Genomic DNA, 277731 nt, shown 5'->3' on the forward strand with positions numbered 1-277731 from the left:
AGTACCCTACATATACTCAGTATTACTGAGGATTTTTACTCAGGACCTTCATAAGCTTCAAAGAGTATTCGTAATGTCGACCAGCCAAAACATAAACTGGGCATTGATTTTTATTGTTGGCTGATCATAAATTTCACCAAGACGAAGGAAAATGAAAAGCAAAGCATAAAGAAAAATATTTAAATTTCGGTTTTTCCGCTACCCTACCTTCCTGTCCTCTTTTCAACTCCTCCCCGCAACATGTTCCTGTTCCTATGTTATGCACAGCCCTTTTTCTTTATATATATATTTTTTTTTTGTCTTTTGAGAGGGGAAAAAAAGAGCAGAAGAAAAATCTGCTTAAATGTACTTCCGTCATAAAATAACGGTAACGCAGAGCAATGTGCGTCTTGTATGTGTGTGTGTGTGTGTATTGCTGCTTTTGCTGTTGGTGTCTCACGTAGACGGGCAAGCAAGAAAAACCTTTTTATAAATGTTGGAGCGCAGCTTCCGCAAAATAATAAAACAAAACACACACAACAAACAAAAAGACAGCAAAGCCAACTGCCAGGACATTGCCCGAGAATGCTTTTAAATTTGACACAAACACACACACACACACACACACTGGGTGAAAAAAATTAATAAATGTGTGCACCCAACGAGCCTTTAAGGCACAGACATAGCCACTTGCATGATGCTCACTTTATTTATTTTGGGTTTATTTTGTTTTCCCCACCAAAAAACCAAAAAAAAAAAAAAAAACAAATAAAAACCAAACAAAAAGCACAAAAAAAACTCCAAGCGGCGACATTTGTTTGAAGTTTTTGCATATGTATTTTGTTTTTTTTTGTTTCTAACACAAAGAAATGAATTTAAATTTTATTGTGAGTGGCACTGCGACAGAGTTGGGTAATTAGAAAATTTGCATAGAAAGACACCACAAAACACACACACAAACACGCACAAAACAGAGAAAAAATAGAATAAAAAATGGCACAAAAAAACCAACAAAATATTAAAGGAAAAAATAAGAAAAACGAGAACCAACTAAAAAAAACCTCTATGTGAAAGGAGAGTGAACCTTAAATATTTTTCAACCATTTAATTTAGATGCAACTTATCATATGAAAGTTGGTGAAATATTTTTATTGGAAAACTTGGTAAGATTCTTTATTGGCCAGAAAGTTGGTAGCTATTGTGTGTCATCTGGTTGAAAGTTCTTAAATTAAGCATGAATTAAATACTCAAAACTAAAACATATTACTGCAAACAGTTATCACAGATAGCTATCTCTTTATCTACCAACAGTGTGCCAAAACTTTTGTGTAGAAAAATTTCTAATCTCACTATACAATATGAGGACAAAAACCATAAAGTTAATGGCTTCCTTTTGCCAAACAAACGCAAGAAACTTATGAAAACGTTTATTAAAAACATTAGCCGACTTCAGTAGTTGTTTCACCACTATATTCAGAGAATTTGTAAGCATTTCTTCCATTTCTCAGTATTCATTTACACACACATTTTCACGAGTAAACAATTAAACCAATTTTAAAGAAATAATTGATGAAAGTTGTAAAAATTTATTAAAGGTAACTTGGTGAATCTTGCAGCTGATTGATGAAACAAATCAAGTCAATTTTTAGGATAAAACAAAATACATATATAGTAAATGCTTTGGAAATTCATAACTTACTTATACTCCTGCCTGATATTGACTTTTTTTTGTCATAAATTACGCTTCAAATGCTAGAGTATTGAAATTTCTCTGGCACCTTAATAAGACTAAGAAGAAGAAACAAATATTTATCCGTTCTTGCAATCGTGTAACTAACAAAACACATATCCAAAAGGTCACTTAATTAAAACTCAAACTTGCCATTAAAACATTATTAAATTAATGGAAATCGTGGAAGAACGGGCAAAAGTTATAAATGCACAATCAAAGAGGATATTCGTAAACACAAACTGAAGCAATTAGTTTTTATTAGCAGTTGTCGGCTAGACAACACTATCCAGGAGACGAATCTTTGTGGTTTAAACATAGGAGAATTTCAGTCAAAGGGGAAAATTCGATTAGAAAATAGATGCGTATTAGCGCATTGGCGCAATTAGTAACAACAACCCAACCCAATCCAAAAATTCTTTTACTTCACGAAACACAACTATTTTCAGATTGCAATCGCTTCCTAACATAACTTTATAAAAACACAGAAAAACAATGCTAGTTCCTTACATCAATTAAAATCTACATACTTCCATTTTCTGAAGAAATAACAAGTTGAAAACTGTTTTTATTTGCCAAGAGAACAGAATGAAAGTTTAAAGCACACAAACAGCATTCTAATAAGTGCCTCAAAAAGTAGGCAACTAAATTTGTATTTTGCTATTAAAAGGCAGCCATATTTCTTAGCCAGAATAAGTAGGCAGTACAATTTCGAAAGTATTGAAAAACCCTCTGCTAAAATTTACCTTTGTGTCTTGTAAAACCATAAAATCAAATTCATTAAATAATATTAAGAACAATTTCTTTTTTGTTTATTGATTTTTAAAATAAATAATTAATTTTTTCAAAGTGTAACTTCAAGTAAATTTAAATGTAACACTTTTAACCATATAAATCAATTTGAAGACAATTCAATGAAATTGGTTTACCTGTTTTAAGTATTTCAATTGTTTCAATTTTTTGTTTAGGTTTAATAAAATGTTATTTTTTATTTTCTAGGACTTTTGTGGCCAAGCTATTTTCTCAACAAACAAAGAGCTCTTAAGATTTAATTATTAAATTTTATTTGAAATTCATTTTTACCACAAAATAATTGTAAACTAAATTGGAGACCAAATTGATATCCAATTTATGACTCTCCCTCTCTCTCACACACACACAGACACACACACAATGAGAATATACATAATTGAGAAAGTAATTGAAAAGCCATTAAAAAATTGATAAATTACCACAATTTCCTGTGTGTGTAGATAATTAGTTTTTCTTGAATATATTTTGTATTTGATCTTAGTGTGCTCCAAATGTTGGGTGTTAATTCTTCTCGTTTATGTCAACATAGCTGCTCAACAATTTCGTTGCGTGTCCCCGTGCCAGCGCCAGTAACTGTGTGTTGCAACCAAACACATTCATTAGGTCGCTTCGTGGTCACTATAATACTCTGTCTCCACCACGTTCTTCTCCTCCTCTTCTTTTTTTCTACTATTTTTTTTCTATTTATTTTTTTTTTTTTTCCTTTCTTTTTATTGTAGATAAGTACACCCACAACACACGTCAATTAACCTACTTTTCAGTTTGCACACACACACACAACAAAAAAAATGTAACAAAAAAAAAAAACACCAAATAGAAAAAGTGGCAAAAGAACTAGAGAATTTAACGAATGGGCCAAGTTAATTTTCTTAGAAATGTTGTGTTCTCCAAGATTGGTGGCAAGTATGTAAGTATTTCCGCACCGAGAGTCAGTAAGAGTTACACTGGAAAACACTTTAACCGGCTTTTTTTGTCGTTTCTTTCGCTTGTTGTTTCTGTTTGTTTGTTTTCTTACGTCAAATCCAATAAACGCCGAAAAAAAAGAAACAAAAGACGTACACGACAAGCAGCAGCGGCGGCGGCGGCGACAGCGTTGGCGGTGGCGAAAAAACTCGACTCTTTTGGAGTTGAAGCGTGTGTGTGTTTGGGTTTTCTAGACGATTTTGTTTAGCCCCGTGTTAGTGCGTTGCAACACGTCCAGCTAGCACGAGTGGCAAACAGGAACTGACAGACAATTTTCAGCGTTCAACATGCTACATGGACTTCACTTGGCTTGAATTTGGTTCTTAGACCAGACCAAAAAACTGTATGACACAGCGCATGCGTCACATTTACTCAATGAATGAAACACCATACTGGAGTCCGAAAAATCATTTTTAGCCATCGTTTTTTCGTTTTCGGATTGCTCTGTTGCTGTTTGCTATTGTTGTTGTTGTTGTTGTTGTTGTCAGCGGCAACATAATCATCGGCGCGTGTTGCTCACTTGTAGGCAGACAGCAAAATAAAAAAATAAAAACAAACCGAAACGACAACAGAAAGACACAACCAAAAAAAAAAGGGGGGAAAAACAGAAGTAAAAATAACAATAACAAAAAAAAACCCAAAAAAAAAAACATACACACAATCCTTGTACAATTCGCGCAACGTCATGTCAACGAGACAGTCAGACAAATGCCTCAGATTCTGTAATGTCCTGCCTCAAGTCTCATCCTTTGGCTTTGCCTTTGCCCCCCGCCTGCCAATTGTCTTGCGGGCTTAACGTTTCTTTCATTCTTCATCCTTTTTGTTTTTTTTATTTTTTGTTGTTCCCTCTGTGTTTAATTTCTTTTATCAACAAGGGGATGTCCGTATGTGTGTGTGTCCGGGTGTATGCCGTCTTGTCTTCTCTACTCGTTATCCCTTCAATTGTCATTTGCTTGTTGCGCCTTCTTCACTCGATTGGCTATCGTGTATAAGTAATGCGTATTTATGCATACATATGTATATATATACGTTTGTAACCTATGTAGGTTAATCCTTTTGGGTAATAGCAAGTTAATTTTAAGATATACCACTATGTTCTGGTTTATACAAATCGTTAGCTAATTCTCCAATCCTATTATTCGGTATTTTTAAAAGTGATTACATTCACAACAGCCTTGATGTCTTTGAGGTTCATTCATATTCCATTTCACTTATTATATTTATTTACCTAAATTTGTCAACAGACAAGTAAACGGGCCAAAAAGAATGTATAAAACAAAAAAGTATGTTTCAGTTAACTTGGCTTAAAATTTTATGTAAAATGGCAATATTCCAGATTTCTTTTTTCAAATAAATGTGAGTGTAAGGAAATGGATCCAAGGAAATGCGATGCAAATGGCTTCTGAGAACACAATAACCTCTCATCGTGGTCTTTACCCATAGCTGGTCAGGTAAAGCCTCTGTAATCTGCCTGTTAACTTGACATCACAATGCCAAACTGATTTATATGTGTCTCATGCCCTAAGCCCCAGCAATTGATTGAACATGGCGAGAGATGGAAATGAACGGAGGATGGTCGGTTGGTGGAAGGGGCCGTTGCTCAATTGAGATTGGAAAACGGCGTAACGGCAAGATTTAACTTCTAACATTAGTTGATGGGCAAAAGGGAGCTTTCCATTTTATCATTTTAGATATGCATTTGTATTTTTTTGTGTTTGCGTTGGTTTAGTTTGCGAAATTAAATTGCTTAGTCGTACATATTTAAATTTAATTTATACAAACTCAACCAGGCGTCATGTACGGGTTAACCACAAACTGTTTGACCCCATGTTGGTCAATGTACTAAGCATTTACTCAATCTTTTCACACTTTTTTCTTCTTTTGCCAAACCACATGAAAAAAATACAACTTCTCTTGCCCAATTGGGTAAATTAGTTGTTGCAATGCAATGTAGAGTCTTTATTGGCGTGTTTAGTTAAATCATTTCGACTAAGATGTTGTTGATTCCGACTTGATATTTATTGAGAAGTATGAAAATCCATTTAATTTTATTGAATTTCTTTATGCACATTTTTATAGCTCCAATGAGAGTCTTAAAATATATTTTGGTGTCGCCTCAACAATCTTTGCAATAAAAATAGTGTATGTAAACCGAAAATGAGCTTCACAAACATTTTTATGACTCTGAAATGGCTTTAAATAAAGTTTATCCTACAGGACTTTAATTTTTGAAAGAAAGCACGAACAGAAACACGAGAGCTGTCTCTAACTAAGCAATGCAGGATGCCATTATGAGGGCATATAGACTTCAACTAGATCTAATTGAAACCAAGACTATTTACACTTCATGGGACTGCACTTATCTGCATCTTTACTTAACAAAATTACTTCAGGCTGGGGGAAAAAAAATAAAACGAAACTAGGCGAGAAATGAGAAAAAACTTCCAGAGATATAAAGCAAAAAAAAAAAAGGAGAGAATAGTAAGGGAGGCCCTGCCCAGCTGTGCAGTTCGCCAAGTGGACCGCATAATTTTTTTTTGCATTGCATTGCCAACTACTCTTTTCTTGTGATCAGTGAATCATTTAATCATTCAATCAAACGATTAGAGATTAATCAGGATCAATCGAAAAAAAATAAAAATAGTCGATTTAATCAAATCATTTTATATCAATTATACCCTTGCAAAAAGGGTGTATTAATTTTGGTCAGAAGTGTGCAACGCATAGAAGGAAGCATCTCCGACCAGCCGAGTTTAAATAGCCATGTGCGTCTGTCCGTCCGGCTGTTCGTCCTTCTGGATCAATGCAAACTCCTCGTACACCGTAAAAGCCACAGATCTGAAATGTAGGCCAGTATATACTGCACAGGTTGTATATCTCGGATTCAACCGGATCGGACCACTATATCATAACGGCAAAGTCACGAACAGTGACTTCTCTCAATAACTTCGTTATTTTTTAATGTATTGTCGTCATTTTAATATTGGTCAATTTAATATTTGTGAGTCTCTTAAACCTATAAGCTCCTGTGCCAAATTTGATCAAGTTTGAGTGACTATATTATATAGCTCCCATAGGAACATTCGGTGGTATACAGTGACTTTGATCAATAATTTCGTCACTTCCTATACTAAGATTGTAAGCCGTTCTTTCTCAAACATTAGACTTTTTAAATAAAACATTTTTCCACTTTGACTGTTATAGGTAAGGAGAGAATAACAGATAACTTGCAAGGGTATACAAACTTTGACGCGGTCGAAGTTAGCCCCAGCCCTCTGGTTTCTATACCATGCACTCATAGGGTGAATTGGTAAAGTCGCCAAAATGTATATAACAGGCAGAAGGAAGCAATTCCGACCGCATAAAGAATATATATTCTTGATCAGGATCAACAGCCGAGTCGATATAGCAATGTCCGTCTGTCGTATTTTTAAATGTTTTAAACTCTTTTTGTGTTCCAAAACCGTTACGCTCTCACTCTATCCCTTTCAATTTTGCTATACCCGCCCTTCCCCATCTCCTTTGCAACCCCAGTGTAAGATTACATACAGAGATCACACGAAAAAGTAGTCAACAAACTGGTCAGTAACTTTTGTAAAGATTTGTATAGCATTTAATAATATAGTGGTCCGATCCTCTGCTTTACAAACATCTTACCAATTTCATAATACCCTCTGCAAGGGTATACAAAAAAATTATTTCTAATTTTTTCAAAATCAAAATTAGTTGTTCAACAATTTTTTAAATTTTAGTGCAGTGTCCTAAAAAAAAGTGCATTCTTTATATTTTTGGAATTCTGCAAAAAAAAAAAGCTTGCGTTAAAGATATATACTGGCCTGATCCTAGACCACTCTGTGAGAACTGTTATCAAACTTTTACTTTTTGGTATAAAGCAAGCTGTGAACCGTCAAAATGTCAACATAATACCGAGAAAGACCAATGAAAATTTAAATGAATAGCAACTTTGAAAAAGTCAGAGATACGAATCAAATATGTTGGTGTGTCTAATTGGTACCTGGTGTGTCATTGTTTATTAAATTTGCAGAATTTGCAAATCCTAAAATTTTTTCAGGTGGCCCACAAGGGGCGCCTTCTTTTTTTATTTTAAATAAAAAAGTGTATACTAAGCTCAATTGGCTTTCTCAAAAAAGTTGCGTAATGAATCTAACTTTTCCTTTAGATATTCCGTATTACATTTGGCCTTGCCATCTATCTTTTACAGATCAGAAATAAAACCCGACCCACAAACGGGCCGTCTCTTTTAATATAAATCCCACGACTTGTGAATGAAAATACGCTCAGCAAAATACATTGCGGTCTTTTGTATACAAAATTGTGGTTATCAGCATGTTGACGATGTTGGCAAATAAGATAAATTATGCAAAAATACACACACACACACACACACACAGAGACCGAAAAAGGAGTGGGTAAGAGGGAGAGAGAGAGCCACTTGTTGAAAATTCATTCTGTGTTTACACAATACAATATATTTGGATATTGCACAATAGCATTATGGTTTATTATGCCCCTTGTAATACTCTGAGAAAGTACGTTATTTATTATGAAAATCTGCTAGCTCAGAATTTCATTTAAACTTTTCATGGGCTAAGGCAAACGTTGATGAAGAGTGTAACAACAGTGATGAGAAGGGAGGAATAGGAAGCAGAACGAGTGAAGAATGATGGAGAGCGGGCAAATACAATTTGCAATTTGCAATTTACATTTACGTGTTAGTTTAGTTGTTGGTTTGCACTCAACCACCCACACGGAATGGACAAATCTTAAATATTATGGCAAACAGCCGCAAAGTAGGCTACAGTTATGTAGTCTTTCGGGTTAAGCCCAGGGCCATGCTTTTTAATCCCTTTTAAATTGATATTGTAATTGGTTTTTGTATGTAGTTATGAATTTCAATATGTCGTCTGGATTTAGGTATCCTCTTTCCTGACGCTTATTTTCTCCCTCTCTGTCTCCCTCTATCCATTTATTTCTAACTCTGTTCTCTTTCAATGTGTTGTTTTAAACTATTGTCTTTTTCAATGTACAATGGAGTGGAAAATTTTATCTAGAGGCATTTTACATGTCTGTAAATATTTCCTTTACATTTTCTTAAGCATAATAAACAAGTTAATTAAGACAATTCTGTACTGAAGATTATTCATTTGGAAAGGTTCATTTATATTAACCGGTTATGGTATATTATATAGAATGAGAACACCGTTAGTAGTGCTAATACCTTTTCTGTCAGCTAATGACCAACTGACCGAAGCACTAATAATAGCTTTAGTACATTCTGATCAAAACTATTGATATTAAAACGAAGGAGAAATTAGTTATAGTTAGAGAATTTAACGCATTAATATCAGTAGAAAGTCCAAACAATAATGATTTTTTTCTATATCCGCCGAGCTTCTGCTTGTTCAATAATCCCCAGTGAATTACAAAACTGAACCTAAAGCCATTAAAACTTTATCGCCCAGACATCATCAATTATATAAAAATTCTATAGACTCTAAATAAAGTATCGACTTTGAGACACACTGTACCCTGTGTTTCTTCATCTCATTTCATAGTTAAGTGGTGATCAAGCTTACTTATCTATTCATTTGTACATTCGACATTCGCCGTCTCCCTTCAAATGCTGGATTCATCGTTTAATAAATATTTCAGTAGCACTAAAAATGCTGACACTTCATTCTGAGACGATGGCACAAAACAAAATTTAATGCGTCGCTTAACTAATTACACGAGGCCGACCGCATTTCACAGTCAAAGAGTCCATATGCTATAGAAACTACCAAGAGAAGTCGGTATAACCAGACATAAAGGTATAGAGGGAACGAGAGAAAGAGTGACTAACAAAGTGACTGACAAAAATCTTTTGATTGCACTTTGGGGACACATTTTAAGGTGTAAATTTTACAATCGCCTCAAACTATAAGCACCGGGCACCGGGCAACGGGCACTGCCTTTTACTTGGTCTACATATTACGCACAGGTTGCCCATTATGCCGCATTTGTCCTTATTTAACGTTTTGTAAGACCAAAGGACCAATGGACGCGCTGCCTTCGTTTCTGCTTCCCTTCTCCTGATGGCTCTCTCTCTCTCTCTCTCTCTCTCTCTTTCTGTGTGTGTGTGTTGTCCCGAGTTGCTGCTTGGTTTATAAAGCACCTGCTTAACCCTTAATGCGGAACCCACAGCAAAAGAAAAGCTAAAAAGGAGCGCAGAAAGGAGAAAGATGAGCCAAATACGAAGCGAAACGAAAAAAAGGCAACAAAAATCGAGACCTGTGGCAATAAAAATAAATCCGTATTCAAGGTGTGCGCAAGGTGGCAAATCTTTTGGGAGTCCAACTAGAGCCTTAGCCTGAGGAGCCTGAGCCTGAGACTGAGCCTTAACCAAACTGCAATGCAAAAAGGTGAACGGGAGAGCATGGATAGGGGGAAGGGTCGTTGGTTAGTTGGTTGTTTGAGAGGAGGGAGATTATGTATTTACAGGCAGATAACTTCCGTTATGGCAAAGTTTTCTTCATTGTTGTTGTAATAAGGTAACTGCCTAGATGATTGCTAGCAATTGTTGACCAAAAGGCCCAAAGGTTGTGGCCCACTTCGTGTGTGTCTATGTATGTGTGTTGAGTGGGGGCAAAACTTTCTGCTGTGTCAGCTTAGTTTACTCTCTCTCTCGCTTTAGATGAGGCAGCCATTTTGTTTATCTGCATAATAAACTCACCTCAAATTATTGAGGCCCGCATTTTGGACACGTTCAACGTCAACAGCAGCAGCAGACCAAGCCATATTGGCCATTGTTTACACATATGAAAAGGCTTGTGTCAAGCCTCGGGTTAAGTTTGATTTTCAAATTCAATGTATACAAAAAAAAGTTTTCAAAATTTATTTTCACCTAATTTTTACAATTGGAATTCCCAAAAGAACAAAATCATCAAAAAAAAGATGGGGGGTCATTAATCTATCCGTATCATCAGACCAAATAGCTTGTGGATGAATCGATTCACTTCAACTTAAATCTTAGCACATGGAAAACATAATAGGGATATGGCCAATTTTATTACTGGCTCTTAGATTTACTTTCTGATTCTAGAATTTCTCCGAGTTAATGCTAAGGTGTGACATGGCGAGAAGAAATCCATCTTCTTACAAGGAAGAAGGCCTACAGAACGCAATCTATGATGTGGAATTCATTCTTAATTTCGGGCTTCTTACCTTTGTCTCATATAGGATCAAAGGTTCTTACCAAACTATCTGCTAATGGGATCTGCAAGCCCATCTTCGATACCACACACCATTCGCCAATCAGTTCTGATGAGGCTAAATAAGTGAATACGTTCCAGATCAGGCCAAATGAGAAAACCGGTTTACAATGAGGCCACCAATCCATATTAGGAATCGAACTCTGCTCACCTCTAGTAACATATAGTAATAAGCAAACTGATAGGGCAATTCATCAGTCTTCAATTCATCAAACTACAATGTCATGCCAAGCGAATACAATTCAAGTACTTGCTATAATAATCCTCTAACCAAATGCAATCCAATTAAGAAATTGCCAAAACCAAGTGTCAATTGAGTTAATAACGCTGCATAGTAAATGTTAGCCAATTCAGGTTATTATCAAATCCTTCGAGCGTATAAAAATAAAATGAAGTAAGTAAGTCGTCTCGCCGACTAAGTTATACCATACACCAGTAAAGCAAATATTTCAAATTTTTTAAACAAATGCATTTTCACATGCTTTTTGATTTTTGATTTTGATTAAATTTGGTATTTTGCTAGATATTAGTATCAAATTTAAGTGTACCAAATTTGATTGCATAAGGCGAAAAACTACGGGAGACAATCGAGTTTTTTCAAACTACGGGGGCGGAAAGGGGCGTGGCAAAATCTGCACGCGGCAAAAATTTGAAATAAACTTGATCACTTTACATACTACACGAGTCTACATACCAAATTTGGTGGCTCTAGCTCTTATAGTCTCCGAGATCTAGGTGTTCATACGGACAGACGAACGGACGGACGGACAGACGGACGGACAGACGGACGGACAGACGGACGGACAGACGGACAAGGCTAGATCGACTCGGCTGTTGATTCTGATCAAGAATATATATACTTTATGGGGTCGGAAAAGCTTCCTTCTGCCTGTTACATACATTTTGGCGACTTTAATATACCATTTCACCCTATGGGTGTATGGTATAAATATGGTTTATATTTAACTTAAATCGGGAAATCTTTAGGGAAATTAGAGAAATTCGATAATTTATGTATGTACACATATGTCAAGTTGAATCAGGTCTAGGTTGAATTATGCAATGCAGCCAGCAGCAGACAGAAGTTAGTAGCTTTTCATAATTTTTTATCAACTAACCTTCCATGGACCCAAGAAGTCGTAATGTATGCCACACGATTTATGCACATTTTCAATGCTTAAACTTTGAGACTAAGGAAACGTGGAGAGGAGTATACGTATGTACATACAAAGGTAGGTAAGGCGAACAATTTTGGTTGACTTAAAAAATTAAATACGGCTCATGTTACATCATTCTGCACATGACATCTATATGTGTACATGTCTGTCTGTCTGTCTGCCCCTCTGTCTATTTGTCTCTCGGTCTGTCTATCCTCGTATGTCTGACTGTCTGTCTTTTGGTTTGTTCAGCTGCCATGATGCGGTTGGTTGGATTTTTTTCCCAATGTTCGTCTTTTTTTTCTCTCTGGTTGTTCTTGTTGTTGTTGTTGTTGCCTGGCATGCAGTCAGAAATGTCACATCACCTTACAACTCCCATTTCCCCTATTCCCATATACCCGAGTGGATGCTTTTGAGCGCAAAATATTATTTAATGCCCTCTGACAGTTGAGTGAAGCAATATCGTTTCACCTGCATAACAGATATATACATATATGTATGTATATAAATACCTTATATACATATATGTAGATAGTAGTGTGTGTATGAAACTCAGACGGATTGCCATTACAGGTGGTAGATAGATTACTTACTTACCATTATTTGCCCCTCTCTCCTTCTCTCTTTGCCTCCGGCTTACTCCCTTTCCATCATTTCTGCCATCATCATCTGAGCTAAAAGCGCTTAAATTGGTTGGGCATTTATGGTAGGAAAAAAACAACATTTTTTGGGCTATTTTTCCAGGCCTTGTTGTTGTTGACTTTATTTATACCAGTTTGTATACATATACATATGGCGTCCCGTAGAAAATCTTTAATTAAAGTGCAACAGTCGTCAAAAAAATAAACGTTAATATAACATATATTTTCAAACACTCTGAAAATTTTCAACGTAAGAATCTTTAAATGTTAACCTTTATTAATAACATTAAGGAATGTATGATTTATTTTTTAAAATATTTTTTCATTTCTAACTGTGATTTTCCATAACCCACCAAGTCTCATTACAATCCCAGACATTTCACTATGATTCAATATAATTTAGCTCTTCTTTTCACAAACTATGATGATCACAATTTACAGTGGCGGATCTAGGTCTAAAAAATGGACTAAACTGTCTAACGATTCGCTTTTTAAAATATAATACAAAATTTGGAATGTACTCTGGATCAAAAATAATCCTCGAATCAAGCATTGCTCATAGACAAGTTTTTAAAGTTACAAGACCCTCGAAACGTTATTTGGTTGAAAATAATGAATATTTTGTAGCCTATTGTCTACTTTGAGGGACAAAGTTCCAATTTAACATCAGAAACTTCAAAAAAGCACCATCTTGATTAACCACTATCCTTGGCTCTACACCATTCACCAAGACTCAACACGAATTATCTTACGTATTGCCCACGACTCTCCATAACTTCTTATGATTTAACACAACTCACTAGGGATCATTACCTTGTTTCCCGCTACCAACTACATATTACTTTATGCAATGTGTTGAAAATGTATAAAACAACGTGTTCACGTTAAAAAATGTATTACTTAGGAAGGAATATGAAAAGTGAAATACGATGAATAGAGCATAATATAGTCGCTAACACATTTGACAGGTATCTGTTTTTTAATTTTATTTTTATCGTTTTTGTAGCAATTAAGAATCATTTTTTGTCTGGTTATTTATTTTTGCTGCGTTTTATGAATTCATTTCTCAACTGCTTACACTTGTTTTTTTTTTTTTTGTTTTCTGTGTATGCAAATTTCGATTAACTGAAAACTGAGTTCTCTACGGGAAACCAACAATTATTTATTTATTTATTTTTGTGTGTGAATATGCAACTGAATCAGCTTTTAGTTTTATTATTTTTTGTTGCTTAACAATAACCAATGGGTTTGGGAATTGCAAAAAGGAAGCATTAAACAAATACAATGAAGTTTCTATTGGTGAAGTAAAATTTCGCATGATCATTTTAATACCCTACAATATTCTCTATATAAATGAAACATACAGTATATTAATAAAAAGAACAAAAAGTCACGTTTGCCGCATTAAGGTGTTAATTTATTGGAAAAACAAAACATTTATTCTTTCATTTATTTATTTAAATAAAATTAATTTCGACTCTAAGCCTTTTGTGCAATAAACTATAAACAGAGCAAATAACAACACTTGCAAGTTAACGAGCTATAAAAATAACACTCAATAGTCAGATAATTGACAAATTTATATATTAAATTATATATAAACCATTGAATCAGGGGTCGTAAATGTATATGTATGTATATTTTTTTTAATATGAATGAGCAAATTAAATCAATTGGTAAATAATATAACAATTAATGAAATACATACACGTATAAAAATTATTTCAATTGCAACAAATGTGTATCTCTTAATTTAATTTTCAATTAAGCTTCGCCCTACATTCAAATAAAATTGCAGGTTGCACAATATGCGATGCGAAAAGAAACAAATAAGTATTTTGCGCTCAACAACTTGCTTAAAAAGCGCAAAACAAAAACAGAACATGCAATATATTTAAACAATTTGATCAATTAAAAGCAATTTCAAGAAAATAAAAAACGAAAAAATCAACAAACACATGAAGTAGAAGAAAAACCCAAACCAAAATAATAAAGCAACTTTGACCTTTATGAACTTTGTATGCCCTATATATCTAATTGGTAATATTAAACAAAAAAAATAACAAACAAATAACTTTTTATTGTTAGCCGTGCAAAAAAATATGAAATATAATTTATTTATATAAAAACTAAATTATATAGTTGTCTGATTTGTGAACCTTATATAAGATGATTGATTGTTTTAAATCAAAACGTAGTGCTTTATAGGTATGTAGTCAAAGAGGAGTTCTTTTCATTTCTGACCAAATGAATATACACTTATTTGCATGAATATAAAAAACACTAAATAAAAATTCAATTTTCTGATGCTAAGTCTTGAGCGTCGACTAGTCTATACGCTTTATTTCTTAGCCAACAAATTCTGATCACTTTAATTTATCTGAGCTTTGGAGAAATTGAAAAAACTATCCCTATTAATCCATTTGTATATTAAACTTAATTGCAACCTTAGTTAAATTTAAATGATCTACCAACAAATAATACTTCGATTTCGATTGACATTGTTTACGAATATAATGTTGATTTTTTTATGCACACTTTTATACGCAAAGTGTAACCTCTCGACATATTTTTTGGCTCGGCTTTATATTCTCACTTTGCCATTGCCTGCACACAAATTGCCCACCAATGGACCAATGGACAGCTTTTTCCTCCACTTGTACTTTACTTGCCCTGCATATCGTCTCGCCCAGGTTTTTTTCGTTTTCGATTTTGTGTTTTGCTCGTGCAGATTGAATGAAATTTCACGCTGAAAATCACATTGTTTACCAGCGAAACAATTGCACGACTATGGGCAAAAGGCACAAATGGTAAAAATCAAAAGATAACCTGCGAGTGCACAAGGCGAAAAGCAGTAAACAAAAAAATATATATAGAGAGAGAGAGAGAGAGGAGGAAGAAAACTGCCCATTCGAGCTGGATTGGTTTGGTTTGACTTCGTTTGGTTGTTGTCGCATGTTGCATGTTGATTCCCCTGCCCATTCTCCAACTATCCATTCTGTCCGTTCTTTGGTTCGCCTTTGCCACGCGCTTTTGGCGCTGATTGCAGGCAGTCATAAAAATCGCAAAACGCAAAATTCGTTTGCCATTAAAACATAACCGAATAAATAAATATCCTTTTGCAGCTAAAAATTCTATTTAACGGATTTTTTCCCTATTGTTGTAACCTAAGTCATAAATATATATATACGGATGTAAGTGTGTTGGAACGCACAAGAGTCTAAGGAACTCACGCATAAGTAACTCTGGGACACCCAAGCACCCAAGAACACACAAATAACTGAAAAAAAACCTGATATACGAGTTAATAGCTTAAGAGAAGCAATCGAAAAAGGAGCACAAGTATTATACCCAGCACTCTGCAGCGTTTTCCATAAGCTTCCCTCAAAGTAAAAATTGCACAGACCGACATGAGGCTCCTAAACAATTCGGATACGCTGATATAGGTTTCGCCCTTCACGTCTAGATTTTCTAAAATCAGGGAATCTTGGGTTGTAAAATATACACCCAAAAGTATGCTACATAGAGTCAAAGTATTTTGTTTTTACATTTTAAACATTCAAAAATGTCGTGTGTGAATAAATTTGGCCTTGTTGCAAAAATTATTTTGATGCAAGAGATTTCAAAAATTCTTTAAAGTTAAAAAAAAACTATTCTTTGAATCCCTATAGCACACTTTTTTGGGCAAATTTCACACATTTCAGAACCCTATCCAAATATTAAGTAATATAACCAAGAAGTAAGTGACAAAGTACAGTGTCGTGATCAGCACATGGTCAATTACTGTAGAACGTGTATCCAAGCTATTCATGACCTCGAATATGTCAGTCTGTGTTATTGGACTAACTACGTAACTAACGAACTCTAGTAGCATGCAAATTACTTTGAGTCATATTTACTTACCGATCAATTGATCTTGCGACTCATTTACCAATTCATCTTGAACCAATTAATAAAGTAAAAATTCTACACTTGTGATTAAAAATGGTAGAGTACATAAGCAGCTGGATATACTCGGTTAGCCAAAGAGAAAACAAAAAAACCCCCTTAACTCATATTGGTTGGCACTTGGCAGCTTCCGTGTCCGCACTGTACGGACATTTAATGGTCTCATTGCGGAGCATACCGGTGCACACCAGGCAACCCCGTTGGCCAATCAACCGGATTGGCATTGGTTTGTGGCCAGTCCACAAATTTATGATTTCCTTTTCAATTGTTTTTAAATGCATTTTTATTTATACACTCGGTCGCTCTCTGTCTTTCTCTCAGAATGGACAGCACACAGTAACGATTTGTGCCATGTCATAGCACTGACCCTCCGCTGTGCACATCTGTTGACGAGTATTGTATCCGTTGGCGTTGGCATTGCCATTTCCGTTTCCGGTGGATCGAGATCGAGACATGCTGCTGCTGCGGCTTCTCCACCAACTGCTGTGATAAACATCTGTGACACTCAGACCATAGCTGTCCATTAGCCAGTTCTGCAAGTCGATTGGAAAACCGTCATACACTTCTATGTGCTGCAATAAAAATTGTCAAGATTATTAAATTAGTAACTTGGTAAGAAGTTGCTAAAGGGTTAGTATGCGATAGAGAGAGAGAGAGAGATGTGCAAAAGAATCTGATGAGAGTTCTGGTTCTACCATTGCCAAGGAAACTGCACGATTTTTTCCTTTTACCGTTTTTTTTTTCATTTTTCTACTCTCTTTGTTGTACGGAAATTAATTTCCGGTGCAACGCTGCGTATGAGCTATGCGATATTTACCAGCAATTACAAGTGCAAAATGAAATTAATAAAACGAGAAAGAACGTTGAACAGAGCAAAGAGGCGTGTGAGGAAGAGAACGAGTAAGCGGAGAGGTGAGGTAAAAAAAGTAATACTGAAAAGGTAGCAGAAAACAAGCAGCGATAAAAATGTGCAAGTTTGTCAACTAATTAAAAAGGGAAGCTGGTTTAAAGCAAAAACGGGGTCCAACTCCTAAGAACAGGGACATGGCAAGAAAAGGGGCAAACAGGAAGAAAGACAGAGAGAGAGAGAGAGAAAGAGGTGGCAAAAAGAACATTGGCAACTTAATTGAAAGCTGCAGTAAACAGCGTCAAAGCAGTTAAGCAATGTTATTACATATATATATATATATATATATATATATATATAGGTAGAAGTAGATGTATATAAGTATATACTTAATGTGTACATAAAACTATAGCAAGAGGGTTGATTGATAGATTAGACAGAGTTTTTAACTGGACATAGGGTATAGTATTTTTGTTAATTCAAGTTAACTAAAAATTTAAATGAAATTTTTTTTTTTGGTTTTTAGACTCAACTTTTTACCACAATGTTTCGCATTAACTCTGTTGAATCCTTTGCATTTTGCTTAGGCCTACGAAATTTAACTGTTTTTGGCTTACAAAGTTATCCACCATGAGTGGGAAGGAGTTCTCTTTTACCCCATTTTCAATCATTTGTTTAACTTAATCTTTATTAAGTTTTTATAGTTAAAGTAGTGAATTCATACAGAGCCTAATAATCTATTAGATTTATTGAATGGAATTATTCGAAATTGTTTTTTTTTGGCTTTCTAAAACAAGTCCACCAATCTTAACAATCCCTTTGATTGTTTTCAATTGCGAATCAAATTTCTAACACTCTTCAATGAGCCCCCACCATAAAGTATAGTGAAAATTGCAACTGCCCCATACTCCCTGAACAAATATAGCCACCTAGTGCGACGTCCATCCACAGAGAGTGTTGAGTATATTGCATTTCCCTGTGTTTGTGTCGTCAGAGCAAACGGGTAAATGTTGGGTTTCGTTTGCCTATGCAAAGAGCTGCCGTCTCTACTCCTAGATAGGGGGTAGATGGAGGGTACTAACACAACAATGAACTATAAATTTACTAGTCAAATTTAAACGGGCTTATTAAATATGCTCACGAAAATTGAATTTCACACGATATACACACGAATAGAGAGGAAGAACTAAATAGAAAAAGAGTGAGAGCGAGAGAGAGAGAGAGACTCTTCCATACATTGATCAAAAATAAACATAAACAAATCTCATCCTAATTTCTGGTCTTCATTCTCATACCTATCCTCTGGTTGAATCCCTGCCACTCTGACCAGTGACGAGGCTAATTAAATTTGCCAATTAGACAGACAAACACACTTGAGACCAGACAGAGATGAGGAGTCGAGTTTAGTCGAGTCGAGTCGAGTCGAGTCAACGGATGCAAAGTGCCTTCCCCGTCCACCCTTTGCTCCTCTTACAAAGTGCAATGGATCATTTTCGGCGAATCGAGCATTAAAGTTAATTAAAAATACATAAAATATACTTATCGCCATACTCCCCTCCCCATCCCTACCCTAGCCTACATTCCCCCCTCTAATGTGACAATGGGGTGTGACTTAATTACAAGAACAAAACATATAAACACACATACACACATACACGAGCCGAAAGAAAAGAAAAAGCGAAACTGTCACAGCATTTTCAACGCTGAAAAATGTTGCTGATGTAAAATGAAAAATGTTTGATAATTATGCCAACGGTTTTTCTCTCCCACTCTTTTTCTTTACCAACATCAACAGAGAAAAATTTAAAATAACATAATTATTTCTGACAAAAAAAAAAAAAACCTACTCTCGCTCTTTCACTCTCTTTATGGTTGTCTCCTCTGCTCAGGGATGGTTTCAGTAGAGATGGAAAAGGATCAAGAGCATTCGAATATATTCGATTTCTGATTTTTACATACATTAAAGTGTGTTGCAGTCAAACGATTTAACGAAATTTACTAATTGTAAGAATCAAATGGAAACGCAATATACATATTAACTATTTATAGTAAAACTTATAATTTACAGTCGAAACTTTTTTTTTTTACTTTGCATTACGCCACCTTTTTTAATATTTTTGTTTCCTTCTATTTCCTATTTTATTTATCCTTTTTGTAATGAACTCACATTATTGAAAATTCTGACTAAAATGTGAAAATTCCTATCACTTGACAATTACCCGCGATTTCGAGAGAACCGCTCCTGAAAAATGTATATGATATGGCAAAGAGGAAGCAATAAAAAGTAGCGTAGTGATAAATATGCTTCAAGCAGCTGACTTTCGTCCTTCTCTTTGGCACCACCAACATCTTCTTTTTCGCTTCTTCTGGTTTGGCCTCGTAAACGTAATAACTCAGAGAAACAGTAAGCAAAATTTGAACAACCGACAAAAAAAACCGGAAGACCCTTGAAAAATTCTTTGTTGCTCTGTTTTTAAAGCACACGCATAAATAAAAGGCAAATTATTGAACCTACATAAAGTTGCCAAATCAGCAAGACGATGGCACAAATGGGAGATGGTGGATAAGGGGATAGCAACAGCCGGGACGGACGGCATGATTGAAGGCAAGGGCAAGCGGTGCTCATCATGGCCCAGAGCTTTGCCAAACAAAACACTTTTCAATTAAGCAACTTGTCAGACAACGGCCACTGTGAAGGGGCGCAACGTCACGCCCATCGAAAGACCCAAAGGCAAAAGGTTTAACAGACAGCTCTGCACACACACACACACATATTTAGATCTACACACAGACACACACATTGAATATATATATATATATATATATATATAATGCCAAAGGGAAGAAGCCAAAGGGAATATGCCAAACAAATAGAGGCGAAAGTAAGAATATAATTTATTTTTAAATAGACTAAAATGATACCCTTTACATTAGACCATACTGTAGATATGTATATCAGACCCATTATCAGCGGCCGAATATCTAAAAGCTTTGTTTTCCTTCTAAGATCTATGTATTAATCAGCATGTCTATGACATATTGCAATTTCTTTTCCTGGAAAAGGAAACACGAAATAAAAAAAAAACTTATTTTTTTAGTTTGTTTGGTTTTTTTTTAGGTAACAAAATCATTTAGAGGCGATAACTCAAATGCCTTTGGGGCACAAAGGGTATCAAAAAATGTAAAACGTACGAAAAATTCCTGGCATACTTTTCGGCGCAAGCATATTTACGTTGCATGTATTTGCTGCTAACGAGCTGAAGAATTATGACTCCATTAGGCGAAAGCGAAGGCGAAGGCGACGTTAAAGCATGGGCAATGGCATCAGTATTGGCAGTGGCAGTGGCAATGGCAGCGGCAGCAGCAGCAGCAGCGGATGGACACAAAAGACCTACGAAAAAGTTAGGCCTGAGTACATACATACATACATGTATATAGTTAGACTCAAAGTTGCCTGCTCCATGGAGCCAATGGCTAAGGAAGTGACGCCATTTTGTGCAGATTACGCTTTGATGAACTTGTCGAGTGGGAAACGAAGAAAATGAAGATGAAGCTGGGCTAAAGCTGCGCTGGTCTGGCTTATAGTATATGTGTGAAACGAAAATGATGGCAAAGAAGTAGCAGCAACAGCAGCAGCAGGAACAGCAGAAGAAGACGAAAACGAAGACGTAATGACAACGTCAACAAGATGCCAACAGATTGAATTTACAGAACAAACAGTTTTCATTTGCAGTTGAATTAAGCAAAGTAATCCCTAGTGTACATTTTTCTTGCTTTTGGGCTTCTTGTTCATACCATTCCATTTCATCTCATGCCACACACTGTCATACACTGAGAATGGCCACATTAAAGCCAACCAAACAGTGTCTACTGCAACATCTGAAGATCTCTTTCTATCTCTTCCTCTCTCTCTCCCTCTCTCAGTCTCTGGCTCAAGAATTTTCTCTTCAAAGTGGAAACCAAGTTGGCGTGAAAATTGCCTAAATCGACAACAGCCAACTTGGCCAACAGTTTTTCAAATTAAAAGTAAATAGCTTAATATCTCAATTGCCATATAGGACATCTCTGTTCCCGTTAAAGACCATTGAGGGAACACAACTGCGTTTTCCTTATCAATATGAAATATTTAAAAACGCACCGAAAACAAAACAGAAACTTCATATAAAACCCACCAACAAACCAAAGCCTCATCCAGGGAGAGAGACACACACAACATTGTCTTGGCTCTATGTGTTCACACTGTTTTCTGTCCTTGTTGTCTGTTCGCTGCTGCTTGTTGCTTTTGTTGTGCCCGAATGTTACTTTGCATAAAATTTGCATTTCTTTTTCGTTTCGTTTTGTCGACAATCTAAAAATTTAAAGCAGATGTCTCTGGGCCACAGCGATTGCAAAATGCAATCGACTCTCCCTTTAGTCCCCAATCCCTGAAGGCAATTGCAAAATATTCAAATTTTTTCTCTCTGTGTCTCTCTCTCTCTCTCTCTCTCGCTCTATCTCTTGGTTTCTTGCCTGATAAAAAAGAAAAAGCAGAGGCAAATCCATATATGAGAAAGACGTCCTTCCTCGGCCGCTTGGCTCTTCTATTTATGCCAGCGATAATTAGAAACTTTCCATGCAGGCCATATACTAGATGCATGCTGCTGCTATCTCCCTTTGCCTTCATAACCCTCTTATGACACAATCAAAGGCACTAAGCACCTAAAAGCAGGCTAGGTTTCATCATCAAATTGCTTTTGCTTTCATCAAAGTGTTAGTGCAGCATGTGTGCATACACTTGCGTGTATGTATGCGTGTGCTTGTGTCTGTTATTCGATGATGTGATTATGGTCCAATACAATGAATTTTCAATCAATCTGATTATGGCCATATTGGTCCAAAAAAGTGCAAAATGATAGCAGAAATATGAAAATTGTTTCACCATACACTGATGGAAACTGTTTTAAGCACTTTACGAAAATTAAGTAAAAATAAGAGCAAGTTTAATTTTGAATGCTTCTAGTTGAATATGAAGCCATGCGATGTTTGGAAAAGTTATCTATAATATCTATGTTTTCTTTTCTTGTTTTTTAGACCTTCAAATTAAATTTACTGTACAAAACGAAGAATTTTTCTGATCTATAAAATAGAATCCTATTTACCGCCTTTTTAATAACTTTTCAAACTCAACTTGAGATCGACTTCGCATACTTTTCGAAATGATTTTATATTTTATGAAGCTATTTGATGTTTTCAAAAGGTATCTTTAATATCTTTCTTTAGTATCTATGTTTCTTTTGGACCATCAAATTAAATGTATTATTATTCGAAAATTTTTATATTGATGAATTTTCAAATGAAGCATTGTGACGTCTTGAAAACTTATCATTAATACCTTTCTATTTATGTCCTTTCTTTTACTTTAAGACTATAGAATTAAATTTTACATAACGGAGGATTTTTTAGATATATAAAAGGGAATCCTATCTATTCACTTCAATCCCCCCAAATCAAGCCCAATTTTGCATACGCTTTAAACTGATGTAGAATTTTGAATAAAAAGATATCTTTAAAGTCTATCTATGTCTTTTTCTGTTCCTTTAGACTATAAATCCTATCTAACCCCTTTTTAAAAACATTTAAAATAAAAATCGATGTCGATTTTGCATACTTTTCGAACCGATATTGAATTTCTTAATATCTAGGTTTACTTTTTGTTTTTATTGTCCAACTGATTCCTTAGGCCACTGTATCACCTTTTCTGACATCGATTATCAATATTGTGTTTGCCAGGACAAACAATGTAAACTATTTCATTTTAAATATTTGTTCGAATAGTCGTTAATTTTAAAATCAATTTTCAAATTTCAACACGAGTCTAAACAAAAAATTTCAAAGGATTTTGGCTTTGATGAGCATATTTCTATATTTTGAACGAGAAAGTCAGCTAAAAGTAGCCCTTTAGTTTATCTTTTAACAAATCAACACAAATCATTCTGAAAATGGAAGCTTAGCAAGGATTGAAAATGCTACCAGCAGACTTTCCACAAAACACTTTAAATGTATTAGAATTTGCACACTGTTTTATGCTCTTCATGAAATTCATTTCGTTTTGGCAAGGGGAGACTGTGGAAACAAAACTAATTCCTTTCATTCAGCTTTAGTCTGATTGTTTTCAACCATTTGTGTCGACTGTTGACTACTGATGGCATGCCCCTTGGCTGTAAATGAAATCCTGTGGCAGCGGAGCGTGCCCACCAAATGGTCACGTGCTCATACTCCAATCTTCCCTCTCCACTTTTTGACTTTATCCCAAAAACCCGAAGTGGCTCTTTCACTCTGACAGATATCCGGACTAAAGTTAAAAATGCCAAAAGTTAAGCAACAACAGCAACCTGAAAAAAATGTGCTTGTGATTTATGTTCGACTGGCCTTTATCTGCTCTATATATGTATGTACGTAGGTATTTGTATATTCCCTTTCGATATGGATGAAGCAAGAATCTCTCTCTTTTACCTGAAATTCATTTGCCATTGCGGCCAACCAATTGGAGTTTAGCTCCTCCATCAGCTCATCCTCGTGTATCGTCTCCAGATCCAAAAAGTTGCCAGAATTTATGGCCAGGGCTAATTGGTAGAGCAAAAAATTGCCGCGTTCTGGAAACAAAAAAAAAAAAAATGAAAAAAGGAAAACAAAACTTGGCTTTTAAGTGTCTGCTTCAAGCAAGAAATTCAATTTAACAAACTAAGAAGAACGAGGAAAAAAGAAAAATGGGAAAATGAAGACAAAACAAAAAAAAAAAAAGTGAAGGAAACGCACACTCTAAACTCCAAGTCCAGTTCCTGTTGCTACTCCTGCTCCTGCTCTGTTTCTTGGATCTTGTTGTTTTCTGTTTCTATGCTAGGTCTGGGTCTGAGGCCCAAGAAAGTACTTGAGTAGCCCAAAGTCACTTCACCGCATGTTTTGTTCTCAGATTGCGCGCGTTAAGCATTTTCTTAGACTTTAACTAGCTACTTAATGTCAGTTAAGTGCATTTCCCATAAAAAATTCAACAAGATAAGCAGAGAAAGAGAGACAGAGAGAGAGAGCTAAAACAAACTCAGTATTGAACATACTCAAGGTATGCAAGGTGCATCTCAAACTAAATGTCAGAATGGAGAATAAAAAGTTGTAAGTCCTGTCAAATATCTCCTTCACTTACATTAAAGAACGGTCGCGTTCTTTGGTCGAGGAGTAAGTAAGAAAATGTCAAGTTCCTAGGGCAATCATTTAGGTATTTGGCTACAGCACCTGAAATAATTTACAATTCCTTTTCTTTTGAGCTCTAGCACATGTCATTGGCAATTGGAACATGGTCCTATGGTCACCATGGACCATTGACGCGAAGTTTTCTAATCGTGGTATGCACAGAATTCATAAGTCGCAAAAAAACATAAGCAAATCAAATCTCTTATTAAGGGGGGTTTCTACCTTGTGTTATAAAAAAAAAAGATTTTTTTTTTGCATTTTCGGATAGATATATGTTTCGGGTTTTTCTCAAAACTACATTTTTGGAGCTCATGGAAGTCCTACAGAGCGCAAAAATTAACCAATCGCTATGCAATTTTTTACACATGTTCTTTAGGATATTGTTCATCGCTGGTAGAAGCATTGGCGAAAAATATTTAAAATTGATTATTTAAAAAATGAATTATTAACGAAAAAAGGCAAAAAATAAATTTTTTTCTAAAAAAGCTAACTTTTTAATTTTTCATCCTTTTTTCCCAATTCTACTACCAGCGGAAAAGTGTCTAGATTAAGAAAAAAATTCATTTTTGGATTCAGACTTCATTTGCGAACGGTAGGACTTCCATAAGTACGGTATAAGTATAAGTAATGGGTCTGCCATTGGAAAATCCCCCACTCACGGAACGCCGAAAAAAATTGTTAACATAGAATAAAGTTTTCCCAACAAGTGTGTTAAATTTCATTCCTTCATCTATTATACTTTTCTCAAAAAAAAATTCTTACTAAATAGCAGGCGCCTATTCGGCCCAACAAGGTAGAAACCCCCCTTAAGAAATAATATTTGACATATTCATCTCATAATTTGTATATATTTTGTTACAAAAGCAAATTTATCAATTAAATGGATTGGAATGAACTATAATTCTCATGGAATTTGTTTGCCTCCTCTAAAGCAAAGCTTCTTGTATTCAATTTCCAGTTCCAACGATAGTTCCATCTCTCACATGATGAGATGTCGCTTGTCTATATACATACATACATACATATATACAGCTTTAGGTATGTTGGTAACTATATGAAGTTTCCTTTCAGGTGACTGTGTGATTGCGATTGGCAAATGTTCACATGAATCTTTGATAAGCGTATCAAATTGCAGTCATTAGGCAAGTTGCCGTTGCCATTGCCGTTGCTGTTGCCATTGCCATTGCCATTGCAATCGATGGACAAAGACAAACAAAAGCAAGTAACTAAATGGCATTATTTTGATGGCAGCTGGCAATCAATTGAACATTTAAGAATGATACAAATGAACACAGAAAACGAAAGAGAGAGGGAAAGTAAGATGGTGAGATAAAAACAAAGATCTATATACACGGAAATGAACTAAAGAAAAAGAAATTGTGTTTTCCCCCATCAACACAAAAAAATGGGATAAATTGTTGATTGAAAAACAAAAATAAGTACTCTGTAGATGCAGGTAGAAAGAAAACGGCAATTATTTGAAAAAGGGTTTTCCTCTTTTCCAACTAAAATGGGCAAACTAAATAAGTGTTTCTTATTTCCTACACTTAAATGGTTTCTAAATATTCGTTTTCAATGAAAACTTGTCCATTTAGGTACAAAAAATAGTGTGTAATTCTTTTCTATTGATTTACATATTTATATATTTTACTATAAAGAAGCTCCAAAATCTGTTATCTTAATCTCTCATCTTAATCTCTTACCCTCTACCACAGGAATATTTCCTCAATTATAAATCGCAGAAAGTACTTTTATTTTTAAATTTTTAATAGAAATTTCCTACTAAAATTAGCAAGAAAAGTATTTTTAGCTGCTATTTTTTTTTAATCGTTTTTTTAAATGAAGAAATAAAATACATACACCTACGCCAATATTTTTTGTTTTAAGAAGGGAGATTCCGATTTCTACAAATTTACTTGGAATTCAAAAACAGGAACAGGCCCTATAGTTTGTTTATTTACCAGCTTATAAACAAATAAATGGTATATAAAAATAGCATATTAACCAGCTATTTACCAAGATTTTCAACTGTTAAGAAAATCCTGTTTTAAATTAAAAAATAGAATATAAATTCGCTCAAATTTGAACTTACAAAAAATTTAACTCTTTAAGAAGGTTAATCCATTAACTATAACAATAATATAAACAAAAAGGAAACAAACATTAAACTCACACTTAAAATATTTGACGAAATTTTTACGTGATTTACCAGAGATTATTTTTATTGATTTTTTTTTAGAGCCATTTGTAGGATTATCCCTGTATTTAAAGTTTAAAATTTGAGACCCAAAAATAGAAGGATGAAGCAATTTCGATTGCGCTATCAGGCTAACAACGCTTACAGATTTTAAACTATTTTGTATTGCTTTAACCGTAGCTGGGGCAACAAAGATATACATATTTAAATTTAAGCAAAATGAAAAAGGAACACAACTGCAGAAAAATGTGAAATTTAATTTCACTTTTTCAACTAATTTCAAGTGTGGTAGTTCTCGTTCCAATTCAAAGTGTGTGTGTGGGTGTGTGCGTTTGAATCGCTTTGAAATAAGTTGCGCTTAGACGAGTGCCGAGAGTGTGTGCCTGCGAGTGGTGCAGCTGTGCCACATAGTGTGTGTCTGTGTGTGTTTATACACACACACGCACCACAGAAAGTACATATAGAAACAAACAAACAAACTGGCTAAATAAGTTTTTCTCTTCTCTCTCGACTGCTGCTGCCACGTCAAAAGCACGCACATTACGCATACGCCGCATTGACGTTAATCATACGCCATGTTTAACGCACCGCAAAAACTTTTCACAGCTTCACTCTCGGTAATAAATCACATTTTTAAGTTGAAAGATAAAACAAAAAAAAAACCAGCGAAAAACAAAAAAAAAAACACAAAAATAAAAAAAGTGCAAACGAGAAAGCCAAAATAAATGCGACAACTGACCCAAAATGTCAGGCGAAAAAAAAAGAAATCAACGGAAGGAAAAGCAAAAGCGAAAGTTGTTGCTGCTGCTGTTGTTGTTTTGCTTTATGTATGCCAAGTTGAAATTGCAGTGAGAGGAAAATATTTGCCCAGCATTCACGTGACCACTAGAAATTTGCATTTTAATGGCTGGCCTGGCATTTCCACTGAAAGATGGCGGACGAGGACGAGGAAGAGCAGCGTTGATGCTATGAGTAGGCGTGGCAAAACAAAATGTGTTAAGTGTTAAGTCGTTGCTGCTATTATTGTTGTTGTTGTTGTTGTTGTTGTAGTTGCTGCTGCTGCTGCTGCTGTTGCTGTTGTCGTCGCTTAATGATGCCAAGAATAAACTTAGCTCACACTCTGAACCAGACATAAGAAATTGTGTGTTTGCAAGTGTGCAAATGTGTGTGCGTGTGTGTGTTGAAAACAAAAACAACAACAGCGCGTGACAAATGACACCAGTGACATCAAAATGCTGCTGCTGTTGCAACGGAAACTAGCAGCACAGCAAGTAGACAGGCAGGCAGCAGCAAACAGAGGGCACCAACAACAAGAGGGCATAAGGCAACAGGAAGAACATGAAGCTCTAGGGCGAATGAACGCTTGGCTCTCCCTCTCTGTTGCACTCTTTGTCTCTGTGTCTCTGTGTCTGACTCTTTCATTTTACTTGTCAGCAGCAAGCGGATACAGCAATTGTCAACTGGAACTGAAGCAACACCAAACCAGCGACAGCAGCAACGGAAAATAAAACTAGAAGAAGAACGACTAAGCCATAATAGTGTCACACAACACAGCAAACACACTTAACGCATAGCAACGAATGATAAGAGCAGCTCACTGCACAGTGTTAACTAACTAAAATAGTTAACAAATCATACTAACTAGGCACACTACATATTTAGTAATAGGTACAATGATTCACCTTGGTACACACTTGCCACTTATTTTATTTTTAACCCCTCACTTATCTGGCGCCCTCTTGAGATTTTATCAACTAAATTCAACAATACTTTTATACAGTTAATTTATATATTTTTAGTTTTTAACATACAAAGTTTTCTTTGAGCTGATTCAGGCATTTACATAAATTAAGACGAATTCTACTTTGTCCCCAAAAATATGGCATCTTGAAAAGATCACGAGGACCAAATTCATTTCCATGAATAAAAAAATATAAAATATAAATGTAAATATATCAAGTATTTTCGTTTCTAAGGATATCAATAAAAAACACGAAAAATCAGCGACAAGATATGAATTTTGTTTCTGATGATAACAACTATTTTTGTCACATAATAAATAATATATTGAAAATTGTCTAAAAATGCGCCTATATATAAGTTGAGATAATAAACGTATTAGATTTAAATTAACCAAACATGCAACCAAGTCAAACAAAATATTAACAAAAAGGTATAAAGGCCAGAAATGCGTTTCACATTTTTGATTATTTTTGGAATTTTTAGATTTGAAATTCTCTAAGAAAATATTTAAGTAGGTACATATGAGTAAGAGATTCGCTTCCGTGCTTTTACCTCATCTAGCTTCGCTACTTGCTTTCGAATGACTGTGCCTATTACGTTTTCTGTTCTGTTCTGTTCAGTTCTGATGCTTCTATTCCTCCTGCTCTTGTGATCCTGCTATCAACTCCAATTCCAGTTTCTAGCTCCCACTAGGACCCTTAGTGCATGAAACACGCGAATGGTACTTGAGTTATTTTTGGGGGTAAGTGCAAAACTAGCTCAACTAAATATAGCAACGAAACGAACGAAATACCAATTACGCTTTGGTACATAGAACGTTGACACACACACGCACATGCACACACACAGGCGAAATTTCTCACCCTGTGTGTGCTCGTCCTATCACTGCACTGTGGGGTGTACAGCCCTTTTATGACCACATTTGTCAATTTTAAGAGGGTATAAAATCGAAATATTTTGATGCGGATTTATGGACATAACATTAAAGCACATTGTTGCACACTATTTTGAAATTTTTCCAACACTGGTGAGAAACACTTCCTAGTCCGAAAAATCTACAGTAGTTAAATTTTGAACTTAAACTTTTACAAACTTTGAGCATGATTATGTGAAATATTATCAAATAACTCCTAAAAATAATTTTAGCCAGATAACTGCTTTGCTTCCTATACAATCGGATACCTATGTATACATGAATATATATTATTAATCATTCGCGCCAGGACTATATTTACCTAAGAGGTTGCTCTTATTGAGTTCTGAATCCCCAGAACTAAGATTATAGCGAACAATTTATTAGCCATCGATATTGCTAATTTTTTACAATGTTAATGAGAAAATTACATGCTAAGCTTACACGAAATCATTTCGCAACCAACAAATAATTTGGTTATCTATTTGATATATTCATCTTTTAAGTTAAGTCTTTCAAGTCTTTTAAGCAAAAGAAGTGTACATAAATCAAGTAAAAATTAAATTGTTAGAAAAAACATTTCTAGTGAAGGATAATATTTATATTCTTCTGCATCTTCTCATGGCCGTTACATATACAATTTCTTTTCACACCATTTTACATACATCACAGAATAAGATAACTGAATTTGGGTGTAGCACAGACAGGTATTACATTTCAAGGGGGATTCTACAAGCCTTCATCTCCGCCGGGTAGTTCAGCATTTTCAAATTTACAGATTTCCTTCGAAGTAAATTTGGCAATTTGAATCATGCTGTTTGGGGCCGCGCAATATGGGCAACGCTGAAAGTCCATTAAATATATTTCCTAAAACGGAAAACATTTCAAATTTACTGTAAATGTTTTCGCCTTATCCTACCTACAGATTTGTGACGTGGACAAATTTCAGCCAAACGTCCATGGAAATATTGATGACATCGGTCGCATACATAGCCGTGCTTTGGACGATGACAAATGCACTCAGGCCTGTTGGCATTTGGATGGACTATCTGTTTATTATTGCCATCTGCTTCGGCTTCCACAGAATTGGTTTCATCATTGGGGTCCACATATATATAAGAATTCAGGTGAAATTGCGGGCGCTTGCGTACAGCACTCTTGGGGCGTTTAGGCTGGTAACCAGTACCAGAGCAGTGGGGGCATCTGTTCATGGCCGATTTACTTAATTTTTCGTAGAAATTTGCTTAGCTGACGAATTACACAGAAATTCCAGAATTGCTTTTTCGCAGTTAATGATTGTTCTGACAATTACCCAAATGGTTGCCTCGACGAGAACAGAAAAAAATATGTACATGTTTATATGTATATATGTAGATGAAACTTAAAAGGTCAGTCTTGTACCATATTGTTCGTAGATCTGTGATGTTAAAATTCGGTAAGTCTAAGCGACTCTCAAACAATTTTAAAGAATGTTATAAAAACAAGGCAAATATATGATATAATGGCACAAAAAAAAAACGAGGGGGAGCATAAGGGCTTAGAGTTTATTGGATGCGGAATCATAGGTTAATAGTCGACAGACTTTCTTTAAATTGCATCAGAACTTATAGGTTCTATTTGACGCTAATCAATGGAAAATTTGAAAGCTGGCGAAAGACCACTTAAACAATTGAAAAAATTAAAAAGCAATAGTAAAAATTATTGCTAAATAGAGAATTTTATAATTAAATGCTCATGAAAAGGTCTGTACATCCCACAGTGCACTGCGTATGGGTGATAAACAAAGTTAATTGCAGCAACCAGAGAGCAGAGTGGGCACGGGAAAAGGTGCTATTAATGCGCTTACCTGCTGCGGGCACAGCGGCCAGTATATGTTGTGCTGGTGTCAGTTCAAGTGTATCCCAACTGCCACCAGCTACGCCCCATCCAGCTGCTGCTGCTCCTCCACCTGGTCCAACCAGCCATCCTTTATCATTCCAAGCAGCTGTTAATGAAGCAAACACTGAGACCAAAACAAAAAAAGGCTTCATTCTATCGCTTTCTCCTTTCCCTTTGTTGTTTTTGGCACCACCTTTGTTTCTCTTAAAAAAAACCAGAAAAATAGAAACAGAGAATTGTTTTAAATTCCACTAACGGCAAATTCTTAATACAATGAAGAGCTATTACTATTGTGTGCTCTTCAGAAGAGGGCGGCCCCAAAGGGCACAAACAGCACAAAGACGGCCAATACCTGCTGCAACTGTCTAGTGCTTAAACAAACTGTGCAAGAGAGGCGGAGACCTTTTGCTCCTTTGACGTTTTTTTTCCTTTCTTTGGTACTCCATCATGGTCAGGAAGTCGAGGTGTCTTGCAAGAACGAAATTAAATTGACATTGATAGTCTTTAAAGTCGTTAAATGTGAATGAATACACCGACCGTGTGACACCCCTGAGGAGGTTGCAAGTAGTCTGTCGGAAGTTGTCAGTAGCAGAACTCGTGAGTTGTCGACCAAATTAAGTAGCAAATGTAAGCATAGGATTAAACAAAAGTCGCTAAATTAATAAATACTCATTAAATATCTAACATTATACCTAAAACTATTCAAAAATCATTCCTCCCAATGCATCATGGATCGGAAAAATGTTCTTCTCAAAAATATTCTGGATGATTTTTTTATTTCTTACAACTCTTATTGGATTTAAGCTATTTAAGATTTAAGCTGTTTACATAAGCAAGGAATTCAAAGGAATTACTAATGGAAGAAGTTGGATGGGAGATATATTTTTTAAATTTTAATCCAATTTTACCAGGGCTTACCTATTTTTTTTAACGTACTATGGTTAAAATATAATCTTCGCTGTTAATATTCTTTATATGCATTTTTTCACTTACAAGGCACGCGAAAATTTTTTGAATTTTGACGCCTCGAAAACTGTTTTTCTTTTTAATGTCTCAAACATGAAATCAACGAGAAATCTTATTATTTTCGAAATAAAAGAATCAAAACTACCATATAATATTAGAAGTTTGTACCAAAATGGCTGTATACTAGTGATATAGATAGACAGAGAGAGAGAGAGAGAGAGATAGCGAGAGCGAAAGGAAGTAAAGAAATTCAACTTTCTCATTCTTGGCTTTAACCCCATTCGCTTGACAGGCAGCATAGATTGCCTGCCATTCTTGTTGTTGAGCTTATTAACGCTTCACTTGGCCAATTTCCACAACCACTCCCACTTCCATTTACTCCACTTCACTCCAATCTATTCACCCACAACTTTGCCTACCAATTTGATTTCTCTCGTTGGCTATGGCAGACAGCTGCACACAATGAAGAGCAAAAAAAAACTATATACATATATATATACTATATTTATATATATGTGTATATATAGAAAAGATAGGTATATATCCTTTAGGTTGCCTTTCTTTGTCAGTTGCCCGTTGCCATTGTTAGCCGCCATCAATTGAGCAATTTGAATGGCAGCATCGTCTAGCTGCTACTTAAAGATTTATGAGGTGAAAGAAGAATCAGACTCTCTTCAAGTGATTTAATTGAATGAAATCAACAATTAAGTAGCTTAAAGGAGAATAAAAAGAAATATGGCTAATTTAATGCATAAATCGAGCAATTTAATTTTAAAAAAAGACAAAAAAGTGCTTAAAATGCGAATGGAAGTGGTGGTAGTAGGAGTATTAGTCTAAACCCAAGTGCTTTCCTCGACAACAAATAGAAGAGAAAAACAAGTGCTTCAGACTTCAGAGAAAGCATTAAGAAAACAAATTCTCCACCATCCTTTCACACGATAGCAACTCAATAGTCTATGTGAATGTCTCGCCGTTGGCTCCTTCGCTACGTCTACTCCTCCTGCTCATGCTCCTGGCATGCCAAACAACAGACGCTAACGTGCCATAGTCACGACACAATACTTAGTAAGTGGGTGTACTTTGGGTTGAAGTTGGACATTGCCCCTGACAAGAAAACAATCCAATTTCCAATTGCATAAGCCAATTCATATTGATATGGCCAATTTGTAATTTCAATTACAATAATCAACTTTTGCCTATAAGTATGCTATGGAATTTTTTTCTCCTCCGAAGTCCAGTAAGTGAAAATCGATGTATGTTAGTACTTAACTAAACAATTACTTATCGTTTCGACCCAACTACAAATCCCATGCCACGTCTTATAAGTGGTCTTGGAATAATGTCTATGAAATATAGTGGTCTCCATCCGGATGTACAGATAAATACATACTTTTGTTTCAAAGGCAAATTTGGGAGGGTGACAAAGAGAGAAATCACCCCCAGAAGTATGCAATAGATAATAAAAATGTGCACAATAAAGAAATTTCGCAGTGTGCTTTAGCTATAAACTGGTCCATAAACTGTTTTAAAACTAACTCAATAAGTGGTTATTCTAGGTGTAATAAATTGGTCTTCTATACCGAATTTATAGCCGTAAAATAGGAGGTAAAATATCGTTCATGGGTGGGGAGAACGATGATTTTACAAGTGGACTCAAAAAGCTCTTGAATGCTTGAAGATTTGTAAATCAAATGCCCGCTTACTATTAAAACACCTAAAACATACATTGCACTCTTAGCAAACCTATGGAATCTTCATAAATGATTGTTGAAACAATCGAAAATTTCTCTCTAAAATTTTTCGAAAATTTGCATAAATCTTTTTACATTCTTATTATTGGTAGATTTATTTTTTTTTGTGCCTTTTTCAAAAAAAAAGAAGGAGAAACGGACGTGAGTGCTCTGTCTCTTAATTTGTTTCGCTTACCTTTTATTTTCTTCTCTCTTTTTGTGGGTATTGCAACATAAAATTTAATTTCACACCTGACTATCTCTTTATTACGAGTTCATCACGCACACAGACACACACATACACACAAAGAGGATATTGTATATACATATATAGAATGTAGGTATTTGTACCGTTAAATGTGGCGTCAACTGCCGTTACTTTTAATTGTTACTGCCAAAAATGCTAACGCTCGACTGAACAACATATAAAAAAAAAAACAAAAAGCAACCAAAACAAATATACTAAAAATACAAACAAAATAACATTAAAACTGACAAAATAAAAATCTGACTTTGATTTATCACTCGAAGTTTCTATACCCTAAAATAAATCTTAAAAAATATATGCAAATATATTCGTGATGATTATTATTTTATAACTTTAACTATAACTTAAATAATTAGTAAGTTTAAATAAAGTTGACAAAAAATAAAATCCACGTATAATTAATAATTGTTTATGACAAAAATTTAATTTTCAATGTTCACAAATTTCAGGAAAAAAAAACAAATCAGTTGACACAAGAAAGCATTTCACAATATATTTTCGAGTTTTAAGAAGAAAAAATTTTTATTTTCATAAGAAGAAAGCGCAGGAAAGCATTTTTCCTATAATAACATAGACAACAACAATAAGCGTCAGCAAGGACAAGGCAAGTTGTATTTCAGTTTGCAAAAAGGACTCAAATTTGTATTAATTAAAGGAAAATTATTATAAACTAACACTTGGAATTAGAAGAGACACTAATATGTTTCATTGTTTGGATCCCCGAAACCAATACACCTTTTATTTTGAAGAGTATCAGGCAGAGGAAACCCAAAAACAAACCGAATCCAAAAACTGAACTTTGATTGAAATTTAAGAAATCAATGCGAATTATTATTGGCACACAATCACAAGGCAATTGCCGTTTAATGTCAAGTAAATGGTTAGGAATGGCCCAAAAGAATGATATCGAGAATGATAACAAGCGAAAACAAGGCCTGATAATGTCTGATACACAGACGAAGACAACAGAGAGGGGTCGAATGGCTGGTGGTGGCGAAGGGAGGGTGTATCAGTAGGTAGAACTTATGACCATGGAAAGGAATGATAAGGTAGTTGAAAATTAATATGCGTTAAATGTGAACTGTGTTCCACTAATTAAATGCCTGGCTTGTTTCTTTTACTACCAGAGAGAGAGAGTGAGAGAGAGAGAGAGAGAGAGTAAGCGAGAGAGGGGGAGTAAGAGAGGTGCTAAAAATGAGTGGAGGGCTTTTTTGATAATTGGGCAGAAGCAGAGTAGAGCACAAACAGCAGCAGTTCAAGATGGTGGCAAATGAAGGTCAGGGGTAACAATTTTGTCTTTCTGCTCCATTTTCAAGTGTTTAATTTAAAATTAAATTAGAATTTATATGAAAATTTCGTAGAAAATGCAATACAATATTTAATATTTATCGATGGATACACATTTATACACACATTGTACACACATTTGTCAGTATGCTTGCAAGTATTTTATCATAATCAACTAATGGAAGGCTAACTAAATGGCAGTCAGCTATTGGGTCAAGCACACAAAACTTTTGCCAACAATTTGCCATGAGCGTAGAGATTCATGGAAACCTATATACATATCTCAATGAAGCTAAACTTTAATGGAATAAAAAATAAATTATATTCATATTCAAGACCTTAAGCAAGTGTATGGCGCCTTTAAGGTCCCCCATTTTGTTGGTCTATGCTGACCATGGTGAACGACCACTAATTCATTTCAATAATTGAGCACATTTCAAAGGGGGACTTACTTTGGTCTTCTTCTTTTTTCCTATTAGATTTGACATTCATTTGACAGTTTGATGAATGAATTATGCACACATAAAGCAGCCAAAAACGTACAAATATTTATGAAAGGCTATTAAGAACAATGCCAGTAGGGCAGTCAGAGAGAGACAGAGAGAGAGAGAGAGAGAGAGGGAGAGGGAGAGAGAGAGAGAGAGAGAGGGAGAGGGAGAGAGAATGAACCAAAAAGACAAAGTGTAAGACTAAGAGGGAGAGGTAGAAAGCAATTCCCCTTGAAGTGGACAAGGAAACATGCAAAAGTGGCCATGCTAGCAGCTCTGGAAATGACTCTGACAGCCATTTTACTTTTACCTACGAACCTTGTTCATATTGTTGTTTCTGTTGGTTGGTGTGTCCTTATTTTTGTTGGCTTCTGCTTCTTTTTCTCTCCTTAAATGTTGGCCCCGAGGCCGCCAATTTGCTTCCAATTCGCAATTCAAGGCAAGAAAAATGAAGGAACCAAAGCCAAAACCAAACGAAACGAAACCATACGAAAATTTCTGCCAGAGATTCGTATCGGGGAAAACAATTTTAAATGGCGGACAGAATGCCGGAAACCAGACACAAAATGTTAACGGAAAAGGAAACAGGCGTACGTACAAGGACATAAAGACACTCATACAGACAGACAAGCAGACAGCGAGATAGACACACTGCTATGTGTCTGTGTATATGACGAAGATTTCAATTTAAATGGTACAAAATTATTTGTACAATAATATTATTACACATGGGCTATTTGTTTTTGAATGCTTTCTCCTTTTTTCTATATTTATCTTATAATGAACGTTTTTAAATACTTATTTTGGTTATTTGGGTAAAAGTTTGATTTTTATAGTAGAAATAAAATTAACGTTTGAAGAGAGAAACCATTTTAAAATAATTCACACTTGTTGGATCAATTGATACTTTTATTTCAGAGTGTATTGAAAATGCTTTTAGGGCTTTATTGTAACCCCAACGTAGCCAGAGAAAAAACATTTGAATAAATGTTGTAAATACTACAATACTAATAGATAATTCCATTCTGTATATTGTATTAATTATACTACTAGCTGTTGATGAACCAGCAATTTTATCAAAATTGGCTACTGTATCATATATGTATGTAGGCTTCCATAGGGACAATCGAATAAAACACAATTTTGGTTCTTATGTGATTTTACATAAAATCGGACCTATTATATAAATTGCCTTATGACCTCCGGTTAAACATATAGTAAAATTGACTTTGTAGCAAACTAATAATGTATCTATTATATTATAATTCAAACATCATTTTAAATCTGGCGGCATACGTTAACATACAAAATGTGGCAACGTTACCGATAACAACGCGAGTACATTCGATATATTCAAATCATTTTGATTTTTTTTCAACGGAAATTTTAAGTTTTTTAGTACCAGTATAACGAAAATTATAATTTTTTCATAGCCCTGAGAACCACACTATGAGACTTAAAGTTACTCATGATCTGTGACTACTAAAGTGCGCGGCAATCCAGCAGCCTGTGAGGAAATAAATGTCCCAATTTGTGACACCCAAAATTTCGCATCTTGTATTTTGATTTACAGTACCAAGAATATACGCACTTTATTTCCGCAAAACACCCACTTTATTTACCTTTTCACAATATAATTAACAAAAACAAATTAAACTATACTGACTTTTGTACCGCGGAACAAACTAAGTGCTGCCTGACTGCGTAAAAAGCCCGATAGTTTATATGGCAACGCAATTTTGAGAATGTATCGATTACTTGCTCATGCGTACGATAACTGCTGGTCACTAGGAAATCGGTTTCGGTCTGGCATACCTATACAGCACTGTGGCTTTTGCACTGATCAACACTAGTTATATTTCCCAGCACTGACAGAAAGTAAAGGAAAAAAAATAACAAAACAAATGTGCAATAAAAATTCTGAATTGAAGCATCGCTGCGCAGTTGCTGGGCCAATGCAAACGAAATAAATTAAAAAACGCAACAGCTAGTCAAGTGCCAAGAGCCGGGAATTGATTAAACCACGTAGAATAACCGTCGAAAAAAACAAAATTTTTAAAGCAGGCCACGGGTAAAAAAAAATTTTTTTGTAGACGAAGATGTGCGAGGCAAACAGGAAGAAGAAGCATGGCAGCAAAGTTTTGTGCGCGAGTGCAACGCAACGAAAATAACATAAAACAAGAATACAAGAACAACAAGAAAAAAGGTTAAAACAGATAGAGAGAGAGAGAGAAATTTAATAGAAAGAGAAAGAGAGCGAAAGTGAGTTGTGCACAATCTATTCACCGCCACCACTCCCCTCTTCTTCGTCAACAACAGCAGCAGCATCACCGCCGCCCTCTGAATAAATGTGCTTGTAGTGTACCTGTGCGCCAGTGTGTGTGTGTGTGTGTGTGTGTGTTGTGTGCATGTGTGTATGTTCTGTGTATGTGTGTGAAAAACAAAAGCCAAATCGGAGCAAATCGAAATACACATCCATACATATATATACATACATGCATACATATGTATATATATATATATTATATGTAAATATATATTTTTATGCAGTAGTTATATACCAAGGAAATGTACAAAATATAAAGGAGATACAACAATAACACCAGTAATAACAGCAGCAGCAACAAATTCTAAAAAAATTCTGCCGACGTCTCGTCTAACGTCGCAGTCGACGTCTTGGTGTGAAAAGAGGTCAAAGGCGCAACACAGAAAAAGTGAGAGAAAAAAAAAACCGAAAACGAAGAACCAAAAAAAAAAATTTTCAATTTGACGGCGTGCGGTAACCAAAAAAATAAAAAAAAAAAGTGCCAACCAGCTGAGCGCAAAAATACAAAATACAACAGCAGCAAAAACAACAAAAACAGCAAAAAAAAAGAGCGAAAGAAAAGTTTATATATAAAAATAACAACGTCGCAGTTCTGCTTTGTGTGAGTGAGTGAACAACCAATTTTAGAAATCAATTTTTTTCCTTTTTTTCGGTGTGTTTTTGTGTGTTTGTGTGAGTGTGTTTTTTTTATATTTTGTATTTCTGTTATTGTTTAAAATCTCAAATCTGGTTTTAGCACCCAAAAAAAACAAAAAAAAACATAGCAAAGGAAAAAGCAACAACAGAAAAAAAGCGCCAAAATAATAATTTAAATCTTCTAGAAATAAAAAAAAAACAATAATAATAAACCGAAACAGAAACAGAAATATATTTCAATTAAGCGAAACCCGAAAAAGAGAGAGAAAGAGCAACAGAGAAGAAGAAGCAGAGTAGTGAGAGAGTGAGCAAGAGAAAAAGCTTCTTCCAATTGGAGTTTTTGCTTGGCGGCCCCATCGAACGAGAGAGAGACAGAGAGAGAGTGCGTGCGAGTGAGTAAGAGTGTGTGTGTCCGAAGAGGAGAGCGCGGCACGCGGAGGAATTTCTGTTGTTGTCACAGCGCGTATTTAACAAGTAAGTACACTGACCAACCAAACACCCACCCACCCGATTCTCTACTTTATCCCCCCTCGGCCCCTCTCCACTCTATTCTTCCTCTATCTAAATATCACAACTAAAAACTACATGTGAGGACATTTTTTGGTTTTTTATTGAGAGCCGGCTAGAACTATCTTTGAGATAGAATTCAAGTCATCTTTGGTTTCAGTTGTTAACATGTACATACATACATACATGTATAGACTTGTAATTAGATGTTGGGTATTACCCGATGACTTCAACTTTGGTATATCTTTTACCCTATACTTCAAACGAACAGAAGGATACACCTTAAGTCATTAGAGCTTATGTTATAGATGGAATGAAGGATATCTATCGCCTAATTCGGCTATGTTTGTATCTCAGGACCTTATTTGTTTGAACCATCAACTTTGGTAGAATAGAAAGACAACTCTCCTGTATCATGATCGTTCTGACAAAAGAGAGGAAAATGAATTTTTTAATAATCCTACATATGCATGTATGTACATATATGATTGGTCAGTACTATTTCTTTAAAATCTGAAATTGCTGCCGGTTTTAAAAATGTCGAGCCCCGTCTTTAAAAAGAAAAATTCAAAACTTAGTTTCTCTACACAATGTTTCGATTAAATATATGTACATATAAATATACGCATCTTATTGAGGGTATTGAAACTGCGGTGCGATATGTTTTTTTTTCCGGTATTTTTATCTGGCCCTCCCCAATTTCCACCTTTCTTTTGATGCGCTCTTCCTCTTCCTCTCTCTCTATCTATCTATCTTTAACGTCTCTTTTATTTTCTGATGTCGTCTCTTGTCCCGCGAATTTCTGCGAATTTTCTGCAGCCCGCCAAATAAACAAACAAACAAAATGGAAAAAAAAATATTCAAAAATTCCATGGCGCGCGCCGATAAAAACCAAATGATAAGCCAGGAGCAGCACATCGACATACCGAGAGAGAGAGAGAGAGAGAGAAAAGCAGAACATAAAGAGACAGAGACATAGTATATGCCAAGGGAAAAGAGCCGCAGGCAGAGAGGTGGGAGGCGGACGCCTAAGTAATTTTTATCGTTTCATAGTTTATTAAATCATTATTAAATGTGATTATCGATTCGTGGGAATATTTCCGTTCTGCCCAGCAACAACAACAACAAACAAACAAGAACCACAGGGCACCCAGTGTAGTGTAGAACCTATGAATCGTATTTTGGGGCGTGCTTTGCCTTCTTATCGACACACAATTTGACGATAATGACGACGACGCCTGAATTCCAAATTAAGTAAGCCAAGCCAAGCTTCTCTGCTATTGCTAGTGGCATTTTGGAAGCCCAAATCGGTTTGATTTAACATCCAAATCGTCATTCCACTTAGTCATCATCCATCCCTCCATTTATGATCAAACACAGAGAGAGACTTTTTTTAATATGGTTTTAATTATTTAATATGTATTTACAGTTTTAAGATCAACAACGAGACTGCAATAAAAATGTTAAACTATTCAATTTTGTTGGACAATTTCAAAGACATTGAAAAGTTAATAGAAATCGGTATATCAATTGCTAAAATAACTTTAAAAGCTGGATTGACACTACTTTGGTTTAAATAATTGTTACGAGTAAATAAAATAAAATAAAGTTAGACAAGAATTCTATAAATTTTTATACAGTCGTGGTCACGAATTTTTAGACTTTTGTTCTAATTATCTCGGCTCCTAAGTAACATAATGAAATATGTCATTCCACATGAAATTCAATTCACTTTATTTTTTATTTCATTAAAAAAACCAGAGGGCCGGGGCTAATTTCGACCGCGTCAAAGTTTCTATACCCTTGCAACTTTTATGGTAACTCTTTCCTTACCCTTAGCCATCAAAGTGGAAAAATGTTCAAGCTAAAAAGGCTAATGTTTGCGAAAGAACGGCCAACAATCTTAGCATAGGAAAAAACTAAGATATTGATCAAAGTCACTGTTTTCCACCGATCGTTCCTATGAGAGCTATATGATATAGTAACCCGATCTTTATCGAATTCGGCGCTGTCATTAACAGATATATTAAACTAACAAATGCTTAATTTGAAAGCAATCGCGTCAAAAGTGACGAAGTTATTGACAAAAGTCACTGTTTTCGAAAGATCGTTCCTATGGGAGCTATATGATATAGTCACCCGATCTTGATCAAATTTGGCACAGTCGTTTATATGTGTAATTAACTCACCAATATTAAATTCATGACAATAGCTCAGAAAATAACGAAGTTATTAGGAAAAGTCACTGTTCGTGACTTTGCCATTTGTATGGGAGCTATATGATATAGTGATCCGATCCGGCTGAATCCGAGATATACAACGCCTGCAGTATATACAAGCCTACATGCAAAATTTCAACTCTGTAGCTCTAACGGTCTAGGAGGAGTTTGCGTTGATCCAGACGGACGGACTGACGGACGGACGGACATGGCTATTTGAACTCGTCTCGTCGTGCTGATCAGGAACATATATACTTTATATGGTCGGAAATGCTTCTTTCTATGCGTTGCACACTTCAGACCAAAATTAATATACCCTTTTTGCAAGGGTATAAAAAGGACTTTAGTGTCGCAAAATAGCCTCGCCCAAAGAACCAAAAAAATCTAAACAAAATTCCGATAACGGGCAAATCGAATGTTGGAGCTAAATTAAAAAGTTTTGGTATATATGTACATGTGTAGCTTATCTTAATTTTGTGAGGTCAATTTTTTTCAAAGAGTTCATATGTAATATTATAGATTTTAACAACAAACCAGAGGGCCGGGGCTAACTTCGACAGCGTCAAAGTTTGTATTCCCTTGCAAGTTCTTTGTTACTCTTTCCCTACCTATAGCCGTCAAAGTGTAAAAACGTTTTATCTAAAAATTCTAATGTTTGTGAAAAAACGGCCTACAATCTTAGGATAGGAAATAACAAACTTATTGATCAAAGTCACTGTTTTCCACCGATCGTTCCTATGGGAGCTATAGGATATAGTCACCCGATCCTAATCAAATTTGGCACAGTCGTTAATAGGTGTAATAAACTTATCAAAATAACGAAGTTATTATCGTTTGTATGGGACGGTTTTACGGTTTATAAGGAGTTCCCGTTAATCCAGACAGGCGGACAGATGGACGGACGGACAAGGCTATTTGAACTCGTCTCGTAGTGCTGATCAAAAATCCATATATGTATGTACATACTTTATACGGTCGGAGATGCTTCATTCTATGCGTTGCACACTTCTGACCAACATTAATATACGCTTTTTGCAAGGGTATAAAAAACCTCTTAAATATTGCCCAGCCGAAAATTTGGGTCTTTTAAATCCGGTTATAACGATGCTCAAGGGACCGACGATTTTCGTCGTTAAATCCGGAAGACGTACTAACCGGAGGCCCTTTCATAAATGTAAGTATGTATTGGGACCAACCAATAACTCATCGAACCTTAGTCGCTATAACCGGACGGACGTTATAAGCGGAGTCGTTATAACCGGATTCTACTGTAGTTAGGTTGATCTTTTACACTTATAATAATAATTATCTGAATACAATTACCAACAAATTACAGACAAAAAATATTTCTTTAAGTTACTTATGAGCCGAGGAAATCAGAACTAAAGCCGGCAAACAAAATTGCTTACATTGAATATATATATGGAAATGTTTTGAAACCTAGGGCCCTTTGCGAGGGAGGCACGTGCCTGGCCCTTCTAAAACTCATTTAGATTTCCACGTAAATTGATTAAGTTTCCCATAAGTAATCATACCTGATCATATCTAAGGCAATTAAATCAGTAATTAAATCCAATTAAAAATACTACAAAAACTACTTGAAATTGTTTTGGCCTCATAATGCTATTCAAATTGTATGTAATCTTTCCTATTTTTTGTTTGTTTTATCAGCCACGACGTATCGGATAATATTGTTCGTGTCACGTAGCCATATCTATGTACATATATGCTATTTACTGTAAAACAAAACCGATAAATATCCTCCCCGAGTTGCTTCTTATATACCCTTGCAAAAAGGGTATGTGGATTTTGTTCAGAATAAAGTATTATATGCCGAATTGCATCAACATTGGATATAACTATGTTTTATATTTTGACATACATTAATCATCTATAAGTCTGACAATTTTTATTGAAATTGGATTACTATATTAGGACTGTAGGTAAGGAAAGGGTAACTGAAAAATATTAGGACTGTAGGTAAGGAAAGAGTAACAGAAAAATTTGTCAGGGTATACAAACTTTGACACAGCCGAAGTTATTTTCGGCCCTCTGGTTAAGGTTATGATGACATATTTTAATGGATTTCTAATTCAAATATTGAACTTTTTCCCACATCAAAGATTGATTCAAGTTGAATAACATTCTGTGCAAGTTAATCCCAATTACAGCAATAAATAGGTATTATTTGAATGAATTGGGAAAAGTAATGATACAGTTATTACGAATTTCAAGTTTCTTATATTTTTTATACCCTTGCAAAAAGAGTATATTAATCTTGGCCAAAAACGTGAAACGCATAGAAGGAAGCATCTCCGACCATATAAAGTATATATATTTATATACTGGGCACGATGAGACGAGTTCATATAGCCATGTCCGTCCGTACATCTGTCCGTTCGTCTAGATCAACGCGAACTCCTCCAATACCGTTACAACTGCAGAACTGAAAGAGCATCTGCATACATTCTATACACAGGACGTGTTGTTTATCTCGCCGGATTGGACCACTATATCATATAGCTCTCAGAAACAGTAAAGTCGCGGACAGTGACTTTTCTGAATAACTTCGTTATTTTCTGAGCTTTTCACATAAATTAATATTTGTCAGTACATATACATATGTACTTACAAATGAATGTGCCAAATTTCAGCATGATGGGGTCTGTCTAAAACGGTGACATTTATTTAGAAATTTGTTATTTTTCTCGCCAAATTTGATAGAAATCTGCTGACTATATAGGTGTCATATAAACAGACCATAAAATCGCAATCTGCTATAAGTAAGGGATGAGTAACAAAAGGCCTTGCAAGTGTACACAAACTTCGGCGCCGTCGAAGATAACCCTGGCCCTCTGGTTTTATGTTTAAATCAACAGTGGATCGAACTTTGGTGGGTACAATCAATAATTTTAGGAAAAGCAATCTTTCATGAGTATCAAGAAAATGATTATGAAAATTTACTCTATTTTGTTCTCGGTGGATCTGCTGTGTATCACGGACAAAACGTGAGTCAAAGTTGAAGCGATCTTCTACTTCATTTCTTTGTAAGATCCGAATGGTCTAAAGGTAAAGGGATTTATGAAAGTTTCCTACTCTCCTGGATGGGCGTGGTGTTCAAATTTTTACTTATTTAATGGATGGTCCGCCAAAACTTCAGATAAGAGAATATATGACTTCATCGTGAGAATGTATGTTTAATGGAAAGGGCTTGGTTTAAGGGAAGTGGGAGGGATGTTTACTACTCTTATATGCATATGAGTATGGGTATAGGTTTTCGCATGTTTTTTTCGGTTAAGTTCAGGTTTCTTGTTAGATTTTATCTGGGTACAAACTGCTGACTTGTCACCACAAAACACACACACATATATATATATATATACATATATACATATACATATATTAGCCAGCTCATCATCAAATTTAAAATAAAATAAAAAATCTTAGCCAGCGACCAGGCCGACATCGACCAGATTTAAAATACAGAAACTGGTTTGAAAAACCAACAAAAAAAAAATTGCCTATCAAAACCTAACTTCATAATATTTAGAGCATAATCTCTTCTCCAGCAGCGAAATATATATATATACATATCTTCACAAATGAAACACAGATCCAAGATCAAATGTTTTTTTTAAATGCCCTTCACGTGTTTTTGTTGATTTTTTTTTTGTTTTCTTTTTGGATCTTTGTACTGCGACGGAACCGGAATAAATTAATGCACAAAAATTATTTCGTTTGCTACGCAATTCGAGACATTTGCATAATGCAGCTGGTTCCCCCTCTCCTTTTTCGCAACCCCCCCTCCAGACCGACTGTCTCATCGAAAGCCGAGTTCCAGTGAGTTCAGTGTGGGGTGTGGAGGAGCAAGTTGGCGATGGGGTGGAGAAGTAAAGGGAATACCCATAATTTCTAAAGAACTATAAACGTGTTGTTTACTTTGCTCGCAATGTTTCTTTTTAAATGCTTTTCCCGCCTTTTTTGTGTGTGCTTTTTTTTTACATACATATACATATATCTCGCATTCATTATGCAATGGCATTGAAAACGAATGCTGAAAGAGATACAGATAGTTGGTTAGAAAGAGAGACAATACGAAGAGATAGATTCCAGTAACATAGGTAGACCTTCTGCTAGATATGGTAACACACACACACACACACACACATAGAGAGAGAGTTAGAGAGAGGAAGGCAGAGGAAGCCAATTCCGAGACACTTGGCAGCAATTGGACAAACATATTTTATTCTACTACGACGCATTGTCATACACACACACACACACACATATGCACAGAGAGTCAAAAGGCGATTTTGACTGTGTCTTTTGTGTGTAGCTAGGCTGACGGGCTTATGGGGCACCGCGGCACAGCCAACAACCATCTGGCTTATCAGTTACTAGGCTAGAGGCGCTGCTCGGCTGACTGATAAATTGATAAAAACCTAAACCAAAATACAAAACAGTCAGCAGACAACGACGACAAAGTTAGACAATAACAATACCGGAAGCTAATTTTTGTCATACCAAAGTTTCAATACCCTTGCAATAATCCTTTTTTTTTTTTTTTTTTGTATAATACAATAATCCTAAAGACATTATTTTTACCTCTCCATTACTTCAATGTACTTATCTTCAAAAGGAAGACAAACCAGAAACTCCAAAATGTTCGAAGGATATCACAAGCTACTAAATATGTCACGACCTTGCGTTTTTTAAACTTCAACTCTCCCAGTTATTGATGACTCTTTATATTAATAATACATAATTTGGTCTCAACTCAAAAACACTCCCTTTCAGTCGACATGCTTATGTATTCAAAATCGTTACAAATCCAAAGTTATGCGAATTTATCATAATATTGCATATAAATAACCTAAGGCATTTTCTGCAGTATTAAAGACTTTTGAACGCATTTCATAACAGACTTATCTTACTTATCAGACTTAACCTGGATCCATGAGAATGAAATAAAAGAAATTTCGATATTCAAAATAGAGTTTCCCTTTCCTTTAAAATGAGCGAAATAGCTAAATGCAGCTAAATCAACACTTAGATTAGGCTATTAAAGCATTTTCAAAATTTTATTACTTAAAGACATGTATAAATCCTCAGGTTCTTCAATTCGTATAGAAACCTCAGAAAGCCATCACTAAGCTAAGCTTTTGATTGACGGCGAAAATAACTTCTTCCGATTTTTGTTTTACCTGTAACAAACTAGCCAAGGCTAGGAAAAATGACCAAGAAATTATTAAAAATTGTATGGTTTTTTTTAAAGCAAAGCTGAAATTGATGCAAGGTTTCCTATTTTAAATAAAGTTGTGTAACTCTTTCAATGTGGACAAGAAAAATACTTTCGATTATTTGATATTGTGAAATTTTAATGTTTTTCACGAAATTAGATATCATTATCTCTATATAGTAACATTTAATTTGATATGGTTAGATAATAATGAAACATTGTGTAAACTCATGTATCCTAAAGGGAGGAATGTACAATTTTCTATGAAACTTACTAGTTTCTGTGTGTAACATAAACCTTGAAATTTTACAAGTTAGTTTCTCTCTGCGGGTGGGCGGTAGGTCATTGAACTCACTTCACATAAGTCTCAAATCTCCTTTAATTGTTCATGTAAGTCGACATTGAATAGGAGTATTATGGAATGCTTCTGGCATATTTTAGTCGCTAGATCAACAATATTTTAAAGAAAATTAAGCCCCCTCCTCTCTTTACCCACTGTCTCTCTTTTTCTCGTTGTAAAACACCTGTTCAAATTCTAATTAGGTATTACCCAAGATATTATGGGAAATTGAAAAAAAGAAAAATGTTTGTCGTATTAAGCATTGTATATTTTTTTTATCTCCATATCTAATTGCAGATTGATAATGGCCAATCCGCGTAAATTTAGTGAGAAGATTGCCCTGCAGAAGCAGAAACAGGCTGAGGGCACGGCCGAATTCGAGAGGATAATGAAGGAGGTGTATGCTACCAAAATGGATGATACACAAGGGACGCATCAAAAGATAATGGAGGGACATCAGGAGCAACAACAGCAACAAGTGGTCAGCAATCCATCGCCAGGCGGAGTAGGAAATAATGGCAGTGGATCGGGTAGTGGAGCCAGCGGTGGTGGTGCCTCACCAGATGGCATAGCAGGTGGCGGTGGCGGCGGAGGAGGTTCACCCACAGCTCATCGGGAAAGTCGTGGACGTAGTGTCGGAGTTGGACCCATGCGTCGACCATCGGAACGTAAACAAGATCGTTCGCCATATGGCAGCGGCACCGGCAACCAATCACAGACCATGGACAATGGCCAATTGAATCCCAATTTTCTTGGTCCACCCACAACAGAGAGCCTGTGGCGTCGCTCTAGTTCAGATTCGGCATTGCATCAAAGTCTTAATATGGCAGTGCAAGCGGAAACTGGTTTTGCCACCGACATGAATTCGCTGCATGCCAATTACCTCCAGCAACAGCAGCAGCAACAGGGAAATGTACTCCAACAGCAGCAGCAGCAACAGGAGTCTTCGCGAGTCCATCAACGATCTCACTCGCCCCTGCAGCACATAGGACGCAGTTTTAGTCCACAAGCACAAAGAAGGAAACCTACGCCATTGCAGCCGCATCAAGTGCAATTGCAACATCAGCAACAACAGCTGCAGCAACAATTGCAACAGCATCAATTGCAGCGGCAACTCCAGCAGCAGCAGCAGCAACAACAGATGCAACAGCAGCAACATATGCAGCAGCAACAAATGCAGCAGCAGCAGCATCAACATCAGCAGCAGCAACAACAACAACAGACAACGCCATATAACGCCAAATTCCCAAATCTATTTAGACCGCTGCAAGAGCAAGCCAACTATGCCAATACGGGTTCCTTGCCCGATCTCACCGCCCTGCAGCATTATGCCCCCCAGCAGCAACAGCAACAACAGTCACAGCAACAGCAACAACAAATACAGCAAACATTATCACCTGTAATGTCACCGCACAATCAAAGACGTGATAGAGATCAATCGCCCAGTCCGTTTAGTCCAGGAGGTGCAGGCGGGGGTGGCGGTGGTCCTGGATCTCCCTATCATCAGCAACAACACTCGCCCACATCCAATGCCAATGCCAATACCGCAGCCGCCTCTCCTCATCTATCCTTTACCAATTTGGCCACAAATAGTTCAACACAAGCCCCCGTTACGGTGAACACATTCAATCCTCTGCCCACATTAGGATCAACGAATTCGTCATCGGCCAATTTAACGGATTATCGTCAGCCACCACAACCGCCTAGTCCAAGATCCTCGCCGGGTCTCTTAAGCAGTGTATCGGGCAGTGATTTGCATACAAGTGCGCCGGCCAGTCCCATACGACATCATCAGCATCATCATCACCACCATCATCATCACCAGCAGCAACAACACCACCAGCAACAGCAGCATCACCAGCAGCAGCAACAACATCAGCAGCAACAGCCACAATTTGATGGCTCCTACAACAGTCTGAATCCCTCATTTGAGAATTTCACCCTGGGCGATAGCAATTCATCGCCAGAGCAACAATCATTCGCCCATAGTTATGTCGGCTTGGAGTTTGATGAATTCAATGAGACTGCAAGCTGTGGGGTTGAAGGACCTGGCGAAGTCAGCGGTAATGGTGGTTCAGTGGGTGGCGGAGGTGGTAATGGTGGCGGTGGTGGTGCAGTGATCCTAACCAATGGTTCCAACGGTCCCTATCATAAACAACAAGAGCTGTTAGACTTTAATGACTTGAGTGGCAGTCCAGATGGTGATAATAATCTGAGAAGAGTCAATAATCTGAATAATAATAGTCACAGTAATGGTGGTGGTGGTGGCGGCGGCGGCGGCAATGGAACATCAAGTCAGGATGGAGTCACTACGCACAATGGCGGCAGCACAAATGGCAGTACCCAAAGAGGGAATGGTGTAACCAATAACAATGACAGAGCAAACAATAGTAGTAGTGGTGGCGGCGGCGGTGGTGGAGGAGGCGGAGGTGGTGCCAGTTCTACGGATGCTCTTCCTTCCTCGCCTTTAAATTGTGGCGGTGGTAGCAGTTCACCGTTGCCCATACCCATACCCAATATATCGGCATCTGCACATCAGCAATTGTCCTTATCGTTACATCATTCACCGCATCATTCGCCTATGCATTCGCCACAGCATCATGGAGGTAATTCACCTTTATCTACTAGTTCGCCCGCCTGCAATTCAAATGTTCAAGTGGTGATTAATCATCACCAGCAACAGCAGCAACATCACCAGCAACAGCAACATCACCAGCAGCAACAACAACAACAGGCACAACACCAGCAGCAGCAGCAACATCATCACCACCAGCAGCAACAACAACAGGCGAATATACCATCGATTATATTCAGCGATTATTCCTCAACCAGTGAGATATTCGATTCACTTGATCTAGATTTGGGCCCAATGGATGTGGCTGGCTTACAAATATTATCCGATCCAAATCCCATTATGATTGCCGATCCCAATATTGAGGATAGCTTTCGTCGCGACCTTAACTGATACTATGAGGAGGCTGTTGCGGCCATCGAGTGCGGTGTTCTGCTCGAGGATACCTTTGAGGAGGTGAAATTTGATGTGGCAGTGGCGGCGGCAGAGGTACTTCATCCCGAGCAGAACAATAGCAACAGCAACGAAGATATCAGCAGCATCAGAACAAGTGAAACAACCAATAAAAAGGATCTCGAAATTATCGAGCTTCTAGTGCATCCAGGTGTTATCGATGATAATGATCAACATGACCATGAACGAGATCATTTGGTTGATTCCAGTGATTTGGATGACGAAGTGCGTAACTTTTTCTTCTAATCTAATCGAAAAAAAAAACAAACGAAAAACCAAATGTTGTTGTCCCTGCGCCCGCATAAGTGTACTTGTAATTATTGGAGATGCAGTAACCGATTTCTGTAATCGATAACAAAACGGCGAGAGCAAAAGCTATTTTCTAATGTGAATTGTCGTGATTGTAATTGTCGATATTCGAAATGAAAGTAAATACCTACTACTTACTAAACCTACCTCTGCATCTCTATTCCAATTACGTCTCCCCCCCAATAACACCCCCCCTTCCAATCATCACTACCTATCAATCTATAGCTATCCACTACAACTTACAGCGAGTCTCAGATTTTTACTTAACTACGCACATAAGTCAGAAGGGAGATAATTATTTAGATACATATATGTATATATTAATATATATATGTATATATAAAAAGAAAGCTCTAATTTTTCTGTACATAACAAAAATTAAAAACAAATAGCTAAAATAAAAATATTAAAAAAAGAAACGCCTCAAAAAGGGAATTAGGAGAAACAAAAGAGAGAAAAACCAAAAAGTGTCTTAGACCTATGACCAAAATTTACTGAAGAAAAAAAACAAAACAAAAAAATATCTGGAAAACCCCGACAAAAAACAAAGAGAATTCCTTGATTAAAATAAATTTTTCACATACTTCTTTAACCCAAATACCAGATTTAAAAAAAAAAGTGCCGTCGAAGCAATTATTAGAATATAAGACCGCTAAATAAATACCAATGCCAATAAATGTTTACCAATACTGTTTACCGATACCAATACCGATCCTTCCTAAGCTGTAAAGTTTATACCTTAATCTATACGATCATATGTTAAAAGGTGTTTCATCCTGGCACTTTTCGAATAATAATCCAAAAGCGAACTCCCCCCATTAACAGATATATATGTGTAAACATATAGCATGCAGTATCACAAAAAACCCAACAAGATAAACGAGTATATACATCAACACATATGTATATATATATATATCTAGCTAAATATATAGTTAATTACAGATCGCCGTTTTGTGTCCCACATTTTCTAGCACAACTGTACCTACTTACATTTCTATTGGATTGTGTGTCTCTCTGAACAGCATCTGTCTCAAAAACAAAAACAAAACACGACAAACAAACAAATCAAACACAACAACAAAAAAGTGAAACGAAACTACTCAAAAATAATTTTTTTTTTACAAAATCCCCTAAAGAAAAGAAAAAAAAACAACAATATCTAGATAGGTGAAAATATCCCCTTAAATATAAAAACAAAAGCATAAAAATAAAATCCCATAAACGGATTTCGGTATGCCGAAATTTATATAAATATCTTTTCGATTCTATGTTTATATATCTTTATACACCAAATTTTAAGAGAAATTAATATATAGTTGTCCGATCTAAGCTTTATTCGATAGGTTTTCGAGTGCGATTCTTTATGAACAAGTTCTTAATAACGAAAAATATATGACTATGAATTTTGAAAGATCAATAATTCGCTGTAGCTTGTCTAAGAATCGTTTTTAACAATCGGTTTTATAGATAACCTATCAATAATCGATATCAATTGTGATTTAAAAACCACTCAGTAACTTTTTCGATACGACGATCCGCCGTTTTGTCTAATCTCAAATATAATAATTGTTCGATAGACCGATGTAGGTGATTTCAAATTATTGCTAATATATGGTTTTATGGAAAGTCTATCAATAATCGATATCAACTTTTATGCAACAACTACTCATCAAAAGATACAATACTGACAGATCACTTATACACAGCTAGATACATTTTTTATAGTATTTATCTAAATAATGTGTAGTTGTATTTTTTATAGAATCGAAAGGAATTATATATATATGAAAAACTCAACAAGAAACATTTACAATTTATTTCTCTACACGATGAAGAAAAAAAACAAGAAAACCGAAAAGCTTTATGGCCATACAAGAAAACTTGATAAATCTGCATATAATGAAATCTTTCTCAATGTTAAATCGGTCCTAAAACCTTATCTATATATAAATATATATAAATGGTATGCCTAAATATAATAACTATTGTGTATAATTAATATATAAAAAACACACACATACAAAAAATCATTGAGTCTTACTTAAATATAAAAGCTTCTAAAGTGCAAATAAGCGAAAAGTGTTTTATTAAATTTTTTCAAGTACCAGAAACCTTATACACACATATATATAAATATATATATTTATAATTGTTAATTATAGTAACAAAATTCTTTTTTTTTTGAATACCCTTAAAAAACAAACATTTTCCTTTTTTTTAATATTGATGTAAAACATTAGCTCTAAAAAAAACTAATCTTAAATGAAGAAAACAAGAAAAACACAAAAAAAAGAACAACAAATCTACATAAATATATATATATATATAAATATAAATAAAATAAATTTAAAACTTTAATTTATATGATGAGCGATGCGCGCAAAATAAACAAAGCAAAAAAGGAAACATTTTTGTTTGCTGTGTTACGAGAGAATATAAATCAACAACAAAAAATGCATAAAAAAAAAAAAAAAAAAAATAAAACAAAAAAGGAAAATGTAAAAGGCGATGATATGAAAATGAAACAGAAAAAAAAACAAGTAATGCTAATTATGAATTATACATTATAATGCTAAGTAATTGTGTATGTAATATATAATTACATTTATATATATAAATTAATGTATATATACAAATAAATATATATATATATATATACATATATATATGTATATATTTGTATATATAAATTTAAATGAAATGAAACCAACCAACCAACCAGAGGATTAAGATCATTAAGAATAATTACCATATTCAATGTAATAACACAGTTATTTGTTTCAAATAAATTTTCAAATTTTATTTTAAAGTCCAAGAATCAAATGACAATCAATTCTTTTTACTATCTCACCCCTCCTCACCCTTGTCGTAAACGTCTTTTTCTCTTGCATCTATTTGTGTTGCATTTTTCTACGTGGTGTCGCGTGCATTTCAATTAATTAAATAATTGCACGTAAAAATTATGTAAAAGCAAGAAGTGAGCAAAGAAACAAAACACAAACACAATAACAACAGCAACAATACGAATATTTATTTTAACAAAAAACCAAATCGACAAAACATTTATTAATTGCTGAGCAGCTTATAAGCGCGCGACGCAGTTTGTTGAGCTAAATTTAGTAGCAAAGTTCAATGTTGGAATGCCTGAGCTCTGGCTCCTAGGCACCAACAACACTACTTACAAATTATACATACATGTACATACATATGTATGTATATTCACATGTTATTGTAATTGAAATACCCTGTAATCGCTTCCAAAGCTAATCCTTAGAGCTTAGGTTCACTTAGTACGTCCTCTAAGCGTTTAATTGTAAGTATTTGCCTAAAACTTTTATAATTTTAAGACCAAATCATATTCAATCTGAACCTTATAATTTCTGAATCTGAATGAAAAAACATATTTGTTTAAAATTTCAATTCATTATCTAAGAAATTCAAAGTTTGGGTTTCCCCTATTGGGATTTCCTTTCTGATAAATAGGTTTCTCGATATCAATAAAACTGAGTATATAGTATGTATATACATATGTACATATGTACAAACAAAAAAAAAAACAAATGTTCTACCAAACTAAGTCTAAGAATAGAAATGGTTATTTTTCCTCAGAACTTTAGCAAAGTAATGCAAAGTAAAATTGTGTGCAAAATTGTTTTTGTTATCAAAAGTTGGTCGATAAAATTTTTTTTTTTTTTTGTATTCTTATTTGACATTTCACAAGAAAAAGAATAACATTTAAATCGCATCAATTTAAAAGTCATGGTTGAACTTTTAAAGCAGGTGTAAATAGCTATAGCGAAAAGAATTGATAAAATATGCATTTCAATGGGAGAAAAAGTTCTCTCACCTGTTTAGAATGAAAGGGCAACTGGTTACAGTCGTTTATTCCCCCCTAGTATCTCGTTTACTCCCTCTGCTAGTCTTTTTACTATCTACGCTAGCTAACTAGCCCTCGTCTTCTCATATTTAAACAGATGTTGTGCGTCGTCTATGTCTTTCCAGTTATTCAATTAAATTAAATAAGCATCAAAAGAAATCAAGTTATTTTCAATTTTTGAAATAGAACTCGTACAACTAATCAGTGTAGAAGGATGAGCGATTGAGAGAGGGGAGAAGATGGTGGAGACGGGGAAACTAACCATTCGACGCTATGCTGACTGAGAGTAGGAGAGAAGAACTTTGACTTGCCCGCGAGCTGCCATCCTCGGCCAATTAACGCTGATACCAAACAGCAGCAGCAACAAAAACAAAAGCACCTAAGCTCAAAGCCAAGAAGCTTTCCACCTAACGGTAAAGGGCAAGACCCACCATACCCCTACACATACATACATGCATATACAGAAATACTATTCGTATACCTAGTAAGAGAATCAAATTAAAGTGTATAGAAGGGCAATGCGCAAAAAATTAAAAACAAAAACAACAACCAAAAATAAAAAACACCATTAAGACAAAAACTAAACGGCAATTATAGTGAGAGGGGGTCTTAAAAATACAGTTAACCCACGCTAAGAACAAATCTTGCAAGAAATGCAGAAATTTAAGACCCAAAAATGTGGGTTTTCTATAAAATTTTAATAATTTTCAAATCGCTCATAGCTATGTACATACTCCAATATGTAGAAAAAATATTGTATGCCTTTTTAATGACAAGTCAATTAGTCCGTTAGAATCATGTTAGCCCTTTTTTTACTATGACCTACTTCCCACTGTACTCTATCACAAAAAGTTTTCAATATTTCAACATTAAAAAGTAAGTATATGATTGAAATTTCAATGTTACTCGGGTCAATCCCCTTAAGAGTTTCAATTCTTGTAATTTACAATTTTTTATGTTCACATTAGGTACAAATTTTCTCCCATCATCCCTTTACATCGTTCCTTTTCAGTTACAAAACTAAAGGCGAAATAAATTTCATAAATTCCATTTGCTAATCTTTCAAAAATATTTCACTTTTCATTTAACATTCTCCAAGTGGAATAATTTTATTTGGCATCGAAATAGTTATTGCTAATAATCGAAATGTGAAACTATATACATAGTATAATTTGTTTCTCTGAAATTTGTACCCATTATTGTTTATACATTACATTATTTATTAAATTTCGATCCATTATACTATTTTTTTAGGAACAGAGATCGTGATTATGGATTATTATTAAGATATCTCATTCATATACATAGATCGGAAGCTTGTCACAGATGGAGATATCACTGTACCATTAATGAGAATCTCAAGTCAATATGGACCAGCAGAGAGAGAGAGAGAGAGAGAGAGAGAGAGGAATCGAAAGAGATAGGTGGCACATATTGAGAGCTATAGAATCGTGGGGTTGTGCGGGGGGGTGGTTGGTTGGAAAAAAACGAGATTGTTAGTTGTTTTCAGTGTTTGGTTTTTTATTTTCGTGTTATTTCTTAATTAAGTGCTAAAATGGCATGAAATCAAATCACCCAAGTGCGTACTCCGCTATGTGGGTATGGGTATATACTATGACTAGAACTATACCTATACCTATATGTATATATTTATTAGATATAGTCGAGGCGATAATTCGCATTGATGACGCCCTGACGATAGCGTCATATAGGAATGGAGAACCTTATCTAGCTCGACAAAAGGCGCAAATGTTATCAGCAAACAAGAACGAGAGAAACAATCGGACCAACAACAATAACAACAACAAAAAAAACCAGTGGTTAGTCCAGTTCCAGCTAAAAGACGAACTCTCAGATTCAGCCTCAGCTCACACCACTTGGGGGCGACATTCCAGCTGACTACGTGGTTACTAGCCCCCTCCCTCCCAACCTCCTAACTTGTTGTGTGTTGCTCCCTGTAGTTTCTGCATCTCTCTCTTTCTCTCTCGCTCTTTTTTCTCTCTGTAGCTGCAGTTGAATGCACCCAGTTTCCCTTCTATTTTGTTTTTTTATGGCACACAATTGATAAGTTCTCCTGGGAGATAGATAGAGATAGATATAGGTATATATGCAGGCAGATAGATAGAGTATTGAAAGAGAAAGGGAGGAAGGGAGAGAAAAGATGGCATCAACATCGACTGATGCAAAATAATAAATAATGCAATATGCATAGGAATAATCATAATGGAAATAATTAGTATTGATTGTGACCATTATTATGTAGGCGCGTCATTTGTGTGTCTGCGTATGTTTTAGGCACTTCTTCTACCTTACCTCCCTTTAGCTATCACCGCCCCATATAGCAACCCATTGTGTGTGTGTGAGTGTGAGTGCGTATGATAGCAGCTGCTAAAAATAACTCATACGCAGCATTGACGATGGAGCATTGTATTGAGATTGGGTTTGGCATATGTAATATTATGGTTGGTTGCATCGCCGACCGCCTTCAAGGGCGCTAAAATAGAAAAGGGTATTATGCCGCCCCACGCCCCCCCAAAATCAAGACATACTGTGCACAGTGGTTTAAAACTTATCAAAGTAGCGAACTTTTTATAATTTAACAAAGCATTGTAAATATGATTTACTTTAATATAATTAAAATTACAGTCAATTACAAATTATAGTTTTAGCTCAAAATCATATGCTTATAGTAATACAAAAAATGACTATTTTTCTCAAAATTTATTAAAACTAAAAAGCATTAAGCATTAACTAAAGCATTAAGTATTTACATACATATGTATGTACATACATATATCTAAGAAAAGCGAATTTCCATAAGCAACTAATTTTTCTACAAATTTCAAAGATTATTACAATTTTAGCTAAATGAATTTATTTTATGAAAAATACATTTTTGATAGCTTTTTTAACAATTCACTTTACATAGGCCATGGGCTTGAAAGATTGTTGAGGAAGCTCTGCTTCTTTCAAGGAGTGGGTCTTGCAACGTGACCTTACCTGATGCACATGCGTCGACTGCAAACTTTTCCTTTCTTTTTTTTTATTTGTCAAACCTGCAAGCACAGTTGTGTCGCTTCCTGTCAAATTAACTGTCAAGATGGCAGTTTCTTTTCTCTTTTTTTATGTAAGACAACAATTGCATTTGAAATGGTCTGTTATAAAACAAATACATACATACATACATATATTCATCATCTAAGGATGTTTTTTTTAGAGCAAATCTAGTTTTTAAATGACTAGAGAGGATGGACAACTTTGATTAAAATAGCAAATAATAGAAATACAAATAGAAACATGCATTGTAGTTGGAATTCGTAAACAAGCGATTGAGAGATAGTATATTCATACATACATATGTACATACATGCATATATACTTATAAGTAGATTTCTACATATTCTATATGTGCATTATAGTAGCCATGTTCTCTACCTAGATCTTGCACTCTCTTAATTTTTGGGTTTGGACGTAAGCGTGGTGTTCCGCGTCAGCTTTAACGGAAATAGACATCAAAAAACATTTTGGCGGGCCATAAAAAAAATAATAAATAAAAAAAATACTGAATTTGTTATTTACACTAACATTTACCAACAATTATTATTTAAACAGACTGATCAAATATTTGCACCCCCTTCCCCGCAACAACCATTCAATGGGGACCAAAACACGATGTCAATGCGAATGGAGTAAAGGGTGCTGGCGGGGGGCGGTGTTTATACTACGTCATGGCTGTGCTTTTTGGCGGGGGGTAAAGTACCGGCGAGATATATCTACCTAAGTATATACCTCCGTCATGGCATTAACAAACGATCATATTCGTCAATCAATTGAAGTCTTAATGCCACACACAATAGTCACACATTGTTGTGCCTTTTGCTGGCTGGCCTGGCTCTTGGGGTCTGGGTAGTTTTCCAATCGATAATAAGATAACACAACGAATAAATTGTATTAATTTATGTTATGAATCAAACAAAATAATATTCGTCGCATTGCAGTAAACTGAAACTCGTTTGTACGAGTGACTCTCAAACTGTACTATCATCAGTCGCAAGAGCTTTTCTTGGCCAAAGCTCGTTTCTCTCCCTTTCCCTCATTTTAGCATTTCAGATACACATACATATGTAATAACTCTAAATCTAAGAGTCAAAGCATTAATATGAATCATATTTAAAAATTGCATTACAGTTTATAAAAAATATTAGGTTCAATTTGTTGATGGAATATCTAGATACTTTTTTGTATTTTTGGTGTAAGAACTTCGGGAGGGAAGGGAACACTGGTTCCATTTCGATTCCATTTTGATTTCTACTTTTAAGACAACCTAAACAAAATCCCTATGATTAAGTATATACACATGCATCAAAACTATATACATATATTCCATTCCATACACAAATTAATTAAAAGATCAGCTTGCAGTGGTAAGGATAACCAATAAAATGACTATAGACTATTGCTTCGATTTTTATAATAATTCTAACTTTAAGCCGTTGATCAAGCTAAAAGACATTTGCTTCAGGTTTCGACCTTTTCAGATTAATACCTTAAGCAAGGATTTGTATTAATTTGTGTGTATATCAAGATCTTGTTTCTTGTTACTCTTAAATTGTCTGATGCAAAGATATGTCTTCTCTCTCTTTCAATCATGTGTAGATGAGTCTTGAAGTTCATCATTTGTTATTTTCTATATGTATATTTTGTTTTCCAATTTATATTCTATTCGTACGTAAATAATCCGCATCATCATCATCGTTGGCATCTTCGACCACACTGTAGGAGCTCTTGCCACCTCCGCTGCTGGGAGTGGCGCCCTCTTTGGCCAGATGAGTTTCAAAGAACTCCTCGACAGTGTCGGTATTCCATTTGGTTATGGAGAGAGTCTCCTGAACTTTGCCACTGGCATCCAACAATTTGACAATGGGATCCAAGCCACGAACATATTTAATTTGTAAATTGGGGAATTTGGCCGGTCGCCCACTTTGGATGAAGGCTTGAATCTGAGGATAGGCACGGAATTTGCATGTGCAAACCTCCAATATAGCCTTGGCGTAGGTTCGTTGAGACGCCGGTTCCTGATCTTGTGTGCAGCATTGTTTGCAGTGTGGCCTAAAAGGTGGGCGGATAATGATGAATGTCAAACAAATGAGTCTACATGCATTTTTATTAAATCTTACTTGAGTGTTTCGAGGCCGAAATCATCGAGTTTATCACAGCTGGAGCAGATTAATTGGGCCTTAATGAAACCGAGTTCTCGGCAATCGGCGGCTGTGAACTCTGCATGGATTTGTTGGTACTGTAAATGGACGACGAAGGTAATGAATCAATAGAATTGGAAATTGTAGAAAATAATTACTTACACCAATGGCCACTAGGAAGAATAGCAGAATATTCAACATATTTATATTAGCTACAATTAATTAAATTTAGTCGTCCACGTCGTTGTTTACAGGTTTTTGTGACGGCATCGATAAATTAGAGATGGTCAATCCGGCAATGCATCTCCCAATATGAGTGCCCTTTTGACACTGGGCTTGCTTTTACAATTTTATGCAGTTTATATAAATTAAGAAAAGGGAAATTAAAGCCGCTCTGTTATTAAGTACAATTCCACCCTACTTTATAACCTTTTAGTAATCTCTGTGGCAAAAAGTCTTTATATTAAGTTAGATAATTATACTGCCTCTAAACAAGGCGGCAAGTTAATTATTTTCATTTGGGGTTTCACTGCTAGTTTGTCAAGAAAATATTTTAGAAATAAGGTTCCCATCCCTCAAGGCAATCCATTTTGCCATCACTAAGTTTTCAGTGATATCGATTGTGTTTATGTCAAATAAGAGTTCCATCACTGGAAGCGACAGAAACGTTGTATTTTTTCGCTGGCTTGGTGCATTTTTTTTTGTGTTCCATACGAAATAGAAGAGTGAAAATTTCGAAATTTTAATTTTAATTGAATTAAGAATCAAATCGAAACGTGTGTATTAATTGTGATTTGTTAAGTAGGCCAATAATAATCATAATCTAAATACAAAACAGTATTCGGTGTGCATGTGTAAGTGTTGTTTGGCAGCAGCAACAACTGTAATCAAATTTGTGGCAAATCAATACTGAGAGAGGAGCAGAAAGCGAGAGAGAGTGAGAACCAAAGAGTGCTGCGCACAAGAGAGGCAATTCAAAAATAAAGGTGAATAAATAGAATAAAAACTAAAAATGAACCAAAATGCAATAAAAATCGTGTAAATTCGATTTCGATATAAAAGTTATTTCAAGATTTGATGAGAACATAAGAAAGAGAGAAAGAGAGGAGAGCGTCAGAAATAGAAATAGGGACTCTGCTATTACCCCCTATCTATCCCTCTTCACTCCAGGAGAGCTTAAGATTAATGTATGTGTGTGTGTGTGTGTGTATGTTTGCTTAGCAAATTAATAATAATCATAAAGTTAACTTTTTCGTTGTTGTCCATAATTTCACACTGCGTGAAAGAAACTTTCACATGTCTATGTGTGTGTGTGCGCCGAGAAATTGTTGTTTATTTAATTCATATTTCTAAAAGTTAATTAATTCATTTGCCCTTGTACAATAACAACAAACTTACCCGTATAGCAACAAGCATTAGGAGGGAGAGTTCTAAAAAACTTGTTCTATCTCTCCTCCCACACACACACACACACACACACACTCCCGCAGGGTGGTGGGGGATATCGTTTGAGTGAAGGTGGAGTCGAAGGAACTGCCGCTTGAGACAGTTTCCGCTTGCAATCTAGCTGCTGTTGCTGCATCTTCATCTGCATCCTCGCTCCCTCTCTTTCACACTCGTTTTTCTCTCTCTATCTCCCTCTCTGTTTCTCTTTGTTTTTGGCCTGGTCCCGTTTAACTGGTTTATAAGCTGACAGCTGCATACACACACAAACCTGCATAATGCTCAAACATACATACATACAGGGCCGTTTAGACATTATTTTAGGGGGAGGAGGGGCCAAAAGGTGCATATGTACCGAATAAATGGAGTTCTCTGTTTCCCTCTCAGCGCTCTATCAATTATCACTTGTTACAAAAAAATATAAATAATACATATTGATGAGCATTTTTTCATTTTCAATCATTTCAACAAGTTTGCTCAGTATTTAGCGTTCACAAAAATATATACAACTTTCCATTTAAACTTATTTTTTTTGCAACTATTCGAAAATATTTCGATTTCAGTCTGAAATACATTTTCAAATCAAGTTCAAAATTTTGTCCTTACGAATTATCTCATGTTTTTTTATGTCAGTATTATTTCTGATTTTTTTTTTTGGATAATATAAAAACATCGAGTTCTATTAGGTTAAATCTCTTAATAAGGTTGATTTCCGGCGAGGAAAAAAAGCAATATTCTAAAAGTAATGATATTAGCAGGTTTAATAGTACATAGATTCAATGCAGTAATGCGATTTTGAAAAAATTACAAGTCCGTGCAAAGTTTTCGAATTCGAGTTTGTAAAAATGTAAAAAAAAACAAAACATTTTCTAAACATTCGGTTGGAATTTCATTGGCTAATATAATAAGGTATCTCGGAAAATGGACTTTTCCTTTAATATCTCGAAAACAAGAGCTTAACGAGAAAAACTAAAGTCATCTGGGACCCAGAACCTAGAAAAGAAGCCTTGCATTAAAAATGGCTGCATACTAGTGTAGTCTTTCTTTCGTTTTACCATTCACACACATTTATCGCACCTGCTGTTCCTTTTACTGTTGTTGTTGTTGCATTAGACAGCTGCTGTCCACGCGCTCTCGAATTTCTTCTCTCTGCCTTACTCTCTCTGTCTGTCGGTCTTATCAACAACAATCTGAGTGTGTGGTATAAAACCAGGCCCACGACTCGAATTGCAAAAATGAAACTGCGTTGTTTGCTAATTTTCAAAGGCTTTTGTTATGGCTTTCTTCCCTACAGCAACAACAACAACAACTGCCATAACACTTGCGTTGCTTTACCTGGTTTACTTTACTTCACTCCACATTAGGTAGAGGTGTACCTAACTCTATTTCACAGCTGCCTACCTAACACCTACATACATACACGCATACATACATCCGCTTTTGTAGTAGTGGCCTTCGTTTACTCATATAATAATTTCTATCGTTTCGATTTCGTGCAAAATTTATAATATTTCAATTGTTTACATGTATGTCTGTGTGTGTATTTGTTTCGTTTTTCTGTTGTCGTCTTCCTCTTACTGAGTCATATGGCTGGCGGACAATCCATGAAACACTTTCCCCCCCATCTTGGTTTTATCATGTGTTTTTAAATACCCTTGCAAAAAGGTTATATTCATTTTGGTCAGAAGTGTGCAACGCATAGAAGGAAACATCGCCGACCATATAATAAAGTATATATATTCTTGATCGGATCAGCGCAAACTCTTCCTAGACCGTAAGAGCTACAGAGCTGAAATTTTGCTTGTAAGCTTCTGTACTGCAGGGAATGTATATCTTGGACTCAGCCAGATCGGACAACTATATCATATACACACGAATAGTGGCTTTTCTCAATAAGTTTTCCGAGCTATTGTCATCAAAACTAATATTTGTCAGTTTCAAATACATACAAATGACGCGATTGTCTAAAATTAATATGTATTTGTCGGTTTCTGGCTATTCCTGATTTGATCGAAATCGGGAAACTATATTATATATCTGTCATAGCTCCAGCCTCAGATTGTGGGCTGTTCTTTCGCGAGATTATTCAACTTTTTGGATAAAAGGTTTTTCCATATTGAGAACCATAGGTAAGGGAAGGGTATACAAACTTCGGCGCGGTCAAAGTTAGCCCCCGCCCTCTGGTTTGCCTTATCAATCGATTGATCGAGCGCAAGCGTTCCTAATCAGGCATTCATTTAATTTTCCCTTTCTTATACCCCACTCTGGGTGTTCGGTTTATCACAGAAAGAGAGAGTGGAAGAGCGATAGCGATTGCAATTTGTAAAACGCAGTTGGTTGAAGTAGGAAGCATTACCACCTAAATCACTCTCCGAAAGAGATGGAAGAGTTCTGTGTAAGTGATATTTAGTGATTCGCTATTAGTTTTACATAAACTTAGCGTAAATATACACCCAACGGCTGTTTCTAACGAAGTTTAGATAATCAATCCAATTCGATATTTATGTCAGACTTTCCAGAGAAACTCCCTAGGCAATCTTAGGTTGCATTTTCCAGTGAATTTGTCAAAACATCTCAAGTTGAGCTTCTGTATATTTGTCGAATCATTTGATTGATGCATTTTCGATATCATCTTGTTCTTCAAGTGCAATGAACTAGGGATACCCTTCATTCAAAGGGGTCAAGCTGCCTGCTTTGGCTTTATTGACTTTATGTCATTGTGTTTGTTAAATAATTTCGTTATTTTTGTCACCTAAGTAAAGTCGTGACAACTTTAGTTAAATAAATGAGTAAGTCGTAGATGCCAAGAGTCAGTTCGTCATCGTTGATTAGCTCATTGGTCTCACTCACACACAGCTAGTCTCAACCACCCACACACCCAACCACACACGCAAACTCTCACACATAACAACTATTGGTGGTTAAGCTACAGAAAACTGCGCATTTGCATGCCGCATGAAATTAGGCCTAACCTCTACCTCCACCTCCACCTCTATACCACTCAACGTGTGTATGTATGTATGTATTTAGGTACTCACGCAATTTCTTGATTGATTTCGACTATTTTTAGTTAGTCTGTCCATTCAGTGATTGTTCGCTGCTTCTCCTCACATGGTTTTCATTTCAATTGCCTAAAAGGTCAACTTAATTGCACTTCTTTCAACGACAACGACGACTCTTGAAGGAGGAGCATTCAAGGCAGAGGGCAGGAAGAAAAAGAGGGTGGAAGGCATCTTACTTGGTTGGCTCTTCGTTTCTCGTTTTCATTTCGCTGTCAATTTAAGTTTGTTTTGCTTTTTTTGTTTCTGTTGTTGTTTAGGACCAAAATAAAATTCAACTCAAACTCTCCTCGAAATACAATTAAGTTCAAGGCCTTACTAAAGCTGACAACAGATAAAAAAAAAACAATCACATTTAGTCATTCGACCTTTGTAAAAACTTCGATATATTATATACAAAATATATATAAATATATGTAAATTATCAGTTTGTTGTGTTCTCCAAGCAGTTAAATTATCAACAATTTGTTCGTGTCTAAGATAACATTCGTAAATATCATATATAATAATTAAAGATTAACGCAATTTATTACAACCAAAAAGCAGCTCTTCATAAATGTTGGTAATAACATCGCCCAAATAGAAGAGAGGCCTTGAAACACTTTTAGAATTTGTTTGGTTAAGTATACCGCTTGAGAAACTAGGGGAACGGGGCGGTGGTCCCTTTCGTTGCTATTTACTTTGTGGTATTTATCATTTGTTCAAGTTTTGTCAATGAGAAGCAATGATTTTTCTCTAAGAGAGTCCCTAAATCAGTTATTTTATAGTAAATGAGGTCACCTAGGAACATATTGTCTCCCTCACTCATTTAAGTAACTTACAGGTTATTTTTATTCTCATTCAGGATTATTATGGTAGTCCCTAGAATCAAGAAACAGATCTGAAATATGTCTAAAAAAAAGTCTCTTAAATGGATATTTTTCCAAGGGTATTCATTGATCGAGCCTTTTTTATTTTTGCTTATCCAATGTTATTTTGTTGGCTAATTAAATAAACTACTTGGCTAATTATAAAGAGAGTGAACAAAATTGAAGAATGACAGCGAAAGTGGGTGTGCGGTGTGGGGCGTGAGAGGAAGAAAGAGACGGAGTATGTTAACTTCTATCCTCTATGGAAGCGGGTGTGGTGTGTGTTTTGTGCCCTTTTTTTATTACCCCGTGTTGTGCGCATTGAACTTGGTTTTTCTTTTCGAGTATAAAGTGAGAGTTTATATTTATAGAAGATATATGTATATACATATATCTACGTATTTGTGTGTGTGTGAAACAAACTGAGCAAACAGCAGCTCTCGATTTTGACCAGGTAAATAAAATTGTATTGAACCTTGTTTAATTAATGAGCTGCTCTTTGTTCTTTTTTTTACTTAGGCTGCTGGAGGGACGGAGTGGAGTGGAGAGAGACCAGGTTGAGGGCGAGGGCAGGCAGGCAACTAATACAAACATACACGAACATACAAACATCCACAGAAAAAATTTATGACAAATTTTTTGAGTTAATTATTTAATTGCACTTTGCTTTCTGTTCTCTTTTTTTCGTTTTTGTTGTTTTTGCAGCAGCACCAACAATAAATAATAAACACCAAAAACACACAGCCACGCGCCCACGCCTTGCCAGCCACAACACTTTCCGTCCTGATCAGCCCAAAACTAGCCAAAATAGAGTAAAGAAACAAAAAGATAGGCTCGAAAATTTATTGCAACTTGTTGACTCCTTACATTCCTTTTGCTGCCGCTACCATGCGTTAATGAAGATGAGAGATCGTCAACAAAAAACCAGTTACCATCAGTTGCTGCTGCTTCTGCTATTCGGCTATGCAGCTTGCCTATTGACGCTTTGCGATGCCTGCTCCTCGCGTGCCATATCGAAACCACGTCCAACGCCGCCACCACCAACAGCGTCTCTGCCGCCCGATAATGTGATTGTCACAACGACTAGGGCACCATCGACACCATCACGTCCAAATATAACATTCCCCATCTTCAATTGCCCGCCCACATATGCCGCCTGGTATTGCCTTAATGATGCCACCTGCTTCACGGTGGAAATCCACAATGAGATCCTTTACAATTGTGAATGCGCCTTGGGTTTCATGGGACCTCGTTGCGAGTACAAAGAGATTGATGGCTCCTATTTGCCCACACGCAATCGTGTGATGCTCGAGAAGGCCAGCATTGTGAGTGGTGCCACATTGGCATTGCTCTTCATGGCCATGTGCTGTGTGGTCCTCTATTTGCGGCATGAGAAGCAACAGAAACTAAAACTACACGATAGTGCCACAGAGCAGCATAATGGCAATGGAGGAGGCGGTCTAACCGGATGCCAGAATGATGGAATGGATGAAGTGGATGGTTTGAAATCGCTACGTTTTCCAGCACGACGACCGTTTGCTCCCTGTAGGATTCTTACCTTGGAGGAGGCTCATTATCAATCGATTTCGGCCTCAAATCGCATTAGGCACTAACTAACTGAAAAGAAATACGAATGTCTAACATTTAATGTTTATTTATCCTCTGTTTTATTTTAACTGTTCTGTTCTGTTTTCTAACTTTTAATTTTGTTTATCTTCTTTTTTTTAATCTTTTAAACACGGAACGAAAACAAAGCGGTTTTTGTTTTGTTTTGTTCAAGTGCCTTTAAAAATCGACGCCGTGTCGAAGTATTACAAAACAATTTTCAGCTAACAGCGAGAGAAATAGATCTAATGCAATGCAATTTTTTCGGCAGTTAGCCGCCTATTTAAATTAATTTTATTAATTATTTATTTATATATATATATATATATATATATATACAAACATATATTTCATTACAAAATGCGCGTAAACTATTAATGTTTAACAATAATAATAATTATAATAAAAAAAATGAAAACAAGCAAGAAAAACAAAACAAAAATCAATATGAATACTAAAACTTAAAAACCAAAATATTTGTGTTCTTTCTTTTGTTTTTCTATACACATACAGTAGTGCATAATATTCTCATCTGATTCACATTGTTAAGAAACATTATATAATATGTGTACCATAAATTGAACTCATTTGATTCACCCCATGTGCCTCCAATTCTTTGTAATTTTGGTCTCCGGCGTGAGTGCCATTTTTCACGTGCAAAATAGAAGTTTTAATGGGCCTAGGAAGACTTTATTCAAGGATAAGATCAAATACCTCAATAACATTAATAAGAGACTTATCAACAATAATATCATAGTCAAAATAATGAAGAAATCCATCGCCAAAAATGTTAAATTTCGATCAAATTATAGATTTCAATAGAACGATACAAGTTTTTCCCAATTTCTGTAGACGTTAACACAGTAACTTGAAGTTTGTCCAAGGTTTATATATTGCTGCGAGAGTTAAATGAAATTTTTTTAAAATTATTTTTGCATTTTACAAAGCAGGTAGATTCAAAGCTGCTCCAAAATTAACCAAATTTCGAATAGTAAGAAGGGAGTGCCAGTTGTTGTTTTTTACATCAATAATAACACTCTCAAAAATAAATGTGCATAGCAAAAATCCTTTACAAAGCATTAAAAACCCTAGTTTTTATACAAAGGCACTAGTATTTTTTTGCTGGCTAAATAAGGTAAATATGGCTATATCAAAGATATGTTAAGAATCAAAAACAATGGGTAATCCATTTAATAGTTCCCGGGAACTATTGGAACTACAGCCACCAAAAATTTGGCATGTAGACTCTCGTATTGGAGAAAGGAATGTCTGATGGTTTACTTAATTTCATAAAAATCGTAAACGAAAGGAAATACTGTTTACTAAAGTTACCTTATGTGTGTATAAGAGTCAATTGGCTTGCTTTTCCCCGTACTGCAGGGCATATACTTAGATATATACTTATTAGTCAAAGCGAAGACTTGTTACTGAGTAAATGTTTAAAAAATAAATTTTATGACATAGAAACTAAAAGAACATTTTGCATGAAGGAAGCTTTAATTAAGCCTAGAAAAAATCTAATTAAACCAACAATTATTAAAATGGAAATATTCCATTAAAGTAAAATGATTAGAAACTCGTATAAGATTAAGTTGTAATGTTTAAAATTGTAATTTTTATATTTTTTTTGAACACCTTGCAGATCACAAAAATGCCGCACAACAATCATCATCAGCAGCAGCCGCAGCAACAACAACAACCTGGTACACCTGGCGATGATCAGTTGGGACCACCGAAGGCCGATTTCAGTGCCCCACCACCATATGAGGCGAATGGACAGCATGTGATGGTGGCCTTGCCGCCACCGCAGCATCAAATGCCATCACTGGGTCTAACCACACATAATGGTGGTGGTATCGGCATGGTTGGAGTGGAGCCATCGAATGTTGTGGTCTGCGGCGTGGTCGATGTGCCACAGGATGTCCATGGCAAGCTGCCCACCTATGAGGAAGTGCAAATGGAGAAATCATTGAATGGTGAATTGCCGCCCGCATTTCTAACGCTACCGTCGACACAGCAATTGCCGCCACCGCCGAATCCATTGTTGCCGCCCAATCCACTGCGGGATGGTGCTGCTGCTGTGCGATCGGCCCAGCCGGCTCTAACATTCATTGCAATCGATGCCAGTGATCCGGAGAATAGCCTATCCACAACGGATAATCTCCTTGGCACAGATATTATGTTCATTACGGCCTTCATTGTGGCATTTCTATTCAATTGGATTGGCTTCCTAATGCTAACATGTTTCTGTCACACAATTGCCGCACGCTACGGGGCATTATCCGGATTTGGGCTATCGCTGGCCAAATGGACGCTAATTGTCAAACATTCAACGGATTTGGCATCGCACGAGAACTCTTGGCTGTGGTGGTTAATATGTGCTTTTGGTTTTCTAATTAGCATAAGGGCTCTTATTCAATATGTGAGCATTAAGCGATCATGGCGTTTGCTATCCGCATCGGCACAGGAGCGTTTGTTGTTCTTTTACTAGAGGAAAACCTGTGGAAAGTACGATGGAAGGGGTAGGGAGAGAGGAGGGGTTAACTGTTGGCGAGGGTTTGCGCTTTATCGATGTAAATATGTTGTAGATGAATGGGATCTGCGTTTCACCACAGGATAGGCAGGAGTACCACTTACACCCAACCCCCTCTCCACCCCCTCGTCACGCGCACACACACACACAAGACATAAAAAACAGAAACAGCGAGTTAGTGTTTATTATTATTGTTCATTTTTTTTTTTTTGCTCTCATTTTAATAGCGCAAAAGTTTAGTCCACAAAAGAAGACCTCGAAAAAAAGGAGGATCGGCAATTGAAATGAAGAGAATCCAAATAATTAAATGTAAAAACAAAAGCAAAAAATAACACAAAAAGCATTACAAAAACAAAAATAAGAAAATTAAATAATTCTATGTATGTTGAGTAGTAAGAAGGAGACACCACTCCCCTCTAAACCCCCTAAACACACACACTCACACGTTCTATATCTATTATGTGAAATATATTATTGTATGAATGTCTTCACCACCTCCTCCGCCCCCAAATCAACCGTCTCCCTCTCTCCCTGTAGTGCCCCCAGTCCGTAGTAGGAATACAAACAAAAAAAAAAAACAAAACAAAAAAAGACACCAAAAAAGGAAAACCCAAAAAAAAAAAAAAGAAAAATGAAATCCATCTATCTACTAATACTATATAGATATATATATACATTGGATATGTATGTATATATTGTATTGTATATGCAAGCCATCATATTTTTGTTGGAACGACTTTTATGCTGTGGTACTTAAATAATTACAAAAACAAAACAAACAATACACAAAAGCCAGCAGTAATACGAATGCAAATTATTATTATTATTATTCTATTATTATTATTATTATTAAATGGATTATAATGTTTATAAACTAAATATGTTCAATCCCTTTGTATGTAAATTTAAATGTGATGCAAAAGGATGCATATCACAAAAACAAAAAAATGTGCATCAGTTTTATGCAAAAATTCAATAAAAATCGAATGAAATCCAATTCAAGGATAAAAATTCAAAATTTTGCTGCTTAAATAAACTATTTGGTGGGTTAAATTACATCTTGTTTAATTATGAAATATTCCCCTTTGCAATTTCTGTTAATTTCACTATCCGACATTTTTAAGTTCAATAGATAGTAATTGACTGGGTGCTGATGACGACCCTGTACTTGGTATTTGTTCAACATGTTTTGAAATTATTATGACCCAATTTGCAATATTAATCCTATTAATATTTTATGTATAATTTAGAAACAATTTACAATACATATATCAGGTACTTTTTTGCTATAGTGCATAATACCATATTGTGGATTCTTGCTTGGGAAAATGTTTAAGCTGAAATGATTCTTATGAGTATTGAGAATATAGTCCCTAAAGAGATCAAAACAACTTTTTATTTAAATGAAAATAAGAACAAAAAATGAAGTAAGTAAGTCGACTCGTCGACTTGGGTATACCATACACCAGGTGAAACAAATATTTAAAATTTCGAAAACCAAATGTATGTCTATTAAATTGTTTTAACATGCCTCATAACATATGCTAAATCGCTCACTCTACAACAGGGGTAGGCACAAAGAGAGCCAGCTCAAACTGTCAATGTTTGCGTGCGCTTGCTTCTGTGCGTAAGCTGCTTTACACTACGCGAATCGTATGTGAAGAAACGAATAAAAAAATTAAACTGCAAGTGAAAAAGAATAATTCCGACCTAATTGTTGTTCAGAAACTCAACTATTTCCTTTACTTCTATATTGTTTGGATAACTTTTTATACGAAGGAGATCTTCTAAATGGCTATCAGTAAGACTATTTCGAATTGAATCTTTAATTAATTTCATTGTCGAAAATGTGGATTCGCAAATGTATGTTGTGGTAAACATGGAAGATAATTTTAACATTGCCTTTTATCTTACATTTATATTACATTATGCATGTTCGCTTATATTATAATATACTTTTTACCCTATAGGGACAAAATATAAATAATGGCAAAATATTTTTAAAGTTGCCATGTAAGAAAGTGAAGCATTCATTTTTCTGCGTGTAGCTGCGTAACAAAGTGACATAGTACTGCTTTCGTCAAAAGTCTGTGCGACGCTAGCTGTTTTTTTATGCACTCAAATTGTACTTCGTTCTCACATCGGCATGCACACAGACGGCCACACGAGCAATTGCCGAGCAAAAGTGCCCGCACGGGCTATGGGCGCCTACCTCTGCTCTACAAACACACGAGCACTGTAGCGCCGCCACTAGCCAACGGCCAATTCTGCCCTTGTGGATCGCGTAGCAAAATACGTTCATACGTATATTTTGCATGTTTCTAGTCCGATTTCAATCAATTTCAGTTTGATAGAAATATATAAGATTTATTAGTCCGCCAAATTTGATTGCGATGTTTTTTGTAAATTTCGGGGGCGGACGGGGGCGTGGCAAAAAGTTGAAACAATTATTTTTTGCGCGCTAACTAAACGAGTATATAAACCAAATTTGATGTCTCTATCTGTTATACTTTGTAAGAAAAACAGTTTTATGTAAATTCTGGGGGCGTGGCCAAAATTCCAATTAACTCTATATATTTACATACCACACGAGTCTACATACCAAATTTGGTGGCTCTAGCTCTTATAGTCTCCGAGATCTGCGTGTTCATACAGACGGACATGGCTAGATCGACTCGGTTGTTGATCCTGGTCAAGAATATATATATTTTATGGGGTCGGAGAAGCTTCCTTCTGCCTGTTACATACATTTTGGCGACTTTAATATACCATTTCACCCTATGGGTGTATGGTATAAAAACCAGAGGGCCGGGGCGCGTCAAAGTTTGTATACCCTTGCAACTTTTTTGGTAACTCTTTCCTTACCTATAGCCATCGAAGTGGAAAAACGTTTTATCTAAAAAGGCTAAAGTTTGCGAAAGAACGGCCTACAATTTTAGTATAAGAAATAACGAAGATATTGATCAAAGTCACTGTTTTCCACCGATCGTTCCTATGGGAGCTATATGATATAGTCACCCGATCTTGATCAAATTTGGCAGAGTCGTTTATATGTGTAGTAAACTTACTATTAAGTTTTACGACAATAGCTCAGAAAATAAGGAAGTTATTGAGAAAAGTCAATGTTCGTGACTTTGGCGTTTGTATGGGAGCTATATGATATAGTGGTCCGATCCGGCTTAATCCGAGATATACAACGGCTGCAGTATATACAAGCCTACATGCAAAATTTCATCTCTGTAGCTCTTACGGTCTAGGAGAAGTTTGCGTTGATCCAGACGGACGGACGGACATGGCTATATGAGCTCGTCTCGTCGTGCTGATCAAGAATATATATATGCGTTGCACACTTCTGACCAAAATTAATATACCCTTTTTGCAAGGGTATAAAAAAAATGCAGATTTTCATTTTTAAACGGCCGCTATTTGGTCAAAATAAATCCTTAAATTATGATTGAGGTCGAGACCAGAATTATATCTATAATGAAACTAACGCTGGGTTGACGATTTACAGACGATCCTGTGTCGATTTCCCTGCCGACAGCAGCATACTTTTGGTGTTTTTGGATTAACTTTGGAGGCCGAAAAATGTACAAAAAAATATCTTTGAGTCTCTTTTGGGTGCCTATCTCTCTAATTTTACAAGATCTGAACGTGATGGGCAAAAACCGAGCGCACATTCCGAATCAACGTAACCGAATTAGTTAAATTAAAGTCATTAAAAGTCAGGTTGGCCTGTGTTATTTATTAAGCTTTTGATCTGTATCATTATTAGTAATATGAATTTGTGTCTGCTTTATGTGACATTCACTGCAGAAGCGACTCAATTCGGGTCTATGTCGTTTATTCGTACACCAAAATGCAAAACGCAACTCCTCAAACATTTCAATCCAAACCGAACGCAACGGTGGCATATAAATCCAATTATGGTCAACTTGACCGCCATCGGTGAGACTCTGACAGGTTGCCTTCTCCACAATGGGCGACGGCATGGCTTTCGTTTGTTGGCGAAAATGTATCCAGAACTCAAAGAATGCCACAATCATGGCCACAGTGACGCCAGCAATTAGAACCACAAATATTCCACCAATACTCTCTAGGCCCAATGCATTTGCTTTCGATTGTTTGCTAGTACTTTTACGTGTGCAAGTCTCTTCGGTATTTTTCCACCATTTATCATAGAGCATTTGTATGTCACCCTTCTCTTGTAACTCCAATATGGCCAAGGACATTTTATCTCGCCAGGGTGAACCCTTGGGTGTGGCTATGCCGTAGCCTAAACGAAAATGACACATTGTGCATAGGTTATTTAATGTTACTCGTTGAATCATTTGTTAGCCAAACCTTTTGTATCTAAAAGTCCACCAATTTGAGTTAGATTACACTTTCTCTGCACTATATAATCCAGCATGGTCGATTCCATTAAAAAGGCATAATTGCCTTGATTAACGCGACTGTCAGGAATATTAAAAAAATTTGAATTGAGAGAGAGAGTATGTTATAGACTACATATCTTACTTGATGCCATCTTCATAGGTGGTTGTGAATGCCGATGGCCTTTTATTATCCATGCTACGCCACATTTTCTTATATGTTTCGATCATGGAATCGCGAAAGAATGTCATTGTTGAACCACTCTCTAATGTGCCATACGATATTTCTGTTTGACTCGCCAAATCTTCAGCATTCTCAATGGGGTTTATCATGCGTTCGGTGGTAAGAAATGCTGCCAAATTCGCTGTATACGATGCAACAATGATCAATGAAAAGAAACCCCAAATGCTGCTTATAATCCGTGTCGACATGGCCCTCGGATAGACATCGCATGCCTGTTGCATCAATGTGCCAATGGTAAACCAAAAGCTATCCGCCAATGAGAATTGATTACTCAATGTTATATTATCTAAATCACATGGATGCGTTGTTCGCCATTCGATTGGCGATAATTTGCCCACAATATAGATACTAAGCGATACCATTAGATAGGCAGCCAATACATATATCCAAATCTCAATGGCCAACGGATTCATGAATGAGAACAATCTTGTTGGCTCTTGTGTGGGTACTTTAAATAATATACTTATGCCAAGATTCATAAAGGGTTTTGTGAAATCAATGACACTTTCACGGGCATATGTTATGGTCATAGAGCCAACAGCTAAATCGGCTTTCTAAAATGAACAATATACAACATTAAGATTAGTTATATCAAACGCAAATCAATCTCAATTTAGGTAATTACATATTTCATTAGTTGGGCTACCATGCCATTCCATTGACCAGTTTCGGGATCTTTGGCTCCATATTTGCGATCTGGCACCAAATCCAATATATAATCAAAACCAACCTCATGCGAGATTCTTTCTAATATATCCACACAGAAGCCATAGAAACGTTCATTGCCTGTATAATTTTTTTCATAATGCATCATCACATAAGGTGTTTCCTAGAAAAAATATATAGGTATATCCATATATAAGATATTAGGAGTCGTAAAATTCTTGAATTTCCCTCAATAAATAAATTTCATATTTTAGCATCGCAAAAGTATGCTACACATTTTCACCTGTTTTTGTTTGATAAAAATTTAAGTTTATAACTCAAAAAAAAAGGTTTCAATATCCTTTTACAGCTTTAACAAAATTAACATTATTTTAATACATGTATATTATTTCTTTTCATTGAAATTATATTACTATTTCACTTGTTCATTTAACTTTCAATTCTGTTCAATAATAGGTAATAAAATAAATAATGAAAATTCACTACTTTTTTATACCCACCAATATGGTTATAACCACCAAAGTGACATTCATGGAACCAGCCTCAAAGAATAATGAGGGTTCTGTGATGTTTAAATGATCTTGGGGTGTCCATTCGCCCACCTTAACAATGGAATGTTGTTTCAGTTTGATTAAATCCAATTTGAATTCCACTCGTTGGCCTTCTTTAAATTGTATGGGCCCAGTCAGTCCTTTCCACTCAACCTAATGATAGCCCGAAAAGAAACTCTTAAGGAAAATCTCTAGAGAAACGGCACACTAGATAAGTTACCGCATTTATATAGTTTATTAAACTGAGACCTCCATTCCAGGGTGTTTCATCATCGCATGTTAAATTTGACAGATAGAGTGTATGAGATTGTTCCAGGGTCTGCAATCCAATCGCAAATACATAAACCGAATCGAACATCAGAGCCGGTTCCGTCTACGTGAATATAAAAATCTTATGAACAAACAAAATCTTGCCTAGCACACAAAAAAAAAAAAACTCCACCTCAATGGTTTTCTTTCTCAAATGCTCATTGGTATCATTACGTTGATAAATATGACGACCATATGTTTCTATATCCTTTAGAATTTCCTTGACAGCAACATCACCTACATCGACCAGACGAAACGCTGTTATATTGACAAAATTATATTTAAAATCCTCCAAATCAAATGTCTCCAAATCGAAACTTGTGAATAGATAATGATATTTATACTCATTCATTTGCTGTTGCAGAATCTATAGAGAAAATGTTATTTACCTTCTCCTATATCATACATACATATTTTTAGGTGTTCTTACATTTTTCAATAATATGGAAATCCCAGCCGAATTTGTATCAATAATTATATTATGGATTTCCTTATTCTTGAACTCATTCAATACCGATAAATATGCCGCACGGGATACTTGGCGTATGTGAACTTCCGCCTGAACCGAACGCGACAATTGATGTAAATTAACAATACCTAGAGAAACCGAAATCATATACTGCTCATTTTGATTAATTCAATTTGCTTACCATATTCCTTTTCGTAGAGTATACCGAATTTAGTCCAATTGAGATAACGAATGACATCGACAAAGGCATGATTCACATATTGCTGCGAGGGATGTACATTGATCGAAAAGTCTTGGGGTGATCTACCTATATCTGGTATATCAAGAGCATCGCATATAGAATTGATATGTGTGGATAGGACATAATCCGTGGGACTAAACAAAGCCTGAACTCCGGTTCGCACAAGACTGCAAACTGCGTTTCATTTGGGGGAATACAATTTAATTTGAAACTCTATAACTTTAAAGTACAATATACACACACCTTTCTGTACCGTTTGGAAGGAGTCATATTGGCTGACATATTCAATGTCATAGATGAGTGTTGTCTCTGGCAAGAGGCTTTTATCCCGATTAAGTCTATGCACCGCATATCTGAAAACCAACTCTGAGTAACTCTCTTTCCCATGGGCTTTGGGAAATAAGGCACCAACTCTTATTACAGGCGGTGCTGCCAATACGGAAAGGTGTGACAAGGAAACTACCGAAATTGCAAATAAACTAGTGTTAATCATTTCCGACGTAATTTTCCACCGGACTTAAACGAAGCCATAGAAGAGCACTGCTCCAGTGATAGCCACAGTTCCAAACGAAACGTTAAATATCGAAATAAACATGAGATGAGAAAAATTTCGATGCATTCCAGATGGTGGTTTAATACGCTTGGTAATTGTTTATTAATTTTACCCAAACGCAAACTTTAATTTAATCAATAGAACTCATAAGTATCTATAATTTGAACACCCGCGAATGTTAATGGAAAATCCTAGTATTTTTTTAGTATTTTAAGTATTGTCAATAACATATCGATAACTTATAACGTTTCACATTGGTCACACAGCAAACAATGTTTGCTTCTGCAAGAGCAATACGTAATATTTTGAAACCTTTGCAAAATGCAACAAAACTCAGGACGAACGCACAAGGAGTGCGGCACATACGAGATGTCCAGAGTCAACGACCGCCTTCTAACAGCCAGCTAGTACGCCAAACTAAAGATCTCGAACCACCTGATCCTACTTCAACACCCAGCGATTTGGATGCACCACTAGAATTTGGCCAACGTGAGGCACATGTGCCAACATTTAATCTAGCTGCCCATGTAAATAGCTCCAACACCCTGCAGCAGCTTCTTAGCCTGGGAGTCGACTTGCATAGCATTGAACGACGCAAAGGATTGGGCCAATTTGTGCTAGAATTGGAATTTGACAAAAATGTAAAGCCGGTTCTGACTTTCCTCGTGGATCAAGGAGTATCCGCCAGTGACTTTGGTCAGATAATCAGTAAGAATCCTTTGCTCTTCAAAGTGGATCTTGATGTCCTACAGACACGAGTGGAGTATTTAAAAAGTAAAAATTTCACTGATGAAGCGAGAAGTCGCATTCTGACACAAAATCCTTATTGGCTGATGTTCTCTACACGACGAGTGGACCGCCGTTTGGGCTTTTTTCAAAAGGAATTTCGCTTAAGTGGATCCGAATTACGTTTGCTGGCCACTAGAGAGCCCAACGTGATCACCTATAGCATGGAAAATCTAAGGAAATCTATATTTACTCTAAGAGAAGAGATGGGCTTCAGCGGTAAAGAGTTGAGCCATCTGGTAGTAAAAAAGCCTCGTCTCATGATGATACGTAAGTCAGAATCAAGATGGTCTTATCAAATTGAAATCTGTCAGTAAAACTTTTTTAATTATAGCTCCTGACGATCTGGTGGAACGATTTAGCTATATTTACAATACCATGGGTCTCTCTCATAGTGCAATTTTACAAAATCCCGAACTGCTGGCCTCACGTGAATTTCGTTTGAGAGAGCGCCACGAATTCCTGCAGTTGCTGGGCCGAGCACAATATGATCCAAAGAAGGATTTGTATGTAGCACCCAAGACTATAGTTTTAGGCAATAATTTTTATTTTGTTAGGAATGTGGCCAAAAGTGATATACAAACATTTGATTTGTTTTTGAAAACACGCTAAATTAAACGTCGCATATGTAGATTCCTGTATTATGCGTTAAAATATTATTTATTTATGTGTATGATTTTCAAATATGTTGCCATCAGACGCTATTAATCGCTATCGATAAATCGTTATTTTAAAATCTGGCTACACAAAATAAAAAAAAAATGTACCAATTTTGCCGAAATATTTAATGAAATTTCGAATTTTCAAATCCCATATTTTATTTCCAAAAAAAAAAAACGGAAATTAAATCGAATTTTCTGGCAGCTCCAGTGGCAACTTCTTCGTTTACCAGCACGGTCATTTAAATCTAGCCCTTTTTCCATGTTTTGACGTTACCCAGCACTGATTTTTGCATTTCCCAGCTCTAAGGCTACGAGCTGGCAAACACAACAAAAACATTCGCTGAAACAAAAACAGTCCGCTGAATTACTACGCATTAAGCTTAGCAAAGCGGTGCGTAGAAAGTAAAACAAATAGTTGAAAAATAAAATTCAAAGAGAAATGTTAAATTAATACAAACAGAGCAACTATAACTAAAATTAATTTCATCAAAATCTGTAGTATACAGAAATAGTTCAAACAAAAACACTAAAGCGAACAACAACAAAAAAGCGAACGCCAAGTTAAGACGCATTTTCTTACACACACACTTATTCATACACACATACGGAGCCGTGCAATAATACAAGGGCCAAAAAACAACAACAAAAAGAGGTTTAATCTGACTGAAACAAATAACAAAAACAAGTTATCTCTTTTTGAAATAATATAAAACAATAACAACAGTAGGCAGAAACTGAAAAAAATGTCTACAACACCAAAATCCACGGAAGATTTGCTGGGTGGTAAGTGTTACTCTATTTAAATATCTTCCATTCCCTTTTTGCATCGTATTTCTAGTTTTGTCGTACCATATTCATTCTTCTTGTCGTGTTTGTTTGTTCCGCCGCTTTTTTTTTTACCAATTTCGCATGGTAAACAGTAAACAACTAAACCCGTTCCTGGTTCTGGTCGGATGATTATAAATAGATTCAGATTCATTCGCTTGTTCGTTTTTCAACCTCCTCTTCTTCTTGTCGCTCTTTATCCGCAATTGCATCTTGCTTCGTTCGTTTCAAGGCTTTGCTTTGTTGTCTTTGTTATTGTTTACATATTTGATGTCCCTTTCTCTTTCACACACCAACTGTTTCTATCTTGCTCTGACTGTGCAACAACAACAGACAACGAACGCAACAGCAGCAAGAAAACTTCTCTTCTAAAAACAAAGACATGAATCCCCCAACAGTTTACCAGTTTACTCTCCCTGCCAATCTGTCATTTGCGCCTTGAACTTTATATTACTCAGCCCGCCGACCCCTTTGCCCCTAATCTATGTATATGTGCATACGCTGTTTTCATTCATGTCTCTTGCACTTTATTTCATTATTTTATCTGCTTTGACGTCAAGTGGCGGCATTTTTTTTTTTGTTTAATATTTTAAAAAGTATTTTCCCTTGTTGTGTTATTGTGCTTGTTTCCCACAGCTTCCAGAAATTGCGACTTAGTGTCAATTATTCTGATTTTGTGTTTATTTTTCGTTCTCTTTTTTTGGCGTATTAACAAATAAAATTATTTTAAAAAAATATTTGCTGGAGTTCAATGGGCTTGCATACAAACAAAGACCGAACAATAAAGAGATTGAGTGAGTGAAAGAGAAAGCAAGAGTGAGTGAGCGTGTAATAGCGGCCTACGTGCCGTGAGTCACAGCAAGCCAAGTTTGATTTTTGGTTTTTGCCACCCCTAAAAACGCAGTTACCGTTGTTCCATATATACCTACCTGTTTCCCTACAACATACAGAGCCCGAGGGAGAGAGAGAAGATATGTGCATTCAGTGATTGTAAAAGGGAGGAGGGTGCATCAGACTTTGGGACTTTAGTTTTATGAGTTCACCAGAAGCAAAGAAAAATCTGCAAGAATATTTATTTACAATTCCACTTGATCCTTACCTGCCATCACCTGGTGGCTCATGCGCATTCAAATCATAGAACTAAGAAAACTTCCTTAGGTACTCCTTGCGGATTTCGTTCCCCTTAGCCGTACGTCCATGATTTGTACCTGTTTGAGCTATGTACCTGTTTGTTTAAGGGATTCCCTTTTACTTGCATAAATATGCCCATATATGTCTGTTTTTACTTCATTTAGTTACCATTTCTCATAATGATTGGTCTGCCACGTGAGTAGTGAATAATAAATAAATATAAATACTGTATACATACATATATAGTAAATAGCAGAATTGCTAAATTCAAAGTTTTGTAATTGATTTGCCATACAATTAGTGTTTCCTCTACACGCGGCGGGTTCTTATCACCACATCTCCTGTGTTGTAGTCTCATGTAATTTTGCATCGCGTTTTCATTGAGTCACTCAGTCAGTCAGTCATTCGGGCAATCATTCAATCAGCCAGTCAGTCGCCAGTTGTGTGTTATGTATTTTGAAAATGAAATTTTGATAAGTGTGTACATACTTACGTATACATGTATGTAGACTAAACAACAAAAATTAGTGAAGCTCTGCTCTGGTTAAAGCGAAACGAACGACCGATTTGTAGACATATGTACGCTTTAATACCCTTGCCAGACATTCATCTACATATATTAGCGTAAATTGATCTTGCAGGTGGTGAAACTTCTGCGCTTTTATTATCCTGTGTGGAAACAAAGGTATCAAGTTTTAATTTTCATTGCAATTACTATATCATATAGCTTAATGGATATAGCAAATTTCATTGAATGATCGTATGATCGATCTATTTAACATATAGGGTGTATACAAAGTGCTATAGCCCCCCTTTGGCTTTTTTTTTTTTTGTATTTGCCTTATCGATGGGCCACGAAAACAAAAAAAAATAAAAAAAAGAAACACACACAATCACCAAATACCATATCTAGCTACATGCATACGTTTAAACAAACAAACCCAGAAAAATAAAAGAAGAAAACAATGGTAGCAGCAGCTGCGGCGCGGGAGGGGTGAGATTATATATTTTTGGAATTGTTTTCAATATTATTTTTTGTATATACGACTTAAAAATAATGCACACATTGAGATAAGGTTCTAGACGTTGTAACAGGATTCGAGAAGAGATCAAACATTTTAGTTAGGGATTTTCTAACTTACACAGAAACAAAAACTTATTCGTTTTTTTTTTGTTTACTTTTATTTATAGAATCTTGGATTGAACTAAGCACAACAGCTGCCATGGCTGGCATTAAGAGTCCGGACAGAATAACACCATTGCCATTTAACAATGGTGAGGAATATTTGCGTTTATTGCGTGAGGCTCAACGCGAATCGAATCAATCGAGCCGTGTTGTATCATTGGCCAGTTCTCGACGTGACACACCACGAGATAGCCCCAAAAGTCCACCAAATAGTCCACAATCGGAACTCTGTCCAGATGATGAGCTAAGAAATGTTTATATTAACTATTGGACTAAGGTAGCTAACTTTATAAATGGATCAATAGCAGAATATTACCAAATAATGACCATGATTTATATGCTTTTCAGACTGGCGATAAACAAAATACAGACAATGGAGATTGGTTGCAAAATTGGAACAATCGCGGAGTAGTAGATGAAAAGCCACCAAAGTATGTAAATTGTGTATTATAAACAACAGCATTGCAACGACACGGCAATATATGTATGTATATATATATAGCCAAATTAGTTGATGCCATAACTATTAAAGTAGCTATACGTATATAATTTACAGCCTTGTGTATGCATTCATCACTTTTGCAAGGATACTAGATGATCCTTGACCTCTGGCCATTGTCTTCATTGTTTAATTATGATTTATTGTTCTTTGCAGAGATTGGATATTTGAGAAAAATGTTGGGGAATCGGATGGTGATGAAGAGAAAAAGAAATCGACTCCAGGTGGCTATTCCATACGCTTAAAGCGTCTGGGTGCCCAATCTATATTCTCCCGCGAAATTCTCTACTCGCTTCTGTTCACCAATGTCCTGTCCTTGCTGCTTGGCGCTGGCTTTGGGTAATTTCATTGATCTCAAAACCTCTGACAACGACACAAATCTATCCATCCGATTGTGTGTGTGTCTCGAAGAGAGAGGAGAGGTTCATTGAATTCATTGATAATAATTGCATTTTATGATTTCCATTTATAGATTGTGGTTGAGCAAGCGAGGCATACTCCTTACCCGTGTGGTCATTGACTGAAATATGCCATAATAAAAAAAATCAACAACAGAAGCGGCGGCAACGACAGCAGCAACAACAAGATGAATATGACGATAAAGATGAAAATGGAAATGAAAGAGGAAACATTATTTTTTGTTTTCAATATGCACATCAGAACAAGAAACGTTACGTTCCACAAACACCTACAAATATATCTGTCTATATATATTTATATATACAGATGTATGCAGAAAAACAAACCGGATTATATATATATATATATTTATATAGGCCAAACGTATTCCAAGAGCTCATCAGTAGAAATTTGAACAATTTTCTCATCAAATTTAATCTTTGTCATAATTTTTAAGAGATCAAAATATTTGCAACAACCTAAAATTCATTGAGGATCGGGGAATTTTTTTTTTGTTTTTTTTTTATTCCTGTTTTGTTTAACACAATAATTTCTTTACGATTTTTATAGACGATAAAACAATTTCTTTATATAAAATACACATATACATAAATATATATATATAAAAAATATAGATATACATAAATCCAATCACACGCCAAACTTCATCGATAATATTACATCTTATAATACATCTATAAACACATATATCTATAGATTATAATGTAGTTCAATCATCTATATCATCTTTTTTGTTTGTTTGTTGTGGCATCGCAAAAAGCGTTTGTTTTATTTCTAGTATATAGAAAAGGCGATAACACGATCACGATATGTGTATAAGAAGAGGAAGAAGGGGTTCCCAGTACCCTGTAAACAAAACACATAAACACAATAGTTGTAATAATTTTTTATATTAAAAATATTTTTCAATATGTATTAAAAACAAAGTGGAAAACAAAAACACTTTTTACAAGTCGATTTGAATTTGTTATTTGGAGTTTTAATTAGCTCTTAGAGTATAGGAAAGTTACGAACATTATGAATGACCCACAACATTTGGTCATTTTGTGGCTAAAATATTCGGGTTTTGAATTTGAAATTTATATCAAGACGAACATAAGGTTCAATTGTAAAAATATATTGGACCCACCAGATCAGAGGCGAGACCCAAACCCTGACAATTTGTGCGAGTATCTGCCAAAAATAGAAATAAGCTAAAAACAATTGTCTTAAAGAGATGTGAAATTTTCCCGGTAAAGTATGAAATCGATGAACAAACTATTGGGATCAGTTACATATTAGAGAGCTGCATGAATGGAAGCAAAGTCAAAGTCAAATGAATCCATTCGAATTGAATTCAAATAAATGAGTGACAACTACACAATGAAATGAATGAGTGTGAGTTTGTACTTGTCATATCTCGAAAAATACGTAATTCTGTTTAATGAAAGGCAATGAATTGAGTGTCAAAACATCGAATTGTACTAAGGCACTCGAATCATTAGAATTATTCGAATTGACTCATTTTTATTGGGATGTTTAAAAGCAACAAAAACTAATTATTTCATCAAAAATGTATGGAAAAAAATGGCGAAATGGGGGCTATTAAAATTAAAATATGCTATACACCAAAAACTTAAGAACACAGTTTTGGATTTGACAATTTGGGACAAATTTTGTAAAATCTATTTTTTCTAAATTAGATTCCTAGTTGCCACGAACCGTGAAAACATAAATAAGGCCTTCTAATATATTATAAAAAAAAAATTATATTCTTTAATCCATCATATACGAAATGGATCTACTTTTTACTATACTTCACTATTGGGAAAAAAAATTCTTCTCTATCTCTGTAGGGGGTTTTTGAACCCGATAACAACAGTATTGTAGTCTGAGTAGGTCCTCACTGAGCCACTAACCACTCTAGTTTTGTAGTACAGTAATCACATATAGTTAAAAAATATACAATACAAATAAATACTAAATACTAAAATCAGAATTGGAATTCGAATGCATTCGAATCATAGCAACTCATTGACTCACTTTCTAACTCATTCAATTCGTTTTGTTTCGTTTGAATGTTGTGCGACTGATTTTTACGTCGCACACTCATTTAGTTGAAGTCGATTTTCAAAGTCATTCAATTCATTTACAGTGAAACCTCGATATAACGAATCTGAGGGGGATCGCAAAATTATTCGTTATATCTATTGATTCGCTATAGGTACTGAAATGTAAAACCTTAGTCCTTTCAAGGGACTTAACAAAAAATTCGTTATATTGGGTTTTTCGTTATAACGAAGTTCGTTATATCGAGGTTTCACTGTATTTGGTTTTTAATATTGTTAACTCGAATTGATTTGTCTATCATTCATGCAGCTCTCTATTACATATGACAATCAAAATACAGTTGGACCCGGATTATTCGGATAATTTCGGATTTTCCGTTATCGGAACGAAAATCGAAAGTCTTGGTAACTCGAGAGCAAATGTACGTAAATGCGTGTTTTTATATCATGCACCCATCCCCATAGGGTGAAATGGTATATTAAAGTCGCCAAAATGTATGTAACAGGCAGAAGAAAGCTTTTCCGACCCCATAAAGTATATATATTCTTGATCAGGATCAACAGCCGAGTCCGTCTGTCCTTCCACGTAAATTTTGAAGACTATAAGAGCTAGAGTCACCAAATTTCGAACTTAGACTCCTGTAATACCTACGATGTTCAAGCTTCTTTCAAATTTTTGACACGCCCCCGCAAATGACATTTTCTCAAAGGCTTTACTAGCTAGAGACACCGAATTTGGGATGTGACCTAGCTTAGTACTCGCGCAGATTTCGTTTTTACGGCCTCGCAAAATAAATAAAACTGCTTCTCTCGAAACCTGACAAGTCTCCAAATTTGGTAAGTAGATTTGTTTAGTATGTTGTAATTATTTAAAATGTTTGCCACGCCCACTTCTGCCTCCATGATTTAGAAAAAACCGATTGCCTCTCGTAATTTTTTGACTATAGTAATTAAATTATGCACACAAGATTGTCTTATTTATTCTCACCGAGTGCTCGTGTGTTTGTAAGAGTAAGCGAGATAGCATATGAAAGAAGGCATGTTAAAAGAATTTAATATACAGACATACATATGTATATTTACAGACATGTATTTCTAAATTTAAAATATTTGTTTCACTTGGTGCATGGTATACCTAAGTCGGTTAGACGACTTACTTACTTTATATTTATTGATTACTGACCAAAACGAGGAAGCTCCGAATTGGAAAAAATTCGTTTGCTATTCCGGATAAATGAAGTAATCATGGTTAACCGAGACAAAGGGGATATTTGTTTTAATTACTAAGTATTTGAAACTGTGAAACACTTTCTTGGCAGCTGAATGTTGAGTACTTTTTAAGTTTTTTTTGTTTAATTGTTTTAAGTGTTGAATTTACAAATTTGACTTTTTTAAAAAAAAATCTAATTTCTAGATATATTTTTACTGTTTTTATTTTCCCTAATAATAACATAATTTTTACCATTGTGTGAACACTTTTCTGCCAAAGTGTAATGTCTTTAAGCTAACTTGTGACCCAACCCCAGAAGTATGCAACGCAAATCATTTTGCTCATGACTAAAAAACGTTACAAAATGAACTGCAAAAATTGTTGTTAAGCTTCATCTTTGAATACTCAAAGAAAAAAATAGTCCTACAAAATTTAGTTGTTTAATTTCGACTATTTCATTTCATATTATTCATATTTTCAATTATTTTGATAGCAAGACTTTGTGTTTTATTTTGTAATTTTTTATTTTGATTTATTTAAATTTTTAATTTAATTAATAATGACTAAATACTTAGGTAAGTAACACAGTTTCAAAACTAATACAAATTTAATATATGTATATATATATATATATATTTATGCTGTGTATATGCGCATTTGGGTAGTTGGACCTGGCCTGGGCCGGGAGATCTAAACTCTAGACTCATTCCCAGAAAAAAGAAAAAACCAATGGACAAAAAAAAAGTAAACAAATATTGAAATATTTTCAATACATCTTACGATCGATCGCCTGGTGACCGTTGTTAGCTAGCTTTGATTTCATGCTATTATTGACAGCCATAAAAAAACGCGCGATGCCAAATTAAGTACATAACCGATAGATATATATATATATATATGAATTAATTAATTATATATAACTACTACTATAACTAGCATTGAGCCTTTGTCAGAGATAACAACATCGAGACTTGAAGAAGAGAAGAGAGAAAATTTCTAGACTAAGCCGGGGCTATTCCTTTTCACCAGCTGCATGGGGTGGGGGAGAGGACGATGTTGGCGTTGACATTGGCGTCGGCGTCGGTGTGCGCAGGGCTCGCTCAAAATCAGCAACCAAATCATCTCCATCCGTTTCATCTTCTTTGGGCCAATTATCAAGTGCCTCATTCACATCGAATTGTGGGGATTTCAAGGATTCACCCGTCACATCGACCAGACGTGTTCGTAATCTCTGAGAGATTTCTTCCAATTCGGTAAATTTACGTTTAATAGCCTGACCCAATTGAAGATGAGATAACTCCAAAGATTGCTCAAATTGTTCAATGGTGGAATCCATTGTAATATTGTTTCCTTGATGAGCCTCCATCATTGCTACATGTGCCTCTAGTCCACCAACGACACGTCCATTGAAATCTACAATATTATGCCAGCCATTTGCTGCACTGCCAGCCAGATTTAAGGCAGCGAAACCTATTATGGCATCTTCAAGGGGAGTGGGTTCAGTGGTGCTGCAGCCACCGGAACTGAGATTGGCCTTCTTCCACAGCTTCAGTATGAACAATTTTTGTTGCTATTGTAGAGAAACATATGAACGAATGAGAGAAAGGGCACTGGAGGATCATGGATTACTTACATTGCTCAAATAATCGCCACTGACTTCCACTTGAAACTTGGTCTTCCATTGTGGGGTTGTGGATTTCTCAATTATGGGCGTGGCAAAAACTAAACCCTCATGCGATTTATATGTGGAGCTATTCGCATTTATAGCCTGAAAGGTCACATAGGTATTTGGTGGTTCATTTGGTGGAAATCGCTTATTGGCGGCCGCCTGGCGTTTAGCCTGTTTTTTCGACGATTTGCCATAGCCAGGATTGAGCGGCAGACCAGCAGCTCCCACAATGTTTAATATAAAGCGAAAATTGTTGTTAGTGGTGATTTGCAAACGAGATGGAGTTGAAGCAATTGTTGCAGTTGCTGCTATTGCTCCTGGTTGGGTGGCAGGTGGCGCAGAAGTCAAAGCATTTTGAAGCATGTCCAATAAATCGGTGGTTCGTCTTAATGATGATGATGATGACGACGATGATGATGATGATGATGAGGAAGATGATGATCCACCGGCAAGTGGTTGCTTGAGCTGATTATCCAGCTCAAAGCTACGCAATTGCTTTAATTGGGCTATCTGCGTTTCACTGCCTATGGCCAAGAGCACTTTTAGCTCACCCAACTGCATTTGAGTTTGCTTGTGTAAAATGGGAGCCCAACCATCTATGGAAATCACAGGAAGCTGTGAAGGGAGCAAATAGAGAATCTAATTGAATATGAATATGGTAGACAACTTACCTTCCCCTTACACAAATGATTGGTTATACTGGCATCTCTATAGGCTATATAGAATTGATGCAAAGGCAATTTCACCTGACCTCCCAATGGATTTAGGTCCATAAGCAATTCCTGCCGTTCCACACTCGAGAGGAATCGATCATCGTTTATGATGGCGAAATGTTCCTTCAATTGGAATCCTGTTGCCAGTTCATTGCATTTAGCCACCAATGGCTCTAGCTGCCAAAATGGCTCAAGTGAGAGCTCCTGGCATTGGTTTATAATGCTTGGACATAATTGACGCCATTCTCCGGCATAGATATAACCACGTAGGAGACGAACTTTAGTGGTTTCTGCCATGAAATTAATATTATCCAAGCAAGCTTTGGTATTATTCTGATTCAGATTCAGCTGGCTGCTGGGTGATAAAGTCCTCGAAATGTTATTGTTGTTGTTGTTAACTGAAATAGAAAGAATACGTAAGCAAATTGATTAGCAAATTTAAAAGGACCTTGACCCCATCCCCAGCAGCAGCAGCAGTAAAAGCAGCAGCTGCTGTTCCTTATCGCTAGGCATGGTGACAGACAATCTGATCCATATATAGTATATGGACAGACAATCGATCGGCATTCGAGCAGAACCGGAACATCAAAGATTGCACGAGTCAATCGGGCCCAAGCGGTTAAAAGTGGTGAGGAGTGGGACGAAACTAAGCATGTGCTCATCCCATGTTTCTCCTGGAAGAGATGGAGAGGCACAGCAGGAGAGAGAGAGAGAGTGAGTGCGTGTTGTGCAATAGCGAGGAAGCGGACAAAACTGATTACAAGACTACGTGACGTCTAAAAGGAACATGTCTATGTGTGCGGGTGTGTGTGTGTATATATATATATTATAATCAATGACAGACAAAGGAACTCATAATGGTAATAGCGCACACAACGTATTTTGAAAGCGGTAATAAATAAATTGCTTAATAGAATATACAAAACATATATTAACAAAACTTAAAGAACGAAACTCCAAAAAGAATCTTTTCAAAACGTTTGCAATTTGATTTTTATATTGCATTCATTTCAGAATAAATACAAGAAAAGAATCAAAAAAAAATGGAAAAACATATTGTAAAATGATTGCAAAGTGCAGATATAAAACGGCATTAAATAAAGTAAGTCAGCAGTTTAAATGTTATTTCTAGGAAAGAATTTCTACTGCTTAAGCGTTATATGGATATATAAAGGGATTAAATAGTTTTTGTATTCCATTTCGAATTCCAGTTAAAAAATGGTTTTCGAAGAATATCTGTGTAGCGTATCCAAGGGGTGGCCATAAGTCATTCTACTAAAGTAAATATGAAACTTAAATTTAATACAAACATAAACAATTAGCAAAAAAGAAAAAGGGGAAGAAACGAAAAGCAGCTGTATGAAGAAAAAAAAGGAGGTAAAAGGAGAACATAAAAAAACACGAAACAAATTTGTTTGTTTTTGGGATTTTTTTTTGTTGTTTGCTTGATTTGTTGTTTTTGTTTTTTCTTCTTCATTTGCAAGATCACAAAAAAAATTAAGAGATTTTATTTTTGAATTTAAAATTAAAATTATTATGATGATAATAAATGTAACGGCAAAAGAATTATTGTGCAAATCGTGAAGGAGAAATTGGTGTTGTTGTAGTTGTAGTAGTAGTAACAATAAAAAAGGGCATGAGCGGAGGAGCAGCAACGCGTGGCAAAAGCTGTTCTTGCAGTTGCCGCTGCTGCTGTGGCTGTTGTTTTTGTTGTTGGTGGTGGTGGTGGTAATGTTGATGGAACTGTTGTTGTTGTTGGTGGTGGTGGTGGAACTGTTGTTGTTGTTGTAGTCGTGTTGTTGTTGTTGTGGTTGCACCAGTTGCTGTTGTCCAGACCCGGACATTAGTCATATATATTCACCTGGAGCAGATGATTTGTTGGTTGTGTCGTCATCGCTGCTGCTGCTGTTGTTGTTGCCTTTGCTGCTAGTGGTGTTGTTGTTGTTGTTGTTGCTTTGAGTTTGCTCCTTCTCCTCAACATTATTGTTGTTGCTGCTGATTGTGGTTGTTGTGATGGTGCTGTTGGTATTCTTATTGAGCAAACTAATTTTAAGATAAAGACTAGCAAAATGATTATCACGCCTCTTAATCGGTATACATTTGCATTGCTCCAGCAGCGATGCCTCATAGAGCTCCTTGAGCTGAAGACGACCCAAGCCCAACATTTCATTGAGACAGGTGCCTGGCTCACGCCACCACACAGTGAAGTCAATGTGACCGAATCCCATCATCACCTCCTCCTTCTCCTTTTTAGCAGTGCCATTATTCTCATCATTAACATCCACCAGGGATGATGATGATAATGCCGACGACAAATGATCAAGATGCACCTCACGCTGGGCCACCTGATTAAAACGTGTACATTGGGTTAAACTTTGAAATTTCTCCGATTCAAATTGCATGACATGGAACATCGGATACCGTTCCACCAATTTAATTAACTCTTCCGACAATTGACATTCCACAGTAAAAATGGGACGAATTTCAGTTTGTAGCAATTCCATGCGTTCGGTTCCCTCTGGTTGCAGAGTTAAAGCCTCCAAATGCAATTGCAGGGCATTGCATTGTTTAAATAGCTGCAAAGTATCATCCTTGCTATAAATCTGAAGCTTTTGCAACTCTTCCTCCTGCTGAAGTGGCTCCAGTTCTTGCTGCTGCTGCTGCTGCTGCACTGGCTCCTGCTTGTCAAGGCGCTGCTGCTGCTGTTGTTGTTGTGGTGGTTGCTGCTGCCACAGCTCTTGTTTCTTCTTCATTTGATGCTCCAGCAATGGCTCGGCGGCAAATAGAGCTACCAAATCCGCATCTAACTTCTTCATAACCTCCATTATCTCCACTTTGTTGGTGTGACTTGTGCCTAAAATAAAGAAAGATTACAAAATACTTGTTAATATATGTACATAATATGTATTAATATTCAAGGTCTAAGCGGGAATAGGATTGGGAATGGTTGGTCAAGTTAAGGATCGCCATTCATTTAAAATTCTCTATGGGTTCTACTTACTTACTAACCGAACTGATCTCCACGACGTGGACTTATGAAATGAAATCAGAGACCTAGGCTTTTGCTTTCCATTGCTTCTTTTTTCGACTTCAGTTGAGTGAGGAGGTGTGCTGGGGTTTAGGGGTATGGGATGGAGAAGGGGAAGGGAAACCAAAGACGAAGCCAAATTGTGCCGGCAACACTTAATCGGGTTCTATGTTTTACTCTCCCTCTCTCTTTCAGTCTATTTCTCTCACAGACTGTCGCCCGCTCTCTGAGCAAACTTTTTGCAGTTATTAAGGGCATAGTGACTAACGAAACACCCTTTTGAAATGCTTTCAACTTTTATATAAAAGAGATAGTATAGAGTATTCCATTTTCATATATTTACTTACAATTTAAATAAGGCTTATTAAGAGTATAATCTAATATTGTTGGAAACACTGACTGGCTTGGCATTGAGAGAGTTCAGTGACAAAAGTAGGAAATATGTGATACGACTCTATAGATACATTTCATTCTTTCAAAATCAGTGACACGACTCAAAGGTTCTCTCACTCTCCTCCTCTCCCTCTCTGAATACTTTCGGCAAAAAAAAGGTCAAAATGTTATCGCAGCTAAATTTTTGCGAAACGTGTTCTATGGTCAACCGCCTAGCAACACGCACTTAATAATACAATACGTCTAAAGATAATGATTTTCGATCAGGTTCAATGGCATAGCCTGGAAGATTTCCTGATATGTTCAGTATCAACTAAATAACATTTTTGGCATGCCAAATATATGAGAGGGAGAGAAAGAGTGAATTAGAGAAACAAAAGAGGGGAGAGGGGAAGTAGCAGCTGCTGATTGACTAGGCCTAGTCCAAGGTCTTATCGATTTTTTTCAGTGTAGCAACAAAGTAACACCAAATTGGAAAAATATATTCACACTTTTTATGTGTGTATGAGTCGTCTCCCCCTCTCTATATGCCTCTAACTCTCACTCTCTCTCCTTCTATCTCTTTGGTTCTCTCTTTTTCAATCTCACATAAAATAGTTTGATAAAGAAAAATGAAAAAAGCCTGCGATTGAAAGGGTGGAAGGGGGAGGGGGAGGAGCGAGCAGATGGCAGAAAAACCCAGACACAACCGGCAAAAGTTGACTAGGTAGGCACTTTTTATGTACATATGTATGTATGTACATACATACATACATATGTATGTTTTCTCTCTTCGGATATGGCAACGGGACAAATACTCTATACGGGAGCGGACTATAAAAAGCAGTAAAGAAAACTAAGGTTAATAATACTTTGCTCAAAAATGTTTATCTTTCTTGTTATCTGTGTGCCTTGCTTAAACTTAAATCCGCTCCTGCATATATGTATGTTAAATAATATGTACATATTTATATGGGGCTTCGCCCTATACATACATATGTACATACATATGTATTATGTCTGTCTTTCTCCCTTCTTAGCTTACTCTCTTTAGGGCCCATCGAGAGATTGTGTGTACATATATGACTCGACTTGCACGTGTTTTTCTTATTTTTTGTTTTTGCCAACATACAATAAATGTAGTGTGTGGAGGAGTGTTTCGTCGATTTTTATGGGGATCTCTAACGCCCTATTAAACGCCCTCGACCGCAGTCGCCGCCGCCGCAAGAGCTAATGGAAAGTTTTCTGAGTCAAAGGAACAAAAAAAGAGAGAGAATCTTTTGGCAAGCTAATGAGATTGCGAGATTTTGTGGTGACTATTTTAAGCATTCTGCAATTGTTGTTAATAAATAAAAAATTTGCCAATTTTATGTTATGTTTGTTTGCCAACAAGAACAACCAACCATCAGCATCGTGACGATAATCAAGATGAAGGTGACGATTATGATGATAATGCTTACGTAAGAGTCAACAAACTGTTGAGAATTCTCACATACACACATATGTATGTATGTATGTACATACATATAAAAAACGCGCAGAAATAAAAAAAATTTATAAATAAATAAAGAAAATTGGAAAATGCAGACAGACGCACATTCAAAGCCCCAAACCAAAATAAAAACAGACGCGGTCGTTGATATGTATGTATGTATGTATGTATGTACTGATTTTTTATATGTATCTAAATGCACACATACATACATAAGTTTTAGTGATGGCAACGAACTCGGCAGAAGTGTCAATACTTTAGACTAAGAATTTTTACCACTAATGACCCCAACTAGGTCTAAAATTAATCATATTGAAATGTATAAGTCTTTTACTTCATGTATAAGTCTTTCACTTTCCCCTAATTTAAAGTCCGTTTCTAATAACTATGGTTTAATGCGATTATAGCTATCGTAATAATGGCAATTTTGTTTTCTTATGAGTCAAACTGTGTCCAACTTCTGTAATTTCTGATTATAGAAATCAATACCATAAATATGTTTCAACAAACATTACGGGAATAAACCGTAATAGAACACAAAATAAACTAAAATGAATCATGACATCTGTATAAAATCGTATTGAATAATACAAACATACATACATATGTATGTGTTGATTTGTTTTATATCTGATAAACTCGTAATGGGTTAAACAGAGTAAAAGATAGAGAGAGAGCGAACAAACATCTGCATTTCAGAGAGGCAAAGAGAGAAAAACAAAGGAAAACAGTTAACAACAAACAGAATAAGCAATAATACTGAGAGAAAACTGAAATTAACTGTTGTTTGATAAACTCACCTGCAATAAGCTCAACCGTTGAGGCAGCCGTAGTTGTTGGGGGCGGCTCTGAGGTTGGAGCCGGAACCTCGGCGAATAACATGCGAAAACGGAAACGGAAATGCAGCAATAGCAGTTGAATTTCACCAGCGAGCCTCAGCTGCTGTTGCTGTTGCACTTGTTCACACGGGGAACCGAACGCGAGGTGACGATATAAAGCATAAATTTTAATCGGTAAACGTGGGCGTACAACTGGGCGTGGCGTAGGATATTGGCGCAAGTAGTGATTGTAGGCGTGGCTGTTGTTAATATAACGACTCTTCTTAGTAATATTTTTATTATTATTGTTGTCGGAACCAGCGACAACAACAAACTGAATCAAGGGACGCGAGTCTACGCGATCTAAAAATAATTTATTTTGATTTTGACTTTTGTTGTTGGTTTTGTCACTACAAAGATCTTGAAGAGGAGGAAGAGGAGGTCGATGATGATGCTGATGTTGCTGCTTCTTCCTCTTTTGATGATGCTGCTGATTTTCCTTTTGCCTGGTACTTGACCTTTGCTTATGATTTCTATGTTTGGCTATTAAAAGCTTTTCCTCACAGCTGATGCTGCTGCTGCTAATGCTGCCGACGATGACGATGACGACGGCGGCGGCGTCGCTTGTGATGTTAGTTGGGGGGTCGTCGTAGGACTTGAATTTGATCGATTTATCTGTTATGAAATTGATGCGGACACTGCGGTCTAACGGCACTTTTAGCAATTGCTTTTCCTGCTTGCTTTTTAACACATATATTTTGTTCCCTTAAAATTTATATTTCGTTTTAGTCGCTGCTTCCTTTTTTTTTTTTTTGCTGTTTTATTAGAATTTCAAAAAATTTCCATTTTGTGCTTGAACACAGTCGGCACTCACTTCACTTCATTTCATTACTCTCACTCACACAGATGCACTCAAAAACATTCACACACACACGTCGACTTGAAGCGGTTAGAGAAGAGCCCTACACAGAGAGATAGAAATTTTAAAGAAAGAAAAGAATAATAGTCCCCCCGCGGCTTGCAGAGGAAAACTTAAAAGCAAAAATTAAACGTATTTAATTAATCGAATTCTTCCGTACAACAGTTTTCCGTACAACACGAGACCACAAAATCGTTGAGAAAAACTGCTGGTGCCTGCAGAAAGCTTTCGATGCGGCCAAAAAGGAATCCAAAGCTCTTCGACCGACAGAATGTACCTGGAAAATAACAACAACTACAACTGTTGGTGTGGCCAGAATAAGGAACATATGAAATGCCCTTAAAGTGTATCGATGAACTTTTAAGTGTGACCATGATTGTACAGTGCCTTAAATACCTTTTCATACAAGATCTTGGGCAGTAAGTTTTTTGAATACAAATTTGTACTTCCATTTTACTTTCTACTTTTGCCGAAAATAGTAATGGGTTGGAAATTTCGAAAAATAATTTGAAAATAGAGTTCAATTTAATGAATTATGAATTCTTGGAGCTCGTTTTCATACGACCCATTCGTCATAAAAGTGAGCGAGAGGGATATACCGCAATCAAGATGTTAAGAGTGCTTTGAATTAAACTGGATTTCAGGGGGAACAATATATATGTATTTAAGGAGGTACATGAACGATATTAAAAACACAGTGGACAATTTTCGTCGTCTTCAATATTTATTGATTTCACTACAAATTTCACACAATATAACAATCAATCGTTTAAGCAAACAAACGAAGCTCATCGCGACTCTCAATCGATTTGGGAGGCGATGGCGTCTCAAATTCACCCAATTCGGCATCATAGTAGAGGGCGGCGCGGTAGGGGCGTAGCTCCCAAGGCACTTGCTCCTCCATGGTGGTCAACTGGACACCCAAGTCTTCTAACGTTGGCACACCGGGCAAGACCTTATCAGTGATAGCCTCGCGTTCAATCCTATCAGGATGCAGACCAGCAACCGGGGCTCCTGGGCAAATCCATTGGGTAAATTTAGCCTTAAGCAGGAAAGTAGGGTCCCAGCGCATATCATAACGCTGATAGCCCCAACGTTTCTGATCTTTGCGCATAAGGCGATGGAACCAATCGACTAGCTCACTTAATTGATAGCGTTTGGGCCTGCAATAGAAATGTGGTGAAAATCAAAATGCTGTACCATCATCGCTGAGGAAAAAACTGAACTTACCCAACTGCCTGGTATATGCGACCAGCTGAATCGGGATCCTTGGCGGCATTGATAATTGCTTGAGCCACATCCGAAACGAAAACTGGCTGCTTGACAGTCTTTTCGCCGTTGTACCACAGCGGCATAGAACGGAACTGACGGCGCCAAATGTGAGCATAGTAGCGCAAGAAACGATCCTCCGAGCCATAGATGTCCGATGGCCGAATAATTGTAGCATTGGGGAAAGCATCCCGTACTCGCAACTCACCCTCATATTTGCTCTTAAGCCACTGGCTTCCGCCCTTGATGATCAAAGGCTCAGGATTGGCTTCTACATTGAGCGACGACAAATGAATGAATCGTTCCACACCGGCGTCACGACAGATGCTGAAGAAATCAGTGGGAAATCAAAACAAATCTTCCCATCTTGTTTATTGCTCATACCTGGCCAGGCGTGCGGCACCATTTACATGCACATCCTTGAATTTGAAATTCTTGGTCTCATAGTCGCGTCCAACTAGGTTGATTACCACATTCGAGTGCTTGACAGCTTCCCGTATCGACTTTGGATCCTCCAAATTATAGAAATGGAACAAGACTTGACCCAAATCGCCGCAAACCTTAAGGCGTATAATCTCTGAATCGTCGCCCCGATATGGCAGAATCATTTGCGTGCCTGATTTGCCCAGTTTGTTGCACACGTAGCGACCTACAAAGCCGGATGCTCCAAAGACAGTAGCGACAATTCCATTGAAACTGCTTCTGCCGCCAGTGCCCCGCTTCATGGCAGCCGGATTGGTGGTCTTCAACGGGCGTGGAGCATCCTCAGCAGCGGCAGCATATCCACGCAGGCACAATACTCCAACGACACCGCTGCCATGGTGCTCTGTGCCACAGATGGAGAATTAAACAGTAAATATTAAAATTATTACATAATTCGGCCAACTGAGTTTTGGCCATTTCTCGAAGTGAACTTACTGGCCAACTGCATGTTGCGAGTTAGTACTATGGCGGCCATCGTACCACCGTATCCTTTTATGTGCTACGAATTATTATTCCTGTGCTAGGAGTTTTTTGCTTCACTGCTACGTAAAAATTTTGCCCTGATATTTTTTTTGGCAAGCAGTGTGACCATATGACCGTATGGTAAGAACGGACCAGCACCAATTAGTGATGAGCAAATTGTAGACGATAGATAAAACATCGGCATAAGTTGCAGACTAATTTTTGAGTTGCCAGACAGTTGGCCGAATACGATTTGAATTCAAGTGGCCAACGGTCGTATGGCAGGCGCTCTTTGTCTTTGCTTATCTTACATTTGGTTTACCTATTTTTAAACATTTTTAATAGGTACTCTTAAGCTTTGAATGCTCTAGTTTGCTGTAGTGTTGCTCGCTGTCACTTACCTGGCCTTTTATCTAATATGGCTTGCTCTAATTGCAATTATGTCCAGAGTAAAATTTCATTTGTTACGCCTAGAAGCCAAAAGAAACGTTTTGTTTTTGTGGCATAAAAGAAACCACAGAGTAAAACAGTTGCCAACGCGCTACTCAAGTGTGAACAATACCTTAATTCAATATATACGTTTTTGTTATACCAAATGATAAGTGGACTTAATAAATAATAAAAAACAAAACCACAAAAATTCCTCTAACTAGGTAAAAATTGAGACACTCTCAAGTCCATAAATTAAACCTCAGTGGCGACTCTCCACACTTATGATATGATAATAACAAATTAGAAAGAGATTACCATATTGGACATACATAACAAAGATAAAAAAGCACCCATCGTTGATGCCGAAATTTTAATACCCTCACAAATTGGCATTACATTTTTAAGGTATGGTATTTGAAACAATTATTTCGCCAATAAATCTCACAATTATCGAGTTTAAGTTTAGATCCCCCATTGTTTAGTTAAAAATGTTATTAATAAGCAGAAATAAAAATGGCTTTTTGCTGCGTTAGGGTATGCATAAAGAGGAAAATTTGCAAATTAATCCGCACGCGTTCTTCCTGATAACGCTTAACGCCTACTACTATCTTCAGGTCTCACCCACTCTCCCACTCTCCAATTTTCTATTGCTCACTCCGTTTTTCTCTCGTGTGGTGTACCTTGCTTAATCTCTCTGTCTCTCCCTTTGTGTGTCGATCTCGCTCTCTCTCATACACTGCTGCGAATTTTACGCTCACTTTCAATTTTTTTTCGTATTGAATTTGATTTGCCGGCTATTTTGCTGTCTCTCCTCCTTAGTTTCGTACATCGGTTTTTGTTGTGGTTGTGGGTCCCACATATATCTCTTCGATCTTCTCATTCGTGTTTGAGCCGCGCTGCCATTAACATCGTTTGAATTAAAGGCTTTAATTCTCGTGGGTGATCCAACACAAAAAAATTTTTGAATAACATCAAAACCAACCAACTGAAAACGAAAATCAAAACAATAAAATTCAAACTAAATGCTGTGCTAAAAATAAATATCAAAATTCTATATGTACATATAGGAATACAAAAAAAAACATTTGATCAACACAAACAGGCAAAATATAAAATACAAATTTTGTGTAAGAATTCCAACTTACTTTTCTTTAGTGATAACATTTGAAATAATCAAAGAGAAACACACCTTAAATTGTTCATTAATCAATAGATTGATATATCTATCTATATGAGTATATAAATATGTATATATGTACATATATATACTATATATAGACTGAACCATTTAGCAAGTGATTCGGGCAGCTTTTGGCACCGAAAAATCATCATTTTTTTGCGTTATAAATATAAATGTTATATTTTTTTTTCTAAATTAATGCTAATTAAAGCATATGTCTGGATTTATTTTTAATTGTAAAGAGGAGGTGAACAACAACAAAATATAACGCTACTTTGAGAGTTTTTATCTAAAAGTTGATTCAATGCAAATATGACTAAACCTTGAAAATCGGTCAAGAATCAACCAAGTCAAAAGACAATTACTTTGAGGGGGCTCGCGGGAATTCTAACGTAAAAGCCCTCCTCATTAAATGTAATTTTCAACAATTTCAATTTCAATTTGTATTCTCTTTTTTTCAATTTAATTTTTGTTTTTTGTTGTTGTTAGCGTTTTATTTAATGGTTATTGTTGTGTCTTTTTTCGTTTATAATATATTATTTTATTTTTTTTTCTCCGTGCTGACATTCTCACGTTGACGTTCTGATATGCTAGATATCGAAATCTATATCTGTTGGGTGAAAGTGTTTAAAGGATTTGGTTTGGTGTCACGTAAATCGAGCTTCATAAAAGTGCAATTAAAATACATTTTTTTTGGTTTATTGCTGGTGTTTTTTTTTTCTTTTTTGTTTTTATAATTTAAGTGGAATTAACGTGTTGCAAAATATGTACAGGTGCAGCAGCCTACTTAGTTTTTAATAGAAATATGGTTTTGTTTGCATTGGAAATTCCTTCATCTAATTATTTTAACTATGTGCATATAAAGGAAACTGACCTAACACAAAAAATTGCATTAAAGTAGCGCACTCCAAGTGATTAGATAAAAGTCCAACGTCCCCACCCACTCTCAAGAATTAGGATCTTGGGGATTTGTGGTAGGTAGAATAGTCTGTCAAATCGTTAACGGTTTACCTTTTTTGTTTTATTATTTCAATTCAATCTGTTAGAAAATCTTTGTTTTGTCATCTGTCATGGACTTGAATGACCCTGAATCAATGGCTATAGATAAGGACGGTTAGTAGGTCTAGCTCAGAACCAACAATAGAGTCAAAATTACACTGTTACTTAAGAAGAAACAAATAAAGGTAGAGGGAGGGAGAGAGACAGACAGAGAGAGAGAGAGTGAGAGAGAGAGAGAGAGAGAGAGATAGAGATAATGTAAGTACAGCTATCTCGTTATCAGCTACAGATGTGGTTTGTCTCGCACATGCAAAAACATGTTCAAATATGTTCATCGATTGATAATTGTTAACGACAGCAGAATAATACATACAAAAATATGCATATGTTTGTTTGTTGCTAGTAACAATTTGCTACCTAATAATATCGATGTTTACCCCGAAACAATGTAGTTGTATATATGTATTTACATACATACATATGTTATGTATGTATGTACATATATGTATGTATGTACATACATATGTATGTACAAACAGTATATACTACATAATAAATCATAAATTCCTTAGGCATACAGACATTATAGCTCATTGCTTTGAGCCTAGGAAGCGACCTTGTCGACGTGTTCAAAATGGTTAGACGAAACGGGCCAGGGACCCCTTTACTACAACCGATCTATGTACATATGTACCTACCAAATCCATTTCCAAATTACAATTTGGTGTTGCCAAAAAAAGCAGAAAACAAAACACACACAAAAATAATTTGTATGCAGGCAAAGTAATATCAAATGAACAAAAACAAAATGTGCCAAGATTTTGAATTGGAATACGACGTACGAATATACATACATACATACATATGTGTACTTGTATGGTGACGAATTGTTGCATTGATCTAATTGACAATCTTCAATTAAGTGAGATTTATGAAGTGTATAAATTCCCAAAAGCCGGATCTTTTTGCAATGAATGACCTAAACTTTAACTCTCTGATATTTTGTTCTCTATATAATACGGCTTGAACTGACTATCGCGTTATATAGCACAGATACGTACCTATATGTATATATGTACATACACCCACATGGCAACTAAAATGATTTGAAGTGTTTTCTCCTCTGTCTGATTGCGTGGCTTATCTTTTATTATCTACATACATTACCCTCCCCCATATAAACTACAAACCTCTTGTATCTTCAATGAAAATGAATTGTAATTGAGGAAATGAACGTTTAGCTCCGATCAAATGGAACAACAGATGTATTCGCAGTTAGTACTAAGTTGTTTCGTGTATTTAACAGGTGCATAGATGAGTACATACTACATGACTGTTATAGGGGTTGAGGAGGGGGCTGCCACAATCCCTGGGTGGCTACCTGTGTTGCCCATCCCATTATCTCTATCGACTTGACTAATTTGTATTTTTGTATATTTCTGTATGAGAGAAACAAATCTATTTCCCCGGAGGCGCCACATTTAGATTTAGATTGTATTGTGTTTAAGCTTCTTTCCAATTAACATTGTTTAAAAAAAAATGATAGGGTTTTTGTAAAAATAATTTACTAAAAGGTGCGACGGCGACACCCACGTGGGACAATTTGAAATGTGGATTACATCATTGATTAAATCGATATGCCAAATCGATAGTATTGTCTATATAAAGATTATTTTGTTTAAAAAAGGTATTTAGTATGCCAAATAGATTTGAATTAGATATTAATCAGATGATGATGCGATAACATTACACAAATCGTGACAAAGTAGATTCCAAAGAGACTCATTAACATTCTAAACTATTTGTTATTCCAAACGGTATGGGAATCCTACGAAATGAAACTATACTCGTAATTCAGTTCAGTCAGGCAATTTGAAAATTCAAAATTTACTAATGCCAACTAAGTTTTCATGATATCTATTATTATCTTTTATCTAATATACATATAGAGAAATGTTCACCAGGATTAAAACTTTGTAAATGGTAACATTTTTATGGCTGCATATTTCTTTAAAAAAAGGTCACATACATATACATATATGTACATATACATATATCTTTTGAGATAGTCATATCTAAATACTTTATCTAGAATGTGTTTTCTTTTTTTTTGGGTTGAAGGATTTTCGAAATAATCCCAGTTGATAGCTAACTAAGTACAGGTCGGTATGTACTTACATATGAGACATGATTTTAGATATTTGTTCTAGAATATGTCTACAATTGCAATTAAAATAAGAGATAACACAAAACACTCACACATTATCAAAGTAGCAGTTCTTTAACGACTTTGTCCTAGAAAATAAACATAAACATATTTTAGATTCCATACGCACATTCTATTTATTTGTCGTTGTGGTAGTCTAATGAACCATTTGGTTTATCCACAAATAATAATTACCCACATAAAAAGGGTTAACCTTCGGGCATAAACTGCTCACGCTGATCACGTAATGTTACATCAATGTCACAGGTAAATCGGTTCGATAGTCAGGTAGCTGGTAACAAGTAGCTCTTAAGCTCATCTACACATTTGCATGCCAGGCAGGCAGTCAGCCAGGCGGAATGGCGCCCACAAGTCTTGGCCATATATACACGTAGAATAATCATCATGATTACCATATGGCACATGCGGCTGGCATAAGGTGTGAACCTTAAATGGGTTAAAGACAGTTCATCTTACCCTATCCCCTCCCCACCAAGGCATAGAAATACAAAACTTGAACTTGACATAGTTTGAAACAAAGAAAGCAGTTAAATCAAAGGGAATGTGTTGTTTTTTTTATATAAAACTGAAAGTGAAGAAAAGTAGCAATTGAATTTATCAACTCAAAACCTTAATTTAATGAGTTAAATTATACTTTTAATAGCAATATTAAACCAAATTAAACTAAAGAGCATTTATCAACTTGGCTTAAAATTCACAAAAACCTTTCTTCTTTCGTAATCACCCTCTCTCCTAATCACTACTCTCTATAGCAAGGATGGGCACGTAGTGGCTCTTTTGGCTCCCGTGGCTCTTTACCGGCAGAGGCTGGGCAGAGAAAAAGGTTATTTTTTGGTCTCGACGCACACAAAAATTTGTGTGCCTTGAGTTTTATGACGGGTCATAAAACGACCTTTTTTGGGTCGAGCGAGCGATCGTCGTCGAACTTGTGGGCAGAGGGACGGACAAGTCCCGAATTTTACGGGGAGGGGGAAAAAGGTCGCGATCTCGAGCTCGCAACTTGTGGGCAGAGAGACGGACAAGTCCCGAATTTTACGGGGAGGGGGAAAAAGGTCGCGATCTCGAGCACTCATCAAAAACAACCCTTACTTACTTGTCCCTCACTCCCTCTGCCCACAAGTTGCGAGCTCGAGATCGCGACCTTTTTCCCCCTCCCCGTAAAATTCGGGACTTGTCCGTCCCTCTGCCCACAAATTGCGAGCTCGAGATCGCGACCTTTTTCCCCCTCCCCGTAAAATTCGGGACTTGTCCGTCCCTCTGCCCACAAGTTCGACGACGATCGCTCGCTCGACCCAAAAAAGGTTGTTTTATGACCCGTCATAAAACTCAAGGCACACAAATTTTTGTGTGCGTCGAGACCAAAAAATGACCTTTTTCTCTGCCCAGCCTCTGCTGCTGATGCTCTGGCTCCCAAGTTAAATTTTCGTGCCCACCCTTGCTCTATAGGATTCCTTCCTATCCTGACTTTGGCGGTGAATCGGGGCAAAGTTGGGGGAACCTTTTGCCAAATTCCTTATTTTATAATTTGATGCATATGCACAAATGTTTTTAAATTAAGAAATTTTGTTTGTCGATTTCGTAGCTAGTTGAGTTAAATAAGTAATCATCCCAGATGTTTAGGAAATAAAGTAACCATAAGTTTAAAAAATCACTTAGCTCAGTATTAGACTTAAAGTAGACAATTTATATCAATATTTAACCAATCAAAACTGGTGAGAAATGTCCCAGAAATTGTCTGAAATACTCGTAGAGAAGTTTGAATAATGTGTAAGTAGTGTTGGGTAACTCATGAGTGAGTTAACAAAATGGAGTCGTTCATTAAAATGATCTTCCAATTGATCGTTTTTGCTCACTTGGTCTTATTTCTTCACTAACTAAAAAGCTTAAATTGTCATCTATAATATTAAAAAAAGTGATCTGATGATCAAATTAAAGTTTACAATGCCAATGCAATTGAGGAATATAGTGAGCAATTGAACAACTAAGCAATGTAGTGATCAAGAAAACAAAACGAGTGAGTTGACTGACTTCCAAAAAAGGACAAGTAATCAATCATGTTCAGAAACCAGGGCAATGTTTATCCAACAGTAATGTTAAGTTTTGATCCAAGCAAGGATTCAAATTAGAGGGCAGCCATTTTTTAAACAAAAAACAAAAAATTAAATATATAACTTTATTTTTAAATGAATGAAAGCATAGATGGATTCAGGGAAGAGTCTGGCGGGTCTGTACACCTCCAAAATGTCAATATTTGAAGAGTTTTAATCTTTTTTTGTGTCACTTTTTACCCTCAACTAGTGAAACTTCCAAGGGGTCGGCAAATTTCGATGAATTCGTAATCTAACCATAGCCCCTTCCTCGAAAATCACTTAGTCCATGAATTAATATACCTACATAAATAAATTATTAAAACAAAAGTATAATGAAATTTTATCCCAAATGTATTATTTTTAACTGCCTTTTCCCTTGACTACTCCCTTGTATCCTAGATGACTAGAAAAAACATTCCAAATTACATAATTTTGACCTTAGATCATCCTACATACATGTATGGGAATAATCGATTTTTTTCTTTTTGCTTTGTGATAATTTTACTGATTATTCGTCATTCCATGTACTGATCCTATATGATAAATATAAACGATTTGAATTTTCTTTTATGTTAATGCATTTAGGGAATCTTCTGATTACTTAGGACTAACTACAAGTTTGTGATACTTATTATAGTGAAGTAAATACACAATCAGACTTCTGTATTTCTGTGGGTTTGGAGTTCTTTATTTTAATACTAGAGAGAAATAAGTAGGGATATGTTTTCAGGGTCTCAGGATCTATGACCTTTTCTATGGCTACTAGTGAGTTTTCTTGGCTTGGTTCAGCATCTAAATTTAACACGAAATTGTGTCAATTGTTATGATCAACATGTGAGGTTGCACTTTAATCGATACAAACAAACAGAAAATAAAGTTCGTTGACAATTTGTGTCACCTGAATGTACATACGTACATACATACATATATGTGTATCTATATATATTTTTTGCGTTTTCAAATATTTAATCAATTCATTTTTGTACTTTTCTTTGGTTTACAGCCCTGGTCAATACAAAAATGCCGATTAAAGATCTCCTACAGCGATGCCAGCCCATTCCCCTCTATGTGGTATTGGTGCTATCCATTTGCTATTTTTTACTTCAAATGGTCTTCAGTCATATAACCCATGCATTGACTTTGCTCATGTCCTCGTATCACATGTTGTGCAATATTTTTGCACTTGCTGGTTGCATTTTAACAATTAAGGTAAGTGGAGCAACAAGTTTTTAAACTCAAAAAAAAAAAAAGAAGAAAAAAATGTGTATGGGATGGGGAATTGTCTGGGGACTGTCGCGTGCTTTCTGGTGCATTGAACTCTCATACCAAAATTTGATTATACATACATACAAACGTATATATTGAAGTAGTATCTCTTTCAATTGGTATTTTTGCAAAAAAAATAAAAATAAAATAAAACAGGTTCCGTTTGCAGCTCATAATGTTGTTGTTGTTGTTGTTGTTACCAGGCCCAATATTTATAACTTATGGGAATTTTGATTGCATTTTTGGTGTTTGTGAAAAAAAACATACATATGTACATAAATATACATAGGTATGTATCTGTAGCACGTGCGATATGATATGATGTGATATGATATGGACTTGGATTTGACTGTCTCCCTTCCCTTATCAACATAAAAATTTTGCTTTTAGGCTTAGTTAATGCCTATAGTTAACAGCTTGTTTTATCAGGATGTGACTCAAATTGTGATTTACGTTCGACAAGAGATAAAGACTTTGTTAACAGCTTGTTCAATTAACTGAAAATACGAAAACAATGGTAGGGTATTATGACTAAACTAGACTGACGAAAGTTAAACAACTATTAGAGTAAAATAAATAATACTGATATGCAAATTAGACTATATTAGAGTGAAATATATAATACTTAAAAAATATGAAAATTAAAAGCGTTTAAATTGGGCAAAAAACATTAATTGTATTAATCTCAGTTTATGCTTATTAAAATGATTTGAGTCCGATAACAAAAGATCTCCTTCTGACATGACCACAAACACACACAATTATGACGAAGCAAATTTTTTAAATACTTTTAATTCTTAGCTAAACTGATTTAAAACGAAATTGAAAAAAAACCAGAGGGCCGGGGCTAACTTCGACCGCGTCAAAGTTTGTATACCCTTGCAATTTTTTGGTAACTCTTTCCATACCTTTAGCCATCAAAGTGGAAAAACGTTTAAGCTAAAAAGGTTAATGTTTCCGAAAGAACGGCCTACATAGGAAATAACGAAGATATTGATCAAAGTCACTGTTTTCCACCGATCGTTGCTATGGGAGCTATATGATATAGTTACCCGATCCTTATCAAATTTGGCACAGTCATTAACAGATATATTAAACTAACAAATGTTCAATTTGAAAGCAATCGCGTCAAAAGTGACGAAGTTATTGACAAAAGTCACTGTTTTCGAAAGATCGTTCCTATGGGAGCTATATGATATAGTCATCCGATCTTGATCAAATTTGGCATAGTCGTTTATATGTGTAATTAACTCACCAATATTAAATTTCATGATCATAGCTTAGAAAATAACGAAGTTATTAAGAAAAGTCACTGTTCGTGACTTTGCCATTTGTATGGGAGCTATATGATATAGTGATCCGATCCGGCTGAATCCGAGATATACAACGCCTGCAGTATATACAAGCCTACATGCAAAATTTCAGCTCTGTAGCTTTAACAGTCTAGGAGGAGTTTGCGTTGATCCAGACGGACGGGCGGACGGACATGGCTATATGAACTCGTCTCGTCGTGCTGATCAAGAATATATATACTTTATATGGTCGGAGATGCTTCCTTCTATGCGTTGCACACTTCTGACCAAAATTAATATACCCTTTTTGCAAGGGTATAAATATATTAAGCCTAAAGTAAAAAATGTATATGGAAACGAAAGGGATCAGATATTAACTTTGATTCTGACAATTTGATTAAAGATACATTAAGAATCGTTTGTCATAAAATTTTGAAGTATAATTCTTGGAATAAACCAGGTTCTTGTATAGATGAAATTGTTTTTGTGCTATCTTAACATATGGTGAACCGAAAGTGGGTGAGATAATAGACAGACGGAAGCCTTTCCGAAATCAAGTATATATAATCTTGATTAGCATCAACAGCCGAGGCTATCTAGCCAAGTCTATCTGTATGAATCCCAAGATTTCGGAGACTATAAGAGCTAGAGTAACCAAATATGGTTTTGTAAACTCGTGTAGTGTGTACGCCAGTGCCGGTTTAGCCTTATAGGAGGATTAGCAAATGTTACGATTCCCACGCTTTGAGGGGCTTCGAGTTTTGCAAAATATGGAATGAGTAAAGTAGGTAAATTAACGTAAATAAAATTTTAAAAAATTCTGAAAAAACTTTATTTTAAGTAACTGTGATTTAGTCAATTCTTTGAGTATTTGAAAACTTCATGTGTTTATTTAGTTAGTTACTTCAAGTTAAAAAAATGGCCAAAAAATTGTGACTACATATCATGATTTTTATGAAAAATAGAATTGAAATTAATTATTGTAACTAGCCAAGTGTTTGATGCCATTTTATAGTATGATAAATTGCAATTTAATTGACTAAAATACTCTTTGAGGAAAAAAAAGTGCGAGTCCCTAATTCTCCTATTTTTCATATATCAATTTTCTTATTAGAAAGTTATCTTTTAGTTTGCATTAAAATCTAAAAGACTAAAATTTGGCACATTTTAACAAGACTTTTTTCAAAAACCGTGTCGAAAGTATTTTTAAATATCCATATGCTTAATGTCATATGCTTAATTGAAATTGACCAAAATACAGCCTAAAGAAAAGGTAGATTAAAAATTTCCTTGTCTAACAAATTTTAAATTAAAAATGATATTCAGGCTTCTATATGTATATGTATGTATAGGCAATTTTATTATTTTTTAAATGTATTTTAGCCTCACCAATGCAAAAATAAACTTAAACTGTATTTTAATCTCAGTCTATGATCATTAAAGAGACTTGAATTTTACTAAAAAGTTTCTCATCTCATATGACCCAGTTTTGCGAGGACTTTGAATGCAAATCTTCACAAAAAAAAAACAATTAAATAAACACAAAAATTATGACAAAGCAAATTTTGTAAATATTTTAGTTTGTTTTTTATGCAAAAATTATTATGGTTTTGTTGCTCTGATCCGATGATCGTATAAATAGGAAGATGGTGGTGTGATGTGTGTGGTGTGTGTGTGTGTGGTGTGGGTTGATAAGAAAGCGTGCCAAGCACGTTTCGCAAAAGACAAAGCCAAATATGAGAAATAAAAAATCACAAAGGCGACAGAAGAGCTTACAAACAAAAAAGTATAATTTATTAACTTGGCTAGAAACCACAAAAATCAACACACACACACACACGCACAATCGTAGGCATTGTGAGTGTTGGTTATATAATCATAATCCCAAAAACCGATCAGAGTTGGCGATGAATGAACGTACTGAGCAAGCTAAGCGGAGCGTTAAAATAGTTGGCAACAGTTTTTTTTTTTTTCGGTTAAAGCGTGTTTGTCTGTTTATACCCTTACCAAAGGGATTACATTGAACTCGTGTTATCGTGGATTTTTTCTGGATCAACTTAAACTCTTACAAGACTTATAAAGCTTTTGCATATACGCTTCGGATTCGATTGAATCGGAATTAGAGTTTTAGATCAAATATTTTAATCAATATTAAAACAAGACTGTTTTAACATTTTATTAAAAAACATTTCTGATTGGTCTGAATGGTCTTCTCTTGTGAAATTTCAAGATCTTATTTACAGAGTAGCAGGGAGGGTATATAAACTTCGACCTAACTGTATTTTATATGGCCCTTTGGTGTTTTTTTTTGGGGGGTATTTGTCCGGAACTTAGAAAGCATGACGAGCCCCAACAGTAACAAATAAAATTGGAAACAGTTGCAACCCATTTGACAAAAATTTCACTATAGCCAACAGATATCTGTACATACATATGATCGGAAAAGTAACAAATTAAAAAACTCTGCAACATTTCCTTTTTAACTCTCTTTCATTATAGCATAGCAAAAAGAAACAAGAAGAAGAGGAGAAACGTTCTCTATATAATAGAAAATCAGTGCCATCATCGAATGTATCGTCGCAGGATAAGATCACTGTGGTGGTTCAACTATCGGAAACCGAGGAACAAAAATTGGCCAACAAACGTGAGAGTCGAGAGCAAAAGCTAAGGAATACCTTCGGTTGGGCTCGCATCGATATATTGACCATGCTGATAGTCTTCATTATTTTGGCATCTTTATCCTTTTCTCTGGTGGTGGAAGCTCTACAGACTCTTGTTCATATCGATCATCAGGATACAATGCATTTACCTATTGAAGTGATGATGCTGGGATTTGTTGGTCTTATACTTAATGGATTGACCTATCTATTAATTGGTGGCTATACCCTGCATCAGGGAAGTTTTCTTCATTTGACACCCGGTGGCAATGTTGTCCTCGAACGCTCCATGTCCAGCAATATGGACGTATCGCTTAAGCCGATGCAAAGACAATTGAGCAAATCTCGCAATGATCGTCAATTGCGAGAGGAATTGGAGGCGGAAATCGAGAATGGTGTCTATTTGACCACCAAACGGCAGGGAGCCGTTGAAATGCTACGCGATGTATCGAGTACCATATTTGTGATTGTCTGCGCTGCCATTGTCTATGTAGCTGAAGATGAGAAGCATACGGCTAAATTTATTGATCCCGTCCTATCGATATTCTCTTGTGTCCTATTGCTGTCCTTGAGTTATCCATACAGTGAGTACAGATAAAGTCGAACGCAATTTTGGAGATGTGGATTTAAGCCCCTTTTGTCTTTTGTTTTTTTGCAGTGAAAGAGTCTTGCCTGATTCTGCTGCAGACTATACCCGGTTCGATTGATTTGGAGATTTTTGAACGCACTCTAGTCACAAAATTTCCGGAAATTGTTAGCTATCATGATCTGCATATATGGCAATTGGCTGCACATCGTTATGTGGCCACCATACACATACAATTCCAGAATCCCAAACTGTATTTAAAGATAATTGAACAAGTGCGAAATTATTTCCATGAGCAGGGAATTGGTGCTGTGACCATACAACCGGAATTTTATCCATCAACAAATAAGAACGCCTCCGCCTCGCTGGAATGCCTGATGCAGTGTCAGGCAGCTGAATGTGCCGAAAAGGTTTGTTGTCGGGATTCACGTACCGATTTGAGAGAAATAAGTCAATGTCCAGATGGTAGTCAGCAAGCAATGCCATCCTCCTCTGCCTCTTGGTCCTCCAAATCTGCCAGCTGCTGTCCTAAATCACAATCATGTGCAGAATTGAGAGTGGTCATAGTGGAGAAACCGCAAGAATTGAATGCCTCTCAATTGATGAAGGCTGACAAGGCTGATGGCAAGGAGGAGAATAAGCAAGAGGTCGTCCTCCAGGCTCTGGAGGAGTCGTCACCCAAACTAATTATATCGAAATCCAGTCCAGAATTGGCCGAGAACTGCTGAGAGGCCGTTTTTTATGTTTTAGTATTTTTTTTTGACGATTTTAGATAGTTCCTAAGATAATTTACAAAACTTATGCCATACCAACCACAACAAAAGAAAACAAAAAAAAATAATAATAATAATAATATTTTGGACGCTTAATTTAAATAAAAGTAAAGTTAAGGTAAATTTATTTTATACAGACGAAAATGTACATTTATAATATACACATGCATATACATTTAACAATATTTTAATACGTATGCATTTCTTTTTTTGTTTTGTTTTAAATAGTTTTCTTTATATAAAAATATCGTCTCACAATAAGTACAGTCAACAAGATAAGATCCACACTCGGGGACATAGAATCCACAATGGGCAATAGTAGGCAATAGGTTATAGATTTTAGATAAAGCAGGTCAATAGTGTGATAAGGCCCTTCGGGTTTTGCGTTTAGTGTGCCGTGTTCCAATTGATATTTTGTTTTTGTTTTGTATTTTAACGGGGATTTTCCGATTCTCAGCTACTACGATTTTTCCAACAAATACTCGAGGGTAAAGAGTCGTATAATCAGCGCCAAATTGTCCGTGGTGGAATAATCAATCACGCTTTCGTTATCATCCGGCGTATGCCAGACTGTTGGAAAGGGTACGGGTATTAAATGTAGTATGGGTACATTTCGTTTAAGAAATGGTATATGATCATCCTCAATGTAGGAAGAGCGCATGGCCTGTGCTTGAAAATAACGCGTAGGATCACGTGGTGCCACGCCACTGGATGTATATTGTTCCAACAATCCTCGTTGGGACAGACGTGACTCGAGGGCAAGCAAGCGCATATACCAGGATTCCGTATTGGCAAAAAAGCTATAAAATGCCGGATCTGGTGCACCCAAGAGATCAAGCAATACCAACATATCAATGCTATCCAATTTGCCTTCCTTCTCCCAACGCTGAGCCAAATGCCGTGCCCCATATATCGAATCTTTGGGGCCCCACTCATCGAAGGCCTCCTCCCCATCGAAAAAGAGGAGCATAAGACTACGTTTCGCCGTCTTTAATGATCCCAAATGCTTCTCCAACACATGGGCCAAATTTAATAACATGGCACAAGGCACTGCTGAATCGGTGGCACCCAAAAATTCCACATCCGGCATATACTTGCTATCATAATGACAGGCCAATACCAGATATGATTCCGCTTTCGGATTCAATGTGGCTATAATATTATGGAAATGCAAGGCACCCACTATCGGTGCTGTATCATGAAAACTATTCAGTTCTACCTTCCAATCAAGATCCCTGAGAGACTGGACAATGTATTGACGCACAATACTATGATTCCCAGTGCCGACAACTCGGGGTATGAGTATATTCCGTATGGCTTCACGCAGATGTTGTTTATCGGATAGATTGCTGTACTCCAAGAATTGGGATTCGCTCAGCTCGCTGGGATTGTAGGAAGTCTGCAAGGCAAACACAGAAGGTAGAAAAAAGACTTTAATTCGAGTTCCATATGGCAGTGCGCGGCTGCACCTGCTTGCGTCCAACTAAATAATCTCCGGTAGCTGTCTGAGATTTCGATCCCGTGATGGTCAGTGTGGCTATTAGAGCAGCCTGCATGCAAACGTTCCATATATTTATGTGTTGTGGCAATTTATTTAGCAACATTTTCGGTGGGTTGGTTTGGTGTATGGCTTGATGGGGGGTGTATGGGTGAGCGGAAACAGATGCGAACAGGTGGTTCGAGTCAATAGCAGACCGAGAACGCGTCTGGTATCTGGTGTTGGCTTATTTGCACTGACAACTCAACATTATTCCAGGTATAGAAGGAAGGTGTAAAGGGCACACAACAAAAGGAAACAAAAACAACAAAATCAAATAGCGAATTAAAATGTCAGAGCTCACATCGAACTAACAGCACGCGCAACGAGTTAACAGAGAACGAGTTAACAACAACCTGTGAATCTACAGTCAATTCAACAAGTTCTGTTACTTAGCTAGGATTTTAATATATTGAGTTAAAGGAATTTATTTGATTCTTGTATGTACAAGGATGATTAATTGGAATTACAATATAATGTGCGTTGACAAATAACTATTGACTTGTCGTTAACATATACAGTTTCTCCGCCAATTTCTTGAAGGATTAGTCAACTAACTGTTTGACTCACTGTTTGCCGTTCACATAACGAGTAGTGTAACTTAAACTAAAACGGTTAAAGTCTTTTTTTGCATAATACTTATTCTTCTTTGATCTTACTTTTTGAATGTCTTGTAACTCGAAACAGGCTCCCAAATTATATATTTTTTTGCGCGGTTTTGGCAAAATGTTTTTTATCGTCTCGGTCCATGAGTAATTTCTTATTAAGTTTCGACTGTGTTTGATTAATCCGCGCATTATTTGATGATTCTATTTTACGTGTTTTTTTCTTTTTAATACAAATTATACATACAACAATAATATGAAAAGAGAAAAGTGTGAATTTTCTTGTCTGTTATCGAGAATTATGTAATGGGAGGAAAACGATTACATTTACAGTTAGAGGGAGCTACACCGTCCCCTCGTACAACAAATCTTTCTCTCTCTTTCCATCTGGCACTATGTCTCCCCGTCTCACATGCTCAGTCCAGTTCTATGTACAGCAGTAATTATTTAAGTGGAAATGGTTAACAGTACTTTTAGATAAATTAGAAAGCTAGTCCAACTTCTTCGATCCTGAGCCAGGTGCTCCAAAATACGCTCGATATATGTAAAGCCCCAGGGCCAAATGGAGGGAGACCACAGCACCCACTGCAGATGCAATGTTTACTTTCATTTCTGACATGCTAAAGAAACGATCCAAAACGAAACCTTTCATCAGAAAAAAGGTTATCACGGGGAGGAATACAATTAGTAGACAATAAAATAAAACCGTTTTGAAAGAACTGTAGTCCTGGGAGTCCTGTAAATGTGAAAAGTCATAAATAGCCGGTTGTGCAGTGAGACCTCGATTCATTCGCTTACTTGAGAGCGCTGTTTGGCCAACTTTGAGCTGCCGCCATTGCCATTGACTCCACTGCCTCCATTGCCTTTTTTGTTCTTATTCGTCATTTTGCTATAGTTAATTCAATATTTTTAATAAACTTATTTATTTTCTTTTCTATTTTGCTTTTACATGCCTTTTCGTCAGTATCGAATACGTTTCCCATTGCCAATCACATGATGACTTTGCTTATTCGATTAGTCAAAAACGATAGAACTGAACTAGTTCTAAATCTAGCCCTCTGAACCAATACTGAAACTATTGAACTATCCGAATAAGTCTAGATCATTTGCAATTAAAAGCCCAACCATTTTATTTTTTTTATGTTTGTTTTTTCTTTCAATGTGGTTTCCAATGGGGAAAAAAATTGAGCGTTCTAGTAAGATATCAAGCGAGTTAGTGATTGAGAGTTCAAGCAAATGTTCCGAGTAGGAGTGAGCTACCTAGTGGAGTGTAAGAGCAGTATATAATTGACTGTATTGTGGATTTGCGCAAGCCAAAACAACAACAGGTGATTTGAATTTTTAAAATTATATAATTAGTCTTAATTATACTAACTTTTGTTTTGTTTAATAAAATTGTTACATGAAAGAATTGGAACTGGAACTGCAAAGTGAACCAGTTTAAAGGTGATGAGCCTCATTTATCCAACACTGGGTTTTATTATCGGTAGATGAAATACAAAAGAGAATGCAAAGTAAACGTGACGAAGACGCGTAGCAAAGCGGATGCCGCGAAATGTTAAAGACAAAAACTTGCTTATTGGTTTATTTTTAACATCAGCCGTCATCGTCGTCGCTGCGCTTGGCTCCATTTGCGTTTGCTGCTGTGCCGTGTGTGTTGTTAATTAAATTTATTTCAACATTTTATTGCGTATTTTACTTCGATTTAGCTTTCATTACATTTCCCCCCTTTTTTTTGTTTGGTTTGCTACTCGTTCTTGTTTTACTGCAGTGCAGTAATTTTTTGAGAAAAGTCTATATACTATATCTACATAAAATACGAGCGAACATACGCGTACAGTCAGAGTCGTCAGGTTGATTGGTCAGTCAGTCAAACGTCTATTATTTGTTATACTTTTTTTTTTTTTGGTAAATTTCCACTACCCCTAAAAGTTCAAACCACAGAAATATCCAAACATCAGGATGGTCTTGACCAATTTCGAGTGCTGGGCACATGGCGATTCGGGCGCCAATTTCGAAATGGTGCCAACCACCAGAATGACGGATCCGTTCAATCCACGTGCTGTGGCGTCTGCCTCCAATGGCTACTATGGCTATGCGTTTGTCAATGATGCCAATAATAATAACAACAACAACAATAACAACAACGATAATATTACCAGCAACAACAATGCAATGGAGCAATGTATGGCAGAAGCTGTAACTCCTCCAGTTACAACAGTTAATCGATGTAAAAAACGTTGCGGCGGCAGCGATGCTGACGCCGATACCACCGCCGCCTCCATGGACATGGATAACTATATCTCTGCCATCAAGCGTTGCCGCTATGATACTGATGCCGATCTGGCAGCTCAATATTGCAACGGTAAATATGCCTAGTAAAACACAAAAAAAAACGAAATTCAAATTGAAAAAAAAAAAACTAAAACGAAAAGGAAAACTTAAAGAAAAACAATTAAATGTGTAATTTTAGTTTTTAGGTCTCTCTGCGCGGCCTTGACTTTAATTGAGCGAACGCGCCGCGTTTGTTGCGTGGAAAATTTCGTAAATTTTTCATTACAAAATTCGTTTGTGGGGCGATTTATTTCTCTTTACTTTTTCTATACTCCACAAATGTGCAAAGTAAGCGAGTATATTAGGTTGATGCTAATTGGCGAGATTTAGATGTAAAATTTGCGCAGAGAGAGAGAGAGGTAATAAAAAGTTTATAATATTAGCTTTACATTTCTGTTATACACTGTTATGACTACATTAAATTTTTTCGAGTGTGTAATAGGTATATTTAAGTCGTTGCTTAGGATTTTTACATTTTAGTTGACCTGTAGCATAAGCGGCTTATCAGTGCTGAGACAGGCGATAAGCAACAGGGATACTCTCTCTTCCTTTCGGCGATGCGCCATAATCTATTTCCATTCACTCATTTCTCCCCAAACAAACAAAACGATTGTAGTGACTAAAGTGACTACAAACACATGTAAAGTTTTCGATGCCATATATTTATTTAAATATAATTCATAAGAAAAGTATCAAGTGTAGAAGAAATAAAAACCACAAATATCAAACAATCTTTAAGATGAGTTGTGAAAGTTTTGAAAAATTTATCAATTGTTATCAGATCGTTTTGTGACAGTTCGTTAGACTATTATATTCTCGCAATCCTCGAGTTCCCTCTAAACTTCCTATTTGAACTAAGTATGTATATTTTCTTATCGCTTTTAGTAGTAGGGGTCCCCCTGACAGCATTTCTTATCAAATTCAAGGTACGAGGTATTAAAATTTTACAACAAATATCACCGAAGTTTGTATGCCCTTATAGATATTTAATATTATGTTGGGATCAGTTAAAGTATAAGAAGCTATGTGTATATATACATACGTAAATCGCTTCTAGCCAACTAAACTAGTCATTTTTATTTATTCATTGCAAAGTGTTTGTCTAAATGTATAAGCTTTTCAATAGAAACTCCTCTTATCATTTAGGAAAAATTTTTAACATTTTGTTTCTGATAAGGGAAGACAAATTGCAACAACATTTCCCTTGGTTGTCAATGCTTTTGATTGCCTGCATTTGTTTTTGGTGTCTATTAATACACAAACGGCAATTGGGTCATCAGTGTCCGCTCGGTTAGAAGGGGGTGGCCGAGGGGCAAAACGACGCGTTCTCAACGATTAATGATTGCTATGATTACAAATCGAGTTTTCACGCTCTCCTTTCTAATGGTTGTTTCTCTTCTCATTCTTCTTATTCCGTTGTTTTTATACAGATTTCTTTTCACTACCTGCCACACAAATAATCGGAACGCAGGCTTGTCTAATGGACTATGATATGGATCAACAGCAGCAGCAGCAGCAGCAGCATCAGCAGCTTCAGCAGCATCAGCTCCAGCCACCACGGAGTATACATCAGCATTATCAAGGTCATTTGCATCGCGCTAACCGTGATGTGAGTCGTTGCATGATGTCGCACATGATTTAGAGTTCATTTATACAAAAAACAACAAATATATATATAAAGATATATATATATATATATATTAAAAATGTATATAACAAATGCACTCAAAAACATCCATAAACACACACACATACGCACATTCAGCAACAATTCACCAAACGATGCGTCTCTCTGTCCCTTTCTTTATTATACATTCAAATTGTTAAAATAGCTTAAACAAAAACACAATCATTAAAACAAAGAAAGTAAACAGAATAACACATTCAATATACAAAACAAAAAAGCCGCCTCATTGTACAAAAACAAAACAAAAACGATAAATAAGAAACCAAAACAAGAACGATAAATGTTTAATCAAATGAAATTCTTTACCTTATATACCATTGTACTTAACAAATGAAACTACTTAAAAACAAAAAAAAAAAACAACAAACAAACATATATTCTGAATAAGTTACCAATCGATTGCAATCAAAAAAACTAAACTAACAAGCTAAAAAAATGGCAATATTTCAATATAAACTTAAGTTTCAAATTGGCTTCGATAATCCTTCACAAAGTGTGGGACAAAAACTCTTAAAAAATGATGTATGTAACTAAAACAAAAAAACAATAAGCTTATAAATTTAGCCTAAGATTTTTCTTAAGTGCAAGATATTTCTTTCGTTCCACTATATCAAACCACCCTCCATATTTTAAGATCTTCGTTCTCTCCTACTTATTCACATATATAGAATTCTCTTCAATATAGACGTCCATATACAATTTAACTCGAGCAGGGAATACTTTTCATGCTCTGTTAAGGGTTAAATAGTCGTTTTTGCGCAACATTTTCTTTTTCCGGATTATAGAAAGTCTGTTTATTGCAACGTAAACTATAATCCCACGTCAGCAAGATGTGCCAATTGAAAATATTATTTTGGTTTTGCAATAAACCAATTGCCTTTATAAAAAAATATCCTTTAAAGCTTTCCCGGGATTAAGAATGAATAATTTGTTTATAAAACTAAAAGAACAAACCTCAAAAGAATTTCGAAACTAGAGTAAAATGAATAACAATTCAGAAATTGCATTTTGTTTAATTTCGCTTTTATAGCTCGAGATTTTCTAAATGCATTTGATAATTAAAATTGTATTTTTGTTTTTAATTTTTTTTGAAATTAAGTTAATGTAAAATAGATGGGAAAAAAGTGAAAACGTATATACAAATATACATATATGAAAAGTTCTGTCAGTTTCAAACACTTTGTGAACGATCTCGAAACAATAGTAAAAAAAAATGAATTGAATTGAAATACAAAATCAAAAAAAAAAATGAAAGAACTAAAATAAAGAAATCAATAAACTGAAAACTGATAGACAAACTCTCTCTACTCTATCTGCTCGTTTACAGACACAGACCCCACAGACGAACATTCAACCGATCCAAAGCCCCTAAAGAATAGCCAAAATATTGATTCTGATGAGGCGGATTTATATATAGCCACGCATGGCGGTTGTTTGCATCACTTCGATATGCTAAGCGGGGAGCATGAAGAGTTTGATATCTAGATTACTAACTACAAACCAAAACTAACAATTTTTTTTGGGTTGTCTATATATATATAGTAAGCACCTACATATATATACATATATATTGTTTTCGTAATAAACGTAATCCTTGCATTGTAACTAAATCCTAACCTAAGTATTAATGTGTAAGCAATCATATCAATTAAAAGAGAAAACAAAATAAAAAAATCGGTGCTTAGTTTTAGTTTAATGAAATGTAATAAATAGCTTTGAAAAATAAACTTTTTTTTTTGTAGAATCGTTAAGAAAAACGTTTGTAGAATATTAATCGTCTATTGTGTTGGATTCATTTGTCTTTCTAGTAAGTTGTATAGCTATAAAATTGTTCTAGTTCTAGTCGATATAGATGCTTTTAGGAAGTTCTATTTGCTAAATAGCTGTTTTAGCTTCGCGTAAGTTAAGTTAGCATGTATTTTCGACTTGAAATCGTTTGCATCAAATGGATTAGGTTTGAATGTTTGAAAATAATATTAGGCTACAGTTTATAAATTATTTGGTAAATACTTCAATTTTGGTTTTGTATTTTTTGAAACAGTATATCATTTAACCAAGTTAAGGTATCTTGATTATTAGTTTAGAATGTGTTTTGGGCCAACATTGCCTTAAAATTGATATCCTTTAGTTTTGAGCTTAGTTTTATTGTCTTTTTTGTTATGTACCTACATATGGGCATTTCCGCGGTGTAGCTACAGACGTTCGTACACATTCAAATGGAAAAAAAGTTAGAACACGACGCCTTTTAAAATAATTGTTTACTTTTTTACATGCCTCTGGTGTTGAACTTTATTTAACACTCAAGAGAATGTAAGCTGTAGTGTATTTTTTTTTTTAAATTTTGTAAAATGTGACGCAGTTCGCACGGACAAAAACGAAAGTTTTTTTGGGAGCCATTTGCATAAGGAAGGATTTCAGCGAAACTAGAGATAATTTTAACGTAAAAAAAAAAATTTAAGGATCATTCTTGAATGGTATTTTGAAAATACTTTTGTTTCATATTTTGCTTTAGAAAAATATATTCAATTTTTTCGAACGGACATGTCTACATTTTTTTCTATCAAATATATTCAAGTTTTTTCATTACACTTAAATCTAAAAGCATTTTTGATGATGCTGTTCACCCTACCAAATATACCGGACTTAGTACTTAGAATGGTAGAAATTAGCACTTTAAAAAGAATTTAAAAATTTTTGAAAATTCAAAAAACTAAATTTTTTCTATTTTGTTTTTTTTTCAATTTATAGTTGAAAACTATATTTGCTCCCAACCTTTTAACTTCTCTTGAGTTCTGAGTCTCTTGATTTTTGGCACAATGTGAACTAATCCTCTTTTTCGGTGGGCGTGGGCAAAGAAAATTCGATAATTTATAAATTATGCGGGTTGCATTTAATCCCGACTTTTTTTTTAATTGGTTGTAATGTGAGAAATATTTTTTGTCAAACCTTTTCCTTGTAACAGCTTGCCTACAAAAGATAGATAATAAAGAAAAAAGTTATTTAAAGTACTCAAATAAAATAAAAATGATTTTATACCTTTGCATTCGATTTGCTCATTACGGTAAACTAATATATTCTCAAAATACAACAAATATTAAAATTTAAATATTTTCTGATAAGAATTAAAAAAAACAAATAGTTTCAAGATGGTTTAATTTTTTGCTCTTGGTCTACACTTCCGCGGAAATGCCCATATACTTACAAACTAGTCTGCATAAGTAGTTTTGAGTTTATGACTTTATTCTGCTAATTAAAGATAAATAACGTTCCAAAAATTAAATACAAAAGAAATATGTATCATAATTGCCACTTGCTGGGAAAATATTTTGCTGATTTTCCCTTTCATTATATTTGTGAAAATGTAAAAGATAATAAAATCTTTTGGTCATAAGCATTTTGAAATCCATTAACAATGAGTAGAAAAAAATAAAACTCCAGATATTTGGATTGAGACAAGTTATAGATATAAAAAGAACTAAACTCTAAACAAGAAATTCGCAAAACATTTTTAATAATCTATTTGGAGGTTCATTTGGATAAATAGGCATAACATCTACATTTTTATTCGACTTTCATATTTTAATTTTATTTTAAAATTAGATCGTTTTATTCAACAATGCATTGCATAGTTTAAATAAATTAAAAACTTTCGAAAAGACATGTCAAAGTTTTCGCAACTCTTAGGTTCACTTCAGCACGACAACGTCTTAAAATCAGAATATTTTATTCAAAACACTTGTGCCACTAGTGCATATTATAGTATCCTAATGTCCTTTTTGAATTTAAAATTTTTATGAAAGCTCAGAGTTAGTAAACAAAATTAAACGACTTTTGTGAGTGAGTGAAAATGTAAACTAAACTTGTTCCTTTTTAACTGACTCACTTCTTCATTCAGTGACTCAATTATTCACTTGTTCACTGACTTACTTCACTTGACTCAGTTGTCTTCTGATGATTGTATTGTTCTTCTTACACTGAATCTAGAAAGGATCATGAACTAGGCAGTTCTATTAAAGATTTATGAGAAGTTTCTTTTATTTTTTCCTGTGCTTTTGGAATTAATTTTATTTATTTTTAATTAAAGCAAGCTAAATACTATATCTGATTAAAGGATTTCTTGTTAATATTGTTCATTATAGATGCAAGCTAAGCTCTATCTATAGTAGGACTTTCTTTATCGTTGCAAACTTTCGACTGCTGATAATACATCCTTTATCACAAGAGTATAAAACTGATAAGTGACATTAGAATATAATAAATTGAGTACAGACTGAACCGAAGAGTAAGTGAGCCAACTGAACAAGTGAGTCAAAATGAATCGTTTGGCCCAATGCTAATTAATACCAAATATCACAGAGGAATGAGACGTGGAAATCATCTTGATATGCCATCTATCAAATGTGGTGGCTTTAGTTCCTATAGTCTCCAAAGTTTAGGCTATGATTCAGACGGACTGACGGCTAAGATCCCTTTATGATCATTGGTGGAGGAAGGGATTGTGTTGTTGGTCTGTTGACTAACTCGCAAGTAAGTATATAAAAAGTAACCGATGATTTCTCAACCTAAACATAATGAAAAATAAAATTACTTGTTTGTCTTTTGTGGTATATGCATGCATATATTTTCAAAAATAAAACATAAATTGTACATTACTTGACAAAGGGGGGATAAATGCAATTTAAATGCAACATTTTCTAATTCGATTTTGAGTTAAGAATACTATGTGCAGCATGGATTCGATCTGCTCGCAAAGGGTTTATATCTTCAGGGTCTGTTGCTCCTCATTCTCGACATTGATATAATTATCACGCACATCCTTGACCATAAAATCAACTAGATTGCCCAAATCATATTTATGCTGCCAATTCCAATCACGTCGTGCATCCGAATCATCGAATACCTGTGGCCAATCATCCGCAATTAGTTGCCTACTATCAGGTTTATAGGTCACATGAAGATTTGGTACATGTTTGCTAAGCTTATCGAATAGCTCCTCGGGGGTAAAGGACATGGCGGTAACATTATAGACTCGACGCTTTAACTGCTCATTGGGGGCACGCATAAATTCCAATAGAGCTCTGCAAATGAATCACACAAATCAGAAAAGCATAAACCCGTATACCTAGGTAAGTAATCTACTCACCTCAGACAATCCTCAATGTACATCATGGGCAAACGTGTATCGGGACGCAGATAGCAGGTGTATTTACCATGACGCAAAGCCTCATGAAAAACAGCCACAGCATAATCTAAGGAAATTGCCAAGAAGATAAATGATAAGTAAATTTGTCGATCAATTATTTGGGGGCCTGACTGTCATGTCTGTCTGTTCGTTCCTTCATCTATTAACAAGTTAAAGAGGTTCATTTAGTTAGTAAGGGAAATTTCCTTTCTTTTTTGCTTTTTTTTTTTTGAGGGGTAAATTGCCTTGTGCCACATATTTCATACGTATGTATGCTACTAAGTACACTAGTATGTATACTAAAACTAAGTCATTCACTTCAGTCACTTCAGTTGAGTTGTCATTGTCATGCCCATTGGTTTAGGTTAAAGTGGCAAACAATTGAGCGGAAATTGGATTAAATAAAGCTTGAAACGTAGCTTAGGGAAAGTTCTGTATGCATGTATTTACCTGTAGTGCCTCCACCTGGTGGATCACTGGATATAACACCAGGAAAACGCAAACATCGAAAATCTAGACCAAATTTATGATAATAATATTCACCAATTAGTTCAGCGTGTACCTTGGAAACGCCATAAATAGTTCGAGGACGTTGAATCTACAAGAAAAATAGAGAAGAGACACTAATGAACTCCAACAACAATTTATTGAACAAACATTTTGTGTGGATTACCGTTATATTGGGTGTAGGATTACGTGGACTATCCGGACCAAAGGCACCAATAGTACTAGGTACAAAAATGCGTAATTTATATTGTTTAGCCAGCTCAATCACATTATGAACGCCCTCAATGTTGACTCTGCGATGGGAGGAAAATGGTAAAATATGTATATTCTTCCCTCCCTCTCACGCTGTTAAGTAAGGACTCACCTGACTGCAAGTGGAACATTTTGCTCACCCACCGCACTGAGTAGTGCTGAGAAATGTATTAACCAATCAATGCGATGATCTACAACAATTTTCTGTAGACCCTTAAAATCCAAAATATCAGCAAATATATATGGTCCATTCTCGAGAACTGCTTGACTTGGCTTAATGATATCCGACAGAATGACATTCGAATTGCCATACTGAGAGCGTAACAATTTGGCACACTCGATGCCCAATTGTCCCAGGCCACCTTCAAAAAACACAAGAAAAAGAATCTTTGCTAGAAACGACAACACGTGGCTGGCCATCCACCAGTTCACCGACCTGTTATGAGAATCTTTGGTGGCCTATTTGCTACAGGAAATTGGTGAACTTTTCGCTGTAACAATAATTGATTGAACACAGAAGGTACAGCAGCGGCAGCATATGGTTGGGTTTGTGATGGCTTCACTAGAGCCAAACTGGTCAAACATTTTCGAAACATTTTCCTAGGAATATCTATGAGCTAAAGCGTCGCGAGCGAGTGACAATTTTCAACTGATTTCGAAATTTGCAAATTCCAACGCACTAACTAAATTTCCGCTATATGTTTTATTTTCCTTCATCGTCATCATCATCATCATCATCATCACCATCACCCATCATAATCATCATCATCATCATAGTCGTAGTCGTCGTCATCTAAATAAGTACGTATCGCGTGAGGCATTCGTTGCTTTTTGACTTGGCAGCAAGTCAATTTTTATTATGAAGCAAAATCAGACAGAGGTGAAGGAGCCAGAGAGATGGGACGAGGCGGAGGAGAATGGGGAGGGCCCAGGGATCGGGAATTGTAGGGGTCTGTCGCCATGGCAAAACACTAGTTAGTTAGTCGTGGAGGAGGCCTGGCAATTGACAATACCAACAACAAAATAAACGCACATTCAGACACACAAATGGGTTTCCTTTTCGGTGTTTGTCTATGAATGGAATTGCGTGGCGAGGCAAAAGGGGCACAGAAAGGGGAAGGGGTTCGCATCAGTTCAACATTTGCCTTATTTTTGGCATTACAGGGTCTTTTTTGCAACAGGTAAAGTCAGGACAAGCCCCCTTTTTTTGGGTAATGCTTTTTATACATACATACATATATGTATGTATGTACTTATAGTGTAAATCTGGGGCATCGACTAGGCAACTCAATCTCTTTTAATTACTCTCAAAAACACATACATCTTACATGTTTAATTTTAATTTTCTTTAACTGAAATATTAAATAAATCGGGCGAATTAGAGATTCTGTATTATTAAATTATTATTTTAAAAATATTTCAGAACATTCCTTGATTTATAATGTACCTACCTAAAAACATTTTCTTTAGATCTTGATCTTAACTAAACAGCGGTAACTATAACAATCTATATTCGGGGTCATAATGCAAATTAGAAAATCATCTTTCAATGTAAAAGTTAGAAAACGACTCGGAAATGTATTGTTTTTTTCTGGAATTTTTAGACATAAACTTAAGGTTTATGTTAATGTTAAACTGCCTTTTTTTTTAGACTGTACTGCCTATTTCAAAAAGTTATATTTGACATATTTAAAAGGGACTTTCAGCATTGTGTGAAAAAAAAATTTAAATTGATTTCTTATAAAAATTATGATGTATAATGTAATTATATGTATATATATATATTACAATTTACAATTACAGATTCACAAAGTTAGCGCTATTCGATGTACTTTGCTGTTCTTTGGCTTAAAAAGCTTACTTGATCATTAGCTTGATTAACATTCCAGTTTTAAAGTGAGTTTAAAACCATTAACATAAGGTTTCGCTTTCAAAAATCGTTTTAAATTTGTCAAATTTACAGATTTGCTAAGTTGAGAGTTTTTAACAATTTTCAGAATTTTTGAAATTAAATTTTCGTCAATTTAACCTATTTTGGTGAGAACTATAATATGGTAATTAAATCAACTTTTTAGTGTTCCAATACCCGGCATAAGCATGGGCGGAAATGGGAGAAACTTTGTGCCTTAAAGTATGCAAGAGGCAGTCGAAAAATTCGTTCTTTAAGACATTTTAAGAAATTTTCAGCATTTCTGTGGATGAATCCTCAAAACAAACATTGTCTATAGATTTTTCAATGACAAGGTATACAAAAGATTAGAAATTTGTTTAAAACAAATGTTGCATACTTAAAGGGGCTAAGTTTTACCTTTCACAAATAATTTTAAAGATACTGAATTCGATGAAACTTGAAGATATTCTTAGATAAAAAAAAGAAAAAAAATTGGATGTTATATATTATATACATATATATTTGAAGATTTCAAATCGAAGTCCCTTTCAAATACATCGATTTTGTATCCGAAACGAGCACCCTGTATTGTCTAGTTAAGTCTGCACGTTTGGATCATCCTATCTGTTTAAATTCCCATTTAAATGACAATATTCTAATGCATGTATGTACATACATATATGTATGTCTTTTCACCCAACATCAAATTAACCTTGCCAAACGAAATGAAATTGAATTTCATGGTCAAAGTTTTGAGGGATTAGTAACTTTGGACGAACAGATTTAATTAAGAACGAGTCGGCGCTGCTGAGCCCAATAACTAATACGAATCAGACTTCATTAAATGCACGTGTAACTTGATCTGATAATGAACAAAATACACACATGTATATAGCGATTCATATGAAAATGCATCTTATTATCAGTGGAATTGGAATACAGGGTGCTCCATTAAGCAATCCACTCGACCACCAGCAATGCGGCCAAAATGGCCTTGAAAATGGATTATAATAAATATTTTTTTTTCATTTTCGCACTTGAAGTAAATATTATTTATAGAATTTTCAAATAATATTTGTGCTTATTTGTTTTTGTCTTTTTTGCTAAGAAGAATTTTCACTCGCCCGTATACAAGTACGTTCATATTATACAGATATGTATATAGATTTGTAGGTATGTATATATTTTAGGGAAACTAATGTGTCTGGCTGCATTTGGCACCAAAAAAACCAGACCTGATCAGCCAAGCGTCTCCGTTGGCGACGTTTTACTTATGTAATACCAACAAAATTATGGTTACGATTTAAGCGCTTTATGAGGCCTTTAATTTGATTTACAAAAAAAAAAAACAAAGACAAAAGCCCAACTAAGTAGGAAACGACAGAAATTTTTGACATGAAAGCGAAAAGAAAGACTTTTCGTTTTTAATTGATTTTCTGTTTTGGTTTGTTAAGTTAAATTAAAGTTAAGTGAGAGCAACTTGAACATGGATCATGTGTTTAAAAGAAGCTGATGTTCCGTCTCCCAGGGACAAATATTAATTCACCTAGTCCAAATATATACATATATTCATATGTACATACATACTTATGTATGTATGTATATTTTTGATGAGCATTAAGAACCCAAGTTAAACTTAACCATGTTTGTTTGTTTGTATTAATACCTGCATACCTAAATAATGATATTATATTATATATTATATATATTATAGTGTGGGCCAATTTAGAATCGTTAATCAAAACAATTTTTCGAATAAGCTTCGTTTTCCAAATATCTCTGTATTTTATAAGAATTTTTCATATTATGAAAGATTTCTCACTGTCATATAAACGTATATTTCTGTTGATTATGAGAAATTTTGTAATCGATGGTTTCTTTAACAAATGTTATAGTGGTTCGATCCGTGGAATTGTCAAACTTGCTTGTTTCATTCGAGTAGCTTTCCAATTAAAGTCGTGAAGGATAGATGAACATGGGTATATTGACTCGACTTTTCACGCTGATCAAGAATATACAGATATAGTTTGTGGTGTCATAAACGGAAACCTGGCTAATTTAATTATATCCTCCACACGGGTTACTTCCACTTCCGCTTTCATAATCCGATATATAAAGACTTCTCCCGCAATATTTCATCAATCGTTGTTTGTGTTTTGCAAATAATAAAAGTGCTTTTGTGCTCGAAAGAGTGAATGAAACAGCTTATGCAAAAAGAATGAACTAGATTAATTTGCTCTTTCGAATTCGATGGAGTTCTTTAATTTGTAGTATACCACAAAAAGCTTGCCGTCTGGGGATCACATTTTTCTGGTTCCTAATGGAATAACTGACACATTTTGCAAAGAGATTCCATGGACACTTTGAAGATCATTTTGGCTTTGGCCTTAACTTGCCACAAGCAATTTCCTCATATAATTCTTCTAGTAATTTCACTTGCAATTTCATTATAAGTCTAACCTCGTCGTAGACAATAACCTGACCAGACCCAATCCAATTGTCTCCGGTGCTGTTGTTGCTGCTGCTGGTGGCTTCTGCGGTCACAGTTCGGATCACTTGCTTACATTCCACTCACACACAACATGGCATCCACACCCCTATCCCACACACAGGTAAAACGAAACAGTTTTTGGAGTGAAATTCAGCCAAGTGTGGCGATTCCGACTCCAACTTCCAAGCTCCAATATTGCACAGGGCAGGAAGCTTATAGTTATGGTAGAAATCTTGAGTAATATCAGTTTTCGCCTGCATACCAAACGAGACGGTTCGAAAGCACATCAAAGAAAAATTCCGAAAATTGTGTAAAAACGAAAAAACAAATTTAATTTTTTTTCTATTTTGTTTGTTTCGAAAAATTTTCAAACCAAAATTACATTAAATTTTTTTAATTAAACTGAAGTAAAAGTGAAGTGTTTTTTTTTAATAATACAGAGAATATTGCATATTGTTGTGCAAAAAAAAAATTGTAAAATCAATTGCAAAATTGTAAAATACATAATTTTGGATTACCCAATTATTCAGTTAGCGGATATTTTATTATTTTTTGGATACTACACTGTTTGAGATTGAGTAAGAAATTAATGGATTGAATACTTTTCTTCAATTTAAATCTGAATATGTTGTAAAATTTTACTATAAAGCACATCCTCGAAGCCTACAATTAGAGAGCCTTAGAGATTCCCCACTTTGGTAATAAAAACAACCAAACACTTAAGTCGAAGACCCTAGCAGCTAGTAGTAGTTTAATGAAAAAGTTTTGTAATTATTACTAGATCTAATATTCTTCTATGGAATGAAAACTCCCGTTTTAATCTATTTTACTAACTTTTAATGTTAGAACTAAACAGTTATTTAATTAAACTGAATAGAAATCAGAGCTTAGTGTCTCATGGGTGAAACTGTCGCACACATAGTCACACACACACACACACATATAGAGATCTCTCCCAGATCTTTGTAGGTGGAGGAGAAACAGATGGGTGGGTGGGCGAGTGGGTGTTTGGAAGGCACACTTAGTTGCGCCTGCTACAAAAGAAGAGCTCAGCTCTGCTCTCCCAAAAACGACTTGCAAACAAATTACATGGAGATCCAACGATCACACAAAGAAGAAGAAGCAGATGATGATGATGATGAAAACGACAATAATTTCAAGGTTCGTTTGATGTAAACTCCAACTTTAAACACTCCCGCCTCAGCTCTCAGCTCCCAGCTCCCAGTTGGAAGTGCTCCAGCATTTGCTTTAGCTGGCTTCGGTGTGCGCATGCGTAGAGAGCTCTCCGTTTAGGAGGAGAAGACAAAACAAAGTAACCAAATACTCAACGTTTCACTCTATAGCATAGCATAGATTTTGCAGCTGGCTGTTATTTTCTATTTTTTTCGTTGTTAAATGATTACAAAATTTTTCGTCGTTGAAAAGGCCCATGTTACGCTTCTTGGCGCAAAAAAACAAAAAAAAAACGAAAAAAAAACAGAAGAGTTTCTTTTTTCTGTTTGAGTTGCGCAGCTTATGCAGTGGCACTGAAACTCAGACTCTGTCTTTGGATATATCTCTTCTTCTCTTTTTGTTGTTGTTGTTTTCTTTATTGTTCAGTTATTGCACAAGCCAAATAACAACAACATACACTTCCTGTGCCACACACAAAAACACACACCTGACCATAATGAAATTTATGAGCCATTTAAAATGTGCGTAAGAAATTGATAATACTTGCAAGTTAGTTAAGATGCAACAGTTAAAACGAAAACTTTCTCACAATCACTAAGTCTTTCTAGTTCTAGAGGCTATCACAGTTAATTGAGTTTCAATTTCGTTTTATGTACAAGTTTCTCTATAAAAGTTTCCTTTCAAAACTTGTGATACATTATCCAACGTTTGATTTCATGAGAATTAAAATATAGTTTGGAATATTATAAAGTAATCATAGAAGAAGTCTAGTCTTAAAATTCAAAGTGGTTTCTAATGACACAATAACTTTTATATTTAATAGCTTAAAATATTTAAAAAATTCAATTTTTAAACTTTAACTATCTATGTAAAACTTACAAAAAAAAAACAGGAAAATGTCAAAGTTATATTTAAAAAGAAAATAGTTTGTTTAATGCGATTTTTGCTAAAAATAACCACTTAATATTATGTTATATTAACTAAATATAAGCAATGTACTCCACGAATTTTTTATGATTTGCAAACAATTATGATTAAAAGTCAAGTAGCCCCGCTTTGTTGTTATCCGACTCTAGTAATGTATTGAAATATTGAAACCTTTAAAGTTAACACTTTTCAAGGTGTTCAAAAGATTTTTGATTTCTCAGCTGATGATGATGATAAAAGTGCTGGCGGGATATCGTTGCTTGATTGATGTTTCAGTTAAGCAAAGAAGCTCTTTTATCACAGCTTTCTGTAGGACTTTCTAGAATCTCATAAATGAATAAATGAATTTTTGTATTTTTTAAAAGTTAAGAAAATTATCTTTGACTATACAAATTAATGCTATTCTATATATGTATATGTTTCTGTCTATATTTTTGACGTACTTAGATTCCTAACATTATAAGCCTCTAAATATATTTGCCGTTTAAAAAAATTTGTTCTTTCTGCAATTATATGAATAGGTATATATAATTTTTATTAAAATCTGATATCCTCATTTCTGTTTCATAAATTTTGCATGGGGACTTATAATTGCAAAATAAGTTATGGGAATTCCAGACCCAGTTTTGATTAGTCAATTGTAATCTAATTTGAAAAATGTGAACGCAACGAATGAACGTCTTTAGGTCCCGTATAGACTACTTTTCTATCTAATCATAGAAAAATCTCTGCCATAAATTTAAATGCAGACTAAAGCACTTGAGAGTGCATGTCATGGAATTCTTGTGTCTAAGGGGTTCGCGGAGATAAGGTTAAACAGGTTTTAATGCAGTTCTCCGTTTATTTCGTTATCATTAAATTTAATCATAGGACTGCACTCTTTCGACAATCAAATCATTGACCAGCTCCTTCATGTTCCTGGCAATGATGAAATCCAAGTGGTTAAAACTCTGAAGGGGCACACGATGATCTTCTACCAAATGGGTGAATTTGGACACCAATGTATCGACATCCTTGGGTCCGCAGAGGGCATCATTGTTGCTGGAATACGAATGAGTTGGGGCTGTGATTTTGCTAAGATCGTAGTCTGGTGGCAAATCCTGGCCATAAAGTTCATTATTCTTCTTGGTGCCCCAATCATATTGACGGAATTCATGCGATGCCCATAGCTGAAGGAAATGTATACCCTGATTGCTAGACGAACCAGCCGGATGAGTTTCGATCAACACTTGCATGGATGACTGAAAGTAAATTGATATATACATTTATGTGGGATTTCCTGTTTGGTTTAAATCTGTGGGATAACTTACCACATTTGCATTCTCATAGCCGCCATTGGCAAAGAGCATGAAACCATTTTTACATATAGATGAGGCAGCATTACAGGAATTATCCACAACACGATTAACTAGATCGTTGTGAGGGATCAATTCCGAATCGACAAGCAATTGATTCCAAACACCACCGGGTGTACCTACCAGAGGACCCAACAAATTGAAGATGAACGACTTGCCATGCTCGAAAAAGGCGCAAGGAGCCAACAAATGACCCGATTTGATCTTGGCATTATATTCAGGTCTCTCCGTCAGCATTACCAAATAGACAGTGGTACCCTGCGAGTGTCCAGCATAGTGCAATTGCTTGTAGCCAGTCAAATCGAGGATATAATCAATCATGGCGGGCAAATCAATAGTGCCAATCTCATGCCAATCAAAGTGCCAGAACTTGTAGCTATTCAGCGATATCAAGGTATTGGCTCTCGAGTAGATATTGCCGCGGGCATTGCCTAGCCAGACATCGTAACCGGCATCGGCGAGCAAATATGCCAAAGAGTTATCCGGACCCGAGCAGAGGAAACAATCGGAATTACTGAACAGACCGTGCTGCAAGAACACTGGCTGACGTTCTGCATTCTGGTTCTTCAGCTTGGGGGAATAGGGTATACGGAACAGGGTCAACACATAGCCATCTTCGGTTGTCACTTCATGCGTCTCAGCCGGATAGCCATGGGAGCGTATACGTTCATCGGATTTTGTTATCTCCTTCAGGCAATATCTAGGACTCACAAGGAGATCCTCCTCTGTCGTCTCAGCATGAGTTAGACCCACACAAAGGACTATGAAAAGTAGACCAAACACTAGCGAACGCATTCTAAACTGAACTAAAGCATTGACAATGCTCTTCAGTTGCTTGCTACGGCCCTCTTATATAGTTAACTGGGAAGTTATCAACTTTAGACGCGTTGCTGATATCACTGACCGATTTCTCCAATGATTTACCACTGTTTATGTTTATGGCAAACACCCAAAGCCTTTCCGTTTAGACCCCACACACATTGCCGTCTTTCTTTGATTTTCGCTTATATCAGAATTTAATTTTGGCCCTATTTTTAGCTAATTGTATTTTATATAATTTATATGGACGAGATGGTCAAACTAAACAATTTTTGTCCAATGTACGTAAGAAAAAGCGTCAATTCGACTAACTAATCGGCCAGGTGTTCCCAAATCCCTCTGGCTTGTGTAAATTCTAAATGTCTATATATGTATATTTGTACATATATAATATAATATTAAACATACACAAAATCTAATCACTTCAAGTGCATTATAAATAATTCAAAAGAATTAAATGTCTAACTGTGATCTGATTTTAATTTCGAATAACAGCTAGACCAAGTCTACAATTCCAAGTACTATGTCGTTGAACTAACTAAGTATTTAACTAACCATCAGCAAGATTAAGATTGCCAAAAAAAAAAAACTCCCTTCCTTTTCAATTGTTTTTCATAATCGCGTTAACTTGATTTCAAGTTAATTTTTAATCAAATGACTATGTATAAAAGAATGTATAAAGTAACCGAGTATTCTTTATTTAGGCCCCATTTGTTAGGGCCAACAAGATTTCCATTCTATTCATTTCTATTCACTCCTTACAATCAATCATCAATATATTTTTATGACATAATACCAAAATCTTCTTTAGGAAATTCCCGAACAAACTTCCTAAAAAGCAAGAGTTATCAAGAAATCATAAATATTACGTTTTAACTACTTAGAAAAGATTTATTAAGTCACAAATTGAGTTGCTGACAGATTATTGTGTCTCGTGACACCTTTATATTGCATCATTCCAAGAAATTTTGGTTCCGGCCTTAAAGGGATACCAAGTCGATGATTCACTTTGATGCATTCTAAGAAAATGTTAAGTGCCAGATGTAATGATTTCTACATTACTAAATGTATGAATGAAATATTTTATACATAGATGTATATTTTGATACCAATAAATTCACATTTGTAACAAATCTAACTTGTTCTGAAATCTTAACACAAAACAAGTTTTTCTTATTTTCTAAAATGACCAAAAATCGCATTACTTTCTCTAAATATTTCTTAGATATAATGTTAGTATTCCTGATTGGTTTTGTTTTTTTGACCTTTTATAAAAAATTATCGTTTAAAAACGGAAAGACTTTTTGAAATTAAGTTGCTCTTTTTATTAACAACATATTGACGTTATAAAATTAACATTTTTTTGGTACGAAGGCTGTTTAAGAAGTTCTCGGCCTCCAATTTGACCCTAAAGTAAAGCATCCTGCTGGTGGCAAGTATAACTCAACGCAGGATCGTCTGAAATTAAAATTTAACCCTACGTAAGATTAAGCATAGCTGTAGTTCTAGTTCCAACCTCATTAATCTTTTGTTAAGTTAAAATATCATAAAATTCTGAATGAGGTTGTGATCAGATATGTGGCTATTCTGCGTCAATTTCACTTTGTTTTATGAAAATCGGTTCAGAATTACGGGCTGTATAAAGAGGAGCACATTGCCTCTCCTCATATCTCCTAAAGTATTTCGAATTTCGAAAAACTGTTTCGGGATTCTCAATACTCCAAAAAAATTTTTAAGTCAAAAAAATCGAAATAAAAATTTTCCCAACCAAGAATACCCCCTCAAAGTTAAAGTCGGGAAATTGTAGATGAGATTTTACATGAATCCCTTCTAGAAAATATTTTCAGGGGGTGTCCGATCAGTAATTTTCGAGGCGGATGTTTTGCCACCTTGAGGATCCTTGATTCCACTTTAAACCTCTTCCAATGGGATTGTTAAGCTCCAGAGTTTTCGTTTTTATTTTGGTTATTCAAAATTAATGTTTCGATTAAAAATTTTTTACAGTTATGCATCGAATTTGTTTGGCAAAATGTTATTGCTAACCATATTAGTTCTGTTGCTGTTCACCTGGACGAGTTTAGGCCAAGCTGACAGTTGTCCTCCCTCTGAGGCTATATTACCCTGTCGCTGTACTCTGCGTGGCAAGGAGATACAAATATGGTAAAAAGACAATCAAAGGGGGTTTTTCGTCTCTGTATGTATTTACTATATAAACATTTGTTTGCAGGTGCTCACATAGCAATTTGCCACAGATTATGGATGGCCTGAAGGCAGTGGAGAGGAATATTAAAAGTCAAATCGATGAATTGGTCCTGGAAAATAATCAATTGCCCGCCCTGCCTGGTCGATTTTTTGGCAATCTTCAGATAGTTAGACTAATGCTACGCTACAATAGCATTGAACGTGTCTCCAATGGTTGGCTGAATGAGCTAGAGAATTCCCTGGTGGAGATATTCATAGTGGAGCCACAATTGCGTAGTATACCCACAGAGAGTTTGAATGGCATGATCAATATGCTGGCCATAACGATACAAAGTGAGGAATTGAAGCATTTACCCGATTTCTCTGGCCTCCTGAGTCTCACTTATTTGAGTGTACAGACATTGTCGTTAATTGAATTGCCACCGCAGATTTTCAGGCATTTGCCGAAATTGCAACATATCCATATAACTGGTGGATCGGGTCTGACACGCCTGGAATCGGGTCTATTCGATAATTTGATCTCTTTAAAGAATTTGGATCTCTCGTATAACGCATTAAATTGGGTGCATTTGCGTTCTCTGACCAGATTACCGAATTTGGTTAGTTTGAAATTGTCGCACAATCAGATCAGCGATGTGGGCATGATTGGACGCATTGTCAAGGATTTGGAGCATTTGAAGAAATTGCGTTTGGATCACAATATCATAAATGTCATTGATGAGGGATCATTTGTCGATTTGCCCAATTTGTCGGAGTTACATTTGAATGATAATCGCATTACGGAACTCCAATATGGGGCATTTTTGGGTTTGCCACAGCTGAAGACAATTTATTTGCACAACAATCTAATACGGCGCATTCATCCGGAATCGTTGCTCCAAACATCGGGTAACTCGGGTGTGGAATCCATGCATATCTATAATAATGAAATCTCCCATGTCGAGGGATTGCGAGCCCTCTTGGATTCATTGCCAACCCTGCGTTTTCTGGACATGAGTGGCAATCTGCTGAGTGAGCTGCCATTCGGTTCGTTAAGGGGTCACGGGACACTGGAACAATTGCATTTGAATAACAATCAACTCAGATTGATTGAACGTGATGCTCTAATGGCCATGCCGGCCTTAAGAGAGCTACGTATGCGGAATAACAGCTTGTCGTCGGAGTTGGGCAAGCCCTTTTGGAATTTACCGGGTCTGAAGGGTTTGGATCTGGCTCAGAATCAGTTCACGCAAGTGGATTCACAACTCTTGGCTGGTCTGCCATCCCTGAGGCGCTTGGATCTGAGCGAGAATGGTCTGAGAGAGTTGGCTGCCATTAGTTTTCGGCATAATCCACTTTTGGAAACTCTGAATATATCTTCAAATGAGTTAACCAACATACATCCCGGTACATTTTCACATTTGGAGCGACTCTTCGAGGTGGATGCCAGCTATAATCAATTGCCAACGGTTATACCAGGTCTACCCAAGATTGTGGAACGAATCTCACTGAAGGGTAATCAAATTGGATCTTTGCCAGCTGCAGCCACAAAAACTTTGCAGTTGCCCAATTTAAGAATGCTCGATCTTAGCCAGAATCGTATTGATCAATTGCCACGTCATGGCTTCCATGGTGCCCCACAATTGCGGGTACTCAGTTTGGCCCAGAATCAATTAACCCAATTGGAGGATACATCCTTTATGGGTATTCAACGCCTGGAATTGCTTCATTTGCAAGACAATCATTTAAATCTGGCCGATGAGCGTTCCCTGTTGCCCCTGGCCGAATTAAGGAATCTGAATATGCAATCGAATAAATTGGAATCCATCACAGATAACTTCTTCTCCAACAATAGTCGTCTGGAGCAGTTGGACCTTTCAAGGAATCTCATACGTAGCATATCACCCACTGCCTTTGATACGCAAAGATCTCTGGAATATTTGGATTTATCGGGTAATGCCCTACTGGACATATCGGTGGGCCTGGGTCATCTACATAGCCTGAGAGACATTGATTTGAGTTACAATCAAATATCCCGTATACAATCGGACGTTGTCGCCGGTTGGCGGAATGTTGTCGAGATTCGTCTATCCAATAATCTAATTGTCGAGCTTCAACAGGGCACATTTAAGAATTTACCTAAGCTACAGTACTTGGACTTAAGTAGCAATGAGATCAAGAATGTGGAACCCGGTGCTCTGAAGTCTCTCAATGATCTGCAGGAATTCGTTTTGGCCGATAATAAATTGATTGAGCTCAAGGATCATGTATTTGAGGAGTTACCCAATCTGTTGGCGTCACATTTTCAATATAATAAACTACGTTACATCTCTCCCGAGAGTTTTCACAATGCCAATTCTTTGGTATTTCTCAATCTATCGAATAACCACTTTAGGAATATGGAAAACATCGGTTTGAGAAGTATGCGCAATTTGGAAGTGCTAGATTTATCCACAAATGGTGTTAAGTTGGTCTCGACCATGCCATTGAAGGCACTCAGCTGGCTGGTGGAACTAAAAATGGATGACAATCAAATATGTCGTATACAGGTAAGTCTGATGCCAGTTCGATCCTGGAATGAATCAGTCATATACTCTCCTATCACTTAGGGATCACCATTCGAGACCATGCCAAGGCTACGTGTTCTATCGATGCGTAATAATCAATTGAGGACGATTAAGGAGCGAACTTTTCGCAATTTAAGAGGCAACATTGCGATCCTAGATGTTGATGGTATGATGATTTGTTTATCTATGACTTTTCTGAATGTTTTATATTCATTTTGTTTTTGCAGGCAATCCTATTGAATGCAACTGTCAGATGCAATGGCTTTCAGTGTGGCTACAGGAGACGAATTTTCCCTATCCCGGACCCAAATGTCAGGATGGTCGTCTTCTGAGAGCTGCTCGCATGGAACGCAGTCTCTGCCTTGGTTTTGATCAGAATGAAGAGCGGACAGAGGGAGAGGCAACCAATAATTATAACCATTTGCCACTTCTTAATGAGCATGGCGATGTTTTTCAGCGCGATTTACCCGAGGACTTTAATGATGAATGTGAGATCCCATATGAGGCGGCAACTCGGCCAACAGGCGAAAGGCCTTTGGTGGGTGAGAGTGAATATTTTTACGATCAATATGTTGATTCAACTGATGCCCCACTGGATGGCAGCAGCACCACCTCTACCAATAGACTGAAACCTAGTCCCAGTCAGAGTATTAATCTCAATAAAACGCTGCTCCATACCAAGTACTTTAATAGACGGCCTCAGCAGGGCAGTGCAGGTGGAGCAGCTGATGGATCGCCATTCACTTTCTTTGGCTATCCCATACCAAGTCTAAGTTTGGGTCGCTTTTTCGGATTTGGCCAACGTGGACGCAAGCAGCGTACAGATGGCACTGCTCTCGATGATGACCAAATGCCTGCCACACATCGCATGGCTCAAATTAGTTTACCCAGTGGTCGGGCCAAGACTCGAATGTATCAACCGAATAGTGCGGAGTTCGAGAAATATCTAAAGGAACAGCAACAGCAGAAACAGGATCAGCAGCAGCAGCAACAGAATCTAGCCAGAAATCGGTATATTGCCAACTCTGGCGAGGAATCGTTGAGTAATGAAAGCACTGGCGGTGCAGCTGCCACCACTATGGGTATCTTTCGTACCACAACTACACACTTTCGGGAGCCATCTAGTATTGAACGGGGTGGGTTTCGACCCATTGTACCGGCTCAAGTGGGTGGATTTATGCCTGTCCATGATCCACAACAGCGTCGCGGTGTAATAGAGGCCGTGAATATAACCGCAAAGCCAACCATGACAAGGCAAACGACAAGTGATCGGCATTTTGTACCCCTAGCTGGTCCACCACCCAAACCCACTAGCAGTGATGAGAGCACCGACTCAGCCACTTATGAGGTAACCGAAATGACTACAGACGTAACCACCACCCAGTTGCCTCTTATCAGAAGTTCGACGACCACTAGAACTTCAGCCACGACTAGCTCCACAACGAGCACGACAACGACCATGACTTCAACATCAACAACATCCACAACCACAGAGATGCCAGCAAGGGATTCCTCATCAAGTGGTTCACAAGAGCACAGTGGCTACAGATCCCAATATGATGATGATGATGAAGATTTGGAGGCCCAATCGGTAACATTGTTGCGTCCGCCGCCTCTGCTAGTGCAGACTACCACAGCGGAGACAATACTTTTGATACCACCTGCCGAAGAGCATGTGGCTCAGATACAGAAAAGCCAATCGTGGGTAACCACAACCACAAGTACCACAGCAGCGCCGTTAGCGCGACCCCCTCCTCCACCATTAAGGATCGGCAGTGGAGTAGGCGGTGGTGGTGGCCGTTCCACCATAACGAAAGTGTATACCCCTTACCAGCAACAACAACAATTAACTCAACCCACAGCTGAGGAATACCAACGGACAACGCCCAGTGCACAAGCAGCTGCTGCTGCTGGGAATGACAATTTGTTGGCTCAAAAGAGAAGCGAATTGGATTTACTTCAAGTGGATCGCTTAGATCGCAAAGATGGCATGGATTGGTACTATGAGAGTTTTAAAAAGAAACGAGATTTCCAAGGTGGCACAGTTGTGAGAAAAGCCTCTGGAACAAAGGATCTCTTGGAGCCCAGTGGTGGGTCCACATGTTGGCATCGATGGAGCCAAATGAAATTTTTATTCCTTAGCTTATTTTGGCTATGGAGAAGATTTTGAGTGCAAGTTCTAAATAAGTGCAAGAAGTGTTGTTGTTATATAAGATTGATATGAATTATTGCTTTTTTGTATATTTAAATAAAAGACATGATAATTTTTTTTTTATTATTATTATTATTATTTGATAATAATGTGTATATACCCATATTCAGTTAATTCAATGGCGCAGCAGCAAATGGAACCTGAAATAAAATGTGAAAATAAATTGATTAGATATTGATAGTAATGACAAAGAGAATAAAACTATTGACTTGGGAGATTATCAGATGGTGATGCATGTTAAAAAGGATTTCAACATAATTTCTCTGTGTACTATGTAAAATTGTCATCATTAAAGCTACATAATTCCTATAAATATGTGAATCAACTTACCTATTTGGCCCATTTCATTGGGAAAAGACACCTCCCAATGGGTCTGCTGCAACTGTAAAGAATAAATAGATTAGGATCACGTCTTTTTTTCCTCTTCCTTGGAATGTTAATGTTCTTGGCAATCTCAATCAGATGGTGATGCATGCTAAAAATGATTTCAACATAATTTCTCTGATATTGGTGTATGTAATTATCATCATTTGAGTTTGCCATAGATAAGAACATCTTAAAAAGTTCAAAAACTAACCTCGAAATGTGAAATTTCTTCCTCCTTTTGATTCCTACAAAGTTGTCACATATTCATAGTGTCAATTTAGTAATTCCTCCTAGAAACAGAACAACATACATACGCATAGATTAATAAACGACACTTTAATCTTTGGTAAAGATATTTCAAGAATTGATGTTCGATCAGATGGTGATGCATGTTAAATAGATTTTTCAACATTATTTCTCTGCTTTGGGTATGAAGTTGTCATCATTAACTAACTAAATTTAAGTACATTTTAAATAAATGTTAACTTACCAGGTAAAAATTGTGAAGTTTATACATAAACCACGTGGGGCAAAGGCTGCATCATGGAGCGCCTTTTTTTTCTTTCATCACTAATTGAATAATTTCCAGAGTTATGGCCATAAATGACCTCGCGATGGATAGTCAAGTAACCATTTTATATTTATTATATAGGTTTTAAGTTAGAAATAATATTTATTTTCAACAAATTTAGACGTCTTCCCCACTCAAACATGTGAATCAAAAGAACGAAATACTAAAAGAGGAAGAGCAATGCTGCCAGATTGATGATTTTTAGTGATGGACTATTTTAGTTGTGAGTGGCCACTAATTAATTAAAATAGGGCAATTTTTTATTTTAGTCCGAGAGGATTCAGCGATTTTAAAAATATCATTTAATAGTTTGTTGCCAGTTTTCCAAATATTAATATGATTGGATAGAAGTCCATCCCAATTAATTTTTTAGTATGGTATTTAATATCGATTTTGGGAAAACTTCTTTTCACCATCTGGCAGTGCTGAGTTGAGTGGCAGCACCCAAGTAAATTGGCGCAATTCCTAAACAAAATACAATTAAATAGCAAAGGAGACTGCAACAGTCGAGTTAGAGAGACGCCATCGTAGATATAGATATTCCCAGTCCCTATCCCAAGCAATTAGAAGGCATTCTGTACAGGCACCTATCAAGTTCAGGCATTTGCAAAGGGTAAGTACTAATGTCACTCAGTGGGCCGCTGTGGGCGGGGGACACGGAAGGAATGTTTATACAATCATCATTCATCTATGTTGTTTTCTCAAACACCACAACAGTTGCCATGAACACACCGTTACAGACCCGTATGGCTCTAGCCGAGATTCCTGATCGCTTAGAGGCATTACGGATGGCAAACACACCAACAAATGCCAATCGCCGGACTCCCGATGAACCAACACCGGCGGCCATAGTGAACACACCAAATGCCAATGGCGGCGGAGGATTGGCCTTGGGTGTGGGTGGTGATTTTAATTTCTCACCGTTGCCATCGCCGGATGAGCTGGTTATAAGACAGCGTGGACGTCGTCGTTTCACCACAACCTTCTCGCCGGATAAAGTCAACGGTGGCGGAACGGGGGGTGTGGGTGGAGGCGGAGCCTCTACGTTGCGTAGTCCCTTCCAGCGTACTCCTACCAAAAATCTACAACTTACCAGCGGTATGATATTACGTAGTTCACCACGAAAACGCTTGACCATGGGCAGTACACCGCCAGAACCTGTGCCCATGGAGACATATTCACCCATAAAAATAGCCACCAGCAGCAGTACCAAGCAACAGTTATGGCCTGGAACACCCATAGTGAAAAAGTTAAAAATGGATGATCGTCCCATAGCTCAAACAAATAGCGATATATCCTTGCCCAGCCTGTTGCAAGGCTTGTCACAACAGCAACTAATCGATTTGATTGTGAAAAATATAAATACTAGCAGCGATGAGGAGCAAATGCGACGACAATTGCCCATGCCAGATATAAGGTATGTGTGTGTGTATATGACCTTCTTTAGACTTGGTATAAAAATTGAATCTATCCCATCCTCTAATTGTTAGTGCCATGGAACAGGAACTGCACTATGCAAAGCGACTAATTTTTAAATCGTTACCCACCTCGCGCCTATGTAAGAAAACCGATGCAGCTGCCTATTCGAAGGCTTCAATGCATCTAAATGAATTTAAACGTCTTCTCCAAACGCAAGCCAAGCGTTTGCATGACTCCACACACTGGGATGCACTGGTCGATTATGTCAGTATGGCCTGGCAATGTGTAGCTAGTACACCAAATTGGGAGAGTCATGCCCATAATACTGTGAGGCGACAGTGTTTCAAATTGCTGGCATGCTCATGTTATGCGGCCATTAAGCATGGCGGCCTACGATTGGGCCAGACACGCTTAGAGACTCTGGAACGTAATTTAAGGGAATGGTCCAAGGATTATGAGGATGTTTTGTCCTGTGTGAACGCTTTGCAGCGTACCCTTAATAATCGAACTAGTTTATGAGCTAAGTAGCTGATAATTAAGGAGGAGATTATAGACTTGCTAAACTCAAGGTTTAGTAGAACGAATTTTTTTTTATAAGAACAGAAGAAAAGAAGAAAAATTGAATACAAAGTCGCTCGATAAGAAGATGAATAAGAACAAAGAAAGAAACTGTTTATCAGGTTTGTTGTCCAATTTGTTCGTCCTTTTGTAAAGAGCCTAAGGATGTTTAGTTTTTAGTGTTAGAAAACGAAAGATAATGAAACAGAAAATTGTATTTATTAACACTTAAATATATATATATATATAAATCATATTTGTATAATGCTTAGTCATTTGCATTTATTGATCGGTCTTTGGACAGCTTTGAACTAAGTACACTTAATTTAGTACAAAAAAATGGGCTTATTTTTCTTGGTTTTGGTTTTCTCCCTAAAACACTATGACTATGACTGGTGACTGGTGATCCACTCAATAAGGATCAAGATCAGCATTAATGCAAGATACGACTTCAACTTCGCCAACTTGTCCAATGGGCGTATACAGACCAACAGGACACCAAAACGATCAGCAATATTGTTGGACAACAGCACAAAGATTTACCCGAAATATGGCGCCCTGTAAACAAAAGAATATTCAAATTTATACGTTTATTTTTTAATTCAATCTTCTTGCTTATGCCACATGCTAACAAAGTTTAAAGCTTGAATTGAACATAATGAGCTTATATGTATTTGTTGTTATAATTCTGTTAGTATTACTCTGTAATTTCCCTCTAGATATATATACATATGTACATACATATATACATACATATAGGATTTAAAATTAACGATCAGCTGCAAGTATTGATTCTAAAAATTGAATTTATTTGCCAGCTTCAGTCATATTTCTTTATGTATATTTATTAATGGCCAAGTGTTGCTCATTCTGTATGGTTCTATTCTGTTTATAACTTGAAATACTTAGAAACACTCTGTTCTACAATTTATAGTTTCAAAAATTTATGGTACACATTTTTTTTCGTTATAAACTGAAAACAGATTTTGCTGTTGCCGTTGTTGTTGTTGTTGTTAATAACTTTGTTTCCCCCCACTCTAATGATTTAAAGGTCTTTCAAAGCCAACAGAATAAAAAAAGAAAGAAAAAAAAACAAATCATCATCCGAGTGAGCAATTTCAATTAGCGTTATAAACTAAATATAATTATCATGATTTGAATTTGTTCTCTTTTGATTTGTTTATTTATCGGCGCCTTCGCTATGTGGAAATCGAGAGATCTATTTACGTTATAAAAATTAGCAAAGCATTGTTAATCCCCCGCCCAAAACATGTGTACATATGTACATATATATCATAGATTTTTATATACCTAATAATACATATAGGTATATAAACGGATTACTTACATTCTTTGGCCAAAGCACTGGCACAACAACATTCTTTCACCTCTTCAAAATGAAAGCAAGAACCCACCGAAGATGTGTAGACCTTTTCGCCGGCATAACAAATATGAGGAACATAAGGCAGACCCTCTGAAAGATATGAGAAAACACAATATATTGAGCAGCCACATATTGGAAAATATATATATATAAATCTTTGATCGAAGCAAAGGCCAGATGTTAAGACTTTAATCTTTAGATATTTAGTTAAACAACTTTCAGTTGTTCATGTCAATCATATCAATACAAAGATCTCACAAAATCTCTCAGGGCCCTCCCATTTTTGGTTAATATACATATTAATTTTAGTAAAGATCAATAAACATTTTTGACCAATAAAAAAAATATTTCCGTACATTTTAGAACAAAATAATTAAAATATACAATTTATGTCCATTGCATTTAAGTTGAAACGGAAAACAATAAAATAGTATATGTTTATATATCGAATGTATTGGCTCTATATACACACATACTTATATGTATATTGTATTTTAGTTGTTTTTGTTCTCTCGATCCCAATTAAAATCGAACCATGTGGAGGTTATATGTATAGATATTTTGCCTGATATTGTTGTTTATGTAAAAGTCAACGTGTCTATAAATTATAGACATAATTTTTTTGATACAATTTGTAGTAAGCGAAGCCAAACAAGAAAGGGTATATTCATATCAATGAAATTAGTAATCGAAATTAGTTAATATAATGGCCAAAACAAAAAAATTCATCTGTTAGAAGCTAAGAGTTTATTACTGGAAATATATATATTCTATATTCTTTATATATTTCATAATGGGTATTTCAAAAGTCGACTCAAAGTTTTAAAAGTACCCAATTTTTGCTTTTCGTTAGTCTTTTTTTTCGCTATTGTTATTACTGCGTGTCGCAAATATTTATCCAATTAAATAATTATTCTCTTTTTTTTTGTTGTTTATTCGTGTTTGACTTGCTCTGTCTGTTTTATTGTATAATGCAAATCGACAACTAAAATTGTTATTAATCTTTTAAGACAGTTTAAAGACAGAGCAAGGATACCAGACTAAAGATATAAATATGTATATACATATGGATCCATATAGTAGAAATGATCTAATAATAAATCAATTGTGATTGACGCTGCCAAATGAATCATAGATCACATTTTTTACTATCATTTTCAAATTATAATAAAATTATCTATTCAAATTATTAACTGCGGGGCATTCTGTCCGCTAAATTTAATTGCGTAAAATTATGGAAATATACATTTATTTTTTTTGTTTTTTGGTTTTTTGGCGCTATAAACACGACACTTCCAAGTTAGCCAACATCGGGTGTTGATTACCGCCACCCAGTGAACAATCGAATATATCTATGTGGGTGGGTTGGGTCAGCAATTCATTCATTCACTCACTGGGCAGGTGTTTTCTTTTGTATGTTGGTTATTATGCCCAACACGTCCTTCATATCAATTCTACCTTTTTACGTGGAGCGAGTCAGCAGACAAATATTTCTCTCGTGTTGAACGAATGATCGTTCTTTCTACACTCTTGCAATGGGAGAGAACCTCTCTATATATGTATATATGGGTAATGTCAGAAAGTAATCAAACATTTTAAGATTTGTTTGTATATATGTACTGATAAGTATCTTGAAAACAGTTACAAAAAAACATTTATAGGTTTAATTGTAAGCGGAAATGTTTTTGTCTGTCTATAGCCGACTTTTGGTTACGATTAATATACCCTTTTTGTATACATATATGTACATACATACATACATACATATGTATATCGGCAGACATCCAGTTTTGCTGTGTAAATATTTAAAGTTGCGATAAGGTAAAATTCGCAGAAAGCTGCATTGGTTGGGGTTCATAATATGAAGCTTATCTGTATACCCTTACTTTTTGCTTGAAAACTAAAACATTTTGACACTAATTTGCGGATCAACTGTTCGAAAAATATTTCATTAATTACAGATTTATGGTTTTGCAGAAAACGAATTTCGATTAATCGTTTGTTAAAGCGAAGTAGGTTGAATTCTGTGATAATAAATATTGAGTTTGCTCCACATTTAGTGCTCTACAAACATACATACATACATACGTATACATATAAAGCCGTAATGTGTACAAACAAAATTTATATATGTAAACATGATAAAATAAAAGTAAAACCAAAAACAGGACATATATATATATGTACATATGTAAGTAAGGTAAAACGTATTACGAATCTGTTCTTGGATTTCACAGTGTGTGTGTTTGAGTTTTTTTTCTTGTTATAGGGGATTCCCATTATTGAAACCTTCGCACAAATGAAAAAAAAAAAAAACAAAATCTAAGTGAAACCCTCCTACAATCAAGTCAATAACAAATTAAATCTAATGAGTGCACTTTTAACAACAATTTGAAAAGGCATTTGGCGAGTGCATTTTGGAAAACAAATGAAAAACTGTGGATATGCCTTGAAGAAAACCATTCAAGTGTGTAGAAAAAAACAACAACAATAACTATACAAAAATTCCAAGCGCCGATGCCATACCCACAAAATGCAGCCAAACGACAAGTAAGAGAACAAAATTTATAAACTAACGCTTGGACATTAGGCATAACTGAAAAGCAACTACAGTGAATAGTCGTTGCAATGAATTTACGTTGCTTCTATTAGACTACAACAACAGTTCCTTGGACAATCTTATATAGTCAAAAGGTTTTCTGAACTACAGTATTAGGTGAGTTTTGTTTTAAGACATTTTACATATGTATATAGAAAATAAACTTTTGTGAAGTTTTCATTCAACTGACTCAATTTATTTCTCACTAAGTCGTTAAATTAGTTGTTCCTTTTGGATTTCTTTGAAGTGACCTAACTAATCGAGTATTATCGCCTTTTTAAAAGGAAATGGTAAGGGAAACTCCGAATCGAGTGAGTGAGTAAGCAAGTGTGAGTGAGCAGTTTAACTGGGTTTACCTTATTCAGCCTTTGTATCAAGATGGAAAAGAAAATAAAACTTTCGTTCTTTTCGTCAAATGTGTTTCTATATGTTCTTGAAGAAACTACTTCAAATTGAAATCAGAAATCATTGTGCATATATGTACGTGGTATTTATAATATAAATAAGAAATGTTTAAAATTTGCAGAGAAATCTTAACAGACGTTACTAAGAGGTCTTACCTCTTTACTTCAGTTTGCCCAAATCTTAGGCCCAAATACCCTTTATTCCCTAAACTTTGTTTATCTTTAAAAAAAGAAGCATGTGTCCTACCTATTGCTACTTAAACTATTCTACAGACTGTTACTGCTAAAAAGACATGTTCTCCACCTGGCCTTACTCTCTAGTCACTGGGAGAGTGTTCACTGTCAGATGCATAACAATGCAATGAAGCGTGCCCGGGAATAAACTATGCGGTTTAATCAGGGCTTTAACAACTTCCGTCCCGCACCACCATAGCTTAGCATAGCTCACCATCCTCATTGCCATCGGCATGATGCAGGCAAACCACGTGCTACTATGACAAAGAAGCATCTCTTCAATCCCGGATCCACATTTTGAGATACTTTTGTGGTTTATTCTTGTTGCGTTACAACTCTGGGACATTATGTATGTGGATAGCGTGTGTGGGGCTAGTTAAAACTACCTAGAACTCTGTTTTGATTTTTTTTTTTTCAGTGGGTTAGTAGCACCACCAACAAAAAGCCAAAAACCAAAAAAAAAAAAAAACCAAAAGCAATTTTGTTGTTTACTGTGAGAAAATAACCAACACAGAAATGGTAATAATTTTTGCAGAATTTGTCTACAATAATGATTTGTTTGTTTGTCTTCTGGTTAGGTGGTGTGGTCGGGCAAGCTCCACCAAGAAGTAGAGTGGGTGGTGCTTAGGCTGGCCTAGGCTAGGCCATGTGCTATGAATCTTACAGCAAATGCATAAATATCAAAGATTTTTCTTTTCAATTCTGTGAGTAAATACTAACCGTCTCTATGCTGTAGCTCGCACCAGCAATGATCATTGATGAACTGCAAAATGGAAAATAAAAATTGTTGTTTTTTTTTTTTGTTTTTTCGTTTTTGCTTAGAACAACATTTTCTTACAAAATTATTAGTTTTAGACATAAGCAAAACAACTATATATTCTCTACCTGTGGTCCAAGGCAATATTTTAGTACATCGGGTGTACATTTCATGGAATTGCAGGCGTTTTTTGGGCCATGTGCTATAAAAAATATGTATGGAATATAGACAGAAATCGGGATATACAGAGTTCTTGTGCTTTATCTTACTCTCATTAAACTTTCTCAGTGCCAAAATGGCTTCTTGTCTGGATACTTGATGATCGAATGTAAACTCCTCGTATGTCTCACTATTGAGTGGATCCTTTGCCTGCAGATCATCTTTATCACATAATATGCAAGATGTTTGTGGAGCAGCCAATGTGAGGCTTATGCAGCTCAGTAATAATAGCAGCAGGTATAGGAATGTTGTCGTGCTCTGAGGATGATGACGATGATCATGATGATGCTGACATTGATGATGGTGATCTAGTCGATGATAATGATGATGATGTTGTGATCCACATTGAAATAATCTTTGTGCCGCATTATCCTTTACAAGATACTCCAATTCCATTTCAACATACATTTTATTTGTCGGTTTAATTTTGATTTTTGCTTTTGCACGATTATCACATTAATTTAGTATTTTGTTTTATTTTGTGCGTCGTTGTAGTAGTAGTAATAGTTTTTTGTTTGTCGTGTTATCTGATACGAATCTGTAAGAGGAAAAAAATGCGGTCGTGTTTGGCATATTGAAATTCTACGTACATATACATACACACGCACATACACACACAAATGCATACATATATGTATCTCTGGAATAGTTTTCCAGATGAATTACTTTAGTTTCAAGCACTTAACAGCTGAATTGTTTAGCTATTTTTATAGTATTTAAAGTGAAATTTATTTTGCTTTAAATTTGTCTACAATTTTATTTTAAAAACAATAACAAAAAATAAACACTAAAACGTTTTAGCTTTAGAACTAATTAAGGTTTATAGATTTGTTATAATCTTCTTAGATTTTGAAAAGGATTTGTGATATGTTTGAGTTTTGTATTTCTTTATAGGAGAAATTCTCCTAAACTGCAAACAATTTTTGTTTTTGTCAGTTTTTGTCACTCCATTTGTAATTACATATACATATATATAAAAAATCATCTTTGATTAAAATATTTGAATTGCCATTTTGTTGGTTGTCACAAACACACACATTTTTTGGGATACATTGTCACACCGAGGTTTTTCCTTTTTCACTTTTTGTTTCTGATAAATTATCAAAAGAATTTCGGTTATTTTTTGTAAATAATTTATTAGTCAGCTCAATTCAAAGCAGATCATAAATTAACGAAAAAAAAAAAACAAAAATGTTGCACCAAACCGAACAACCAAAAAAAAAAAAACCAAGAAAAACAAAATGTAAAATTGGGGGAAAACTCTGAGAAATTATGATCGTACCACAAACGAAAGATTACAACAGATTTTCTCGCGTTTTGACGAGCGGCACAAAAATCGGGGAAAATCAAACTACGTCCGTTTCCCAAGCTATGCAAATTCACTCTGACAAATCGGTTCGTTTTGGCGTGCCTGACTGTCTGAATGCCTGACTGCTTATCGGACGACTCTGGCGCTCATTGGCGCTCTCGAACTTCTCGCCACCGCCGCCGTTGACTCTCTGAGGGACTGGTCGTCGAGTTGGCTGCATATAATAGCCCCACTGCACTGTGGCACTGTGTTGAGGCAGGTAAAGGGCTTTGGGAGGGGTGTGGAAAACGCCTTATCAGTTAGTTACGAAAAATTCTTTGAACTCTACTAAAAGATTGAGACATTTAAATCATCTTCTAAGCTTGGCCCAATTAAAAAGAAAAACTTGACCATATACAGTGAAGGCTCTAGTGGCAGACTAAAATACTGTAACCATGACTGTCTGCGCATGGAACTTTTACTGTACATACATACATACAAAGTTGGTAAAATGAATAGAAACGGCTACTACCTAAAACGTGAAAATCATATTATTTAGTTTTTGTGCTACTTTTAGACATTAAATCAGTTATGTATGTAAAAATTGTTGATACCTAAACATTACTGCATGTTCGATTTTCCGTGTGAGCCTGAGGATTTGAGAACAAGTTTAGCTTTTCTCGCTTGTATATCGCAATGAATGGTATAATCCTTTCCCATCATACAAAAAGATTTTAACTGTCTCTCAAACAATCTCATTTATTTCAATATTATCACCTTTTAAAAACAGTCCTTTTGACAAAAATTGTCTTTTCAAACACACTTATTATCATATCCAGATCAATTTTTGGGTAATCCGACTGAAATAGGAAACATTTTTTTAAGGATGTCTGAATTTTTCTGGCACTTACTTATCTTACTTCAGGATAGCGCCTTTAAAAATCAGTTTTTTATATCAGAACTTGCAACGAAATTTTTATATAGACAGTTCTAAAATCCTCAGGCTCACACCTATTAATCTGACTATGAGTATATATATGTGGTTCTGTCTAGCCTTTATTGGAACAAGTGTGTGTTTTTTTTTATCAAAACTAAATGTTGTTGTTGTTTAAACCTTATAAACAACAACATTTTGTTACAGCTTATAACAAAGATAGTATTCATTAGATAAGTAGTTTCATAGAACCCTTTGTATTGAGTCAGTTTATTACGAATTTCCTTCTAATTGCACTTTAAGAAAACTTAGGGCTAGATATTTTCAGTTTTTTATAATAAATTCGTACCGAATAGGTTCAAGATTTAGATTTTAGGATTTAATCGATTTTCAAATAAACTGATTTTCATCTAGAGATAAATTGCATAAACATTTATAACAACTCTGGTCAATTAACGCACACCCAAATATACAGACAGACACAGATGCATACACAGACAGAGACTCTATGAATTAGCGCCAGCTATCATCACACAATTTTATCAAAAACCAAAAGCATCACACACACACACACATAAGGGAGATGCTCCATTAATAATATATCACCTAATAAGCTTCCAGTAATTTGTTGAAAATCAAGCAGAACCAAAACGGCGCATACCTTATAGCATACCGAACCGGCAATATCTGACACACATTGAAATATTTTTATAATTTATGCCTACCTAAATGATGATGCTGCATCCCAGAATCGGATCCCTTTAAATAGATACATATATACATAGGTTCTACCTCAACGTATATGTATAGGTATATACATATATGAATATGCATCAATAGCAGGTCCGCACTGTATAAAATGCGGGTCCTAGGTTAGATTTACTTTGGAAAATTTTTGATGTATTGATGAATGACTTTAGTCACTTGTCGTAGACCAACTTGAAGTCATTATTATATACTTAAATGTTTTGTATTTGTTGTTTCCTACCGTATTAAATTGTTAATAGCGATTTGTTGTTTACACGTTTTCTTTATCAAATTTAAGACACGTTGAAAACAAACTAATTTTAATCCGATTTTAATGAACAAAATGTATAATTCGACATGGAATTTCATTTGGCCAAAATATCAAAAAATTACATTAAAACAACTAGAGCTTTAATCGGAGCTTTATAGATACACAGACTAGTTAAACTGTATAGTTCTTTGAAGAAGTTGTAGATCTAGGAAATCTATGAGTGTGGTATATTAATCTTTGATTTCCTAGATCTAGAGGTATAGAGCTTAACCTACCTGTGTATCTATAACATATTAAAGAATTTAGTAAAACTTTGCTAAACGCATATGTAGAAAGTAAACGCTAAAAGTCATCTCAACTGGGGGTCCAGAAAACCATCACACCAAACTGTAAATTATTTTAAATATTAACGGGTATTTTGTTGTGCAGTAAAATTATTATTATTCCGCATTTTTTGAAAATTGAAACGAAATGAAATTTTCGTTTTGAATCCTACGGAATTCGATCCAATGTGCTTTTATTTTCCCTTTACTTTACTTTGTCTTGATACTTGATACTGAAATTCGATGTGTCCTAAAGTCATATACATTTTCTTTCCCCCTCGTATGTGGCGGCTCCGGCTGTGTAAATCCAACCCTGTATATATGTACATACATATATAAGCATAGAAAATGTTCTTTGGGCTTCATATTTTTTTTTATTCTATTTAAAAATAACATTAAAACAATGTGCAGAGTGGAATAAGAAGTTGTTCGGAGCAATCTATTGTTTATTTGTTTAAATGCAACCTGCTGCTGCTGCTGCTGGTGCTGCTGCTTGCCACAACCACATCGTCCATCCCCCAGCCTCACTCCCCCCGTTTGAATGTTGGTGGATCATTAAAATTTTTGACAGGCGTCTCTTGTTTTGAAATGCGAACGTTTTATGGACTTTACTTTCTGGGGCTATTAAAATGGTTTTCATTTCATTTCGTTTTGTTTCGTTTTGGGTGAGCTTATTGTATTTTCTTTTGTGGTTCAGTGGTAAAACTATAAAATTGAGAAAAACAGAAAAAAAAATGCAAAGAACTAAGAAAAAGAAATGTAAGCAAATAAATGACTTAATCCATAAGGACTTTAATTGAGATGGAGAGAGAAGCGTGTCAAGGTAAACAGTTTATCATGTAAATGGCTCCCAAAGAGGGGATTTCCCCCATATACACCTATGTATGTATGGGTATGTGTATGTATTTGTATTGTGTATGCACTAAGGGCGCGTCAATATGAAAAGCAAAGATGATTTTTTGACACGCAAGCTCAATTACTTTTTGTAATTTGCATACATGTAGCAAAAATGTTCTCCAAAAACTATTTGGTAATATTAACTAAATTAAGGTTAAATATAGGTCATCATAACCTTATGTACATATGTATCTATATATATAATGGCTTTGCCGATTTTCCAAAACTTTTTAGTTCACACAATTTAGTTTATATTGTGAAACACTACAGTCAAAAGTAGAAATTATTTACTATATTAAACACATACATACATATGTATATGAAGAGCATGAAATAAACAAGTTAATCTAACATTGACTATTGACTATGAAGTATGAACGATCCAAAAAATTCGTATATACATACATACATACATAAATATATGTATGTAGATCGTAGACCCGGAAATTCTGTAAATGTTTTAGACTCACCACCCACTTTTAGGTGCCAGGAGGCGTGGCTCCACCCTTATTTAAGACATTTTGGGTATCTCCAAGTCAATAAACTCTTTCCATTTGGGGTATAAAAAAACATATTTTTCAACCCTTGATCTTGTCTAAAACAAAACAAGTTTTCTAGCCAATGACTTTCAAACTGTTTGTTCTACCAGCACTGGGAAATTTCAATATGTTTTCATTTTAGTATTTCAGCATTTTATGCCATTGGCAAGGCAATTTTGTTTTTGTTTTAATCACTTATAATTTATGATCATTTTCACACTGACCAATCAATCAACAAAATCGCAAAAAACAAAAAAAAAACAAGCATAATAATATCACAATATCACGAAAAAACGAGAGAGCAATAGAGAGATAGAGAGAGAGTGAGTGAGAGAGGGGGGAAATGAGACTATTTTTAATACTTTTAACTAGAGAATGCTTTTTAAGACTTCCAATTTTTTTTTTGGAATTTATGTTGTAAGTTTTAAAAGTTTTGTATATTGTTTATTTTTGTTTTTGTTGTTTGGTTTGACCTTTTTTTACATAAAGATTTTAATCGCTTTGCTTGCAAACGCAAATTTGTCACAGCATAAATTTTTCCACAATAATAACAAAAAAAAGCATCAAAAAATCTGATTTTGGCCATGTCAAAATTTAAATACCCTTGCCTCACTCTGTCTCTTTCTAGTTCGAAGGGATTGGTAATTTCCTTTCCGTCTTTGCCCTTTTATAAGAGTATCACTGATCGACACGCATACACATACAGTTTGTGTAACGCTACTTCTTGTATGTGTAAGCCACTGGCAGCGCAGTTGGCAGCATTTCACCAGAGCCAATTTACTTATATTGACTATAACTTGTGTTCTATATATCCGATCATTTTAAAAATCAAGGATATGATGTTTTAAAGTAAAAACTCTCCTATCAGTAATTTTAATTAAGACACTTCAACTCCTTCACTGATTTTTCATATAGCACTAAATGATATAGTGGTTCGATCCGAACAATTTTCATACTTTATTTCACAAAGCTAATAAAAACGCATAAGTTGCATCTTAATAGCTTTTAAATCGACTCATCTTCTCATGCTAATCAAGAATATATGTATATAAACTTGATGAGATTGGAAACATCTCCTTTTCTGCGTTACAAACATCTCACCTATTTTATAATACCCTTTGTAAGGGTATAGGGAAAACTAGCTAAAGGGGCGCCACGTAGATGACCGGGGGGAGGCAGAGAGTTGGAAGATGAGATGGCGACAAATGATTTTTAGTTTTTAGCGACAGTTCAAGTACATTTGGTTTTTGCTTTTGGTTCTTTTTTTTTTTTAATGTTTCTTAAATAAGATAAACAATTTTTAAATTTATTATACAGTATTTTGGTCTTAGGTTTTTTTTTTAATATTGGAAGCGCAATAAAAACGACCGAATGACTGAATGAATGAACTTGCGGCGGCAACTATGGCAACAACAAACCCACAAAAATATCCTTTGTCCTGTCCATATCCTGGCTACCGAACAACCCTTAAGAGTTGCACTCGAGCGAGCGAGCGAGCTAACAGAGAGCCACGAATGAGTTAACAGTGCAGGATAAAGAACATTTCTTTATGTTGGCAGCGCTGTGCCTCTCACAAGAGATCGAGACAACAAACTAAGGAAGGTAATTTAATATCCTTTCACTAAGCAACAGGCCACATTTGTACATACATATGTACATACATATAACAGGAAACTTAAGAGAAAGCAAACTTCTTAATGCTGGCAGTGCTGTATGCCCTCCCTCCTTTTCCCCCTCCCGCTAATCTGAAGACCGTGACCGTGAGACGAAAGGCAAAAGGTGGTAGGTAATTTAATATCCTTTTAACTAAGCAACAGGCTACCCAAAGTTAATGTTTGTTGACCGAACGGTCAATTCAAATCAAGTTTTTGAAAGACACCTGACTTTTGAGCAAAATAGATTTCTGAAAACAAAACGATGATGACAAATACCATTTGCCATTATGGAATGCCATGTCTTGGGGTAGGATCACTTTTTTTGTTTTGGTTTTTATATTCCAGATCATTTGTCTTGTGTCAGGTGTTTGGCAATCGTTTCGTTTCGTTTTCAGTCTTCATGGAATCGATTGATGCCCTAAATATGTTGAGAACACATGGCGTATAAGCAACAAATCATGAACTCAACTAGCTCTCCTAAGCATTAATGATTAGCCTCAGACAAAGTTCTGTCTTCTTCTGGCCATCTCATTTCATTTCATGACAGCCTGAGAGCAGAGCAGAGCAGAGATAGAGAGCGATAAAAGAGGCAGTGGGTTAGGGATGGGGGTGGTGGATAATATGGTCGAGTGGGGCCATTGGCACGAAGCCAATTCAATGCTTGACATTTATTATGATTGACTTATTAGGAAGCAGACAGGGCAAGACTATCATTAGTTGGGAGGGGGGAAAAAAAGCACTTGTCGCCATAAAAGCTATTAACAATATGTTTAACTAGCTCAGAAGGGTTCAATTTGTATTGAGAGATAATAATCCGCACTAACAAATACATATATGTATGTACATATGTACATATACACATATGCAATTGCAACGAAAAGTCTGCCTAAAGACAAATATTTCCTCTTTGCAAATATAAAGAAAGTATCTCAGACATAACGATTAACTTCTGAAGTATTCAACAGAAATCAGAAATGAGAGTCTCTAAGTCAGTTCATTTTTGGCAAGTTAAATCTTTCTTTCATTTTGGAAACAGTAACCTGAAATAATCTTAATAAATTTTTTCATCTTTTGTGATTTTCCCTTCATTGAAAAGGATAAAAAATTACACAGTTTCAAAAAAATCTATAAATATTCTAGGGAAATGAGAAAGCACAATTATATAATATTATACAAATATTGATTGTGATAGAGATATCACGAATCGGACATAAAGAAGAAATTTGTATAATTCAACGAGAGGCGTGTGCCAAGGTAGAACCAGACTTTCTGTTTTGCTCACATTGTTTGCTCAACGTTTCGCCGGGGCTTTCGGTGTTCTCATGCAAAACAACTTGGCCAATGACAATAAGTCGGAACAATAACAACATCAAAACTGAACGATAACACTTAACACTCTATTTATTCATAGTGCTTCTCCGTTCTAACTGGATAAGCTTATCGGCAATTAGCTTAAAAATAAGGTAGCTAAGTCAGCTAAACGACTTTGGTATACCATGCACCTAATGAAATAACTATTTTGAATTCATAAGACCGAATTCGTTACATGCCCTTGCCCCAGTAAATCCCTCCTTGGGTTCAGTAGATAAAAATAATTTTTGAGATAACTTGGTTCATACTTCATACCAATTTCTATTAAATCCGAAATGCCGATAAATATTAATAGCAAATTAAAGTATTTGAAATTTTATGACAATACCTAAAACATTGGGGTGAAAAATCAAATGACGAAATATCAAATTGATTTTTAACAAATCCTAGGGTTCATTCGAAATTTTGGATCAACAGATAAGGCTAGACTTAATCGCCTAATGAGGTTGAGCTCGAAAAGGCTTATTTTAGATATATATTCCATACGTTTTGTTAAATTTAATATACCATTGCATCCCATTTACTTTAATGGGATTCCAAAAATAAGAGGGAAAGAAAATAAAGCAAAAAAAAAAACCAGAGGGCCGGGGCTAACTTCGACCACGTCAAAGTTTGTATACCCTTGCAACGTTTTTGGTAACTCTTTCCTTACCTATAGCCATTAATGTAGAAAAACGTTTTATCTAAAAAGGCTAATATTTGCGAAAGAACGGCCTACAATCTTAGCATAGGAAAAAAGTAAGATATTGATCAAAGTCACTGTTTTCCTCCGATCGTTCCTATGGGAGCTATATGATATAGTTACCCGATCTTTATCAAATTTGGCACAGTCATTAACAGATATATTAAACTAACAAATGTTTAATTTGAAAGCAATCGCTTCAAAAGTAACGAAGTTATTGACAAAAGTCACTGTTTTCGAAAGATCGTTCCTATGGGAGCTATATGATATAGTCACCCGATATTGATCAAATTTGGCATAGTCGTTATTATAAGTTATTCGTTATAAGTTATTAAGAAAAGTCACTGTTCATGACTTTGTCATTTGTATGGGAGCTATGTGATATAGTGATCCGATCCGGCTGAATCCGAGATATACAACGCCTGCAGTATATACAAGCATACATGCAAAATTTCTCTGTAGCTCTTACGGTCTAGGAGTTTGCGTTGATCCAGACGGACGGACGGACATGGCTATATGAACTCGTCTCGTCGTGCTGATCAAGAATATATATACTTCATATGGTCGGAGATGCTTCTTTCTATGCGTTGCACACTTTTGACCAAAATTAATATACCCTTTTTGCAAGGGTATAACAACAACAAAATAGAGTTTTGGGGGCTCGCAACAGAAATCAAGTTCAATGTAATGACTTGACAAACTTGACTTGCCTCATGCATATTTCATTTAAACTAAATATAAAAAACATTTTGCATAATGAGTTTTCACATATTTCTAACGGCAATAACACGGTAAAATTTTTGTGTATTTTATTTTTGGGAACATTTTTGATAATATAGAATTTCTGTTCATAGAAATGTGTGTACATATTGTTTAATGGGAATTTATTTGTTGTTACCGAGTCGGCTAAATTGTGCAATTCATGACGATTGATAAACAAATCAACATCGAAACTGCATAAATTTATTAACGAACTAACAACAGCAGCAACAGTTTCCACCTGTTCTCGAGTAAACAACAAGAAGAACAACAACAACAACCAGATTCTTAAAATATTCCAATTTTGAAATAAACAAAATACTAGTTTGGCTTATATTTAAATGAATACAGGATTTATTCACCTGATCTGGGCCCTATATAAAGCGGCCAATACAAGTTCGAAATCGATTTACTTTGTTGAAGATCGTGTAAGAGCAGATCACAGATCAAAACGGATCGACGTTATATTCAAAATCAAATTTTTAAACGCGTGTGAGGTGAAAATTTGCATAAATTGAGTCTGAGTGATAATGGTAAATTTTCCATGAAATTGATTCGCTGTCTCATTACCATCAATTAAAAGTAGAAATCAAACTATATATAGTATGAATTTAAACTTTCACATATTCATAATCACATTATTTCTATTATTGAATGATATAATATGTTATCTATGACTTAAATATATTTTTCGGATATTGCCAAACACAGACCAGCTATACTGACAGAGGAACCAAAGTGAGTGATTTAACCATGGATGAAAATTGTGTTTTTTGATTTGAATCTTCTATATCACTCCTCTCTCTTTCTCGACAGCCTGAAGCCGGCAAATTCCTAAGCTTTGATCATTTAACATTCTTTGTTGGTAACGCCAAGCAGGCGGCCAGCTATTATACCACTCGTTTGGGTTTCGAACCACTTGGCTATCAGGGTTTGGAGACGGGAGAGCGTCGCTATGCTAAGCATGCTGTGCGTCAAAATAAAATTGTCTTTGTCTTCGTTTCGGCCTATAATCCGGATGAGCAAGAGCATGGATTGCACTTAATGAAACATGGCGATGGGGTCAAAGATGTGGCCTTTGAGGTAGAAGATTTGAATGCCATCTTTAGCCTGGCGGTGGCTCGTGGAGCTGAAGTGGTTCGCGATATATGGGAAGAAAGTGATGAAAATGGAGTTGTGAAATTCGCTACCATTAAGACGGTAAGATTCAAGGGGAATTTCTAAGTATATCCAATGTTCATATGTATGTGTGTTATAGTATGGCGACACCACGCACACTTTTGTGCAGCGTCGTGGCTATGTTGGGGAATTCTTGCCCGGATTCCAGCGAGCTGTACCCGATGTTCTGTTGCAAAATTTGCCATCGACTAAATTGAATTTTATTGATCATGTTGTGGGTAATCAGCCCGATTTGGAAATGGAGAGTGTTGCCTCTTGGTATGAGCGTATTCTGCAGTTCCATCGTTTCTGGTCTGTCGATGATTCACAAATTCATACGGAATATTCGGCATTGCGTTCCATTGTTATGGCCAACTATGAGGAGACTGTTAAGATGCCTATCAATGAGCCGGCCAATGGCAAGAAAAAATCCCAAATTCAAGAATATGTGGAATACTATGGCGGAGCCGGTGTACAGCATATTGCCTTGAATACGGACGATATAATACAGGCTGTGAGCAATTTGAAGGCACGTGGCACGGAATTTCTAACAATTCCCTCATCATACTATGAGATTCTTCAGGAGCAGTTGGCGCATAGTCGCACAAAGATCAAGGAAGACATGAAAATCCTTCAGAAGTTAAACATTTTGATTGACTTCGATGAGAATGGCTATCTATTGCAGATTTTTACCAAGAACTGTCAGGATAGACCCACACTTTTCCTGGAAGTCATTCAACGTTACAATCATAATGTAAGTTTAGCTAAATTGCAATATTTATATACCTATTATTTATTCCTAAAACTTAAAACATTAACAAATTATTTTTTTCAGGGCTTTGGTGCCGGCAACTTCAAGTCCTTATTTACGGCCATTGAAATTGAACAGGCCAAACGTGGAAATTTGTAAATTATTATTTCGACGATATGCAAAATAAATTGATATAGCAGCAGCATTTTTATTTTTTTGATTTTTGCTGTTTATGTGGTTGGTCCTTTGATTTGAATCGTGTGTCTATCAAAACTTCATTACGAGGATCGTCTGGGGCCAAGGATACCATTAGGGGATTCCAAAAGCCAGGCGGAGTCAAAGGTGCATTATTCTGATGACGACATCTGCTTAGATATCCTCGTATTTTCTCTTCATTCAAATTGGCACCCATAAAATTGATAAGCTACAAACAAAAGAATATCAAGTACGTAAATGTGAACTTAATTTTACAAGAAGTAGTTTAAAAAGATGTTTACTAACCTTTTCACATTCCTCGCATTCGATGTTATATTTTTCTTTTAGGGTCAATTCCTTTTCCTGCTTGATCACCTGTGGACGAGGAAACGGTTCCTCTACCATTTCAGCAGATTCATTGGCTTTTTCCTCCTCTTTTACATCATCCGCGATGTATCTCTCAATCTCTTCAGGCAGTTTGGTCGACTCATTTCCCGCATCTGGGCCAGTCTGTGATTGCGGTTCCTCCTTGACACATGTTTGTGTTGAAGGACGAGCAAGTATATTTGTAGCAGTTGATGTTTTATGTTTTTGTTGCTGAATCATACGCTGCTCATACAATTCTAAGGCCTTTGTTTGATCTTCTTTCATAACCTCGGCCATAAGGTCCATTGTCCCCAAATTACTAATGTCATCAGAGCTGTCGTCTAAGAAGACGATGTCCTGGCTAGAGGGAGTCAATAGGATCAAACTGTCTGAGGTAGTGTTGCTTGTTTTTATCGTTGGCAATGTTGCAGGTGGCGGTAACATGGATTGCTCAGACAGTTGCAGCAGTTCATCCTCATCAACCTTCTCCAGATCAAAATATGGTTGTTGACCCGTCGTCTTAATGATACTGTTTTCGTTGCTCCTGCTGTTGTTGTTGTTGTTGTTGCTGCTGTTGCTGCTGTCGTTGTTGAAGGCGAAGTCGATGTCTTTGACGTTTCTGTAAACTTCAGGAATTATTTAAAGATTGATCGCAAAATTTGTATCAACTTACTTTTGAAGCAGAGAACGTGTTTGTGATTGCTTGGCCTGTTTCAGAGACGTAAATAGATTAGGACTTTCCACTATTACCTCCTGCTGACTTTGCTTATCGGGCTGGAATTGTAATCGTGTTTGCTTAAGCTTGGAACTGCGCCGCGTCAAGGATAACTTGTTCAGGGATTGACTATTTGGTGTCTTCCCCATCCAATTAATCGCGGGTTGCACATTCTCAACATTTTTCACATCCAACTTGCGGCAAAGTTTGCGGGGTGTACGTTTGGTAGCACTTTCAGTCTCTGCAATGGTTTCATCCTCGTCTTCAATCAACTCATCATCAGATGGAGATATTTCGAAACTATTTATGGCTATATTCATGTTCAATGAGTTTTGACTTTGTGGCAATGGAGAATCAGTCTTCTTAATTGGTGAAAATTTCATTTTCTTGTCGACATGAATGTTGGGATTAATCCTTGAGTCTATTTCTTTCTGTCTGAGCTCCAAGGCTTTGTGAAGTTTCTCATTGCGCGTTTGCAAATCGCTTATGGTCTTGGCATCATTGGAAGATGTTTTCTGCAGCACTTTGGAAAAAGAATACAAAAAATATTTAAGTATTAAAACGAAATTGAAGAGGAATCGGAAACTCACTCAAGACATGAGCCTTAATGGACTCCAAAGCGTTCAAGAGGCATTTGACTGTACTACCGGCATCCCCCTGGTCAAAGCAGAGACCGCAAGTCATTTTCTTCTTTTTATTCCTATCAACAATATTATATTAAAACTAAGAACAAAATAATGTATTAAGTCCGTCGCGAGAAATTGGGGCCAGACCGCAGTGTTGATAACTGCTGAGATAACGAAAGTAACGAGCCGTTTGCTCTAAAAATTTGAAATCACTGTAATGCACAGAGATGGTCACACTAGGCCTGCTTACTCAGCTGATGAAGTGTTGGAAAAGTTCCATTGTGAAGCTTGATTGAATTGTCTGAAAAGAAAACTAGTTTTAAGAAAATTGACGGAATTAAAAGTGATTGTCCAGCCTTAACTACGGCCTCACATCGGAATTCTAGCGAACAGGAGGTGAACGAACGCACACCGCTCATGGATGGCCATGTAAATCTTCCCACCTCATCGTCATCGGTTTCCGTTGGGTCTCCATCGGACGTGGGTGTGGGTAGTAGCGGCGAGCATTTGGAGCGCCCTCCGAAACGGCAAAACTATGGTTCGTCCTCTAGCAATCATCAGGAACATTCAGATCAGCCAGATGCAGTAGGTTAACAATTCATTTCGAAGTATAGGCATACAAAGTATTAATTGAATTTCTATTTCAAAGGCAATTCTGGCAGTGCCCAATGTTGTTATTAGGAACAGATTAAGCGGCGGAGGAGGAGGTGACGGGTCCGGAAATCCCAATCAGAATGAGCTAGAGGAAGAACAAGGCTTGAAATACGGCGCACAACATGTCATTAAACTTTTCGTGCCGGTTTCTTTGTGTATGCTCGTGGTGGTGGCCACCATCAACTCAATTAGTTTTTATTCTAGCACACAGGTCTATCTGTAAGTGAAAGTTATACACGAAAAAAATATCGGTTTAACTAACATTGGATTTCTTTTGTAGCCTCTATACGCCATTCCATGAGTTGTCCCCCGAACCAAGCGTGAAACTCTGGAATGCCCTGGCCAATTCGTTAATCCTGATGAGCGTCGTCGTAGTAATGACAATTTTATTGATTGTCCTGTATAAGAAGCGCTGCTATAGGGTTATACATGGATGGCTTATACTCTCTTCTTTCATGCTTTTGTTTATTTTTACCTATTTGTATTTAGAGTAAGTTCTGCCAGGTTGTAAAATCCAAATCCCAAATTCCCTAATCTTTTTTCATGATAATTTTTTAGGGAACTGCTACGAGCATATAACATTCCCATGGACTATCCCACTGCATTATTAATAATGTGGAACTTTGGTGTGGCCGGCATGATGGCTATCCATTGGCAGGGTCCGCTGCGTCTCCAGCAGGGCTATCTTATATTTGTAGCTGCCCTGATGGCATTGGTGTTTATCAAATATTTACCAGAATGGACAGCTTGGGCAGTTTTGGCAGCTATTTCCATATGGGGTATGTGCTCAGCGTCATAAATGTCTTAATATATACCCCAATAACATTTCATTACAGATCTCGTGGCGGTGCTCTCACCCAGAGGACCACTACGAATATTAGTGGAAACTGCCCAAGAACGTAATGAGCAAATCTTTCCCGCTTTAATATACTCGTGTAAGCATATCCGTGCACACAATTTGAAATAGATTAGTTAAAAGTTTCTTTTATTGATAGCCACTGTCATCTATACTTACATGGGTACCCATTACACACCACAGCAGCAGCAGCCGACTACATCATCGCCGTCATCTAGCAACTCCACAACCACAACAAGAGCCACACAAAATTCATTGGCCTCCCCAGAGACTGGAGCTGCAGCTCGTGGCGGTAGCAGCAGCTCAACTTCAGGTAATCCTCCTCACCAGCAGCTACCACAACAGCAGCATCCACAGCAACAGGCATTACTAACCGATGATAATCAAGCATTGGCAACTGAAGGTATGCCACTTGTGACTTTTAAAACCAATTTGCGTGGAAACGGTACATATGCATTAATTATACCATTTATTTATTATTATTTGATATTTTTCACATTCTTTGTTTCTTTTGTGTAAATTGCTTTGTTGTACCCTTGTAGCCCTATGTCTCCGTATGTCTGCTGGGGTCTCAAATCCCATAAAGTACATATCCTGAACAAAAGCTAATTTGGATACTGAAGACTCTTGACTTGTATCGTTTTTCCAAATGTGTGGGCAATTGTTTGTTTAATCTTAGATAGAAAACTTAGAAATCATAAACTTTCATGTTGTGTCTACATATATATCTAAAGTAAAAAGACCTCTTCCCGTACTTACAGGGTATTGCGAGAAGTTCGGAGCACCGAATTTCGGTTTCATGTTTCTTGCTTTTGTCAAGTATCATTTTCCATGCTTTCCTATGTTTTCCGGGCTCCTTGCATAAGGTGTAAGACGCTGCTAGCAAAACATCTAACATCTATTTGCAACATAATATCTCTTATTAATTAAAATTATAATTTTGTTTTGTGTGCAGCTGAGGCAGCAGGATTTACACAGGAATGGTCTGCGAATCTTAGCGAGCGTGTGGCCCGTCGCCAGATTGAGGTACAGAGCACACAAACTGGAAGTGGTCAGCGTTCACATGAATATCGGACAGTGACAGCGCCCGATAATAGATTGTCAGCAGGCGAGGGACAGGAAGAGCGTAAGTCCATACAATTTCCATATTTATGATAGTTTCAATTAATTTTTGGTCTTCTGTTCCCATTTAGGCGGCATCAAACTGGGCCTTGGAGACTTCATTTTCTACTCGGTCTTGGTGGGGAAAGCTTCCAGCTATGGTGATTGGACTACAACCATAGCTTGCTTTGTGGCTATATTGATTGGTCTATGCTTGACATTGCTACTCTTGGCCATTTGGCGTAAGGCTTTACCAGCCTTACCTATTTCTATAACATTCGGCTTGATTTTTTGCTTTGCCACTAGTGTGGTGGTCAAACCCTTTATGGAGAATCTATCGGCCAAGCAGGTATTCATTTAAGGAATAAGGCAAACAATGTATTTAATCATAATTAAATTAACATAATTAACAATCAGTTTTTGCACTTAATAATGGTTTTGTCTACCAGATTGATAAGCCAGCCAGGTTCCAGACCCAAAAATACTTGTCTCGGATCTTTGGCTTCGGTCAACATCTGATAATTGGGATCGTCTTCAATTTTTGGTAATTCGTAGCCATACTTTTGGGCTAAGACCAAGCGTTCTTTGCTGATCTCTTCCGGATTGGCCAAGTAGCCACGATTTTTAGCATCAGCGTAATAAGCGACAGCATCTTGGGGCGGCAGCATTCGCTGAGGTATAGGTACACCCTTTTCGAACCACTTTTGGGGATTAGCCAGAATATGAAGACTGCGTGGATCGTAGTAAGCTGTACGTATAACTCCACCATTACGCTCTATCGCCGCAACAACAGACTCGTTGGCATGCTGCACCTCTATATTTATCTTGGCCTTAAAATTGTCCAATCCTTCGTCGGTCAACTGGAAGCCATATTCCATTTCAGCTGGCTTGAGCCTAAGGAGGCCCGAATTACACAATGTGCTTAGATCAATAGGCTGGCCTATATCTATTCGATTTGTGTCAATAAGGACTTGCAATTGCAGAAGAGAAATTTTCGGATATTGCCGTCTCATATGATGGCCCTTGTAATACGGTTCATATGGAAAACGTAGGTAAAATGGCTGATTGCCTGTCTCATAACCCAATCGCATAAAGTTCTGTCGCTGTCCTGAACCCTTGTTGCCAGCGCCGTGCTTATCACCACCGTGCTGGGCGCGTCCACGTTTATCCTAGAAAAGATTGAGATGTTATTTAACCGGTCATGGAAAGTCCGAAACTGCTTACATTCTGTTTGGAATTGGGGTTGGGCCGCAGATTACCGATTTGCACGCGTGGCAAGGTGCGCAATAGCTTCAGTGCCTTGTCTGAGGTCTCACGCAGGTGAGCCATGCTTAATTTGATTAGGTTTTTATTTAACAAACTTGAGAAAATTAAGTAAAAGCAATATTAAGACGAGTGTTGACTAACAGCTGGTGCTGCAAAAATATCGCAGCAGTATCGATATCGATAATACATTGGATCAAAATAGTGGGAGCCGAAAAATATCGAAACAAGAAAAAATACCAGAAAGACACAAATTTCCCTGAAAAGGCACAAAAAGTTGTTGGCAAAATAAAACAAGAGAGGAGAAAAACGAAATAAATGCTGTGAAAAGCGACCAAAACTTTGTGAATTCCAAAAGGAATACTTACTGTTGGTATTGTAGCAATTGACCAATAAGAGGAAAAAATCTACGATAAGATGTTAACTATCCAAAGGAAATCGCTAAAACATTAACTTCAACCGGCCTTCTCTGAACTGCATTCTCATTACTCAATATTGTTGTTGTTGTTGCTGGAGGAGAGGATTCTTCCATGCTTTGTTGCTGCTGCGAATTGTATTCGTATTCGTATTCTGATTTCGTTTTAGCTTACGCAAGCAAAATCCAAGTCGAGCCGAATTAGAGCGGTGTTCGAAATGAAGCTACGCTGGCTATTTCTTCTATTTGGAGCGCTGATCGGAGGAATTGCTGGCGCCTCCATTGATGCAAGTCTGGCCCAGCTACAGCATAGTCTTGTCGATCACAAGGCTTGCCAGGACTTGAAGAAATCATGCTCGCATTTCAATACATTAGACAATCTATCTATGCTGGAATGTGTCCAAACTTTTAGCTCCAGTCAATTGGAAGCCTTACCAGAATCATGTCAGCATGCTATCTGGCTGGAGCAGCGACAGTTGCAAATGCCCATTTGGATTGAACACACATTCCTGCCAATGTATTGTCCAGAGGAGCAGCACAAGCTCCAGAGCTGCCTGAACTCAGTGGATTTGTGGAATTGTCTCGAAGATGAGCGTAGCAGGTTGCCACAATCGAATACCTGTCAACAACACTTAAGGCGGGCTCACCAGGTATTGGGCGAGGACTCTGCCAGTTTGGCAGATTTCTATTTAGCTTGCGGGTCACTGGTGGAGCAACAACAATGCGGTCGTCTAAATGTGGAACACCTGCCCTCCATTCTTTCACAGCTAAGCACTGTGGAGTGTCTGGTCGAGAATCGACATAATAACTTTGATGCCAATTGTAAAATCTCCATCAATATGATACAGCAGCAACATGGCATGTGGCAACTGTTCCAATCCTGCTCAGCAGACCTATCCGCTCTGTGCCCGCAGGAGAAAAACGGCTCGCCTGGAGCTTTCAAATGTTTGGTTAGGCACAAAAACAATCCGGCCATGACTCAGAGTTGTCTGAACAAGCTCTCATTGCAAGATGTGCAATTGGGCAAGGATTATCGAGTCTCGCATGGCCTGGCCAAGGCCTGCAAGGAGGATATAAAACTGAATCATTGCCGCCGCGGCGTAAGTGAAGACAAACAAGTTAGACTGGCCCAGATATTGCTGTGTTTAGAATCCGTTTCCAAGAATGGCACGAAATTAGGTCCAGAGTGTCTAATCGAATTGAGTGACCATCGCCGTATGCTAATGTCCGACTATCAATTGTCGCCAGAGCTGCTTAATGACTGTGCCGATGATATACCAAAATTTTGTCCCGAAGAGCATAAAGCTCAAATGGTCAATGGTCTGGCGTCGGCAACTAGAGGCGAGATAATCCATTGCCTGATGGCTCATGTAAGAGCCCGAAAGCCCCAGCGACGGGTGACTGCGCAATGCCAGAGGGGACTGGAACAGCTTATTAAGGTCAGCGACGCTGGCGAAGATTGGCGTGTTGATCCTGTGCTGAGGCAAGCCTGTAAGCCTGTTGTAGACGCCTCATGCAAGGATGTGGAGGGCGGCGATGCACGGGTAATGAGTTGTCTCATGGAGCGCATTGGATCACCCTCAATGCTGCCCGCATGCGAACAGGCTTTGCTTATCATTGAATATTTTGTGGCGAGAGACTTTAAGCTGGATCCTCAGCTCTACAAACATTGCCGGGACGATGCCATCAAATATTGCAAAGCCAAGCGACAGTGGTACGATGATCCCACCCAGTCGCAGCAAATGGACCCAGAACGCGGACCAATGATATTGCCCTGTCTGCATCGAATGGCCTACAGCGAAGATGAGCATCAGACATTGCGCAAGGATTGTTTTAAGGAAGTCAAACGAGTGATGCGACAGCGAGCCATTTCCGTGGATCTTATGCCTGAGGTGGAGGACTACTGTTTGACAGACCTTTCGCAGTTTTGCTCGGATCGCACCGAGAAGGGTGCGGAAATGGAGTGCCTGCAAAATAATATGGAAAAGCTGCAGCAGGAATGTAAAACTGTGGTTATCAAATACACCGAAGAGGAAGCCGCCCATGTGGAACTGAATCCGGTCATTATGAGCGTATGCAGCGATGCTATGCAGCAGCATTGTTCCGACGTATTGAAAAGTGGCAAGGATAATGGTAAGCCAAACCAATACCTCTCCCACGCTCTCTCTCACTCACTCTCTCTCTCTCTCTCTCTCTAATTCGTTTAGGCGATATGATGGACTGCCTAATAGCCCATAAAAATGATGCCGATTTACGAAAGGATTTGCGCTGTCGTGCGGCCATTGAACACTTTCAGATCATATCATTGAAAAGTTATCATTTTACCACAAAATTCAAGGAGGCATGTCGTCCCTATGTTACACGACATTGCACCGCGAGTGTCACAAAGAATGAGGTGGTCTCTTGTCTCAGTGAAGTGATGCGCAACGATACCATTAAGGCACAACGCCATCAGATTCCCAAGGAGTGCAGGCAACAGGTTAAATCGCAACTATATCAGCAGCGAGAAACGATACAACTGGACCCCAAACTGAGTAATGCCTGTAAAAAGGAATTGCAGCTGTACTGTAATGGCCAAAATGGACCTGGTCAGGTGAATACTAAAAATGCAAGTCATCCAAACATCTAGATAAATGCAAAAACATAAAAATACCTTCGATCCACATCCAAACTTACATTTTGTTCCTTTGTTTTCTTCTTCTATTCACCCCAATAATTTAATTTTGTTTGTTTTTAATTTCCAACTCGTTATTGTAGGCGCTTGAATGTCTTGTGCAACGTACACCCAATTTGGGTAAGGACTGTCATCATGCCATATTTTTGATCAAGGAATCCGAATTGGGTGACAGCGGTACAGATTATACTCTACTTAATACTTGCAAGGATATGATCTACAAATTTTGCCCCAATGACGATTCAGCTAAACTCTTAGATTGCCTCAAAACCTACAAAGATGATCCTAAATTTGATCCGCGTTGTCATTTGGTTGTCGTCAATCGGATGATCGAGCAGAATACCGATTATCGTTTCAATCCCTCGCTCCAAAGTGCCTGTGGGAAGAACATTGATCAATATTGTTCGAATATTGTGGCCACAGCTTTACCCAATGAAGAACTCAATGGCAAGGTGAGTAGTGATTGAGCAATTAATTATTTTACTGTGGATACGCATGTGGTGTTAAGTATAGATTTGATTTATAATAAGCTTAAGCTTTAGAACTCCACATCGTCTCTTTGGAGCCGTCCATTGTTCGGATCATCAATTGTGGCAGTGAGCGTCTGCAGCAAATCGTTGGCGCTTTCCACTTGCAAGTCAATGCGGTTGTATGGTCCTTCGGCACTACTCAAAGAGCTCAAATGCTTGGTCTCTCCATTGATGACAAACGATGTCCATATTTCAATCATTTGACGGGCTATCTGAACATCTGTACTGCCCTCTTCCAAATGATGGGTGGCAAAGATGTAGATATTGTCATTAGAATGATGAACACCGCCATTAAAAGGATAATACGAGTTGTCAAGTTCGTAGCCGAAACGCGTATGATTACCTTCATATTCAAAACTATAGACATAAATGGGCGTGTCATCGGTTTGTCGAGCATAAAGTTTGGTGGCCAAGCTGATGACTGGAGACTTCATATATGTTATGGTTGTCAGCTGCAAATAAGAGAACCATTATTTAACTTTCCAGTTTGATTGTGTAATTGAGAAGGACTTGCATCGAAATAACTTGGCAGTGCCGTCTTATGCTCGTAGCTGTGTAATAATTCTGGCGTATAGAGTAATCGGTAGAGTAAATTATCTGTTAGACCAGTTGTATCATTCATCATATTAATTAATCCTTGCGAGAACTGGCGTACACTCATTGAACTTATATTTGCCATCTGGGCACATAATACATCATAATAGGCTATGAAGAACAAGGATTAAGTAATTGGTCTAATCACAATAACAACAGCAACATCCAACATACTTGCTAATACAAACGATCCATCGTGCTCGGTGAAACCTGTCAGCAGGGGAACCTTTCGCTTATAGGTCTTGATCAACTCATTGGCTTCCTTTGGCAATAAGCCCATCAAATCTCCAGTGATTGGTGAAAAGCGTTCCAATTGCGTTACCTGTAGAATATCGACAACTCTTGCCGCTTGCAAGCACTCGGAGTCACAGGTATCAGAGCAGCCCAGGGCCACGCAAATTCTTTGGGCCTGTGCCAATGGATTAGGGTTAGTGGCCCAAGCAGCGAATATCGACCCCGATTGAACAATGGCACGATGAAAGAGATTCTCATCGGAGCGATAAGGACTCAAGAGCAGAGCACTAGATACACAAGCCCCAGCACTTTGACCAACAATGGTCACCTGATCGGCATTGCCGCCGAACAAATGTATATGTTGCTGTACCCAATCCAGGGCCAAAAGAATGTCAGCAATCGGAGCATTGCCTGGCAGCTCTTTCGATCGGGTTGTTAGCCAACCTAAAGCGCCAACTCTATAATGTGGCACTACCAGGACAATATCTTGCTCGAGCAAATAGTGTGGAGGATGATCCTCCGCGGAGCCGTTGTAAAAGCCACCGCCATAGATATAAAACATCACCGGCTGACGAGCTGTGAGCTGAGATAAAATTTGTGTGTCTGTTGTGTCAATTGTTAATAATTACATCTTACAATCTCTCTATCACTTACATTCTTTGTGTAGACGCAGAGATTAAGGCAATCTTCCAGCTGAGCATCAGATAACTGGCCATCAATATGCGTTATCACTGGACATCGCTGTCCAAAGGTCGAACCGTCAAGTATTTTGGGGAACCAGGCCTTCCGAGCAACCGGTGGCTAGCAAATCGAGTAATTATGAACATTTGGAGAGGCTTATCAACAGATGTTCGGACATATGGTTTTAAAGTTATTCGTCAACGTGACTATTGATATTTACTTGAAAGCGTAATGAGCCAATTGGTGGCTCTGCATAGGGAATACCACGAAATTGCATGAACCTCTGACCTGTCCATGTTGTCTCATCATAGTTGCCTAGCACTTCACCCTGATTGTTGGCCAAAGCAAGGAGAACTGTGTCTCTTGGAGTTGCAGCATCTGCCTGAGATGTACTGAGCGTGATCACTAGCAAACTGACCAGGACCGCACTCAACACACCGCAAGCAGTCAACATTATGTATACACAGCGTCTACGCATCACAGCAAAGTCCAATGATTGACTGAATCGTAGACATGTGCCCAACAACCTAAGTAGTAGAAAAAGCGCAATGGCTCTTACCGAACAGAGATGACTACGTGATACCAAGGAAAGGCACGAAAAGTTTGAAACGAACGACAATTACTAAATTAATATACGCAATTTTCATTAAATTCATGAAACTACTATGTCATACTATAGTATTTGACAAGGAACTTTAGGACTCTGGGTCAAAGTGTTATACCTTTAAGATTGTAATTGGCTTAGTCGGTTGTGTCTCACGCGTTCAACTCTTATCGGAATTTGGATTCATAATCACTATGCCTTTCTTATCTCTTGTTTGTTTTTGCCGGCCTTTTAATGATAGTGCAAAATGCTTAGGTAAATCTTGGCCTATCCAAGAGACAGAACATTACTACTTGACAATCGAAAGGCAATCAAGTGATGCGTTCTATAGACAACGGGATGAATTCATCTAACCTTGGCAATCAATACAATAATAATTTATTTTCTTTTGTGTTTATTTTTCTTTATTAATAAATTGACCTTTCTTTCTTTCAGGTGATTCACTGCCTTAAGGATAAATTTCGTCAATCAGCTCTTGATGAAACTTGTGCCCAGGAGATGGTTAAAATTCTACAAGAACAGGCACTCAATTATAAATTGAATCCATTACTTCAACTGTTTTGTAAATCGGAAATTCAGGAGCTGTGCAAAGCAAATATGGACGCCGATGAGCATGGTCAGGTGGCGGAATGTTTGAAGTCGGCGTTTCTGCAAAAACAAATCATCAATCGTCAATGTCAAGTGGAAGTGGCCACACTTATAGCCGAAGCTAAGGCAGATATTCATGTAGATCCCATATTGGAGTCAGCTTGCACAGTGGATTTGTTGCGATATTGCTCGAGTGTGGCCAGCGGCAATGGACGCAGTGAGTAACAAACGGTTTTCTTGTTTTTTTAATTTCATCATATTTAATACATTAATTTATTTTTAGAGCTAAACTGCTTGCGCACTCTGCTAAAGAATACTCCTAATTCTCTGGACTTAGATTGTCGGGACAAGCTGCAGCGTCGCATTGAAATGTTTCGCAATGCTGATGATACACTAGCTGAACCGCCAAAGGATGTGCAGCAGCTGGTACAACAGGTAGCCAACTCGCCGGCTCGTAAATTTTTCCTTGTGATATTGATGACTGCCACAGGCTTGATTTTCCTCATGGGCATATTCCTGGGTCGTGCCTCTAATCGTGCAATGGGCTTAAAAAATAAATAGAATAGACTGTAGGGTATATCTTCCCTTAAATGATATGTGTCCCTCTCTTTCTATGTGTGTGTGTTTATGTGTGCGTGTGTCTATAATCTATATATATATATATGCGTGTGAGTGCGTGCGTGTCTGTATCTGTGTGTGTGCGTGGATATGTATGAGTGGATTTTAATTCCAACTTGTTCAACCCAACAATCTCCCTTCCAATTACCGCTCCTACTTCCATGCACGCCGCTGCTTGAATATGTTTTTATTAAAAGCAATTTGTGGCCTAATCTTTTATAAGTAATCAATAGGAGACAAAAACTATTAGGGAAGATTTTTTTATGTTGTAACTTTATCCTTCTCAAATGTGTGTATATTAAATTGTATTTTTATAAATTACAAAATAAAAAAATAAATAATTTTGATAGCAACTCCCTTACAGAAACTTGAGCACAAATTGTTATCAGAAGTTTTTCAAATTTGTTAACTTCGGCCGAGATGAAAAATAGGATGACTTGAAAGATTTATGTCAGGAAGTCGGGGAAAATAAATGTTTTGGCAAAATTTAAAAAAGGGATTTTTTCCGAACATTAATGTAGCTTGCAATGAATCTTTGGAAACAAAGTACTCTTTAAAAGGGAATAGAAATTACAAAGAATTGTTAAATATTCTCAAAGCACTTCATTTTGAAAAAAATAAAATTAAAATCGAGTCGAAAGTAAATGGAAAGGCGGATTGTTTTAAAAAATTTCAAAATGTGTAGCATAATTTTGGGGTGATGAATATTTAAAGAATCTTGATGAATGCTGGAATGGTCTCAATTGAAATCCTGTTTAAATGACATTAAATTGTATGTTACAAAAAAAATTTATAAAGCTAAAGGTTCGAATTACTCTATTTTTTGACTCGAGGCCACGAACCAAGAGTAGTTTGTGCTTCGTATATTTTTTACTTGCAGCCTTTTGGCATGTCTGGCAGCACTCGGTAAGAATTTGTGTTGCCAGAGGTATCAAAAAAAGTCAACAAAAACAAAAGTCCGTGGTTAGTTTCAATAAGAAATGCTATCACATACGAATGGCGGATGTGGGTGATAGTGATTAAAGTATTTGTAAAATGTTTGTGCCAGCAGAGCAGGAGTAACACTATTGAGCAACATTGGTGGCAGTTAAATTATAGCCCATTCTTTTTACTGTGACGCCCACACGACTGTTTGTGCTGAGTGTTGTTGTCGGTACAAGGCGTTTGTAAAAGGGGTTGCCAAGGGGCGGCAGAAGCAATCAAGTGGCAACAAGAACGACAACAACAACACCAGCAGCAGCAGGAGAGTAAAATGCAAAAAGTTAATTAGTGTGAACAAAATCATATTGAACAGCCCGTGGTGGCCGGGTCATCCAATTAGGTTTGGGCACCGAGTTATATTCGCGTCATGGAGTTCGCCGATCTGATTAAAACACCCAAGCTGGATGGGGTGTTTCTACATGACCCGCTGCAAGCAAATGCAACAGTTGAGGGTACCCTGTGCATAACGGGCCATCATTTGTTGCTTAGTGCGAGGCAGGAGAATAGCCAAGAATTATGGGTGAGACTTCCCTCCTCCTGTCTTTATTTTGTTTTTGCTTTTTACTTCAGTTAATAAAGCGTAAAGTGGTCCCTTGCTAATTTAATTATATGATCTCCTTCTCCTCCGTTTGGTTGACATTTTGGGCTGTATTTGACATTCAGTTACTCCATAAGAATATCGATTCTGTGGAGAAGAAACCATCGATGGGCCAAAACATTGTCCTGGGTGGTACCATTACACTTAAGTGCAAGGATTTGAGAATTATCTCGTTGGAGATAAAGTATGCCAAGGAGTTTTTCAATGTTGCTGCATCTCTGGAGGCGCTCAGTGCCATACAAAATCCAGAGCTGGACTATCCATTCTTTTACAGACCGATGTACTCCATATTGGAGGATGGTTATACCATGTTTAGGTAATTAACAAATAAGCCCATCTCTTTACATAAATATAAATATATGCGTATATATGAAAATGATCCAATTAATTGCAGGCCAGAGCTGGAATTTGCTAAACTCATTAACGGTGTGGGTGCAATGGGCGGCATTTCTTCCCCCAATGTGGCCAACATAGCAATTTGCTTGCCATCTACATCATGTATATCTGTGGGTGCAACAGCAGGCAGCAGCAATAGCATCGTTGGCATACCCCACCCCCTGCAAAACGGTTTTGCGCTGGATGCAGCAGCCGCTTTGACAGTGGGAGGAGCCACTATGATACTGCCGTCCTGCGAATGGCGTCTCACGAACATTAACAAAGACTTCAGCGTTTGCCCGACATATGGCGCCACGCTAATTGTACCTAAAGCAATTACGGACGAACAGGTTGCTCTTTCTGCCACATTTCGCGATGGTGGACGGTTTCCCATGCTCAGCTACAGGCACGAGAATGGCGTAAGTTATATGCAAGCCATAATTTGATTGGCTTAATTCAATTTTTATTCCAGGCCACTTTGATGCGAAGCTCTCAGCCTTTGTCCATACAAGGTATCAAACGTTGTCGCGCCGATGAGGCCATACTTAACTTAGTTCTGGGGCGCAGCAAAAAGGGATTCATTGTGGACACTTGGGGCAAGGGAAAATCCAATACGGAAACCGATCTTCATTACTCCCAGTGGAAGAAAGTAAATCGATCGATTGGAAATGTTAGCTCACCTGCTTCCATACTGGATAGTTATGCCAAGCTGATAGAGGCCTGCAATGATATAGGCTGCAGCACCGACAAATGGCTCTCTCGTCTTGAGAACAGTGGCTGGATGAGCCTGGTATTAAACTCATTAAATGCTTCATGTGTGGTAGCTCAGTGCTTGGATCAAGAGGGCAGTCCGGTACTAGTTCATGGCGCCAAGGGATTAGACTCAACTCTGATTGTCACATCGCTGGTCCAGATTATACTCAATCCCGATTGCCGTACTGTACGGGGGTATGTTGTAATCATAAATTCTTATCACATTATCTTTAATCTATGAGCTTACTATCTGGAGTTTAGTTTGCAGGCGCTGATTGAGCGAGAATGGATACAGGCGGGTCATCCGTTTGCCTCACGCCATCGCTATGCATGCTACACGCCACATCAGACGCGCAACAAGAATTCTGGGGCTACTTTTGTGCTTTTCCTGGATTGTATTTACCAGTTGTTCACACAGTTTCCGTGCAGCTTTGAATTCAGCACACAGTTGTTGATATTACTATTTGAGCACAGCTACTTCTCGCAATATGGCACTTTTCTCTGCGACTCAGAGAAGGAACGACATGACTTAAAAATCCATACACGAACGACAAGCCTTTGGTCCTATCTGAATCGGCCAGATGTATTACAAACTTTGCTAAATCCTTTGTATGAACCAAATGCCAATGTCATATGGCCATCTGTGGCACCCATTAGCCTGGAATTGTGGGGAGAACTTTATTTACGTTGGGTGGTAGATCAGCGTAGCCTGATTAGTAATATGGCTCAAATTCAGGAACTGGTAACACGCGAGAAGGAGCTTAGAACTCAGGTGAGTTAGAGATTGGAGTGTAAAGGAAGATAAAGGAAGCTAGATATTAAACTTTTCACTTTAGGTTCTTAAACTGCGCAAACAGGCCTTGGAGCTGAGCCAAGATGTCTCCACACTCATGAACCATCATGCTGAATCTGCATAGATGGATGGCTACCTCAGAAGCTGCAACAATCTCTATAACTCCTCCTTCACACGTTTACATACATATTTTTGATACGTTTGAATTTAGTTTAAGTCCATATACACATATACTATATATCTACGATATCTATTATTTCTATTGCAATAAGTCTTAAAGAGTTCCATTTACAACCAAAATTGTGCTGAACAACTGAAAAAATGTAATTATAATATTATACTTGTATTTGGATCAGATTTTGAATCAAAGATCCATTCTAAAACGGTATATATATATATATAAATGTACATATGTAGCTACATAATTACGCTCTCTGTCTTTACAAGCAAATTGCGCTCTCTAAACTAAAGTGAAACTAACATGGCACATGGCAAAACTATCAAATGTTTAATAACAATTTGAGTCAATTTTTGACGCATTTACTTTTATGAAATTTTTAAATATATAAGAAGTCTTCAAAATTGAATATTTATCTATACATACGGTACTAACCTTAATTCAGTGTTTAATGATCAAATTTTAGTATTGTAATCTCAAGAGATTTGCCTTTTTCGAAATGTTTAATGAAATCGCATAAATTTGTAAGCTTTAAAAGTTAAAAACAAAAAAAAAAACAAAAACATTGTAAAATGAAGAACAACCGAAACGGAAATTAATTAATTATGCTATGCATGCGTTGGTACATTAATATTTATAAATGTTTGTAGTTAATATAAATGGCATTGTGTGTTTTTTTCGAATTGTGATCATATTTTGAGAATCAACAGAGAAGTCCTTACATATGTATATAGTATATATGTATGTATATATATACTTATGTTTCTATTGTGCGTATTTTGAGTGTAAATTTGCAAGAATGCTTAAGTGCAATAAATATGTGTTAATTTGCAAGCAGCAAAACAAAAACCATTTCTATTAATTAATCCCTCCATATTTATGTATATAGCTTTCAACGTTTCCATGGATTACCTCTTGGAAGAAATTATAATCTATGGGATTCATTGCTGGAACACAAACATATTTTTTAATTCACATTCACTAAGTAAGACGTAAATTGGAACACAAGGATGTATTTGCCGTTTTCTATAAAGTAAATTAATTTATTGTTTTTACCTACTCCTGCAATTGCTGACAAAAAACCATTGCTAGGCTTTGCTTTATTTTGTTTTCGCTGTAAATACATATATAAAAAGTTTACTTTTGTTGGCGATTGTACAATTGTCTTTGAAAAAAAACAATAACAAAATAGAGTGAAAACGAATTTCTGGGCTCATTGTTCATTACAAAAAAAAAGCAAAATAGACAAAATTAACATAGAGTGGAAAGGAGAAGTTAGAAGAGAAGAATTAACAAAGAATCCAGTTGTCCAGTTCAATCTGTATTGTTGACGGCGGATGAACTGAAATTATGTACGTGTGTGTGTGTGTGTCTTAATTCGAAGCCTCATCCTCCAAAAAGAAGAATTGACCGGAACGCTTCTGTTCCGTATCTTTAACAGAGTTATTTTTATTGATGCGCGGCCTGAAGTTATTGGGATCGCGACGGAAGGTGATGCCGAGCAGTTCTAGGAAACGGTTCATGCCATTCAACAACGATTGTGGCGTAGATGCCGTGGTCTTGACTGAGGGCTGACCTTCGATCACAATGACACGGTCAGCGAGGTAGGTGGCCATAATGAAATCGTGCTCTACAACAAAGCCCGTTTTCTTGGCATGCAAAATGTAACTAAAAAACAAACGAAAAATTAAATCGTTAAAGTCTTTATACAATGGTTGAGGATGAGGAACAACTTACCGCTTGATAACCTTGGCAGCCACCAGACGTTGCTCGGAATCCAAATAGGCGGAGGGCTCATCAATAAGATATACATCTGCTGGTTTGCCCAGACATAGAACCAATGCCACACGCTGCAACTCACCACCAGATAGGTTGGGTACCTCCTGATCCATGATTTCTTCAATCTTCATGGGTTTCATAACATCCGCTATAAACTGCGGATGCACATAGGCATCACGAATCTTGTCATGCAATAAATGACGTACATGGTTTTGGAATTTGGGGGAAATCTTTTGCGGTTTGTACGAGATATTCAACATGGGCAGCTCCACTTCACCATCTGGTTGCAGATTTCCAGCAAGCATTCGAATAAATGTCGTCTTTCCAGTACCATTTTCGCCGAGCAGAACCAAAATTTCCGAATCACTAAAATGGCCTTTTTCCACAGTAAGCTCGAATTTGCCGAGTGTCTTGACCATGGATGGATAAACATAATGATTCATACGCTTAATTTCCTCTTCTGTAGCTGATTCGGAGACCTTAAACGTAAGGGATTCCGTGCGGAAACGCATATTCTCCGTGGGTACAAAACCGTCTAGGAAAATATTGATGCCTTCGCGCACAGAGAAGGGCATAGTGACCACTCCATAGCAACCAGGGACACCATAAAGGCAGCAAATGAAATCAGACAGGTAATCCAGCACAGACAAATCGTGCTCCACAACAATAATGAATCTTTAATAGAAAGAATACAATTATAAAGTCATAATGACTATGGTGCTGGATACTCACTTGGTGGGATGGAGCAGCGAGCGTATGGTAAGGGCAGCATTAAGACGCTGCTTGACATCCAAATACGAAGACGGCTCGTCAAACATGAAGATATCCGCATCCTGTATACACACAGTGGCAATGGCAAATCGCTGCAATTCTCCTCCAGACAGCTGGGCTATATCACGGTCTCGTATGTGCGACAGGTCCAGCATCTCGCATATCTTGGTCTGAATGTTCAGATCATTCTTCTTGTCCAGCAATTCACCAACTTGACCACGCACCGCCTTTGGGATCTGATCGACATACTGCGGCTTGACTAAAGCCTTTAAATTATCTTCCAATATCTTGGTAAAGTAATTCTGCAGCTCTGAGCCACGGAAATAGGCAAGGATTTCCGTCCAGTCGGGTGGACTAGCGAATTTACCCAAATTGGGCTTTTGCTTGCCAGCCAGGATCTTCAGGGCCGTTGACTTGCCAATACCATTTTGGCCAACAAGACCAAGCACTTCGCCCGGACGCGGTATAGGCAAACGATGCAGCTTAAAGGAGTTTTTATTATACCGATGAGTTGTGTGCTTTTCCAGATTGCTGGGCAAATTAATGATTGTGATGGCCTCAAATGGGCATTTCTGCAAGTTAATACACATATTAAGTCATGACAGAAATGGTAAATATTAAGTTCGTACGCACCTTGACACAGATACCACAACCGATGCACAGTTCCTCGGACAATGAGGCTATCTTAGACGTGGGTGTCACCTCAATGCACAGCTTGCCCATGCGCACCACTGGGCAGGATTTCTTGCACTCCTGACGACACCGTTTTGGTTTGCACTTGTCATCGCTGACAATGGCAATACGGGTCTGCTTGTCTGTCTCCTCGTTGTCTTTTCTACGCGACATGGCTGAAAGATATCAATAAATAGAAAATCAAAAAATGTCTCTCACATGTATGTGTTTCAACCAAGTGTCAACGTTGCAAATCTTTCGAACAAACCAGTGCAGCAGCAGCGACTGCTGCTTAGCAAGGTGAACACAGTATGAGAGAGGGGTAGGGTGCTGCATGCAGCATTTAAGTGAAAGTATAACCTCAAATACTGATCAAAACAATTGATTTAAGAATTAAATCGCCATGCACTGTTATGTAGAGAACGCTGACCCCTTTAAAGATGCCGCTCTAGTCCTAAATCGATGTGTATTTACCTGCGAACTAGTCCGAAATTGTTGTAAAACAGGCAGAACGCACGCTCTTGCGTGTCAGCTAACAAGTTTCAAAAGGAGAGCTCGATACTACTCATTTGAGATGGACACATGTCGTGAGTTCAATGGTATGCCATGGTCACACTGTCTGTTTTGTTAACAAACTAAATTTATTTAAATCGAAATAAAGGTGAATTGTTAATTTTTGTCAACAAATTTCGTTGAATTTAATTCTCTTCCTAACTTTTACATATGGTGCTGTAATATCAGTTTTTAAAATTAAAAAGAAAAAATAATTCGATGATTCGATGATTTGCAAAAATTGAGAAAAATATCGATAGCTGGATTAATCGGATTATTTCCCATATCCAGCTCTTTACACGTCGTCGGTTTGCTTAGTTACTTTGCTTGGGGAAAAATGGTCGAAGAAAATCCAAATAATGGGGAAAATCCGGAGAAAACTGATGGCGGAGCAGCCGTGGTGGAGCCACCGAAAATCTTTACTGTCGAAAGTGAGTAATGGGTTACAGCCCCCAATGACCAGATGCAGTTTAACTTAAACGCACGGAGTTGAACTTTCACTATTGCTTTCTCGCCTAAAGTATTGCACATGATTAAGGATGCACAGCAGCAGCATGGTCTGCGTCATGGTGACTATCAGCGCTATCGTGGATATTGCACGCGTCGCATACGACGTCTCCGCAAGGCATTAAAGTATCCGCAGGGCGACAAGCGCCACTTCAAACGCCGTGATGTGACCCTTACCCAATTGACGGGTAAAAAAGCTGATGAGCGCTTTATTCACATTCCTCTGATCAGTTCCGAGCGAGCCTGGGCCTATGCCATGCAGCTGAAGCAAGAGGCAAATACGGAACCAAGGAAGCGCTTCCATTTGATCAACAAGTTACGTCGGGCCTGTTTCTATGCTCTGCAATTGCAAGAGTTGTGCAATGTAAGATTGACAAATGTTATTAATGTGTATGTACTTTTATTACTTTTTCCATTTTTTCTTGTGACAGTCGGAGGTCTTTGACGCCCGTACGAAGCTGGAATGTGAAGCCTATGTAGCCTGGATGCATGGCACTCTGCATTTTGAGCTGCAGCTTTGGAAGTCGGCGGGCGAGCATTTAAAACGCGCCCAGGTAGTCTATGAGAATCTGGCCAAGGCCTTACCCGATGACGAGCAGGAGCTGTATCGTGCCAAGGTTAATGAGTTCGCGCCCAATCTCCGTTACTGTGCCTACAACATCAGTGGTGGGGCTAGCGGGGGCAAGATCGACGAGATTCTCGAGCTGCGTGCCCAGGGAGTACTCGAAAATCTTGATGTGTTGGTCAGCCAAACGAAGACAGAAAGTAGCGAAGGCCTGCAGACAATCGACTGGCGTGGACGAAAGGTTACTGTGCGACCAGAGAAGGTGCGTCTGTTCCTACTTAGTGCCCAGGAGCTAGACAAGTCCCTGGCCAAGACAACCAAATTAGACGGCAAAATTGAACTAATCGAACGCATTCTAATGGACTGCAAGGATGCCATTCAGGCGGTAAGGGATGAAATTAAACAGGATCCTAAACTGCGATCATTGACGACCGGTCAAACAGTGTCTGGCGTGCAATATTTGCTAGCCTATTTGAGTTATATACGCCATAGCCGGACTCTCCAGCGTAATCTTTGCCTTGTGGACCAGGTAAGACATTGAAGCAAGCATTGCCATTTCTTCCATTTCAATCCTTTATTGTTTTGATTCTCAGGCCAAGCTCAACTTTGACGATCCCAATCAAAAATCCCAAATCGTTGGCGATGGCAAACGTGTTCGCTCTCAGGATTTGGCCCGCCTTTATGAGATCATTTTGCAGAATGTGACAGAAATGCAGCAAATCGCCGGCATGGAGGAGGATGTTCAGTATCAGAGTGAAGTTGCCAATTTGGCCATTACATTTAAGGCGTTCCGCTGTTATTACATTGCTCTTACGCTCATCGACATGAAGAAATGGAAAGAAGCTGTGGCTCTCTATGAGCGCGCTTCCAACTATGCCACTGAGGCTCTGAAAGGGAAATCATCCTCAGAGTTCCAAATGCAGGCGGAGCTCAAACAAGTTGTATCCACCATCGATGGCTGCAAGTTTTCGGCCCACGCCTACAGCGTTTTAGAGGATGACACAAAGGAGGATGCCGGTGGCTCCTCATCCAAATCCCAGAAGACAACGAAACCGCTTTATGAGCGTCTATCAGAGTACAAGGAGGATCAGCCGCTTCATACCAAGACACCAAATGTGTTCAAACTTACTCCAGATATGGAACCTATTCCCTGCAAGCCCCTGTTCTTTGATTTGGCAATGAACTATATGGAATTGCCATCGCTGGAATCCAAGTTGGAATCATCTGGCAAGAAGGGCGCCTCCATAACGGGCTTCGTTAAAGGCTTCTTGGGTTGGGGCGGCGGCGGCAACAAGTGAGAGATTCCTCACTCAAAAATGCCCTCTTTCTCTTTATCTGCTTATTTTTTGGATTCCACGCATTTAATGTCGCCCTTAGACAACTTTTTGTCTAGGCTAAGGAATTAGTTTGTTGTTTTATATTTGTTTTTTGGCTTTCTACATACACACATACACTACTCGCGCGGCAATTGTATAAACAAAATATTATTTTTTTTCTATGTCAACACCGAACATTTATGGGTTCCAACAAAGTGAACAATTATTGGTAATAAAGAATTTTACAATAGACCGATGACGTGTCCTTACTAAAGTTTAGACATCTAATAGACACAAAGCAATCACAATAGTTATATTTTTAATCAATTTATTGATAAACTAATACTACATCACTTTGAATCAAAGAATGCAACCGAATTGATAACGGTTACTCTACATATCGGTATACTAATATCATTTTGGTTATCATAGCAAAAATATATTAATAACTTCGGATTAATTTTCAAAATCAATCGGATTCTGATCGGATCCAAATCTGTCCAAGCACCAGTAGCTTGGGGAAAAGCAAGCCAAAGCTTATGTATTATTCGTGTAGGCTAAATGGATGTTGCTGCATCTATGTATTATATTTGTATCGGTTCCGTAATGGTATGGAGGTATTATAATGGTTAACAATTTATCTGTAATGTCAATTGAATTCGATTCTATAGGTTGTAGAAGGGTTGCATTCCCTGCTTTATAAATACTCATAATTTCGCCTGCATCTCCTCCAGATAGCCATGCTCATAGAACTCCATGGCCAACTCCCTAATACGCAAATGGTATTCCGGTGTTAGCTTTAGGGTGTATTTAATCTCCTTGCCGTTGCGATTTAGTTCGCTTATCACATCGAGATTGGGTAGATTATTTGGATCAAAGGTGACCGCTGGCAGTATCCACATACATATGGCCAGACCATAGTGCACTTGTCGCACATATTCGGCGCTGAGTCGCTGCAGTGAAAATGTTTCACATAGCCCAGCCAGTTCTTTTGCTGCCGGTGTGTGCCTTAACTGATGGCCTAGTTCCCTGGCCAAAGCCTCGGCATAGGCAGCCAGCATGGTGTCTGTGTGCACATCCCTTAGTTGTCTTCTTGTGCTGGTGTATATAAAGTGCAGTATGTCAAACACCGGCGATGTACGTCGCATTGCCTGCAGATCAAAGAATATGGCCTCCTCGGGCTGGGATCGAAACATGATGTTGTTCACCCACAAATCACCGTGGCACACAACACTAAGAGGAGACTCGGCTGCTGCATTAATTTGCCGCTGCAGTTGCTCAAACAGTTTGGGTTGCAATTGCTGAATGAGGCGTATGGGTGCGGTCAGGCTGCCATCGGCATTGGACGAATGTAGACTATCCAAGGCCTGCTGAACCGATGTGTCCAATATATGAGAATAGAAGTCAGCCGCCTGCTGGCAGTATACAATCTCGCTCATATGTCCACATTTCTCAGCGAAATGCAACGATTCTAGTTGCTGGGCAGCCAAGGAAGCGGCATGCAATTGTGCTAGTTTCTGCAACAACAACAATCCGCTATGAACCAATTGCGATTACTTAGGAGTTCTGGTAAATTACTCACTTACCTTCATCACCAGCAGGCAATGGCGAAGTTCCAGGCCAGCCAAACGATTCTGCATGCGAAATCCCAAAGATTTCAGATCCTGCAGCACTATAATCGGTTCTCCACTCTCGCCCTGGTCGTGGGTGTCGGCTATATGGCATAGCGGGAACAACTGATGTTGGCTATAGCGACGTAAAACAGGCACCAAATGACGATAGACATTAATCTCATTGCTGAAGGCCTCCTCGCAACGGTAAAGCTGACGTCGCGACAGACTGGGAATTTGTCGTTTGATAATCACAGTGACTAAAATGAAATAGTAAGAGATATTACAAGAGAGTACAACAGAGAGGTAAAGAGAGAGAGAGAGCGCCATCACGGCAAACAGCTGTTTTTTGTTTATAAAAATTTATGAATGAAATTTGTGATGGGTGGCCTTGTGTGTCTGTGTATGTGTGTGAGAGTCGAGTTTGCTCTCTTTCTCTCCCTCTCTCTCTCTATTTCTCTTTCTCTGCCAGTAGCTCTCTCTCTCTATTTTGTATGTGTGTAAGTGTGTATGGGAGTATGCGTCCTGACCTTTAGCAAATGTATGCATATAGATATATATATATTACGTATACGTATGGGTGTATTGCATTTAGAACGCGTGGAACAAGGCCATTTGACGCCGCCGCCGACGCCACATAACAAAAACAACAAAAAATATATATACATATATCTATAATGCTATAATGACTTAACTATGCATCTGCTGAGAGATACCCTAAAAGGTTAAAAAAAAAATTGCATAATCAGGATACAGGACATTGACCATTTAAAATGGGATAAAACTTAATCTCCCTTTCTTCTAACAATCTAATTTCCTTATCATTAGCAGCAAACAGCAAGTTAAATGCATTTACTTGAAACTCTACTAACTAAACTAATATGTACTAATGCTGATACATTTATAAGAAAAATAAATAAGTAAACAATTTAGCAAATTCTGCTGTAAAGTACAATAATGAGCATTAGTTTTACAAATTGCTAGTCGGCAGAGAATTATAAAATCGTTTTTTGGACTATATTCCCTCACTGCGGTACTTCTTGTTACTCGCCACTAATTATCCATATACTCTTTTCCATTACAGGGTATGTATGTATATGTATGCATGTGGCAATAAAATCAATAGGTTTTAACACGAAACAATAGTGGAGGAGGCCTCTTCCTACCTCCCTATAGGTTATTTACCCTTTTCGCTGGATGCCAGTACTTGATCTTGCTGTTGATGCTGCTGCTTCTTCTGCTGCTTTTGCTGCTGCTGCTGCTGTTCTTCCTCATCATTTGCCTTGCTGATTGTCACACGTTTCACCACAGACATATAATTATCGCCACTGCTACTGCCCGCACTGCACGCAATGTGGGCAATGCTAAAGGATACCAAATTATTTTGACTAAACAATTTACGTAAATGATCGACATTCTCCTCATATTGATTCGGAATGGAGCCCGCGGCATTGGCATCGACTAGACTGATGTCAAATGACTCTAAGGCCATTGCCATGGCACCATTCGAAGGTCCTCCTCCTCCGGTTGTTGCCGTGGGCTGGGTCATTGCCATAGCGTCCGCCTCCATTGCACTTGGCTGTCGATGGTTAACTGTGAATGGTTCTGATTGCCGAATTGTGTGCCAGTTCTTAAATTCTGCATTTGCAGCATTTTCTTTGATTTGGCTTTGCCCTATACATGTGACACCGAATTGAATGCAGGTCACTTATAAGATACGATTATTAATACTATAATTTTACTTCTTCTGACAATTTTTTGTTTTGCTGTGTTCTGTGTTTTAGCACAGTTCTGCGAAATGCGTCAAAAGTTGGCAAACAAAATAACCGCGCGGACTGCACAGCGAAAACGAACTGACTCAGTTTATCCAAATGCAATGAGAGAAGCCGACAGAGAATGCACTCAGAAGCATTGCACCACATACCCCACACAGTCACACACACACACACACACACACATATGTACACTCATGTGGACACACTTGAGTCTAGCGGCAGCTGGTTTTGCTCTCTTTTCATTGAATTTGAAAGCCGGTAGCCAACTAGTCAGACACACAGACAAGCGCGTTTGTCAGTCTCCACCTGGATGGAGACTTTGTAGGTAAACATGTTGCCAGGGTTTGCTCTCTATCTATCTATGCATGTGCATGTATGTACATATGTGTGTATGTCTGGCGCTTTGTCTCTCTGGTTCAAGGTTAACCTTACTTCTAGTTGCCTACTTTTCCTCTCCACGGGCGCACTTTCACTCAGCATGCATTTGCCGATTCGTATACGTAATGTAGGTACAACGGATGTGGTTGCTCATACGCCGCATGTGGTTCATAGTCGTTTGCATTGTGCCACAAATTCGTGCACTTGAAATTGCATTGGCTCGTCCTTGATAACTGCATAGCCCACCCAGCTGCGTGTGGGTCGAGGTAAATTGTGAACATGAATTCAAGTAAATAAATTCAATGAATTTAACAAAAATAACAAAAAACACCCTGAGGGGAGATTGCATTTGTTATGTTCTAAGGTTTTTCCATAAAGAGTAATGCAAAATCATTATCTGTAATCCATACATACATACGTATACATAAATTGTTGTACTTTTCCGGATATCGATTTACAAATAATTGGATACCAAATATATACGTATGGGTAAACAAAATGCTAATTTGCGTACGCATTCCAGATTTTTTTAATTACAATTTTTAAGATATTTACTTCGACCTATCAAAATAAAATCATTTATGTAATTTAATGTAGGAATAAAGATATGTTCACCAGAAAAAAATCAATTGTACGACCATTTCTAATATTTAAATGCATTAGAAAATTTCATCCTTTAAACAAAACACAAGTTTTCTTACACAAGTTTTTCTTTTCGATCAAGGATAGAAAGCACATTGCATAGGTATGCATAGGTTCCATACTTTTGTTGGATAATGCCAAGTAGATAATTTATAAGTTTTTAACTATACATACATATATAGGCCATCATAATGGGATCTTTAGGTAACATTTGCTTTCTGAATCGAGGGTCCCTTAAGTTTTGTACGAATAAAGTATGAGAATGCAAACTCTTAACTTTGCTTATCTGTAACTTAGCCCAATTTTAACCGATTTTCGAACCTTTTAATGAATTCTGAATTCTTTTGGAAATCTTGCAAGTGCAAAGAATTCCAATAAACATTAATTTCATGAAATTCCAATCTAGTCATATAACGCTAACTTTGTCAATTTGTAATTCTGGCAATTTTTAATCGTTTTTTAAAATTCATATATCAGTTTTCTTTATAGCTCGCAAATAACTGTTGACAGTTTCAGAATAAGTGTTGTTCAATGAAACTTTAAAAAAAAAGTCCGATAGCAACCGATTGTTTTTTTCATATAATAATTTTGCTCGCACTCAATCGATGAGCAGTTTATTATACCCTTGCAAAAAGGGTATATTAATTTTGGTCAAAAGTGTGCAACGCATAGAAGGAAGCATCTCCGACCATATAAAGTATATATATTCTTGATCAGCACGACGAGACGAGTTCAAATTGCCATGTCCGTCCGTCTGGATCAACGCAAACTCCTCCTAGAACGTTGGAGCTACAGAGCTGAAATTTTGCATGTAGGCTTGTATATACTGCAGGCGTTGTATATCTCGGATTCAGCCGGATCGGACCACTATATCATATAGCTCCCATACAAATGGCAAAGTCACCAACAGTGACTTTTCTTAATAACTTCGTTATTTTCTGAGCTATTGTCATGAAATTGAATATTGGTGAGTGAATTACACATGTAAACGACTGTGCCAAATTTGATCAAGATCAAGAGGGTGACTATATCATATAGCTTCCATAGGAACGATCTTTCGAAAACAGTGACTTTTGTCAATAACTTCGTTACTTTTGACGCGATTGCTTTCAAATTAAACATTTGTTAGTTTATTATATCTGTTAATGACTGTGCCGAATTTGATCAAGATCGGGTTACTATATCATATATGTAGCTCCTATAGGAACGATCGGAGAAAAACAGTGACTTTGATCAATATCTTAGTTTTTTCCTATGCTAAGATTGTAGGCCGTTCTTTAGCCTTTTTTGCTTAAACGTTTTTCTACTTGATGGCTATAGGTAAGGAAAGAGTTACCAAAAAAATTGCAAGGGTATACAAACTGTGACGCGGTCGAAGTTAGCCCCGGCCCTCTGGTTTTTCAATTTAGTTAGCTCTGCTCATTCCCTTACTGTTCTTATAAGTTCGCATTGAAACCTCGAAAACTAAAGTTTGGCGATATTTCGTTTAGAAATTGGCTAAAATACATTCTAAAAAAGTCAGATTAACCAAAAATTCATGTTAAAAATTCTAGCAAAAAAACATTATCTGTGCGGATCGCGTTTGACCTTTTTTTCTTCATATCAAAAAGTGATCTTATTTGTATTATGACTCCGCAAACTAATATTTATGGATTCTTGATTATAGTAGGCCCCTATCTGGCTTAACCCGGCACTGATTACATATGAGATCCCGATTATTACGCACAGCAGGCCAAAATGAATGTAAGAGTGCACCAATTCCCCAATCTGACATCATAGTTGTATTAGCAAAGTTCAAACACCATGCTCATTAACAGCTGCGGAAAAAAATCTCCTTCAGAAATGAAGTTTAAACAATGGATCGATCGACCCCAGCAATTTGTTTATTTAATATGCAACTACAAAGTTGGCTAAATGGCCATTTATTAAATATTATTAATGAAAGAATTCAAGTTCATATATACTGACGGTTCTATGTCAGACTCTGGTACCTCTTACAGCATAACCACCGAAACGGAAATCATAAAATATTCCCAATTACCCAACCACAGCTCAATCTTCACTGCTGAAATCTCAGCTATTTTAGACGCATGCTTACTGGCAAAACAATCAAACCGACATCATGCAATCTGCACAGACTCACTCTCAGCTCTAAAGTCGATCGAAAACATCAGCAACCACAACTACTACTGTTCCACAATTCGAGACATCATATCCTACAAATATCCAAAATTAATACTAATATGGGTACCAGGACACACCAACATAGCGGGAAATGAAACAGCGGACAGAGCAGCACGCCAAGCTCTTCTCTACCCCTTGACATTTAAGAACAACTACAATACAAAAGACACACAAAAACTCCTAACAAAACTCTTCAAACAGTACAGGGACGAGCTATGGCAACAATCCTCCCCACACTACAGAAGAGCCAACTCCACAAAACTCTCAATAAGCGAATACTCCTCAGTTAATAATAGAGTAGACCTTATAAAATTTGCAAGAATTCGCCTGGGACACTCGGCACTCACACATAGTTACATACTAAACAGAGACCCCATACCAATGTGCCATTCTTGTAACACCACCCTAACAATTAACCATATAATCGCAGAATGCAGAGATCTTAATCGAGCAAGAACACAATTCCTGCACCCAAACCCCTACGAAACCATAGCTTACCCTTCCAACAAAAATATCACTGCACTAATCAAATTTTTAAAAGCAACCAACATATACCACAAAATATAAAACCCCCCCCATAAATTTGAAAGATACAAAAAATTACTTGAATTATATGTAGATATTAAAGGTAATAAAATTATTAATATATAAGAACAACTACTGTAAATAAATATTTAAGTAGATTTAAACAAAAATCAATTAGTCCATTTGTTACCTTAAGGCCTAGTAGCTATAGCTAGTAAGAAGATTGGCTTTAATTTACAATCACTGCCCAATCACAGTATAAATAAATAAATAAATAAATAAATATTAAAATTTGCCACGGCCAATAAATATCGAAAAAGAAAAAAAAAGAAACCGCTCCCAAAAAAGCAAAACAAAATAACATATAACACACAAACCACAACACAAGACATAGTCTCAAACAATGTATGTAAATACCAACTAGAAATCGAGATATACATACGCACCAGTAAGAGATGATGAGGAAAGTTCAAGGGCAAAGCCATAACAAAATGTCCAGTAGTGAGCTGAGCCCCGAATCCAGCAGCGCCCCAGCAAACAGCTTCCGCCAGCTGTCTGCTGATCGGCCGATGTAGTTGAATAACCCTAAGACAAACGCACATACGACTAGAGGAAATAGGGGTCAAACATGTGCAGCCAGCAAAGAGCGCAGACGTGAACTTAACGCTCAAACGCCAATTCAGCATTCCAGATTATTATTTTAAGACCTATTTCTATAATAAACTGAAGAAAATATGAAAATATGGATGACGAAAACGTTTAACGAAATTTGAGCTGGACAAACAATAAAACAATAAAACCAGGCAAACAGAATTGTAAATTGGATTGTTTTACCTTTTTATACCATACACCCATAGGGTGAAATGGTATATTAAAGTCGCCAAAATGTATGTAACAGGCAGAAGGAAGCTTTTCCGACCCCATAAAGTATATATAACCCATAAAGTATATTTAACTGGTGTATGGTATACCTGAGTCGGCGAAACGACTCATTTAGTTCATTTTGCTTTATATACTTATTCTTTACCGGACAGAGTCAAAAATATATATATAATTATACTACGCATGACAATTGTCATAAGACTGATCATAACAAAATGTTCTCAAGATCAGGAAAAAATCCTCCTGATATTCGGGCTGCTGGAAAATTGATCGATGCCCAAAAACAGAAAGGGGCTAAGAGAAGAAATGAAAAAACTCTTTCGCCCATATCCAAATCGAAGCGGGCAAGTGGACAGGCTATGCTCTCGACCGCTACTACAAGTCAACAAGCAACCTTACTAACAGATATGCCATTCTTGACGCAGATGTTGACTGTGCTGAGGACACCCTCGCGAAAGCCAAACTGGTGATCCGACAAGAAACGGCATACATTAATATACGATTTAGGATCGTTCTCTCGTTTCTCAACTTTATGAATCATTATGATTGCGGCCATTTTAAACTGCTTAGGGCTGGACTCTTAGAATAATATTCAAAATTAGTGCTATGTCGATAATAGCCAGGATAGGCACGGTTGCTTGGTTGCTGCTTTATTGCTGGCTGTAACAACAGTTTGCCGTGGTTTTGGTTTTCCCTTAAGCGGATTACTAGTGCTTGGTGTTTGGTTTTGCGAATCCTGGCCAATATAAGTAGCTTTGTCCATTGGACTGTTAACAGCGTCGTCTTCTGTTTACGTACACTGCATTGCTCCGATTTGGCTTTATAATGTGCATATATGGGGAATTGCTGCGAAGTCTATTGACAAACTCATACAGGTACTTCGGAATTGCGCTGTGCGCCAAATTACAAACTGCCATAGCAAGTGCGTCTCAACCTGCGTACAGTGGAGGAGCAGATCGGTAGACACACTTGCACTTAACACCCGGCTCATTGGACACCGTAGTATCCTCGCAAGACTAAGAAGAATGGGCAACACCAACATCAATATTTCTAGATTTCTTGGATATAGCAATGAGGTTTGGTTCTTTTGTGTTATTAAGATACTAATTATGTACCTATGTATGTATGGATTCAGCGCTTAAATAAATTTCTAAAATTTATTGCAGTCCTTGGCAATAATATTTTTACTTTTTGAAATTTCTTTCCCTGCAACTCAATACAAAACATTATTACACTTCTTACTACAATTTTTTCTTCTTATTCCACACATACAGTTCATGTAGCGTTGCGTCTGTGTGTGTATGCATGTGCTCTGTTGATTTGGTGATGACCAAGAAGTAGGCAACCCTTTTAAAAAATGCATGTTATTCACCCTAAAAGTATGACTTACAAATTGTCTAGGTGTGTAAGCTTCAAATAACAAGTCGAAAAAACGAAAAAGTCCGCGTCACTAGGTCCTGGAATCTCCTTCGGATAGCTAAGAAAAAGGACCTTTTTTACAAATCGCCATCCTCGAAACCCAACTCTTTTCGTCCTGCGGCAGGATTTCCAAATTTTAGAGCCAAAAAACGAAAAAGGATAACTTTCTCGATGCCATATCTCGACAGGACATTAACCAGCATTGACAAGACAAGGCTTTTAATGTTCTCCAGGATCAAAACAAAAAAAATGTCAAAAAAGTTGCAAAAATCCATGAATGCCCTTTTCACTCGGTCATTTTGTGGGAATGTCCTTTTGTAATCCTGCATTCTTCTTTTAATGAAAAATAGCAAATATCTCGCGAGTCCGTAAGTGCTGTCAAGAAATTCCAATCGTCAAGGACTACCGTTGGTGCAAAGGTCATATCGATATTCCTGTGGAAAGCTGAGACATCAAGGTTTTTGTTCAAGTTTTTTTGCCCACTTTGTACAATTTGGGACTTGGAAAAATTACAATTCGAAAGAAGGGAAAAGTCCTCATAACTCGATCGTTTTAACAATGAGCGGGATATCCTTTAGCCAGATGGATATCCTTGTTTGTCCGCATCGACTAAGAACACCAGGTCCTGGAATGTCTTTCGAGAAGCTGCCCAAAACATTTGCCCAGATGGGAATCCTTGTTCATTGCATCGACTGAAATAATAAATTTGTTTATGCTTTATTTTGTTAGTAAATTCAGCTTATTTTGTTTTTTTATACCCTTGCAAAAAGGGTATATTAAGTTTGGTCAGAAGTGTGCAACGCATAGAAGGAAGCATTTCCGACCATATAAAGTATATATATTCTTGATCAGCACGACGAGACGAGTTCATATAGCCATGTCCGTCCGTCCGTCTGGATCAACGCAAACTCCTCCTAGACCATAAGAGCTACAGAGCTGAAATTTTGCATGTTAGCTTGTATATACTGCAGGGGTTGTATATCTCAGCCGGATCGGACCACTATATCATATAGCTCCCATACAAACCGCAATGTCACGAACAGTGACTTTTCTCAATAACTTCGTTATTTTCTGAGCTATTGTAGAAATTTAATATTGGTGAGTTTATTATACATATAAACGACTATGCCAAATTAAATCAAGATCGGATGACTATATCATATAGCTCCCATAGGAACGATCGGTCGAAAACAGTGACTTTCTTCAATAACTTTGTTACTTTTGACGCGATTGCTTTCAAATTAAATATTTGTTAGTTTAGTATATCTGTTAATGACTCTGCCGAATTTGATAAATATCGGGTTACTATATCATATAGCTATGGCATATAGCAGTGACTTTAATCAATATCTTCGTTATTTCCTATACTAAGATTGTAGGCCGTTCTTTCGCAAACTTTAGCCTTTTTAGATAAAATGTTTTTCCACTTCCACTTCCAACCAAGGCAAGTTCTTCGTGGCCATTCATGGAACATTTTTGCAGTTGACATACAGACGCGATGAATTCGATAATCGATCTTTAAAGAGGATAAATGAAAGTCAGAGGAAACCCAATTTAATCACAATCAATCAAGGTTCCTGTGTAAAAAAGCGTCACGCGTATTGAAACATTGACGAACTGGTGGAGTCTGTGTCGAATTGGTCTCAATTTGGCGCTGCTTGGCGCATCCTCTGCGACGGAGCACTCTTGAAAGCAGAGCGCCTTATTCTAGTAAACTAAGCAAACTTAGTTTTGATTTAATTTTCAATTCAATTTTTTTTTTCATAAAATAATTTGGCAAAATTGGTAAACATATAAGTTCTCAAAATGTAAATTCAGACTCAAAGACTTTATTCTTACCTACAAATGAAGAAATTAAATACTGTTCATTGTCATAATTTATCTTGCTTGAAATAATATCATGATCATAAGCGTGATTTACATTCCAAAAAATTGAGTTTAAAAAGCATTAAAACGGTATATTATTTTTGAAAATCGTTTTAAACTTGTCAAAGTTCAACTCATAAGTAATCAAAACCAAGTTAAACTCACAAAGCTACAGATTCGAAGATTTCAGCGCTTTTAAGAATTTTTAAAACTTTTCAAATTAAATTTTTGTCATTTACCCAATTTGCTCAGAACTTTTCAGTGCTTAAAAATTTTGTTTACAGCGCTCTGAAACCAAGGAAGCCCCTCAAGGCGCTGGACCCGTAGAATTTGTTAATGATCCTATAAGGCTAGTCCAGCACTGTGAACTATATGATATAGCCCTCTGATCTTGTTGAAACTTGGCACAGTCATGGGTACGTCTATTGAACTAAAACGTAATTATGTGTATGACAACTTTTTTCGAACAATCTAATTCTATAAAAGCTAAAATATAATAAAAATTCTACAATTTTACAATTTAAGTAGTTTTAATTGTTTTTTCCCCCCGTAATTGTTCCAGTGTATTCCCCTGACATTTCACTAAAAATTTAATTGTAAACTTAGTAATTTTTATGAACGTTAAGATTAATGATAGGTCTATTAGTATTCAATGCCAATGTTCTTACACATGAGATCCTGACTATTGCACAAATCCAAAATTCGCCAATCTGACATCATAGTTGAGAATTAACTAATTTTAATTAGCAAAGTTCAAAGACCATGCTCATTAACAGCTGCGGAAAAAAATCTCCTTCAGAAATGAAGTTTAAACAATGGATTGATCGACCCCAGCAATTTGTTTATTTAATATGCGACTACAAAGTTGGCTAAATGGCCATTTATTAAATATCAAAATTTGCCACGGCCAATAAATATCGAAAAAAAGAAACCGCTCCCAAAAAAGCAAAACAAAATAACATATAACACACAAACCACAACACAAGACATAGTCTCAAACAATGTATGTAAATACCAACTAGAAATCGAGATATACATACGCACCAGTAAGAGATGATGAGGAAAGTTCAAGGGCAAAGCCATAGCAAAATGTCCAGTAGTGAGCTGAGCCCCGAATCCAGCAGCGCCCCAGCAAACAGCTTCCGCCTGCTGTCTGCTGATCGGCCGATGTAGTTGAATAACCCCAAGACAAACGCACATACTTACGACCAGAGCAAATTGGGGTCAAACATGTGCAGCCAGCAAAGAGCTCAGACTTGGACTTAGTGTTCAAAGCGACTACTCCTCCCGCCCTCCTCTTGATCCACTCCTCGCTGCACGCACACCCACCCGCCCTTGCCACTAGACCGCCCCGATTAAAGTCAAAGACTCAACATTATATTCAGGGTCAAACAGCACTTTCAAAAATACATACATATATCTCACCAAGCTAGCACTCGGATTCGGAATTGGATTTAGATTCGGATTCTAAATAAACTTGTCAATCATACATATGTACCTGACATATCTTTGTATCTGTATCTGTATTTGTATCTGTAAATATATGTATCTGTATCTCTATCTTTCTATCATCTGTGTCCGCATCTGACCTTTTTTGGCGGGCATTTTTGTAGAGCATGAGAAAAATAAATAGAGAGACGGAGACGTAAAATATTATATACACATATTATATCATTGATTTTAATTGCTTTAAAAGTGTGTGCTTTTTGCCTAGGCCTAGGTCAGCTCAATTGTGCACTAACACTAATTAAAAGCACCATAATTAATTTAATAAAAATTTAAGGCAGCTAAGCCAAAGCCGAACACTCGACTAGAAAAATTTTGGCTCATTCTTGATTTTGAGTGTGTTTTTGTCCCCCCCACGAATTAAATTCGATTCAACTCAAAGTTGCTCGCTTGAGTTATTCGTTTCTCCGTTGTTGTTGTTATCGTTGTTGTGGTTGTTGTTGTACTTTTTGTGGCATTCAACGGCTAGAGCATAAAAGTTCGCTACCTTGTTATTCTATGATCAGTTTACAGCCTCAACAACTTCAGCCAGGTGTTCCAGTTACAGTTAAAAACGGATTAAAATAATAATAATATACATATATATATATATATATAAAACCAAAAGTGTGTGAGTGCATTATTAATCGTGTGGGCGTATCGCACCAAAACGATCGACCAAATCATGTCTTTATCTACCAAATCAAATAACCTTGACATTGGCTTTTATATAATTTACATAAACTAAATGACATTTTGTGGACTTTGACTATGTAAATGCATTAATCTATTTTTTTTGTTTTTTTTACGACGCATAATCAAAAGTACATTGAAGGTTCAATAAATAAGGCCCTAAAAATAATTGGCATATAGTGATCATCTCGGGAATGAAATCGAAATAAAACTAAAAGTGATGGATGATAGGACTCACAAGAAATATTTGTTCGATTCAAGTGAATTTAAAGGATTATAAAACTAAGAAACTGTTAAGGAAATATCCTTGAATGTGTAATAAACAATTGGTTTTGGCAAGTTTTTCCAATTACGTCCAATAATGTGGGGTTTTACTGTAGCTGCTTTTTTGATATTGTTCAAATTGGACCACTTTCTGGTTTAACAATTAAAAGTTCGCCAAATGTCCGAGTCTTATCAATAAAAAACAAGCCAGTTTGAGAGTCGCAAAAAAAAACAAAAAAAAAGTTCATGGATAAGCCATATGTATGTATGTATACGTTAAGCAAAGATCTCTTGCTCCACTTGGCCATGTGAGCGATAATTGATTTTCCCGTAAATAATTTATGACGCACGACGCTGACAGGTGGACCGACACTTGTAGATTAAAACTGTCCGCTACCGTCTATCGAACGGTCATAAATCTACCCCAGTTGTGACCCCCACAATCCCCCCACACAACAGCAGCTCGCACACACCCCAACAGCCTCTCATCAGCCTTTTTTTCCACTCATAATAATGACTTGGCTTCATTTCCTTTGTATATTTTTTAGAGCCATGTTGCCCACCTGTTGCCATCAAATTGTTGCAGTCTTGTTGTTATCTTTGCTGTCATTGAGCTTCAGTGTCTTGCCTGTCCAGGGTCAATTCTTCTATCATCAGGCTTTGGCCAATAGCCAGCGTTCAGCATATGAGCCTGCCTCGCCCTATCAGGGTTATGCCACAGCCGATGCTCATCCATCTGTTGTCCAAAATGCTCATTGGGAATCCGAATTGCCAGCGGAATTATCAAAGAGTTCACGTTTCTACAATGATCCGGTTATTGCTGCCAACTTGGCCAAGGAATCGCTGCTGACTAGAAAAGAAATGGCTGTAATCGATCGCGAGGCTGAGAAAATACCAAGGGAACAGGTCTATAAGCTATTCAAAAATGCAGGATATCTGAGTCGCAGATAAGAATTATGAAAATTATGAATTTCAATTGTGCCTTGTTGTATTCTAGTTCGATAAGATTGTTAATAAATTGTACATAAATAGCAAAACAGACAGTTTTCTCTCACAAAGATTACATATGTATGTGTGTGTGTGTGTGTGGAATGACTAAAGATTAGGATAGAACTATGCTTATATACACACAATCATTGTATATCTTTTTTTATATATACAGAGATAAAGTTGTTTAGGGTTTTTTTTTAAACGATTTTTTGCAATCCATAATTAAACAATCAACTCGGCCCCATTGCCGGGAAATGTGGCAAAAACAACCTCATTGAAATCATTTGGCTGATAGCGCTCCAAAAGGTGAGCCGGCAAGTGGGCATAGTAATCAGTTTTAAGCACTTTGATATACTGCTCAGCTGCATCAATTGAATTACACATGGCCACAATACAGCCGCCCCATCTAGAAAACAAAAAGAGAAAAGAAATGTTGCAATAATAACTTGAACTATAACTATAAGGAAAGAGGAAAAGAAGAGAGAGAGAGAGAGAGAGAGGACAGAGACATTGCAATATTTTATTTATCAGGATCAGTTATGGGCATTTACGTGTCATAGACTTCCACAACACAAAAGGAGGCCTAGCTTCAAGGTCAGAAAATGAAACTCAATTGAACTTGACACCAATTTCGGAATCAGGTTCTTGTCTCTCTCCCTCACTCTTTACTTATCTAGTGCATGCCATTTCATTCTCTTTAATGCTGACCTACTACTCGAACTACTTGCTATTTGTCCTGTTCTCATAATACTCTCTCCTTCATTCGATCTCATTGAAGACTTTGGATTATTCGAGGCTAGTAGCTAACTTACCCCGCTCCTGTTACACGTGCACTGACATCCATTTTATTGGATATGGCGATTAAGCGCTCCACATCTGGATGCGAGCACTCGTAGAGCTCACGTAGACTTTGGTGAGATTGACGCATAAGTTGACCCAGGTGCTTGACATCCTCTTCACTTGATCGCAAAGCCAATTGCTCGCATATTTTTCGAAATTTAGCTACTCGACCAGATTCTGCAAAAGATTTGGTACAAAAAAGATTTTATGGCAAAAAATATTTAGATACCTAAGAGTCTTACCCTGTATGACATGAAGGGCCCGTTGACGCAGCTTAAACTGTTCCATATGCCGGGTGTTGGCCGATAAGAAATCTTTTTCAAGCTCTTGCTCAGTTATACCCAACTCTTGGCATATATCTGATCGGGAATAAATCAATTTGGTTAACTGCTGCTCAATCAGCTCCTCAAATGTGGCATTGTCCATACGACAGGCTTCTTCGAGGTCAATGAAACGTGTAAAATTCCGCCAATTGCTGAGATTTTTATACTTGGCCAACCAGCGAGTGGCCAGACGGCACTCCACTACGCGTTCATTGTAGTCCGAGGAGGCTGCCTTGTTTTTCTGTGCCAAACTATTGGCGACTACGAAACATTTGCCTGCTGGCAATGTAACCGGAGTCCCCTTCAATTTCGGATGGAACTCAATGTGATGGGCACATCCTTCTTTTCCCAGATAGGCAATGGCCTGGTCCATTCCTCCGCTATGCGTGCCAATATATTGCTCACACCTGGCCGATATGGAGGCCAGCTCCTTACGATCCAACTGCATGCCCTGCACATTGGCTGTGGCCAATACTGCAGAGCTGACCATGGCACTGGAGCTAGAGAGACCAGCTGCCAGAGGAACATTGCCGATAACGGCAATTCGCATGCCCCGGGGCTGCCACTTACTCCCCAGATGTTCCTGGACACCCTTGATGCCACAGAGGAAATACAAATACCACGCTGGACCACCAATTTTGGGTAGCTCAATGCTGCAGTAGGATATAAAAGTAAGCAACTTATACACCTTTTTTTTTTTTTGTTCATAATGCTACTAACCTAAACTTCTTTAAATCACACTCAAATCCTTGAAACTTGGCCTCATCAAGATTACGTAGTTGTAATTGACTCTCCACGGGATTAGGACCAACAGCTAATATTATGCTTTGCGTGGACAGAGCCATGGGTAAAACTGAATAGCCACAATAGTCAACATGTTCGCCTATGAGATTAACACGTCCTGGGACTCGGACATAAAATTCCGGCTTGGAGCCATATTGATCCTTAAAATAGGTTCCCAACTCCTGTAATCGTTGAAAGATCTTATTCTCCGGTTGAAGCGATAATTTGGCCACGTACTCATCGCCCAAAATTTGGGCAGTTCCATTGCCATTTGCCTTCGATGTCATCGTAAACTGAAAATACGTATGCACAAATTTTAATAATCGAAACTTTGTTGTTTTTACAACTGGATGTTAACGTGTCGCAGTAACCAGTTAAACCTTAATAAACATTTCGGGTCATTAAAAGCGCAAAAACACGTAAACAAATACGTGTATGCATATATGTATACCTATATGCATGCAATGTTTACATACATACACACATCGAAGGGTTGCGAAAAATTAGCTTATCAACAATGTTCGTACCTTATCACAATGTCAAATCATCTATTAACACACTAAATATGATTAACTAACATCTTTATCGCATAGGGAAGCGTATTTCTGTTACACTTGCGTTCAATTGATGCAAATATGTGCAATAATTGAAAAAGAATAGCAAAGTAGCAGCAAATATAAACGAACAACAACAAAAGTGCAATCTGCCGGCAAGAATGTGTGTGAAAGAGAGATGAGAGTTGAGATATCAGCTGAGGTGCTAGCGTTGCCCATAGTCTTATAATTGGCGGTTTAATTTATCGATTTAAAAATTATGTCAATGCTTTCTAAATTCCACTATTTATAGTACTTACCAAAACGACTGTTATCAATTGTTTTTGTTATTAAATTGAATCACTTGAATATGTCTTATCGGAGGAGCCGAGTTCTAGTTCTCGATGCGAACGCCACGAATTCCAATAAAAAACTGAACAATTCTCGACGAAGTGTTTCCGCTTTTGTTTAAATTCTGATATCGTCCAGAATCTTTTTAAGTACGAATAACCCGGGCTAGTAGAGTTTTCAGTTGAGTAAGTCCGTTTTGTGTAGGCTTTCCTTATCAGCACACATACAAACATACATAGACTCACTAATTAATATGTACATATGTAGGCCATGCTCATAGCATCTTCGGTCGAAATTTAATCACTTTCCTCTTGCGGATGCAACAATTTTGGAACTGAAACCAGTTATTCAATAGACAATGTATTTATTTTTAAAATGCTATACTTATGACAAAACTTAAAAACCTGTTGTCTTTTACACCATCATTTAAATACCCCTGTGCCTATAAGTTAATGACCTGCTGCACAATTTTGTATGTTTATTCAGCCGATAAGATAAGCATACATATGTAACGTGCACTTAACAAGTAACGTCTTTTATATCTTTTCAATTTGAATTGGCAATGCTGCCACTTCTTTATAAAAAAGACAATACAAATGTCTTAATTTTTTTCTATGGTCATATGATGTCGTTTTGTTTCAATGTCATATTGCAATTTATTATTTTTTTAGTGTAACTTTGTCATGAGAGTCAGTTTTTTTCTGTTTAATTTTTTACACTGCTCTATATTTACACATTAGAAAGCTACAGTCACACAGATACCGAGGCGCGTTGCCAGACTTGCCCGAATCTCAATTCAGCTTCAGGCAACACTACTATTTTTTTTTGCAGTAGGACTAAATTGCTGGGAATGGGAGAGAGTGAACCTTAGCTTTCAGGACCAGGACCAAAAACTGCAGCTGCACAGACAATCGAGCGCAATGTCAAGTTTACAACGTACAATCCTCAAGGGCAAATTGCCACCCACAATTCCAAGTGGGCGAATCGGAAGAGCGTAAGTTTTTTTTCCCCCCAATGCCAATGATGCTGTTGCTTGAAGGTGTTGATGGTGTTATAGCGGGAGGGGGGAAGGTGGAGGTGGCGTAACGTCAAGTGTCAATATCTAATTGATACACAAATGGGTTTTAATTTGCAATTACAATTACAGCGATTCCTTTAAAAAGTCACGCATACGTGACTACAAACCGGGCATGTGGAATGAATTCTTTGCTGACAAGGAGGACGTCAAGGTAGACGAGCAACGCACTTTTCGCGTCTATCGTACCAAGAAGCCCGAAAAGTCAGGCCCAGTATTGTTGTTATTGCATGGAGGAGGCTATTCGGCTCTTACCTGGGCTCACTTTTGTGTATGTAGCTGTGTGTGTGTGTTTGTGTGCGCGCGCGTCTATATCGGATTATAATTTCATTTTGCACTCTATTAAATTTTCCAGTCGGAAGTGACTCGCATGATACACTGTCAGTGTTTGTGCATCGACTTGAGGGGCCACGGAGATAGCAAAGTGGATGACGAGGACGACCTATCGGCGGATACGTTGGCCAAGTGAGTGGCATTTCCTTTGGTATTAAAGCTGTTCCCTGTTGCTAGCTTGCTCGGTATCGTTCTTCTTGCACTTAGGGATATTGGCGATTTACTTACAAAACTTTATCCGGAGGATATGCCACAAATCTACGTTGTGGGCCACTCAATGGGTGGTGCCATTGCCGTGCATTTCGCTCACATGGCTTTGGTGCCCAATCTAATTGGGATCACTGTCATCGATGTAGTTGAAGGAACGGCCATGGAGGCTTTAGCAAGCATGCAAAGCTTTTTGCGTTCGCGTCCGAAATACTTTCAGAGCATACCCAATGCCATCGAATGGTGCATACGCAGTGGACAAGTTCGTAATGTGGACAGTGCCAAGGTGTCCATGCCTGGGCAGATAATTAAGTAAGTAAATTAAGTAAATCTGATGTAGTAATGCAGATTAGATTCATCACTTTTGCTTTGTCCTGGACAGCTGTACAACGAATCAACTGGCAACGAATGACCTGCCATTGCCCGATGATGTCCTCGAGGAGGCCCACCACACTAGTATGTTCCCCAATCCATTTAGCATTTCTGAGGATGAGGAAACTGGCCAAACTGGCGATGATACTGATGCAAGTGGCGAAGGTGCAGCAGCAGCGGCTGGCAGTGCGGACTTTAAGAAACCTATCACCACCAAGGCTATGACAGATGCAGCTAAAAAGTAATCTTCAATTGAATCTCATTGTTATCTCATTTTGCATTTTTAATCTCTCACATTTCATCATTTCAGTTACACCTGGCGAATTGATCTGTCTAAGTCAGAAAAGTATTGGGTGGGATGGTTTTCTGGGCTCAGCGAGAAGTTTCTGAATTTGCGCTTGCCCAAACAGTTGCTATTGGCCAGCATTGATGGCCTTGATCGCACTTTAACGGTGGGCCAAATGCAGGGACGCTTTCAGATGCAGGTTCTAGCCCGTTGTGGTCATGCCGTCCACGAGGACCGTCCACATGAGGTTGCCGAGGTTATAAGCGGCTATTTGATACGTAATCGTTTTGCGGAGGCGGCTGGAGAATTCCGCTGCCATATGCCATCCTGTTAAATGAGCTAGCTAAAACATGAGTTATTGCAGAGGGGGGGGAAGCTGCAGGCGAAGGCGAAAGGTGGTAGACGGTTAGCACAACTAAAAAACACAAACAAAAACAGAAATGTGTCTATTTTTGAATGGAGCATTACATTTTATCTATATACAATTTGTAGTATGTAGGAGAAGCAGCAGATGATTTACATGCATACACATACATACATACATATAGCCGATATTTATATATATATATATATAAATATATATATTATACCTATTAACATACTCCCAATAATTTATTCGATAAATTTAAATTAAATCTCATGAATTTTCCAACTATTGTACTTTATGCTCATTTTGCCAAATTCTAATGAACAGAACCATGAAAAGTATTTGCGTTTTGGGCTTCTTACATTGTTAAAAATGTGTGTGTGTAATGTACCATATATGTATTAAATGTGTGCCAGATTAAGTTAAAACATTGAAACAAAAAGGCAAAAACTACAAAAATATAACAAATTCCTTGTAAACGAAATTTAATCTTTAATTATGTATGTAACAACAGCGAATAAGTTAAATAAACGCTATATTAATCAAAAGGAATACTAACTTTTTGTTCTGAATGTGCTAAATTTCACTCTAAATGCATGATGAGCTTTGATTGTGTTTGATTTCTAAATATCATTTCCAGCCTCCCACCGCAAACCATAATTTCATGACGTATAGAAAAAAGGCGTTGCATAGTTTAAGGGATATGCGAAAAAAAGAGAGAGGGAGAGAGCTTATTGTTTTAAACTCTTTGTATTTAATAATATTATTATCTTTTTTTTTGTTTAACATATGCTAACACATTAACACAAGCGTTCAATCAATTAATCGACAAAACGAAAACCGCCCTCCGACTTCATTTTCAATTTGGACTCCAAGGCCCGTATGCGATGCAAACGTTCGGCAATTTGATCACGAATCTCAGGACGATATTTCTTACCCTGGCCAAGTTCCTCCATCTCGGTCAGCCACTCGGCACGCTCATTGATCTGATCAAGCACTGAAAGGAAGATACAAAAACACTGTACGACATCCGAGAGCCTAATTGGTAATCCAACTTACATTCATTGATGATATCTTCCTCGGACACATGCTGTTCCTCACGAGGGCGACGTTGGGGTTTAATGGCCGGATCCGGTAGATGTGTGCCAGCCATTGTGAATTGTAGCTTCGCTTTGGATTTCTCATTAACCATACGATTATCGGTGGGCGGACGATAATAGCTTGAGTTATAGGCACCGCTGGCCACAATCTGGCGAAGATTCTTACGCTTGGCATTCCGAGCTCGCTCCAAAATGGCCAATGTCTCTCTATCGGGATCGTTATTGGTATTCGGACGTTGCGGCTTGGGCAATGGCAGTGGTTCACCTTTACGTAAAGTCTCATCAATTTGCTTACGCATCAACATGGACATCTTGGATTCCTTGACAAGCACTAAATAATAAATGGATAGGAAATGGGGGAGGGGAAATGTTCAACAATCTCTTCGCAGTGAAACCAATGAAGGATTTAACAAACTCTACATCGAATTAAATCAGCTGTCTCCTTGCTGTACTCCACTTTGGCGCTATGAAAGGCACCAGCTCCTCCAGGCGCAATGCGTTCACTGGGCCACATGGGCAAACGCTCCACATTATTATGGCCATTCTCCGGTTGCTGCTGCTGCTGTTGCTCAATCCCCTGCATCAGGCCATTCGACAGACTCTTCACCTGGACATTGTTATAGCGATGCCTATGCATTATTTACTCGACTTTCAATATTATAATATCTGCACAATTTTGCTTTGAAATAATATACTTTTATTTATTATTTTATTCTATTAAAGAATTTTGTGTGTGTCAGTGTTCAGTGGTCAATCCCCAGGGGTTCACTTTATTCTATTGTATGTATGAGATCGACCCGACTTTGTTGTATGCCACCAAACAACTTTGAGGGGCAATGCATGGCAACCTGCGTTGTTATGTAAATTCAATGAAAACTTTGACATAATCTTGGTTTGTTGTTTTTGTTTTAATTATTATTTTCCATTTTTATGTGGGTTTTGTTCGATTGTTGAAATTATTTATTTTAAATAAATATATATTTAAATGTATTGTAATTGTGTGTTGGTTGTGGTGTGTGTGTGTGTGTGTGTGTGTGTGTGTGTATGATCTATATGTGTATGTAGGTACACGCTTGGTTTATGCTCACATTTGATAAATTGTTGTTACATTTATTATTTAACTGACTGACTGACTGACTCTATATATGCTCATTTTTCTCCTTTTTAATACATACATAGTTGAACTTTAATTTTTGTTTTTTTTTTTTTTGAACTCGCTATAGTAATTTACAATTATGTTTATTGTTTGGTTGCAGCAACTGCAACTCTTTTGCTTATTTTGTTGCTGATATATTTAGTTTTTTGGTTACTGCAATTACATACTTAAATATGTTTGTGTGTGTGTGTGTGTGTGTGTGTTAACAAAACCAAATGAAAAAAAAAAAAGAAAGGCTTACGACCATAGTACAAAAACGGAACTGAACAAAATTAGCTCTTATAGACACATTTCGTTCCATCATTTCATATACAATTTAATAATATATATATATATCATCATTTTCATCATAAATTAAGCTAAACATTTGCTTTAATCTTCTTAATTGGTAATTATTATGAATATTTTTTGGCTGTTTTTCCAATTTTCCCAACTCATATTTTCAGCTTTGCCCGTCGATAAATTGAAACAAATACATATATAAATATATACCTATATATAAATTGCATTTTAAAAAAGAAAACAATTAATTATATACATACATACATCTCTATAATGTGTATATACAGGATAGACCAAATTTCTGGGTTGGTTTGATTTCTTTGACTGTGTCTTAGTTTTTGTTAATTATTAGAAATCGTTTAAACCACCATTACAAAGTAATCTATCTTCGATGTTCCCTGAAATTAATTTAATCCGATATTACATTTGGTCTTTACCTATATATACAAGAAATAAAGATACAGATATATATAAAAACATATATTTGTGTTTAGCATAATATATAAAACAACATAATCTATTGGCTTGCCATTTTACATGTTAAAACAATTGACTAACGCGAAAAATTAAACATTTATAATCAATTTACAATCATAGACAATAATCGTATATAATACATATATATACGCATACATCATACGATATATTGGTTGCCTGATAGTACATGGGATTTCGGCTTCCGTTTGTTTCTTTTACAAAATACAATATGTAGATCCGATTCTCTTCAACATAAACATTGAAACGTTCTCATTTATTATTTATAGTTTTTTTGTTTTTTGTTTGTTTTCTTTTGTGTTTTTAACGTTTATCTTTTGTTTTACGTTTTACAATTTTCTTGTGTTTTTGTTGTTGTTTTTTTCAGCAATTATGTTCCGATAAATTTAAAATAAATTATGTGTATGTGTTGGTGTATATATATAAACATATTCTTCTCATCTAGTTCTAATGCCATCTTCTTCCATTCCACTCCTTTCAGCAAGCAAAGTTTGATTCGCACATAGATTTTCCCTCCCACAACATCTTATCCATCCAGTTATCTACTCTTTCTGCTAGCGGTTTTAATAAGATTTTAGTTAATTTCTTGTTAATAATTTTTTGTGTTTTTTCCATTTTTTTTTAAGTTGCGAAAAGTAATCTTAGTCAGTCTCATGGTCACGATGCAGAGTTCATTATATATCAATTTTGTTTTTCACTATATAAACGATCTATATTTTTTCTTTTTTTTAGTGTTGCTTTTGTTGTAATCGTCGTCGTCGTTTTTCTTCATCTTGGCGTCGAATTTTTTTAAAATAATGTAAAATGTTGATCAAATTTGGCCAAATTTTCCTATATAGAAAGAAGGTTATATTGTGTTGTAGTGTATATGTGTGTGTGTGTGTGTGTGTGTGTGTGTGTGTGTGTGTGTATATGTGAGTGTTAGTTGAACTACAAATGGCGACAACATTTACAAAATAAACTTAAACTTTAAATAACATTGGCTCAACTGGCTGAATTCTGACCAGATTTTTTTTTGTGGTAGAAGGAAATGAGGAAAAAAAAAGGTTCATTGGAATCAGGAGTAGCTAAAGATCTGTCAGTTTAACGGCCAGCCGTTGTCAGCCAGTTTAGCTCTTACCATATACACAAAATAAAAAAAAAAAAAAACATTTAAATTAATCTTTACACATTTAAACAAACTTAAACGAGAATCGCTCTGAATTTCAATTTGTAATTCATGACGTATGAACATACATTCGATAGGCAACGGAAAACCGATTTCACAATTACAAAATTAGGATGATTGAATATTATCACAATATAACGATATTCTGTTAAATATGTATGCACGGGGCATTAACTTATTTTTAGTCTATATCGGTCTTATCATCGGACAAAAAGTATTAAAACTTACAAATTGAAAGTACAGAGCGAAATTCCGATTTTGTTAGTTTTTGTTTCCACCTCAGATCGAGAGGAGGTTATTTTTAGGGGGCAGAGGAACGACATAAAGGCTACAATACAAACACAAATAAAAAGAAACAGGGTGGAAAGGGTAGGAATTATTAAACTAAACATATATTTCTAAATCGATCTCTGCTGGCAGCCAATGCACAAAAATTCAAACCGAGAACCAAAAATCTTTTGGTTTTTGTTTTTCGTTTAGTTCATTGCTTGTTCAGTCATTTGACGGCAGAGCGTCTCCAGCTGCTCCAAACTCTTGTAATCATTCATTTTGTATTCATGGGCCGCTGTTGACATGCCTAAATTAATATTGTTACTGGGCTGGCAGAGATTGTTGATGCATGCAACACCGCCGCTTCCGTTGCTACCTCCATTACCACCACCACCACCGACACCGACACCGACACCTGGACAGAGGCAGCTACCATTGCCGACAGCAGCGGCAGCCGCGGCCAGCAATTGCAATTGCTGTTGATTAATTAAATTGTTGTTCAACACATTGTTGTTATTGTTGTTAATTAGAATCTGTGGCGGAGACGGCTGATCATTGGGATCCTGTTGCTGACTATTACTAACCATCACCACGGCGGCCATGGTCTTCTTTGGTTGCGATTCAGCACTGACTCCACCTCCTCCTCCCCCACTGCCACCACCACTTAGGCCATTAAGACTAGGTTTGCGTTGATGACTTCTGTCCATGAGTAGGGAGTTGCTGCTGTCATTGGGGCTATTATTGGTCAGGACACCCTGACCAGGCTTAAAGATCAGCTGTTGAGGCTGCTGAGGACCACCAGCCACCACAATGAGATTGTTTAGCGAACGACGATGAGCCTGTGGCGGTGTGTGTTGGGGTAATGCTGGGAAATGGTTATGCTGCTGCATCATTTGCTGCATCTGCTGGACATGATGATGCGGCTTATTGGCCTGTGGAGGCGGTTGTTGCTGCTGGAAGCTGGGGTAAGAAGAGCTTTTGTACTGCGGCTGATGCGGCGGTCCTCCGTAGCCGTTATTGTAGTCAAACTGTTGCTGCTGCTGCTGTTGCTGTTGCTGCTGATGAGGAGGCGGCGGCTGCTGTAGACAGCTCAACGAGAAATTCAGCATATCATTGGAGTTCTTACGATGATTGATGCGATCGTTGCTGCCATTCTTTGGGTCACATTTACGACTTTTGCCATTCCACCTTAGGGCGAAGATTTCAGAAGTATATAATTACAATCTTTTATTTTAAATCAATTTAATTTATTCTCTTACCTGGGCTTATTAATATTGCCGCCACCTGTGGCTCCTCCGGTGGTTTTCACATGATGCAGCTTGGGGACCATCGACATCTTTAGCTTGGATAGTTTGAATTTAAGTTCCTTCAGCTGATTGGCCTGATTCATGAATGCTTCATTGTGTATGGTGCGATCAAGTATCCACATAAAGACGCCCAAGGTATCATCGTCCTGGACACAGTACGGATCCTGTTGCAAGGCATTGCTAACCAAGTTAATAACCTTTAGGAAACGCAACGCAATGTTCTCCTCTGGTGGACCAATTGCCTCCAAAGGTTTCATCGGTGTCAATACAATGTTGGTCAATTCCTCGACTGCCGTGCTGAGCTTCATCTGTCCTGTATGCAAATCCTGCTCCACTTTACCAAGAATGTGATCACGCTCCTTGAGTTTCTCAATGCATAGGGCCAACTTGTGGGAGGCACCTTTGGTCACACCAACGCTCTGTAGAAAATCCTCGGTTATCTGCAGCATCTCCTCGTAAGTCATGTTCTTAAAGAGTTCAATGTATTTGTGGAGACGGAGTGACTTTAGCCACAGACCAATGCCGGACATACCCACATTACGAGTCTGGAATTTGATGTAGCTCGGCTTGAACTCATCCAGACGTGTATCGGAGCCACTATTGGCCAAAGCTCCGCGCTGATGCTCAATGGAGAGGGAGAAACTTCTTGGCTTGTTGGCAAACTGAGCCAGATTTTCGGTGGAATTGGAGCAATTGTCATTCACAGTGATCACCGAGGAATTCGATGATGATGAGCAGCTGGATATGGTCTGGGTGGTCAAGCTATTCGACCGACGCGTCTTTAGAGCTGCGATTTTGCTATCCAAGCTCCAGCGGTTGACGTCACCAAACTGATCCCCAGAGCCAGCACCACCACCCGCATGACCCATCAGTATGGATGCATAATGGGGATGTGGGTGGGGATTGTGGCTAGCTGAATTTGAAGGCGGTGGCTGCAAAAGCTGTGTAGAAGAAAGCGCGGGCACAGCAGCAGCCGCCACAGCAGCTGCCTGCAAATGATCGATGAGTATGTCTATGTCGACTATATCCCCACTGACCTGCTGCTGCTGTTGCTGGGGCGGACACAGATGGCTCGTATTGGTGTTGGTAACGCCGCCGCCGCCGGCACCGCTGACATTGCTGCTGCTGCTGCCAACTTCATTTAGTGGTTCAAAGTCGAGGATTTCCGTGCCATTCTTACTGAATGATGTGTCATGGTCATCGCTTCCACTCAGACCTAATATGGAGCCGGCCGCTGCTCCTGCCACAACGCCATTGACCAGCGAGGAGCTACTTTCCAGTGACAAGCCTAAGCTATTCTGACTAGAACCTAATTCGTTCAGGGTAATACCATTTAAATTATCACAGAGTGGATTGATCGATCCGTTGGAGTTTGAGCCCCGCCAATCGCCGCCGGACGTGAGTTTGTGTTGTTGTTGCTGCTGCTGCTGTTGTTGGAGTTTAGTTGGCGGGGCTATTGTCTGCCAGTCACTGCTCCTGCCATTTCCATGCGAAGAGGAGGCCAATGATGAGCATGAGGCTGCCGACAAAAGACTTGCTGCCGAGGAGCTTCCCCTCTGCACAACCTGCGGCGCTGGCGATGGCTGTAGAAAGTAACTACAATTCGTAATGCCAGCCGCAGCTGCCTGAATATGATCCTCCAAATGGCGCAGCCAAACATTTAGCGAGCGTCGATCTTCGCTGCTAATGGCCGGATGAATGAGTAGGTAAGAGAATATCTGTTGAACCAATTCGGTGGGCACAATCTGTTGCATGGTGTCCTTGACAGCCACCGGGATTAGGGTCAGATAACTGAGTTTCGCCTCATCATTGCCTGGCTTGAGCAATGGCAGCATATTCAGAACCTCATGCAATATATCCTCTTTGCGGGCATACAATTTCCGCTCGTCACATTGCGCTGTTGTAGTTATCTGGAAATCACTGCCATAGCATGGCATCGAATCTTTGTCCGATGAAGACGACGACATTACATCCAGGACATCGCATGGCTGAAATGTTTTATAAGCATTCAATAGATTCTGCAAATATGCCGGATTATTCGCATTGATGTCAATGACCACACTGCTTAGATTTGTCTGCGAGGTACCCAGATTCTGTGTCAAATTATTATCAATGGAATACTGGAGAAACTTGAGACTGGGATATCTCAGACGCTTGAGCAGGGCGCACATGACAACTGTGCGTTCGCAATCGTTCCACTTCTCAAAGAGATTGGTCACTGTGGTCACTTGCTCGCAAAACAGAGCATTTGTCGGTTGTGATTGAAGATTGGAGGAATTAGATGTTGTAGATGTAGGATCATTAGTGGGTAATTTAGTGGCCGCTACCATTGAGGTCATGACTGCTGTTGATGCGGCACTTGTCGTTGTTGCTGTTACTGTTGCTATTGTTGGCTCCTTTTTATGTGATGTATGCATTTCGTTTAATGGATAATTAGAGGAGCTGGCGCTGAGGCTACTGTTGCTGCTGCTGCCACTGGAGGGCAGAGCGTTGTCTATACCAGTGCTGTACTTCATGTCGTTGCTTGCTTTTAGTTTTAGTTTTTTTGGGATTATGTATATTTATATATATATATATATATATGTAACTATATATAATTAATAGTTTGCTGTAACTATTTGTTGCTCTTCTTTGTGGTTGTTTTATAATTTATTTTATGAGGATTCACCTCCCGTTCGTTTTGGTTGAGTTTCTGCAAATATAAAATAAAGAAAACATTTATATTAAATTAAGTCAATTTCATTAACTGGATATCCTCAATGGTAGAAGCGATAGAGAAGGCCAGGCAAAGGCTTGCAGGGCGATTGCAAAATCAAGATGAAAGGAGTTTCCCTCTGCTGTGGAATCGTGTCACGTGATAATCCCCCCCTCCATCATCATCATCACCATCATTATTATCATAAATCACAAATTTCACCAAGAATTTGTCGCCATTTGTTCATTTGTTACTCACTGCCTCTGCTGCTGGGGTGATAATAAACGTCCAATGCGTATCACACACGCACACACACACACAAACAACATTCAAAAGTTAATCAAATCAATTTTGTTTTTTCTTTTTGTTGCTAATTTATTAAATTTACAATCCCAGCAGTAGTAGCAACAACAACAACAATTTGCAATTGCCAGATGAAAATTAGCATTGGCATGGTCCGCTGATGTTGATCTTGTTGTTGGAGACTCAAAACTGATGAGAACTGATGGAACTGGGGAATCTCAGGGGTCTGAAATTTGATTTGGATTTGGGCTTTGTGGCTTTCTGCCTTCCACTGCTTGACTCTGGCTCTCTTCTTATCAGAAAAGTAAATAAATAACAAATATGTATACATATATATAACACCTTCGACTGGTACGAACGAGCCTTTTGGCGTTGATTTGATGGCGTGAGTGACGCTGCCAGCCCGTCAGATCCCATATAGACGATAAATCAATAAACAATTGTGTTGTTAGGCATATATACATAAGTAGAAGTATTGTGTTGTACATATACATATATACATGCATACATACATATGAGGTATATGTACATGTACATATGTATGTTATATACATAAATACATATCTATGTATATACATACATATGTATGTATTTGCTAGTTGTATGAAATTTAGTAATAACAAGAAAATTTATTAAATTTTTATCTTTCTAAGAGCACGAGACTTTGGATTTAACTTAAGCCTGATTTAAGATCTGAGTTAATATTTTAATACAAAAACAGGTGTTTTCTTGAAGGGCGTTTCAATACTAGAAATAAAATTCCATTTGAACATAGATTGATTTTAAATATTATTGATTTCTGTTTCTGATTATTGCGACAAAATTTCCTCAAGAAAATTTTCAACCTAATTCAAAAATATGAGGTTCAAAATGGAGATTGATTTTGGGTTAAAAAAATGACTAGAAGTTTGGTTAGGTTTTGTAATTGGCGCTTTTCATTTTGTAATTTCCATTGCTATATGTATGTGGTTCATAGTTGTGTGTGTGTGTGTCTGTGTGCTCAATTCGAAGCTTGTTTCTTTCTTGTTATTGCTTTTGCGACTTTCTTCGATATTTTTTTTTCTTTTTTCATCATCTACTGTTATAATTTTTAAAGCTCGCCAAAGCGCTCTCAATATTGCAGTGTATGTGTGTTTGTACGGGTGTGTTAGTAAGCATTAAAACATAACGGGCCTTAATTACTGTTGAGGAATTTTACTGATTTACGGATTCACTAATACATTTTTGTTTAATTGTTAAAGGCTAACACCAACACCAACACGCACACACACACATAAGCATAGCAGATGTTCGACTCACACAGTTAAACGGTTACTTGAAATAAAAACTAAGAAAATTTTCAACTTTCGACTCCTGAGTAACGGTATTCAAGCACTTGGTAAAATGGGTCATGATGATGATGTAGGGGTAGGCTTTTGAGGTTATGTCTAAATCTATTCTGATCGACGTTAGTGTATATTTTTTAAATTCCTTTTTATCAATTTAACCGGCTTCTCAGCCATTTCCGATTTTATATATGTATGTATTTAATAATAGCTGTCGAATTGGCTGGTTGGCTGGCTGCCTGGCGCAGACATTCGTCAAAGTTCAATAACTGGGGGACTCACACACAAAAATTAGGGACGACGATGATCGGGGCGGACGTTGTGTTGGGCCTCCGTTGTTGTTTTTGTTGTTATTTTATTCGTTGACTTCTTCAGCAGCCGCGATTGTCTGAGTTTGGCATGTTTTTGTTTAATTCTTATTTTTTTTTATTTCGCGCTGGCACAATATAAATTTGATTATCTTTAGTTTAAATAAATACACAACATATTATGGCACACACTGGGGCAACAAGAGGAAGAGGGTGGTGCAAAAGAATATACGAACGAACGAATCTCTATTCTATTAAAACGATTGGTATAAAACTGCAAGCAAGCAAACGCACGCCAGGCCAGGCACAGGCATACTGGGTAGGAGGATGATGATGGCGAATGATTTGGCGCTGGCGTCAGCAGAAAGCAAAAATGGTGGGAGCTTGCACAAAAAGAAAACATAAAGGAAACACATGAAAAAAATGAAGGGAAAGAAGAAATTAAGGAGAGTAAAACGGGAAGAAACGGAGCAATGATGAGAGCGCGCGCCTTTTTTTCTTCACAGTCGGATGCTACACTGGGGGAAGACCTTGTGTGTGTGTGTCTGTCTGCCACACAGCGGAATGCACATAAGGCAAAAATTGCGGCAAATTACATGAGAAAGAGAGAGAGTGAAAAAGAGAGGGAACGGAGACATGAGCAGATTACAAGGCAGTAGACTCTACTGAGTAGACTGAAATTTAGCTCTTCCTCTTCTTGCTATTATTCGCCATCGCCATCGATGCACACACACAGACAACACATACACACACACACACAACACAGTCACTATCACAATTGTTTTCATTTGCAATCACTTTCCGTTCCGTTTTCGTTGTTCTTGTTGCTGCTACTGCTGTTAGATGGGCAGTGAGAATGTGGGGGACGGAGGAATGTTTGTTGTTTTCACCATAAACACTTACGAAGAGAGAGCGAGAAAGAGAGAATAGGAGAAAGAGACACACACGCCACTCGGCCCCCAAAAATCACGCCCCACCCACACCTGTCCCCATCCGCCTTACCGCGCCATCTCTACTGGGGTCACCACTGCGCTTGTGCCAAAATCGTTCTATTTTTCAATTACCTTTTGCTTTCTATTCGCCTGCTGCTGGTGCTGCTGCAAACCTTGAAATTATTTTCTGTTGCAATTCACAGTTTTGATTGCCGAACACGAAATTCGAGCATATTTCGCTAATTTGATATGCTATCAGAGCACACATTTATTGAATTTATAATTTTCACCTTTGCCAGATATATGTATTTGTCTGCGTGCGTATGTATATATGTCTGACTGTATTATTCATGAGCACTTTTTTCAGCTTGCCTTTTTTTGTTGTTTTTGCTAAATCATACTAAATTTGCTCTTTTTTTGGGCCAGACATTTCAATCTTTTTTGGGCGTAGACACAATACATATTCACTCTGGCTGCGGTGCACTCGACTGGGTCATTTTTTTGTTATGCTTTTAGGCAATCTATGCGCATTTCACTTTATATTTTCAGCAACTAAATTAACTATTCATTTTTGTAATTTCACGCGACGAACGTTGGAAATGCCAAATAGACCACTAACATTTTTCGACGCTGGTCACACTCGATAACGCGAGCTATCGGTGAGCTATCTCAATTTTCTATCGAAAAAGGTCGTTAAATTTGAAAACAATTTTTTAAGAAAAGTTAAACAATTATAGATCAGACATTCCAAATTAGATTAGTATATGTCGTCATATTTAAATCATAATAGGTTACAAATTTAATTTAGTAAATTAAATTAATTACTCTTAAAGCTGACGGTCACACTGCTAATGCAGGAAAAATACTAGAAAATACCAACCATAAACATTTCAACAATGAAAATTGTTGGTAAAAAAGTAAAAGTCTATTTACATAGAATGCATAATAGAATATGGATTCCAAAGCTTTAAACTTCTAAATGTTTAAGTGCATGGGGCTGTTCAAATAGTACAACAAAGAATTTTTTTCGCCACAATCAGCAGCAAAGCAACAATAATAAATATCCCATCGACAAACAACAATACGTAAAAGAAAACATCAGACAACAAACCGTAACTGCAATGTTTGCACAAACTGAATCGCAGAAGAGTAGTTTTTTAGAGCAGACCAAGGCCGCCAGGGAGGAACGAGCCTTGATTCAGCGTCGAGAACAGGCAGCTATCCTGCTGCAGTCCACACTTAGAGCATATACAGCTCGCAGGAAATACCAAAAGAGAATCATGTAAGTAGGCTCCCCTTTCTCCAACTCCCACTCCGTTTCCACTACTTATTACCATACACCAGAACCACCCACAATACAATTAATTCTCTACCTATTCTATATACAGACAAGATTTTGATGCCTTGTTTGTAGGCAGCGGGGATCAGGATGGAGCCGATTTGGAGCTTTTGGCCGTAAATGTCTATCCAGTGCTACGTCGTTATCTAACCCAAATCAAATTGGTCAAGGGCGATGAGAAGTTTCGTGAGCGTCTGGAGGCTATATGTCGCTACGTTAATAAAGCAATGGAATCGGAAAGTCCCAAGCTATCGTATGCCGTTCTGTGTTTGCATAAAGAGCGCAGTTTGCCATGGATCGGGCATATAAAGTTATTGCTAGGTCACTGCCTGCAGCTAGTGCCAGAGTTGAAGCCAGAGAATCATACCGACAGCATCACACTTGCCCTCTTCTTGCACACACTGATTGTGTTCACAGCACCAAAATCCTGGGCTATACTAAGGAACCCGCAATTCGAGCGATTGCAACCGGCCATGCAGAAGATTTGCTGCAACATACAGGGACACCTAGTGCAACATGAATTCTACAAGACCATGAGGGTAATTAACTGTTGTGCTTTAGGAAGGATTATCATGGTATCTATGTGTGTTATTTCAGCTCATTCTTCTCAAGGGCACTGCCCGGGAGGAATTGTCCGTGAAACCGGTGACCCTGGTGGCCATTATAACACTATGTCTGCGTCCCCTGATCGATGGCGATTTCAGTCGCAATCTTTTATCACAATTTCTTTCAGAAATTTTATCGGTGCCGGCACTAATATACCATTTGCATCAGAGTGTTCCCCAATGCCTGGAGCAGTTCACCAGTCTAGGTCTGCTTAAAAGGGCCCTGGACATCTCGCAGAATCCTCAGTGGTTCGATGAGTTTGGTGCCAGCATGCCAGGCACTAAATCTCTGGCATTCTTGGGCAATATTGTTAATTTATTTAATATTGATAATCAAACGGAATCCAAGATGCTAGCCTATCCTTTATTGACTGTAAGTTTTATTAAGTTAATTTCTAATATTCGTTTTCAATTCGTGAACATCTCTTTGTGTTCAAGGAAACGGCCACCGCACTGTTGGAATTAATACCCAACACGGTGGCCACCAAAGGAGTTTTCACACAATGGCACGAGCTTCTGGGTTGGCATACGCCAGGCACGGAGCCAGCACAAAACCAGAACGTGGCATTAATTAAAAAACAATTCCATATGTTATGGGATAGTCGCTGCATCAAGCTTCTCTTGGGCGATCTTCTCAAGGATATTAATTTAAATTACGAACGCATTGAGTTCCAGTCGCCGCAGCAGCCATCCACGTCGAATTTATTGCGTCGGGCAATCGAACGTAGCTCAGCGCGTGGTGTAAACATGTCATCCAGGCCAAGCAAGCAGCAATGGCGCAAACTGGACAATCCCGAGGTGTTGCAAGTGGCACGCATTTGTGGCATGTATTATGCAGCCCTCAACACATTGTCGCAAATGAAACTAAACATTCTCACGGGAATTTGCTATAATGATAATGTTTTATATGATATTTGGCTGCTGTTGACCTCACTCGGTCCCAATTGTGGCATGAAGGAATATCTGGAGCTGCTCAAGTGTGAGGTGGGTCTGCAGAAACCACAAACAGCCATGCTAATGCTTTTCTGTGACTGCATGACTCACTACGTGACGTAAGTTCAAGTTGGTGGGAGGATGAGACTTTGCCTAGCTAACGTTTGTCTACGCTTTTTCATTTTTAGAATTCTGGATGAATATGAAATGTATACAGAGCAGAATCCATTTCGTCTCAACGATTATGTCATGTTAACCTATTTTCTTAACAACATACTATTTAAGCTAATCAATGACAATATTCTGGGTGAGTTTTAATTTATATGCAACCCCCACAAATTGGCAATATTTACAAGTATATTATCTCAGTTGTAGGTGGTAAGAATATTGTACAGAATCCAGTATTTGTATCCCTGCACACTCTTCTCCTGTGTCTCTATCGTCGGGATTGTCGTCGACCATTTACCCCACCAAATCACTGGCTTATACCAGAAGTCAAGCCCTCAACATTTATTAACGATCTGGAGAAGGCCAAACGAAACGCCATGCTGCTGTTGGCTAAAATGCCGCACATTATTCCGCATGAGGATCGTGTGAAATTATTTCGCAAATTTGTACAAAACGAGAAGGCTGTAATGGGTCTAACTGAGAGCGCTTGTGCCTCACCACGATCTGCTCTGATAGTGATACACCGTGACCGTATTGTGGAGGATGGTTATCGTCAGTTGGCCGCACAGCCCACCCAGGCCCTCAAGGGAGTCATCCGGGTGCGATTCATCAATCAACAGGGATTGCATGAGGCGGGCATTGATCAGGATGGCGTTTTTAAGGAGTTTCTCGAAGAGACAATTAAGAAAGTATTTGATCCGTCGTTGAATTTATTTAAAACCACATCGGATCAACGTTTGTATCCATCGCCTATTTCCTATGTCCAGGACAATCATCTGCAGCTCTTTGAGTTTGTGGGTCGCATGCTCGGCAAAGCCGTCTACGAGGGCATTGTGGTCGACGTACCGTTTGCCTCATTCTTTCTCTCACAGCTCTTGGGACAGACCCAACAGGCAGTGTATTCCTGTATGGATGAGTTGCCTTCTCTGGATAATGAACTATATCGCAGTCTGACCTTTATTAAGCACTATAAGCAGGATGTGGCCGATTTGAATTTGACCTTTTCAGTGGATCAAGATGTGATGGGAAAAATAGTCACACATGAATTGCATCCGGGTGGCAAGGCGCGGGTGGTTAACGATCACAATAAACTGGTCTATATCCATTATATGGCCTATTTCCATATGAACACCCAGATACGTGAACAGACACAGGCCTTTAATCGAGGCTTTCGCAGCATTGTGAATCCCGAATGGCTATCGTTATTCTCCCCTCCAGAATTGCAGCGCCTGATATCAGGTGACACGGTGCCATTGGATTTGCGAGATTTGCGCAAGCATACCCAGTATTATGGGGGCTTCCATGATTCGCATCGTGTCGTGGGCTGGCTCTGGGACATATTAGCCAAGGATTTCACTGAAGACGAACGTAAACTATTCTTAAAGGTAAGTGCCCAGATATTTTTAGTATGCTTCAGTTCATTCAATTCAATTCAATTCATTACAGTTTGTCACCAGTTGTTCAAAGCCTCCGCTTCTGGGCTTTGCCCATTTAGAGCCACCGTTCTCAATACGCTGTGTCGAGGTGGGTGATGATGAGGATACTGGTGACACTATTGGCAGTGTTATACGAGGTTTCTTCACCATACGCAAAAAGGATCCACTTAATCGTCTGCCCACCTCATCCACTTGTTTCAATTTGCTTAAGCTGCCCAACTATCAAAAGAAGTCCACACTGAGGGATAAACTCCGCTATGCTGTGAGCAGTAATACAGGATTTGAGCTATCCTAAATGAGGCGCTATCTATCCAAACACTTTGTGGGGGAAGGGCTATCACATATCATGTGTATTTTGAGATTATTTTACAAGTTATTCTGTTCGTTATGTTTCCACACATAATGAAAAGAGAAGGAAACAAATCCGTTTTAGCCAACCTTCCATACATAATTATAAATATAAATTTAAATATAAACGTATAGCTGTGATAAAAATAAATGAAATTAAATAACTAAACAAAGAGTACACAAAAATACCAAGCTGAATTACAACTACATAATGATTAAATTAAATATGTATTAGCAAAGAATATTGTGTATGCGAATAAGCGGTTTGGAATTAATATTTAACCCACATATGTATATAAGCTAAAAGTTATAAATGTATGTATGGATATGTATTTCAATGTAAATCAAAAATGAAAATATCAATAATAAATCGATTGGAATTATTCTTGAATTTGTTTCATTCCCAGAACCCTTTTCTACATACTATATGAGTCTTTATAACTCATCACACAAATAATTGAATGGATTATTGGTCTTTGACGATTAAAAAATGCAAAAGAATCCTTAATTATCATGACAAATCATCTTTGAGTTGTAAAATTAAAAAAAAAAAGAGTTCTATACAAAATATCAGTTAAAAATTGATCAAAAGCTTGCGTTTGGGTAATCCAGTGGCGGATCTGAGGCAAATTTTGGAGTCGGCTTAGACGGGGAAATACGATTTCAAAATTTGTAAGCATCACAAATTGATAAGGATATCACTGGGACTGGAGAGTCGTCGGCTATTCATTTCATAATAATAGTAATTAAAATTACCATTACCATTTTCCTTTATATTCTAAATTTATTAACAACTTATTTCTAAACATGTAAATAAAATATCTCAGCTGATCTGACATAAATTAAGTCTAAACTCTGTAAATAAATCAATAAGCTAGCTTTAAGCTAAATATAATAATATGGAAATAAAGCAATGAAAAAATGTAAATCTAAATATGATAATCAATCAGGACGTCACCGCCAAAAGCCGAATGGAGCATTGCATTGCCCAACAACTGATATTTTATAGGCTCAGCGGTAGAGAGGATGAGAATCTCACTCCCATGTGATTGAGAGAAGAGAGTAAAGAGAAATTGGGGTTAGCCGCGCTTACTGAGCTGGAGAGTGGGAAACTGAAGTGAGAGAAGAGTGAGAGAGGGAGAGAGAGAGATAGAGAGAAGAGAGAGAGAGAGAGAGAGAGAGAGAAATAGAGGGCGCAATATTGCGCGTTTTCTAAGAGAGTGAGTCGAGTGAGTGGTCACCAGTGCTGGATTATTATTATTATTAGCAAATACATTTTTCAAAAACTTTTAATTTTACGAACCTGCAACTTTGCCCAATTTTAACCGATTCGAAAGCCATATCAAATTATCCTTTCAAGTGATAGGATACAAAATGCAATTTAAAAAAAAAATGGTAATAAAAAAAAATACATGTCTGTATTTTCAAGTTAAAATAATGTCTTTCTTCTGCATTAATATCTGAAGAACTAAATTTTCGGTCAATTTGCGAAAAAATTGTGATGATCTTATTTTTTCCCTTCAAAAAAACATATTGAATTTAATTGTTTGAATATCCAAATCTTTAATGCCATTTCAAAATATGTTAAATTGCGATTAAACTGAGCTATAACTGGTTGAAATCGCTTAAAAATGGGCCGAAAAACAAAAAAAAAACAAATTAACCGAAAACTTATATTTAGAGATTTAAAAACAAAAATCCATCCTACTGATGTTGGATGTGTTAAAAGAAAGAGGGTCCCATGCTTACACTTTAATTGCTACAATGAACTTTTTCAAAAAAGATTAATTTGATAATTATCAGTTGGCTCAATATTTGCAAGAATATTTTGCAATCTAAATTGGATATTTGAGTTTTTAAATACACCTGTATCTAGCTTTATATGTTAAAGGTTAACACGGACACGGAAATCAAAAAGAAAATGTATTAACATTTACTTATTTTACGATGTACTTTTTATTTCATTTATTTGTAACTCTTGTACTGTCATATTTCTATGCCATTCTGTCATAACATTTTGATAATTTACTTTCCTTAAACAAAACTAAATGTATAAAGGAAATAGTCTTGAAATAGTTGTAATTATAAAAACAATTAGCAATGCATTTACGCTTAATTTGTTTATAAGAAATTTGCATTTGTAGGAAAAAAAAAACTGGGACCATTATGTAGCAAGAGATCTCAATTTAAATTGTCATCTCAACTTTCAAGAATATGTTAATCTTCTATTGAAACAATATGAAAAGGTGTTACAGGTGTACCTAAATAAGAGTAAACATTAACTAAGCTTCCTCTTTCTGTAAATGTATAATTAATCTCTGATCTATAGGTCTACAAAATATTATTTGTTAACCACAATACTTTCAATTATCCCTGACAAAACTATCGTTTTAGCATTGCTTCATGGAGGGAAATGTCACCTACATACGTCGAGGTTCGAACAGAATTGTGGATTTAGTAGGTGTCCACTGAGCAACCACTGTGCTTTCGTATGTACATATATTAGCAGGGCCGTCGAGAAGATATCAGGGCCCGGTGGTAGTAAGCTACGCTAAATATGTCACGTGTTTCGAAAGGTATTAAATTCGCCTGTACAATAATACATATTATATACAAATCAAACTTAATTAATTAGTCTTGGTACATATTTATATCAAAGTCTATATAAATACATACAATTATCACATTGTCGACTAATCATGATAGATATCATCAGACGAATTAGACCCGCAATTGGTTTTAGAAAAATAGTTATACGTTTGGTTTCCTTATCAGGTACATGTATGTACATACATATATAAAACTCTGATCTGCAAAATCTAAAGAGCAATATTTCATTACTACATCGATACGTAGGTACCTAAATATAATTAATAATTCGTCCTTTATCGAAATGTTGTGCATTTTCACAGAATCTGCGCCTGTAATAGATTGACCATTGCATAAATATAAAGCCAACTATATATACACACAGTTTACATACATATGTATGTATAGTATGCAATGGTCATTGGCGTTTAATCGCTTTTTCAAAGATAACAAACACATTACCAGCCAACAAACAGAGGCAATTAGTGAACCGATACTCAAATTTCCCCGGGATTTTCCAGACCGACCAATGAATGAAAATGAGGCAACAAAATACTTACAGTCAGGAAAACCAACACACGCGCGCTAATGACACAAATCCGTCTGGGTCCGGGACACTCGGAGCTCCTGGGCAATGCTAATTGCCTTGAGTCACATGCCGCAATGGTCGACAAAGATGAGGTTTAGAAAAGGAAAGGAAACGAAAGGAAATGAAAGGAAGTGGAAGTGCACTTAACATTTTTCAGGATAAGCGAAAATATTGCTTAGCAAAATAAGGAAAATAGTATGCAAAAAGCCGATATTCTGTAGTCAAATTACCGGAAATCTTTTTTTTTCCCCTTTTGAGCTGACTTATGACTAAGGGGAATGTAAGCTGATGATCATGAGTAAGTTCCCCGTCCGTCCAAATGTCCGGCCGTTCCCCATTTAATGTGTGTTTACATACGTTTTAGATTTATGTAAGCCCAATTCGATACGATCCGGACCGACCAACCAGCACTTCTGACCGTACCCCCCAAAGTGTCCTTTTGCGGTTTTGTCGGTGCCATCTCTCATCTCATTTTTGGTCCTAGGCCCAGACAATGGCAAACAAATTTTGTTTCTGTGAGCACAAAACAGACAATAATCATAACAATAATTTCGAAAAACTGCATAGACTATATAACAGTCGGCGGTCGATGTGCCAGAGTGAGGCCATAAACCTCACATCTCAACGACAAGCAGCCCAGCCAACTTGTTGTTTCCCATTGTTCCCAGCGAAGGATAGCAGCATCCCTGGGTCTGGGACTGCGACTGCGACTGCGACGGGGCTTCGACTGGGACAAAGTGTGATGATTTTTATGACTTGCCTGTGAATTTTTGCCGACACTGACGCCGAAATGTTCACCGAGGCTGCTGGGACCCAGCACAAGTGGCAACAAGTGACAAGTGGCACAGAGGCGACAGTCGATTGGCGCCAGTTTGATATCCTTCTAACGGTTCTCCGAGCCGCCAGGCAATTTGTTAGGCCCCTTTCCCTGGCCTCAAGTGTCGTTTAAACGTTTGATTAGGACAAACATATCAAAGAGGCGGATCTCTGAGATCTTTCAAGAGAGAAAGAGAGACAGATCGAAAAAGAGACTCTTTCGGTCTCTAGGATGTAAAAAACGGTAGCGGTGGCAACTTGTACCATGCTGATTAAAGATAACACTGTCAAGTACTTCAACAGATGTTTTAAGGACCACGATCATGTTAATAGCGGTTTTTGTATTTCAAATACTTATTCTCACAATCAGATTTAACATTTGAGATTTTGGGTTTCAACTTAACTATCTACATACACAGATCTAAAATGTAAAATTGTTGAGCACTAGAATAGTCTGGAAAAACATTAAATATTAATATTTAGGATCCCCCTGTGAAAGGCATAGGCAGGTATGCGAAATGATTGCACTGTGTTGCCAATCATTTTTGCCTCCCCCAAGCCGAAATTTGTTTTTGCTTTCGATTACATTGCACCATTTTATCAAAAATAAGGTGAAATAAACATAAGACTCGTCTCATTAATCCGTTTGAAATAATATATTTACAGGATATTCCTTTCTATTAATATATAACTCAAAATCTCACAGGACAGATGACTAAGGGGTTTGATTAAAAAACAAAGATTTTTTGCCTAGTAATTTGAGTAATTTAGCGATAAAGACTTTTTAATAATATGAGAACCTATCGAAATTGCACGATCCCTTCGTCGGCTCATTAGATGTGCGTATAAGATACGGAAAAGAGTCAACAAATATTCGAAGTGGTGTTTTTTCGGACATCCAGGTCTTGCCCGCCCTGGACTCGTCGATGTCCAAACTTTTATGCTCCGTGGACGTAGGTGGAAATGTGGTGAATCGTTTGCTCAAGTCTTCGAGATAATTAGGTATTTTATAACTATATTTACTGTTTCTTTCTCTGAAGATATAAAAAACTCAATTTAATTGCTTTATATATCAGTTGAATGTCCAATTTCTTGATCCCATCATGTTTTTAGTTATAATTTTTTACAACGATGGGCTTTTCAGTAAACTGAACTTTTTTTTTTTGAGTTCGTGCATGGATGTGCCCAACTTGGTGAGTTTTCTCTTGCAAATTGGAAAATATCTAAATGTTCTTCTAGAACTAAAAAGAAGTCTCTGGCTCTGAATATGTTCCAGATTATAGTCTATCCTAAAACATCCCATTACATGCTTTAATATAAATCTCTGTGTATTAGAATATATTCTAATTTGAACCAAATATATCAAGCAGAATTGGTTAATTTATAGTATGGATGATCTGCTCCCATCAAACGGCAGCAACTCCAAACCCACCTCCAACCTCAACTCGCACTTGTTGAACAGAAATAACCAAAATGGCGTACACGCTAAGCGTTAGAGCGGGACGACACAACAATCTCCGATCAGGGCAAAGCAACCAATGCTGGAAAAGCAGAATTAACAGAGAGGGAGAGGGAGAGAGAGAGCGCGCACTGAGCTAACTGAAGAGCCACTTGAGGGATCATGAGAAACAGGTTGAGCGAGACTACTACTACCTGAGCAACAATTATACAGAGTGCAAGTGGATAGGAGTGAGTGAGCGAGTGGGAGAGACGGAGACTGAAACAGAGAACCGACTGAACCGACTGGATTCTGGTTGAATCGATTTAGTGTGAGCATTAGCCATAAGGCGAAACAGTTTCAATTTGAAGAGCGTTGTGAACAGTTCGCTTTGGAATCGGTCTAATTTCCAGAATTCAATTCGAAGCGCAGTATTGACTGTTTGTTTTTTTTTTTTTTTTGTGACTATAACTATCAGTTAAATTTTAATAACAAAAGAAAATCCATAATGTTGGCCATGCCAAGTATTAACGATCTGCGTATGCAGCAGCAAATTGCCCAGGAGATTTATCGTCAGCGGATTATGCAACGATTGCCAGGTAAACAATTGGAGCAACAAATTGTCGTCGGCTTTAGCTAATCTCATTCTTCCTTCTCTCTCTCTCTCTCTCCCTTCTCTTTCGACAGATCCACTTTGTGGTTTCTTTGCTGGACCCTTTATGACCGGGCCGCCGGCACCGCCTCTGCCCCAATTGCCGGGCGTCGAGGCCAAGTTGGAGAATAACGAACTATGGCAGCAATTCCATCACATAGGCACCGAAATGATCATCACCAAAAGTGGCAGGTGTGTATATATATGTACATATGAGTCTGTGTGTGTGCATTCGTTTTCATCTCCAGTAGATCTTATCTCACTAGCACACATAGATTGCAGAAGAACAAGATTGCGATAAGCCTTTTCATATCTATTATCACACAGAAAATAGTGTCACTAAAGTTAATATTAATAATAATAATGATGGCTTTTCTTTTTTATTCTCAGACGTATGTTTCCCTCGATGCGAGTATCCCTGAGTGGCCTGGATGAGGAGAGGGAGTATTGTGTTTTATTGGAAATGGTTCCCATTGGCGATTGTCGTTACAAATTCTCTGGCTCCCAATGGGTGCCAGCCGGTGGAGCCGAACCACAGAGTCCTCAGCGCATGTATCTACATCCAGATAGTCCGGCCACTGGAGCCCATTGGCAATCGCAGGCATTGCTATTCAGTAAAGTCAAATTGACCAATAATACATTGGATAACAATGGACATGTAAGTTTTGATGGGAAACCTAAACCATTTAGATACTTATTTACCTTTCTCTCTCTCTCTCTCTCTCCCTGTAGATTGTCCTGGCCAGTATGCATAAGTATCAGCCGCGTCTGCATGTCATACGCGCCTCTGAAGCGAGTCACATACCTTTTGCCCCACAGCAGGCATTTGTCTTCCCGGAGACCGAATTCATTGCTGTGACCGCCTATCAGAATGATCGCATTACCAAATTGAAAATCGATAATAATCCCTTTGCCAAGGGTTTCCGTGAGTCGGGCCAATCGCGTTGCAAGCGTAAGCTAAACGATTCCCCGCCACCTCCAGCGGCAGCTGTTGCTGCATCATCCATCCATGTGGAGCAGCAATCATCAGTGGCTGCTAAACGTTTGCGTTTTGCCGACGAGTTAGTTGCTACTCAACCTGACCTTATGCAGCGTCATTATCATCTGCTCGATACACTGGAGGCCAATTTCTATCTACCACCACCCCACCAACTGCCACTACATCCAGCACCGCCTTCGTCGTCATCATCTTTAGCGACATCGACAACGGCATTGTCCATTGATTATGCCAGACACATTGCCAGCTATCCAAGTTGGGCCTACACTCCGCCATCGCCAGCTTCTTCGCCATCCTCCGTCTCCGTCTCGTCAATATCCTCGTCAAGTGGCAAATCTATTGCCGCCGAGACAGATGCCTTTGTCGATGTGGTGAGCACTTCAACGGGTACACCTGAGACTGGCTCCTCTGTTGCTGCCGATGTCGCACCATTTCTAAAGCCCAAACGCAGCAGTTTCAGCATCTTGGACATATTAGGAACAAATGTCTCCGGCTAAGCATTTTTGCCTCTTCCCATTTCTGTGTGAATGTGCCTTATACATTTAATTAGCGTTTAGTTGCCATAGTCTCTTAAGTATCTCTAGTTAGTTAAATTGTGATATTTTGCAGTTAATTAGGATTTCCAGGTATTTGCCCATCAGTATTTATTGTATTTATTATGCAATTTTAATTGTTTAAATGATTTCGTAATGAATTTATTGTCGTCGGTGTTAATAAAATGAGGGAAGAATATTTACAAGAATTTTCGCAAAAGTCTTTCATTTTCCGATTCTAGGGGAAGGAATGCGGGAGGAAAAGTGGTGGCAGATAAATCAATTGTTCTTTCTAGGAGAATCAATGTATTCTCTGGTAGTTTTCCTTCTATTTCGATTTCAATTTCAATTTTATGCTCTCATTTAATTCATATCTCCCACATGAAACCCAACAGCCCCTCCGCCCCTCTAGTAAACCAGTTTACTCTGCCAACTTAATCTCTCAATGCGCAGCAGGAGAAGCAGATGAACTTTTTTCTCTTTCTTCCTCTACTCTCTATCTCTCTGGGTTGGGGTGTGGTGGGGCTCCTCCCCTCCACCCCTCCTCCTCGTCGTCCATTTAATACTCTCTTCATTTCATTATACTTATGTATAACGACGACAACATGGTCTTTTGGGGCTTATCAGCAGATCAGAGCAAGCCGCATCTTAAACGCTGGCGCCACGCCAAGTTAAATGTGCTGATTGAGCGCCACGATCGCCAGCGATCCTGGCAAGTAGTCGCAGTCTCCGGAACCGAACACAATCCCAGTTAGGTCCCCCGCCTCCTCCCCATAGTCCCCCCCCTCCATGGCCATTTTAAAATGTAATTGATGTTTTCACGTTGTAGTTGTTAGCAATTGTCCGAGAGTCTTCTCACACATCCTAGGTACATATACGAAAAGCTTATCAAACGGTCAACGGAAATGAGGCGGTTCCTTTGATCCGATCCGATTCGATCCGATCCGATCCTCCAACCGAGGCAAGTTTACTCCATTCAAGTGAGATTGTAGTGAGAGCGAGTCAGTTGCATATACATATGCATTGGCCAAATTGCCAATCTTCGACGGTGGCATTTCATTTCAATTCGCGTTAAGAAACAATTGTTCCACAAGAGAGAAAGACCGAGAGACATAGAGAGAGTGAGAGAGAGAGAGTGAGAGAGACAGAGAGAGAGCGCGGGATAAGGATGATGATACCCACACACGTAGCTGTAGCAACAACCTGTTTTAGTAGCACGAATACAAACATCTGTTTTGTTGTTATTATTTTTTGTTTTTTGGTCTTGTGGTCCGGATACAGGTGGGGAGGGGGGGTGGAGCAGGGGGTCCGGGCCATTCATGTTGCCGCTGGAAGTGTTTATGGGCTCCACATTAGCCACACTGCATATTCATGTTAAACGTCGCCAAAAGACTAACGACGTCGGCTCGTTGGTAGGTAGATTGGTGGGCCTAAGTGGGATGAGGGTTGCGATGGGGGTGAGGCTTGGGGGGACTGCTCATTGTGCGATTGCGACTGGAGCCCGAAGCTGCTGCAGGCTTGTTTTTTTTGTTTTGTGCTAAAATTTATTGAATTCTCATTTAGAAGGGGGAGCCTGCCTAAGACCAGGCCCAGTCCCAAGTCCCAACCATTCGCCATCCACCAACGACCGTCCACAGTCCACAAATGTTTGCATGTCAAAGTCAAATGAGCACCGAACGACCTGGTTTGGGGCTCGGAGATATTTGAGCGGAGATAAGCAAAGTTTTTAGTTTTTTTTTTCTTTCGGAGGAGGAGGAGGAGCAGAGTAGAGGAGCTTGCTCCCTCCCTTCCTGTATGTGTAATTTCCTTGGAAATTAATGTTGTGGCGGCCAAAATCAAAGTCATGGGCCACATATTTCGCTGGCGACAATTTTATCGGCAGCACAATGAAATCATTTGGAGTCGTTCGGTTCCCATTCTCTTGTTTTTGTCTCTTTTTTGGCTACGTTGGTGATATTATGTCTTCTTGATAGACAGTTGCTTAGATATGTTTCGCTCTAACTCTAACCCCTCCTCCTCCCTCTCGTTCTCTCTCTCTCTCTCTCTCCCAAAAACTAGAGATAGTCATTATTTAGCATTTTGAATAATCAGTTTATTACTCCTTTTGAATATTGGTTAAATTGTTTTCAATCGGTACTTCAGGGCATGGCAGACCTTAAATAGCATCCATCTACATATATGGATGGTGAAAAGTAAATTAAATAGATAGATAGTTTTTTTTCATCAAAACTCTCAATTATTTCCTACATCAAGGTCATCATTCTCGGGTTGCAGCTTTTTAGTTGTCTCTTTCGAATCGTCCACATCAAAATATTTATCGAGAAACCAATTATCCGTCTCTGTAGGCCCATCTATGTCGTGCTCCTCAATCTTTTGTTGCTCTTGGACCAAATTAATCCAGAATTCTGTAAACTCATGTTTACTTAACGGCTTCCGATCAATTTTACTTAGATCCACAGGATCCTTTGAGTCGTTGGGCTCCGTCTATAGTATAGAATAAGCAATTCAATTTCGGGCTGAAAATATATTTACCTCCTCCTACTTACAGCAATTTCGCTAAGCGTGCTCCATGTTGAATTGGAATTGGAATTCACTAAAGTAAAATCGTCCATGGACATTGTCGACGTATTCGACGATTTTATAGTGACACTCATTTTCAGAAACAAAAAGTAACTATGAATATTACTTTGTCAAATTGACAGCAGATCCATAGAGATGTGGATAGGCAGTTGTCGGAGAATATCGACAACAAAAATCAGGGTTACGACTAAGCCAATAATGTAACCCTAGCCAAATGTAATCTCTCTCTAATACTTAACAATATTATGTATAGCTAAAAACTTGGAGACACTTAACGCCGCACAGTTGGGCCTCTGCTCGGATAGCGTTGCAAAAAAAACGTTTTTTCATGATCGCGTTTGGCAAAAATTATATATGCAATCGATAGGAAATACTTCAGAGATTATGAATCCGAAAAATTTTTGAAATCGGTTGAGATTTATGGGTGCTAGAGGCGCCCAAAGTTGAGACATTTTTAGTGAAAAGGAAAAAATGATAATTTTAAAAAAAAATCGCAACTTTATATTGGGCGATTTCAACAATCGATCTTGGATTTTTGGGTTTTATCTGAAAAGTATGTTCTTTATTAATAGCATGTTTCATAAATTTAAATATTTAAATTAAATTTAAATAAATATTGGCATTTTTTGAACTTTGATGGAAAAAAACTAGACTCAACGAGTATCAATACCGGACTACATACACTAGGTAGGTGAAATATTTACCTATCAGATGTATATGGTCCCAATATGCGGAGCCCTGCGACACCGAAGCAGAAGCCATTAAACTAAGGTAACCTCGCCTAAAAAATGCGCTGCAAGGTATAAGGAAGAAGAAGAGCGCATGCGTATTTGCCTATAGCTTCTTTGTATTCAAATGATAACATTGCGTAATGCTGTTTTGTAAATACTAACTGGTTATATATTTGCCTTTCTGCAACGTTAGATTGCTAATTACCTGCTTTGGAAAAATAAAATCACATTTTTAATAACAGAGATTAGTCAATAGATCATTAAAAGGTTGGCTGTTATCTTGAATGTTAAAAATTTCAAGGAAATTGTAAATGGTGAAAAATTTGCCGAATTCACTTAAAAAACTGCTCAACTTTTGACTGAATTGTATCCGCAAAAAAAAACTTACCTTAACATTACATAGGATTTTGGCTCACGTAAAGGATTTAATAGAATTTTAGTGTTTACCAATTGGAGAGCTATCCGAAGAAGCACAGGAATGTAAAAACAAGGACTACAAAAGGTTCAGATACACTAATACATTAAAAACTTCTCGTGTTAGACAAAATGAAGACCTTTTTAACATGCTAGCAGCCTCTTCGGACCCATTTATTGCATCACTGAGACACGTGCGATCACGAAAGGATTTGGAAAATAGCAACTATAGTCCCGAAATGTTGAGTTTATTAGATACTGATGTAAATATTGAAAATGAAAATGAAGAAAATCAGCCACCAATAGCAAATTTTCAAAATTAACTTAAAAAAAATTTAAAAAAAATTTTTCTTTTCTTTTTGTAATTATGTTAAAAAATCAAATTAAAACATTAAAGTCGTCTAAAACAATGTTAAATTCCATTTGTGATTGAAAAAAACCGGGTTTCGATCCGATTCGATTCGATTTTTAAAGGAAAAACATGCTTGGAAATATTTTCTGACTTTGACCTTGAATATTACAACACCACAAACACCCAGCACTTTTGACAAACATTCATTTTGAAGCTTAAGGTATTCTTTATCATATGCTTTTTAAATTTTTGAAATCGCTTTATTGGTTTAGACGCTATGATTTTTGCAATGCTAAATGCCAGAAGGCCCCACTGTGCGCCGTTAAGATGAGTTACTTCAACTGTCAAAAGGTATGTCCAACTAACTATCGTGAGTATATCCAGTTGAAGGTGAGTTACCCCACAAAGTTTATGAGTTTATTTTTAGGATAAATGCCAAACTGTTGATTAAAGATATTTTCCAGTTTTCAAATTCAGTCAGATTATCCCATTTCGCTCAGAACTAAATTGTGGTAAATAAATGAACATGGAACAAAAATATCTGCTCCCCGCTCTAAAAGCGGGTGGTCAAAGATTTTCTATTTCCTATCTATACTAAAATGCTTAATATAATATCTTTCGTTTTGGAAAAAAGCCATGTTTGCAATCACATTGACCATTTCTCTTGCCCTTTAGGCAAATGGCTTTTCTATCCTTTTCACTTGAAGTGGTTGATCGGGGAAAGCTGTGTGGAAATCTTGTGGTTACCTTTTCGAATATTATCAACAGGTATGTACATATGTCTCATACGTTTAAGGGCTAAGATAAGTAAGGCCCGCTACCCTCTTCTTTGCTTAAAGGAGGATGGGAGATAAATAAATATATATGCAAATTATATGGCAAAACAATATGTTGCTGCATTTTGCACTCAATAGGCTTGTAAACACAAAGACAAATAGACAATGCCCAGGTCGAGGATATTGAAACTGAAACCTCAAAAGGATATAGGCATACGTACTTGACGACGGCCTTTGTGTGTGCTCTGGTTTAATTGTTTCTCTCTAACATATGAGATGAAAGAAAGAAATGATCTGCATATCCATAACATACATACGTGTAGGTAGACTATGTGTGTGTGTGTGTGTGTGTGTGGGTGATTTTCATTATCCTCTAATTGTTTGTGCCATTGTTCACACGATAGGTTTGAGAAATTACACGCTTTGTTAATTGTACCAACCCATACCCAACCCACAAGTGATCCTAATTCATATAGGTTTAGGCCATTTTGGCCCACATGTGAGCTCATTTGCATTGCCTATTCTTGCTGATAGATCTTTGCTCTCTGCTCTAGTTTAAAGACCCGCAAGGCTTAAATAAGGTAGACCGTTAGAGAGGGAGAGGTAGAGAATGAGCCCATCTTTTGGCCAAATGAATCAGTTTATGGCTTGGCACCGGCGACATGCCTTTTGAGAAAAGAGGAAGCAGTTACCATTCTTTTTGCCTTGCTTTGTTGCATTCTCCTGGCCACCAATATATTTGCATGGCCAACAATAAAAACTCAAGTACCACTCGCATTGTTCCTACCAGGACTCTACTGTGTTTGCTTAACGCCGGGCGCATACAGACACTGACACAAAAGGATCGAAGATCGGGGCCGATCTTCAGGGTATAGGATTTGTGTGGCTTTCAGGTCTGTCTTCTCTGTACCTTTTCCTCCTTCTTCTTCTTTTTCTCCTCCTCTAAGAAAATGAAGGAAATGAAATGGAACCTTATATATTTCAGTAGTGAATGGAAAGGGGAGATGGGGAAAGGGTGGGCCGAAAAGAAACGCGTGCGCGTCACTGTAAAATGCTTTTCCAACTCATTAGCACCGCCCTCCCTCTTACATTTCCCCCCCCCTATATATATAAAACTAATTATCTTTCATTTAGAAGAAATACTTGTTTCCCTCACTTCTCCAACAACCCCAAAAATGTATTGTTTACACAACAAAAAAAAAAACAAAAAATGTTGCAAGAGCAAAGTGTATCTAATTTCATAAAAATTAAACGAAAATGAAATGTGGCTGAGCGTAAAAAGCAACAGCCAGAATGCATTAATTATCCCAAAGACCTGCGACATCTGCCAAGCCATTGGCAACCATTTAATGAGGCATCCAATGCACTTACACTTACAACAACCTTGCGCCTGTCAACACACACTCACACACACACACACACACACACACACGCACACACAGAGGGAAGATACACACAGAAAAGGGGGAATGGCAAACAGGGAACAGGAGGAACAGGAGGAGTCGAGGCCACGATCGACATCTGTCACCCGTTTGAATTTCTTATTTCTTATACCCTGTAAACTGTCTCCTAGACTAAGTTGGGCATATTGAGATGACACGCGTTGTATATTTAAGCAACCTTCTTAACTGCTTTCAATCGACTTAATTACATTAAAATATAGACATAATTCTTGGTTGAAACGAAATTAACATTTAAAAAACAAATCGAAGTATAAGATTATGATTAATAAGAATTGCAAAAGAAAATTCATTACGGAAGCAGCAAAAATCCATCAAATTACAATCGCTTTTCTTAATCTAAAGTAAGCATCAGATTAGGATTTATTTAACAGTTTCTAATAGTCCTTGACCATATTTTTTTGAGCTTCAAAAACAAGCCCAAAAAATTTGTCATTTTTGAACATGGCGGCCGTGTAAAAAATCAAAATCATCTAAAAACCCAAAATTCTGAATGAGGTCAGAATCAGAATTACATCCATTTAATTTAAGGATATCCTATCAAGTTATCCATGCCGGCAGCAGCATACCATTACTTCAATTCAATTGAGAATGTACAATTCTAATAACACTTTCCATTTTCGAATGTTTATTTGTGTAAAAAGGTCCGCACAACAGGCTTGCCACCAAAGGACTTTAAAAAGTTTGCTTCGCTTAATAGAAAACACTGCTTGAATCCAGACCTTTTCCGTCAAGTTCTTGGCGACTCTTTTCAATTTTTGGATGTTTTCTAGAAGTTGTCATAGTCACGTGGATTGGTGTATCAAGAACACAAGAACGATCCACCTTAAGTTCCATCATTCGATTGGTTAGAGGGTATCTCAGGGTCTGCTATTCGCCATATTTGTGATCCATAATGTAGGTAAATTAGTTTTAAATGCGACTCTATAAAACCGCAGTCCCTTGGGCAAGAACAATAAGGAGAACATTTTCAAATCGATGTGGTGGTAAATTGAAATGGTTGTTTGTTTTCCTGATGGGCCCAGACGATGTCCGTCTGTCCGTCTGTCTGTCTGACTTCTGCACGCACACGCCTTTTCATTCCTTTCCGTAGCATCATCCCTTGGCATCGCCAACTGGAGTTGGTCGCACTGCTTCCCTTTCGTCGAGACGTGGGTGGTGACGCATGTCATCGTAAACTTCATCATTGGCTCCGTTCGTTCCGTATGGTAGATTGCTCTCTTGCGCTAAAGATTTAACATAGAACAACAGATCCACAGACAACTTACATAACAAATTGTCTATTTTCTATGTTTTTGTGTGTTTTTCTTTTTCTGCTTCGTCTCAGTCTCTGCCCATTTCATAAATATTTTACAGTCCCTATGACTCTCTAGGGATGCCATTGCCAATGCAGAGAGTGAGTAGTGGTAGTAGTAGGAGGGCTGCAACCGAATTTCATGCCTTGTCGAGCTATTTAATTGCAAACAAATTATGTTCTGGCCAGTTCAGTAGGGACCCTCCCTCCCTCCCTCCCTTCCTACATGCCCTTAGTCGTTCGTTGGCAGTCTCCCATCTTGTGTGTGTGGCTAATGGATGCTGCATTGCCTCTGAAGCTGCTGCTGCTGCTGCTGATGATGTTGTTGAAATTCTAGCGTTTATCTTGTAAATTGGTTGGGATTAATGTCTAGCGGAAGTTGTGATTTAACTTCTTCTGCGTCTACGTCTACGTCTGCGTCTCTGTCTATAGATGGGCCAATGATAATGCCAACTGTTGTTCGTGCCATCCACCAAGCAACATGTTCATTTACCTACAGCAAACTGTGGGCGTTGAGGCTTTGAAGTTGAAAGCAGCAGGTTAGTAAGTAGTCGTAGAACTATACGACCATAATTAGCCAATCAAAAATTTAATTTCACAAAACTGATGATGCACTTTACATTTACTATAAACATCAGAACATTACATCAGCATTGAAGTAAATCTAGAAAATGAATTTTCAACCTTTGTTGATATGATCTGAGAATCTGACTTTTCCATACTTCAATAAATTGGAGTTCACAGAGTGACATTCCAAGCCATGTTAGTCCCCAAGGACCCGACTTTATTACCGTATTTCATTGATTTGTAATCTAAGAATCCGATAGAGATGAGCTTGACTTTTACTTTTCCACAGAGAGTCCAAGGAGTGGAAAGGCTCAGGGACTTAGACATTGCTCGGGTGACTTCTCTAAGGACTCTATTAAATTTTCGCATAGCATTAAAGTAGATCTAGACTAAACTTGATTACCGATTTTCATTGAAATCTCCTTGAATCCTTTTCCGTAATTAAAATACAATAGTTTGTGAGCAGATCTCGATTATATTTTTAAATATTTCTTTGTTTTGTTATCATTTGTGATTTTGACTTATCAAACTTAAAATTTATTTTAAAATCATTTCGACATTAAACATTAATGAATTAGGACTATAAAAAAAACTAGGTAGTAAAAAAAAAAGAATATAAGTTTAAAAAAAAAAAGTCTTAAACTTGTATCAGGCCTTGCTTAACTGAATATATGTATTTGTACAAGTTTTCTTATTTCAAGAACAAAAAAAAAATTAAAGATACAGAAAGAGAAAGGAAGGGAAATAGGCAAAGAAGTGCAGTTGATCGATTCATCATTAGCTGCTGCCACCCAAAATGGCTGAAATGCTGAAACCTTTCCTCTTAGTTGAAGGTGGCTCCGGTGGCAGATCTCCGGCAGATGATTGCGGCAATGCGGGCATCGGAGTTGGTGTTGTTGCTGTTCTTGTATCTTCTGTTGCTTCGCTGCCCACATCCAGTTCTAGTTCATCTGTCACTGATTCATCTGATGATGCCTGATGCTGCTGCTGCTGCAATATTGCTTCACCGGAAATGTGACTTTGCGGCAATGTATGCAGCGCAGGAAGTGAAGGTAAAGCAGCTTGCAAAATGGACGCGGATGGATAAAGGGGCGATTGTAGGGGGACATTTCCATTATACTCTTGCTGCTGATGACGATGATGATGCTGATGATGATGATGAGGGGATCGTCCAAGGTATGTGCAGGCCAAATCCACTAGTGAAGGTCGCAATAGGCTTTGCATATTCTGTTGGAAATGCTGCATAAAGACACTGGAATTGCGGTGACCCAAGATGGGGGGCAGCGAAGCTGTTGTTGTTGATGATGACGACGACGAGGACGATGGCGGTGGAGGCGGCGGCGGTGGAGGTGAACTGAGACCAAGAGAACTGGAACTGGCGCCAGTCTCTTGCCCATTGCCATCCAGCGATGATGATAAGGAGCTGGCGGAACCATTTGATCTCAGGCGCTTAATTTGCGGCCCATCCAGATCGCTGTTTGCTGTTTGTTCGCTCGATTTCGTTGGCGACATGTCAAGCGAACCTGAACCCGAACCCGTTCCCATACCCATACCCATTCCTATGCCCATGCCCATACCCATACCTATACCCATACCAATTCCTGTCTGTGACTGCGATTGCGTCTGATCTTGATCTTCATCCGTTGGCGATGAAGACATTTTGCGTTTGCAGCGCGATTGTCCAGTTTCGCGGAAGCCCTTGGCAAACGGATTATTGTCGATCTTCAGCTTGGTGATGCGATCGTTCTGTGAAAATCCAAAATAACAGAGAAACAGAAAAGAAAAAAAAAAAAAATCACATAACGAAATGATACGAAACGAAAGAAATACAGTTGACAAGATTGCGTGAAATATGACGATTCTAAAGAGTGAGAGACAAGGCGAATGACTGGAAACTGGCGTCCAGTAGCTGGCGTTAAGTAACAGAGCCACTTGACACCAGTCCCAGAGAGTCGAAAGTCGAAAAGTGGCCCTCAACGTCGTCTCCGTCCTCCGTCCTCCGTCATCCTTCTCATGACTTGACAACTTTGTGACGACGCTAATTAGAAGCCGACTGCGTCGACTGACTGACTGGCTGACTGGCGTCGCCTGTCAATGGGCCTAGACCTAGACAAAAACACAGCAAGGCGCTCAAATTTACAAGGATGTGGCTATCCAACTTCCTAAAACAACACAGAGAAAACTGATGACTTCTTGCCTGCCTCTCGGACCTCAATTTTCAATCCTTAACCTAGACAAAGGGCGTATCATGCTAATTTAAGACATTGGCCAAGCTACCCATGGCGTGAGCGATCGACGTTTGCCGAAAATTAACCAATTAGTGCACTCAACTCACTCAATGCTCAATGAATTGGCAAAAAGCGGACGGACGTACATAGATACATTTAACCCCTTTGACTATGCTATGTTTATTTCTTCCCCGTCTTGGGCTTCCTCTTTCACTTACCTGATATGCTGTCACGGCAACAAATTCAGTTTCGGTAAAAACAAAAGCCTGTTGTGGGGCCCAAGGTATTTGCGCCAGATCAGCGGTGCGTATGACATGCAGACGCGGCTGATACTTATGCATACTGGCCAAGACAATCTACACGGAGATCAAGGGAGAGAGAGAGATAAAGAAAGAGAGACAGAGAGGGAGAGGGAGAGTAAAACTGTAATTGGAGACAAGATCAAAGCTTTAATTTGACTTACATGTCCGCTATTGTCCAATGTGTTATTGGTCAATTTAACCTTATTGAAGAGTATCGGTTGAGCCTGCCAATGGGCTCCAGTGGCCGGACTATCTGGATGTAGATACATGCGCTGAGGACTCTGTGGTTCGGCTCCACCGGCTGGCACCCATTGGGAGCCAGAGAATTTGTAACGACAATCGCCAATGGGCACCATTTCCAACAGAACACAATAATTGGTCTCCTCATCCAGGCCGGCAACACTCAATCGCATTGAAGGAAACATGCGTCTACAAGGAAAAAAGAAGAAGGAAATGCAGGAAAATTTCAAGAAAACAATCTCATGTTTATCGAGAACAAAAAACAAATACTCAAATATAGTCATGGAAAATCAAAGAGGACTCCCTAACAACCTTTACCTTCCTCCTTCTCCCAAACTATTATTGTATTGTGGGCGTAACAAATATTTAATTGTGAGTTTTCTTGGGCTTGTTTCATGCGCCATATAATTAGCCTCTTAGCCCAAGACAAATAGAGACAGTAAGAAAGAGAGGGAGCGAGAGTGAGAGTGAGAGGGACAATCGGAGAATTGTAGGATCGTTATGGAGATCGTTTGCCCTGCGTTTACTCTGTGCTAACAAGGATCTCGGAGTAGAAACCCTGCCACAGGCACAGCAGGTGGTCACGGCTCTTGGCGCCAGCCGCCGCGCAACTTAACTCGGGGAGAGACAAGGAGAGAGAGACACAGAGAGAGATAGAGAGGCACAAGTGATTCGTTCCTTGTTTTTGGCAATGATTTTATTTTTTTTGTATTTCTCCACACGCACCGATGATTAATTAATTGAACTTTGTGGCGTTTTGGTTTGCTTACATTTAATTTGGTTGCTTGGTTCCTTTTCTGGGTTGTTGTTTTTTGTTTTGCCCCCTTCCACCTCTCTTTGGGTTTATTTGTGGCTAAATTCCATTAGACCACAGACAAGAGAGAGAGAAATATTTCGACATTTGTGTGGTTTAGAATTTCATTTTCAATTTGTTGGCTGTTGTTGGTTTTTTTTTTTTTTTTTTTGCTTTTTGGCAACATGTTTCTTGCCTTTTTTGGTCTCTTCTCTCTTCTGACTCGTGCATTTTTGACAAACGATTTGTTAAGATCGATATCTTTGGCGCGTCTGCATAATTAACCCAGAAGCACTGGCTGGATGGATGGATGGAGGAGAACGAGAGCATGTTGGGCATTCGGGCATTTGGGCATTTGGGCATTTGACGGCATGCAAGGTTGGCGCTAAGCAGGTGCAAGGACAGACAAATAAGGGCTTCGATAAAGGGACAAGGGCGCATCCAGTGCCGGATTAAGACAGCGCGGGGCCTAAATTTAAGTTTTCGGCGTCACAATGCAGATTAAAAGATCACTTTCCACTGTGCAGGGATGAAAATCGGTCCAAAAATGAATCGCAAAGACAATATTTTTACTTGATAAGAGTTTTTACACATCATATTTTAGCCAATTTCTAACTAAAAATCCGTCAAACTTTAGTTTTCGAGGTTTCAATGCAAACTAATAAGTTAATAAGTGATATATGAATTTTGAAAATTGATAGACAGATTTACAAAATTAAAGTTATTTGAGAAAATTGTTGAGATTATTTTTAAAATAATCTTTTGTGATTTTACCCATTTTTTTCAAAAACTTATATCTCAGTTCAATCGCAATTTACAATATTATAAAATGGCATTAAACACTTGAATATTTGACATAATTAATTTCGATACGATTTTTCGAAAACATCGTAATATGCATCCCATCACGATTTTTTGCGAAAATTTACAAAAAATTTAGTTTTTGATATTTAAATGTAGATTGAAGAACATCATTTGAACTTGAAAATAAAGACATGAATTTTTCAAATAACTACACGAATTATTCACTTGAAATGACTTGATAATTGTGGCGTTATATATACATACCAAATTGAAATTTAAAAGCATTTAAATGAGATATTATTTTCGAAAATCTTTTAAAATTGGACAAAGTTACAGATACGCAAAGCTAAGAGTTTTGAAGAACTTTCAGAATTTTTTTAAATTAATTTTTCTTTTGTCAATTTAACCTTGTGTAGTTATTTTTGGTATTTTTAGTAATCAAAAAAAGCGCTTTCCGTAGGATTTGCTAATCCGGCACTGTCCATTATCTAATCCGCCTCAATTCGGGGCATTGGTTATATTGTTTTAAACGCCGCAGATTGTGGGTGATTCATTTCTTAAATATAACATCCATTTATCCAATGGCTATGTCTTGAACGTAACACAACATTTTAGGTAGCCATGTGACCCTTCTCCTGTGGCCCACACACTAAAAGCATCGTGACAAAGTCATTTTATTAAACTTCTCTTTTGGGTTAACAAAAACCCCAAAACCCAAAACCCAAAAGCCAAAACTCATGCATTAAATGATACGCTTTGTTCTATCATCTATCTTTAATGGTCGTCTGCGCTTTTACCACCCAAAATGTTTCAATGGGTCACAAGTGGCAAGACTGAAAAAACCAGACAAGCAACTAATTAGTTTTTATGAGCGCCACCAAGTGGTGGCCCATGGGCCTCCTATACTATACGGTTGGGATCACTCTCTGCATACGGTGGCACTCTGGCGCCTAATCATTAAAAATTCAAATCGATTGCATTCGGGGCGTATATAGTAGAAGTAGAAATCTGTTCCACAGTTGCATGGTTGGGGTCATAAAACATTTTTGAGACATAAAAATAAAAAATTTTAATGAATAATTCATATAACTATATGTATATACGAGTAGTTATGTGTATTATATAGGTAGTATGAGTACTAAATAACATAAATGATACGAGTCTTCATCGTCGACGTTCATTTTCGGAGAAGAAGAAGTGGTTGGTTATGGGGTTGGGAGCCCCAAAAGTTTTGGTTAATAGGCTTGTCTGACCAAAATGCTTATCGCCAGTTGGGCATCTCTCTCGTGCGCATGGGAGACAAGTGTGAAATTGCTCGTATCTGTCGACAAGCTGTGGTCATTGTCAACGCGGCATGCGCTCACGTATCCGACAGATACGACAGTTACCCAAGATACACACACACACACACACACACATTCACTGATACACACACTTACACTGTGCCATCGAATGCAGAATAAAAGAACCTGCATTTCGAATTTTGAATTCGGGTTTGTTGGTTTTTTCTTTTCTGCCTGCTGCCTTTGCCGTTGCCTTCAGACAGGCGCCACAATAAAAACGCTAAAAGCAACAAAGATGACGACAAAGTATCCTTGACGCTAAGATTTATGCCAGCATTCAGGGCACACACACACACACACACACATATAAATACACAAACGAGTAGAAGAAGAAGGAAAGCCGACAGTCGAACCCAGTGGACGTCCCACTGCGTTCTGCGTCCATAGTCGGCCTACAATAAATTACGATGACGCCACTTTACGCACATTTGAACAAGTGCCGGACACTTTTAGGTAGTTGTTACATACTGATCATCTGATAGATACAACATGCAAGATGGGATTGAACGTGCATCTCTCTTATAGATGTATCTTTAGGCTATCTAGGCTAAATTGTTAAGCGCTATGGCTTTGATTTCGAGCTATCTGCTTTCTGGTGGACACGCAAAGTGACACTGAACTTGTTCACTTTACGCCTCGCTCTAGATAGTAAGGGAAAATGAACGAAGAGAATTTCCAGTCAGTGTACCTGACAAAAAAAAAGAAAAAGCGGAAAAACGGAAAAGCGAAAAAAGAAACACACATATTTTCACATTCTGCCATCCATTCGGCATCCATCCATCTATCCTTCCATCCTTCCGCATTTGTTTGCCTGTGAAAATTGTTGTCGCGACAACGCTGTAAACAATTTGCAGGCGCCTGCATCTAATGAGCATTTAACAGCAGCCCAACAAGTCCTATTCCTATCCCTATCCCAAGCCAAGCCTAGCCCTAGCCTATGATTATCTTCAACTTCATCCGCGGCGGCGGCGTCGTCGTCGTCGTCGGCGGCATTCGGCATCCGGCTCTCTACAATCGTCACTCAATTGTGTGTTTTCTTTGCCCTACTACGTTTCTATGTGTATTATTTTTCACTTTCGTGCTAATGCATCATTCGATTTTTCTATGTTTGTCCTCCTCCTCCTCCTCCACCTCCTCAATTTTCCCCCCCAACTCCATGTTATACATCAAAAACTTACCTGCCGCTTTTTGTGATAATCATCTCTGTGCCAATTTGATGAAATTGCTTCCATAGATCATCATTCTGCAATGTCATCTCAACGCCGGGTAATGTGACACGCGGTGGCATTATCACGTGACGTGGCATTGCTATGGGCAGAATTGGGGGAAATGGATCTAATAAATATAGAAATTGAATGTATTGTTGTTGATGAAATTTTAGAAATTGTCAAAAGATTGTATAAACATTAGAGTCACAGTTTTCAACCAAATTGGAGGTGTTAAATAGTTCTAGAAATACTCTTCATCATCATCTCATGCTGATTTCATTTCATTCGATTATAGAATCCAAAAACAACCAAAGAGATACAAAATTGAATTGCGTTGATCAACAAGAATCACGTTTACGGCATATTATTGAGAAATCACGAATGTTTATTGATTAATAAGAAAAGGAATTTGTGTGTCAAATTGCGCTTTATAAAGCAAAAAAAAAAACTATGCGATATGCAAAGAATTTAAATTTCAGAATAGAGTACTTAAAACATTTAATCAATTAACGAAATGTTCAAGATGAGTACCTTAGTAATGTTTTTTAGATCTTTTAAATATTGAGATGAACAAATTGACAAATTGTTTGCAAGAACAAAATCCATAAATAACACTCTTTAACTCTAGTTTAATCGTTGTTACCAAAAGTCTGAATGTATGTGATAATAGTTATCCTTTGTTTAAGTTTCAATACATTCTAAAATTAATAGGGTGGGGGCTAAAAGAAATCTTTTAACAAATTAACCGTTATAACCGAAACTACTAAGGCTCCTAAATGCGTTTTGCAAATATTATGTTTCGGTTCTATGCAATATTTGGATTTCAATACATTTTAAAATTATTGTAAAACAGCTAAAAAAAATATTTTAACAAATCAACCATTATAACCGAAACTACGAATTATGTTTTCTGAGCTCGTCTTTTGTTGTTGTTTCTTGCAAAGGCTGATATTAAAAAATTTAACCCTTTCAGGACCGAATTTTTATTTGAGAGACTAAACTGAAAACTTTAAACTCTAACCCGTAATTATCGAAACTTCTAGTAATATATATAGGGCAAAAGGGAAAGATTTTCCGATCTTACATTCCGATTTTTAAAAAGCGTTGGTAAAGCCTTTAAATTTATAGCTATAAGTTGGACATTCTATTGAGATAATGTACCGTAAATTATGTAGACATGGCTTTAACGTTGGTTTTTTTTTCAAAAGTGAATTTTGAAAAACAATAAAACACATTTTTAAAATTTTGTTTGAATTGACCCTACGTCTTAAAACTCTAAGAAGATCTGCTCTACATTAAGGGAATTGATTGCCCCATCGAATGAGATGTTTTTTTTTTTTTTTTATCAAAATCGTTTAAAAAAATTATATAGACTTTGTCGCCTCACAAAAAGAGTAATTAGAAGTGTAAAGAGAGCGAAATAAGATTTTCTGAATACTACAAGAATGACATTTTAAAGGGGTCTCTTAGTTTCCTCAGGCATTAACGAATTAGGCCTTTGAATCATATTGTACTTAATCAATGTTTTTCCATTTCGAAATATTGTTTAATGTTTAGGTATTATAAATGTTTAACCGTTTCGATTTTGTTGTAATTAAGAACTAATTGCAATTGTTGTAATGTAAATCCGTAATTTGATGGGTACAACAATTTGTTTGCATTCTTTAAATAAAAATTCATTGTTTTAGCAAAGCTTTATGATCGATCATAAAAATTATGAATCAAAGTCGCTCGCGCGTTCGAAGTCAATCAAATAACGCCTCGAGTTCACCTCAAACAGATAAGACAGACGACGACGATGACGATTAAATTGAAGAAAATGACAAAGTTTGCCAAATATATACAATAACGATCATGGTCGGACACATGGGTGGAGACAGGGGGTCTGGACACCACACGAAATATTAATTTCTGGAATAATTTCTGGCTTTTTTCAAAGAGTAAGTCTTCGAAGAAGTCGTGCATTTCGATAGATCCTGATTACTGAGATTACTGAGACGAAAATCTCGATATATTAACAACAGCCTTTCCCGAAAATATGTTCTTAAACCGTCCATGTTAACGATCCATTAATGCTAATGAACTGAATAAGAGTTATACGGTGCGTATGAGTAATCTTTGAATTGTATATTCATTTTATGTGGTGTGTATGTTTGATATCCAACTCACCTGGAATACGTTGCATTATCTGCTGACGATAGATCTCATGGGCCAGATGCTGCTGCATCCGCAGATCCACCAGTTCGTTCATGGTGATCATTGTGCTTCGTTTCTTTATTTCTCTGCCGCTTCCCCTCTTTGTATAATCTTTTTTGGGTTACGTTGAGAAAAAATTATTTCACACTTAAAAAAATATTGTTATTTAACTTTTGTCACTTGCACAATTGTTTCATTAATACACACACACACACACACACACACAGACTCAATCGCTCATAGATTATAAAAAGTTTAAAAAGGGATTGACGGGGTAAGGCACGAGACGAGGCACGGGACACGAGGCGCATACAATGAAAATTTTGATTAGCGTTAATTATGCAAATCACAGCTAATGTAAGATCGCTCTCTCTCTCTCTCTCTCTCTCTCTCGTTTTTGTGGGTGCGTGGGTGTTAATTTGATTATGATGGTGTCAAAGCATTCGACTCAATGCATAGGCAAAAAAAAAAAACAAGTATATATATATAGGTATATACATATATAAAATAAATTCGTTAACGATTTGCTTCTGTTTTTTTTTTCTGTTTTGCTCTGTCGTGTCTTATTTTGCCGACGGTTGTGTCTTGCGCTCGCCAAGTTCGCATTTCAACTGAGCAAGTTCCATTTGCCACAAGATCGAGCTGAGAACGAAAACAAGCTTGACTTGTTCAACCAAAAACCAAAAAAAAAAACAACCAAGGAAACAAAACGAAACCAAGCCAAGCCATTGCAAATCGACATTACCTGCGTCGCCTGTTGCGTCGCTGCCGCCGCCGCCACCGCCGCTGCTGTTGCTGCTGATCGAAATGGTGCTGCGGCTGCTGGTGGTTCCTCTTGTCGAAGATCGACACGTTTCGTCATTGGCTAAACCGTCTGTAGATTGTCTTTTCTTCTGACTAGCCATCCAGCTAGCTGTCTCCCTCTATGTGTGTTGGCACCTCCATTTTGAAAATCACACTAGGCAGGGTCTTTTCAATATTTTCATATGTAACTCCGCCCACGTCTTATTCATTATCTCTCTCTCTCTCTCTCTCTGTTTCTCACTCACTCTCTTTCTCTCTTTGTCTAATTGTGTTTAATTTTGAAGTGCGAAGTTGCACAGTCAGCGCGGAGGAGGCAACATCAATGTTTCTTGTATGTTGCCTGCTTTTGGCGTTTAGGTTTTTACCCTCTTGTGTTGCCTTTTTAATTATGATCATCATCATGATTGAATTTCTAGGTGGTTGTTTTTATTGTATTTTACGTTTTGGCATCTTTTTTTTTTGTTTTTTGTTTTTTGTATACATATATTAATGTTTTGTCCATTTGTAGCCATCTCACAGCCATCATGGTGGTCCTCTTGTCTTGAATTGCCGTCGACGATTCGAAAGACTCTCTGCATCTTCTTGTGTATGTGTGTGTGTGTGTGTGTGAGTGTTTGTTGTTTTTTAGAGTTTATTTATACCCTGGAGTAGTCACAGATTTAAAGGGTATAAATATATATATGGGGACTCAAATTATTCCTGGCTTAAATTTAGTAAAAAACTATAGTAATATCTATCAGATAATCTATCTATTATCCATCTCTTATCTAGAGTATCTTAACCTTACTATTAGTAACTTACTTTTTTTTGTGGTTTTGACGCTGCGTCATTTAGCAATTGATATGGCGGCAACGCACACACACACACACACAGACACACACAAACACACTTATGTTGTACTCTAGTATCTTTATCGGTTAACAGATATGGTCATGTTTTTGTTGTTCTTGTTGATGTTGTTGTTGCAGCAGCAGCTGCTCTGACCTTTTTGAGAGACTGGCAAAACATTTGTTCGTGAAAACCAAAAAAACAAAATCAACAACGGAAAGGCATGTCGTCGGTACAAATTTGAGCTAATTAATATAATTTACCAAATTGAACTTTAACCTTGACAATATATAGTTAGTTAGGTATGCCAGTGTATATGTATGTGGTAGTTGTTTGAAATAAATAAACTTTTGCTTTTTGGGTTTTGGTTTTGGTTTTGTGGTGGCGCAAACGTGATTTACTCAATAGAAAAAGTCTCGTGTTTGCCTCCGGTTTAAGCTCGTGGACAAACATTGTGATAGCACTTCCGCTGAAGGAGAAGTGTACTACTTCTTGGGTCTTATCTATGTTTGCATTACTGCGAAATTTCTGGAGACCTTCTCTAGCCAAGAAAAAAAAGCTAATTTACACAGCACTTTGCTGGCCTGACACATCCAAATCCCATTATTTTCATAGCCGCCACGGCACGGGATGTCCGATAAGGCGACTGAAATTAATTTACTATTAGCAGCTTGGCATTTAGCCCAAAAATTCCTTTCCCCTACCCTACCCCCCACCCCTTGGATTGCTAACGTTCTGGTCATATGTGTGTATGTATGTGTGTCCGTGTGTGTGTCTGCATTAATTTATGCTTCGCGTTTTCACATTTGGTCGCGCACGTTTCCGGTTTTCATTTTCCTTTATTTTTTGTTTTTTTACAATTAGACAGAATCCTGGTTTTTGGTTCCTGGTCTGGGTCTGGGTTTGGGTTTGAGTTTGAGTTTGCCTCTTGTCTAGGTCTAGGTTCGCCCATAGCTGTGCAATTTGTCAGCACCAAGCTAATTGGTATTGCCTCTTAAACTCTCTTTTGCCTGCTGTTTGACTAATGCTTTTCGGTTTTACTTCCGTTTGGTTGTTGCCGATAGAGGCCAACAGGTAGCCGACAGTCCTGTCCAGCCTAATCGTAAACGTAACTAGAAAAATGAATTCCTGTCAATTGAATCAGCATATCTATGTATATTTGGTACCTCTTAGAGCAAATATTATCGCAGAAACACATGCTTCTCCAATGAATCACTACAAATGACTTCTACTTGAGAGGAATTCAATGATTATTGGACACGGCTAAAGTAAGTTACAATATTTCAATCTTAAACCCTCATTAGCCTCTATTTTAGGATATATTGAAGGTCTTCAATCTTTTAGAAATCTTATAGTCAGACTAGAAATTAATTACTTTTCGTTTTGAGCACAAATCCTAAAATTTACACAGTCGAAATCATTTGGGTTTCTTTTTTGAAATACAATTTTAAAAATGGAATTTTTTTTTTAATTAATTGAATCTATAACTTATGTAGAATATTTGGTTGAAATGATTTTTTCATAGTCCTTGTCGTTAAAAAGTTTTAGCGCTGAGAAAAACTATCCTGCGTTTTTTTCCGAATCTTCTTTTTTTTCAACCGAAAAACATGATATTTCAAAAACGTTTTAGGGTTTGTTCAGCTTGTTATGGGCTAAAAGCTGAACAAGGATACTTCAAAAATATATTTTGTTCATGTACAATTTGTATTTTTCAATATTTTAAAATAATCGTAGTTCAGGATATATGTAGCTATAGTGGTTTTTGTCCTTCTTGACCTTAGATCAGGGGTAGGCACGCATACTCTCAAAAATGAGAGTTTGCATTTGTGTGTGTGGCAACAAACACGAAGTACGAAACGTTTCCTTGCTTTCATTTGTCAACAAACATTTTTTAAGTCTACTTTTGACATGTGGACTAATTTTGAGAACTATTTTTTTCTGACAAGCACGAGTCGAATTGTTTCCGAAGTGCCGATGCCGAACCAACACGAGCATAAACAGTGTATGTGAGACGGCAGCGCTTCGGCAGAGCTAGGACCTAGTCCGGGGAATGGGCCGGGCCGTGCCAACCACTGCCTTATATCACTCCGTCTGCCGGAATCGTGTTGACCAACAGAGTATCTTTTTTTCCCATGACCTAATCCCACAAAAGGTTTTCATTATATCAAAATAAAAAAGTCTACAAGTTTAATTTAAGAATAAATAAATATATGATAAATGAAGTAAGTAAGTCGTCTAGCCGACATACATAGGTATACCACACACCAGTAAACCAAATATTTCAAATTTTTGGACATTATTATCAACTTTAAGTGTGACAAATTTGACTGCACAAGGTATAAAACTACGGGAGATAATCGATTTTGTTTTTAAATTACGGGGGCAGAAAGGGGTGTCGGGAAATCTTTACACATGCAAAACAAACTCGACAACTGTACATACTACACAAGACCACATACCAAATTTGGTCTCCGAGATCTGGGTGTTCATACGGACGGACGGACATGGTTAAATCGTCTCGGTTGTTGATGCTGATCAAGAATATATATACTTTATGAGGTCGGAGAAGCTTCGTTCTGCCTGTTACATACATTTTGGCGAATTTAATATACCATTTCACCCTATGGGTGTATGGTATAAAAATTCAAAATTCTTACTTTTAAATGCTTTTGAAAAAAATCTTCAAAAATCTTATTTGAGGTGTCCATTCCATTGCTCAGAGGTTATATAATTTAGTCGAATTTTATTATAAGGAATTTAAATAAAATCTGAATACTTTTTTGCTTATGTTAAAAAGTTGAATTAAAAAATAGCACTTGCTCGGTGGGTCTAATGAGGCATTTTTATGGAAAACCGTTCTTCGATTCCTTTGGGGGAGTAAATTCTCCGCATCTGTGGAATAGGATAGGATAGAACAAGATGAGAGAGCGTAAAATAGCGTATTATACACAAGTTCACAATATTTTTAATTTGTGTCGTATCGTCAGATCGTTGCTTACCTAACATTCCTCCCAAAACTGATTATTTTGATATCCAAAATGATGAGCTAGATCTGCCACTGATTTATTTTCTATTTAACTATTTAATCTTTGATTTGTTTACTACATTGAAATGGGAAGAGTGTGTGGATTGCCTATATCGTTCAATTGTTATTGTTAACTAAATGTCAAATATGTAAATGTTGAATCTGTTCAAAAGATGTTTTTGCTAGTTCCTCTTCGTGGCTTAAGCTAGGATCGCAATGTCAATTTGGCCTCTGATTCTAGTAGACTTCTTTCTTCTCTAATTGGTTAAGGTTTTAGAATTATAGTTCATGTTATTTTTAAGCACATGTCTTTGAATGACTTTTGAGTAGACTCGCCTGAGTTAATGACTCAAGTTACCCTCTCGGTAGACATCCCATAACTACGCCTCGAATAAACTTTTTAAGTTCTTCTGGGCTGATTACAACCTCCTACGCTCTATAATCTGCTCCAGATTCTTTTCTTCATCTACTAAAAATGTGTATCTTTTCCTTTTTTAGCTTATAGATGGCTGTAGTTTATATGTTATGATCGATATCTATTATAATCTATTTATCTGTTTTTCTCTGTGTAAGGCTGGTTCCCTCGGTGGGTCGTGTAGCAGGTGGGCAGATCTTTCTCTTTCCCTCTGTCAAAAAAGAAAGGGAATATCGGTTGATAGATGAAAAAAGTAAGAATAAGAGTAAGAACAATAAATGTTCTAATGTAGTAGCCGCAATTAGCTAGCTAGTATTTTGCCTTTGATCAATACATTTGTTTTTTTTCAGTACCTATGTATGTATATATGTACATATGTTGGATTTACATACAAACATACGTGTATGTATGTATGTATATGTTTAGTTTGCACTCTTTCAGTAGCACTTTGTTCTACTCGGAAACCGTTTGTGGAATTCTAGTCTTGTTTATCGGTTTGTTCATATTCTATAGACACAAATGACTTGCAACCTTCAACTAGGTCTCGGCCTCAGTCTCGGTCGCGGTCTCCGTCTTAGTTTCCGTCTGGAGACTCAGCCTTGGTCTCGGGCAAGAAGATTCCCCCTTGTTTTTTTTCCGATCGATCGTCACATTGTAAATATGTTTTCTCAGTGTCTTTCCGCTGTTGCGAAATTGAACAAATCTAAACTGTCTGCTGCTGAAGAGCTGATGTAGTTAAAGCGGCTAGATAGATAAGCACGAGCCTTTTTCTCGCACGGCTGTTCAAATTAAAATTAGCATAAAATAAAAAACCAATTGAAAGGTAATGTAATTTTCCATGGAAAATATAAGCAAACCAAGGGTATTCCATTCCATTTCATTTTTTTTTTCTGTTCATTATTATAAAGCGTTTAAGTGAAACGAATGCGCAATTGATTATTGATTTAAACTTTTAGCTTAGGCTCGATTCATTCAAAATTGTGAATTGATGTATTGTGATTTGGCCCTAGACTATTAACGGCCTAGCACTTGACGTAGATTCGTTGTTCCATTGTTACAACACGACGACCGAAGATCGACTTCAATACCTTCGAAAATGCTGCCTCGGAATGCAAATCTACTTTAGTATGCAAATTAAGTGACTCAATCATCAAGTAGTCGGGGGAGATCACGGTGGGAGGGAGGGAGGGAAAAAACAGCTAAATCATAGTCAACCAGTAGCATCTCTCCCACCTGGTTTGCGGTCAAAAAGGAGGCATGGTCGGCATCATAATCATGTGAGTTGAGTCCATGGGCAGCCCACTTAACAGCTTTCAATGGGTTTCCACCCCACCTCCGCCCCCCTCTATCCCATCAACCCCTTGCTACCATTCCCTTAAAAAACACTGTGAAGTCACCACATACATATAATTGAGAGGTGTTTAATCGTGTGTTTCATTTTTGAACTTCTCTTATTTTTTCTGCACATTCACGACTCAAGTTCGAAAAGATTTAGCCTTTTCCTCGATCGTTGTTTGCTCTCAAATTATCATAAGCAAATACGGCCTAAAATCTCCATCTTCATCGTCAGTCTCAGCTTCTGTCCCTTTGGCCTGACAGACAGACTTCAACTCCAAGAAAGAAAAAATAAAAAGTCAAGAGATATATCAGCGAGATTTCTATACCCTAGCAAAGTGATGTTTCGATAACAAATTTTTTAAAATGATTTAATATTTTTAAATTTATATTTAGATATGATTATGTAGAAATGTCTGTTCCTATTCGTTGTTTCATTTATCAAAGAAATCTTTGATGACCCTCTGACCTATGGCATAAAATATAAACTTGGAATGGTCTTACAAAGACTTAGGACACATACCCAATTAACAAAGAGTATATGCAAAGACACATAAAAAATGAAGTAAAGTGCTAAAGTTGCTGGCGACGCGACGCGCTGAGAGGCGCTTCTGTTGGTGTAGACCCTTGAGTTGTTACAATATAATATTCAAGTTTCAAGTGCTACTGGCTCTGGCTGTGACTTTGTTTTAGGGGCTCTTGGGGTTTTGCCCTCAAGTGAGTAGCAGAATCTGCATATTTTAGGTTTTGGGTTTTCATTTCATTTGATTTTTCTCTCTCTTTCTCGTTTATTTTACAATAATATTTGTTTATTTACCTTCAAAGCTCATTGAGCTGGCACTTTTTGGGGTGAAAGATGCGTGTTAATGGCATGTGTAACATAACAAGATCATGGATTCAAATGAGGTGTTTTTTTCATGGTTCGATTTGTTTTTTATAAACTATTGGCAAATCTAAAAACTTTACACACATAATGGCCAATTCACTTCTTTCATTAAGAGCCGGAAACCCTTTAAGTATGCAATAGGCTGGAAAAGTATTCATTATTTACAAAAAATACTATTTCGTATGCTTTATAACTTTGAAATTGTCTACAAACAATGCTTTTTTTATCCACAGAATGTTCCACACACTTCTTTATATATTATTGCATACTTTTGTGAGCAAATTTCCTTAATATAAATATAATTAGATTATCCAAAGTGATGATCATTTTTAAACGATTTTTCCCTAATAAACTTAAGATCCCATTTGCTAATATCATTCTTAGTCATAAAGCTTGAATAATTTAGGTTTAAGTATCTAAAGTTTTTTTTTTCGGTTGTCATTGATCTCGTTAGATCTCAAAGAAACTCAGTGAAGTTAAACAGAAATCGGTTATAGATTACCTTTCATTAATTATGGTAAAGAATTTTTGTTTTTTTTTTTAATTTTTTTTTTGCTAACGATTTCGATTATTCAAATGATGTTTTCATGTTTCATTGTTTTCGTTTTTGTGGTTAGTACGATTTTTTGTTTGTTTTTTAGCAAAAATTTGATGTTTCTTTTGTTTTTGTTCTTCTTTTTTTTTTGTTTTGGCATCAAGCCTCATCTATCTCAAGCATTCATTCATCCATATATCGATTGATCGATCCATCTAGACGAGGCTATATAATTTAGGCAAATTTTCGAAATTTTTAATGCATTTCATTAAGAAAATGGAGATGAGCGAGCGTGGAATAAAGTTCAATGGCCAAGTGTGTTGACATCAAAGCCAAATGCGGCAAAATGCCGCCAGTTGCCAGGTTGTGGGCACAACAACAACAAAAGAAGAAGAAAACTCTAGCAAAGTCCAGTAGTCAAAAAAAAAGAGAAGAGACATGAGACAGAGACAGAGAGTCAGGGGGAGAGAGAGAAAAAAATCATTTCGCCCGATAAAAACATCCATTATGCGTAACAATTTGACGGCTTCTTTGGCTACCTTATTTTTAACGGCTGTGGCGTTGGCGGCAACGGCAATGTCGGCATTCACCTTTGATTGAGTGGCTCGTCTCGACTTGCCCCGCGGGGTAATTTTTGTCGTTTAGCTGGACAGAGCTGGACTCGGCGAAGTTGATGCTGTTGGTCCAAATCAGGGATCAAGGCAAAGCAAGGCAAGGCAAGGCATGAGTGCGTAATTACAATACCTTCAGCAACAGCAACAAACTCTTGAGCGCTTACGTCAAAGAGGAAATGCCTTAATCTCGTGACAACAACATTGAGTCTCTCCCTCTCGCTCACACTCTAAACAACATTTACAACAACTATGTATGTACATTGCGTTGTCCATTATCTATCCAGCATGGCGCGGCACTCTGGCTAGGCAAGATTTGTACGTCATGATGATGGCACATCCAAATGCATAGAGCGAGAGCGAGAGCAAGAACGAGAACGAGTTGGAGATGTTGAGGGAGAGGAAGAGACGACAGTTCATATGTATGTAAGTGTAAGTGCGCCCCAGTCTGATTATATTTCTATTTTGTATATTTCTATTTGATTAGCCCATTGCTCGCTCCATGGCTCCATGGCTCGTCTCTCCATCCTCACTTATGCCTCTGTCTGTCTCTATCTCATGTCTCTCTGTCTCTGTGTGTACTCATGGCACTAGTCATAGTTGACACTTGCTATTCTTGATTGCCATGGCCAGAGTAAATAGCCCGATCTTGAGGAGCCACATTCAAAGTGCCTTAATGGCGTCAAGACTTTCGCTTTTATGGTGCAAACGTTTCTACGAATTTTCTCGTAATCTGAAATCATGCCCTGGCGCATGCATTAACTGGAATTTTGTTGTGATGAGAAAATTGTTATTCTTAGTGACATTGTGTACACCATACACACAAATGCACACACATACATCCAAACACTACATAAGTGTAAGTAAGCGGTTGGAACTAAAAATAGGTAAAATTCGCCAAGCGCCAAGTAAAAATTTACTCTCTATTTACAATCATCTTATCGTTTTTTTTTTCAGTAAGAGGAATGCACCTGACACTCCGGCGTACAGCGTTTTTCAAGCCACGTGTATGATCTACCATTTCCACATGTTTCTATGGAAGAACAGGGCAAATGCAATTTCCTCTGTTCTTATTAGGAAAGGAATTAAAGCTCTGGCCCGACCCAGGAGCGCAAAAATGGATTTTCGTTCTGTTCAAGGACCTTTTGTTAATTTTAGAACGCTCCCTGAAAGGACAAGTCACCATCTATCGTAGAAGTATGTTAATATGCCGCCAAAAATCGTAAAAGGATTATACCAGGAGGTCTCAGGATCGACAAGAAGGGTTCAAATTGATCTAAACTAAAATATAGGTCTTTCAAATACATTTTAAATTTTTTTACGCTAAATACTCAGGAAACAGTAAACACTCATAGTTGAATACAAATAATATGGTTATTCGAATGCACATTCGAATGTTTTTCTAAAACACTTCAGACTTACGAATGAATCTATTAATCGAAAACTTAGAGTGCTTTCAATATTCAAAGTACACAAATGAATATAGTCATAATATGAATTAATGTATTCATAGTATGCCAGTAAATAATTCATCTTGATATTCTAGGTATTAATCTGATCCACATTCATCTGGAGCATTCAGTATACTTAAGTATTACTTTATATATGTATTTGGAATATTTTTCGAATGAATAAAAGTGTGTACTCAAATGTTTGAACTGTTTACCACATACTGAACACAATTGGCAATCGGTTTCAAAGGAGCTCGATATGAGGTAAATAAAGATCATTTGAATAGATTATTGGGACTAAATGTCAATGTCGACCTTGTCCTTGGAATAGTCAAATACTAATTTTAGCTAATGGAAACGAGCCTCGTGCAAGACTTTTCTAAAGCCTGCTCGATGATCATTCATCCCGTCAAAAGATGCCGTCTAACTAACTGCTTAATAACTGCTTAACAACTGCTTAATATCTTAATCAAGTTTAAGTTAGCAGAGCGGAAGTAAGCCTTATTAGATTTTTGGGTGTCGGAAATTAATAGAAACTAATTTGGAGAACACAAGTTTTGATTTAAATTAGAATTAGAAGCCAACTGATTAAGATAGATTTATAGATACGTATTCCAAATTGAAATGGTGATAAATATTTTGACATGGGTTAAAAGAGAGAGAGAGAGAGAGAGAGAGAGAGAGAGAGAGAGAGAGGGAAAAAGAAATAGAGAGAGACGTTGTCAATTATTTAGCAACCAATCTTAATTTAATCTCCATTGTTTTACAATTTAAAATGCTAATCTCTCTCAATTCCCCCCTAGCAGTTCCCCCCACACTATGAAGGGCTCCAAAGACAACAACAACAAAAACAAGTAGAAGTTAGCGCCGCAACCGCGTTACACGCCAAACCGCAGGCCTCCCCTCAGACCCAACACCCCACCTCCTAATGTATGGGGTATGTAAGAGTAAACTGGCACGCATACCCCAAACACACACATACACACTCACACACAGCAAACAACAGCAACAAATATGGCGCAAAGTCAACAAAACAGAACATAGTCATTACTCAATGGCGGTAATATGGCTAAGACAAAACACAAAAAAAATTATGCTACTTGCACTATTCGAGCAAAGATTCAGATACAGATACAGAGCGAGAGAGACAGAGACAAGGAGTGTGGGGGAGAGGGAGGGGAGCTTGGCAGTAAAGTGAGCCCATGTGAGGCGTCAAAAGCTTAAATATTTACAATGAGATACACTAAAAGCAAAAAGAAAAAAAAAAAAACAACCCAAAGAGATTATAGACAGAATAAGAGTTAGCAAAAGCAACAAACAACAAGAAGATGAAACTGATGAAGGTAAGAAAGGTTGAAAAATATTTGTTAAAAGGCAAATAAATTGCGGAAGATAAAGATCTAATTTTGATTAAAATTTAAGCTTTTTCACAACCTCAGTAGCTACCGGGCTCTGCTTGAGAGATAGATAGAGGAGACAAAGACCAAGAGTGAAATCTACAGTAGAGATAGGAAGAGAGAGAGAGAGAGACAGAGGAGAGGAGAGGAGCGGACAAGCATGGTGGTTGAATGGAGGGAATGGTGGGCTAGATGGTTTAGCGGGAGTAGAAGAAGAAATTAAAACTTGTCGCATTGAAAATTTATGTTTGGATTTTGGTTGACAACACACACACACACACACACACACACACACAGAAACCTTAAGACAATGAAAAAATAAAACAAGAGTCTTTAATAAATTAGCCTCTGCGAACACTGCGCGTTCGTTATCAAAAAAAAAAAAAAAAAACAGACAGAGAAACACACAGAAAGGTGGATAAGAGAGAGAGGGAGAGGGAGACTTGGTTTGGTGGTTATATATGGCAAACAATACGGTACTTTTAACACCAGACCAAAAAAACAAAAATGATATAAAATAAAAGGGGGGACGACTAACAACTAAACAAAGGCCAAGACAGCACAGAAGCGACAGACGCATAGCTGCCGTTCGAGCAGCTGCCCCAAAACAACAACAGATGCTATACACCAGTTACACCAGATACCAGATAGAGATAGAGATAGAGATAGTGAGGAAAGAGAGAGAGGAAGACAGAGACACCACAGAGAGATACTAGATACATGTGCCCCATTTGCATATGAATGTGGTAATGATTACAAATTTCGCTCGTAAAAATGTTTAGTTTGTTTTCTATATATGTATCTTTTTTTTTTTCAGGAGCATAATTAACCATGAATCCCCCATGAAAACCCAACCAATCCAATCCAATCCAATCGAAAGCAAACGTAACGTTGCGGTTGCGGCAATTTATATGTATGTTAGATACTGATCTTGTATCGGTTTTTATAGATAGTTATTATATCGGGGATACGCATGCGCACAGACCATAGTCCGAATGTCAATGGACTTGACTTGACTTGAGTCTCAGTGTGACTGGGACTGAAACTGAACTTGGGGTTAGTTAGTTAGTTAGTTTTCTTCTCCGTCGTCGTTGTCGTTGTCGTTGTTTTGTTGGTGGGAAAGTGTTGAGAGGCTGTTTGCATTTGATTGAGTTTAGGAGATTTTGTATTTTATTGAATGAATCGAACCTTTCACAGCCAATTAATTGAAGCTAACAAGATCGATGCTGTTTATAGATAACAATAAAGTTAGCTTGCATAGTTAATAGATTAGACACAACTCTGGGAACTCTGGGAATTTTTTCTTTTTTTGACAACGCCCACCTATCACAGAGAGCTATGATGATCAGGTGTGGGTCAGTTCGATTAGAGTTGAAGTATGTGGTCTTACTCCTAGGGCTGTGTTGTCTATGCCAACAGGATCAAGGTGTATAGGATTAATATTTCTTTCTCTTTTTCTCCCTCTCTGCCTCTCTGTTTCTCTACGACTCCTTCTTCTTCAACTTCTGCATCATATAGCCATGTGTTATTATGGCGCATTTCGTTAATTTCTTGGCGCCATCATCGCCATCGCCATTGCCATCATCGTCGTCGTCGCCGTAGTCGTTGCCGTCGTCCACAAAATTGTTGTTGTTGTTGTCTTAGTTGAATGGTTCTGGTTCCTCCTTTGCTGCGTCATAAAATTAAAACTCTTCACTCCATCATTTTCGTGTGCGAGTGCAACATTTGACAGGTAAATGTCTGGGAAAAAAGTATATGTATCTCCTCTCAACCGCTGACCGTTGCCCAGTGATCGCAACAGCCGCGCCCCTCTTAGCCGTGAATCCGTGATTTTTTCTTCTTCTTTTTTCACAAAATACCCTCCAAAACTGAGCGAGTTTATGGCCAACAGAAACCCTTTCATCCTATTCGAAAATATAAAAGAAGATTCCTAGACCTGGTTATATATACATATATATGAAATAATAAAAAAAATCCAAGCCAAAGTAACTCTAAAATTATTCAATTCAAAATTACTGCTTTCAAGTTGTTTTTGTCTTAAGTATTAACAAAATCTACCTCGACAGGAGAAGGATAATTAACAGTGTTGATCAACCCGTAAAATATTTACAAGTGTTATTAATACATACATATGTATATATTCGATTGTTCAATTAAAGTTTTATTTGGCTTAATTAACCAAAAAACAACAAATAGTACACAAAAATGTTTAAAAATCATTAGACTCTAAAGTTTAGAGTATTGATAAAAGTGTTTTCATTTCATACACGTTTTTCTTTCTTTCTTCATAATGCTTAGTAAGAGAAATGCCTTTATCGCGTGGGTTGACCAGTTAGCCATAATTTTTGACAGATTTATTAGGCAATATTAATTTTTATACGACGTGAGAGATTTGGGTGTGAATGTGTGTGTTTTTGAGTGAGTGTATGTGTGTGTGTGTGTGAATGTGTGTATGTCTGAGCGAGAGCTCCGCATTTTGGGAGCTCCCATTATCACCTGCAACGCTGTCTGCTGTAGGCCAAAAATACAAAAAATACGTATATGTATCAAAGAAACTATGTAACTTTGGGAATGCCGAAATTTATATACCCTTACATATTTTTCAAAAGTTCCCAATTATTTTTCTGTGTCTCATATTGTATATATGTATATATATATAACCATCAAAGTCTTATTCTGCCCCTTTCTATATCCTTAATTTCTTTTTCTTTTTTGCAAGCCCTTTGAATATGTACATAAATATATACATACATACATATATGCATGTATGTATTAGTGATCGGCAATGACATAGTAAGTTGCGCAGCGCATTCGGCAGAGTTTAACCAGAGCCGATTTATATTGGCTATAAATTGTGCTTTATTTATCCGATCCTATTGAAATTTGGAGATATGATGGTATACATTATTAACCATTCCATTACCTTATTTCATAAAGATACACAAACTCTTTCACCGATTTTACGGATAGCTCTATATGTTTTAGTGGTCCGATCCGAATGATTTTCATATTTTATTTAGCAAAGTTAATAAATAGCTTAAATACCAAATTAAGCTGCCCTGAAATTGGAGGCGTGGACGTTATACGAACCGAAGGATAGACGAAAATGTCTATATATATCGACTCAGTTTATGGGGTCAAACACATCTCCTTCTCTGCATTACAAATATCTTAGCAATTTTATAAAACCTTCTGCAAGGGTATAGAAAAGGTTAATGAAAACGAAAAACAAACGGAAGAAGCACAGAGACAGAAGACAGAAAAGTAGCCACAGCCACCCAAAATGTCATATCCATATGTATGTACATATGTATGTATATATGTAATGCATGTTATTTGTAAACGAAAACTGAACAATAAGAGGAAAGTAAATCAACAGTGTAGAGTGGAGATATCCATCCATCCATCTATCTAAACCATGAAGCGATTTTCAAGCCTCTAGCTGACCATATTTACTTTTGTCTGCTGACTGCTGCCTCGGCGGCACTGAACGGCGGCCGGGAACGTGTGAAAATACATTTGCATATTCAATCAACGGCACAATAAATATATCCATGCTACATACGAATTCATACAGAGTCGTTAAATAAGATTTACATACGAAAATAACAAAAATATTTAACAGCAGCAGCAGCAGCAGCAGCCGCCGCAGACGAGCTGACTGGACGGTAACACAAGATTTTGGCATCCCCCCCACAATACTCCACACCCTCCATCCATTAAACCATCTATCCATCCAGCGGAGCATTCAAATTGAATTTGTCAATAGGCCAATGCTTTGGAGGCTCAGCGACCCATAAATGTGAGGCGAAAATCAGTCAGTCAGTCAGACAGTCAGACAAGAAGGCTTGAGATGAGGCTCACAACTTCAGACTGAGACCCAGACCTACAATCAGACAGAGATTTTGACTTGGACTTGGACTCTGAGATTCATCATTCTCGATCTGTTAATAGTTAGCCACGATGACTTGGCTAAAAACACAAACACACATATTTTGCGTGGGTTGGAGGTGGAATATTTTTCATTTGACTCTTTTTTTCTTTTCTCCATGATAAATGTTTGTTATTTTGGGCTATTTTCGAATTGAATTTGTACTAAAATTAACATCATGCTCCGACAAAGGGATTTTTTTTAAATATTTTTTTGGCAATTGTCAATACAATTGGATAAAATGGAAATCTTTTTGAATGTACGTGTGTGTGTGTGGCCTTAAAAATTCCATTATAAACAACACAATGGGCGGGTGTGAGTGGGCAAGCTTATCACTAAACTATGGGGCGACACGCGTTCAATGTGTGGCCGAATCAGCAGCAGCAGCAGCAGCTGGAGGATGGCACTTTCCATTTCTAATTCGATAAGCGAAAGCATGGCCAGCTGCTGCTAAAAGACCGACCGGGCAATAAGAACAACATCATCTTCATTATCATTATTATTATTATCAGTCTCGTGCTTCAACTTCCCCCTCCACCACCACCAGCACCAAAAAAAGGGAAGAGTCTAATGCAAAAGCCATAAAAACAAATTATGAGCGATACGCTAAATCAACGAAATGCATTCAAACGTAACAGCGCAACACAACAATCTCGAGGGGGTGTGTGGGGAAGTGGCGGGGGAATTGGGTCTGACTTAATGAAAATGTTGGCACTGCAAGTCAAGTGCTTCGAACTGCAGCCAAGCGCATGCGTCCCTCCACACAACCACCGAGAGGCCGCAGAGTGCCACCAAACCACACCACACCAAACCAAACCAAACCATGCCACTCCACTCCATTCCACTCTACTCTACTCTACTCTACTCTACTCCAATCCAAGATGATGACGATAGCTGCACGCAAGTGAAAAATGTTGGCGCCAGGCGCCACTAAAAAATCTTATGAATGAAGTAGACACATTTTTTGGTGTTGTACTTCAGGCGTACCTCACACCCCGTTTTTCCCGCATCACCATTCACCTTTTAATTCTTCTCTCGTTAATGTCTTGTGTTGTTGTTGTTGTTGTTGATGCTGCTGGGAAGAGAGACTGTCGACCGGAATCAAGTTTGAAGTGCCTTTACTGTTGTTGTTGTTGCCACTGCATCTTTTTTTTTTTGTTTCTTCTGATATCTTTTAAGCTTAAGACTCCCTCAGTCACCCTTCTATCTCTTTATCAACTTATATCTTTGCGTTGGTCTGTCATTATAATTCATTTCTCTAGAAAGTTCTTTCATTTATTAAGTTATTAAAATGAAATTAACAAAAGTTTTCTCGTCCAAGAAAAAGAAAATTGTGGAAATTCTTGGCTAATTATTGAATTTGTTGAACTAATTAGCTGTCATGTGTAGGAAAGAAGACAAAAGAAATGTTTCCATTTGGGTATCTCTTTCTTACTTGAACACAAATTACGTATACGGCGCATTGGTTCGCAAACTAAACATTTCCATAAACATTTTTAATATTCAAATTAACATTTATTTGAAATGTATAAACGTGGCAAAAACCTTTTTGATCAACTTGTTCCATTATCATTCACCATAATATCATCCATGTATATAAATAAAAGGTTTGATTTATTAATTTAATTTACAATTGAAATGCCAAAAAAAAAACCATTGCAAAAGCACTGTGAATTTATTAACCAGTTTTCAAAAAAATTCTAATCAAATGGAAGGAACCTTTATATCTCCTACTTTTCTTACACTTTTAAGTGATCCTTTTGTTAAATGCTTTTTTAAAAGACGTTTACAGCTAATAATTAGATTTAGCTGGGAGGATAATATAGTTTTATAAGGCATTTGTCCCTTAGTTGTATGTAAATTGACTACTAAACTTAGCAGTTTGGGAATAATTTTATAGATAGAAGCCAGTGGACTTTAAGGTTAAATCTCGAGATAAAACTTGCTAAACTGATTCCTGACATTTTTATAGATAATTTTCATTTAGAAAAACGAATCTAAAGTTATTCAAATATTTCTATTTGCCCTCGTTCTAAGGGGTAAGGAAGACAAGGAAAAGAAAACCAAACGCCCTTTATCAATCACACTTGTTAGGGACTTTCCAGTTGCGATTCCCATTCGGATCTTGGCTACCTGTAAACACACACACACATACACACATTCCCACCAGCCAGACAACATCATGTTCCATATTAAATCCACGCTATAAAAACATTAATCACCATTTTCACGCGACGCCCTGTCGCCCAACTCGTTAGACCGTACAACCAAAGAGCCATAGAGAGAAAGAGAGATGGGAGAATCAGTCGCGAGGGAGAGAAAAGGAGAAAGATATGGGAGATCCTGTGGTGTGGTGGTAGTGTGTAGTGCTTCCTGGAAAAGTGCAATGCGCCTGCGCCGCATGTTGACTAATGACGCGCATTTAGCAGCGATTAATGAATTTTATGAGCCGCCATAATTTTATGGCACATCAACTGGCTAGATGGCTGGCTGGCTGGCTGACTGGCTGGACTTTGGTTAGGAATTTCCAGCGAATTTCCCCGCTACCAAAAACCATTGACGAGCATTGCAGGAAAATCCGTAAAATGCGTAAAGCTGTAAGACCTGCGGTTTTATTATTATTCCTACCTGTAGCTGACAACTAACTACAATTACTATTACTACAGACTCACATAGGTCCAGAGGGAGAAGGGGAGAGAGTGAGAGAGCGAAAGAGAGAGATGGCAGGCTAGTGCTTCCATGGCGTTATGAGCATAATGCCAAAGGTACTTGAGATTTTTATGACCCGCCACCATCCCACATGTGAAGCACTTTTGAAGTATTCATATGCTAATCAAGTGCTTCGATCGGTCTGTCTTTCTGTCTTTAGGTTTGTCTGTATGTCTGTATGTCTATCTGTCCGTCCGTCAGACCGTCAGTCGCTGCTTGGCCCTTAGGTTTGAATAGGGCGTTTGTATGACAGCTAATGTCTCGCATAATAGAAATCACCTACTTAAAATCAAGTGCAAATTGTTTAAATGCCGCCGCCGTCGTCGCCGCTGCCGCCAGATCTAGAGCCACTTGAGATGGGCATTCTTGGTTCTTATTCCTAGTTTTGTTCACAGTGAATCCTATTCCGCATGTCGCCGGGCCATGTAATCCTTGTATAATTGAAACAAAGCGCAATTTGTTTTTATAGTTTTGTCGCAGCCTCTGAGATCCCATTTTCATTTGTCGGTTTGTTTTCATTTCCCTTAAAGATAGATATGCATTTTGTTTGTCGCAAAAGATTTGCTCAAAGGATTTTCGAAAAAGAGATTGGAATTTGGGTATTTGGGAACGTAGAAGGAGAACGGGGACATGTGCGTACATTTTGTGACCAGATTTTCTTGTATATCGTTTATTTTTGTCTTTCACTGCTACTTAAACAATTTTCGCTTAAATTGTTTGTGCGTGGATTTAGGTTTACCACAAGAGGTTTGGTTAAAGGATAACAATCATTTTGCCATTGTTGACAACAAAAAAAAAAAAAACAACAAGAAAAAGAATAAGCAAACAAGATAAGGGGGCAATGGGACAGATCCCTTTATATATATGAACATATATACATATACAAAGTTAAGAAAGGGATGTTGTCATCTGTTTGCCCTACATGCAATTACTTATAGATTTTTGTTCTGGCTTAAGAATACCATTTCTTCTTTTCTCTCCTCTGTGCAGCTGTGCCCCGATTTCGACCTATATAAACATTCAAAAACATATCCTATATATTTTATATGTGATTAGTTTATAGTAATTGAAGATCGAAAGAGTTATATTTACTTCATGGCAATATGGTGCGATTCTTTTTTGGAACTCAGAATTAGTCCATAGAAGAGAATCTAACGTAATTTTGTTGAAAATGCAATATACGAAGAGATTTATCACATGGATTTCTTTACATTTGACTGCATTTATCTGACCCTACTTTCTTCCTATGTTTTCGAATTTTTCCCAGTTCATATAATTTTTACCTTTATGATAATCACGCCCCCTCCCGTCAATGCTTTTTACTCTCCCAGTTTTGGTTTCTGTTTTTTTTTTCTTCTGTTTTTTCGGCATACCACAAACGATTATGTGCATCGGCGCACACTTGAGGAATATATACCTCATCAGGGAGGAACCGACCCTGTCGTTGTCGTCGTCTTCGTAGTCGACTGTCTTTGGTAGGAGGCAAACACAATGGGCAAGAGCGGTTGAAGTACAAAGCATCGCACTTTATTAACTACTTGAGATTAAGACTGATAAAGAGATAATCCCCAGTCGGTCGACCGTCAGAACTTCCAAATGCCTCCTACTACATACACCGATAGATGAGATGGAGTAGGAGGAGTAAGAGAGTGAGAGAGAGAGAGAGAGAGTGCCTACTTTCGGTAGCTGTGTCGGTGTAATAAGCATAACAATATCGTTGTCCGCCCAATTGACAAGCCAGGCCAAGGATAGGAGATAGACATTGAGATTTTTTGTCGGTTATCTAGAGTGATGTTGCCTTGTAAAATGGATCACTCAGGTATGAGAGTAGAGGTGAGATCAATGGCAAGCAACAGACCAAGGCTTATCATCATCATCATCATCATGAGATCCACACGTCAGTGCACTTTCACCGGGGCATCTCGTCATCCTCATCCCGCCGTTTCGCTATCTAGGCGCAGCTGCCTTTTGATCAGTGTAGCGTAATTTTAAGCCAAATTGGTTCGCTGTCTTTGGTTAATGCCGCTACCAATCTCAGTACCAAGAACAAGTGCCAAGGGTTCCATAAGGGCTCAGTGTCTCTCTCTCTCTCTCTCTCTCTCTGTATGTGTTTTTTGGCGTTGGGCATGCCGCACTTTTTCAATGGTTTAGTGTGAAGTTCTAACATATTTTAGCCGACACTCTCCTCGAGGTAGGGGGGGGGTGAAAGACATTTTCTGTTCTTTTGAGGCGTGGAGCTACTGCTGTGTAATGGGATTTACTATTACCTCTCTATTGTATCCTGGGGGATACCCACTGTTTTGCTTTTTGCTCTCCTTTCGTTTTTTGTTTTTTTGTGGAAATTATCCATTGTTATATCATTATGTGTAGATAATAGAATATGTGAAGTTTAAAAAAAAATTTCAACATGGAAGTCGATCGTTATTGTTTTTCCAGTAAAACTATGTGAAACAATTACATGTTTATACTAACAATAAGAACCCTGAATGAACATATTTAAATAATGAAGTAAAAGTTGAAAAGTTGCTCAGAGTTTTAGGGGGGAAATCGATATTTTGGGGGGTAGATCTTTACTAGCTATCAAAATTCGAAGAGTTTTGGGGTGAAATCTTAGTTTTAGTAGGGGAAACTTGCCTCTTGCGCCTTTTTCCAAGATCTGACACTGTTTGAAACACTTTCAATGATTATTTTCTCAACCCTTTTTATTCACTAAAATAAAATAAAGTAAATTAGATAAATCTAGGTGGCTCTGCATAATAAAAACCCATCTTATGAATAAGTTTCAAATAGAAAATTTTCAACATAAGCAAATTGCGAGAAAGAAAACATAAAAAAGGGTAAGGACTCGATTACAAAGCTCTCGAAAGGATAAAAATTTTGGCTAGATGTTTTTCTGTTGGTGAAACTATTGATTTTACATGTTTAATGATAATTTTATCAAGCGAAATGAGGGATTACTAGGTCAAAGTTTGTTGCACTTTCATTTGCTTCAAGTAAATATTTTCTTTCCAGGAAAGGGATTTGAATGTTCGGCATTAAATATTGAATAAGTGTTCATTGAATACAATATATTATCGATATTTATGTACTCTCCACTCCATCATTCATTCCAACTGGTCAAATGAGCCGTGACAACGCTTCAAGTGTTTATGCAAATGCATTTTAACACCTTGGGCCACAAATATTTTTCTAACTGCTGCTGCTTCTGTTGTTGCTCCTCCCGTAAATAATAATAATATTGATAAATTTTATAAATAAACTAAACAACTACAACAACAACAACTATTCACAAGCTATAGAGCTACTGCATAACTGTTACAACAGCAGCCGCAGCCGCAGCAACAGCAACAGAAACAGCAGCAACAGTTGCTATCGTGAGGCGTAAATTAATTCTATTGAAGTCGTTGGGCAGTCAGAGTTCCATGAAAAAAAAACGTAGCCTCCCAATCAGTTAGTCTTGCGGACTAGGTAAACAGTCACCAAGATAATGACGATGATGATGATGATCATCATGGGCAGTTAGCAATGTGTTGGAAGTGTTGAATCCGTTGATCTGATGATGTTGGTGCTGGAGCTGCGTTTGGTCTGTTTGCTCGTTTGCAACTTCTTCTTCACTGTCCTCATCGTCATCGTCGTCGTCATCGTCGTAGCTCATTATGCGATCGCGTTAAGCTGTGAAATTTATTGTTTGTCTAGCTAACATACATATGCCAACGGGGGAGAGGCACACAGAGAGACAGAGATAGAGAGAGAGAGAGAGAGATGGGAGAGGATGGGGCCTGGGGCAAGGGCTTTGACAGAATCTAGCTGTGGGCCTCTAATCTTTGACTATTGACAAAAACTCAATACCAGTAGTTGGCATTTATGAATTATGGAACATGTCTTCAGTTAGTTAGTTTTTCTCCCTTTTTTTTTTCTCTTCTCTTCTCAGTCAAAAGCTTTTGCTCTTACACTTCGGGCGAACAAATGTTTTATTAATGAAGAAGCAGATTCTTTCTTTCTTCTCTTGGCCACCACCACCATCTAGTATGTATGTATGTTGGTACTGCTGCTGCTCCTCCTCCATCCATATCACATATCGTTCATCTCTAAGCGAGACAAATTACCACATTTCAACACATACTCAAAAACTGGCGCTGCGGTTCTGCCCTCCAGTGCATGTAGGCCGTATGCTGAATGCTGGTGGTTAGTTCCGACCATGGTTCGGCCTTTGAGACGTCTTAGTGGCCCTTTTTGGCGCCCATTGCAATTGTGTGTGGGGCGACCGCCGTTGTTGTGGTCATTAATAAAAATGTATTTTGTATGGTATTTCTCTTTGCCTTCGTTCGTTCGTTTGTTCGTTTTTCTCGGGTTTTGTTTTTCGGTTAACTCCCCAAAACAAGAGCGTCCATAATACAAAAAAACAAACAAATGGTTAACAATCAGCAGTTTTGGGGCAACAGTTCAGTAGAAGGTGGAAGTCAGTCGAGGAGGTGCCGGAGAGGACGGCCGGAGAGGAGGTCAGAGACCAGACGTGAGCATGAATCAACCTGTCAAAAGTCTCGTTAACGCCAACAGCAGACAAACATGGCAATTGGTAAGACCACAACGAAGTGGCTATAAACTGCTTCAGATCGCCCCCCTCCACCCCCACCCAAAAAAAAAAATATATATATCCACATAACCTAAATACCCTAATAATAAAATTCCATAGATTCCTGGGATCGAGCACAATTGAGTGATTTTAAAATGTTAACACTTTGTTAACGAAACGACTTTAAGCCATTAATATTTCGTTAATGTAACTAACCAGTCCTAAGTCCCTGAATCTGAATCTGTTGTAACTACTAAGGAAAGTATAGTCTTTTTGTGAAACTCTAAATCAATTTTGGGTTTTTTAGTTTTTGGATCTTCACAATGAATCAACGTGATTTAAAAGACCTATAACAACATCGTTTAACTTACCAAAAATTGACTTTACTCTGACCTGCAATTCAAGCAAAAGGCATACACGCAAGAGACCCACATACAAGCAAACATATATGGCTAACTAAATATATAGTCTCGTAAGCCTGAGGGTCTCTCTCTCTCTCACTCCTCTCTCTCTGTCTCTCTATCTGCCAAAAAAACAAGCCAAAACATCAGCAGCAGCTATAACAACAACAATAATAATATACAAAATGTGGAGAAATTTCATTAAACGCCACATTTGGGCAGTCCAAAAACTGGCGCCAGGCTTCGGACTCGGACTCGAACTCGGCCTCGGAAATGGCCCCATCTCATATAATCTGAAATCAACTGCAACAAGAGGCCAGGGGAATTGAGCATGGGAATGGGCATGGACATGGGCATGGGCATGGGCATGGGCACGAACAAATAAGCAGCAATTTCTACATGTTGCGAGCAAATTTGGCTGGAATGCGAACACACTGAACCAACAAAAACAGAAAACAGGCCAACATCTAAAACATATGCTTCGGTGGAGAATGTATATGGAATTGGCGGGGAGGGGGGAGCAATGAAGTGCGCCGTTGCGCTGCTAAACGATCTTGCCACCGCCCGTCCACACCATGCCACACACATACCAAAAAAAAAACAAAAAAAAGAAGAAGAAGATACAAGGGAAGGGAAAGGTAAGGTGAAGGTGATACGGCGCACGCACGAACTCCGAACTCCAAATGCAGAGGCTGCTGCTGCGGCTGCTGTGGCTCAGAGCGCCTCTGTCTGGCCCTTCACCGGCAGCCGACTGGCGCTAACGTCCGTCTGAGCCAAGTTTCTTTTTATTTTCATTTTGCTGTTGCCCACACCGAATTCAGAGGTGCAAATACGTTCAGGCCAGTCTCCAATTTGTGCTGGAAAGTGATCATTCATGGACTGCGATCGCTGTTGGTGCTGCTGCCATTCGCCGTCATTCCATGTTTTGGTTACTTGTATGATAACTTTTGGGTTTCTCAATATGCAACAGGTCCGCATTCTAGCTTGGCCCAAGGGGCCGTCATTTATATTAAAATATGGAAGTAAATTCCTGATTGGTAAAAGGGAAATCACAAGTTTTCATCGGAGAAGAATTTTAGCATTTAGCATTTAGATAATATGAATAAATGAATTAAAAATGAAATCCGTTTTAAAAAATATATTCTAATTCTATTCCTATTTATTATACTTAAAATTAAGCTTCCTCCAATGCATTCAAGTAAAGTTTTGTAATAAAAAATAATCTAACTATATACAACAAATTATTTACTTATAGAGGACCTACAAGGAAATTGATTACATCAATGCATTTTCGACAAGATCTTTAAATTTCAATATTGTTTTGAAAGAAAAAAAAAGAAACTGTATCAAAATTAAATTCACTTTTCAAAACCGGCTTCTGTGTACAATATTTTCAAAATATTTTTGCAAATCATAGAAAAAGGATTAAGGAACCATCCCTCCATGTAAGTTTTATTTTACAATTTATTTACAAATATTAAGTTTTAAAATCAATTTTATTAATATATTTAATTCTTATTGAAAAACGACTTCTGGGCCCTTCTATATACATTGGCCCTTCATTTGCGCTACGCCCCTGGCATATCTGTAGTTAGGTATGTGTGGTAAGGCCTGCGATTCAAAGTCGCCATAGCCATCGTTGAGGAAAGGAAATGAAATATTTGTCTGGTCTAAAAGTTATCATTTTATTAAAAAGCAGAGGCAATCAACGCATTCACATATTAAAACCGTTTTCGACTCGTGAAACGAAAAGAAGAGGGTGTGAGTCAGTCACAGAGTCAGAAACAGAGTCACATCGATTCGAAAGATCGGGAGACAGGGGCGTGTTCGAAGACGTCGCGCCGTTCGAGTCGTCGCCAGTCTCGTCAACTGACCAACTGCATTATTCCTTGTCTCCTTCTAGTCAATTATATAAAGAAGAGTTGTTTGTTCTTTTAGTAGGCGTTGATCCAGTGTCTTCAGTGTTTTTTTGTTTTGAAACTGGGATTAAATTCCAAATGGATTTATCTAGTTAAGGGGATTGACTAATGGTTAGCGAGAGCAAAGTAGGTGGATCATGAGATCTTAAGGTCATGCGAATGCCATGCCCATCTAAGTGGAAATACGATCATCATCACTGCGACAAGTTGGTTCGCTGTGTCATAACTCAATCAAACATCAAACATGTCATAAAGTTAAGGCACTTTTCATTCGAAGCGTTTGGTTATCAGTCCGGTCTGAGTGAGGTTAATCAACTCCCCAATATAAATGTTGAAATTAATTATTGTTTACTATCAGAGACGCTTAAATATAAATCTCTAGACGAAAGGACCCACAACATTGAAATCCAATTAAATGCTGGCCATTAAAGAGTCAACTTCCAAGCATGCTGGGGACCCCCAAATTCATTTTTAATTGCTTATTTCATAAAAACAAACCAAAAAAAAAAGAAAAAGAGAATGTTAAACCCAACAAAGGCGATGGCAGGTTCCTTTGGCTAGTTAGAACAAAGAGATTTAATGCGTCGAAGGTGCATATTATCATATTAACGCTTTCCCCCCTTTAAAAACGAAAAAAAAAAGCTAAAACCCACACTCTAACCATTTTCTTCAACTATTATTAATACCACTCTCTTTCTTCTCCTCAATCTTCTTTCCAGTTTTTGTATTTTTTTTCTTAATGTCGTAAAAAGAGAATTTTTTGATTGATATCCTTGGGCTGTCAAGCGATCGCCTAAACGGCTGCAATAAAAAATTTACCACATTGGGGCACAGCGGGCGGTAACTTGGCGCCAGTGATATATTTCACCCTTTTTCTCTCTCTCTCTCTCTCTTTCTCTCTCTCTCTCTCTATCAATATAGAATACAAAAATTCGGTATACGAGAAAACAGCGTGGGTCATCTTGGTCTGAGAATCATTCCTTTGCCATCGTTTGGAGGCGAACACAAAAAGGTGGAAATGTTAAAATTTAATTATGGGTTCGAGGTTTTTGATTGTGATACCCCATCATGCTCATATAACCACCGCCTCCCCTTCCCTCCACTGGTAACTCCTTTAACCATATCCTATGCTATATATCACTGCAATACATAACAACAACAAGAACAATAACAACTCCTCTCAGTGGAGTGTAGAAAAGTCAACAAAAATTTGTTTTTAATTTACAATTTAATATGCGTTATAAAAAATTGGTCTCAATGACGAGACATAAATATTTATAAAGATCCTCCTCCATCTCCTCTACAATCGTTTCTCTCACTCATAGTCTGTCTCTCTCTCTCTCTCTCTTGATCTTTTCTTATTCTCCTGTCTTCAGAAATCGCTATTGAAGTGAGAATGCTCTGTCTTCCCAAGTGATGGCAGCTCAGACCAACTGGGTACTCTATCCAGGCTCATCTCATCTCACTTATCAGGTGTGAGAGTTTTCAATAAATTCAATAAACAATTCGTTGCAGTTTCGCATTACGATTTAAAGTTATCTCAATTCGAGAGAAATAACACTTGCAATATACCATTTTATAGAGGGCATTTTTTGAAAACTGCTAGCCAGAAATTTTTATGGAATAGAAATATAGTTATAAATCTTCTCTTCCTAAAGATCCTTCTCTCTTTTTCGATCTTCAGGTATCTGTGTGTCATATCAATAACGATCACTTCTTTAGCCTCAGATCTGTCATCTGACCAAATTCATCTATTAAGAAATATGCTCCACTTGTGGAGTTCGCATTCCAGTTTTATGTCTTTGTTTAAGTCTGTGTGTTTGTTTTTATACCATGCACTCATTCGGTGAAATGGTGTATTTTAGTATAGAATATATATTTTTAAACAGCATCAGCAGAATCTAAGAACATCTAGATCTTGGAGTTTGGGTTTTGGTAAGATTAAGATTATCAAATGTGGTAAGTAGCTTTTGCAGCAAAAAATTTGGCTATAAATGTTTTTTATTAGGTGGGCCGAAAAGGCGAATTTGACCTTGCTAAGCAGCAAGAAAGGAAAAGAACTTGTAAACATTCCTTTGGTCTTTCACTTAGTGCATGGTATATTGAAGTCGGTCGGGACAACGAACTTACTTTATTTAGTTTTTGATATTCTGATTCTTGCCAAGAATTTGTCAAACATTTTCGTTGTCGCGATTGTGACTCGATTTCAAATATAATATGGTTATCGTATCTCTATATATAGTATATGCCACACACATCACATCACATCGCATCAGTTGAGATCGCATCAGGTATATAACTTGCCAAACTTGCCATTCGCATAAATTGCCAATTTTGGCAGAATTAGTAAGTCAGTTGTCTCTCACTTGGGTATGGTCCTGCAGCCAAGCAGCCAACCAACCAACCAACAATCCATCCATCCATCCATTGGTCAATCCGTCTTTCTGTCCAGTTTGCTACTGCCGACTGTTTTGACATTTAGAGGCGTCGCGACTGCGCCTCATTATTTATTATGAATTCTATAAATATTAATGGATTTTTAAATGCAATTATAACAACTAATTAATAATGTGCATTTTTAATTGTCCATCGCATTGAGGATCGCGAACGGGGAGAATCGCGTGGAGTGGGATGAGAATGAGTCTCTGTGCGTTTGACGTATTGGCTGACGTATTTATTGCTTGTTTTCTCGCTTCAACTTTGGCAGTTATTCAAGTTTTGTGATTCGTTACGATTTGCCATACCAAATGCGCGAAGGTGCGCGAAAAAATTAAACGAGAATGTCTGACAGAATTTATTTTAATTAGTGCGAGTGAGTTGTGAGTGGCATAATCAATGAGTTGCCTTACCCACCTTATCCACCATTCCAGCCACCATCATCCGCCAGCGATTAAGCAAAACAATCCCCAACGATCCCAACTGACAAATGGCCAACGAAAAGGCAAATAGCAAATCGCAAATCGCAAATCATAGATCAAAGATCACAAAAGATCACAGTATATGCCGACAAACGAATATATATGTATATATTTTTCCCCCTCTTTTTTTTTTTTTGGCAAAAACGATCGTTGGGTATCAATTACACAGTTCGACTTCTGTGCGCCTTTGGTGGTTCAGGTCAATTGCCCGATCGACCGACCATCCGCCTTTTGCCTTACGAGTGTGTGTAATCGATATGGCAAAGTTTTTTGTTCTATTGCAATCGATATAGCATGCCGCCCAGCCCCCTACCATGGCTGAAAAAAAAAATGTATCTTAAGTAGCCATTTAATGTTCTCAGATGCCGAGCTACTGATAACAGCAGATAAACCAAAAGACAGTGAGAGAGACAACGAGAGAGAGAGAAAGAGGAAAGCGACCATTATTAGTAGTTGTAAAAAGCACTTGTAGAGGGGGACATATGTATGTATATCCAACTGGGAGCTGCATAACGTGAGAAATATACATAAATATTATGCAGAGAAAGAAAAGAAAGATTTTTCTTTTTTGATCGATCAATGGATGGATCGGTTCAGTTCGGTTTGGTTTGCATCGGATCGGATCGGATCGTTCGATTGTACAAACATCTTAACAAATTATTATGCTGTCTGCCGGAATCAGAGACCAAAAATGTGGAGATGGAGATGGAGATGGAGAAGAGACGGCGATTCCACTTGGCTCATCGTTAAGTATCTCAACTAGTAGCCGCTAGGCAGCCACAGAAAGTGATCATCTCAACGACAGGCCATCGATCATTCCACAAAAAAAAAAAAAACACACAACCAAAATCCATAACCAAAACTAAAGAAACGGAAAGACGGAGACTAAGACGGAGACGGAGACGGACGACTCATGCTGGTGTGGTAGAAAGCGTGTTGGAAAATTAAATCATCGTTGGGTCTTTACTTGGTTATTTTTTGGGACTCAGTTGTTGGTTTTTTTTTTTTTTGTATTTTTTTGGGTTGGATCTGCCTTTTAATGATGCTCAGCGCACCTTGAGCATATTGCGGCTTAGTATTTATCGGAGATCCGAGAGAAAAAAACAACAACGTGAACGTTGGAAAAACAGAGGGTAAAGATCTCTATCAGCGAGTTAACTCGTTTAGCATTTAGTTGCAGGCGCCTATGCCCATGCCCCTACTCCACCCTCTCTCTTTCTCTCTGTGTCTCTCTTTCTCTTTATCTCACTGGGTAACTTTATCATCCAGTTTGCATCTTTATGCTTATGCCGTTTCCCAGGATTATTGGTATTGGAAATGGGTTCTTGAGTTTTGTGCCACGCCTTATTAGTCGCAGACAGTGTCGTTTATATCATTTATATTATTTTATGATGGCCCATGTATATGTCTTTCTGTCTAAATTGTAGGTTTTTTTTTGGTTTTTTTGGGCGATCTTTACAATCTTTTTTCAGCAGGTGACAACGAGATATAGTCCGTGTGACTGTGTGTGTGTGTGTGTGTGTGTATTGGGTTAATTAGGGTTATATCCATGATTTATTGATATGTTAGCCATGTAAGCAGGCCCCTTCTATTGCCCTGTCTCATTGATTATGGGTTTTAATAAGCCAACGATAGTCTTATATGATTTTTTTCATTTTCCTTCGAAATATGAATGTGAGTTTTTGAATATTTTAATTATGCAAACGCTTGACATGTTATGTCTTCGGGTTATATGTGGGCACTCTCGATGAGGTAGTCGACCAATCTTATCGCTTAAACAGACATGTGTCGTCGTCGTCGTCGTGGTCGTGGTTGCTATCCATTTATCCTCCTAGCTACCGTTCAACATCTGCAGATTCATGGCGGTAGATAGCAAACTCACAAAGAAGCAGCAACAGCGTCAAACCTGGAGACACCATACAGAGACAGAGAGAGCGAAGGAAAGAGTGGCGCCATGGACTACTTGAGCAAAGTCCTTCCACGTCATCCTCCTGCTCCTTCTACTTCTGTGGGCCACTTGTTCGCGTCTTTTTTGTTTTTGCGCTCGCCTCGATTTTTATTACCAAAAAGAGAGACGAAGGCGCGACAAGAGACAATAGAAAATTATTACTTCAATTTGGCGACAGCAACAACAGCAGCGGCAGCAAATGTCCATTCCTCGAACAGGTAGAGGTAAGAAGGACCTTGACCAAGCAAACATCTTAAGCGAGATGAGAGGATGCCCGCCTACATGCCACAAAAAAAGAAAATAGACAGACGGACATACGGACAAACACTCAGACAGACAGAGACAAGACAGAAGCAAGTTGGTCACTTTGTGGGCTGGACCAATGTCGCCGCTTCTATGTCCCTCTGACACTTGTCACCATCCCCTGTTTGGCTGGGTCAGTCACATTTTGCCATGCATCGTTTAGTGACGCAATTACACCTGAACCTATCTATCTATGTATCTGTCTATCGGGTCCCCAGCTGCCGACTATACACGGGCGAGTCCTTTGTCGGTCTCAATGCAGGCGTGAAACATTCTCGATTTCCAATCTTTTGTTGGACATATCTAGCTCAAATATTTCCTATCTTTCATATATTTTTATAATTTTTTTTTTTTGCGCACAAACACAAATGTTACTTTTCTTTTCTTTACTTTTTTTTGTTGTTTCTGTTTTTATGATGCACTGGCGCCCGACCATTTGGCCGACGACTGGCGGCTGCCTGCATTCAAATTCAAATCTTTTGCCCCGGATATATGCCGTCTCGAACGTGCTAAATGCCAACGAAATGCAAACTTAATGAGTGTTTGCCGCCCCTAAGGGAAGAGTAACCAGAAATGAGGACCAAGAGACACAATTTGGTTTTGAAACAACTTTCTTTCTAGTCGATTGCCAATGAACTCAAGCTCGAAATTACATATGTATGTAGACAAGGCATACAAGAGATTCAAGAGAATTTGTATAAATTGCCTCAGGGAATGATTGTCTCCTCTACATTTTTATCTGTCTGAGATTTTTAAATTAGCTTCTTATTTAATTCAAGTTCAAGATCAATGACAAATACGAGAGGGATGTTAAAAGTTTAGGTTAACAATAGACATAATAACAATTATGTGTAAACGAGTAAAGAAAACCCCTTAAAACGATCACGTGCACATGCAGGACAACAATCTTAATGAGTTATTTAGGCAAAATATCCTTTAAATACAACAAATTCGAAAAAGTTTATATTAAAATGAACCAGGGCTTCCTAAAGGCAAAGTTATGTGGATACTTTGCGTCGCCGCAATTTTATTAGTCTTAAAAGGATCAATCATAAAACCCACCAATATGTCAGCAACGACAGACCCATCCAGATGTAGAGATCGATAGATCCTTCATATGAATTTTCTTCAATAACCAGTTAAAATTTTGGATACAGTCAATTTCTAGAATCTACCAACTCGAATTCACTTCTAAGGGCAGTGTTCCATTTGATATTGGACCAAGTAACTCTAGTCAATATTACATTAAACAACAAGATCAGAACAATAATGTTTCTTAATGTAGTTCAAAATCAAATAGCAGACTGCCCTTATAAGAGTAAACATCTGAAGCGAGATGTTCTTAAACCAGAGGGACGGGGCTAACTTTGACCGCGTCAAAGTTTGTATACCCTTGCAAGTTTTTTGGTAACTCTTTCCTTTTCAAAGTGGAAAAACGTTTTATCTAAAAAGGCTAATGTTTGCGAAAGAACGGCCTACAATTTTAGCATAGGAAAAAACAAAGATATTGATCAAAGTCACTGTTTTCCACCGATCGTTCCTATGGGAGCTATATGATATAGTTACCCGATCTTTATCAAATTCGGCGCAGTCATTTACAGATATATTAAACTAACAAATGTTTAATTTGAAAGCAATCGCGTCAAAAGTAACGGAGTTATTGGCAAAAGTCACTGTTTTCTAAAGATCGTTCCTATGGGAGCTATATGATATAGTCACCCGATCTTGATCAAATTTTGCACAGTCGTTTATATGTGTAATTAACTCATCAATATTAAATTTCACGACAATAGCTCAGAAAATAACGAAGTTATTTAGAAAAGTCACTGTTCGTGACTTTGTCATTTGTATGGGAGCTATGTGATATAGTGATCCGATCCGGTTGAATCCGAGATAACAACGCCAGTAGTATGTATAAGCTTACATGCAAAATTTCAGCTCTGTAGCTCTTACGGTCTAGGAGGAGTTTGCGTTGATCCAGACGGACGGACGGACGGACGGACATGGCTATTTGAACTCGTCTCGTCGTGCTGATCAAGAATATATATACTTTATATGGTCGGAGATGCTTGCTTCTATGCGTTGCACACTTTTGACCAAAATTAATATACCCTTTTTGCAAGGGTATAAAAAGCTCTTCTGATGTCAAAAGAGAGAACTCCATATCAAAATCTATATAAAGTAAAGGTTTCTCCTAAGCCTAACTAATGATTGTCATTCTAAAGACTGGTTTGGGTCACTAACAAGGCACACCAAATTGAGTATGGGGATGTCCTTAGGTATCCTGACCAATCAAACCCTTACTTATAAGGAACCAGCCAGCATCTTGTATATAAAAAGTTGCAGCCAAAACCCATGCAATCGAATATTAATTCACATGAAATAGGTCCTAAAATTTCAACATTCAAGATTTTATTTTTTACAAATTTTTTTAAATCGAGTTGTGACACACCTAAATAAATAACAGAGTTTCAAGTTTCTTTTTTAACGGCAGTGAAAAATTGGTAAATATTGCAATAGTTTTCAAAATTTGTCGCTTTTTCCCATAAATGCTTAAAAAAAAGAATGAATAATAGAAATCTAATTTGGGAATATCAAGAATGCATTTTAGATCCTATTAAGGAATGTCTTAAGTAAAATAAATTTATATTCTTACTTTATTCAACCTTGTGAATAAAAAGTAGTTTAATAAGAAACAATGAAACCATGTTTATAATTTGGCGGACTTAAGAATCAAATGAATGCAAAATATATGCAAATTCCCTTAAGAAAAGTAAATTTAGTCGCAATCCTAACATTTTATACTTTACTTTTGAGGATTTGCTTTCATAAATGCTATGATCTTGCCTGATTTAAAAAATCTTTGTAAAATAAAGTATTAAAAAATCGATTTAACTATAGAAAGAGCTCCTACCTAAATTAAAAATTTCCCCATTTTGGCATTATTTGACAAAAGAAGAGCTGCTACCTGCTTTGTGGTGAAATGGGGGAACTTTCCTCCCTAATGTATGCAAAAAGCAGTTCAAGAATTCGGTTTTTTAAAATATATAAAGAACATTTTGAAAAAGAATCCTCGAAGCAAACCTTGTTTATAAACAATTTTGAATTTAAACTCACACGAAAAGTTATAATTTTATTGAAATCCATTAATACTTTTCAGCCTATTGCATACTTTAAGGGAAAAAGTTTCCCTACTTCGGAGCATTTGGATCCTCCTATGACTCTAGAAGTACTAAATCCCTAGATCCTCCTATGTATCTTCTTAACATAGGGTTATACCCATTATAAGAGTAATAAAGAAAATAAAATCATTTGTTATATTATTTAAAAAGCTGATTTCTACTCAATAAATCTGACATGAAGACATTTTTATAAAATTAATTAGATTTATTTAAAGAATACAACTATTATTAGAACCATATCTCTTTTGGAATTCGGAATCCATTTTCATTAGCTATAAGAAATTCTCCACTTTATGGCGTTCAAGCAAATTTGGTCAATAATTTCGAATCACTAATTAATGGAACTAATTGCTAGCTACAAAATGTATTAATTTTAATCGTTTTCTTTTTGTGTGTTTGTGTTTTTTTTTTCATATACATATATTTTTTATTGTAAATGTATTTAGGCTTGACAATCTCTGGCAGACAGAGGCAGGCAAATGTCGAAATTCCAAAGCGGGCAATCAACAAAACCAAATGAAATTTATGTTTCACCTGTCTGCATAAAATACATAAATACACAGAGCAGCAGCAGCAACAACAAAAAGGCCCAGACAATGCCCGGCAAAGGCAAGATGGTGGCCCACCTAACAGGGGCTAATTACATGCCACAGAAAAAAAAAGAAATACAAAGATACGATGGAATACAAAGAAGAAGGAGAAGGAGGGAGGCAAAAAACGCATATGCCCAGACTTGAGATACAGATACTCATGCCAAACGGAAGAGACCCGGACGGCTGCAATGAAAATGCCAATGGACATTTTCCGACAGCTCCAAAAAGCAAACCCAAAGAAGAAAGAAATAGCAGCAGCAACAGCAGCAGCAGCAGCTGGGACAGAAGACAGAGGGCACACACTGTGGAAAATCTCACTTCTGAATTACAAACTACGCCACATTCAAGTGGCAAAATGCCTTTAGACGATCATCAGCCATTCCAGCCAAAGGAGATAGACAGAAGAAGATAGATTGGGAGAAAGAGAGAGAGAGAGCAAGTGAGGCAGAGAGGTGTAGATCGATCTGTTGTGAAGGCAACGGCGCAGAAAAACTGTGTGGCTGATGAAAATCAACAGTGCTAAGCGTTAACTTCGCCACTACAGAAGATCCAGTCTCTCGTTTTTCTCTCCACAAAATGGCGTGCAGATCGTTGTTAGAGTGAATACAATATATAGTGTTTTCGGTCTTGTCGTTTCTTCAGCCAATCGGCAACGACCTTAGCATTGGTCCCTGGGTAAACTGGTTTGGCAGGTAGCTAGCTGATCGGCCAGCTCGGGCTGAAAACTGGCTACGACGCACAGTGAGCTAAGCACCAAAGTTGATCAACTCAAGATCAGTTCGTTGCGAAACCTCGTGCGTGCTAGAACCCAAGAGCGCATCGTTCCCAAGAGAGGAAACAAGAAAAAACGGAACATATAGAAAAAAATCAATCTCAAGTGAAGTGTGTCAGAATCAAAGAGATTGTCTGTTTGTGTGTGTCATCGGGATAATTTGTAATATTTTTTTTTTAAAGTCGTCAAGTGAAAACATATTGAAAATGCTTTCCATGCAAGAACTAATGGATATGAGAATGCAACAACAATTGGCCCATGAGCTATATCGTCAGCAGATTATGCAGCGTATACCAGGTAAGTTATCCGTGATTGCCGACGGCAAAATTATATATAGTTAACTGATTACATGAGTGGAAGAGAGAGAGAGAGAGAGGTGGTTATCAAACTTTTAATTAGGATATATGTTTATGCCCTTGACAGTAGCAATTATAATTTTTCATCTAAAATATTTGAATTTGAATCTAAAATGTTATGGCATGTCTTCCTTCATGTCATGGCTCGGAGAGTCCATAAACCTCACAGCTCCCATCTTACCATCTTTTTGGGTAGATCTTCCTCCTTTTGCATAGTAACTCCGCTTGCTCTCCCGCTGAAAGTCCATGTCAAACTAACGAACTAACCAAACAACTTTTTTGCTTTTCTCTTCTCTTCTGTGTTGTCAGATCCCTTTCCGGCTATGTTGCCGCCGCCTTTCAACATGCCCCAGCCGCAAATCATGCTGCCCAGCCGCCCCTCATTGCCGGGCGTTGAAGCCAAACTGGAGAATAACGATCTGTGGCAACAATTCCATAAGATCGGTACCGAAATGATCATCACAAAGAGTGGCAGGTAAGATATAACATTCATATATATGTACATATATAGATAATATATATATATAGGCAGTTTTCACCAATTTTCACAAGAAATAAAATCTTTCGCGTTGCCTTCAATGTGAATGTGTGTGTGTGTGTGTGTGTGCATCCTATGCAAATAGAAAGAAAAACCGAGCGAGTTTTCCAACAAACTTGAAAAGTCAAGTGTCTAGTAAATATTTGCCAGGGCCCTAAACCCTGGGCCCGGGCCGGGCCTAATGTGGCGCCTAGCGATAATTCAAAACGCAGCAGGAGCACACACACACACACGCATATACACACATTCCACACACAAGTGCAACAAGTGCCGGTCGACTCAGTCGAAGAAGATGAAAAAGAAAAGATGGGAAAGATGACGACGACGACGACGACCTGGCGCCGGTTAGCTCATAAAAATCTCTTCTTCATAGTCGTTGACAATCGAGAGTTGTGTTTTTTTTTTTTTTTGAAAACGGAACGTTATATAGTGAGCTGATCTCTCAGCTAGCTGGGCTGCTGCTCTGCTGATCGTTCTACCTGCGCTTTTCACACGTTTTTGTCCCACACAATGGTCTCACATTGTCTTGGAGATATGCATATGTGTGTATTATGTCTACGATTTGTAACGACGAGCACAGTTTTGATAGTAAATTTCGACTACCGAGCAGCAGCAGCTTAGAGTTAGGAAAAGAAATTAACATAATTATGAGTCGAAGTTGGGAGTCAGAGTCCAAGTCCGAGTCCGAGTTTGTTGGAGCCCGAGAGACACTTTCTCGGCTCATTAGACATGCATTGAGTGGCACATTTGGAAGCCGTTAAGATGACTTGACTTGAC

General features: G+C 37.3%; 40 protein-coding genes, 3 long non-coding RNA genes and 3 other non-coding genes across 67 annotated transcripts in view; 21 read left to right on the plus strand and 25 right to left on the minus strand.

The window, feature by feature from the left end:
* Nucleotides 1-16782: 16782 nt before the first annotated feature.
* On the minus strand, nt 16783-35048 carry LOC6646340. 2 transcript variants are annotated; one of them, XM_002068974.3, is made up of 4 exons: nt 34943-35048; nt 31272-31506; nt 23841-23980; nt 16783-17073 (listed from the first exon to the last, which is right to left on the minus strand). In XM_002068974.3, the coding sequence occupies exons 2-4, from the start codon at nt 31453-31455 to the stop codon at nt 16819-16821; spliced, it is 579 nt and encodes a 192-aa protein (XP_002069010.1). In that variant the 5' UTR covers nt 31456-31506; nt 34943-35048; the 3' UTR covers nt 16783-16818. The 2 variants fall into 2 exon arrangements, with proteins under 2 accessions (XP_002069010.1, XP_046867795.1); XM_047011839.1 differs by lacking the exon at nt 34943-35048 and adding an exon at nt 34351-34416.
* Nucleotides 30036-30730, minus strand: LOC111519091 (uncharacterized protein CG13380-like). Its single transcript, XM_023178029.2, has 2 exons — nt 30349-30730; nt 30036-30292 (listed from the first exon to the last, which is right to left on the minus strand). The coding sequence occupies exons 1-2, from the start codon at nt 30634-30636 to the stop codon at nt 30155-30157; spliced, it is 426 nt and encodes a 141-aa protein (XP_023033797.1). The 5' UTR covers nt 30637-30730; the 3' UTR covers nt 30036-30154.
* Nucleotides 35049-37877: 2829 nt separating the features above from the next.
* On the plus strand, nt 37878-38756 carry LOC124460614. 2 transcript variants are annotated; one of them, XR_006954515.1, is made up of 2 exons: nt 37878-38248; nt 38593-38756. It is a non-coding gene; the product is annotated as an uncharacterized LOC124460614 (long non-coding RNA). The 2 variants fall into 2 exon arrangements; XR_006954516.1 differs by having other exon boundaries at nt 38596-38756.
* A 517-nt stretch (nt 38757-39273) lies between these two features.
* Nucleotides 39274-50789, plus strand: LOC6646341 (TPR-containing protein DDB_G0280363). The gene is made up of 2 exons (XM_002068975.4): nt 39274-39478; nt 47607-50789. The coding sequence occupies exon 2, from the start codon at nt 47614-47616 to the stop codon at nt 50272-50274; it is 2661 nt and encodes an 886-aa protein (XP_002069011.4). The 5' UTR covers nt 39274-39478; nt 47607-47613; the 3' UTR covers nt 50275-50789.
* Nucleotides 50790-58885: 8096 nt separating this feature from the next.
* LOC26530300 (selenoprotein F) lies at nt 58886-60012 on the minus strand. The gene is made up of 3 exons (XM_015177618.3): nt 59884-60012; nt 59701-59819; nt 58886-59632 (listed from the first exon to the last, which is right to left on the minus strand). The coding sequence occupies exons 1-3, from the start codon at nt 59920-59922 to the stop codon at nt 59236-59238; spliced, it is 555 nt and encodes a 184-aa protein (XP_015033104.1). The 5' UTR covers nt 59923-60012; the 3' UTR covers nt 58886-59235.
* Nucleotides 60013-60644: 632 nt separating this feature from the next.
* On the plus strand, nt 60645-69817 carry LOC6646321 (NEDD4 family-interacting protein 1-like). 2 transcript variants are annotated; one of them, XM_002068978.4, is made up of 2 exons: nt 60645-60707; nt 68319-69817. In XM_002068978.4, exon 2 carries the CDS (start codon nt 68328-68330, stop codon nt 69165-69167), a length of 840 nt encoding a protein of 279 aa, XP_002069014.1. In that variant the 5' UTR covers nt 60645-60707; nt 68319-68327; the 3' UTR covers nt 69168-69817. The 2 variants fall into 2 exon arrangements, with proteins under 2 accessions (XP_002069014.1, XP_046867898.1); XM_047011942.1 differs by lacking the exon at nt 60645-60707 and adding an exon at nt 63530-63559.
* Nucleotides 60650-67097, plus strand: LOC6646343 (protein spitz). Of its 2 annotated transcripts, none has more exons than XM_002068977.4 (2): nt 60650-60707; nt 65780-67097. In XM_002068977.4, the coding sequence occupies exon 2, from the start codon at nt 65968-65970 to the stop codon at nt 66682-66684; it is 717 nt and encodes a 238-aa protein (XP_002069013.2). In that variant the 5' UTR covers nt 60650-60707; nt 65780-65967; the 3' UTR covers nt 66685-67097. The 2 variants fall into 2 exon arrangements, with proteins under 2 accessions (XP_002069013.2, XP_023033783.1); XM_023178015.2 differs by having other exon boundaries at nt 60651-60707; nt 65777-67097.
* Nucleotides 69818-72934: 3117 nt separating the features above from the next.
* LOC6646342 (glutamate receptor ionotropic, kainate 2) lies at nt 72935-76643 on the minus strand. Its single transcript, XM_002068976.4, has 10 exons — nt 76306-76643; nt 76003-76236; nt 75783-75949; nt 75486-75719; nt 75264-75416; nt 74993-75196; nt 74452-74655; nt 73728-74380; nt 73554-73663; nt 72935-73485 (listed from the first exon to the last, which is right to left on the minus strand). The coding sequence occupies exons 1-10, from the start codon at nt 76553-76555 to the stop codon at nt 72950-72952; spliced, it is 2745 nt and encodes a 914-aa protein (XP_002069012.2). The 5' UTR covers nt 76556-76643; the 3' UTR covers nt 72935-72949.
* A 241-nt stretch (nt 76644-76884) lies between these two features.
* Nucleotides 76885-78060, plus strand: LOC6646322 (transcription termination factor 3, mitochondrial). The gene is made up of 2 exons (XM_002068979.4): nt 76885-77671; nt 77736-78060. Exons 1-2 carry the CDS (start codon nt 76888-76890, stop codon nt 78011-78013), a joined length of 1062 nt encoding a protein of 353 aa, XP_002069015.1. The 5' UTR covers nt 76885-76887; the 3' UTR covers nt 78014-78060.
* A 329-nt stretch (nt 78061-78389) lies between these two features.
* On the plus strand, nt 78390-83081 carry LOC6646323. 2 transcript variants are annotated; one of them, XM_002068980.4, is made up of 5 exons: nt 78390-78846; nt 81211-81482; nt 81554-81636; nt 81861-82043; nt 82177-83081. In XM_002068980.4, the coding sequence occupies exons 1-5, from the start codon at nt 78807-78809 to the stop codon at nt 82226-82228; spliced, it is 630 nt and encodes a 209-aa protein (XP_002069016.1). In that variant the 5' UTR covers nt 78390-78806; the 3' UTR covers nt 82229-83081. The 2 variants fall into 2 exon arrangements, with proteins under 2 accessions (XP_002069016.1, XP_046867811.1); XM_047011855.1 differs by lacking the exon at nt 78390-78846 and adding an exon at nt 80173-80214.
* Nucleotides 83082-86057: 2976 nt separating this feature from the next.
* LOC6646324 (putative vacuolar protein sorting-associated protein 13B) lies at nt 86058-94609 on the minus strand. 4 transcript variants are annotated; one of them, XM_023178006.2, is made up of 5 exons: nt 93457-94343; nt 89626-90618; nt 87723-88162; nt 87016-87666; nt 86058-86952 (listed from the first exon to the last, which is right to left on the minus strand). In XM_023178006.2, exons 1-5 carry the CDS (start codon nt 93536-93538, stop codon nt 86395-86397), a joined length of 2724 nt encoding a protein of 907 aa, XP_023033774.1. In that variant the 5' UTR covers nt 93539-94343; the 3' UTR covers nt 86058-86394. The 4 variants fall into 4 exon arrangements, with proteins under 4 accessions (XP_023033774.1, XP_023033775.1, XP_046867932.1 ...); XM_023178007.2 differs by lacking the exon at nt 93457-94343 and adding an exon at nt 90766-90845; XM_047011976.1 differs by lacking the exon at nt 93457-94343 and adding an exon at nt 90774-90790.
* Nucleotides 94610-94716: 107 nt separating this feature from the next.
* LOC6646326 (zinc transporter 1) lies at nt 94717-110300 on the plus strand. Of its 3 annotated transcripts, none has more exons than XM_047011978.1 (4): nt 94717-94812; nt 104539-104744; nt 108593-109334; nt 109409-110300. In XM_047011978.1, exons 2-4 carry the CDS (start codon nt 104556-104558, stop codon nt 110062-110064), a joined length of 1587 nt encoding a protein of 528 aa, XP_046867934.1. In that variant the 5' UTR covers nt 94717-94812; nt 104539-104555; the 3' UTR covers nt 110065-110300. The 3 variants fall into 3 exon arrangements, with proteins under 3 accessions (XP_046867934.1, XP_002069019.2, XP_046867933.1); XM_002068983.4 differs by lacking the exon at nt 94717-94812 and adding an exon at nt 97144-97444; XM_047011977.1 differs by lacking the exon at nt 94717-94812 and adding an exon at nt 98143-98166.
* LOC6646325 (NADH dehydrogenase [ubiquinone] 1 alpha subcomplex subunit 9, mitochondrial) lies at nt 95099-96744 on the minus strand. The gene is made up of 4 exons (XM_002068982.4): nt 96581-96744; nt 96047-96488; nt 95624-95989; nt 95099-95556 (listed from the first exon to the last, which is right to left on the minus strand). Exons 1-4 carry the CDS (start codon nt 96618-96620, stop codon nt 95163-95165), a joined length of 1242 nt encoding a protein of 413 aa, XP_002069018.1. The 5' UTR covers nt 96621-96744; the 3' UTR covers nt 95099-95162.
* On the minus strand, nt 110206-112446 carry LOC6646327 (glutaminyl-peptide cyclotransferase). Of its 2 annotated transcripts, none has more exons than XM_015177605.3 (2): nt 112306-112446; nt 110206-111508 (listed from the first exon to the last, which is right to left on the minus strand). In XM_015177605.3, exons 1-2 carry the CDS (start codon nt 112441-112443, stop codon nt 110570-110572), a joined length of 1077 nt encoding a protein of 358 aa, XP_015033091.1. In that variant the 5' UTR covers nt 112444-112446; the 3' UTR covers nt 110206-110569. The 2 variants fall into 2 exon arrangements, with proteins under 2 accessions (XP_015033091.1, XP_002069020.1); XM_002068984.4 differs by lacking the exon at nt 112306-112446 and adding an exon at nt 111579-111935.
* Nucleotides 112447-112453: 7 nt separating this feature from the next.
* On the minus strand, nt 112454-113271 carry LOC6646328 (vacuolar ATPase assembly integral membrane protein VMA21 homolog). Of its 2 annotated transcripts, XM_047011979.1 has the most exons (3): nt 113205-113271; nt 113050-113140; nt 112454-112987 (listed from the first exon to the last, which is right to left on the minus strand). In XM_047011979.1, exons 2-3 carry the CDS (start codon nt 113134-113136, stop codon nt 112742-112744), a joined length of 333 nt encoding a protein of 110 aa, XP_046867935.1. In that variant the 5' UTR covers nt 113137-113140; nt 113205-113271; the 3' UTR covers nt 112454-112741. The 2 variants fall into 2 exon arrangements, with proteins under 2 accessions (XP_046867935.1, XP_002069021.1); XM_002068985.4 differs by lacking the exon at nt 113205-113271 and having other exon boundaries at nt 113050-113174.
* A 410-nt stretch (nt 113272-113681) lies between these two features.
* LOC6646365 (rho GTPase-activating protein gacU) lies at nt 113682-118046 on the plus strand. 2 transcript variants are annotated; one of them, XM_015177609.3, is made up of 3 exons: nt 113682-114616; nt 116016-116168; nt 117600-118046. In XM_015177609.3, exons 1-3 carry the CDS (start codon nt 114214-114216, stop codon nt 117755-117757), a joined length of 714 nt encoding a protein of 237 aa, XP_015033095.1. In that variant the 5' UTR covers nt 113682-114213; the 3' UTR covers nt 117758-118046. The 2 variants fall into 2 exon arrangements, with proteins under 2 accessions (XP_015033095.1, XP_002069022.2); XM_002068986.4 differs by having other exon boundaries at nt 116016-116194; nt 117600-117699.
* A 2839-nt stretch (nt 118047-120885) lies between these two features.
* LOC6646366 (L-threonine 3-dehydrogenase, mitochondrial) lies at nt 120886-122843 on the minus strand. The gene is made up of 6 exons (XM_002068987.4): nt 122650-122843; nt 122326-122575; nt 122128-122254; nt 121905-122052; nt 121416-121521; nt 120886-121350 (listed from the first exon to the last, which is right to left on the minus strand). Exons 1-6 carry the CDS (start codon nt 122807-122809, stop codon nt 121029-121031), a joined length of 1113 nt encoding a protein of 370 aa, XP_002069023.1. The 5' UTR covers nt 122810-122843; the 3' UTR covers nt 120886-121028.
* Nucleotides 122844-129516: 6673 nt separating this feature from the next.
* Nucleotides 129517-130860, minus strand: LOC6646367 (lipase 3). Its single transcript, XM_002068988.4, has 2 exons — nt 130006-130860; nt 129517-129936 (listed from the first exon to the last, which is right to left on the minus strand). Exons 1-2 carry the CDS (start codon nt 130843-130845, stop codon nt 129556-129558), a joined length of 1221 nt encoding a protein of 406 aa, XP_002069024.1. The 5' UTR covers nt 130846-130860; the 3' UTR covers nt 129517-129555.
* A 2038-nt stretch (nt 130861-132898) lies between these two features.
* Nucleotides 132899-137813, plus strand: LOC6646368 (protein artichoke). The gene is made up of 4 exons (XM_023178031.1): nt 132899-133029; nt 133097-135599; nt 135660-135783; nt 135845-137813. The coding sequence occupies exons 1-4, from the start codon at nt 132899-132901 to the stop codon at nt 137785-137787; spliced, it is 4701 nt and encodes a 1566-aa protein (XP_023033799.1). The 3' UTR covers nt 137788-137813.
* A 14-nt stretch (nt 137814-137827) lies between these two features.
* Nucleotides 137828-138935, minus strand: LOC111519094. The gene is made up of 4 exons (XR_002724242.2): nt 138686-138935; nt 138407-138485; nt 138160-138211; nt 137828-137969 (listed from the first exon to the last, which is right to left on the minus strand). It is a non-coding gene; the product is annotated as an uncharacterized LOC111519094 (long non-coding RNA).
* LOC6646369 lies at nt 138041-138128 on the minus strand. The gene has a single exon (XR_049841.2). It is a non-coding gene; the product is annotated as a small nucleolar RNA Me18S-Um1356 (small nucleolar RNA).
* On the minus strand, nt 138278-138368 carry LOC6646370. The gene has a single exon (XR_049842.2). It is a non-coding gene; the product is annotated as a small nucleolar RNA Me18S-Um1356 (small nucleolar RNA).
* LOC6646371 lies at nt 138563-138650 on the minus strand. Its single transcript, XR_049843.2, has one exon. It is a non-coding gene; the product is annotated as a small nucleolar RNA Me18S-Um1356 (small nucleolar RNA).
* A 244-nt stretch (nt 138936-139179) lies between the features above and the next one.
* On the plus strand, nt 139180-140999 carry LOC6646372. The gene is made up of 3 exons (XM_002068990.4): nt 139180-139379; nt 139484-140183; nt 140257-140999. The coding sequence occupies exons 2-3, from the start codon at nt 139489-139491 to the stop codon at nt 140702-140704; spliced, it is 1143 nt and encodes a 380-aa protein (XP_002069026.1). The 5' UTR covers nt 139180-139379; nt 139484-139488; the 3' UTR covers nt 140705-140999.
* LOC6646373 lies at nt 140998-146801 on the minus strand. The gene is made up of 5 exons (XM_023178010.2): nt 146391-146801; nt 146250-146323; nt 146085-146127; nt 142092-142217; nt 140998-141301 (listed from the first exon to the last, which is right to left on the minus strand). The coding sequence occupies exons 1-5, from the start codon at nt 146746-146748 to the stop codon at nt 141195-141197; spliced, it is 708 nt and encodes a 235-aa protein (XP_023033778.1). The 5' UTR covers nt 146749-146801; the 3' UTR covers nt 140998-141194.
* Nucleotides 146802-156233: 9432 nt separating this feature from the next.
* Nucleotides 156234-157920, plus strand: LOC6646374 (4-hydroxyphenylpyruvate dioxygenase). The gene is made up of 5 exons (XM_023178004.2): nt 156234-156339; nt 156518-156544; nt 156623-157006; nt 157065-157718; nt 157800-157920. The coding sequence occupies exons 1-5, from the start codon at nt 156337-156339 to the stop codon at nt 157872-157874; spliced, it is 1143 nt and encodes a 380-aa protein (XP_023033772.1). The 5' UTR covers nt 156234-156336; the 3' UTR covers nt 157875-157920.
* On the minus strand, nt 157720-159785 carry LOC6646375 (transcription factor SPT20 homolog). 2 transcript variants are annotated; one of them, XM_023178002.2, is made up of 4 exons: nt 159582-159781; nt 158950-159514; nt 158217-158895; nt 157720-158139 (listed from the first exon to the last, which is right to left on the minus strand). In XM_023178002.2, exons 1-4 carry the CDS (start codon nt 159673-159675, stop codon nt 157924-157926), a joined length of 1554 nt encoding a protein of 517 aa, XP_023033770.1. In that variant the 5' UTR covers nt 159676-159781; the 3' UTR covers nt 157720-157923. The 2 variants fall into 2 exon arrangements, with proteins under 2 accessions (XP_023033770.1, XP_023033771.1); XM_023178003.2 differs by lacking the exon at nt 157720-158139 and having other exon boundaries at nt 158727-158902; nt 159582-159785.
* Nucleotides 159786-159868: 83 nt separating this feature from the next.
* Nucleotides 159869-162641, plus strand: LOC6646376 (presenilin homolog). 3 transcript variants are annotated; one of them, XM_015177610.3, is made up of 8 exons: nt 159869-160202; nt 160267-160490; nt 160552-160761; nt 160830-161050; nt 161108-161206; nt 161267-161572; nt 162083-162253; nt 162321-162641. In XM_015177610.3, the coding sequence occupies exons 1-8, from the start codon at nt 160035-160037 to the stop codon at nt 162587-162589; spliced, it is 1668 nt and encodes a 555-aa protein (XP_015033096.1). In that variant the 5' UTR covers nt 159869-160034; the 3' UTR covers nt 162590-162641. The 3 variants fall into 3 exon arrangements, with proteins under 3 accessions (XP_015033096.1, XP_002069030.1, XP_023033811.1); XM_002068994.4 differs by having other exon boundaries at nt 161267-161530; XM_023178043.2 differs by having other exon boundaries at nt 161267-161440.
* Nucleotides 162581-163655, minus strand: LOC6646377 (39S ribosomal protein L15, mitochondrial). Its single transcript, XM_002068995.4, has 2 exons — nt 163453-163655; nt 162581-163397 (listed from the first exon to the last, which is right to left on the minus strand). The coding sequence occupies exons 1-2, from the start codon at nt 163555-163557 to the stop codon at nt 162642-162644; spliced, it is 861 nt and encodes a 286-aa protein (XP_002069031.1). The 5' UTR covers nt 163558-163655; the 3' UTR covers nt 162581-162641.
* A 103-nt stretch (nt 163656-163758) lies between these two features.
* On the plus strand, nt 163759-170796 carry LOC6646378 (Golgi apparatus protein 1). Of its 2 annotated transcripts, none has more exons than XM_023178040.2 (5): nt 163759-166039; nt 166114-166514; nt 166664-167032; nt 169659-170028; nt 170095-170796. In XM_023178040.2, exons 1-5 carry the CDS (start codon nt 164125-164127, stop codon nt 170370-170372), a joined length of 3333 nt encoding a protein of 1110 aa, XP_023033808.1. In that variant the 5' UTR covers nt 163759-164124; the 3' UTR covers nt 170373-170796. The 2 variants fall into 2 exon arrangements, with proteins under 2 accessions (XP_023033808.1, XP_002069032.1); XM_002068996.4 differs by having other exon boundaries at nt 166114-166499.
* LOC6646379 (glutactin) lies at nt 167038-169129 on the minus strand. Of its 2 annotated transcripts, XM_023178041.2 has the most exons (6): nt 168840-169128; nt 168593-168739; nt 167879-168521; nt 167625-167815; nt 167454-167562; nt 167038-167342 (listed from the first exon to the last, which is right to left on the minus strand). In XM_023178041.2, exons 1-6 carry the CDS (start codon nt 169095-169097, stop codon nt 167119-167121), a joined length of 1572 nt encoding a protein of 523 aa, XP_023033809.2. In that variant the 5' UTR covers nt 169098-169128; the 3' UTR covers nt 167038-167118. The 2 variants fall into 2 exon arrangements, with proteins under 2 accessions (XP_023033809.2, XP_002069033.2); XM_002068997.4 differs by having other exon boundaries at nt 167038-167562; nt 168840-169129.
* A 574-nt stretch (nt 170797-171370) lies between the features above and the next one.
* LOC6646380 (myotubularin-related protein 9) lies at nt 171371-174770 on the plus strand. The gene is made up of 6 exons (XM_002068998.4): nt 171371-171930; nt 172074-172324; nt 172403-172802; nt 172856-173331; nt 173398-173908; nt 173973-174770. Exons 1-6 carry the CDS (start codon nt 171778-171780, stop codon nt 174051-174053), a joined length of 1872 nt encoding a protein of 623 aa, XP_002069034.1. The 5' UTR covers nt 171371-171777; the 3' UTR covers nt 174054-174770.
* Nucleotides 174771-175122: 352 nt separating this feature from the next.
* On the minus strand, nt 175123-177888 carry LOC6646313 (protein Pixie). Its single transcript, XM_002068999.4, has 5 exons — nt 177804-177888; nt 177291-177505; nt 176619-177229; nt 175845-176561; nt 175123-175775 (listed from the first exon to the last, which is right to left on the minus strand). The coding sequence occupies exons 2-5, from the start codon at nt 177501-177503 to the stop codon at nt 175481-175483; spliced, it is 1836 nt and encodes a 611-aa protein (XP_002069035.1). The 5' UTR covers nt 177504-177505; nt 177804-177888; the 3' UTR covers nt 175123-175480.
* Nucleotides 177889-178164: 276 nt separating this feature from the next.
* Nucleotides 178165-180521, plus strand: LOC6646314 (signal recognition particle subunit SRP68). The gene is made up of 4 exons (XM_002069000.4): nt 178165-178312; nt 178403-178752; nt 178820-179482; nt 179547-180521. Exons 1-4 carry the CDS (start codon nt 178219-178221, stop codon nt 180249-180251), a joined length of 1812 nt encoding a protein of 603 aa, XP_002069036.1. The 5' UTR covers nt 178165-178218; the 3' UTR covers nt 180252-180521.
* A 314-nt stretch (nt 180522-180835) lies between these two features.
* Nucleotides 180836-183711, minus strand: LOC6646315. Its single transcript, XM_002069001.4, has 3 exons — nt 183065-183711; nt 181856-182139; nt 180836-181786 (listed from the first exon to the last, which is right to left on the minus strand). Exons 1-3 carry the CDS (start codon nt 183447-183449, stop codon nt 180977-180979), a joined length of 1479 nt encoding a protein of 492 aa, XP_002069037.1. The 5' UTR covers nt 183450-183711; the 3' UTR covers nt 180836-180976.
* Nucleotides 183712-191481: 7770 nt separating this feature from the next.
* LOC6646316 lies at nt 191482-194969 on the plus strand. Its single transcript, XM_002069002.3, has 3 exons — nt 191482-191640; nt 191835-191966; nt 194541-194969. Exon 3 carries the CDS (start codon nt 194545-194547, stop codon nt 194941-194943), a length of 399 nt encoding a protein of 132 aa, XP_002069038.1. The 5' UTR covers nt 191482-191640; nt 191835-191966; nt 194541-194544; the 3' UTR covers nt 194944-194969.
* LOC6646317 (N-acetylgalactosamine kinase) lies at nt 194963-197857 on the minus strand. Of its 2 annotated transcripts, none has more exons than XM_015177604.3 (5): nt 197782-197857; nt 196866-197221; nt 196065-196798; nt 195795-195999; nt 194963-195388 (listed from the first exon to the last, which is right to left on the minus strand). In XM_015177604.3, the coding sequence occupies exons 2-5, from the start codon at nt 197213-197215 to the stop codon at nt 195205-195207; spliced, it is 1473 nt and encodes a 490-aa protein (XP_015033090.1). In that variant the 5' UTR covers nt 197216-197221; nt 197782-197857; the 3' UTR covers nt 194963-195204. The 2 variants fall into 2 exon arrangements, with proteins under 2 accessions (XP_015033090.1, XP_046867815.1); XM_047011859.1 differs by lacking the exon at nt 197782-197857 and adding an exon at nt 197456-197650.
* Nucleotides 197858-198610: 753 nt separating this feature from the next.
* Nucleotides 198611-201004, plus strand: LOC6646318 (protein phosphatase methylesterase 1). Its single transcript, XM_002069004.4, has 6 exons — nt 198611-198806; nt 198960-199158; nt 199243-199352; nt 199428-199739; nt 199810-200040; nt 200110-201004. Exons 1-6 carry the CDS (start codon nt 198733-198735, stop codon nt 200417-200419), a joined length of 1236 nt encoding a protein of 411 aa, XP_002069040.1. The 5' UTR covers nt 198611-198732; the 3' UTR covers nt 200420-201004.
* A 200-nt stretch (nt 201005-201204) lies between these two features.
* Nucleotides 201205-202434, minus strand: LOC6646319 (UPF0193 protein EVG1 homolog). The gene is made up of 3 exons (XM_002069005.4): nt 201973-202434; nt 201512-201883; nt 201205-201449 (listed from the first exon to the last, which is right to left on the minus strand). The coding sequence occupies exons 1-3, from the start codon at nt 202187-202189 to the stop codon at nt 201274-201276; spliced, it is 765 nt and encodes a 254-aa protein (XP_002069041.1). The 5' UTR covers nt 202190-202434; the 3' UTR covers nt 201205-201273.
* Nucleotides 202435-202999: 565 nt separating this feature from the next.
* LOC6646320 (protein Smaug) lies at nt 203000-212390 on the minus strand. Of its 3 annotated transcripts, XM_023177999.2 has the most exons (4): nt 210836-211190; nt 206183-208922; nt 205508-206111; nt 203000-204316 (listed from the first exon to the last, which is right to left on the minus strand). In XM_023177999.2, the coding sequence occupies exons 2-4, from the start codon at nt 208744-208746 to the stop codon at nt 204275-204277; spliced, it is 3210 nt and encodes a 1069-aa protein (XP_023033767.1). In that variant the 5' UTR covers nt 208747-208922; nt 210836-211190; the 3' UTR covers nt 203000-204274. The 3 variants fall into 3 exon arrangements, with proteins under 3 accessions (XP_023033767.1, XP_023033766.1, XP_023033765.1); XM_023177998.2 differs by lacking the exons at nt 203000-204316; nt 210836-211190 and adding an exon at nt 211926-212390 and having other exon boundaries at nt 205030-206111; XM_023177997.2 differs by lacking the exon at nt 203000-204316 and having other exon boundaries at nt 205030-206111; nt 210836-211191.
* A 277-nt stretch (nt 212391-212667) lies between these two features.
* LOC6646329 (ubiquitin-protein ligase E3B) lies at nt 212668-216938 on the plus strand. Its single transcript, XM_015177611.3, has 7 exons — nt 212668-213075; nt 213182-213671; nt 213730-214110; nt 214176-214789; nt 214859-214977; nt 215040-216223; nt 216285-216938. The coding sequence occupies exons 1-7, from the start codon at nt 212915-212917 to the stop codon at nt 216567-216569; spliced, it is 3234 nt and encodes a 1077-aa protein (XP_015033097.1). The 5' UTR covers nt 212668-212914; the 3' UTR covers nt 216570-216938.
* Nucleotides 216939-219268: 2330 nt separating this feature from the next.
* On the plus strand, nt 219269-221257 carry LOC124460617. Its single transcript, XR_006954519.1, has 3 exons — nt 219269-219474; nt 219535-220098; nt 220165-221257. It is a non-coding gene; the product is annotated as an uncharacterized LOC124460617 (long non-coding RNA).
* A 1147-nt stretch (nt 221258-222404) lies between these two features.
* LOC6646330 (T-box transcription factor TBX6) lies at nt 222405-224439 on the plus strand. Its single transcript, XM_002069008.4, has 4 exons — nt 222405-222653; nt 222742-222898; nt 223097-223364; nt 223439-224439. Exons 1-4 carry the CDS (start codon nt 222563-222565, stop codon nt 224198-224200), a joined length of 1278 nt encoding a protein of 425 aa, XP_002069044.1. The 5' UTR covers nt 222405-222562; the 3' UTR covers nt 224201-224439.
* A 1870-nt stretch (nt 224440-226309) lies between these two features.
* On the minus strand, nt 226310-226968 carry LOC111519095. Its single transcript, XM_047011923.1, has 3 exons — nt 226783-226968; nt 226484-226720; nt 226310-226406 (listed from the first exon to the last, which is right to left on the minus strand). The coding sequence occupies exons 1-3, from the start codon at nt 226888-226890 to the stop codon at nt 226392-226394; spliced, it is 360 nt and encodes a 119-aa protein (XP_046867879.1). The 5' UTR covers nt 226891-226968; the 3' UTR covers nt 226310-226391.
* Nucleotides 226969-233106: 6138 nt separating this feature from the next.
* On the minus strand, nt 233107-241747 carry LOC6646332 (T-box transcription factor TBX20). Its single transcript, XM_047011818.1, has 5 exons — nt 241498-241747; nt 239299-239455; nt 235102-235369; nt 234857-234994; nt 233107-234156 (listed from the first exon to the last, which is right to left on the minus strand). The coding sequence occupies exons 1-5, from the start codon at nt 241586-241588 to the stop codon at nt 233188-233190; spliced, it is 1623 nt and encodes a 540-aa protein (XP_046867774.1). The 5' UTR covers nt 241589-241747; the 3' UTR covers nt 233107-233187.
* A 34330-nt stretch (nt 241748-276077) lies between these two features.
* LOC6646334 (T-box transcription factor TBX6) overlaps nt 276078-277731 on the plus strand; it is a 3481-nt gene continuing 1827 nt past the window's right edge. The window contains exons 1-2 of the mRNA XM_002069012.3: nt 276078-276357; nt 276726-276891. Of these exons, the coding sequence (XP_002069048.1) occupies nt 276267-276357; nt 276726-276891 (257 nt within the window). The 5' untranslated portion in view covers nt 276078-276266. The remainder of the gene's footprint in view (nt 276358-276725; nt 276892-277731) is intronic.

Source organism: Drosophila willistoni (genome assembly GCF_018902025.1).
Source record: "Drosophila willistoni isolate 14030-0811.24 chromosome XR unlocalized genomic scaffold, UCI_dwil_1.1 Seg143, whole genome shotgun sequence".
NCBI classification, from domain to species: Eukaryota; Metazoa; Arthropoda; class Insecta; order Diptera; family Drosophilidae; genus Drosophila; species Drosophila willistoni.

Bases quoted from the DNA above. Each gene is read 5' to 3' on its own strand.
- LOC6646328 (XM_047011979.1), bottom strand. From the start codon at position 113,136: ATGACGAATAAGAACAAAAAAGGCAATGGAGGCAGTGGAGTCAATGGC. The intron at 112,988-113,049 runs GTAAGCGAATGA...TCACATTTACAG, and splicing joins TGGCCAAACAGCGCTCTCAA to GACTCCCAGGACTACAGTTC.
- LOC6646376 (XM_015177610.3), top strand. From the start codon at position 160,035: ATGGATGGCCATGTAAATCTTCCCACCTCATCGTCATCGGTTTCCGTT. The intron at 160,762-160,829 runs GTAAGTTCTGCC...ATAATTTTTTAG, and splicing joins TTTACCTATTTGTATTTAGA to GGAACTGCTACGAGCATATA. The intron at 161,207-161,266 runs GTAAGCATATCC...TTTTATTGATAG, and splicing joins TCCCGCTTTAATATACTCGT to CCACTGTCATCTATACTTAC.
- LOC6646343 (XM_002068977.4), top strand. From the start codon at position 65,968: ATGAAGATGAGAGATCGTCAACAAAAAACCAGTTACCATCAGTTGCTG.
- LOC6646330 (XM_002069008.4), top strand. From the start codon at position 222,563: ATGTTGGCCATGCCAAGTATTAACGATCTGCGTATGCAGCAGCAAATT. The intron at 222,654-222,741 runs GTAAACAATTGG...CTCTTTCGACAG, and splicing joins GATTATGCAACGATTGCCAG to ATCCACTTTGTGGTTTCTTT. The intron at 223,365-223,438 runs GTAAGTTTTGAT...CTCTCCCTGTAG, and splicing joins CATTGGATAACAATGGACAT to ATTGTCCTGGCCAGTATGCA.
- LOC6646380 (XM_002068998.4), top strand. From the start codon at position 171,778: ATGGAGTTCGCCGATCTGATTAAAACACCCAAGCTGGATGGGGTGTTT. The intron at 172,803-172,855 runs GTAAGTTATATG...TTTTTATTCCAG, and splicing joins GCTACAGGCACGAGAATGGC to GCCACTTTGATGCGAAGCTC. The intron at 173,909-173,972 runs GTGAGTTAGAGA...TTTTCACTTTAG, and splicing joins AGAAGGAGCTTAGAACTCAG to GTTCTTAAACTGCGCAAACA.
- LOC6646366 (XM_002068987.4), bottom strand. From the start codon at position 122,809: ATGTTTCGAAAATGTTTGACCAGTTTGGCTCTAGTGAAGCCATCACAA. The intron at 122,576-122,649 runs GTCGGTGAACTG...TGTTTTTTGAAG, and splicing joins ACCAAAGATTCTCATAACAG to GTGGCCTGGGACAATTGGGC. The intron at 122,053-122,127 runs GTAATCCACACA...TTTTTCTTGTAG, and splicing joins ATCCTACACCCAATATAACG to ATTCAACGTCCTCGAACTAT.
- LOC6646313 (XM_002068999.4), bottom strand. From the start codon at position 177,503: ATGTCGCGTAGAAAAGACAACGAGGAGACAGACAAGCAGACCCGTATT. The intron at 177,230-177,290 runs GTGCGTACGAAC...ATTAACTTGCAG, and splicing joins GTTGTGGTATCTGTGTCAAG to AAATGCCCATTTGAGGCCAT. The intron at 175,776-175,844 runs GTAAGTTGTTCC...TTTGTTTTTTAG, and splicing joins GCTGCCAAGGTTATCAAGCG to TTACATTTTGCATGCCAAGA.
- LOC6646340 (XM_002068974.3), bottom strand. From the start codon at position 31,455: ATGAAGCCTTTTTTTGTTTTGGTCTCAGTGTTTGCTTCATTAACAGCT. The intron at 23,981-31,271 runs GTAAGCGCATTA...TTTTGTTTCCAG, and splicing joins GGCCGCTGTGCCCGCAGCAG to AACGCGGCAATTTTTTGCTC. The intron at 17,074-23,840 runs GTAAAAGAGAGA...TTTTTATTGCAG, and splicing joins CAATGGCAAATGAATTTCAG to CACATAGAAGTGTATGACGG.
- LOC6646375 (XM_023178002.2), bottom strand. From the start codon at position 159,675: ATGACTTGCGGTCTCTGCTTTGACCAGGGGGATGCCGGTAGTACAGTC. The intron at 158,896-158,949 runs GTAAGTTGATAC...TGAAGTTTACAG, and splicing joins ACACGTTCTCTGCTTCAAAA to AAACGTCAAAGACATCGACT. The intron at 158,140-158,216 runs GTTAGTAAACAT...TTTTGTTTGTAG, and splicing joins AATGCGAGGAATGTGAAAAG to CTTATCAATTTTATGGGTGC.
- LOC6646324 (XM_023178006.2), bottom strand. From the start codon at position 93,538: ATGTTATTCGCCGAGGTTCCGGCTCCAACCTCAGAGCCGCCCCCAACA. The intron at 87,667-87,722 runs GTAAGTTGTCTA...CTCCCTTCACAG, and splicing joins ATCATTTGTGTAAGGGGAAG to CTTCCTGTGATTTCCATAGA. The intron at 86,953-87,015 runs GTAAGTAATCCA...TCTCTACAATAG, and splicing joins GTGGCGATTATTTGAGCAAT to CAACAAAAATTGTTCATACT.
- LOC6646317 (XM_015177604.3), bottom strand. From the start codon at position 197,215: ATGACATCGAAGGCAAATGGCAATGGAACTGCCCAAATTTTGGGCGAT. The intron at 196,799-196,865 runs GTTAGTAGCATT...ATCCTACTGCAG, and splicing joins TGTGATTTAAAGAAGTTTAG to CATTGAGCTACCCAAAATTG. The intron at 196,000-196,064 runs GTAAGACTCTTA...AATCTTTTGCAG, and splicing joins GGCCCTTCATGTCATACAGG to AATCTGGTCGAGTAGCTAAA.
- LOC6646373 (XM_023178010.2), bottom strand. From the start codon at position 146,748: ATGTATGTTGAAATGGAATTGGAGTATCTTGTAAAGGATAATGCGGCA. The intron at 142,218-146,084 runs GTTAGTATTTAC...CATATCTTTCAG, and splicing joins CGAGCTACAGCATAGAGACG to AGGGTCTGCCTTATGTTCCT. The intron at 141,302-142,091 runs GTAAGTAATCCG...TTTTGTTTACAG, and splicing joins CAGTGCTTTGGCCAAAGAAT to GGCGCCATATTTCGGGTAAA.
- LOC6646377 (XM_002068995.4), bottom strand. From the start codon at position 163,557: ATGGCTCACCTGCGTGAGACCTCAGACAAGGCACTGAAGCTATTGCGC. The intron at 163,398-163,452 runs GTAAGCAGTTTC...AATCTTTTCTAG, and splicing joins ACCCCAATTCCAAACAGAAT to GATAAACGTGGACGCGCCCA.
- LOC6646320 (XM_023177998.2), bottom strand. From the start codon at position 208,746: ATGAAGTACAGCACTGGTATAGACAACGCTCTGCCCTCCAGTGGCAGC. The intron at 206,112-206,182 runs GTAAGAGAATAA...CTTCGCCCTAAG, and splicing joins GGCAATATTAATAAGCCCAG to GTGGAATGGCAAAAGTCGTA.
- LOC6646318 (XM_002069004.4), top strand. From the start codon at position 198,733: ATGTCAAGTTTACAACGTACAATCCTCAAGGGCAAATTGCCACCCACA. The intron at 199,353-199,427 runs GTGAGTGGCATT...TCTTGCACTTAG, and splicing joins TCGGCGGATACGTTGGCCAA to GGATATTGGCGATTTACTTA. The intron at 199,740-199,809 runs GTAAGTAAATTA...TGTCCTGGACAG, and splicing joins ATGCCTGGGCAGATAATTAA to CTGTACAACGAATCAACTGG.
- LOC6646341 (XM_002068975.4), top strand. From the start codon at position 47,614: ATGGCCAATCCGCGTAAATTTAGTGAGAAGATTGCCCTGCAGAAGCAG.
- LOC6646365 (XM_015177609.3), top strand. From the start codon at position 114,214: ATGGTCTTGACCAATTTCGAGTGCTGGGCACATGGCGATTCGGGCGCC. The intron at 114,617-116,015 runs GTAAATATGCCT...GTTTTTATACAG, and splicing joins GGCAGCTCAATATTGCAACG to ATTTCTTTTCACTACCTGCC. The intron at 116,169-117,599 runs GTCATTTGCATC...GCTCGTTTACAG, and splicing joins TATACATCAGCATTATCAAG to ACACAGACCCCACAGACGAA.
- LOC6646322 (XM_002068979.4), top strand. From the start codon at position 76,888: ATGTTTGCTTCTGCAAGAGCAATACGTAATATTTTGAAACCTTTGCAA. The intron at 77,672-77,735 runs GTAAGTCAGAAT...TTTTAATTATAG, and splicing joins GCCTCGTCTCATGATGATAC to CTCCTGACGATCTGGTGGAA.
- LOC6646372 (XM_002068990.4), top strand. From the start codon at position 139,489: ATGAACACACCGTTACAGACCCGTATGGCTCTAGCCGAGATTCCTGAT. The intron at 140,184-140,256 runs GTATGTGTGTGT...TCTAATTGTTAG, and splicing joins TTGCCCATGCCAGATATAAG to TGCCATGGAACAGGAACTGC.
- LOC6646325 (XM_002068982.4), bottom strand. From the start codon at position 96,620: ATGGCCGCCATAGTACTAACTCGCAACATGCAGTTGGCCA. The intron at 95,990-96,046 runs GTATGAGCAATA...TGATTTCTTCAG, and splicing joins GGTGCCGCACGCCTGGCCAG to CATCTGTCGTGACGCCGGTG. The intron at 95,557-95,623 runs GTAAGTTCAGTT...TTTCTATTGCAG, and splicing joins CGCATATACCAGGCAGTTGG to GCCCAAACGCTATCAATTAA.
- LOC6646319 (XM_002069005.4), bottom strand. From the start codon at position 202,189: ATGCATAGGCATCGCTATAACAATGTCCAGGTGAAGAGTCTGTCGAAT. The intron at 201,884-201,972 runs GTAGAGTTTGTT...TTTATTATTTAG, and splicing joins GACAGCTGATTTAATTCGAT to TGCTTGTCAAGGAATCCAAG. The intron at 201,450-201,511 runs GTAAGTTGGATT...TCTTCCTTTCAG, and splicing joins GGAAGATATCATCAATGAAT to TGCTTGATCAGATCAATGAG.
- LOC6646379 (XM_002068997.4), bottom strand. From the start codon at position 169,097: ATGCGTAGACGCTGTGTATACATAATGTTGACTGCTTGCGGTGTGTTG. The intron at 168,522-168,592 runs GTAAGTGATAGA...ATTTTATCTCAG, and splicing joins TCTGCGTCTACACAAAGAAT to CTCACAGCTCGTCAGCCGGT. The intron at 167,563-167,624 runs GCAAGTCCTTCT...TCTTATTTGCAG, and splicing joins CACTGCCAAGTTATTTCGAT to CTGACAACCATAACATATAT.
- LOC6646378 (XM_023178040.2), top strand. From the start codon at position 164,125: ATGAAGCTACGCTGGCTATTTCTTCTATTTGGAGCGCTGATCGGAGGA. The intron at 166,040-166,113 runs GTAAGCCAAACC...TAATTCGTTTAG, and splicing joins GAAAAGTGGCAAGGATAATG to GCGATATGATGGACTGCCTA. The intron at 167,033-169,658 runs GTGAGTAGTGAT...TCTTTCTTTCAG, and splicing joins ATGAAGAACTCAATGGCAAG to GTGATTCACTGCCTTAAGGA.
- LOC6646316 (XM_002069002.3), top strand. From the start codon at position 194,545: ATGTTGCCCACCTGTTGCCATCAAATTGTTGCAGTCTTGTTGTTATCT.
- LOC6646314 (XM_002069000.4), top strand. From the start codon at position 178,219: ATGGTCGAAGAAAATCCAAATAATGGGGAAAATCCGGAGAAAACTGAT. The intron at 178,313-178,402 runs GTGAGTAATGGG...TCTCGCCTAAAG, and splicing joins GAAAATCTTTACTGTCGAAA to TATTGCACATGATTAAGGAT. The intron at 178,753-178,819 runs GTAAGATTGACA...TTCTTGTGACAG, and splicing joins AATTGCAAGAGTTGTGCAAT to TCGGAGGTCTTTGACGCCCG.
- LOC6646367 (XM_002068988.4), bottom strand. From the start codon at position 130,845: ATGCGTTCGCTAGTGTTTGGTCTACTTTTCATAGTCCTTTGTGTGGGT. The intron at 129,937-130,005 runs GTAAGTTATCCC...ATTTACTTTCAG, and splicing joins GCTATGAGAATGCAAATGTG to TCATCCATGCAAGTGTTGAT.
- LOC6646323 (XM_002068980.4), top strand. From the start codon at position 78,807: ATGTCTACAACACCAAAATCCACGGAAGATTTGCTGGGTG. The intron at 78,847-81,210 runs GTAAGTGTTACT...TTTTATTTATAG, and splicing joins CACGGAAGATTTGCTGGGTG to AATCTTGGATTGAACTAAGC. The intron at 81,637-81,860 runs GTATGTAAATTG...TGTTCTTTGCAG, and splicing joins GTAGATGAAAAGCCACCAAA to AGATTGGATATTTGAGAAAA.
- LOC6646327 (XM_015177605.3), bottom strand. From the start codon at position 112,443: ATGCGCGGATTAATCAAACACAGTCGAAACTTAATAAGAAATTACTCA. The intron at 111,509-112,305 runs GTAAGATCAAAG...TTTGCCTTGCAG, and splicing joins AGTTACAAGACATTCAAAAA to ACTTCCTACAATCCCAGCGA.
- LOC111519095 (XM_047011923.1), bottom strand. From the start codon at position 226,890: ATGAGTGTCACTATAAAATCGTCGAATACGTCGACAATGTCCATGGAC. The intron at 226,721-226,782 runs GTAAGTAGGAGG...TCTATACTATAG, and splicing joins GCACGCTTAGCGAAATTGCT to ACGGAGCCCAACGACTCAAA.
- LOC26530300 (XM_015177618.3), bottom strand. From the start codon at position 59,922: ATGTTGAATATTCTGCTATTCTTCCTAGTGGCCATTGGT. The intron at 59,820-59,883 runs GTAAGTAATTAT...GTCCATTTACAG, and splicing joins TCTTCCTAGTGGCCATTGGT to TACCAACAAATCCATGCAGA. The intron at 59,633-59,700 runs GTAAGATTTAAT...CCCACCTTTTAG, and splicing joins TTCGGCCTCGAAACACTCAA to GCCACACTGCAAACAATGCT.
- LOC6646374 (XM_023178004.2), top strand. The intron at 156,545-156,622 runs GTGAGTGATTTA...CTTTCTCGACAG, and splicing joins ATACTGACAGAGGAACCAAA to CCTGAAGCCGGCAAATTCCT. The intron at 157,007-157,064 runs GTAAGATTCAAG...TGTGTGTTATAG, and splicing joins AATTCGCTACCATTAAGACG to TATGGCGACACCACGCACAC.
- LOC6646342 (XM_002068976.4), bottom strand. From the start codon at position 76,555: ATGATTAACACTAGTTTATTTGCAATTTCGGTAGTTTCCTTGTCACAC. The intron at 75,197-75,263 runs GTAACTTATCTA...GGCTATCATTAG, and splicing joins TAATAAACTATATAAATGCG to GTTGAGTGGAAAGGACTGAC. The intron at 74,656-74,992 runs GTGGGTATAAAA...TATTTTTTCTAG, and splicing joins TGGTGGTTATAACCATATTG to GAAACACCTTATGTGATGAT.
- LOC6646315 (XM_002069001.4), bottom strand. From the start codon at position 183,449: ATGGAGGCGGACGCTATGGCAATGACCCAGCCCACGGCAACAACCGGA. The intron at 182,140-183,064 runs GTAAATAACCTA...ATTTCATTTTAG, and splicing joins ACTGGCATCCAGCGAAAAGG to TCACTGTGATTATCAAACGA. The intron at 181,787-181,855 runs GTAAGTGAGTAA...TTGTTGTTGCAG, and splicing joins ATTGCCTGCTGGTGATGAAG to AAACTAGCACAATTGCATGC.
- LOC6646332 (XM_047011818.1), bottom strand. From the start codon at position 241,588: ATGATCACCATGAACGAACTGGTGGATCTGCGGATGCAGCAGCATCTG. The intron at 239,456-241,497 runs GTGAGTTGGATA...TATATTTATTAG, and splicing joins GATAATGCAACGTATTCCAG to ATCCATTTCCCCCAATTCTG. The intron at 235,370-239,298 runs GTAAGTTTTTGA...TTTTCCTTGTAG, and splicing joins ATTATCACAAAAAGCGGCAG to ACGCATGTTTCCTTCAATGC.
- LOC6646329 (XM_015177611.3), top strand. From the start codon at position 212,915: ATGTTTGCACAAACTGAATCGCAGAAGAGTAGTTTTTTAGAGCAGACC. The intron at 214,790-214,858 runs GTAAGTTCAAGT...TTTCATTTTTAG, and splicing joins TGCATGACTCACTACGTGAC to AATTCTGGATGAATATGAAA. The intron at 214,978-215,039 runs GTGAGTTTTAAT...ATATTATCTCAG, and splicing joins AATCAATGACAATATTCTGG to TTGTAGGTGGTAAGAATATT.
- LOC6646368 (XM_023178031.1), top strand. From the start codon at position 132,899: ATGTTATTGCTAACCATATTAGTTCTGTTGCTGTTCACCTGGACGAGT. The intron at 133,030-133,096 runs GTAAAAAGACAA...ATTTGTTTGCAG, and splicing joins GGCAAGGAGATACAAATATG to GTGCTCACATAGCAATTTGC. The intron at 135,600-135,659 runs GTAAGTCTGATG...CCTATCACTTAG, and splicing joins ATCAAATATGTCGTATACAG to GGATCACCATTCGAGACCAT.
- LOC111519091 (XM_023178029.2), bottom strand. From the start codon at position 30,636: ATGAACAGATGCCCCCACTGCTCTGGTACTGGTTACCAGCCTAAACGC. The intron at 30,293-30,348 runs GTAGGTAGGATA...TTTCCGTTTTAG, and splicing joins TTTGTCCACGTCACAAATCT to GAAATATATTTAATGGACTT.
- LOC6646326 (XM_047011978.1), top strand. From the start codon at position 104,556: ATGCCGATTAAAGATCTCCTACAGCGATGCCAGCCCATTCCCCTCTAT. The intron at 104,745-108,592 runs GTAAGTGGAGCA...CTTTCATTATAG, and splicing joins GTTGCATTTTAACAATTAAG to CATAGCAAAAAGAAACAAGA. The intron at 109,335-109,408 runs GTGAGTACAGAT...GTTTTTTTGCAG, and splicing joins GTCCTTGAGTTATCCATACA to TGAAAGAGTCTTGCCTGATT.